Source organism: Acanthopagrus latus, chromosome 18, assembly GCF_904848185.1.
Source record: "Acanthopagrus latus isolate v.2019 chromosome 18, fAcaLat1.1, whole genome shotgun sequence".
Taxonomy (NCBI): Eukaryota; Metazoa; Chordata; class Actinopteri; order Spariformes; family Sparidae; genus Acanthopagrus; species Acanthopagrus latus.
Window position 1 is genome coordinate 5,134,555 of NC_051056.1, and position 288,358 is coordinate 5,422,912.

General features: G+C 40.5%; 11 protein-coding genes and 2 long non-coding RNA genes across 27 annotated transcripts; 7 read left to right on the forward strand and 6 right to left on the reverse strand.

Annotated features, from left to right (window-relative positions):
- The first annotated feature begins 52,690 nt into the window (after nucleotides 1-52,690).
- Nucleotides 52,691-61,705, forward strand: LOC119006905. 5 transcript variants are annotated; one of them, XR_005070931.1, is made up of 7 exons: nucleotides 52,694-55,455; nucleotides 55,753-56,250; nucleotides 58,690-58,927; nucleotides 60,008-60,184; nucleotides 60,296-60,615; nucleotides 61,217-61,325; nucleotides 61,463-61,705. It is a non-coding gene; the product is annotated as an uncharacterized LOC119006905 (long non-coding RNA). The 5 variants fall into 5 exon arrangements; XR_005070929.1 differs by having other exon boundaries at nucleotides 52,691-55,455; nucleotides 60,008-60,615; XR_005070930.1 differs by having other exon boundaries at nucleotides 52,692-55,455; nucleotides 60,023-60,615.
- Nucleotides 61,706-68,998: 7,293 nt separating this feature from the next.
- LOC119006906 lies at nucleotides 68,999-71,224 on the forward strand. The gene is made up of 3 exons (XR_005070933.1): nucleotides 68,999-69,533; nucleotides 69,996-70,112; nucleotides 70,975-71,224. It is a non-coding gene; the product is annotated as an uncharacterized LOC119006906 (long non-coding RNA).
- A 17,600-nt stretch (nucleotides 71,225-88,824) lies between these two features.
- Nucleotides 88,825-157,106, reverse strand: LOC119007383 (polycomb group RING finger protein 3). Of its 3 annotated transcripts, none has more exons than XM_037077033.1 (10): nucleotides 156,950-157,106; nucleotides 128,177-128,286; nucleotides 116,555-116,672; nucleotides 111,015-111,111; nucleotides 108,787-108,842; nucleotides 107,647-107,754; nucleotides 101,282-101,370; nucleotides 96,261-96,398; nucleotides 93,402-93,482; nucleotides 88,825-92,662 (listed from the first exon to the last, which is right to left on the reverse strand). In XM_037077033.1, the coding sequence occupies exons 2-10, from the start codon at nucleotides 128,189-128,191 to the stop codon at nucleotides 92,615-92,617; spliced, it is 750 nt and encodes a 249-aa protein (XP_036932928.1). In that variant the 5' UTR covers nucleotides 128,192-128,286; nucleotides 156,950-157,106; the 3' UTR covers nucleotides 88,825-92,614. The 3 variants fall into 3 exon arrangements, with proteins under 3 accessions (XP_036932928.1, XP_036932930.1, XP_036932929.1); XM_037077035.1 differs by lacking the exon at nucleotides 156,950-157,106 and adding an exon at nucleotides 138,673-138,694; XM_037077034.1 differs by lacking the exon at nucleotides 156,950-157,106 and adding an exon at nucleotides 129,378-129,491.
- Nucleotides 157,107-161,271: 4,165 nt separating this feature from the next.
- slc49a3 (solute carrier family 49 member 3) lies at nucleotides 161,272-179,528 on the forward strand. 4 transcript variants are annotated; one of them, XR_005070972.1, is made up of 10 exons: nucleotides 161,274-161,735; nucleotides 167,144-167,302; nucleotides 167,507-167,723; nucleotides 169,074-169,150; nucleotides 172,025-172,162; nucleotides 173,447-173,563; nucleotides 173,838-173,990; nucleotides 176,237-176,394; nucleotides 176,640-176,739; nucleotides 177,569-177,707. XR_005070972.1 is itself a non-coding variant. In XM_037076205.1 (10 exons), exons 1-10 carry the CDS (start codon nucleotides 161,553-161,555, stop codon nucleotides 177,733-177,735), a joined length of 1,473 nt encoding a protein of 490 aa, XP_036932100.1. In that variant the 5' UTR covers nucleotides 161,275-161,552; the 3' UTR covers nucleotides 177,736-179,528. The 4 variants fall into 4 exon arrangements, 3 of the variants coding, with proteins under 3 accessions (XP_036932099.1, XP_036932101.1, XP_036932100.1); XM_037076205.1 differs by having other exon boundaries at nucleotides 161,275-161,735; nucleotides 176,636-176,739; nucleotides 177,569-179,528; XM_037076204.1 differs by lacking the exon at nucleotides 177,569-177,707 and having other exon boundaries at nucleotides 161,272-161,735; nucleotides 176,636-177,461.
- A 309-nt stretch (nucleotides 179,529-179,837) lies between these two features.
- On the reverse strand, nucleotides 179,838-188,775 carry LOC119006988 (nuclear cap-binding protein subunit 1). Its single transcript, XM_037076203.1, has 23 exons — nucleotides 188,591-188,775; nucleotides 187,021-187,109; nucleotides 186,779-186,879; nucleotides 186,533-186,689; nucleotides 186,347-186,454; nucleotides 186,037-186,158; nucleotides 185,842-185,911; nucleotides 185,184-185,399; nucleotides 184,949-185,046; nucleotides 184,775-184,838; nucleotides 184,565-184,675; nucleotides 184,092-184,156; nucleotides 183,929-183,991; nucleotides 183,773-183,847; nucleotides 183,358-183,461; nucleotides 183,096-183,218; nucleotides 182,486-182,588; nucleotides 181,975-182,068; nucleotides 181,724-181,827; nucleotides 181,449-181,566; nucleotides 181,191-181,331; nucleotides 180,738-180,851; nucleotides 179,838-180,453 (listed from the first exon to the last, which is right to left on the reverse strand). The coding sequence occupies exons 1-23, from the start codon at nucleotides 188,622-188,624 to the stop codon at nucleotides 180,340-180,342; spliced, it is 2,388 nt and encodes a 795-aa protein (XP_036932098.1). The 5' UTR covers nucleotides 188,625-188,775; the 3' UTR covers nucleotides 179,838-180,339.
- LOC119006991 (thiosulfate sulfurtransferase/rhodanese-like domain-containing protein 2) lies at nucleotides 188,758-193,823 on the forward strand. 2 transcript variants are annotated; one of them, XM_037076208.1, is made up of 9 exons: nucleotides 188,758-188,867; nucleotides 190,808-191,097; nucleotides 191,226-191,334; nucleotides 191,499-191,618; nucleotides 191,712-191,817; nucleotides 192,013-192,128; nucleotides 192,252-192,410; nucleotides 192,498-192,636; nucleotides 192,725-193,823. In XM_037076208.1, the coding sequence occupies exons 2-9, from the start codon at nucleotides 190,937-190,939 to the stop codon at nucleotides 192,952-192,954; spliced, it is 1,140 nt and encodes a 379-aa protein (XP_036932103.1). In that variant the 5' UTR covers nucleotides 188,758-188,867; nucleotides 190,808-190,936; the 3' UTR covers nucleotides 192,955-193,823. The 2 variants fall into 2 exon arrangements, with proteins under 2 accessions (XP_036932103.1, XP_036932102.1); XM_037076207.1 differs by having other exon boundaries at nucleotides 188,836-189,201.
- A 547-nt stretch (nucleotides 193,824-194,370) lies between these two features.
- sec24b (SEC24 homolog B, COPII coat complex component) lies at nucleotides 194,371-219,914 on the forward strand. 2 transcript variants are annotated; one of them, XM_037076201.1, is made up of 24 exons: nucleotides 194,371-194,685; nucleotides 195,297-195,980; nucleotides 196,522-196,674; nucleotides 198,393-198,530; nucleotides 203,275-203,358; nucleotides 204,197-204,360; nucleotides 204,805-204,989; nucleotides 205,803-205,905; nucleotides 207,448-207,574; nucleotides 207,668-207,777; nucleotides 208,006-208,118; nucleotides 208,262-208,380; nucleotides 209,100-209,155; nucleotides 209,283-209,489; nucleotides 210,325-210,448; nucleotides 210,989-211,147; nucleotides 211,634-211,807; nucleotides 212,593-212,703; nucleotides 212,928-213,103; nucleotides 213,627-213,764; nucleotides 214,067-214,171; nucleotides 215,214-215,306; nucleotides 215,888-215,991; nucleotides 218,884-219,914. In XM_037076201.1, exons 1-24 carry the CDS (start codon nucleotides 194,592-194,594, stop codon nucleotides 218,996-218,998), a joined length of 3,636 nt encoding a protein of 1,211 aa, XP_036932096.1. In that variant the 5' UTR covers nucleotides 194,371-194,591; the 3' UTR covers nucleotides 218,999-219,914. The 2 variants fall into 2 exon arrangements, with proteins under 2 accessions (XP_036932096.1, XP_036932097.1); XM_037076202.1 differs by lacking the exon at nucleotides 198,393-198,530.
- A 13,183-nt stretch (nucleotides 219,915-233,097) lies between these two features.
- Nucleotides 233,098-240,753, forward strand: hopx (HOP homeobox). The gene is made up of 2 exons (XM_037078104.1): nucleotides 233,098-233,448; nucleotides 240,480-240,753. The coding sequence occupies exons 1-2, from the start codon at nucleotides 233,299-233,301 to the stop codon at nucleotides 240,555-240,557; spliced, it is 228 nt and encodes a 75-aa protein (XP_036933999.1). The 5' UTR covers nucleotides 233,098-233,298; the 3' UTR covers nucleotides 240,558-240,753.
- Nucleotides 240,754-246,732: 5,979 nt separating this feature from the next.
- On the reverse strand, nucleotides 246,733-254,837 carry LOC119006882 (testicular haploid expressed gene protein-like). Of its 2 annotated transcripts, none has more exons than XM_037076017.1 (8): nucleotides 254,721-254,837; nucleotides 254,599-254,629; nucleotides 253,252-253,308; nucleotides 252,650-252,784; nucleotides 250,879-251,004; nucleotides 248,301-248,442; nucleotides 247,760-247,894; nucleotides 246,733-247,453 (listed from the first exon to the last, which is right to left on the reverse strand). In XM_037076017.1, the coding sequence occupies exons 1-8, from the start codon at nucleotides 254,737-254,739 to the stop codon at nucleotides 247,343-247,345; spliced, it is 756 nt and encodes a 251-aa protein (XP_036931912.1). In that variant the 5' UTR covers nucleotides 254,740-254,837; the 3' UTR covers nucleotides 246,733-247,342. The 2 variants fall into 2 exon arrangements, with proteins under 2 accessions (XP_036931912.1, XP_036931913.1); XM_037076018.1 differs by having other exon boundaries at nucleotides 247,744-247,894.
- A 672-nt stretch (nucleotides 254,838-255,509) lies between these two features.
- Nucleotides 255,510-262,229, reverse strand: arl9 (ADP-ribosylation factor-like 9). Of its 2 annotated transcripts, none has more exons than XM_037076016.1 (4): nucleotides 261,766-262,229; nucleotides 259,451-259,628; nucleotides 259,185-259,360; nucleotides 255,510-258,313 (listed from the first exon to the last, which is right to left on the reverse strand). In XM_037076016.1, exons 1-4 carry the CDS (start codon nucleotides 262,015-262,017, stop codon nucleotides 258,137-258,139), a joined length of 783 nt encoding a protein of 260 aa, XP_036931911.1. In that variant the 5' UTR covers nucleotides 262,018-262,229; the 3' UTR covers nucleotides 255,510-258,136. The 2 variants fall into 2 exon arrangements, with proteins under 2 accessions (XP_036931911.1, XP_036931910.1); XM_037076015.1 differs by having other exon boundaries at nucleotides 259,451-259,631; nucleotides 261,766-262,226.
- Nucleotides 262,230-263,277: 1,048 nt separating this feature from the next.
- On the reverse strand, nucleotides 263,278-264,619 carry LOC119006880 (snRNA-activating protein complex subunit 1-like). The gene has a single exon (XM_037076014.1). The coding sequence runs from the start codon at nucleotides 264,562-264,564 to the stop codon at nucleotides 263,482-263,484; it is 1,083 nt and encodes a 360-aa protein (XP_036931909.1). The 5' UTR covers nucleotides 264,565-264,619; the 3' UTR covers nucleotides 263,278-263,481.
- Nucleotides 264,620-265,907: 1,288 nt separating this feature from the next.
- srp72 (signal recognition particle 72) lies at nucleotides 265,908-275,598 on the reverse strand. The gene is made up of 19 exons (XM_037076012.1): nucleotides 275,459-275,598; nucleotides 274,824-274,944; nucleotides 273,986-274,106; nucleotides 273,669-273,812; nucleotides 273,311-273,422; nucleotides 273,185-273,216; nucleotides 272,640-272,764; nucleotides 272,400-272,457; nucleotides 272,098-272,229; nucleotides 271,858-271,986; nucleotides 271,419-271,491; nucleotides 270,962-271,026; nucleotides 270,699-270,794; nucleotides 270,194-270,297; nucleotides 269,827-269,904; nucleotides 269,356-269,493; nucleotides 269,177-269,214; nucleotides 268,427-268,586; nucleotides 265,908-266,976 (listed from the first exon to the last, which is right to left on the reverse strand). The coding sequence occupies exons 1-19, from the start codon at nucleotides 275,556-275,558 to the stop codon at nucleotides 266,796-266,798; spliced, it is 2,007 nt and encodes a 668-aa protein (XP_036931907.1). The 5' UTR covers nucleotides 275,559-275,598; the 3' UTR covers nucleotides 265,908-266,795.
- Nucleotides 275,599-276,418: 820 nt separating this feature from the next.
- leprotl1 (leptin receptor overlapping transcript like 1) lies at nucleotides 276,419-286,684 on the forward strand. 2 transcript variants are annotated; one of them, XM_037076020.1, is made up of 5 exons: nucleotides 276,419-276,548; nucleotides 277,230-277,305; nucleotides 281,445-281,631; nucleotides 283,379-283,491; nucleotides 284,254-286,684. In XM_037076020.1, coding segments are annotated over exons 1-5 (393 nt in total). In that variant the 5' UTR covers nucleotides 276,419-276,532; the 3' UTR covers nucleotides 284,255-286,684. The 2 variants fall into 2 exon arrangements, with proteins under 2 accessions (XP_036931915.1, XP_036931914.1); XM_037076019.1 differs by having other exon boundaries at nucleotides 283,379-286,684.
- Nucleotides 286,685-288,358: the final 1,674 nt, after the last annotated feature.

A 288,358-nucleotide genomic window follows, 5' to 3' on the forward strand; every position in this document is an offset into this window, starting at 1 on the left:
CATTTATGATCCAACATGACTGGGCGTCATGATGATGACGTCGGTGTGTTTCCCAGGTGTCCCCCCTGTAAATCTAGACCCGTGGACCGTTCATAATGTGTAGTGATTCAGAGCCCGGCCCCCTAAACATCCTGGAAAGTGAAAGAGTTACATTTTTTGCACTTAATTACCTTATTACGTAATCGCCATCAGTAAACTGGTCCTGCTTGTCTCTGTCACAATATAATGTGAACATGATACGCCACATCTGGTAAAAATGTCAACATTGGACATTTCTGTGTTTTGCAGCAACGTTTACTGCTCACATTATGTCCTGGTGATTGGGCTGCAAAAAGCTCTTGGTCACTTTGTCACTTGGTTCAGATAGAAAGTATGAAAAAGTCCCAGCATGCACAAGCGTACATTTTATTCAGGAAAGAAAGAAAATAGACTATCAGCTCTAGAATATATTACAATTATGACTCCCATATAAATCTGAATAAAATCTTACAATCACCAGTGTACTCTTTAATGGCCTATGAAGTTTTTTCAGCTAACAGCAGCTTCTCTTGGAGATGGACCAGCATGTGTGCAGTTCTTAAATGGCTTCATCTGCAGGTGTGGACCTGTTATCTTGATATCACAGAAGGCACCATGAAAGTGAAAGTCTTAGATATTGACTAACACTCACTGCGAGGGATTTTGCTCTGTGCAAGCTTGTGTCATCTGCATTGTTCTCTGCCCCGGGCTACATGAACGGTATTGAATCTTCCTCGTGCTTTTGTCCTTATTCAGCCAATTTAGCATTGTGACTGCAGCGTGCCATGAAAGCATTGTCTTGAGGCGCACTCCCAAGTGGATTGATTTATTGGTTTCTGCCTCTTAAATTCACCTGCAGCTGACAAGACGAGTGAAACAGAAATCACAGTCAGCGATGGAAATTAGCTTTTCTTTATCTCTCTCTGTAGTTATTTTCATCCTGCCAAGGCTGAGCAGGTCAAATGAGGGCTCAATTCAGACATACAACAGGACAAGACGGGCAATGGTGGCCATTTTAAACAAGGCCATCTCACAGATTGTAGTCAGTAATAAGGACACATTAATTCCAAAGTGGTTTAGACAGTACACGTACAGCATGATGGGCTAAACTTTGAAACTTCTTGATTGAATTTTCCTGATGGCTGGTGCAGCCTACATTTGCCTGGTGAGTTAATCGCATGATTTTAATTTCTGTCATCAATAAACCAGCACGGGACTCGGCAAGTAAAACTTCAAACACTTAATTTGATGGAAAGCAAACAGCATCAGCATGAGGCTCAATTTTGCATCAGAATTATTTACCCATAAAGTTAAAGTGGATTGCTGTCATGGTCTCTGTCTCCCTCCCCATTTCTCTCTCAACCTGTCTGTATTGCAGTTTTGTGTAATATGTTCAATTCATTCATTCAATTTAATTCGTTCAGTGATGAAATTAAAACTCTAATTTATTGCAGTAATATCTTCATGCTAAATGCACCATATTTAATTTCATGTCTGATTGAAACCAATATTGCAAGCATTCTTCAATAGGACTCACTGATTAGGCTTAAAATAATACATTGTGGTTCTGCGCCCGTATATTCATCTTAATGTTTAATGTCCCTCAAATTCAAGTCAATAATACCCAGTAGTAGTCCTATGTAGTGAATGTACCATTGTGATGCTCTACACTTTGGAACTGCTTACATTGATGGGCTGAGCTCTAACATCTGTCACACCTAACATCTTCAAACTATTTTAGACTAGTGGATAGCTTGTGAAATATAAACACTAATACACTCTACAAGTTATCCTGTAACTGGAAATTTAGCTTGTCAGCACCATCCTATAAAACATGCGTATTTGGTCTTTTCATGACCAAAGAAAAAGTTGTTTTAAGCCTCACGGCCTGGTTAAAGATTCAGTTGTAGTTCTAGTCAACCACTGGTTCAAGTCATGAGTCGAATGGTTATCACATATTAATGATATTAAATTTAATTTTCAAAAATATCTTTATGGAGGCACACAAAACATTCAGTCGCATGTTAATGACAAAGCTAAGGGCAAAAGCAGTAATGAGTCTCAGAAAAAACAACAAGGGGAACATGTTACTTTATTTCAACATGGTTTAACATCAAGCAAGTTTCATTGTTCAAAACATGAAAATAAACAACTTCAAACTTCAATCATGCAGCAGGTTTAAACAATAACTACTCCTTCATGCCACAATTTAAAGTTAAGGTAGTTCATTTAAATCGGTAGAAGGTTTTGGAGAGGATGGTGTGGATTGGCTGGACCATCTAGGAACCACAGAGGTTGAGACCTACAATGGGGGTACGTCACGATGGGCACATGTCTTGGTCAGCGTGGACCCCCCCCCCAAGTTCTTGTGCTGGAATGCCCTGGAGAGAACTGGTTAGGCTTGCCTATATAGATTTCACAGGCAAATAGATGGTTTAGTTAATGAGGCACAGGGGGTTTGATGAGACTCAGATGGTTAGGTTGATTAAATGCAGGTGAGGAAGAGTGGCATGGTCAAGTTCCTGAACTTTTCTCTATTAATGGATTTCACACAACATTTGGGTGGAGGGTGGGTCTTGGCCCAGAATAGTCTGGATTCACTGTTGATGAGGATCCAGGATTATTTTTCTCACATTCACATTTTTGTTAATTTCTCAGTAAGTATAAGAGTACAGTCTGATGTGGATCCTAGATCTGGTGACCTGAAAAAACACTTATAGCTAAGTTTGATTGATGCAGGGCTACAGAGTTTGATATTAAATTACATTTGAGTGAATTAAATGGACTTTAAGCGTTTGGTCGAGGTATCTGCCCTGATAAACTAATAAACTTTTAAAACTTGATAAAGTAAGATGGTGATGAGAAGATGAAATAGTGGAGTGGATGTTCTTGCATATGCTTTTGCCAGACATTTTTTGTTTTGTTTTGTTTTTTAAATAAAAGGCAAAATTGGTATTTACATTTCAGCTCTGTTATATATACTTCTTTGTTGAGACAAACATACCAAACCCCATAAAACTGATGAATTGACATCAAAACAAAGACTAGATTTTAATTACATTTCCCATGACTGTCTTTCTTTCTCCTGTCTTTAATTCCTCTTCTTTGTTGGTGATTTGTTTTTATTTAATCTAAACTCTATCCGCAGGTGATCCACAAAGTACCTTTTTAAGACTGAGGATCAAAATGAATGAGGAGTGTGTGGTTGTCAGCAGCAGCTACTGTAATGAATTTCAGAGATGAAAACAAATTCTAAGGTTTCAGATTTGGGCGTCACAATGAGTTAAAGAGGCTCCGTATTCAAATTTATGCAGTGAACAAGTGACGGGAGGGACCGTCCTTCATCAGTTTTTCACATCTACTTCCCAAGGGCAATATACAGAGCACTGACGGCTTGTAGAAACATAATTACAGCCCTGATGCATGCATTTTAACTCTCCTCCTTCGACTTAATAAGTTGAGTCTTTCAAGACACCAAAAGCTTCTGAGGGGGCGATTTACATACTGCAACTTCAAAAAATGTGCACATGGTGAAATGTTTTTCTGTTGTAAATTTTTGACTCAAGGTTTGACTTTCATGACACTCAATGTATTTTTTTATTACACAGTTGGTGGCAGTAATGCAGTATATTTACCTCCACTCCACCAAAAAGATGCAAAAGAAGAGGCGGAAAGCCCATCAGCAGCTAAATTTAGCTAGCAGAAGAATGCTATTTTCCAGCTCAGGAAACTGTCCAACCGGGGCAGTAGCTGATCCAGTGGGTTGTTAGATAAGTCACACGAGGTATGACCTTTGTCGAATTAATAGTCAGAGTCTTCTTTCCAACATTTGGATCCTCATTTCCCACCGCTGGCTGTTTCAGTTACCAGCCCAGCTTATCATCTTAGCATCTCAGCAGGATGATTTTGTCCTTTTATCCTGCACCACACAAGAGTCTTCCACAGCCTTTGATTCAAAATGGCAGCAACAAACACAACCTTCAAAAAAGAAGCGTAGCGTACCACATGTTGTAGAATGCACAGCACACCTGCAGATTGTGCCAGTAATATTGTAAATATGCAAATGTATTTTATTTGCATTGAAAGTATTTTGAGATGTCTAAAGAGGAAAAAGAAAGTTTGTGGAACTCAAATTTTTGTGGTTATTTTCTTACTAGAAATTGCAATATTTTCAATGTTTGGTTTTGAAGTAATCCGAAAGTAATTTTAATTTTATCATGGCATCTAATGGATTGTGTTTCTATATACAACAATAATCTATAATTCAGTAACTACAGGTGTCAGTGGCTCTGGGGGTACACCAGGTTGTCCACTAATTGTAAGGTCAGGTCCTCCATCACCAGCTCTCCAATCTGTGGTGTCCTCAGGCAAAACACTGAACCCCAATTTTCAGCAATGTGTGAATGTACATGTGAATGGGTGAGGATATAAAGAAATGATAGGAAGCACTGTATCGCTCCTGGTTAGCAGGTCAGCCTCTGCCATCAATGTATAAAATTCTGTGTGAATGGGTGAGTGTGGCAAATGTTGTAAAGCCCCTTGAGTGGTTGATGGACCAGAAAATATCTAAATTTAAATGCAAATCCATTCAGCATTTAACTGACCACATTTTAAAGTCATCTGACCCAACCCTGCATATTAGTGGCACTTGAGTGTATGATGAAAATAGAGGTACATGGAATACAACTTTGAGCCAAGGCAACCAGACACAACTTCATGTTTTTCCTCTACTGGCTGCGGTGCTTCATCGACAAAAAATCTTCCGGTCTTGATGGCTGCCGTCTCTGAGGAAACCTCTTTAGGGAACTCTACAAGACTAGTCACTCTGCTCCTGAGTGACTCAAAGGTCAGCTGTACCCTGAAGGTAACGGAACATGATTTATAACTGGAAGGTCACCAGTTTGAATCACTGGACTGGTTGGTAAGATCTGGTCAGATGCAGTGGTTGATTAATTGTTTCTCATTAAAGCTTTTCACTCGTCATTCGTATGCTTGAGAGAATTCTAATCTTGCATTGTATGGTTTCCTTTGAATGTTGCCAATGTTGAATCATGCACTCACCACCAAGGATCACATTCTTCCTCAGCAGCATTCACATTGTAAGCATCCAATATGCAAATGACAGCAAATAGGTTTGTGCAAGTAAAGAACGTTCTGCGTATGCATGCTTTTGAAGTGCAGATTGAATAAATGCCCTCAAGACATAGCTCTCGCTAAAGAGAGCATACATATTCAGTACGTGAACTCTTTAAACTAAGTAAGGGAAAATTGCGAGCCAAAGGCTACAGATGGTGAACAGGAAGGAGGCTGTAAGTGTTGACCCTGATCACTCTGCCAGTGTCACAGGAGCTGCTGGTTTAGGAGTGTGTGTGCATTCAGGGATGCCTTTTATGTCAGCCCAAACACTGGGATATGTTAAAATTCAGGACTTATTATTTTCCTCACCACAGCTGAGGGAGAATATATGTTGAAAGGGGGAACCGGTGAGGGCATTCTGATGAGAAAGAGACTATGTGTTTACTATGTGTTTCAGGAGGCGCTGCACCTGGTGGGGAATTCTCTCTGATGACGACACATAGGCTTTGAAGTCGGTGAACGTTTTATGTTTCTGTAGGACCAAAGCTCAGCGAGCCAGGACAACGATGAGTCTGTGCTACCCTGAGAGCTGTATCACAGTGCACTCCCTCCCGTCTGTCTGATAAAAGACACAGGCAGCAACAGTGCAGTAATTGGAGCAAAAATAGGCCTCCCCTTATATGCCATACAGCTCCCAGCTCCTCATTTCCCCCCTGCCAAAAAAGCGCAGCCCAGAGATGACCAAAATAATCCAATCACGACGCTTCCATGGATTTCATTTGCTGTTAATTGCCTCGCATGCGCTTAGAGGTCACTCGCCATATTGCCGAGCAGGCCAAGGGCGCTGCTGACTATATCTCCATAATGGCCCCAATTCCCAACAGGATTAACTGCAGCGGCACCTCCACATTCTGTACGCCTGCAAAGCCATTACCCTCGGTCGAGCACCCGAGCCCTGCAGCATGTCAAACACTGTTATTGCACAACACTCTCGCCGTTTAGCACCACTTGCTGTATGCTGTTTTGTGTTTGAGAATGCGTATATGTTTGGTTTTTTTTTTTGATATAGCTGATATATAGTTTGTTTTTGTTTTTTTTTATAGATTTTATAGCATTTTTTGTGCCCCAGCTGACAGTCTCTCACCCACTGTTTAGAGGTCTCAGTGCACAACTGATGAAAGAAGGATTATTTCAAAGGTCTTTTTCTTTTTTTGTTGTGTGAGGCCTCTGTTTGAACCCTTTTTTTCTTTTTAAAGTGATAGCAGTCTCAGGTGTTTTTCAGAACTGCACAGCTTTGGTTGATACTTGGTCACGTATAGATGCAATTTATTTTCCCCCTGACCAAAAAGCACTGTCTTCTTGTTGCTCTTTTACTCCTTTAACCATCCTCCGCTTTTTCCCTTGACTGAATGCGATGTTTGAAGCCGTGGCTGCTTTTACACTCTCCCTTCTGTGGAGGAAAGAAAAGGAGGCAGAGTGGGAGGAGAGAGAGTAAATGTCGGAGCAACAAAAAGCAGAAAGTGCACAAGAAGAACCGTGAGTTGGGTATGCTGTCTGCGCTGAGTGTGTGTATATACAGATAAAAGTGATTGTTCGGGTGAAATACATTCATTAAACATTGAAGAAACCCTGAATGAAAACCAGCCTTCCCCTACAGAGAGATACGAGTGCAGAGAGGGAGCCTCAGAGGAGCAGACAGTTTGGTGCCACGCATTTACACACACAGACCACATTCATCACAAAGACTATTATGTTGTAAGTGAGCCTAAATCATACCTGGACGTCTGTCTGTTCTTTATTGAATTTGTACCACAAGATTTGATTATGTATTTGTATGACATTTTATCTCACTCAGCTAATGTCTTATCCAAAGTGACCGCAAATAAGGAAGGACTTATCACTCTTCATACTGGTTCACTGCTATTCATAGCCATTTATAGCTCCTTGACAAAAGGTGTAATGATCAGTTTTTAATGCAACTAAGATATTCATCTATTTAAGCCTGTTACCCCTTAATTTAGAGTCATTTCTACCCGTGAACTATCATCAAAGGTGGCTTCTTTGGAAGTTAACGAGCCTGAACAGTCAGAGAGTGAAGTGCGGTGCACTGCCTCTTTTGTTGAAGCCTACATTTGAAAAAAAAAAGAGAGAGCGAGAGAGAGAAATGGGGTGCTTTTTTTTTACATGTTGCTACGTTACTGCTATATTTGGGGTTTCGGTAAAAGTGGGCAAGTGTTGGCTTAACATAATCCATGAATTGTGTGCTACCAGTTAACTATTAGCACAGTTTGTTTTATATGTATATATATATAAAACAAATCTGATGTGCTGCAGTCCTTTTCTGTTTAAATCATTGTAACATACTGGTAAAATCATACAGGTATCCAACAACTGCTACCACCACCACTTTTTCCTCCCTTACCAATGTCTCCAAGCAAACTCAATACACCCGAATGTGTAATGGGAATGGGAAAAATGTGACAAATGTCATCAGGCACTTTCCTGCTGAGTTGAAGTCCAGAGGGCTCCTGCAATAATGCAAGGTGCCACGATCACACTGAGCCTCGCCGCTGCAGGTGCGGCTGCTTCAAAAAATGCCTTGGAGAAGCTATTCAGGCCAAACAGCATGGTTTATCTGTGGAGCGGGGCTGGGTGCACAACCACACAATCCTTTGCAATTAAAGGCATGCCTTTTTACATTTTTACATTTACATTTTTTAAACTTTCATGAACATCTGATACAACATGAAAAACATGAAGTGCTGCACAAGAGAGGAGTGCATGCCAGGCTGCCATAGTAAAGGTAAGCAGTGGTTCTGCTGGCAACTCATTTCTGGCTACACATCTCAGTGTGAATGGTCGCATAAAACAGAAAATAAAACTAAAATGAATATGAATATGAAAAAAAAAGGGCAAAATAATTTAGTTGGGGTTTTTTTTCCTTTTTCTATTTAAATATTCACGGTCTCAGGGTGGTGGCCATACTCCACAAGAAGAAAAAGCTTAAATAACCATCATTTTCTGTAGCATAATTTAGTTTTTATTTTTATTTGTATTTATTTCCTACCACAAGAATCATTTATCAAACATTTGTACTGGTTGGCTAAACACCAACAGTGTCTTTCTGTGTAAGAAAATCAGAGCTGCTGTAAGATAAGCTAAATACTCCAGTCCTTGGCATTCTCATGTAATATTCAACTCTGAGAGCATCTCTGCATTCGTCATTCAGTAGCTGCCACTGTGAAAATGACATCCCTTCACTAAATGCCATGACTTTTTTGTTTCCCGTTCAAAATTACAGTAATTTAACTAGAGAACTGACATCATTGTAAGCGTTGACAAAAACAATTTGTGATTTATTGCATTTGTGTGTATAATGTGTCCTTTTACATTGCCTAGAGTTTCATTCATATCTTGTCTTAATGGCCTTTTTAATGTTTCATGTAAAGCACTTTCCTTGTTTCCGACAGGTGCAATACAAATAAACCTTGCCTAAAGTGCTACGATGCAGGGATAAACAGATATAAAATCGTTTCATCAGTCCCACTTGCTGCTCTGCTGGTAGCAGAGGAACATGAAGCGTTCCCAGAGACGTGATGTTCTTGCCAAATAGTGCCCTGCCTTCCTGCCACCTCCGTGCTGAGAGTGTTCTGAGCAGGGGCGGTTGTAAGGTCCTGAGAGGGAGCAGCTGTGAGGTCCTGATAGATGGTGACTGTGGCTCAGCCAGCGTCTTGTTATCGGACGATTGCTGGTTTGATTCCCCTGGTCTGCATTTCGAAGTGTCCTTTGGCAAGATACTGAACCCATTACTGCTTCTGATGTACAGGTCGGCACCTTGCATGGCAGCCACTGCCATCAGTGTATAAATGTATGTATGAACTAATGTAAGTCACATTGGACAAAAGCATCTGCTAAATTCTCGAAATGTTAATGTGTCCTCCGCCGCAGAGCCGCCTGTTTCTACCCTCCACATGGAGAAATGTCTGAGTCCAAGAAGGTGCAGGTGAGATTTCTTTTGGTTGGCGCTTTTCAGTTTCCTCAGGGACATTCAAGAGTAGGACAAAAACATGGCTTTATTAAGAAAAACTGTGCAATTCATTCAATTTAAAAAATATAAATAAAACTGTAGAATAAGATCTGGAGCCTCAGGAATCTCAAGCTGCGTGTGATTGTAAACACACACAAATCAATACACATCACTGTCTGTCCTTTGATGGAAAAGACAACAAATGGGAATTATTAGGAAGGATTTCTTTACAATGATGAATGTCTGGGAGATGAACAGAGGCCCAGCTGATGGATGAGTAATGACAAAAACAGAGAGAATAAAACGGCTCATTATCACACAAAAGACTGCAGACAATGAGACTTTACACACAAACAGTCACAAACTGTTTATATGATGCACGTTCACTCAGTGATGGAGCGCGTTCATTTTGCACGTTGCTGCACTTCGTCGTCCATGTTGTACCACACACACACACACACACACACACACACACACACACACATAAAGACATAATGGATCAGCTGTTTTTATGAACTCATTGAGGAATAAAAAGCAATAGTGATGAATGGAACGGTGTGTGTGTGTGTGTGTGTGTGTGTGTGTGTGTGTGTGTGTGTGTGTGTGTGTGTGTGTGTGTGTGTGCTCTATCTATTCATCATATTGTGCAGACTAGAGATTGGAAATGGTGATGTTATTTGAACCTCTGATGGATGATGATGGTTCAGGGATTTGTGTTATGCTGTCACTTGATGTGCAGTTTTACCCCTGGTGTTTTTTATTAGATCTGTAATGGATTTTATTATGTTTTATGTAGAGTCTGCATGTGATCTATGTTTCAAACTTGAAGTCCCATGGGGAAATGTTTCTCCAAGGTTCACTTTTATTTTGTAGTTAAGATGGTTTAAGGTCAGGGTTAAGCGGTCGCTATGCCTCGTAAACATTGGAAGTTTGCCCCATTTCTCTGCTCAGAATGCGATGGAGGCGGGGCAAACTATCTATTCAGCAGTATATTGTGATAATTACTCTTGAGAGATAATTATCAATAATGGCAGGCTCTAAATATTATTTTCATTATTATAAAAATTCTATTAGATAAGACTTTATCCTTCACCAGGGATATTCAGGGATGTATAGCAGTTCACAGACTGAGTGAAGTATAAGAAAACTGAAACAAGATAAAAGAAAAGATAGAATAATGATAATAATGCTTCCTGCATTTTGCCTTTGAAGGGACATTTTTTTTATTCTTCATTTACAAATATGATGTATTATTAGATGATTATCTTCCAGTGTAGCAGTGTTCATAGAACTGCTGTATTGTAATGCTACTGTTATCGTGGGCAAATGTAATGTTAATCATATCGTATTGTGAATTGTGCCTGAAGCCAGTTGGTAGTTTATGTCATATATAATATTAGCTACTAGTGCTCTCTGTTAGTGAAGCAGAGAGAGGTCGTCAGACGAGGCATTCAAGAACGTGCATGAAGTCACATCCTGTCATTTAAAATCCAAGACCTTCACAAAGAAATCTACAGTCTGGCAGCACTGAATAACTTAAGTGAATAATCCACAGTGTTGTACAAACAACAGAGAGGGACTAGGAAGGTTTCATTTGTCATGTCATGTTAAATCCACATATATATGACCAATAAAGAAGTGGTTAATGCATGTAAATTGCTACATATCGTGAAATAGAGGCAATGTCAAAATCATTTTTAAGCTTTTATCCAGCAGTGGGTTGTGTTTTCTTCATCTATTTGTCTATTTCTCTGTCTTGAATCAACATTTTTGACCAGGGAAAAATCTGAAAACAAAACAAGTTACATGTATAATATTTAGATGGATCACTGAGTGAAAACACAGTGATCACACTTGAGGTTTAGGTGAAAAACATGAATATCCTAATCAGTCACCTCAAAAAATTTGGATCAGTAATTTTCCAGTTGAAGTATCTACTTGCACCGTAATACTAATTCAAACCTTAATTTAATTTCTTCAATGCAATCTTATCCTATTGACTGGACTCTTGACTTGTCCTTTCTAGTATCTCAGCCGTCAACTCTCCAGTCATTTTCTCTGTGCTCGATGCCTCTCAGATGTGAGAGAATAACATCAAAGTCTTAAGCCCAGCTGCCTTCTGGCCACTCCAAAAGAAAAAGCCCACATCTTCACTTCAAGGACGACACAAGAGGAGGGAGATGAAAGAGACGCAGGGTTTTACCGAAGCATTTTAACTTTTGACTCACTCACCATGTGGGATATTAGCTGAAGGGAGGAACTCCTGTCACATTTACGTTTTTTTGGTTTCAAGCACACATCTGTGCAGGTAGGTAACCACTAAAGAGAATCCCTCACTGACTGGACGTTTCTCCGCCTGTTTAACGCGAAGCTCAGTTGTAAGAGTGATGTCACTCTCAATGCTACACAATGCAAAGTTTGATAAAATCTGCAGGGTCTGTAAGTCTGTAAGGTGTCATCATCTATCAAGTAGTCTATTATCAAGTGTCCGTGAGAAAGTGAGCAATCACTCTTCAGTTGAAGTTCAGTCTTTAGCAGGAATCAAAGGAGCTGATTGTGAAATCACAATAATCTGAGTCTGCAGGTGGCACTGAAACATTAACATTGTTATTACTTGTGTTTCATTTATAGCTAATTCATATCTTGTTTTTTTCCACATTGCTGAACAACATATATCACCATTCACAGAGAGACATGGATGTTCCAGCAACAACAGGCAGTCTTGACCCTCATTGTCCAGCCCAAGTTGGTTAGGCTCAGTCAACAAAACCACCTGCTTAGGTTTACGATAACATTGTAGTTTGGGTTAAAATAAGTGTTTTAATAAATGTCATTTTACTTACCTACATATGTTAACTTTGTTGCTAAAAACTCACCTTTGACCTTTTGGCTTCACATGTTTGTGAAGCTTGTTTAATGCTGTACGTGAAACAAATTTTAAAAATACAGCGTGATCATCTTGGTTTCTTTTTGCTTTTGTAATGTATTAAATGTATTTAATATTTGTTTATTGGTCAAAATTAGCTTGTTTAAGGAAGCCAGCACTTTACACCACAGTTACAGCAGATTCTGGTGTCTTCGCTTGAAATATGTCTGACATTTTACTGAGCCATGCAGAATTTCAAAGACAAAAATAGCTGTGTGTGCTTGAGGGAAATATTGCACACATCCCACCCTGTCTTAGAGAAATCACGCTCCTCTAGCTATAATGAAATCTGTGCATGTCACCCTCTAATTAAAAATGATGACTAGAAATTGTGTATTTTATAGAATATGACAAGAAGGTGAGAAATATATCTGAAAAAAAGGGAGCCATAATTACATTTTCCAATTTGAATCTTATTTGGGACAAAGCTTTGAATATTTGATCCATCAGTCTGCACCCTCCTGCCTGGTTTCATAACAGTCAGGTTGACAAGTATGTGATTAAAATATAACTCAAGTGATTTTGTAAAACATTTTGGCCATGTTCTTATCCTGTACTGTTTTGAAGACAGTGAGGCAGTGTCATAATCAGTCAGTCCTCACCAGAAAAGTGGCCCGAGGGGTCAACTGTGCGAGCAGCTTATTACGACCCACATTTACATTTATTGTTCAGTTGTGACCTCTAGTGGCCGACGTAAATATGAAAGAAGCAAAGGAGGATGTCAAGTGAAGTAGTTTAAAGAGGAAAAAGTCTGTATAAAGAGTCATAATAAAGCCTTGGGGCAAATTACCTTTTCTGACCTTAACAAGTAATTCTGTTGCCTAAATCTAGCCAGACAGTGACAGTTTTACAGTGTTATTCATGTAACAACGAAGGTTCATTGGCAGATTTCCAAAGGTCCGGTATGGGAGTCATTGGTTATAGACTTATCCAGTAATTTAGCTATGAGGAACAGTAAGTATGATCCTTCTGGAGGGATGACTGTATGGTAAACCAATGAATTCCTTTGAAACAATTTCTCTTTGGAAGAAGACACAGGCAGGTGTAATTAGCTTCTTCTTCTCTTCACTATTACACAGCAGCAGTTGATTTCCTGTCAGTCAAACAACCTAAAGCCTTTTAAATTAAAGGAATCAGCTCCTTTGCTGACACCAACACATATGCACACGCTGAATAACACCATGTTGACTCCTCAGGCTATACATGTTAATATTTATCAGCCAGCATGTAACAGTGTGGTTCCTGTGTAGAGCATTTACATAACTGTCAGTTGTTTTATTTCTCAGTGAAGCTGAATTAACACGTTTACTTAAAAACAGGTGACTGAATTCACTGCAGACTGGGAGGACTCTTTCCAATCCAGTCGTTTTGTATTTATTTGTTTATTTATTTATTTGTGAAATTTGTGAAATCTGATCTAAATGAATTATTCAATTAATAAGGGTGGCAGTTATGAGAGTGTGTACTATGTAGAGCAGCAGGACAATGCAGCTTTGAACACTGAAGGGCATTTTTGACCAAATGCTGACATCTTTTCGACATTTTTCCAGTAATGAAGCACTCCCCATTTCAAGTCTGACATCTGAAAGGTAAAGCACGTTTATTTGAATAGCTCAGTTCAGACAAAAGGCAATCAAAAGTGCTTTACAGGGGCATACAATTGCATAAAAGGACATAAAAAAAAGAAAAATTGCATTTAAAATAAATCTTAATCAAGTAGGAAGACATCAAGAAACAAAACATTACAGCAAGTTCAGAAATAGGAACATCAGCTAAATTATAATAGGTTTAAAAGAGACAAGACTGAAGAGTAAGAGTCACTATGTCATCCTCACCACAGTGTGGGGACAGCAGCTGTACAACTAGCTAAACTCTTCCATGCAAATGACTTGAGTCCTAGTGAACTTTAGTTGCTGTTTACTGTGGCTCTTCTAATTCAACTTACACGAACAGAGTGAAAACTAACAAGACAAAATAGAAAAATCACCTTTTTACTCTGTAATATGCTTTCCTGTCTTCAATGTAAATAGATATAAATTAACTACTTTTAATACGAACTCATCAAACACCTTTTCATGTAAATAATATTTTTTAATACCTCGTGTCCCCGTGCTATGATTAATCTTTTCTTTGATGTGCAAGAAGCTTGTGCAGGGTTGGAGGAGTGAGGGTCGGCCATTGACAAACACAATTGTTTTAGTGTTGACTGTTGGCTTGTGTGCGCTCCCTAAGCAGACTTTATATATTGTTATACATTATATAATTATATCTCTGCCAAGCAACAGGAGGATCTCAGCAGTAGGGTCGACCTCTGGAATGTGCTCAGTTACCATGAGAAGATGAGGATGATGCCGAGCTGTATTTGGAGTTGGGATTTTGGCCGATTGTTGAGTATATCTTTGCATTCAATGATCAGGGATTGTGGCCCTTTCCATCAGGGACCTCGGTAGTGACGATTGCTTTGGTCATCCAGGATGATGTAGGCCTTGATAGTTTTGTCTGTTTGACCTTTGGGATATACACAAGGCAAATCTTGGATCATGACAAGTCAACTTGTCCTGTACCAGTGTAAACCTCAGTGCAGTTTGAGTTAACAACCACTTTGATGTTGTTACTCTCTTCTCCCTCCCTGCCTTTGTGTGGTGAAATTGAGGAAGCCTTTTCTTGAGGTGCAGGGCCAGGATGCTTGTCAGATTCATGATAGGTGCTATCACACTCCATACACTTAACTGCATCAGTCCTTAGCAAAGTGAGTAGTTGAGCCACAACACTTTGAGAAATGTCTTTTTCTCTTACAGATTCTTGCTGGGCAGTTTTGCAACCATGGGTTCAATGCCGTGTGCAATGTCCAGGTAGGAGAGAGCTGGGAGGTAGCCGTCCTCCTTGGCACACTGTACTTCAATTAGCAAGTCTGCTAGTTCCCAGGCCTTTTTTAGTGCTATGACTGGGTTTGTTATGTGCACTTACCGTATACATTCAGCGTGGTTGCTGGATTCTCTACTGAGCCATTCTGCCGGTAAGACCAACTCCTCAGTAGCTGTAAGGCTTAGCCCTTGTGTGACGCTGGTGTATGATTACTGCCAAGCACGATAGTGTTCAGGTTTATCATCTAACTGAGATAAACTTGAATTCACCAGGTCGCGCTGAGCCAAGTACTGTGCCAGGGGTTCAGTTGTAGGTGCACTGTGGGAAGCTGTTGGCATATACTGGGGGTAGAAGGGGTGTGTAGACTTGTTCAAGTTGGAGTGACACATTTTTGATTCTCTCTGCTGGTCAGATTCTCCATACAGAGTCTGATTTTCCACTTTGATAGACATAGTGAAAGTTATCATTGGCTAATGCAGGGTGGTGTTATTAGCAGATATGTTTCATTTGGAAAAACAGGGGTCTGACATCCTGGATTAAATTGCAAGGGCTGAATAATGTCTCATTTGCGGGCAGCTGATTTATTGACAGGTGAGCTTTAATGGCTGCTTCAGCTTGGAAGTCAGTTTAAGGATGGCCTTTATGTGAGTGTGGGTCACAGTGAGAGGTAATGTAATCACTCGTCAGCTCCAACAGGCCTGCTTCATCCAATAGCAAACCATTTTCCATAGCATCTGCTGCTTCCCACACATCCGCTTCAACTTCTGCCTCTGCTGCCTCTCAGTGTATAGCAAGCGCTTCTATTGTGGTATACTGCATTTTTAGCAGCCTTTACATTTTGGTATTCAGCTTCTCTGTCAGCTTTCTCTTTCTGTTGCTCAGCCACTCTTTCCATTCTAGCTTTAGCTTTTTGTTCAGTGAATGCAAGGCGTGCTTTAGTCACCTCAGCTTTAGCACATGCACATACTAATGAGCCAGTTAGTGATGCGGACGACCGTGACCTTTTTCTACTAGCCAATGAAATCTTGTCACTTTGTTCCATCTTCCATCATCTCCACCATGATGTACAACACCAGCTTTTCACTGTCTTTTCACTGTGTTGTCCTCACTACAGTGTAGGGACTGCAGCTATAACCCTACCCTAACTAGCTCAACTTTTCTAATGTCTTCAAATGTATGCCTTAAAGGCAACACACTGCCCAACTTGGCATCTGTGAGGTCATTAACCAACCACCCCATGAGTCCCTGAACATCAGACTTTAGTAAGAAGTAAGACTACTTGTGAGACTGGTCTGACAATTCCTTGAATGTCTTTGATTGCCTTAAAGGTCCCATATTATACTGCTTTTCATCAATTTCACACAGCTGTAAGAGGTCCAATAACATGTTCGATATTCGAAATGTATTGACCCAAACCCATTCGTGGTCCTGAATTTCAGCTTTCTAAAAGTCGCTCAAGTGAGCTCTACTGAGAGCAGGCTGTTTCTGTGCCTGCACCTTTAAATGCTAATGAGCTCCGTCTGTATATATATATTTATTTATTTATGTATAGCTTGTTGAGATGCTGTCATTCAACCATATTAGTTTGACCCAGAACTGGACCCAGAAGGAGAGGCTCCTGAAGAAATACAGACTCTGCGGCTGCAGCTTTGTACTGACCCTCATTAATGAAGCAGTCCGATGTGAAGTGGTTAGCACATACAAGCTAACATGAACCGCAGCCGGCATGTTGTCATTAAAAAATGAAACACAGCCACTGTCTCTTCTGTTGTTCTGTAGCTGGGACTGAATATAGGCACTTAGTTGATTTTTACAACCAACAACAGAGTAATTTGCATGTCCAACTCTGAGTGACGACTTTGCGAAACACTGTTATCTCACTGCTGGACACACCGAACTTCACCTCAGGGATGAACGGCCTCCTCTCGGATATCTCGTATCACCATGCAGAGGAGGCCTATCTATGAAAATGACTCTTTTGTTACGCAGCAAAAGGAGCTGAAGAAAAACAGCAGATTAGAAGAAACCAAATACAAACCACATAGGATTGTAAAACACCAAGAGACAAAATTAAGTTAAAAACAAAGTAAAATGGGAGGAGTGGAAGGAGAAAACCCAGCAACATATTAAAAATTCATGAATTGTTTCCCTATAAAAAGTTTTAGAAGGGACTTAAAAAACATTAATGGTGTAATAACCTCACTGATCTCACTGATCTCACTGATCTTGTCAGAGTTCTCCACAATAATAGCAAACCTTTAGATGAAAGCAAGGAGCTGCAGGGAAGGGAAGGGCCTGGCACACAGGGTGCCACTAAGACCATGTTATAAAAACTGAGGTAGGCCATTTAGTGCAGAACATGACAGTGATGGGAGACGCTGAAACTGAAACCTCTTTTCAGACGCCATTAGTCAGTACCAACAAGCACTTAGTTTGAAACATATTGAGGCTGTTAGGGGCCGTAAAGGAACGCATTACACTGTGTGTGTGTGTGTGTGTGTGTGTGTGTGTGTGTGTGTGTGTGTGTGTGTGTATGTGTGTAGGTGTGTACATGTGCATGTGTGCGTGTGAGGACTTGTGAGGTTAAATCTCCAATAAGGTTTTACATGTAGTGTCACACAGGAGTGCACATCTATTACACTTTAACAGCAGGGAGAACAAAACAGGCGCTGTCCCTTTGTTGTTCTGGTGGCCAATAATACAACCTATTCACAACATTGCTTTTATGGGGCGGACACACTCTGGACACAGCTGTGTGTTTAGCATTTAACAACCTCTGAATGTTCCTCCAGAAGAGACACCAGCCATTCTCCTTTGATTCATCTTCTCTCACTGTGGTAGCCGTTACCTGTTTCCATCATCAGTTTTTTACGGGTGCATTAGAAAAGGTTGATTGTTATGACTCGCTCCATGTTGTAGTTTTCACCCTGACTTATTTTGTGTATTTACCTCTCCTCTCGTTTCGAATTCCCCTCTCCCTGCTCGTATGGTTTCTGATTACTTTCACCTGTTTACCTTGTGTGTGAATTTTTAGTCCCTGTGTTTCCCCTCTCTGTTGCCAGTTCGTCTTTTGTCTTTCTGCATAGCGTCCCAGCCTTTCGATCATAGCGATTACTAAGTATTTCCTGGTTTTGACTACTGTCTATGATTTTCCTCGACCTCATCTCTGCCTGTCTGACTTGTTTGCCTCTGCTGCTTGACCATCCGTGTACCAAATCTGTTTCTAGTAAAGACTGTTACCCTGCCTAACTCTGCGTCAAGTCATGCTTTTGAGTCCACACCATTGTTGTAACCCCTGTCGCGATATTGATGGAAGGCAAATTCAAGAAAAGAAACTTTAATGCAATTTAATAGGAGATGTGCGTTCCGGTCAAGCAGCCATTCACAATCCTGAACTGCTGTTTCAGCTCCAAGAGAAGACCAAACTGTTTGCACTGTCCTAAAGTCCTTCTCCAATTTCTGATAAAACTACACTTTGCATCACCTATTCAGTGTACTCCAAACAAGTTGATGGACATGTGCCTACATGCTTTTTCTTGTCATCATTTCAAAAGTTTGCTTCAAATTCACTTGACAAATGGAAGTGCCTATTGAGAAGCATTTCCATACAAGAAATGTTATTCAGTTTGGTTTCAAGAACAATACAGCAACTGAAATACATAATTGTATATGCTGTGAAACCTTTGGGTTTGTTTTGTCCCTCGGGTCATGTACAGTTCACATCAATATGCAGTGTAAATGTTCTTCTATTTTCAGTACCGACTCTCTCAATATGTGTGGGGAAAGAGGAGAAATTACATCCACTTCTGGGTGTCTGTTGCCTGTACCAAAAATCAAACTGGAAACCTTCCAGAAACCAAAGCATGTCTATTATTTCTAGCCATCTGAGACAAATTATTTCCAAATTTTCCAAAGCTGCTCCAGCAGCTCTGAAACATTAAGACTACAGGGCTTTTCGCTGAAACCAGTGGCAATGGTTATTGAATCTGCTCAATGCACCCAGACAGCTCAATGTTAAGAAATAACAAAGCAACATTTCAATGCTTTCTCCACCTCACTCAACTGGAATTTTGACAGAAGTTTGCATTATTCCTCCATCTGAGGATTTGTTCGTTTCTTGAGAGAATCTGAACGATGTGGGACAACACTTCCAAGTGCAGTTTCTTCCAAGGTGTCTTGGAAGAAGCTGCCTGTTACATATCGGATAATCGAGTCTTTCAGCACAGTAAAAGGCTGTATCATCTCCTGAACAGTCTGTTCTGGGAAGCAATTTTCAAGTCTCTTCCACGGAACATGAACTTGTTCGTGGCTTCATCAGCCTCAGGAGAACAAGTAGTCTGTTAGGAAAAGACTTCAGTACAATTCAGCCACACAGAAGCATTCATAAAGGAACTAATCAAATCAAATCGGTTGTATTTATATAGTCCAAAATCACAGTCACATTGTCGCCACAGCAAGCAGCATTCTTTGTCCTTAGACCCATAGGCATCATTTACACAAAAAAGAACTTCCGACTTAAATTCTCAGAGAGTGCTGGTGCTTTAGTGGCCCTTAAGTCCAACTCAAATATATTTCCAAAGACAGCATGCCAAGCTGTGTGTTGACTACAGCTCTACATATGAGTATACACGCTGCAGCTGAGTGCATAAAAACAGCCTCGACCTAGGCTCTATACGTCGTCACGTGCTGGGTAACACATGACGACAGTAAGATTTCCCTTGTCTGTTAACAAGTGCTGCCAAGTCACATGCGTGATGGACATCGGCACAGTGTTTATGGAAATACCACCTTTTGTTCTGCTGCAGGACACGAGACAGCCAGAAAAACACAAAAGCCTGGCATTTCCACTTTGTCTATGACATTTACAAAGGGACAGACAAACAGGGAGGCTGTGTAACTCATCGGAGGCTCCGTCCAAAACCGCTTTCCGATTGAACTGTCAGAGCGGGGCCCGGTGCCACGTTAAACCCCATTTCGCTTTTTCCTGCTTAATTTCTGCCATCTCCCCTCCACTGCCATGTTTTCTGGCCAGCAGCTCGTGGAGGGTGGTAGAGCAGCAGCAGCAGCCATGATGCACCTGGGTCTCCCATCACAGGATGAATTTCAGGATGAAAACCCAGAGGTGTCATCAGCTTATGTGAGTCATTCATTTTCAATGAGAGTTCCACCCTGGAGAAGAAACAGATATATCTTCTCTTATTTAGAATGGTGGGTGGCATGAGATCAAAACCCTCAAACTGAGCACCCTGATACATAAGAAAAGGTTGTTTTGACAAAGAGAATGAAGCTACAATCTGATGGGGTGTTTTGTAATAGACCCCACCACTGAGCATTCTCATCTGGATGTGCGTCAGTGTCCTCTCCACACAGGCCCATTTATATACAGTAGGTCGTTTGCAGCTTTATTGCCTCCAGTTGCCACAGTAGACATATGTATGCAGCAAATTGTTTCAAAACAACATTTGTACTGCTGTTCATCAGCTTTTAATGAAATCGCAAAGGATATTTCTGCCTTTAGGCCGTAGTGAAGACCCATTTTATTGAACTCCTGGCAGCCATTGTGTGAATCCTCCATCACATTTCCTCCATTAGACCAGCCGTGGTTACTGCATGTTTCTGTTTATCAAATTTAAGATGAACCTCATTTTAATCGCTCATGTTCTGCAACGGAAAATCTGTACAACAGCGGTAATTCTCTGTTGTATGCAGAATTATAATAGCATAGCATCTGGGAAATTATGGAAATTTTAAAGGGGCATTAACTGTTGTCTTCATCAGGCTGTACTCCAACACACTTGCTGCAGTTCACGTGCAGTGGACCAGAGAAATTAAACAATATGACTAAATCCTCAGTTTTTCAATGCACTCTCCTTAACTATGGGGAAGTCAAGTCAAGATGCACACTGACGAATAAATAATTCCGATCCATAAAGTCCAAAAAATCAATGTGCTCCTTGTATGGTCCCTTTTCCAGAGTTGGGAAGTTGTTCTTCCGATGTGGGAGCAACATGGACGTCAAAAATAAGGTTGTTTTGCATTTTATCACTGAGGCAGTTTAAATAACATGTGACAGCTGTTTCCAGTATTTGAGAGACCAGGAATAGCAAAGGAAACATTACAACTCTGAGATAACACATGATGTCAACTTGGCAACATGTTTTTCTGATAATTTTGATGGCAAATTAACAAACAGAGTATAACCAGCAGCGTTAACATGAAGGGAGTTGATCCTCCAGACACAGTCCGTTTAGGATTCATAGGCTGGCTGGGTCGCACAGGAGACTGAAAAACTACGTTTTGATCCCTTGAAGTCAAGGGTTTTTTTGGACCTATATTTATGAAGATAAAAATAACACAAGGCTTTATAGTCTGATAACTAGAATTTATTGTGCTCACGTCAACTGCAGCATTCTTTTTCAACCTTTCACAATAAAAGCCTTAGACATACTGCTGAACACAACATAACTGTTTATAATGGGATTTTGTTGACCACACAGTGGCTTACAGTACCAGCATTTGTGTATAAATATTGTTTGAGTAGTTAGGCTCATAGTTTATATCTCATTATTTCTACTTCATAGCTGCTAAAAAACATTTATTTATTCAAGATATTTTGTTTTCCTCAGCCAAGACCTCATTATTTGATATATTGTTGTTGCTAAAATGCAGACTGCATAATCATTGAGTTAGTTGGCACCTTTTTTTTTATGTATGTCTTGTCTCCCGTCTTGGCTTAAGCTTTGAGATTGTTGTTGGCAACCGCTGTTTACCATGTCAAGATTTAACTTGTACCTGTGATGCAATTGCTTTAGGACTCTCAATGCTGAAATATATATGCTTAAAATATTTTGTCATTTAAACATTTTCCTTTCAAAGCTGTATTGTTCCTTGCAAGTGAGACTGATGCATACATCTCTTATTTGAATACCAACAGTGTGTGGCTGCAAAGCCTGTCTGATGCCTTTTTTCTTATTATTTTAGTAAATAAATTAAGTCACTCATTATTTCCTTTTTTAAAAATAAAAATACACATAATTGGGTCAATTAAAGCTGCAGAGTGTATGTAAACAGGATGCTTGGGGCTATAAAAAGCTGCCTTCTTATTTTGAGAATGTTTACAGTAAACAGGAACCACCAGCTTGTCTCAGAGGCTTTTTTATTTCCTGTTATTAGAACCCTTGAGAATATTTGTTCTGCTTCTCCGGATCAATAACATTGATTTAGAGTCCACCACTGTGGTTTCCTAAATTTGAACTCTAACAGATCATCCTTTGCATCAATACAAAAGGAAGATATGGAAATGCAATAGACATTAAAAGCAAAGGTCAATGGGCAATGTAGTTTTAGCATTGTCGATAACAGCTGGTAATTTCCAATTGTGAATGCATCCCATGTGACATTCATCACAATAGGCAAATGTGTGTGTGTGCATGTGTGTGTGTGAGTGCATGCATGAGTGCGTATGTGCCAAGAAGCCTATTGTCTCATGCTTACCTCGTCCAAGTGGCATTGAATGAATAGTCCTCCAAAATGGCATTCAACTGACTTGGCAGTCGCTTTAGTCCTTCTCTTCTCCATGAAAATGCTTTACAGTGGGAAAACAAAACAGTGCAATTGAGAGAATAATGGCTTTAAGGTCATTTTGCAACCAGAGTGAATAATTAATAAGAATTTTGAAAACACTTACTGACAAAAATCAGTCAACAGGCCAAAACACAGGACTTATAGAAGCTCAATTCTGCCTTAACTTGTATGCAACTAAATATGAAATGAAATTGCCTGACATCAAATTGATTTGGTGATTTGATCTTGTCTTAGTAGCTGATTTCAGCTTCTTGGGTATCTGTACTTGTTTTGTGACATGGACCGTTTACGATGACAGATTTGCTTTCTCATGCAGTTTCTCTTGGGAAATTACTTCATGTAAAAATCATCCTCTTTCATTGAAGGTGTGTAGCGCCACATTCTGTAATAATGCCCTGTTATATAACAATGTAATACATGTTCAATTCATTTTGTAATAATGCCACATTTTGTAATAATCTGCCATATTTTTGTAATAAAATTCTTCAATGCAATATGTAATAAACTTTGCCGCATTATGTAATAAGTTCTTATATTTCATCAGTAATTACAAAATGCAGGTGTTGCACTTTTTTTTAACAAGAAAATGTACCACCAAAATAGATGTCTTGATTAGAAAAAACATTATACCATCAGAACGACATTGACTTTAAGCATACCAGCATGAATCAGAAACATGAATTAATTTTAAAAACTAGTAGGATGTTTCATTGGTCAAAACTAAATCAAATATAACTGAATTCATAGAGAATGTGTTTGAAAGCTCATAGAGACAAAAACTGCATTAAATGAGTGTCACTGGCATGAACATTATCGGTGCACTACAACACATGCAATCTGGATTATGTTGTGCAAATATTATACGTGATAGAAAGCAGACAAAAACAAATATGGAACAGAAAATATAACAAATGTTGCCCTTTATCTGTAGTTATAGGATATGCAAAACAAACCCTCACAATATATATGAGTGAAAAATAGTCTACAGATAAGAGCAGACAACTTTTTCTCTAAATTCTAGAAAAGAAAAAAGTAACTCGCACAATACATTTGAAATTGTTTACTGTAGTAGACTTATATAAGGAAGTACCAAAGGGTATTGCTGCCATACCAGAAAACAACATGTTTATGCTCTTGCTATGTTGAGGCCTAAAGAGCACTTGGTTAGGGTTAGGAAAACATGCTTTAGCTTGAAACCCTGCTGCAGACAGCCCCATTTCCCATCAAGTATGTGTTTTTTGTCATTGATGGAAATTGTCCTAAGTTCTCCTTAAAATATCCGATGGGGTCACACTTTCAAATGCTGAAACACAGACTATGTTACGACTATGATGGGGAACTTCTCTCTGTGCAGTAGACTGTATGTTTTAAAATTAATCACTTCATTTGCATCTTCTCTGAGCCGGTGAGACCCTGATGCTGCTTATGTGACTGAGGCCCAAACTGTGGTGATGTCCCGATCTGTCGGCTACAAGCACATGAAAGTGGCGGGTCGTGCCAGGTTACAGCTGCATCTGGTTGAGAGGAGGTTCAGGGTCCCCACGGGGAACGTGCAGGGGGAGTCATCCGACTGTCGCACATGAACATCAAAGGGAAACCTCCCTTTAATGATTCATGGCTGGTGTGGGTGCTGCGAGTCGGCACCAGTGGGACCTCGTTCGTGCTCCAAATCTCTACTACTGACAAAACAGCTCTGTAACATGTGATTTAGTGTTGAAGCGGACAAATCTGCATGTGGACTGTACACTAATAATGGTTTAAAATTCAAAAGAGAATCAGAAATGAGAGAGTATTATTAAAGAGGTTTGGGAAGATTTGTACAAATGAGAAGTTTAAATAGTTCTGAAAAGTCTTGAGGGTGCAAAAGTACTTTTTGAGAGCCAGAGGACGGGAATGATCTATTAGCACATAGCATTGAATCTGGGCTTTCTCTGGGAAACTGAGGCCCCTATGAGGGCAGACATCTGCGTTTGTTTCTTACTCAAGTAGAGTGCCAGTGAACTCATTCTGCAGAGTGAGGAAAAGTCTCGACTAAGAATAGCAACACTCTGTTTATTCTTTCGTTCTCTGTGCACAGTGAGGCTGTGTACCATTTCAAAGCAGCTGTGTTAAAACCAAGCTCTTACATCTCCACGGCTTGGCAGCGCACAGCTTCAATCTGAACGGGATCATTTGATCTAACTTGAACTTTTACTCTGTGTACGTGGTTTTTAACTTTGGAGACGTAGAGGAGAGGATGTGTTATTTAAGCCTGTGGCACTGGGAGTACCTGCCAACAATGAGCAGCTTCTGAAGAGTCACTGCAAATATTTGGGAGAATTGCTTGGTTATTTGACGCCCACGCAGCAACTTAACAAAGGAAGAACTGTGACAGGAAAAATCTTAAATAGTGAAATCAAACCTCAGTCTTGCTTTTATTTTTTTCCATCTCTGTGTGAGATCAGAAATGATATCTTCATATCATCACACTGCGACTACTTCAAAGCAAAGCAAACTTTTGAATTATGTGATTACTTGACTTCACTTTCATCTTCAGTCCACTTAATGGTAATACTGTACGTGAGGATTGGACCACCCCAATTTGCAATAAATGTGTTTTTTCCTTTAGAAAACTTTTCTTTTCTTACTTTTGTTACAGAACTGATGCGCAGATTTGACAATTAAAAAATAAATGAAATAAATGATTCTTGACCTGATATGCACATGACATACATGTGTTATATTTTAGGTTTGCATGAACATTGAAAGCCACTGCAGCCCTATCAACACTCGATCCTCCTGCACGTGCCGGTAACCTCCATCCTGTGCAGTTGTGTCACAGTGAACATGTGGTTGTTTTCCAGTGGAGGTGGTTTAAGGGTTATCTGGCAGGCGGCCAGCTGAGCAGCCCGCTGCCTGGTGACAGCTCTGTGTCGATTTAATTGGTGATGAATAGGTGATAAGATCTTAATTGAATCAGGCAGCTCAACAGTGACATTGCTGTTCAAACACCTTCTCTGAAGTGAATGAGATAAATGAAGCTAACGTCACATATTTCTTCACTTTGTTTTCATGAAAGTCGCCTGCCTGAAAACAATTTGTTCTATACACTGATGAAGATCAGGATGATTAGACTTTGTATCATCATGTCATTGGGTCAGGCTAGTTTGACAACAAACACAGAAACCGTGCCCTTCTACAGTATCACTACCACCACAACAGTACTACTTCCCATATTCAGGACATTTTGACAATTTGTGGTGGGGTAGACTCCCCTTAGTAAAGAGCAAGGATACCTCTGCTTCCTGCTCTGTTTTCTGCTGTGGCTGGCAGTGTTGGTGTCCCAGTGCCTGTCCATGTGAGGAATCCCTGTTTGCCCATACCAGAGCATTTTCTGTAGTTTGGATTCTGCAATTGTTTTGCACTTTTGCCCTTAGTTTTGTACATATTTTTACCATTTGTTTAGATATTTCTCTAAGCAGAGTACCATGTTGTTAGGAGGATAGGCGCTCGTGGTGAGGTCCCTTAACTTTCTGTATGTAAATAAACAGACAGTTAAACACTATTGACTGCACCGTTTGCTGTGCTGCACTAAAGGCGAGTAGTCTGCCGCTCCACATATGGCCTCACCTTAATTTTTCTTTTTTTCATTTTTGTGGTTTGGTTGAATTTTAATACAAGCAAACTGTTTCTTAATATTGCATGTTGGATATTGCAATAAAGTAATTCCATTCACATTACTTACTTTAAGAGTTTTTCATTTGCTCATTAACCCTTTCTTTTTCCAACCCCTATCTGTTTATATTGATTATTGGTTAAAATAAAACCTTTCATTTCCTTAAATACTCACATCTCTGCCTATTAGTAACAAGCCTATGTCTTCTTTTATTTCCAAACCTATCTGTGAGGTTCAGACATCTCTTGAGGTTGAAAGTCCCCAGGTGGCATTGTTTGCCTTCCCCCTGAATTTTCCCCCCTTAGTGCCCCTCACCACAAATTCATGGAAGGAAAGGCACCAGTGGAAATAATCAAATGTATAATGGCTGGATTCCATTTAGCTGCCTACTGAGACATTTCTACTGAGCCATGATGTCATTAAAACAACAGTTTCACAGCCTGCTGCTGGCTGCAGTGACCCTTAGAAAACTAAAGATAATTATGATAATTGATTATTTTAATCCATATTTGACCCTTTAGTCCCTTTGACATTATTGTCATTTTGCATGTTACTGAACTCCATCACATTGGGCTTTTTATGTGTCAATTTCAAATTTCAAAAACTGTGCCATGGGTGCCCACTATTTCCCTTTGAAAGCCAAAACTGAAACTGTCCACCTGGTGGACCAAGGGCTAAAACAAACACCTAATGAATTTGTATGGTTAAGATGCAAAACGGCACAATGATCCCAAATTTCCTTAATTGACTGACTTTCTGCACAAAACTATTATGCTCAGATCAGGAAAAGTCATTAAAAAAAAAAAACAAACTACATATTAGAAGAGCTTTTTATCTCATGTTTTACTTTTTTCTTTTCTAGTTGGGCCAAATCAGACCTTACAGCAGAGAAACTTTGGTAGGCAGGCACCACCTAAGGCAGCCCTGCACTGTACTATGATGTAAAATAAAAAGTAAGGTTCTCAAGGAGTAGGCTGGGGAGGATGGATGTGTCAAACAAAACTTTAAGCCATGAGGCAGAGTTCCTGTGCTGCCTAAAACCAAAAGTCAACACTGTCTTATTTTACTTCTTACATCTTTAAGTCAACCATGTAACATGTGATTTATTTTCCTAATTTAAGTTACTCCATGTTCATAAAGTAAGTTAACTTATTTGATCTAAACCATGATCTTTTTAACCCTAACCACATAGTTGTCTAGCCTGAACCTAAACAGTGACCACTTCACAACCACCATGTGCTTTATTATTTGTTACCAGGATAAAAGACACCCGACTCCTACACATCATAAACTCATCAAATGGAGATGGTGTTAAATGACACGTGAAAAGCTTGAAATGCATGACGTAAGCCAAGAAATGTTCAGTAAGTGCTGTGCTATTCATAAACCATGACATCACACTGTACTGCAGCAGACAGACAAGCCTGAAAACTGCGCTGGTTGTCAAAGCATCCTTGATTCTCCAACTTACAGAGGAAAAAAAGAAGAAGAAGAATGAAGCTGTGAGATGCTGTCATCTCTTGTCTGTTTGTGTCTTCAGTTTACAAAATGACTCTGTTCAAACCAATAGTCCTTGTTGCAAAGATGGACGGCTGCCCAAAGGTAACGATTTAACAGTCACTCTAAGCTGGAGCTGATTGCAGTGGTCTTTTTGAGCACCTTTTGTTTGTGTCTCTCAGTCAGCCCTTCAAGTCTTTGTCATCTCTGGGAGGAAAATTCTGCAGTATTTCTATTTATTTGTCACAGAGGATTTGCTGACATGTGGACGTGTTGCTTCAACCTCAGCACATCATGGAGATGACACTTAAGTCCTTTCCAGCAAGGCACTGCGAGCTCCAATCATTGCGTGTGGGTGTAGTTGTGTGTGTGGGAGAAGGCATAAAGTTGTGCACTATGCTATAGACAGTTTTATCAAAACTACTGTTGCTAAGAGACGTGAAAACTGCCTTTTATTCATTTATGATAGTTTATGAATTATAGAAAATATCTGAGGATACAACTGTGCTTTTATCACATTACTTTTTTTTCTTTTTGGCTGAATCTTTGGTAAATTAGATTTCTGCAAGAACTGATGGAAATGTCCCCATGTCCCATGTTTTTCCTTGTCAGTGCCCCTGTGCACCAAAACAAGCACACAAAGAATTACTGAAGCTGTCCTGACACCAGCTATGACTCAGGCCTTATCATTTAATGCTAGTGCTACAACTCCCCAAGGGTCAAATAATGGTTGGAAATCAAAAGTGGTTAATCCAAATGGCTACACTAGAAGGTAGAATCAAGAGCCGGCTGTAATGGTGATTTGGTTGATGGCACACATTTTTTGACGGCCCCACTGGACAATATTCATAGTGCGGTGACCAGTGGTTGTCTCAAGAGTTCTAACCCTGGCTGCTCCCTCACCCAAACAGCTGACAACCGAGACGAGAAGTGGCTGTGATATGTCAGATTTGAAAAGTGACACAAGTGGGTGGACAGAGCTCCTGCAATCTGAATCTTCTAACTGAATAGAAGCAAATCCCTGCAGGTAGGTTCCTACATTTTGTGGAGAGCCTTTGTCATTGTTTTGTATGGAGCCCTAAAGGGACATGAAAAAAGTAAATGTTTAGAAGAAACATTCTGAAAGCACAAATACATAAGTATAAGTATGCGAGAGACACTGCTGGTAATTAATTTTTTCTCGTGAGCATTTTGATAGACCTTGTATTTGCGCTTTTAGTGAGGTTTAATAATTATTCCATAAACACATTACACAACAGCTTTCTCTAAGCTCCATTTCATACATTTTACAGTGGTTGATGGTTCCTCCATTCAATTAATACAGAGGCTGCACACAGGGATTAATGTCCCAGCATATTAATTAGTTACCTCCCCTTACCTGATGAGTAACGATGTGCTGGGATCTGTTCAGCCTGTAACTCACCGCCACTTCATAATAAACTGTCACAAGGGGGTTTTTGACTTCACCCATGGGTGCAGTTGAATGTGTGGAGCCGGTGAACAGGACCGTTCATCTCGTCCTGCCTCAGTGCCTGGAGGCCATCATGACCAGCTGTGGTCCAGATCATTGTTTCTGAATTATAGCTGGTAATTATTGAGTTCCTCAGCATGATGGGAATCCTAACAAATGGCCTCAATTTCTCCTGGATGGCGACCATGCACAGTGGTGATCGCCAAGAGTGTATATTTGAGTACACCTGGTGGCACTTGTGTCTTTTACCCAGACTCTCTGAAATGTGATAATTTTTAAGTAATTTGATATTGTCCCGTATATTTGGGAATGACATGGTGGGGATGTTTGAGATTTACTTGTAAATCTCTTTTTTGTTTTTTAAAGATGGAAGGATTTGGTCAATGCGGTTGCCATTTTTAGACATTGTTGCCTTCCCCAGATTTTTCCCAACCCCTTAGAATGGGCCCCAGCAATGCAATGTATAGTGCCTTTATGGAAGGTATATGAGGGATTATAGTAGTATAGTAAAGTTTATAAGTGACGGACATGGGATGACTGTTGTTTCGGATGCTGGACAAGAAGTTTAAGCACACAACTCTCTTTACTTTTGATCAAAACGAAACAATTTCAGACAAAAACAGCATTCTAAACATGCAGCGAGGCATTTCCAAATGAACACAGATTAATTTGTCCTGAACGGACATAACAGTAATGTTAGTCAAGTCAACTGCCAAACAAGATACTGTTTGTAAGCATGAACCCCCTGGATATTGTAACAAAATGTTTCCAGCTACATTTGTTGCAACAAAACCAGGTATTTTAAACCAAAACATGATGATTTCTCTAATGCTTAGTGTTCTTTGTGCCTAAACCCAACCAGAGCATAAGCACAGCATTGTCTCAAATATTCACAATTTAACCTAATGAAACCTAAGCTGCAACATAACTGTAAAGGTGCAACATATCAGTCGTTGATGAGGGGCACTAAGGGGGGAAAATTCAAGAAACACCACTTGGGTAATTTCAACCCCAAGAAATGTTTTAACCCCACAGATTAATTAAAAATGTCAAAAATCAAAACGTCAAATTAAAAATGTTTTATTTGAAACAATCAAAATAAATAGAAATAGAAAGGGGTTGGAAATGCTGAGGGGGAAAGAAAGGATTAATGAGCAAATTATATTAGTTCTTTACAAATCTCAAAAAGGATCTCAATAAGAAATATTAAGAATCAGTGTACTTGTATTAAAATTCTGCCCAGCTACAACTATAAAGAAAAGGAAAACTAAGCTGAGGCCATATGTGGAGCGGCAGACTACACAGATGCAATGTCCAGGGGTGCTACCATTACTCACCTTCAGCGCAGCACAGCAAGCGGTGCAGTCAATAGCATATACCCGTGTGTTAATTTACATACAACAAGTGAAGGGACCTCATCACAGGTGCCTAGCGTCCAAACAAAATGGCACAATGTGGGGCGCCGTTTAGCTCAGTTAGTAGAGCGAACATCCCATGTGCTGAGGCTCTGCAGCAGACACAGGTTAGACTCCCGGTCTGGGTCCCTTTGCTGCGTATCACTCCCCCTCTCTCTCACCCTGTTTCCTGTCACCGTCTTCAGCTGTACTATCAATAAACCAAAAAAAATACTTTAAAAAAATGGCACAACATGGGTTAGAGAAAAAACCAAACAAAATGAATGAATCAGAAATGGCCTGGTAAGGAGCAAACATTGATTCCTGACATGGACAGCCACAGCAGAGACAGAGCAGGAAGCAGAGGTACAACAGTGGCACATAGCTGTCTTATATTGGTGCTGATTAGGGACTATGTTGGGGAGGAGCTGAGTCAAAGCTTCACCAGCACCACACCTTGCTCTTTATTAAGGGGAGTATACCCCACCACAAATGGGTAGCAAAAAGCTTAATTGGATGTGGGAAAGATTTGCTGATGATATTGTTGTTCATACTGGGAGATGAACACGTTAAGACCTTTTCAAAACAAGGCTCTGGTTTACAGCAGCAGCAGGGGCAGTGGAGTGCGAGTGTGGTTTAGTACAGCACAGCTCCTTTAATCCAACAGGGAATAAACAGCAGAAGAGCACATTAAACACATTTGCTTCGTTCATGCTGGCTTCTCTGCATTAAACATCACTACAAACTGTTATTATTCTTTTCCCAGCCATTATTTTTTATGGGGGGAGATTTGCTGAGCGTGCTCTTTCAGCTAGCATAATTACACTCATTCACAGGGAGCTGCCCAGTGCACAATACCAGTCTGCTGCTGTTGGCCGCTGTGCAGCTGCACCTGAACAGCTGTTTGTTTTTGCTGAAACAAAACAGTTGCTAAATTATCTTAGTATTGTTACCTGTTTACTGCTGAGCTTTTTCCTTATCTTTTTTAACCTCTCAGGCGGGTAATATTTATTCCTGGCCTGATTCTGTGAGGAGCAACATACTGTGGTGATTTTATAGATGAATAGGTCCTTCAAATGAAAAAATAAATAAGGTCTACATACATATACATGATCTGATCTTACATCCCAACGGTATCTTTTAGGTGTTTTCTTTGTCAGAATTTGTAACACCATTAAAAAAAAAAAATGATGACCGTTTTCCAAACCTCCAGAATGAATGTCGGCACTGTACATTTCTGCAAAGGAATAAACCAGATCTGGCCCAAATCTGGGCATCTGTGAGATCACTGAGGCGATGTATTTTGATCCAAGCCGCAACCTTAATAGTATATCAGGAATAAACAGATCACAGTTCACATAAGTAGCAGATGTGCAACAAAAAGTTCAATACAACAGATTAAGGAAAATAAAATAAATGAAAATAAAAATAGCATTATGGATCAAAAAAGAAAAAAAGACATTTACAACAAATATTTTTTGTTAACATAATAAATCAATATAAGGGAATTCAAGAAGATTTTACAAAATACAATGAATGTATATTTTGAGTACACATATGTTTTCAATAATACATTACTTAAAATATGCAATTTTGCATATATTATGTTATTGAAAGTACATTATTGAATATATGTTTTAATACACAATGAAGATCACACTTATTTCAAACATAAGTCTATGTCATCTTATATTGAAGATAACCTTGTTTAATTGACATAAATAAGAGAAAACCCCTGTTATTGAAGCTGTAGGAGAAGTACAACACCTGTAAATGGCCCAGAATTACAAAAAAAATTCTAAATGGCCAGCGTCCCGTTGGGTCTAGGTGAAAGCACATAAAGATTTTTTTTTTTGAGGATTAAGGTGTGATACATGTGCACGGAATTTCACACATGTACATTAAACTAGCCACAAGGTCTGCTGCGCATCAATGCATTTCACCATGTGAGATGCACCATTTGGTGCTCAGGCCCTACATATATTAGACCTACATATGCACAAAACACATTTTAAGTCTCCAATACAAAATGTATGAAGTAGATGACACAAATAAAATCCTTGTATTAATGAGTGTGATGTGACCGTAGGCACTCCCACTGACTGTGCAAACCCAGGATGAACAAAAACAAACCCAAACAGGGCTGCACATTAATCACCCGCTCCCACTCTGATGTAAACTAATGGCGCTGGCTTCTTAATCATAATTGAATTGGCTTGAATTCACAAGATGCCTGACGTGTCACTGTATCATGTTTTGGGAGCTTAGTTCCACTTGACAGGTGTATTCTCACTCCCAACATTCAGCCGTGGAGAGCCCTTTTCAAGTCTGGCCCCGTTCGCGATCATGGATTCGGTGAAGAACCACATTGTCTGACGTGTGGGCTGCTCTCCAAGTCTTTCTGCGCCTGAACACACACAAAAATATGGTGTAAATACAGCAGTGGCTAACCCAGCGAGCAATAATTTGAACATTTAATCCTTTAACTATTTGGTGATAGCATCGGAGGAACTGGAAATGATCCTCTCCTTGATAAGGATCATATTTCAGAGAGAGTTAGTGATAAGACAGTGCTTTCATACAAGAGGGAAGATTGCTCCAAAACCAATCAGGAGCCAGTATTCTACCCGTCCATCAAAAAGGATCTGTTTACTGTTGGGTTACAGGCAGACATCCTGCATCATCCGCATCCTGAGAAGTATCTAAGACCTGGATTTTACATATTTTATATCTTCGCGTTGATGCCAATCAGAGAACCTCCATCTGTCGACACCATCAACCTCCTCTCAAACAATAGCCCTTATCAGCTGACGCTTCCCTCAGCACGAAGCTGAGCAGCAGCATCTCGCATGACGACAATCCCAGCCATGATGGTCCTATCTGACATGTTATCTAGCTCAGAGTGATTGGTTTTGTTTTCATGTGGACTGCCCGGCAGCTATCTCTGTGTCGCTTTTGAACACACGAGGAAATTCCCATTAGAGTTTTTTTTTTTTTTTTTCCCTCTGTATGTAAGCGCCAGTGCAGTATATGTCTCTCTAAACTGTGTGTGCATGTGATTGATCGGACGCCGTGCAGCTATTGGAGCAACGTGTATCATCAGCAGTCTGCGAGCAGATGCCGGGACAGCTGTGTTGGGAACTGATAACAGGAAGCTTCTTCTTTTGACCTTTTGTTGACAACACAGCTCATTCAGTCACAGTTGCACATGTTTGCAGGGAGGAGTCACACACAGCAAAGGATATGTTTAAAATTCCTGCTAGCATCATAGCCGTCTGTGAAACAACTGTTTTAATAAAATCACCTCCTGAAAGGATAAGGCTAGAAAAATACCTTCAAATACAGTTTTCTTCTGAGCTAGCATCACGATGCTGCAGTCCGGCTTTTTGCCTGTATCTCATCATGTTTTAATATCCTGCACAAAAACCAAGGGTGACGCTTGTTACGACTGACTGCAGTGCAGGGAATATACATGTGCAGTGCATGCCATCTAAGGGTGCCTCAGATAGCCAGTATAGAAGATAACCATGATATTTAAAAAATGCAGCTCCTCTTAAATCATTTCCATTTCTTTCCATTCTCACTTTGTTATAATAGGTGCCTACATGCCAGTTGCTGCCATAAAACTGGAAAAGAAATAGCTCCAGTAACTGTTAGTTAGCTATCACCAAGGGGGACAGGAGCGAGACCCTCCCCTGGAAAGAGCAAGTTTTTGGGTCACATATGAAAAGAAAGCATGCAGGTAGACACCCCAGGCTGCAGGAAATGTCAATCAACAGTGGCACCTTTTAGATAGAAAAGGTGGCACATTTGCAGCAAAGTAAAGGCTGCAATGTCCTTGTCTTTCTAAAAGGGAGGTGTAATATTCCTTCTTTTCCATAAAGCCGCCACTGGGATAGGTGTAAACGTGACATGACATGAAGCACAAAGTTCGGTGTGAACAGCGAAGCAGGTCGAATTTGTCTTCAAAATAAGAGCTTTACATTGCACCCCATTGGAGTTTAGAACTGGGCTCTTAGTGGGGGGGTTTAATTTGAAAGTAGCAACCATTAGTAGCTTGCCTATAAAAACAAGCGGACAGCAAAGACAGCTACAGAGACCGAGGAGAGGCTGCATCTCCTGGATCTCAGCAGCTGTCCAGTTGTTCATCTTGATGTCGGCAGATGAAGTGATGGACTGACTGCTGTGATCAGCTGTTTCCTGGTTTTAAAACTCCCCGGGTGTGGGTCGCACACCAGTGCAGGTCATCAACACCTCCGCCCATCTCACGCAATTGCCAGCACATTGACGTCTCTGATTTAGATAGCAGTTGAGGCGGAAATAAGTGAACCCTCTGAGGGAGCAAATTGGCGGACCAAAACAGACCCCCAATATACCGCCTGCTGTCTAAATCTGCGGAGCTAGCAGCAAAAAGGAGGGGCAAATTGGCGGCTTGCTGCCCTGTTTAAAAACGGCTATCATCCTCCTAACCAACTGTATCCCCCATCTTCCTACTGATTTCACAAAGCAACAGTCAGAGGGGAAGAACGTAGCCAATGGAGATTTAAGCAATACATGTTTCAGAAAAACAGAACATTCGCTTTGTGGTTGTTTTGTGAGGGCGAAAGTGCATCAAGTGTACTTGTTTGTAAGAAAAAGCCTTGAGAACACCACTGGGATTTAGGCTGAATTGTCCAATGAGGTAGTTCAGTGTTCTAATCTATGTAACCCCGGGGACCATAAACATGGACCAGATGTTTAAAAGCAAAGCTGCCCTCTTGTATAGATGAAACATGATGTAGTTCCCTCTCAGGTTTGGAGTGGAGGGAATGCAAAGTAGGGCCATACATTAAATAATTAATGAATAGGTGAATACGCTGATGTCCCATTGAGACATCATTTAATGACTAACAACAGACACATGCAGAGTTGTGGTTCATTTGACCTTTCACATAGTTTGTAGGCTGTTGTGTCGTGATGATGGTGACAGAGGCTGAGAGCAGACAAAAAGCCAAACAGAAACGTGGAGGTCCTCAGAGCCGAGGGTAAACATGTCACAAATGGGTTGTGAGCCCAGTGGGAGAGCCGGGGTGAGCTTCTGATTGCTTTCATTATTTCCTCTCAAATCAAAATGTCAGCCAGCATGAAGAAAGTGGTCCCACTGTGTTCACTGATAATTAGAGGATCCATTTTCCCGTTTCACATAAAGCCAGCTCTCCGAAATCCAAAAAGATTGGCCAAGCAAGAAAACTCCAGCTTGTTTATCACTTTGTGCCTTGCTTCCTCGTCCAGACCTCCATCTGATCTTACAGCTCCTTTTCCATTCAGCATCCCAGAAAGGCTCTGCTGCTGTAATGTTCGGCTCCATAAAGCCCTTTGATATATTCAACTCCTCTGTGTTTGTGGTTATGTCTGTGGTGTTCCTGCACCTTATAAGAGATCACTTGTCAGTCAGACAGTGTGGGCGACACTGTGACATTTTTTTCAGACATTTTCTGTAGATGAAGCTTCAGTTTCCGAGCTACATAAAGAAACACTGTGAACATGTGTCAGAAAGGGGGGAAAAAAAACAAAATGAGTCACACAAAAGAACACAAGAAAAGGCAAGGTAATACACAAACAATAGAGGCAGATTTTTAAATAACAGTACAAGACACAGCCTTCAGATGTCTGATTGGAGCTGCACAGTCATAATGCTATTTATCAAAGTGCTTTTCAAAAACAAGGATGATGAATAAAATCAGTACAAGTGGAAGGAATGGAAGAGAACACAAAAACAGAGAGAAAATAGAACAGAAAAATAATTATATGGAGTCATGCTGTTTTAATTTGAGGTATTTAAATTAACATGTCTAACATTTCATCAGAATTATATAGCAGTTTCATGCTTAAAAGATGTTTAAACACAGTGGTCTCTGGCTTGTGAACTATCTTGCAGAAACTTTAAATATCAGTATTTTATCCTGGCAACTGGGCTGATTTGAGACACTCAGGCTTTCATGGAAATATATGCATATGTTTTGAAACAAAGTTATTATTCAAAGCAAAACTCTCACCAAATGCAAACCTAGGCTTTTTTTTGTGAATGTAACTGAGTCAAACCTTCTTGTAAATGCATAGTTACGACGAAAGCAACTGCTAACGTGAGTTGTTCAAAAACTTTATTTTTAGTAAACACAACAAGTACACAACAATGTTCTCAATGCTCGTGTTCATGTGTAGAGACTCTGGTGATACCACGAGCGAAGCTTCATGTTGTGTCGAGCCTTCTTAGTGTTTTAAAAAGAGCGATTTTGATTCTGTTGCTAAGGTGCCCGTAGCACTCCCACTGAAAATGAGTTTGACCCGAAAACAAAAATACGGTAAATCTAAAAAGTGGCGCTTTCATCGTAATTATGCTTTTATACGCAGGTCTGACTCGGGTACATTCACAAAAAAACGTAGAACAAAAAGCAGCAAAAATTGTAGAACCTGATGTCCCGTGTGTTCCCTCAATCCCTAATCACTTGATCCTGCCTGCTCACCTGCCCCCCTTTATCTGCCTTGTTTTTCAGTCTCGTATCTCAGTCAAAACATCTGTGTTCAGTGTCCTCACACTTTACCGCTGACGTTACATTAAAATCTGGACGCAGCCGCGGAGACGGAGCCCCCTTCATACATATGAAAGCTACTCAGTGGCACACGGAGCCAAAAAGGTTGAGCATTTATTGTTACTTCTCAACTAAAATTGTTGCAATGGCTGTATCATAAAGATCAGCAGTGGTACATGTTGCATAGGAGATTGAGAGGACTGATATCCACTTCCTTAAAAATTACTGGTAAATTCTTTAACACTTTAAAGTTATTAATAACTTAATTTAAGACATATCATCAAGTTAATATGGCGAACAATTTAGTCATGTAACTCTAATATTCACTTCCCTTTAAATGGGCAATATGTAAAAATTGAGCACCTGTCTGGTTTATGCTCTGAGCAGATAGGGGCCAGCATTTCATTAGCACAACCACTTGACTTAACAAGTAGTTAAGTCAGCTAGCCTTGTAGCTAGCAGTCCAGACCGGAAGTTTGGTGCAGAAGGGGAGTGTTGGTGTTGACACCACTAGCAGAGGAGCTTTGGACCTGAATGGGACACGGCTGGCTGGTTAGCATGCTATCTTCAATACACAGACGTCATAACTTCAACATTGTTATTTCTTCGCATTCTGTTGATTATTCTAGTCAATGTTGTGAACTAAAATTCACCTCTGTTTATGGTCTACAGCAACTCAGCAGCCGAGTCTCTAAGTGTGTCTGCTGTTTGGTTCTGTGCAGATTGTGCACAGTGGGGTTTTAGGAGCAGTGCCAAAACAACACTAATGAGAGCGGTAAGATTGAACCAAAACCGTAAACTAAACTGACCTGACAGACAATTTGAAGCTCCATAGAGCTGAGGGGATCTGCAGAGTTGGTTCATAACGCTCTGAGCCGTTGTTTTAAAAATATTGATTATAGGTGACTTTAAATCAACCTTAGCTGCAGTAGAAAAATCCAACAGATGGAACTTACCGTCTTTCAATAAACAAGCGAGGGACGCAAGATCAAACATTTCAATATTACATTTGATATTACATTCAAATTATTGCCGCAGGCTCAATGTTGTCGGGTAAGTTGTTACCATCACTGTCTTAATTCAATACAGGACTGCTGCTGATCTGGCTCACAGCTCCCCGTGTAGGAATTTAATTTATGTGCATGAAGCGGAGCGGCGTTCCTGCCCAGCAAACCTTACGGTTGAACAAAGCGAGAAAAACATAATCACAGTTTGTAATCATTTTAAAATGCAGAGCAACCAGCATGAACGAAACAAATGTGTTTAATGTCCGCTGCATCCAGTTATTCCCCAGTGGTTTACTGGAGCTGCTCACATGAGAGAGGGCTGACCGCGTGTTTGCATCATTCTCCTCCAGGCTGCTGCTGTAAATACAGGATGGCGCTTCAGAGGGATTTTAAGTGCTCTGTGACCACTGTTGGACCAGCAAGAATTAAACCAGCATCATTAGATCGACAGATAGTCTCCTACAAGTGAGAGCTAAATGGAGCAGAGACAGAGCAGAAACATTCAGAGAAGAGGAAACATCTACTGTTTTTTGGTTTTATTGCCTGAATTGTTTTGTTTCCACTGTCCTGTTGTTAAGCAGTAAAAGCACTTCAAGGTCTGGCCGTACACTACAGTAGGTTTATTGTTGAGAAGTGGAGTATCTTCCTGAGCTTTTGCTGTCAGCGCTCTGAAAACCACCTGTTTCACAAATCAGGCTCAGATTCAGGGGCATCATTTGTCAGTTTTCAAAATGTTGCCTTAAGAAAATATTAACAAAACATATATATCATATATCATAACGTGCCTTCATGTTTTTTATGATTTGCTCCTGTTTGGATGTGTTTCTTGCTTTCTTTTAATTGTTTTGGATGATAGGTTTGGTCTGTTCAGCATCATTACACAGACCACAGATATTATATAACTTGACTGCTGAGCCTGTCACTTGCAAAACTGACCCTGGAGAGGTAGTCAGAACGCCACAGTTCGAAGTTTAAGGCCACTGACCAAGCTCCAGTATTTGATGAGTCATGATTTTTGTTTTTATTTAGTTATGAAACTTTTAAGGTGTTTAGTTGTGCTGATTGGGCTACGTGCACATGGTTATTACATAAATATCCAATACATGTGTATTAATGAAGCTCAGCGTAGGTTCGATCAGGAGGATTATCTCAGTATTAATTTATTCACAACTCTCTCTCTCTGCCCGATCATTAATCAGCTCACTGAGGGCATTTACCCTTTCAATTAGATTTTGCCCCTGTTAAATCAACCTAACAATCAGGCAAACTTTTATACTACTTATGTTTTCCCCTCCTCTGTTGTTGCCTTTCATCATATCCACATCTTCAGCCATCATCTCCATCCCACCATCATCAACAGTGTCTCGGCTCCATTGAAATATATAGAACCTAATGATGGGGCCTCATCACCAAGGACTCGTATTTCTCACCTGCGGTAAATATTTATTCATCCAAAATTGAAGACTCTTCTGATTTGAGATGTAGTTATAACTACCATGCATGGGGCAAGATAATTTTATTACTGTTTTTTTCATTAACTTGTTTGTTTCTGCTGGCTTCAATGATGTTCTTAGCAACCATGTTTTGAATGGTGCTCTATAAATACACATAAAATATGTATAAAATGCAGCCAGGCTCTTGGGGGAAAAAAAAATGGGAATTTCTTTTTCAAAACCAGAGCAGAAAGAAAAAGTGCATCTCTGCAAACAGGTGCAGGTCTATACGAATATTTAATACATTTATTATAGCCACAGAGTTCTGGTTGTTAATGGCTGAACGCTCTAAGCAGAACTTTCTTACGGGTAGGAAACAGCAACTGTTGTGTGTGTTATTTCAGAGACACTGTGATATGTGGCAATAAACATTTGGCTCATTTTCTCATGTGCAGAGAAAAAACTATTTGGCCTCCGTCCTCAAATCATAACCAGGGGATGAGTGGTGAGAGCTTGATTAGGACAACACATTAGCACTGTAGGTGTGTAGCCCAGAACTCATAATAATCAATCAGTGATGTGTTTTAAAACTGATCTCAACAAATGTGTGGACATGTGTTCAAGCTGTGGAGGGGTTAGACACAGATATTAAACCATGCTAGTGAGGCTCATACATTCCTCCAGAAACATCTTTTTGTGTGTATATGTATATATATATATATATATATATATATATATATATATATATATATATATATATATATATATATATATATATATATATATATATTGACATCCACAAATTATTCTCCCAAAATACCCCCAAACTTTTAGGTGAAAGTAAACAGACATAATTGGTCACGACTCAGTTACGAAGCTATAAATAATTCAGTTTCTGTTTACTCTTCCAACTGTTTTAGTCTCATCAGACATAAACATGTTGCACAAGAGGTGTCTTACTCCTTTTTTTACATTTTATAGCACCAGGGGCAAAAACATATTTTTTTTTATTTCAATTTCAACCTCAGAACCTTCTTACATAATTGTTGTTAATACTTCGTGGTTGCTTTTTATATTCTACCTGTCATACCTGGTCTGAAACCTTATGATCTCGCCCTTTTTAAAAGAGGACCATTACAGGAGAAAAGCTTTTACATTTACCGTGTTGGTAACTGAATTGATATTTTAAAGTGTCAATTCATTTTGTCTGTCAGTTACTATAACCCCTTTATCCATATCAAATGACATTTAATGAATGTTTGATAACCTGCCATGCACACAGGTCTGTTACTTAAGTTAAAGTGCTTGTGCAACAATATAAAAATCCATAAAAAGTCAAGATCATGAATTCAATTCCCTAAAAAGTTACTGTCAGTTGATATTTACTTACCAACTTAGCACTTACCCTGACCCTTTAGTAAAAACTATGTCTGTAGTCGTGTGTCCCCTAAGACATTTTGTTACAGAGGTAGCTTGTTCAGTTTAAGCAGCAAAGATGCTACAAACTAGGAATGTGCACCATTAGTCAAGTGGTCAATAACGTTAGTGGCAACGGAAATACTTATTGGTTAATATTGCTAATTAGTATTTTGTTAATGTATAAATTATTTGAAATGAAATTTCTTTCTAGACAAATGTTGCTTTAAAAAAACATGAATCCGTTACTGATGTTCTGTTAGATTAGATTGTGTTCAATTATGAGTGTTTTCTTGCTTTTGGACTCAAACCCGCCTTTTGTTAAATCATGTCATTTTTAAATCAATCTGAATTTGCTTGCTCATTTTTTTACCTCACCAGCTGCACCTGTGGTTTAAATGACATTTTCTCTGATGCCAATATCTATGAAATCCAGGAGATAAGAACATTATCTGTACAAAGATCAATGCTCCCGGCTTGGACAAAGTCAGCAGGGTGAGCCATATCTCAGCCTGAACTGTTGCTTCCCATTCAGAGAGCTTCACTGGGTCAGACACATCATTTTCCAGTGCAGAGTGAATGGAGATGAATCTCCGCTATAGCGTGACTCTTAAAGCAGCTTGAACTGCTTAAAAGTATTTGCATTTGGCAAAAATCTGGCTTTCATGTCATTTTCTGTAAGAGATTCACACTGTCATGACCTCCTGATGGCAAAGGCTTTCTGTCTTGGAACGTGGCAGGATTGTTGAGCTGCAGCGGCAAGGTCTCTCACAACACGCCATCGCTACCACAGGTTGGACGCAGTAAGACAGTCATTTCACATTTCTTAAAAGATCCTGAGGGTTAAGGGACAAAAAGGTCAAGTGGTAGGCCTCTGACAAGAAAAAATATAACCCGGACTGTCTGATGGCTTCCAACGTCAGTGGCATGACAGGGAGCTCCCACTGGAGATGTTTTCTACGTGGCACAGTGGAGGAGGCTCTGGGGTGCTTTTTCCTCCAGTGGAACAATGTAACTTCAGATTGTGCTGGGGAGGGGGTGATTTTTTTGACACCTTTAGTTATGCTTTTTGAGTTTTTTGGGGCTTATGGTCTTAAACGTTTGAGTTTATGTTTTTTTATGTTTTTTGTCTCTTGCTCCTGTTTCTTACTTTCACATTTTGAAGCTCTACTTACAACCTGAGTATGATCCACCACCAAAATGTGAATGCTTGTCATTTCCACCCGGTCTTAAGATTTTGTTCAGTTGCGTATCAGCAGTTTTTCCTTACTTCAGCCCATTGTCAAAGAAGTAGGAATCATCTTGAAATACCTTTTTTGTGTCTTTGCTTTGCTTGCTGAGCTTTTTCCGTCCTTGAATGAAAGCTCATCCCTGAGTACGATGTGTCCTCTCTTCCCGTTTGCTGCACCGCTCAAATGAAAAGCTTCTCCACACCGAGATAATTTTCTCTTCGGGTTGACTCGCTAAATTCCCCCTGCAGTTTATCCCATAAAAGCCATCCCTCATTCATCAAACCTCTGCTTGTTCTACAGCGACAGAGAATGGCCGTAATTCATAGTGAGTGTTCGTTTCAAATTTTAAACAAATGCAATATCCACGCCGTGACAGAGATGCAGGTGCACTGATAACAGTCTGGTTCACGTGTTTGTGAGGGAGCAATCAGGCTCCTTTGGCGGTGACTTCACACATGCTTGGCAGCCGGCGCTCGCGCTGCAACATAATGACTTGTTGTTTTCCAAGAGCATCCACTCTGATTTCTACCCCCACGTCCAGCTTTGGACTGTAGATCCAAATTTGTCTAAATGAAAGGCTATTAACATGTGTCACACCCAATTATGTTCAGCATCCTTGTCTCTAATTGCATTCTGCCCGGCAACACGATGCTGGGAGATGTTTCCCCCCATTTTGTCAGACCACCCAGATTGTGAATCACAGCTCAGTTGCGCAGTTGTATTGAAGACTAGGAACAACAGAAGCTTGATGTGTGCACTGCACAGGCAGCACAATAAATGACATTTTTCAATTAATGCTGTGCTTAGAGACAAATCTGTTTGCTTATAAATCATATTTATATCATACTTTTTACAACAATTTACAACAGCCAATATGCTTTGAGAGAAATGTAATATTGCGTTGTTTCATGGATGAAGTCTGTCAGTCAACCATTAAAGAACTACTGGGTGTATTGCGATCACATTCTGTACAGACATTTATTTCCCCTGATTACCCTGACAAGTACAGTTTCAATCCGTCCAATAGTTTGGTTTATAACACTGGAGAACAAGGGGTCGTTGCTCTAGGGGCTGTTGGGCTATCAACGTAATGAAGAGTTCAGTAACGTTACAGCTGTGGGGGAAGAAGCTGTTCCTGTCTGTCTGTGCCTTCCTGTCCTGGAGTGTGCCCTGTGACGATGCTATGCACACTTCACAGGCACAGTCTCAGTGTCAGAGAGTGGAGGTGTGGTGCAGTGATGCATAAGGCAGTTTTCACTAGCATGGCTATAGACTCTTATTCAAGTCCCACTAACATGCTGAAGAATTTTTGCGGAGCTGCAAAATGTTCTTAATGAATATATGTCAGCATTTTTTCTTCGCATCCACTCACAGACAACAAAGCATAATCTAACAAGTGTATTCTTGGTAAAATACTGAAAAATTTGAGGTGAGAAAGGAGTTTACTTTATGATCACTTAGGCGAAATCACACATCTTTTCCTGACGTTAACCGACATGCTTTTTGTAATCTAAACTGAACCACATGCATGTTGCTGGAGTCAGGGTCCTATGGGATGTAGGCAGACCAAAAGTCAATTTATAACTTACTTTATTATCACAAAAAGAAACATAATTTGGTCAGAGAGGATACATGAATGAATATAGATAAAGGGCGATGCAGCAGGGAGCCTTTAAGCCTTTTCCAGCCCTCATCTTGGCTAGAGAAAGGGTTCACTATGAGTCACACTCCAACTCCAGTTTGCACTTTGCTATGCATATGCATCCAACCAAAGTGAATGATGATGACTGATGATTATCTAAGACTGACAGAGGCAAAAAGTCATCCACTGATGAGCCTTCAGAGGAACCAACACCTTTTGACCCGGTCAACCAGTTGCTGTAAATCACAGTTCATTACCTCCATCTAACAGATCAGACTGAGACGGGCTGAATGACATGACAGAATGGACTGCAGACATCTTTGAGCTACCATCAAGTCATTACACAGACGGTCAAGACCCCGTCTGACCCGCAAGGACCAGTTCCTCATTAATGACAGCACAGTAAATGTAACAGTCCAATCAGTACAAAAACACTGTAATTGTAAACATTGTAAACCTTTAAATATTATACAGCAAGCTCCATTTTAGATGAAGACAGGAAGTTAACATGTTAAAGACACAGTGCAACATCATAAATCTTTCAAATCATGCAACTCCATGAGATAATATGCTATAATATTACTCTCTTGCATATCAGGATAGTATTTTGTGCCTTCTCCAAATATTCCCAAAAAGTTCAACAGATACTCTACTTACCATATGTTATTTAATCTTTGAGGAGTAACTTTGCAATTATTTAAAACATTATCAAACGTTGAGGAAAAATGTAAGCAAATTCATTATTACAGTCTCTGTGGCAGTTTTAGAAGTGGGAACCCACAAAACTGCAAATCTCTGCTCAAGGGACGGAACCACTGATGTACAAAAAGATTTTAGCTCTTTCTCAGCTCCAAACACTCCACAGATACGTGTGCTAACTGCTGACCATGAGTACAACTGCTCTCATTTGAAGTGGAATAATCTTCTTTCCAAAAAAACATGTGAACTTTTCACTCTTTGTGCTTTAAGATATGAAACAGAGAACACATACTTTTTTTTTTTTTTGGTTGTTTTTTTTCCTGAGGATTTCTTCAGTTGGAAAGACAAAAGGTGATGAACCACAGCAAAGGTTAAAGAAGAAACTGTTGACTGGACAAGCAGCTGAGAGGAAACGAGTATAAAGACTTGAGAAAGCTGCATATACTGTAGTTTCTCATACAACAAAAGATGTTTTATCTTGATGATGTGAACACTTCTTTGTATGAAAATGCTTCTTTTTGCTCCTGTTCAAGCATTTGGCATAATTGGGAATGTGTACTAATCCCACACCGCCTCGAAAACTGGCCCCTCAAATTATCACAGCAGTGTCTCTGTTCAACAGATAGATTCCCTGGTGAAGACTGAGGTTCAAAGCCATCTGGACCTTTGGACAGTGTTGGCTTCATTAGAAAAAGCTCCTCTACAACAGCTAAATCTGAGCTCTGCATCAGAGGAGCAGTTTCTATAAAAACTTTTCAACTTGCCCGTATATTTAGCACCTGTTTGTTGCTTCCTGTGAAAATGTACAGCTCTCACGAAGACCGGGGAACACAGTGGAAGCGTAACATCGCCGACGCAGCAGCTCCAAATAGCTGGCATTGGATCCCCGAAGGCTCCCCTACCATCTGCAACTCCAACACCCACAAGCAGCCAGTGCACTCGCTAACAAGGGTGGGGGTTAATTAATGGAGCCCTTGCTCGGAAACAGCAAGCATATGCATTAATCATCTCATCTATATTTAATATCTAAAATTCTTTCTGATTCAGCGCACCAACATTGGGGTTATATACTTCTAAGAACTCAACCAGACTGGAGAAGTTAAACCCTGAATACTGCTGATGATCCTCCTCTTGCATGTCAGCAAAGCAATAAAAATGACCACATGGATACACAGATGTGTTTCTCTCCAGTGCTGCAGTGTGTAGCCAAGTTGGCAGCCAGTGAAGGCCCCATGCCTCCTTTCCTGTCAGCTCATCCACCATCTTTCCCTTAGATTTTTTGGATGACCTGATCCAGAGACAGATGGATCAAACCAGGCGCCCTTGTTCCCCTCCCTGGAGTCAGGACAACCTGCCAAATTTGCTGCAAAGTTGCCTCTGAACTTGATTACGGCCTTTGTTTCGGGATACTTTGTCAGCACACAAGGTGCTGACTCACTCGTCGGGACATAATCTCTGGTGCTGCTGTTTGTAACAAAGAGCTCTTTCTCAGTTAAGATCTCCACTTGCAACTGCTTGATGAGACAAAAAAATAGTTGGTGATGATGCATTATAGTTTGGATTTTGAGACACTGAGATATGTGCTACTGTTCTTCACACTGTTGCCGTTTTTCACTTTCTCCTTCCAAGAGATCACTTTCCTTTAGGCAGTGTGGGTGGCACAGTAGCTACACAGAAGCACAGTAAACACAGTATCAACATTTTGGAATTATTTGCAATATATTTTTGCACAAAAGATATCTAAGAACTTCATATTCCAGGTGGCCTTTTGCTCAAAAATTGAATTTTTCCCTTGATTCAAAAAAAAAAAATGTAGACCTTTCTCAGCTGATTAAAATGTCCCCCTGAAAACTATATAGTGCACATTTAACTATGATCGAAAAAAAGAGAAAGACGTAAAAAAAACTTTAGGGTTATTTATATAGCCAGCCACAATAGGCCCGAACAAAACTGCCGTCTGGTCATAATTAGAAATGTTTCACTCTATTGAGCGATAAAAGAAAATACAAATGTCAGACACATCTCGTCTTTTAAGTTAAGATATCATATTATTTATAAGTTGAGGTGGATAACTTTGCTTTTTCCAGGAAGGGAGTGTCTGAACCTCTACTGTCCCAGCTGGCTGTTGGTCTTATATAGATAAATAATTCTGTCAGATAATTAAACTCTTGATTTTCAGACAGTTAACCCCCGCAGTTAACCCTAGCTGATATGACTCATATGGCTGCATACATGTGAACCAATCAACACACAATATTGGCACCTTTCAAGTGGCACATACAAACTCACAGTTTTGCTCTCTGACACATATGTGATGTGACTTTGCTTCTTTTTTTAGGCAAAGCTGCAGAAGCTGCAGTGAACGACAGGAAACGTGTGTGGAAAGCTGTCAAACGTGTATCCAGATTTCCCCGAAATCACCCGCTCAACGTGTCATTCTAATCACACGCGCTCACACTGGGTGATTTAGCTGTGTGCTGCAGCACAATCGAACTTTGCTTGGGAAAGTGTGAAAATCGTTTCCTCCTCTTTTGTATTTCAGATGGAGTTCTTATAACTTCGACAAAGAAAAGTCAAGCCATCATCATAGTCTCTTGTTGCCCATAATGTCCACACACATGCGAGGAGGCGACGTGTTAATTACAGATTCAGCTCCTCCAGGTGCATTACATGGCAGAGCTTAAAGGTCACAGCTGCTTCACACAAAATATCAAAGCCTGTACTTTTCTTGTCTCTTTCTCATCTCAGTGCCTGTCGCGGAAACATAACACCGGCATTGTTCTGCTTCAGCGCCTGTGAATGGGGGAAGCGGTGCGATGTGTGATTGCTAAGCTTGGTGACATCACAGATCGGTGCAGGTTGTGAGAGGTAGAAAAGCATAATTGCACATGCTCCGTGTCCATTTTTTCACAAATTATCATGCAATGCTGTAATTGCTGCCTTAGCATAAAGATAGGTTGCCGCGGTATTATAATTGCTCTCTGTAACTTTGCAGGAAAACAGATTCAGCATTCAGTATACAGACAGAACAGATTTTCAGATACAGAACAACTACCGGGAGTGCAAGTTCAGAACAAGCTCCTCTCGTACCAAGTTTCTAAGAAACGTATGATTAGAAGCATTCAGGCACTTTCCCTGGCTCTGTAATCCAACATGTTTAACTGAAATGCAATGCAGCTCATCATAATGTTGATGGAAAAGAATGACAGAATGATACAAACCAGTGGAAGCATTAGGAGTTAAAACCTACAGCCATGACAGCCGCTCAGCGAGGCAGTGATGCTCAAAGTGAAAAAAGTTAAAGTTAACCTGCTGATGTTACAAGAGTCCAGCTGACATCACACAATCATCGTTCACAAATCTCAAAAAGCTATCGTTCCAGGATTTAAGCTATGGCTGAGCACACGTGGTGAGTCCAATTAGCATCCTTTGAGGAATGACTGGCAGGTACAGCAGAACGGTGAAAAGAAGCAATTGTTTGTTTTTGACGAGTTTTATTCATGAACTGGCTCCACTCAACTCAACGGTATTTACATTACGTGTGCTTCTGTTATTGTGCAACATAACTTCTCTACTCCTGCAGATGACTTCCATGCCTTTACCCTTCTGGTTTTGTCATTATACATCTTTTATATGATACATCTGTCATATAAAACCTGGTCTTTCTCCATTTCCAAAATGAAGTGACTTTCCCCTGACTTCTGACCCGGTGTCACAAGCTGTGCGATGATGTTAATGTAGAGTAGTGAGGCACAGTCGCAAGTCCACACAGAGGGTTTTATTTAGAGAATCCACCAGATGCACCATGCTGCTTGTGTCTTACTTCCTGCCTAGCCCTCACTTCTGGCACTACATCAAAGCCTGAACGTGAGACAAATGCATCCAGTTGAATGTGGAGGTAAGTAACAGCTTTATATACAGTGGTCAGCTTCACTGTAACCATCCAGGAGGCTAAAGAATTCTCAATGGCAAAGGGGAACTGGAAAAGAAAGCTCACACACTGGTGAGGTGTGTAAATGGTAGACATACTGTACTTACTGTATGTTATATGGGAGAACACTGCGATGCGATGATCAATAATGGGATCCTTGATCAGACGTTCTGACCTTAAATCAGTTGTTATAATCGGCAAGACGCCATCTTTGCTTTCGCAACAGGATAATTATCTCATTAATCATTTAGAAAACTAAATAATTGACTTGTGATCGCTGCATTTAAAAAAATAATAATAATTTTTAAAAAAAAGAATTACAAGCATGGCTGTGTTTAGCTTCCATAGAAAATGGCTCAAGCTGTTGATGTTTACCCCTGTTTTTGGGAAAGCAAGGATCTAAAAAAAATTACCTGCTTGAAGGAACATGATGAAAGATACATTTATATTGTGTTAATCGTTGTTGTACAGAATAAGATTCTGTAGGGAGACACTATCAGACTGACTTAAAATGCAGACAGGAAGAAGATGAAATTCTGGTACGAGTAGATGATTTATAACAAGCCTGGATATCATGAGTATATGGCAATAAAAAGCCTGTGTATTAGTCACCAGCAGCACCTAATGGTTTCATATTAAAATTCCATTGCAGGAAAATCCTCCCAGTAGAGGCCTGCGTTTCTTGTTATTTTTCCTGTCAAAGAGAAAACATTAAGAGGATTTAAGGATTATATTCAGAACATGCGGTGACACCAGTCCTTTACATTATTATTCAACTTGGGGGAAATACATCACATTTTGTCATAATTGCCTGGAAAGTCAATGCACCACATGTGGGTCTCCTATCTTAGGAAAACACCATTAATTTACTGCGCTCGCTCCCCGAGGATTTCCTCTTGGGAAGCTGACTGCCAACAAAGAAGACATACCGAGCTGATTTTCTGAAGCAATCGCCATCTTAGATGTTTTTTTTTTGTTTGTTTGTATCAACCACTGGTTCATTTTCATCATTCCTCTTTATTGTATTTTATTTTACACTACATTTTTTACCTTCAGCCTCACATATTCACATTTGGATGCTGTCAAATAAATCTCTCCTGCTGCTGTAGGCTTCATTGAGCTTGGAAATCTCCACAAGCTTCCACAAACGTGTATGCATATAAGTTATCACCATATTATGCGCTGCACGTATAGAGATTCACAAGTAAATCTTTGTTCCTGCGTCTGGTGTTTATACTAATGTGATATATTAATTCTGTCCGCTCTCATGCAGCGAGGCATCCACAGATCAGTCATAAATGGAGCATAATCTTTTCTACACAAATCCACGCACACGATGAGGTGATGAGTCTGATGTATAGCACCATTCATCATCCTGCTGCTTGTGCTGGATCCAAAAATTACTCATTTAAGTAAAAGAAACCACATGTGATTCTTGTCTGTACAAACTCGCTGCAGAGGAGAATTAGCACTTTCCTCCTGCTCATCAGTGGGCAGAAACAAAAAGGTTTAAGAAAAACTTTGGTTCTTTCCTCCGTCGTTTTACAGCTGTCTCAAATACAGCTGACCCATACGACCAGGACATAGACTATAGCAACCATAACTGTGTCTCGTGAGGGTTTGAATACATTTCTTTCGTCCCAGTTTTCAGCTGTCATCTCATAACATTAGTACGTCTCTGTGGTGCTCCCTGCTATCAGAAATCCTCATGCAATTAATACGTTTTCCATCGTACGAAGGCTCAGAGGGACGAGGAGGTCTGTCTCCTCCAGTCGAGTGAACCTCCATAGGTTCTGACTGCAGCACACCTGTGAGAAAGAGAGCGGAGAGGATGTTGCTCTGGTCTGATGATAATGCCCTGGATACAGCTGTTCTTTACCCAACTCATTTGTCACTGCAGATGTTTGGAAAACAAGCAAACTTGCAAACTCATAAGAGTGGACAAAGTGCCTAATATTGTTTAGTCCATTTGACCTCAGAGGGAACAGCTATAATGACGTCTGGAATCCACGTCAGTTGTGACTGCATCCAGTCAATTTGTAGTCAGTGCAGAATCTACAGCTCAACCAAAGTGAGAAATATTTGCAATAAACACACTTACACGAGACAAACAATGAAACTGTTTTACTATGTAGCCTGCTCATCCATGGGAGAAGCACAAATTCAAGGAAAAATGACAAAATAAACAAACAAAAAAAAGGCTTAACAAGTGTGATGCTCCACTTCTGAAATGCTCCTACCGGAGTCACAGAGAAGTGCCTGGTTGACCTGAGGCGTAATACTGACCTTAATACAAACGGTACTCTAAAAGCTAGGCATTGTTCCCTTTTTTCCTGGGATTTAATCATTTAAATGCCAGGGCTCACTTCCCCATGTGAAGGACAAGTTTCACCCAACACCATTTTGCAGGGGGCCCGTCGCTGCCTCCTGGATTTAGAGCCCTCAAGACGATTGTGATTGGTTTAAAGAAACAAGAACAAGCCAGAGCTTTTTCTCCCTGTAGCAGAATGACAATGGGTGCAGAAAGAGCTTTCTCCGGTTCTGACTCACTCACCGCCGGTCTGGCTATGGGAGACTACACCTGTATTACCTTATTAGCATCAGCTGTTCTCATTCATGCTTCATACCGGTGGCTCATTGATAAGCCGGGCTACCAGCTGAAAACGAAAAATCCAATCATATCTACAGGTGGCACAGCAGCTTTAACAATTATAGTGCAATATTTTTTTATAATTCAAGTGTTTATGACTAAATTAAATTCTGCTTCTAGTGTAAAAATTAAAATATTCACAGTTGTTACCTCTATTATTGTGTTATTAACTGTTTTTTTCTTTTTCAAACCATAGTCAGCCACTGTTTTATGTTGCATTTGGTTCTTTTAGCTCTGCAGTCAGTCAGCATGAGTGTGTGTGTGTGTGCGTGCGTGCGTGCGTGCGTGCGTGCGTGTATGTGTGTTTATGTTAGTGCGTATATTTATATATGCTTATGTAAGAGTGTGTGTGGGTGTGTTAAGGCAGAACCAATGAAGTGTGTCCCTGCATTGTTTAACACCATAGAGGTGAGCTGACCTTCTGCAAGCTAATTAGGGTTTGCAAGAGCAGAGATAATGAGAGGGAAGCACGCCACATGTGAAAAATACATGACTCTCCCATTTACCGACAAATTAGCTGCCTAGATGGTGTATAACTCAAAACAACAACTGGCAAAGGTCACAGAGGAGACACAGCGAGGCGGATATCCTTCAGGTTTCCCAGCGCTGCCCGCTTTCTCCCTAAAACACAGGTAATTCCTTTACCTGTGGGGCCTAATTAATCATCAGTGTGGACGACAGGATGTGCACAGTTCTGGATGTTTTTACTCCTCTGCTCTGTCTCCCTTGGAGCTGGAGGATAACATCGTCACCAGTGGCCAGCACTCATTACGACCTGGACTGTGCTGCAGGACAAGGACTGAGACAGGAACCAGAGCCTCCAGAGGACAGGACGAAGAAAGAGCACTGTCACTGCCATTTATTCATATCACAGAAGTCATTATCCCAGCCTCCATATCTGTCCTCGGCTCCCGTCTGAAGTCCGAGAGGGTGCGAAGGACGTTTTCTCGGTGGAAGCTGGGTGCTGAAATGAAAGGTTATTCACAGAGGTTGTGAAGAGTTCATTCCTGAACAAGACATGTGCATTTTCACATTTTACTCCTCAGTGAAAAAGGATTTGATAACACTGGGAGCGATGGCTTTGAATTGATTTTAAAAACCTTTTTTTTTACCTGAAATGTCTTTTTTCTCATATTCAAAAGGGAGGTAATAACCATTAGCAAAGTTTAAAGCGGTACTCTTTGAAATCTTGCACTTTAGATGATTAATATCATACTGAACAGAAAAATGCCTTTTGAGACAGCAACAAATCAGCAATAAACGTACTTCTCCTGGCTGCTCGAGGGCTAATACAGGTTTTCATCTCTGTTTCCGCTGCTGCCAGATTTGGGATATTATATAGTTGCATTTGTGTTGCACTCCACTCAAACTCCTTTACAACACACTCAATATTCACACACTGCCATGCAACCTGCTCATCAGAAGTAATGCAGCGCTTGCTAACTAAAGCAGCCCACAGTATTTCTTTTCTCAGCCTTCACACATCCACTCACATACTGACGTCCTTTGGGAGCAATTTGGGCTTTTTCCTCTCGCCCAAGGACACTCTGACATGTAGTCATAGCCATCAACCTTCCAATAAGTGGACAAGTTGCTCTACCATGTCCAAAATGGATGCTTTTTATGTAATTGGGCAGGTAGATTTGTTTGGGGTCAATTCTGACCATTGTGGCTACTTGTTCTACTACTTTTGGGTTGTTTCCTCAGACAAAAACAGGTTTTGTATTAGTAAAACAGCCCGTTCTCTCATCTGAGAGGTATGAATTAAACACTTCTGAGTTCAGCTCAACACGCAATCACTGACAACTGATGACCGTCACTGATTTAATGTTATTACAGTTGATTTCATGACAAGATAACACATGACTAATTTTAGTTTTCAGCCTAGTGTTCGCCATAAGCTCAGAGTGTCATGGGCAACACATGACAAATTGATGCCACCACAGGAATACATCATTGTTCCATTTTAACCACATGTTTTAAGTTTGAGCTCATCAAAACACTTTATCAAAAGGTGTGGCTTAGAAAAAATTAAATTTTATAAAAATACAAAAAATTCTGGACTGGAACTTTTTGTCATGCTATACACATAATACAATGTATGTTACCTAAGATACATAGAAACATTTGTAGTTTACATTACAGAAGAAACATGGTGATTTAACCAAAACACGATGGTTTCTTACACCTAACCACATTGCGAGTGTGCAACAAAAGCCTGGTTACCTGCTGCTGCAACCTAATCGACAGAATAAACGTTAGCTGAGTACATTTCTGCAAAACCACAGATAATGTTGCAATATTATGTATGTATGTATATCTTTTGTCACGGTGCTGTCCTTTTGCGCTGGTTAGGTTTAGGCACAAAAAAACACTTGGTTAGGGTTAGGAAAACATCTGAAGCCAATGGTTTGCCCTAAAATAAGTGTCTTTATAAATATGGGCTACTTCACATTAAATCATGGCAACTTGGCTGGTTTTAAGAGTCACTGGTAATCAACTTACTCAGTCATTTTGCTATGACTAATAAAAATAATCTTCCAAATTGAAGCCAGTGGAGACTTACGGTTGGTACAACACCAGTGCTGCTGGCATTGCAACGTCTTTGACCAGCAATCTCACCTCATTTATCATTTCTGTCATATATTTGTTACATGACGTATGTTGCATTTGTCTAGAGTCTATTTATGGCACATGGCCTATCAATAATCTCACAGCTTCTAATGTAGCTGGTGTGAAAAATGTGACTGTTACAGTTTAAAGAAAAGCTTTTTATTATCAGTTATAGTAATTACATGTGACTAAATTCCAACAAGCTGCAGGAAGCACTTTTCCACATATATTTCACATTTAATCTAGTGTGGTATTTTTTCTGTCTTTATGTTTTTGGTTTTTTTTGAAAGGATGAAACCCAACAATAACAATCCAGTGCTTTTACAAGGTGCCTCTAATGAATTTGTGATCACCAGTCAGACTCTGGAGACTCTGGACTTCCATTAACTGCTTCACTGCTGCTGCTGTATTAAACATCTCTGTACCGGGCTCTCTCAGAAGGGAATTTCTTTCTTTTGTCATAAGATTAGACTCCGTTCCAGTGATTACTCTGAGCTCAACACTCAACCTGCAGGTGAGAATTATGCCAGTGCATATCTTAGCATATTTAAGCCTGAATATTTTAATGTAGAACATTTCTAATCACTGAATATTTTCATGTCCTTGATGTTGATACCATGATGCTCATGTTCCTGTGAGGCTGCCAGAAGCTACAGAGTAGGATATTATACTAGGGAAATAGGAAATGGCATACACCATCCGCACACACCATCACACACTTCATTTTTGATTCCTTGTATCATTTCTTCATCCAAATTTTCCTTGATGGTCAATCTCAATAGTTAGAAAGACTAATTTATTGAGCACCATTTAATTATCAAACATAAACACATACCACAGTTAATGCTGTAAGTAGATAAATGCTGATTTTAAATATATGGGCTTTAAATGCAGCAGTTTCATGAAGGGGATTGTGATGCTCGGGCCACTGGAGAGTGAAAGACAAGGAAATGAAGATAAAATAAAATCGAGGTTAAGTAGAAGTTGAAGTGTTAGGGATCAGTTTAAAGATTAGATTTTAAGTATTGATATTGACTCCATCTTGTCCAGCAAAGACTTTTAACTGAAAACAAAGTTAACTTTTGTTCACATCAGAGGTTACTGTCTTTTTATCTGCTTAAAAAAAAGGAGTGTTGGCAAAAATCAGCCAGGATACAGTTTCTTTAAAAGATCTGATTTCCATTGCATTCCTTCACCTTTTATAGAGCACTTTAAAATGCCTCTTTGTTTCAAAGTTGTCAGGCAAAAAAATCTGCAGTGCCTGAAATAACTTTTTCTTTTTATTAAAGGAAAAAGACAAAAAAGATATACACATCAGAATAATCAGTGTTTTTGTGTTTAACATACATTTTGGAGTTATGTGTAAAGATCTGATTGATTAGACTGTAATTTCAAACACATAATATTAATAATATAGTATATCAATATCAATGTTATGGCTTATCTTAAACTCATTTCACACTGATTAATGAGAAACTAAATGACATCAACAAAAGTAGGAATAGAACAATAATCACAAAGAATAGAAGAAAAGAACAAAGAAAAGAATGTCTTTGATTAAGATGACGGGTTGAGAAATCAGTGTCTGTAACCCAGATTCTAGTCATCATGCAATAAAAATTCTCTGTTATTAAATACACTCAGGTGTGCATGTTGTGTAGTACAGAGTAGCTCACACCTGTTTCTGGTTGGAAGTTTGGGTACTCTGTATGGTGAGGAGGCTGCCAAGCATTGACTGCTGTCTGAGATTGTAAGCCTGAAATTTCTGGATTTTTTGACAAGACATCAGAACATTTCCAGCTGTGTTTGTGGCAAAAAGGCAGGCCAACTTTAAGCCAAAACATAATGTTTTCCTAGCAGTAACTCTGTGGCTTTTTGTGGCTAAACCTAACCAGACCATTAACACAGCTTCAATAAGTTAAAGGAAATTAAAAAGTTTTTAAGTATATTAAATCAATGCAATGTCAGTTTTAAACTATAATGTAATGTAATGTATGTCTACATCCGACATATGTGATTAGTAACATTACAAATTGGGTCTTTGCAGCGATTTGTTGACAGTCCACCTCACATAATGAATATCAACATCCTGGAAAAGGCCGCAGGGGCCCATTTATCATGAAACGTCACCAAGGAGCTCAATAACCTATTTATAAAACGAGGGGGCTGGGAGAAAACTTTGCTGCTGTCGGCTCTCACCAGGGACCTTGATGCAATGCCACCGTTCACAAGCTGCCAATTACTGATTTCAGAAGAAAGTAAGAAACAATGCAAAGATCAAGGCTCCATGCACCAGTGGCTCTGTCACATCTTCTTCCAGTTTGAATGTCAACCGAGTAGTACAAAGTTAGCCTCCAGCTATCCCACTGCTCAATCGAGTAGGAGCAAGAGTGGGAGTAACCTCCTGATTCTTCTCAAAGCGGGACCAACACAGAATCGCCTTGCAAATATTCTCTTTGATCTGACCGGCACGGCACAGGTTGACTGGGATCCAGACGGGCATTAGACGACAAAGGGATATGAGAGAGGACAAGCCACATTCATGGTGAGCTCTGAGAAGGGCAGCTGATCGCACCATCTGGCCCTCCAAACCATAGCTTCAGCTCCTTGAAAAGCCACCAGACTGATCCGCAAGGATTCAGGGTAGTGAGAGTTTGCCTTGTGACGATAGCTGCTCAGGGATGACGGAAACCTGAGCCTATTTTGTGTGAACACACATGCTTCAAGGATTTATTCAGCTGGTCATAGCAGCATGTGGAAAATGAAAATGAGATGAGAAGACATGTTGATTAAAGTAAAAAAAAGAAATCTTCAGTCTTACAAAAAATATACCCCTACATTACTCTCGATGCACCATAAAGATCGTATCGAGCAGGATTCAAACATAATAAGATGCTGAATTAGTAAAAGGTAGATGCTAATTAATAATAATAATAATAACAATAATAATGATAATAAATAATTTATCTTGTGATGTCACTTCAAGTGTTAGTTCAGGTTGACTTCATCCAATGATACTCTCATGTTGAAAAGCTAGTGAAACAGCGAGGTAGTTTAAATCCTCATATGTCAAGTTGTACTTTCCACTTCCGCCCTTTGTCTGTTTTCCTACCATTTTCTGTGTACACCTGTGTTTCATTATTAAATCACCACCTTAGTATTTAAGGTACAAACTGAAATTATTGTATTTCTTTTTTACAAGGGTTTAAAAACAAAATAAGTCCTTATGTCTTGCAACATCTACTGTAGTAGACAGTAGAAGGTATAAGCCAGTGTTTTGTTCTCACTCTTTATTGATTTGTCATTCCACCCGTGTTTCTTTCATCTTACAGTTCCATCCTTCTAGTTGTGTGTTTCCACCTTCTGCCGCCTGAGTCCTTTAGTCATATTGCTTGGTGTTTTGGTTTTTGGTTTGTACTTAGTTTACTGGTGCTTGTGGATTACTCCTGTATCGCTCCTAGCCTTTTCTTTTTTTTTTTTTTTTTGCCTCCCTTTTGTTTTTGAATTTTGGACTTTGGATTTCAGCTTGGGTTGAATCATTGCTCACTTTCTGTTTTGTCCCCTGCAGGCAGGTTTTATGTTCAGTACATTTGACACCCAATCGCCAGATTAAATGATGGCAAAATATGTTTCTGCAAAACCACAGCCGGGTCAAAACTTGATATTTCTTTGGGTTCAGTATATCTTTCTCTTGTCACAATGCTGTGCTTATGTTCTGGTTGGGTTTAGGCAAAAGAAGAAAAAGAAACCACACAATATCTTGTGGTTTCACCCAAGCAAATGTTCAAATGCAGACTTGCACTCAGGTCACTGGAAGTGCAGCCTCCTCAGGAGACCAAGCTTGTTTGCTCTGTTGAGGGGTGGACGAGACTCATCTTCCCCAAGTCTCAAACAACTAACTGAATATTTAATATGTGATAAACTGATGGGGGCGCTGAACCACCACTGCCCGAGATACAGCAAAGCCTCTTCAAAATAAAAAGATTACTGAGTGATGAGTCGCCTGCATATGAGAAGTCCAACACTGCTGCTGCCTCTGTGTCACACTCCTCTAACAAGCGAAGGTTAAAGAGTTGAAAATCCATCAGTGCAGTTATGGACTGAGGTGAATCATAACGATTTAAACAAAAAGACCTGGGAGGGAAAAAAGGCAGCAGGTATCCTGGTGCTTTAATGTGTAAATCAATCCCGAGCAGGCTGCAGGAGCCTCGGCTACAACACGAACTCCTACAGAATGAGAACCTGTAGCTTGTGCGCCTCTCGAAAATGAGTTTGACCTGCCAAAGTCTGAAAGGAGGTTATTTCCTGAAAGAAATGTTTAAAAAAAAAAAAAAAAAAAAAAAAAAACGTATAACTTGTCTATCAATAACTGGAAGACCTTTAACAGGGTATCCTACCTCTACATCTCTACAAGCTGTGTTATAAAAAAAGCACCTTTTCATGAGGCATTACCAACTTGTATTGTTTAAATTAAAAATGTGCATAAGTACATGGACTGAGATGCACTTGTAGATAAATGGTACACTGTCAAATAAATAAAATGCCCCAAGACTTTCTGACAGGAAACCCATTTTAAATGTCTGCAGACTTTCAAAGCAGGCGGTGGGGAGATTTTAAGCCTGTCTTGCACATCTGTTGATCTCCAAAAATGGCCCAGGCTTGACAGCTTTATATTAGCTTTTCTTGTACACACAGACAGCCAAACTGCGTCACGACCAAATGTCCTGATATTAAACCGCAGCTGGATGTCCACAGTCATCCCAAGCAGGGCCTGAATCAGACGTGCAGACACTGAGCCTGCAACCTGCAGAGGATGAGATACAGATAAAATAATGATGTAAACTTTTACTGAAGATTTGAGTATTTAATAACTAAGTAATGACCCTCATTCCTTCCTTTTCTTTGAAGCGAGTACAAACCAAGGATGAGGAGTGTTTGATTTTTTTTTTTTTCTTTTTTTTCTTTTTCTTTTTCTTTTTCGCAGCGAATGAGAGAGCCTTCCAAGCGTGGGCGTCTGCTGGAAGTGAAGTAATCCTCCCTGGTCTCAGAATCCAAATAGACCTTACATGAAAGGAAAGTGCAATTACCCAGCCTTATTCCAGATCAATTGGACGCCATCACCAATAACTGTTGAGCTCTTTCTCCTCATTCTGACTCCATGGGACCATGTTAGCTCTTTTTTTTTGTTTCTGGGACACTGTGAGAGAAGTTGCAGCTGAAAAGTAGGTGTTTGTAATGGGTAAATGTCTATATCGTGGTATGAATAGTTGTGATCCGAAAAGGATATAATAAATATTAAAGTAAAGTACCTCAAATTTGAAGTCACAATTTAACACTGTCTCATACCTATAACATCTGTAACAGGATGTAAGCCACTATGGGAACCCATGTGACCTTCTCTTCTCATCGCTCGGTGTGAAATTACCATTTTAAATCTAAAACCTGTCAGACCGGCAAAGGTGCTCCGCTCTGACAGTGACAGTCCAATCCCACAACTCATTCAGTCTGGGCTGTCACCTTTTAGCTAAATATAGCCCTGGATTTCAGCCCCAAAGTGTTCGTCTGACGGGTGATGAAGGCATATTCTCTGCCACTCAGTCAAAGTGACATCCACTGAGAGGCCGCTCTTTATGCCGCACAATTGGCTCTTTCCATTGAATATGTATTTTATCCTTTACAGCTATATAAAGATAAATGCACACGGAAATTAAACCACTTCAGGGTCAACCAGATGTTTTCCATGTGCAAGAGAAGAGTCAAGATTTTGCAGAACTATTTAATTTCACAACAAGTGGAATCGCAATTTTTCCACTCCAAAACAAACCCACTCTCCGCTCGCATCTCCTGCATACGGAGCCTCAAAGACATAATCCGCCTACACCCTGCTCAGCTTATGACAAATCATCCTGATGCATGGCAAGTTCTGCCATCCAACGAGGCCCTGAGAGGGCTGTGGTCTGTGTTCTACCAGGATCGTCCTGTTTTAGCTCTCACTGATCCATGAATCCACACTTTTATCGTCAGATATACATTGTGTGCGTTTTGCTTGTTAAGTGCATGTTGTCCTGAAGGGAAATTGATTTGGGTTAAAAGCTGCTGCGTGAGGATTATTTAGCCTGTGTGTCAAATAAAAGTACAATGTGGAATATTTATAAATATATATATAAACACTACAGAGTAGCTCCGGCCGATAAAACCATCTTGAACATTTTCATGATAACATTTTCCAAGTTAACGATCATAAATTCATGACATTTATATTTGATACAGATCTTTTTTTTTTTTTTGGACCACACCAACAGCCAATCACACAACAGACACACACATGCATGTGGTTGATGCATGTTTCCAGCCCCTCCCACTCACAACAACTCACAGTGAACACCTGTGCGTCGAGGCAACACAAGAAAATGAGCGGCCTGGCTAGAGTAACCGAGTGCAAGGCACTGACAAAGACGAAGAAACTGAACCAAAGAAAGGTCACACCACTTTGGTTATGTAGAACTACCTGAAGTCTGACAAAGGACAGACCAGCATTAGGTGCAAAATGTGTTGGCAACCACCACCAACCTCTTCCATCATCTCAACAGGTAGCGTCCCAAACAGAACTCTGAAAGCATCAGTTTACGCTATCAGCCTCCCAGACCAGCCCTGCTGCTTCTACTAGTAAAACTTCACTTCGACAACCAACTCGCTGCTGCTTTTTTTACCAAAGTGATACAAACACACAACCAGCGCAATTGCGTACTGTTTCGCTAAAGATATGATGTCTATAAGCACAGTTTAAAAACAGGGCTGCAAGAAGCTAATGACTGTCATGGATGCCAAGTACACTCTGCCAAACATCAGCCCCTCAGCTGTACACAGAGTGGAGGGTACAGGTGGAGCAGCAGCTCAGACATGATGTGAGGTCTGGTCACATGTCTGAACCACATCAGGTCTTACAGAACAGAAGGCTGATGAAGCTGAACTGAACAAATACCTGCAGGCTCAGTATTCACAGGTCACAGCAGCATAATCAACCTCAACATTTAACTTTTTATTATTTCTGTAATCAATGCTCAGTTCAGTATAGTACCTCTAAAATGTTTGAGACATGTTAGAAACAAGCTATTTGTTATACTATTGTATAATTGTATTTATTCAGGTTTTAAAATAAAGCCAATTGGTTGGTTAGTTCTGTTGAATGTTTGTCATCTTTTCATTCTGACAATACATAATTGTATTTTATAAACCATAATTAACCTTTCTGGTTCGTTCTGTCTTAGGGAGAATACTCTTAAAACTGTAAATTAAACGTTATTATTATTGTTAAATATATATTGTGATAATTATCAACATCGATATGCTTTCCTTTTAGTCTGTGTCTTATATGAAATATAAAAAATGTTCACGGTGTCTGTGTAATGTTATCCGGTTGAGAGTTCATGCTGGGAATGGCACTGTAACGACTGGATGACTACCCTGTCAGTCAAGCTTCTCGCAATGCTACCTTATTTTCCATGCATCAGATCGGATCATCGTCATCCTGCTTATGCAAGGAACCCATCGCAAACTCTAAATTGCTGAATCCAAGACCTGCCCATCGAAGGTTTCTGACAGAGAACAAGATCAAACATTGTTAGTAACTGATATTTTCTGATGGAGAAGAAATTAAGAAATGTGTTTTTAATACATTTTATTAAGATATTTGTTTTGTTTGATTAGATTTATGAATCATAATATATACTAATATACCTTCATTGTTTTCATTTCAGAACACGTTGGATAAATTCTCCAATATTGTCTTTTTTCTTATAAAGACTAGACACTGCAGGTTTGACTGCATTGCCCAAGAGGGACGTGCTTGAGACTGGAGCCAAACGAACGGAGTTACATGTCTGATGTAAAAGACAGGTTAAGAGAGGATTATGAGCATAAACAACGAAAACAGCGTGAAAACCATGAGATATACTCGTTTTCAGACAAGATATATATAAACGTCAATATAGAACATTGAACGACATCTTCGTTCTCAAATGTGTCCTTTTTGAAGCCGCGTTGCAATCACATGGCATGTGAGCACACATAATTATCATGGAGAGAGGCAGAGATTTACTATGGGCGGGCACAGCCAGAACATCAAAGGCCTAACATGCGTGCACGGCTCCAATCCTACATCTTATGCAAATCATCATGCAGGGTTTTTACATTTCCAACACAAGACACACACACACACACAGAAAAAAAAAAAAAAAGAATGCACAGGATGATGTAACTGTTTGGATGATGCTGCCGTGTTTGTGGGAGGTAAGAAAGGGAAAAAAAAGAAAGAAATGAGTCCCAGAGTGAAGAAATAAAGCAAATCAACATGACGGAGAGAGTGAGTGGTGACCTGGTTTATTTAGGATCTAGGTGGCTGCTTTGATCAAACATTTACAAGTAAGGAGACAGTTTTCAGGCCACATCAGGCACTTGAGGCATGTGATGCAACGATATTGACTTATTAAAGCCACGCCACATGTGCCGCCGACTTAACCTCCCGTGAAATAATTGCTCCCTGAGGCTTCTGTCATTTGCTAATCTTTGTGAAATGTTGCACTATCCACTACGGGTAAACAGGAAGGATTTTGAAAGCGTTTTATAATGTATGCTCTTTGCTGGCTGCCAGCTCAGACGTGCCTTGAGAGTCATGGAGGGATGTTATTATCTTTCGAAGGCCATACAATCACACTTCTCTCGTATTTGTCTCAGTTATTTTTCTCTGCAGTAATGTTTTTCTACCGGCATGAAAAGATTGGCTGAACACCCATTATTTGCCTGTTTTGCAAAATACAAAAATCCCTGTTTAATAAAAGTACAAGCGAAGACAGAGGAGAATGGGGTGAAATCACGGCTAAACAGAGCTGAGTTACATCCATGTTGTCAGGGAGAATTATTTTTCAAATGTTTTTTTAAAAACTGACCTCCCTGACACCATATTCCTCTCCTACTCACCATGTATTGTGCTGGAAATCCCATGAACCAAACAATCCAAAGTAATTTAATGGCACTGCTGCTGGCTAATAACCAGGAAATGATGTCAGTTTGTGCTGTGTACATTGTCATCCCACTGATTATGGTTTAGTGTTGTTGAATAGAGCTTGAATCCCTTGCGGCTCAGATTCCTATTTCCAATTAACATTTCTGGATCTTCCTTTAAAAAGTTATTTTATCAGCCCTTAAGCTAGTGTTAATCTTCCTCCCGCTGGTACATCTTTCATTTTCCACTTTAAGAAAGTGTTTCATAATATTCTTTAGGAAAGTAAATATCCTCTTTTTGTCAGAAAACCTGAAACAAGACTTACTAAAAAAAAAAAGTTATGAAAGAGTTTTTAATGAGAGATAGGAATTAGGAACAAGGTGGCAATGAGACTCAACAATGAACAATGATTTTAGTAGGTACAGCAGCATGGTCAGTGCCCCTACACTTTTAAATTTGAGGTTGTATTTTCCCCTCTAGCATCTCGTCCTGAAGGGCCACTCTGGTGCAGTACTACGGAGAGCAAGAGAAAGTCCAAGACAGGGTACAGTTGTGTTGGCTGGATGGGTCAGTCCACAGTTCATGTCCCATTTGTGAAAAAGAATCTACATTTAATTGTTTTTAAGTAATGTTATGAAAGCGAGTTAAATGTGTAGAAACTGTGATGTAACTGGACATAAGCCACTTGATATAATGAACAGCCTTAAAGGGGCTCTGTCTTAATTTGTAGCAATTACACAAATTCATCTTTCTTATTGGCCATACGTGAGCTGATTGTCACATGACTTGAAAAAAGAAACCTTTCTCAGCTTTATAAGGCCTTTATAAGCCTGTGGACGACTGGCAACAGTCCAAAGGATGTCACTTTATACACATTCTCCGGTGCCTCGTCTCTCTCTACGCCTCTCTACACTTCCTTTCACACGCTTCCAGCTGATCAGTGACAAACAACATTACCTTCAGAGGGAGGAGGACCGATTCTTTCCTCTGTTGCATAGGTATTATAGATAACTTGAACATGGAGCCCTTCACATGCAAAACTGACACCGTCGTGGTAAGTACAGCGTCATCGTTTGAAGTTTAAGGCCACTGACCATGCTGCACATTTTGAGCAGTTGGGAGAGAGATCATTTTGGTGTGTACATGACCTATCCATCCCCCCCCTACACAGACTGTGTTGCTCTATATACCACATCGCCTGATGTCCTCTTTTGCTGCTGTAATGATTACTACGGCCACTGGAGGTCGCCACATAATAACAGTTTATGTAGTTGTTTTTCTGAGTAGGACGGTATAACTGTCATGTCTCACTCTGTGCTATAGTTTGTTTTCCACTGTCCATTTTATTTTGTAGGAATTACCCTCTCCTCTCATCTCAGATCCCTTCTCCCTCCACTGTGATTGTCTTTCCCGGCCCTGATTACATTCACCTGTTCCCTCTGGTGTATATACACTCCCTGTGTTTCCCCTGTCCATTGCCAGTTCATCTTTTGTCACCATACTGAGCATTCCAGTCTTGCTCCCAGTGATAGAGTGTTTTTGGTTTTTGACTCCTGTTTGTTTCTCCTCGACCCTGTCTCTGCCTAACCCATGCTGGATTTGCTTGCCTTCTGTGACTCACCACCTGTGTACCAAACCTTGTTCAGATCAATACTTTTTACTTTATCTAAACTCTGTGTCAAGTAGTGCTTTTGAGTCCACACATTTGCCATCACCTAGTCATGATTATACACAGCCCTTGGCCTTATCACATCGTTGTTTTTGTGCATTTAAGTTTCTTTTAATATATAAAAAAGACAAAACGATCGAACGGACGATACAGAATCAGATTTTTCTGACACAAGTTTGTGTTGTAGGAACGTTCTGTGCATTGTTGCCACAGGAAGGCACTAATGTCGGAAATGTTTAAATTCTGCTGTGTGCTTTGGGGAAAATCGCAGCCTGTTACATTTGTTTTGCTAGATCTCAACTCCAAATGGGAAGATATGCACACATACTGTACATCAAGTAGATTTGGATTTGACAGGAGATTAAAGATAACCCTGGAATTTACAGTCTCATGTAAGAAAAGTAGCAGACAGAAATCCCTCGCTGGTGTTGAGAACAGTTTAGTCGCGTTCCCATTTATACCTGAGTGTCAGCCGGCTCTTACTTGTAGCATTAGATGAAGCTGAGCAGTGACCCATTGTGAGAGGAGACATGAATGAGATAATTACAGTAATACATTACACCAAATCAGTCAAGTGGAGAAATCTGGGTGTGTTTTAACCTACCTCGCTGCCTCTCAGGTCAAAGTCATTGAATTGGAATTAAAGAGGCTTGATGATAATATGCAACTAACTGCAACCTTCTTTTGGGGAGGTACAGGTCCACGTGAACATGTCGAAGCTCTTGGCATCTTGTTATTATAAAGGGCAAAATTTAAGCAGGTCTTTCATTGCACCTTAATTGCTGTGATCGCTTCGCTGTATTCTATTTATTTGCTGTTTTTCTCCGTTGCTGTCAGGGGAGAAAGATGGGACTTTTTTACCCTAAGTGCAGTTTTTTTGTCCAAAATAACCTGAACCAGCTCCAGGCCTCTACAAGTCTGTGGACGACTGGCGTCAGTCCAAAGGATGTCACTTCATGCACATTCTCCGGTGCCTCGTCTCGCTCTACGCCTCTCTACACTCACTTTCACACGCTTCCAGCTGATCAGTGACAAACAACGCCAGCTTCAGAGGGAGGAGGACCGATTCTTTCCTCTGTATGGCCACATGGATTTTAGAATCCTCCTTACACGTACCAATCACATTTTCATTCATCATGCTCAATAACAGCAAAATCTCGCCACGTCTTAACCCAAGCATGAAGTAGTTAACTAAATCGTGTAAGTGAGACATTATAACAATATAATTAGCTGCATTTTAATGTGAAACTATTGTATAACAAAATATTATTGTAATGTGATACTGGCTGTTTTTGATGTGATGCAGCCCGAATGAACACTTGTTTGTTTCTGTTGGGCCACAACTGTTATCATGACCAGTGTTGGGCACGTTACTTTTAAAAAGTAATTAGTTATTGTTACTAGTTACCTCTCCCAAAAAGCAACTGAGTTAGTAACTGAATTACTACAGTTACTAGGCAAAGTAACTGTTCTGTTAATTTTTTTTTTTCGTCCCCCTTTTGAGCTCAGCATTCATTTTTGTGTACTCGGCATCTATGCATTTAGAAAATGTCTTCCTGCATGGCGAACCGGCACCTGCTCTCCACTTTATTTTGACAATGAGGGCTCTGAAGGAGTCTGAGTCAACTACTGATAGCGGGAGCATGTTCTCAACAACATACCTGCCTATCATTGCATAGTTGCTCCGTGTCCTGTGTGGTCACGTTAGCCACACCTGGCCTGGTATCATCATCAACAGTGTCAACAAAGGTGTTTCTGGCCACTAGAGTTATAGAAGCGCCTGTATCACTTCACTCTGGGACATAATGTACACTTCACATTACGTTCTTGCCTTTTACCTCAAGGAGATTAAATAGTGTCTGTACTGTGTGTGAGGCTGCTGAGTGTGTGTGTGGTTAGTGTGGAAACTGAACACTGCCTCTGATTGACTTAGGAACTCTTACTCTACTGTAGCCAATCATCATCACTTATGCGGCTGTCTCGCCCCTCCCTCCTCCCTCTGGTGGCTGAGAGCCAAGTCGGTTGACAACAGCTTCGATGAGTAGCTTCAGGTTATAATGCGCCACATTTAATTGTCGGTGACGGTAATGATGAAAACAGTAATTAGTTAGATTACCCATTAGTAACGTCGTTATTCCCATCACTGATTATGACTGAGTTATTTTTTTTATTTTTAAAGATATAGAGTAAAACATGATGGTCCCACCTCATTTCTTTTTTACTCTGACACTATTCTTGTTTATTTCTCAATTGCTGTCTTGTGTCCTTTTATCAGCGTGTGTTTTACTCCCATGCAGCTGCGCTCCAAGAGTGAAGAGCAGACCTGCTGAAAAAAAAGAATCTCTGTTAAAACTCAAACTGTTAATTGAGCAGATTCACGTTCAGATTCATTATTCTGGATATTTCAGCTACATCTGATGGTCCTCCTATGGATCTTGACAGAATTTCAGTCACATAATGACAGCTGAAACTATCAGTTGATAAGGACAGTGAGATGGGATGAAAACTTCAGAAAAAGCTCATAAGTGGACCCAATATCTGGAGTTTTTCAGGTTGTCTTTAGAAAAAATTCCCCAGTTTTTATTTAGGATCAATAAAGTTGAATCGTATTTCGCCTCACTACATTACATAACATGTAGCATCCCACTAGTGTTTCACTAACTCAGCGTAGATTACCAGTGGAATTGTGGGAGTTGGTGCTGGTTGGTGAGCTGGACGCTCACGATGCACGGGTCAAGTAATTTCACATTCCAAGCAGTTGCTATGCAACTACATGATCAGGTGCCTGAAGACCCGAAGTAAACAAGCTTTATTCTGTCTCTGCAGTGATGAATGTGAAATCACATGCAGAGCCAAAATCAGATGAAAGATTCATTCAATGCACCGGGACCTTCAAATGCTCTGTCACCTCCTGTCTATTTGCTGCGGGGACTACGGTAAACATCTCAGCAAGTCACGAGAAATAAAAGCTCAGAGCCTGCCGGAATTTGTTTGAAACTTTTTACAGTGAAACTCAAACCACCATTCGCATGACTCAAGGTAGAGTTTCAAGGAGCTCATCTTTAGAGCAATATTCACACAATAAAAGATGACACTCACATGAATCTGAAATAATATCTGTATAAAATTACGTTAAGAGTCTCGGTCTACCATACAAATAAATCAGAGGGGGGGAGTTTAATTAAAAAAAAATATTTTACACTCATTCATCTCCATCCATCAAGTTTTATTTTAATCCACTCCACACTGACATATAAGCCACCACCTGCCTGCCTTTAAGCAAACTGACAAAACTACACAGAAATCTTAATCTCCAAAACTCTCTTTGTGGTTTGTGGGCAGTGCAACAACTCAAGAAGTGCCCTTATCTTCATCTTTAAGACCAAATGAATCTAAATCGAAGCATTCAGGCTAAGGCTTTAGAGACTGTGTACAGAATGTCCAAACTTGTAGCACAGCACATGAAATAAATGAAAAGCAGCAGTGATTCTGCTCTGAAGGGGGTCTCAATACCCACAGGTACTAATGTATGCATTCCACTGATGCCATCATGACAGCTAATTCTTTGAAGCTATTCACAACCCGTTCTCTGTCTGTGTTGTTTTGATGCACAGGCAGAGAGGTCAAATGGGTCACAGCGAGCGCCTTGAGGCATCGTTAGATTTGAATTGTGAAGAAAAAAAAAAAAGAAATAACAGAAATGGAGTGCAGGCTACTCATCGTGAATTCTAATTTAGATGGCCAACGATCATTTTAAAAACATTTTCCAGGCCGTCAGTGCCACACAAAATCATGTGCGGGTGAACTGGACCATAAATTGAAACACATTAATTGTCTGAATTTACGCTTTAGATTGTAACCAGCTGGCAGGAAACAAACGCGACGGGTGCCGGTGTTTTTTTATCTGTTGTAAACAAACACAACACACACAGAACACTAATGGAGAATGCTAATGTAGTGCATTAGCTGTGTAGCACAACCCTGTTGTTTAACCCTGTCTGCCAGAGTGTAAACTGCTGCACAGAGGAGGCATGGTTTGTAGGCACTCACGACACAGCAGACACTATTTCTTTCCAACAAACTGCCTGATCTTATTATTCAGTTAGCAACTGAGCTAACTAGCTTGATGACTTAATTTAACTACGTTCCCAGTTGGCAAGTGTTAGCAGGGAGGGTTCTGCATGCTTTAGTGAGCTCTGTGAGCATCAGCATGAGCACTTTTTACGTTTGTTTTGCAATAAATTGTATAATAATAATTGTAACATTTTTTGGGGGAAACGTTGATCTTTAGGTGATATAGTGTAAAATGCTCAACAAATGAGAGTGTTTGTGTTGTTTAAAGAAAGAAAGTTGTGTTTATGGCTTTTTATTTTTAGATTTGTGAAATGTATTATTTTACGTATGATGTATTATTCCCACTTGTCAGGCACAGTTTGACATTTTAGTTTAGGAGATAAAACTACAAGGTTAGATTTAGACAATATAAAATAGATGCCCTCAACAAAAAGTCTGTGGAATTTTTTATTTTTTTTTTTATTGGATTTTGGATTATTGCCAAAAATAAGCCCTGTGTGGTAAACATAATTTCATGATCTTCACAGATGAACACCACAACTGCGATTTTTGAAGGGCAAGTGAAATCGCCAGAAGTAAGTTCAACATTTAGCATCTTACTACACTAAAGTTGGGATACTTACCGGCTCTGTGAAGATCTGTGGTTAGCCTATGTTAACCATTGAAAACCCATGAACTTCAAGACGAGAGAAGTTACATCACGTACTTAATGTAGCTTAATTTACGTACGTACGCATGATCCGCATCCTCTAATTCTATCCAGAGACATTCACTGTTCATTCCCCTGAATGTAATACATCTCCATTTTAGCAACCGTGAGTGCCAACGGGTGCAAATGAATGGCTCTCAATTGACGTCAACCAGGCTGCCATTCTCTCTGCTGCCAATCTGCCAATTACAGTCCACTTCCTTCCCTCGTGTTGGCACTCCATACTCCACTCCAGCTTCCTGCATTTATCTCGAGTCAGTTCATGAAAAGAGAAGCTGCATTCTGCATGCAAAGAGAATCACACACACAACAAAAAAACCTCACCCAGAGGCGGGGGCACCGCAGGGTGATGAGGCAAAGATAGCACTCACAATGGTAAGGGAGCTGAGCACTCCGGGGTGAACGCTATGAGCATTGTGATAACGTGCATATAAACAACAAAAAACAGAGCTAGCGGGGGCTCAGTCCGCTGGAACCCATCAGGGCCTGAGGAAACAATCTGTGTGATCTGCTGCTTTTCTGGAGGAGTTCACTGACATTTCAGCTAATTAGGTGCAAGTCAATTCTCTTTAAAGAACAGCTGTCGCTCGATCGCTACACTGAAAGAAGTCAAGTTATTGAGCAGCTTAAGCTCTTTGTGTACAGTGTAAGCAGTAGGTGTAGACATCAGGACACCAGCCACGGGCTGGTTAGGTGTCTGCTGAGGGTATTTTATTAATCACAGAGAAAGAAGAAATTAGGCAGATATTTTTGATATGCATGTGGTGTCACAGTCAAAACTAAAAATAACAGACATCAAAATATTTTTACTAAATAATGTAACCTCGACTCTGCCAGCAGCCTCTACGGACATCATGACAGGGTGGAGAGACAGGAGAGGACAGTGTTGGAGGAAGAGTCATTTGATAAATTGCGATGGATGCTGAGCTGGACTTGTTGCTGATGAATTGTAAGGTAACTGCACTTTCTTGATGTTTAGCTCTTAGCGCAGTTGTTAACTTTGCTGGTATTTCATCAGAAGCTAAGTCAGTCCATTTTGACAGAGGTTCAGCCGGTAGCAGGATGCAGTCGGGTGTTTTTTTCTCCACGTTACATTTTTGACGTGCTGTTTCTGTCAGCTGTGTGCAACGCCTGTGCAAGAATACATGAGCACACTTGTTTACTTCAAGATATTAGATTTTTATGACACACTAAGTTTTAAAGCAAAACTTTCGCCAAAATGCAACCTAGGCTTTTTTTTGTGAATGTAGTCAAATCTTCACGTAAAAGCATAATTACGACAAAAGAGGCACTTTTAAGATTTACCGTTTTCGAGTAAAACTCATTTTCAATGGGAGTGCTACAGGCACTTTTATGATAACATCAAAATCACTTTGCTTTGTGTACACAGAGTTTGCTAAAAAGAATGTTTTTGAACAACTCATGTTAGCAGCTGTTCCGCTTAGCAGAGCAAGCAACTGCTAACATAAGTTGTTCAAAAACTTTCTTTTTAGTAAACTCTGTGTACACAAACAATGTTCTCAATGCTCGTGTTCATGTGTAGAGACCCTGGTGATACTATGAGCAAAGTTTCCATGTTGTGTTGAGCCTTCTCAGTGTTTTAAAATAGAGATTTTGATGCTGTAGCACTCCATTGAAAAAGTACAGTACATCTTAAAAGTGCCTCTTTCGTCGTAATTATGCTTTTACAAGAAGGTTTGACTTGGGTACATTCATAAAAAAGCCTAGGTTGTATTTTGGTGAGAGTTTCGCTTTAAGTAAGCACGTTGCATTGTGTTGAGTAAGCTGCTTTAAGCGATGTGACAAACTGTTACAGAAACATGGGACGCCATGGTAGCTCAGAGCATGCATCCCACGTCCAGAGACTCTGTCCTCACTGCCCAGGGCTGGAGTCGGACCTGCGGCCCTTTGTTGCCTGTCAGCCATCAGTAAAGCCATGAAAGGAATAAAAAAAAAAAAAGGTATTTACGACAGTTGTGTCACACTCAGAATTGATGCACAATGTGAGATTCAACATAATGTTGCTTTAAGGAGAATAATTTAGAATTGCCAAAACCTAAAATAAATAAAAGTGTTTGCCATACAATCATCATGATGAGGTGCTTTGGTTTTAAATGTCTGGGATCAACTTTGAGCTCATAGATGTTGTGTTTTCAGGCTGCCTATCCCCTTGAGGACATGAGCCTGAGCCCAGTATATCATATTGTAATACATCATTCCCAAGAGCAGCACATGGATATTGTGCGATGCCAAATATTTGAGTGAATAGGAGCAGCAGTAGTTTCCCGTCCCTGCTTAAACAGCTCTGTCATAAAGTCCCATTGAAATGCCGCTTAGTTTCAACAAAGAGAACAGAGGAGCTGAAGAAGCCTCTTGGATGAGAGGTGAAACATCTTCAAGAAACGTCCAGTTGCCTATGATACAGCACCGAGTATGGACAAAGTGAACTGTAGAAGAGGCAAGAATGAGGACAGTGACTGCAGATGTACGCACCGTAAATTGAGGAAAAGACGTGTGAAATGTTTAATCTCAAGAGTTTACCGTGCACAGAGACAACGGAGCAAAAAAGAAGTCTGGGGGAAAACACAAGAAACCAGTGAAGCTCTGCGTAAGTTAAGAAATCTGTTTGAGTTGTCAAACATAGCTACACACACACACACACACACACACACACACACACACACACACACAGAGGGGAGGGCGTTGGTACAGTAAACATCTGCGCCGCCAGTCGGAGAACTTTTTCAACTAGCAAGTCCCAGCAAAGAAAAAGCCTGATTTGAGATGAAGTGGGATGAAACTTTGCTTCAAACTGCGTCTGAACACGGCTCACTGTGTCCTCTAAGAGAGATAAACGCTGCTGTTGTCTCAGGTCTGACTCAGTGTTGAGTCACTTCATTTGAGTTTACGTCTTTTGGTCATTTCTGGACTAACAAAGACAGCAGCCACTTGTTTGGCTCTTTCTTTTTATTCCCCTCTCTTTATTCAGTCTGTCACATTGCACTGAGGTTTTTAAGTCAGTCTCCAGAGTCCGGTTGTGTTAAAATGCCTCCACGCGAGAATAAAGCTGTGGAGCCTCCGTCTGCCTGAGAGTGCATCTCTGCATCTGTGTTCTCACTCTGACGACACTGTTGCACAAGAACAGTCAGACGCTCTTATTTTTACACAGGGTAGTTTTTTTTGTTTAGTTTTTACATATTTTTCTCACACTTTTTATTAGACATCCAAGAGTAAGATTGATTGTGTAATGTGACTGCTGTCCACAGTGAATTATCGCATGAATACTCTTAATTTCTCTGAAATGAATTACATTTTTTAATAACAGCTTGTTGAGCTGCACCCAGGTGGCCAAACAAGTTGTCAAAATGTTTACAAATGAATGTGAAACTGTTGCTAGAATGCAACCTAGGCTTTTTTTGTGAATGTATGTGATTCAAACCTTCATGTAAAAGCATAATTACGATGAAAGAGGCACTTTTAAGATTTACCTTAGTTTCGTTTTCGGGTCAAACTCAATGGGAGTGCTTGGAGCAAAATAGCGATAGCATCAAAATTGCTGTTTTTAAAACACTAAGAAGGCTCGACACATCATGAAACTTTGCTCGTAGTATCACCAGGGTCTCCACACATGAACACGAGCATTGAGAACATTGTTTGTGTACACAGAGTTTACCAAAAAGAGAGTTTTTGGACAACTCACGTTAGCAGATGTTTCCTCCGCTAGCCGCCGTCCTGCCAGTGAGAAGTATCGATCTCACAAAGCAACGTAACTTGGACGAGCTGCTTACTGAAGCTGCTTAAATCCAAGAAAACTCATGAAGCTGCATGGGACTCATTCACCCTCTCCACCTGATTCCCAGCTAAATGGCAGAATTGAACGTACAACCCTCGTGTCATGCATCTCTAATATAACTACCCGCATCCTCCCCATAAGAGCAAACACAGTGAATGTTTGTAGAATGGGCGGTGCCAACACTCCTGCAGAAAGAGCTTTGCTCTACATATTAAACTCCACAGGACCACACATTCAGCTCTCTGAGGTGCTTCGACTTGTTTTTGTTTTTTGAGAATCCCGACAGGCAGCTGCTTCATTTTCCTCAGCACCTGGGTGATTAAACAGCAGCTTAATGGAGTCTCAAGTGATTTCGGTGCAGAGTTGAGCAGAGGCGGCTGAGCTGGGATAGATGAACGCTTCTGTTACAGGCTCTTGTTCTACTTGGCGATACTTCCCTGCATTCCGTGTATGTGTGTGTGTGTGTGTGTGTGTGTGTGTGTGTGTGTGTGTGTGTGTGTGTGTGTGTGTGCGTGCGTGCACTCCAAATCACAGGGAGAGCGAGGTTTCCCTGCTTTCCTCTCCACTTCAACTAAGATTGTTTGTAATCTCACTCACTAAATTGCGGTGTGGAGAAAATTGCTTCAACTGCTTTCCAAGGATGATGAATAACAAAAGGCCAGAGAAGGGAGAATATAGACCTCAGAGAGCTGCCTGATGCATTCATGATTCTTCTGTATTCATTCATTTTTTTTTGTTTGAAATATTGACATCTAACATGCTGTGCACACACTGTTTTGCTTCAGCACCACCATTCTTCACAAACACCCAGAACAAGCAGCCTCCTCTGCTGGCAGTATCTCTGAAGGGAGGAGAGAGGATTAATCTCCCACTGTGGACATTTTTAAAGATTTTTTAAACCTGCGTAAGATCAGCCTGATGTCTCTGATTTAGGCAAAACCTCATGCTTAACATCATAACAGAGCTGCAAATAAAGTTCTGAGAGATGAGATCTGTTTGTATTGGCAATATTGTGGATGTTGTTTAAGTTCTTTTATTTATTAACTTGAAAATGTAACTTTACATGTATCTGATTGAAATCCATAAATACAGTTTTAACCTGATCAATTTTAATAGATGTTTGGAAGCAGAAATATTAACCCAAAAAAGACAAAAGCTGTATTATAAGTTATTTAAATCAGTAAGTAAATTAAATTGTGTCCCAGGGTAAAATAAGGGGTACAGACCAGCCAGTTGAGTTGAGGAGGCCATTTGGAGACCACAGTGTGGGCTTGTTTTGTGTAATGTGAGGTGTTTTTCTGAAATCATTTCACTGGGAATTTTGGAATAAGAACCTTGATTTAAGATTAAAATAACAGTTGCAATGAAATTAGCCAGTAAGAACTACCTGATGTTCTTACCTGAACCCAGAATCATGGCTGCTCGTGAAACAATGAAAACAAATGACTTTACAGGAATTGTGTACATGAATTATTCTTTTATGACAACGCAGGTTTAAAATGGAAAATTCTGCTCCATGTCTACAAAGCTATTTCCACAAAGTTATTCAATGTCATGACTGGCTCATGAACTGAACATGTATGTACCTTTTGTTGCTTAAACCAAACCAACACAGACTGGACACAAACCCTTGATCCTTCTCTGAATTCCCCAGACTTTTCCTCCTTCCTGTGACTGCACCAGGGCTCATATTTGGTGTTTTATTCAGTAAGAGACATGTGCAGACATGGAAAGACGTCATGCTGGGAGTTACAAAATTATTTGATTGTGTCCACGTATGTTATGTTGGAGATTACATTTTGTGACTATTCACAAATTTCTGTGCATACTATGTAGGCCGGCACAGGGCTGAGTATTTTAAGTTTACCCCTGCTACACACCCCTGCTACTTTCTAAACTCTTCCTGTGGTTGGAAAAAGTGATCCAAGCAGAGTGGCCAATCAGTCATGGTCTGTCAAATAACTGATGTGGATCCTGGGATGTTTCTGCTGTTGCCTGATCACTAGAGCAGAAGACTTTCAGAGGGTGGAGCCTAATTGGTGTAAACCAGAGGTGTGGAAGAGCACATCAGATGAGGAGGGTGAGAGCAGATCGATGAGGGGCTGTTAAGATCACACAGTCAATAGAGGAAGTAGAGAAGCTGATTCTTTGCATTGATGTCTTTCACTTCACCTGAAGAACCAGCCCGAAGGGGAATTATGGAGTTAACAGGGTGACTGTGTTCGTCTGTGGGAAACAGAAAGTCTCTCAACTCCCAAGAAACTGCTGGAGGAATGTGAAGATGTCTATATTTATGAGAGCAATACTGACGTTAAATATACAAGTCTGGCTTTATAAATCCTCTGGTCATTTTGTGCAGTATGTAATTAGCTGGTTGTGCACTATTCAAGGTTTGAAATGGAAATATCACCATGGGTGCTGAGGTGAAGAAAACAAACTACAGTTCCCACGATGCTCCACTAGCTCAGAGAACAGGCTGCTTGTTACCACTGAAGTGGGAGCACCTTAACCACTGCATGCATCTCAGCAGGGAGACAGAGGAGCAGGGTTCAGCTCAAAGACGCCACTGGTAACCAAGACTTTCATTTTGATGTTTATACTGGATCGTTCTGCTGATAGTCCTTTATAGTTCAGTATAACTGATCAGCTCAAGCAGCACATCAGCTTAGGTTCTGTTTTGTGTTTTTTTGCTGTTGTTAACTGGCAAATGAATTAATTTAACTGAGCACAAATGCTGCTGATGGGCTAATTTTTGAGAGCACACAGTAAAAATATGTGTTAAACATATGACATGTGAAATGTAATTCTTTTTTTATAATTTGTCCTTTGCTCTTTGAAGGTTTTCAACCTGATGACCGACCAACCAACAGCTGAAAAATAAATACAAATGAAAATTTGGATTGAGTTGTCCTATGCATTTTCTGGGGATCTCAGTACCAAGCTGTTTTCAAGTTGGGCTGGAGCTGAACAAACCTGACAACTTGACAAAGGTCTTTTGAGATTGATGGCCATATATTAAAAATGTTTGGTCTTTTTTACAGTAGCAGCTGAGATGGACAGTCCTTAATTATCTATATTAAACTTTTTAACAGTAGAAAATAGAACATATTATGTGGTATGTGTGGTGGTAGGTGCCATTGCCTCACAGCAAGTAGGGTGGAGTGTGCATGTTCTCTCTGGGTAGTCTGGGTCCCTCCTACAGTATAAAGACATGCAAGTGAGGTTAATTGGGTGAATAGGTGAATGGTTGTTAGTCTCTATGTGTTAGCCCCGTGATGAACTGGCTGCCTGGATGTTAGCTGGGATTGGCTCCAGCTCCCCGTGACCCTGCGAAGCACTTATTAATCATGGAAAATGTAACTTACTGTACGTGTGTTTCCTGCTCCAAGTGAACATGTTTGGACTGAAAGACACCACCTCACAGAGGCACAGAGGTGGTTTTCTCTCCTAGTTTGGAACCGGCAACCCACAAGTAAGCCTCTGGACTTAACACCGAGAAGCTGCTGGTTATCAGTACATTTGTTAACAGTTACCTCGGCAGCAGTTAAAGCTATCTGTCCAGAGCACAGCAGGGGAAAAAGGGGAAATATCTTCCCCATACTTGACCAGATTTCCCAAATCCCTGAAGAGAGTTATAAAGTTTTATTTTTTTGTACAGTAATCTGTGAAGTCCAGTCTCTAGCAACACACACCTCTGGTGCAGTCCCTTCTTCTATACATCCATGGCAGCATCAGAAAATTTAAAAAAAAATTGTATTTATTGGATGAAAACTGAACATACATCCTATAGTGCAGGATGAGTCGCCATAAAAGTGCCTATAAAACGTTTTTTTTTCTGCTACTAAAAACATGAGTATATTCATTCAATTAGTCTATGAGGGAGACGCGAAGGCAGATAGAGATAGTAATTATGAAGACATCAAAAATGATAAAGTTATGTTTTTTAAATGGTTATTTCCAGAAGGAGACATTTTATTCTGAGTATAACACAAGAACATAAATGTCACTTAGTTCAAAATGTTTCTTCAGTTTTCAGGATTATCTCTGTCACAGTTTTTCATACTTTTACAGGGATTAAGTGCAGAAAATGGTTGTCTCTGAGGGAGGAAAATGAGCCTGATATCTTCAACTGTGCAGGAGAAAAAGGAAAAGGGAAAGGACAACGAAGACCACCGGCAACACGCTGAAATAAATGTTAACCTTCACATTTGAAAGAAGGTTTCCGGTACACATCTCCCCACCAGCTGAGAAAACATGGCTGTATGTACCAGATAAAAATAAGACTCTGTAATGAGGACATGTTGTGACTTGCTGCAGCTCCTGAAGCATTTGGGGTTGAGAGAGCCATTCCAGAAGACATAGATGGTTTAAAGGAACTGTGAAATTTGTGTGAATAAAAGTATCAGCATGTCTCTTCTGTCAGGGGCTCAAACAGACTTCTGAGGAAAAAATGGCTGGAAAGGGAATGAAGTAACTTAGTTAAAGTGAAACTCTCGCCAAAAAGCAACCCAGGCTTTATTTGTGATTGAATATGAGTCAAACGACGAAAGAGGCACTTTTAAGATTTACTATAGTTTCATTTTCGGGTCAAGCTCATTTTCAATGGGAGTGGTAGGGGCACTGGCGCGCTAGCATCAAAATGGCTATTTTTAAAACAGTAAGAAGGCTCAACACAACATGGAACTTCGTTCGTAGTATCATCAGGGTCTCTACACATGACCATGAGCAATGAGAACATTGTTTGTGTCAATCCCGGAGTGCAAACTAACAGGTAGGAGGTCCACCATTACTCTCCTTCCTGTTAGGTCGCACTCGGGGATCGACACTTTCTGTCTGCCATGACGGCAGCGCGCTGGAGATCCAGCTCCTATGGTGAGTTGTTCAAAAACTTTCTTTTTAGAAAGTTTTCTTTTTCTTTCTTTTTGGCGAGAGTTTCACTCTAACGCATCACCACTCAGCGTGGGGTAAGACAGGAAAGCCAAAGATGCTCACGACCAGTCAAAAAGATTTTTTATAAAAACACGTTTCAGTTTGATTTTAAAACATCTATGACGAGTACACTGCAAGGCACAGCTGATAAAAGTGAAGTAGCCCTTTTTTAACCAGCTTCTTAAAGGTTTGTTCGAACAGGACGTGTTGACAGTTTACAAAACTAGGGCTGTAATATTGTGATATGTAAAATCTAACACCACGTTGTCACTGCGCTGCTGTAGCACACTGACAGCTGAGTGGTGAGCAGAGTTAACGAGCTCATTCAGACAAAAACTAAGCTTGTGTGAATCTCAGGAGGTCCGACAGCGCAGAAACCTGCAGCGAGCTGAATTAAGAGGAGTGCATGGGCTGGCTGGGTGTGTGTGTGTGTGTGTGTGTGTCTCCTGTCTGCTCCCGGGAGCAATGACAGACTAGAGGTTACTTGGAGACACAGAGACCAGTAACAGAGAGTTTAAAGAGATAAATCCCACAACTCCCACAATGAACAACGGCCCCTGGTAACAAACCACTGTTCACCACGGAGGTTTCATTGCATCCGCAGCCAGAAATACTTGCACCGATTGGATTCAATTTGAGTGGGCAGAGCTAAAGTGTTGCATGTTTATGACAGATTCAACATACTGTACAGTGCAATACAGTACTGACGATAGCTTTGGGTGTCGGGAATCCAAGAGTGTGAAAAAAGGGAACACAGGCTCTGTCAAACTTCCTTATTGATCAGTTGCCACCTTCAGGGAACCATTTCTCTGTGTAAAGGTTAGCTTTGAGGAGCAATAAGCCTCTGCAGTAACTCCACCAGGCATGTAGCGCCCATATACGCTGTGAATGCATCCTGTGCTAGTATCAGGGGAGGCTGTGATGTTTACACAGATTCACACCACAGTTTACCTCTTGTGAATGACTCTGCGATGCTGTTAATTGGTACAGCGATGAATCCGTCCTTCTTGCGTTGCTGATGCGCACAGGTTTTGCCTGCATGTATGCGTCTAGGTCTGGTGTGTCTGCGGGTCGGAGGTTGACGGCCGTTGCCATGGGGACAGTTAAAACCAGGGCTTTGGGAGATGCTCCTTGGAGTGTCATTACTCCAGGTTCATGACTGTTGACACCATCTGTAGTCTTAAATCCAGCCGACGAGGATCACAGCCTGCTCTGTAGTTGTTAAATCATCATCATCGCACACACAGCTGTTCCTTTTGTATTTCCTGAAGCACGGGGTCTATAAATCAAAGAAATGTGTCTTTTCTCATGCAGATCTTGTGCAAATTTTCTCGTCATTTAACATTTGTGCTTGTTGTTAAAGATGAAGTCGTCTGCAAATATTCCCTCAAGAACCAGAGGATTTACAGTAAACGCAGAGGGTGGAATATGTTCGAAAGTTTGAGTGGAATGAAATCATGTTTTTTTCGGATCAAACATGTTCAAAGCAGCACACATGGCATCCACCGTCTCACAGCAGCACACTCCTGGAAACAAAGTTATGGCGTATTTGAATTACTGCAGAAAAACAGTGTCATGGTTACTGCACATATGATGCATTGTGACAGCCCTGCAGGGATGTCCGGAAAGTTCAAATATGCTGAGTTTCCAGAACTGTACAATTAACAAGGTTGCCTTCATTTCTTGACCAGAGAGGAAAATATATGTGTTCTATTGCTAGCAACATTAGCATCATAGCTAAGATGGCACTGTTTAACTCGTGGCGCCATATAGAGTGGTAAATAATACGCATTTTCCACTGTTGCTTAAACACGTCATCAAAATGATTAACCGCATGGAGTCTGGGATTCTTCTTTAGACTTCACTACTCTTTCTGAGAACAGCAATTGTCCAGTCAAGGCCTGGCAACCATGGGAGATGTTTTTTGAACCATTCTAAAGCTTTAAAACACCACAGCAGTAAAGCGGGGAAGGGATTCAAATGTGTGTTTATCTTCCATAAATATTCATCTGATTTAATAAAAGCTGTAAATGTTAGCGTGCCATGGTACATAGCACAGAGCTACACAGCATTCAGCAGTAGCACTTGGTTACTACCAGCAGAATAGTAACATTCTCTAAGGCCAAGGACAGCTAAGTTATTTTACAGGGTTACTGTTTATCTTTGGGGGAAAGAATCTGTTCAGGACTGAAACGTACATTAAAAGTTGGTTCTGTAATCTAGCTACTTTACCAGAGTGGAGGGTTATTGCATTGCTAAAATTACTCTGGATTTCAAATGGTAAATCTGTCAACTTTGTCGGATGAGACTCCCTTATAGCAACCTTCATTCAAGCTTAGCAATTGATAAGTTATTTCTGAGCACCTCAGTGCTTAGATATATCAAAGTTAAGACTTCTTCTTCCTCTTCTTCTCATATTTGAGATTCATATCTTCTGATTTTGAGAACCTTAAGCTCTTAATTACTTAAAATTATCACAAATTAAATCTTGATTTTTAAACTTGTATCTAAAACTACTTCAAGCCAGTAAAAGCTGGAGCAATTTCATACTATTCAATACCTCAGAAGTTTTAGTTTGGCATCCCAAGGCGTCTTTTCCCTATGGAGCAGAAAGATATGTTTTTTTGTCTTGCCACCTTTGATGAATTATTGACCTTTCCTTCCTCCTCAGCCGGGCTCTCAGCCCTGCACCACACATTGCAGTAATAACCTGAAGCAGCAATACTGCCAAACCTATAAAGGACCAGAACTGAAAGTAAATGAAAAGAAATAAATAAGACAAATGAATTTATAAAAGACAGGACAGTAAAATTCCTGTAAGCCTGCGAGGGTTTTCATCTCTGAGATCTAATCTTTTCACACTCTAAGGGTTCAATTTTGTGACTTACAACACAATTTCAGCCAACCACTGTCATGTTACACTCACCGCAATATTCAGACTAATTGTGATTTAATGGTAGTGACTAAAGGCCGTCTGACTTTCATGGAGCTCACACACTGACAAGGTTAAATCCTGAAGTGATCCACAGTAGCCGGGCTTACTGTAGATAGCTGGCTTTGATTTTTCAGTCGAGGCGAGAGGGGGGACTGACAGGGAGGCTGCTGTCAAAACCTGCAGCTCTGAGGAGATCCCGCAGCACCGGGCTGTTCCCGCTGTCATTCCTCCCATGGCTGTCAAGACACATGAAGAGAGTTAGGCACTGAAGCACTGAAGAAAAGCCATGACACGACCCGATCCCCTCCACTTACCTCCTTCAAGCATCGAACCGCATCCAATGGGTCGCCCAGTACGAGGGACATCGTGTTCATCCAAAGTGCTGGCTCAGACTTTTCGCCGACGTGCTGTAACCCCACAGAGCTGTCTGCACGTTCGGATGATGTGGAGGGAGTTAGGGACAGTTGTTCCAATTAGGAGCTCCCTAAAAATATGGATTTGCACAGCACTTGCTGTACGTCTGCTCTGTATAGTTTTGTATCTGTGCAAGATCACTCCAACGCTGTTGGTCCCAGGAGAAAACTATAACTAGTGCAGGGGTGGAAGAAGTATTCAAATGCACACAGGAGTATGGTACAGATGTAATTGCAGTGAATGTATAGAAAGGACTTACCTTGGAGATTTTGTCTTGAGTGTTATTCTGTATTATTCAGTTCTGGTGTGATATTGGGAAGGCACTATTTTTAAGATTAGCAGGGCGCTGTGGTGCATAGACCAAACTACCATTTTATGTTGATGAGGTTAAACTCACTGTGTAATTTCTACTCTTATTCAAAACAAGACATGAGGCATCAGTAGGGTTGGATCATATGACCAACATTGCTGATGTAAATTAGGCAGAAATGCTTACAAATGAAGTAATTTAAGGTTTAATCCAAGTTTTGTTAAGTCATGTTCACCGTCTTTGTTACTCACTCTCCGGTTCTCTCCTGGAAGTTACAGTGACCAAATGAACACACACCATTAACTTGAGTCAGTTTACACGTTACTCTGGGTTTAAAGTTGTTTAAGTGTTGGAAGTGTGGGATAATGTAAGTACACAACTCAACACAATGTACAATGTTTGGACATTTGAATGCAGAATGTTGTATATTCTGTATTTAAGCAACCATGGATCACATACTCTTACATATTTTATGTGTAAAGTCATGTTTTTTTAAAAAATAATCAGAATCAGCTTGATTTGTTTTTTTGTTTTTTACACAGAAATGTGCCATTTGTTCTTAAACAGTAAAAATAAACAAGGTCACAAAAGAAACAAGTACAGTGCAGAGTCATAGATTTACACTTAAAATATGTAAATTATATATATTCTAATGTAAAGGACAGTACAGTGTTTAAAGAGAAGCGGATGGAATGTGCCCATTTTTACAAGGAAATATTACTATGTTGAAGTAGCAACAAACAGATCCATTTAGTCTGGTACAATACATTATTTTCCTGTGACATGACGTGGAGAAGAAGAATGTTGTACTTTAGTTGAGTACTTTCATTTTACCTGAATATTGTACTTAAACTAGCACTAGACGTGTTGTCTGCTTCCATTGTGAAGTAGCTGTTGATTGCACAATGTGATGGATGTAGAATAATGAAACCGCCCACTTATGTTTACACTGGTTTCCTATCAACCTCACTACACTATACAATTTTGGAAACCGCAGCATTACATCATCAAACACTTTTTTTTTTTTTTTTTAGTACCTCCTCCTGATTAACTGCCCTGAATTTGACACTTGCTGCCCCTGCTGGAGTAATAACAGTATACCATGATGCAGTGAAACACCAGCAATGGAAAATGAGAGAACCACAGCCTCCACACCACGGACTTGGTTAATGAGTCAATAATATGGTTTCCCTCTTCTCATTTCACACATCTGAGCACTCCGCCCACACATACTGACTGAAATAGCTGCCATGTAATGGTCCTGAGAAAACAAACAACATGTTGCTTCCTGTTGTCTTCTGAGAGTAATCTCTCACCAAACTGCGAGCAGCGAATACAAGCCGGACTGTTCCTGCACATAGGAGGGACTGTTGATACCAAGTGAAGTCATAATTATTATTTCAGAGAAATAATCAAGTGTACACTGGGGATGGTTTAAGAAGTCCATTTATGTTTAATGTGTAAGAATATAATCACAAAGTATATCATACTGTGCCTTCTTAGAGACAAATCTGAACATTTAAAGCTTTAAAAGGTATTAGTTTTAAGCTTATTCATAGGTGAAGAGGGAGTAAAGGAGGAGGCTCAGCATGCATCCTTGTGGAACACCAGTATTCAGGATGAGGACCTAACAGACTGTGGTCTGCTGGTTAGGAAGCCCAGAATCCAGTTGCAGAGGGGGGTATTGATGCCAAGGTCACTGAGTTTGGTGATCAGTTTGGAGGGGATGTTAATAAGCATTCTCACACAGGTGTTAACGCTGTCGAGGTGGGAGAGGGCGAAGTGAAGCGCCGGTAGAGATGGCATCTTCTGTACTCCTGTTCTGGTGGTAGACTGGTTTTGAGGTGAGCCAGGACCAGCCTCTCGAAGCACTTTGTGATGATGGGGGTGAGTGCAACTGGGCGGAAGTCATCAAGGCTCGCTGCAGTGGAGTGTTTTGGCACCAGCAAGAGGGAGGTGGTTTTGAAGCCCACGGGGACAGCTGCTCAGGCTACTGACAGGTTGAATACGTCAGTCCAGACCTCAGTCAGCGGCACAGCACAGGCCCTGAGGACACGTCCGGGGACGCCATCAGGACCAGCGGCCCTCTGTGCATTAACCCTGCTCAGTGCCGCACATGTGACAGAGCGCCAGGGGTTGATGGTCTGCAGGGAGCACAGCCTTGTTGTCCCTGTCAAAGCAGCCATGGCAGTGGTTGAGCTCATCAGGTAAGGAGGCGTCGCTGGATGGAGCGGAGGTGGTGGTTGGTTTACAGCCTGGATGCCTTGCCACATGCGTCGGGGGTCAGAGCTGTTCTTGAAGTGCTCCTTGATCCTTTGCTTGTGGCTGTGCTCAGCCTTATTGATGCCCTTCTTCAGGTTGGCCCAGGATGAGCTATAGGCCCGAGCATCACCTGATCTGAAGGGAGTGTCATGTGCTTTCAGCAGGAGTCGGACCTCTTTGTTCGTCCATGGCCTCTCATTAGCTCTCAGATGAGAACTTGAGGCTACCGACTACCTGCTAATTTGACACCTGCCATACTGCTGTAAGGCAGTTGTTGGTGAAAATGGTCCTTTGACTGATATTCACGGCATTTCTTTTGTGATCAGTAGGACAAAACTCCAAATAACAGACATGAAGAATTTGAATCATGAAAGAAAAAAAATCCACTCTTTGTGTTTGTGGTGAAGATGAAGCTCACTGGGGGATCAGAGTTGCTCAAAAAACTTGAAAGTCCTTTCATTCGCTGTGCTTTTGCTTGGCTGATGGATTGCTCTGCTCTCCTCTCACAGCGTCTCTGCGGGAGGTTCAAAACGCTGTCTTCTCCATTATATGTTGTCTTCCGCAACTTCAGTTTCAAACAGACAAGTTTATATTTGACTGCTGTGAAACAGAGGAAACAGAGGAAGCAGAAGAAGATTTCAGCTTTCCGACAGGCCCACCCACCTGGCATATCATCACTCGTACAGGTTGTTCTGGCTAAACCACTGGCTAGCCACACATCCACCAGATACTGAGCAACATAACGTGATGCATTTCTGGTCCCCTGATAAATTTAATTCCAACGTTTATTCTCATTCTAGCTTTGGTTTGGTTTTCAACTCCTGAGAGACTATGTGACTCTTCAGCTGCTACATGCTCCAGCTACCTGAACAGCACTGCCCTCTTCATTCAAATGGTGATTAAATTAATGCTCAATCAATTGCCTACCATAATAGAAAACAGCTGCCTGCTGCGGCTGTAAACAGGATTAATTAGAGCTGAACCAGTTTGCTAAAATCTTTGTTTCATCACTACCAGTGAGTCTTTCCCATTAAACACACATTAATATTATTAGATTTTTTATTAAAAGTGCATTAAACATATATCTGGCATTTTTCCAATAAAAATGTATGTATGTATGCATTTTATGTTTTGAAACAAGTCCCCATCAATTTCAGATAGTCAGGAAATTGCAGCATCGCTGTGAAGCTCCAGAAATGTTTGGTGGACTACGCAACTTACCCGACCTTTCCTCAGCACGGGGATGAGTGGATAATGACTGAATTTTCATTTTCGCGTGAGCTGTTCCTTTAAAAAGGCATCATCAGGGTGGTTGCAGCACCATGAAATGTCTACAAAATATGATTCAGAATTTTGTATTCTTGAGGTAGGTCATTCCTGCTAGTCTATGTAACTGTGAAGGTGAAGTGCAATGAACTACAAAACGTGCAGGTAACACTCACAGTGGAACTGAACAAAGAAGTCGCTGAGCATCAGGAACACTTTTAAAGGCATTTATTGATGAAATACACACTTAGGATTTGACAAAAGCTTCTGTAGTTGTGTAAGTAAGAAATTCCAGCCCCATTCTTGACCCAAAACTCCTTGAATTGAATGTGGCAATGGAAACCAGTTCATTACATGTGCAATAAATAACAATAATACAAAAAGGAAGCAAGGAAAAGGACACCTGAATAGGCGCCTGTGTTAACCTGAAAATGAGAAAAGAAAAAGAAAAAGAAAAAAAAAAACACCAATTGAGAAAAAAAAAATCTTCACAGAAAAAAATAGTAGGGAGAAAAGAAAAGAGAGAGAGACAAGACAAAAAATAAAATCCAGTCGTTTTGTATTTCGGGTGCATTAGTGTATGTTCTGAGATTTCCTGGTCACCCTCAGGACCAGAAGGCATTTAGTGACCTGAGGAACTGACTGGAAAAATGAAAAAAGTAAAAAAAAAAATTAAATTAAATGAAATATTGGAGTTCTACACTGAAACCTGGAACCATCTGAGAACCGTATATTGCACATTTTCCTTGCAAATACAATAACCACATTGCCAGATTCACACAATTTAGTTTTTTTTCCTTTTAATTTTTTTTAGCATAACCTTAAAAAAAGAAGACAACTATGTGTTTGTTCAACACAGACAGAGCCTTGCGTAGACATAAACACACTTTGAATAATACAAAAAAAAGAGGGAATTCAATCGCAAAATTCATAATTTAAGCCATTTTATGCATGAGTTCGGTATATTTCACACAAAAAAGAGAATTACAAAATTTGTGAGCAAGAACGAGCAAATCTCTTAATTCAATAATCAAGAAACTACTGCAGAAGTCACTTTCAGCATAAATAAATAACAATATAAAAAAAGAAACTGACAGATTTCTTGATGACGGTTGCTATGGCTCATGGGGGCACGCCACTGTGAGGTGTTTTTAAGCAGATTTCCCAGTTTATTTGGGATTTACTGAAACCAGCAATCTCAACTGAACACTCGCACACACACAGAAGTCAAGGGGAGGTGTATTCAACTTTCAATGTTGTTAATCCTACCACCAGTGGACAATCTCTAAAAGCAACAGACATGATCCTGAAGTGGTAAAACAGTGTTTTAGTGACCCTTGAGGTCTCCCTCTCCGTCTCTCTCTCTCTCTCTCTCTCTCACACACACACACACACACACACACACACACACACACACACAGCTCTGAAATGAGGAAGAAAGAGCGGGCTGAGCAACAAAGAAAGCTATCTCACTCCCACAGTGGACACTTATTACAACAGAGTGAACAAAGAAGAGCCATTTTGAGTTTCCAGCCTGCTGCAAACAGGCTCGAAATGAAGGTTGCCGAGCATGGCGGAACATAATCTGCTGGGTCTGACAGTCCACGAGGTCCACCTCGAATCGAAACTTCAGCCACATCACCCTCAGATACACGCCGGGGATAACAAGCAGGCTGACAGGTGTTCAAGGTCAAAGCAGAGATGATGAGGACGAGAGCTGAAGTTCGGACAGATCGCAGCCTCGCTCCATCTTGAAGCGAGGCAGATGTGGGCCTCCTGTGAGCCTCTTAGCTTGGCTGTCAAACACGGCATCACTGATGTCTCAATGTTGGTGCTGATAACAAGCATGAACATTGATCCATTCTGGTGTGCTAGAGGTGAAAGACGCAGCCACTAATGTTCACACACACATATACATACACTCTTGTGGTGAGAAGGTCAAATCTCCCAAAAGCTCAAGAGAACTTTTTGGAATATTAAAACAAAATCAACTGATTTATTTATTTTTTTCCTGACATCCGTTAGAGATTGAGGCTCAATCTGACGGTCAAAACAGAAGACTATAATAAGTGTGAGTTTCTCTGTGAGGCAGTAAAATTGCAGCTGGAACACCCAATTTCTCACCAGTTTTCTTTTATTTTCACAGATTCAGCCCCGTCACAGTCTGACTTATTTAAATTCCCTCTGTTTGCTTTCCGGAGCAAGCCCAGCCAACCAACCAATGAAAAAAGGACAGAAAAAAAAAAATAAAATAAATAAAGCCAGCACCTTCTTTACCTGCACTGCGCGACAGGTCTGACAAGAGAAGACACCCCGAGGACTCGAGCACATACAGGTACAGTGCAAAGACGTGTGAAAAAAGGTGGCAGGAGAACAATGCGACACAGTGCTTCTTTTTGTGTCTCTGACTGAATCTTTCACGAAGAAGTTAGAAACAAGGAGTTGTTAGCACCATAGAGAGCACAGCGGCAGAGACAGATGGTTTCTGGCCGTCACTGTGGCAAAGCCCCGCCCCAAAAGACCCCACGCTTTCAACCAGGTGGCCCGTCCATAACACAGATTACTGGGTTTCTTTGATCATTACTCCAAAAATACACAAAGTGAAAGGTTTTGTTCACAATGCAGCTTTTCGTGCCCAAACAAACACTCGATTTCTGTTCAGTTGTGTCTGAAAAGCGTTACAACATGGAGAAAAGAGGAATCCGCAGATGGTAAAGTACAGTAGCTGTGAAAACACAACTATTGGGCAGTACCATCAAAATGTTGGTCAGTCTGACTTTGTCATCAGTTTGATCTTTTACGGGAAGTTTTAGACCTTGAACCCATGCACAACATTAGGCTATCTGTTCTCATTTCCACTGCAGTGTTTCGTCAAAACGATATTAGCATGTAGGACAATAACACAACAGGTAAAGGTTCAAGATCAGAGGCCGAGTCACACACTGTTAACACTGTCAGCGTAGCGGAAGAGGATTACATGATTGTGTCTTGAAAGATCAGGTCTCGATGCAGACAAGTCAATATCTGTACATTCAAAAGCTGATCCTCTCCTGATCCTCCTGTAAGACTAGGCTGTAGGTTCCTTGCTGGTGAAACATGACCGATGTAATCATGCTAGTTGTGATTACGTTCTACTCCAGACTACTTCTCGAGGTTTGGTGGCGACGGTTGTGTTTGAGCGAAGATGACGTTAAGTAAGTTCATCTGTTTATTTACATTATGGACCATTGCAAATATGCTATGATGATTTAATGTAGAAAGTAGTCACGCGGTAGGAAAACAAATCATGTATAGAAATCAAAAGTGTTGACGCATCGATTACAGTTTGATGATCACATTGTAGCGCTCTGAATTGTGTTGTGAGGCACCCGTAGAAGGCAGCAGCAGCTCCAGTGCTCTGTCTGTGACTACAGAGGATGCATTCAGGCACAGTATTAAGTGTAGGTCACCCACATTTTGCAGCACCCAGGACCGTATACACATTCACTGTATTGTAACGCGCATAAAACTAAAAATAACAACAATAATAATAAAATTAGGTTTTTTGTTGCGAATTAAGCAAGTTACACACAAGCCTTAAGCCTGTGTGGGATCTGTTCCACCAAGCTTAAACCCCTGCTGTGGAAGCGGGCAAAAGATCAATGTGGGAAAAAAAAAAAAATCGGATGTGAGGCGAAAGCAGGAGGAGCAGAACCACAAAGCTGCAGTGTGAACGCAACCACGACAAACAATACAGGAAAAAAACTGAACACAAACACAGATGTAACATTTGTTTCATTGCCAGTCCTTCAACACAGTACAAAGCAGTGTGTGCAGAGATGCGTGTTGGTAACATGTCTCTGCTTGTAGTCATCATTATATTAGCACCTTGTTTGGGGGGGGAGGGGGTTACAGCTTTATCACCTGAGGAAAAAGCTTCTGCACATAATCAGACGGAATTTTAAACAGAGCTGTGAGGTGACAACACTTTAAACACGACGAGGACTCTGACTGGACTGAAGGTAGCTGAATAAATAACAAATAACATTGTTAAACAGCATTTTCCCAAACCTGAAATTGCACACAAGATCAGCGTGATGTCAACCTCAGAGTGTCTCTAACAAGTGGAGGAAAATTACTTGACATTATTTCTATGAAAGAACCCTTGAAAACACCAAGTCTGCACTAACAAAGACATAATAGCGCACATTATTACATTATTCCTGTGGGGAATTTCTAGCACAATAGCTGAAAAGCTGGTGGGGCTCATTGTTTTTGGTTTTTAATCAGGAGTAGATCAGGTTATATTTCTTTTTTAAAATCCTCATGAGGAAAAACACCAATTTCTGATAACATTTTGTCTTTTTCTACTTATCAAAAAGTTGTTACAAATGTGCCACTGTTCATAATGGTTTCTTTTTTTTTTTTTTTTAGAAAAAAGGGGAAGAGAATATGTGGAGAGAACACTTGAAGTAACCCAAAATAAATAGTGAAAATTGCAGAATGTTTCAGTTTTTCACCTGAAGCCACCCGTGTTTACTTACATTTCAAAAACTTACTTTCCATGATGTTAGGTACCAAAATTGGTACAAAAACTAAAAACCAAAAACAATGAACACTCTACACGTGTTACTGGATTGAGGGACTTGAAACAGGAGGAGTTTGGTTGAGCTGGTTAGGTACACACCTGTTAGCTAGAAAAATGTCCATTTAATACACACGTCATAAGTCCTTATCTGGCAGGGTTCCTATACATTTTTCTATCTCCAAATCCCAAATTCTCCTTCTTTAAAACTTTAGAGATAATGTTAGATATACAATAGTGGATGTGCTTGCTGACTCAAATATCATTTGCAGAAATGCACATGCAAAAAATACTGAAAATAACGAGTTTTTCCAACAGCTACCAAAGTTTTTTTTTCCCTCCTCATATCTTTCAGACTTGTAATCCAATCCACAACAGTTTTCAAATATGAATATAACAATGGATAGGAACCCTGCATGTGAACATACAGACATAACAGCTTGTTGTGGGAAGAAACAATGCACAGGGTAAATATCTGTCGTTTAATTACTGACGAGACAGGTCAGTGAGGTAATACTACTTGAGGTCTGACACGGCGCTCAGGGATCCAGTTGTGGTAACGTTAAAGACAGTTAAGCAGTTGGCTTTGAATGTTGCAAGTTAAGACATTTTGCTGTTAAACAGAACATTGATTTGCTGAGTCACACAGTTACAGTAAGAACAGCATCAGAGACACATATGTTTAAGCACCAAATGACCCTAACAGTAGTCATTTTATCCAGAATTTCATTATCAAAATGTTCTAAAAACCTCCGTCCGTGTGGGAAACCTGAATCTGCGAGTTATTTCTCAAAGACTCGTAAATTTGTGTCTTGTCAAGTCTACAATATTAAACACAGCTGTCCTCCAAAAAATTCCAAGTTTTATACATATTTTGCACCAAAAACAAAATCAACTTGACTTTCAGAAATGTTCTTCAATTGGTTTTCTTAAACACTTTGTGCAACTTTGCACATTTGCAACTGGCAGTGAGAAGAAACTGAAAAATACCCCATAAACACAACTATGTGACCTCAGTAATCTGCACTCCAGTTTTTCCAAACCAGCCCATCCCTGGTGCTTATTCGTGCTCTGTAGAGAAAGCTTGCAGTTTACCAGACTTTTTCTTAAATTACAAAGTTCAATTTACCTCCTAGTGGATGAGACAATGTTTATTCTTAAAAGGAGTCACCCAAAAATGAATTATCTGTCAATTTCTGCTCACCATAAGAGAAAAGCAACACTTCTGGAGCTTCAAAGCAGAACAGCATTTCAGCACAATCCTAAACCAGTGATTAGATCGGGATGTAGAAAATCGACCGAAAAGCCATTTAATGTTTTGAACCAAGTCTCTGTCTACTTCAGTCGTTTAGGAGAACGATGCAATGCTGTTTTGCTGTGAAGCTCCAGAATTGTTTTGTGGACTACAAAACTTCCCCTGACTTTCCATCAGCATGAGGGTGAGGATAAAGACTGAACTGTCCTTTTTGGGTGAACTTTGTCTTTAAGACAAGTGAGACTGGTGTGTATTTTACAGTTACAAAAATGATTCCTCTTGCAGCTTTGAGAGAAAATTTTGCAGTAAAAGTTTCAGCAAACGCAGCAGAAGCAAATTCGAGGTGCCAACATCTGCTGCTAGCAGCTCAAGACAAAAGCTGTCAACAACATGTGGGCGAATCAGTTTTCTCAAGGATGGATATTAAGGACTGCATGGTGTGAAAATATAAGAGATCAAAATCAATAAAACTGAGCAAGTTGTCTACCCAAATATTGCATTTTTATGTCTTGCAGGCATTTTGCAAATGATTGTTTTTGTGTGGTATTATTGTTAAGACAGTATTGGTGGATAATAATGTCCCCAAATTCAAAAAAAGATTACTATAGCTGTGTTTCATAGAAGACAGGTGAGATGAGGTGCGTGGGGATGGGTTTGGAGGTTTGAGGCTTTCTTTCTTTCTGCCCTAAATTCATGTAATGCTATGAGAGCAATGTAACATACCTAACACCCCACATACACAGAAATGGCAGAGGATTTGATATATTTGTTTTGTGTCTTTGTCAGACAACATAAATGCATTTATATATTTTGATACTGATAATGTGTCTGTTTTTAAAAATCCTAATTTATCACCTCCGGACACTTAACGCCCAAAATATAGATAGCACTTCTGGGATCCACTTCCTCTTTTTTTAACAGTCTAAAGTCTCTCTTAACCTCTTCAATCTCTCTCTCTGTAATGACATTTTATGTACAATATTGGTAATATAGAACATAAATTACTACACAAAACATTTTTAGCCTATTCACAATTGACAATCATCAAGAACCCAATAGCAAATTAGACAAAGCCAACAAAATTAAAATAAAAAAAAAAGATTCAGAGACAATTTACTTGTTAACAGTTTAAAGTTGATGCCTGTTATATAACTTTCTCCATATACTTTCTGTGCTCCCAAGACGTGTCGAGTGTGTTGTGATGAGAGAAAAAAACACACCTTTTTATATATATAAAAAAAAAACGCCCTCCTGTCCTCTCAGTCTTTGTCTCCGGAGGATGAAATCTGCATGAAGCTCAAAAAGGCGGTCACTTTGATTCCCGACATCTTGTTTGCGTGTAAACAGAGCACCAGTAGTGTCTTGGTTCCATGTGTCTCTTCTGTACAAAAGTATAAATATATGCTTTCTCTCCATTTTTTTTTTCTTTTTTCTTTCTCTTTTGTTCACATATCTAGGATGTCACGGACAAAAAAAAAATGGTTGTTTTAGTTCCTAAAAACACACCAGTGTTGCAGTATCTGTGCTGGAGGTTGCCAGTTTTTGTTGTATTTGTTCCCCACCCTTTAGATCCCGATTTGCTGGCTTGTGTTGACTTTTACCGTCGGGTGTTTGCTTGGTGTTGGTTGATCGTCTTTGCATAAATAAAAAGGTTTCGGCACAGTCCGCGGCCACTGGGCCAAAAAAAAAAGTAAAAAAAAAAGAAAAACAACCTTATGTCCATTGTAGCTACAGCAGATCCATCTTGGGTCTGTAATGGAGCAGGAGGGGGGATTTCTGTCAGGGGGAAAAACAACATCAGTATGAGCAGTATTTAGATTATCAACTATACTTCCGCATGCTACGCCTGCCAAGCTTTGTATTTCTGTACATTGATGCAGTGTGGACGTAAGTGAGATGATACTTAACAAGACTTAGTTGTTTCATATAGCCTACCAAAATCAAAAATGTTCCAAAAATGGTAAGGAATTTATTTAACCGCCTGTAACGCTAGCAAGTCTAGCTTGCAACTGAAGAAACTTGACGGAAAAACATCGTGAGGTCAAGAAAAGATATGAGGGAGTTTCCGCAGCACTCTGTGCAGTTGTTGTTTACTGAGAGAATTTGACTGTGCTCGCACAAGGGCTGCAATGAGCTGTGGGACATCTCTACCCTCTTTCCTTTGGTTTATGACCAGCGTATCCTGTGCTGAAGGATATTTGCTCAGTTAGGAGCCTTTCAAAGAAAAGAGGCAAGTTACAAGCTAATCTAAATCATTTTTGATTAGATAGTGATTTAATAGTGGGGCCTGCAATACAACACTAATTTATTTATATCTAATTTATTTCCATGTTCCTTAGACTTTTTACTAAATAATCAGTCAGAACTTAATCAGACTGATGAGAGTTGGATAAGACTGAATCCTGTTTGTTCAACAAATCACCACAGCTACAGAGGCCTGTAAAATGTAGCAATATATAAACAAAACTATCACCACATTGTGATGCAATATTTGTGTTTGTTAAGCATGACTCACCTTAAATCTCCATCTTGTCACAACAACAAATTTCAAAGTGTGGTCCTTCCCCAAGATTTCCTCGTTGCATAAAATGTCCAGCTGTGATAAGACGACAAAAGAGAAAATCAGTGAACAACATCTGACCTCAGTGTGTGAACATAAACCTCCATTTCCCTGCAGAGAGTTTAACAACATAACGAGACTATGACCAACACTGATTGGAGGAACCTGCTGTTAGACTATCAAGCAGAGTGGTATAAAAATTAAGCCTCCACCACTCATATTCTGTCCCTCTACTCCTATTTTTCAGTAATACATCACAATATGTGCAGAATCTGACATGGTGTGGCCAATGAGCAGTGGTGGGGCTTTTTGGGAAAAAACAGAAATTCAGCAGTGGCTAAACACGAGACTTGCCTGCAAATCTACCTCTCCTCCTCTGAAGTCAACATTGATATTCTACTGAGCAGCACCTCACATCTGCATCTGCCAGTCAATACTGAGAGACAGAGAGGAGGCTGGAGACAAACACTGCCACAGCGCCACCTGCTGCCTCTGACTGGATGGAGGCTCTGATGGATAAACAGTAGCTGGCGTTTAGCAGCACTGACAGAGCAGTGGAAACTGTCCAGGTCTGTGATTAGGAGGAGACCAACAATAATCCAGAGGGAGAGCTGGCGAGCTGTGATTTCATCAACGAGGGCTTTTGTATCAAAATAAAACTTAAAAAAAAAAAAAAACAGAAAAAAGCCTCCCTGATTTCCTTGAACAAACCAGAATGTGTGTGAATCACAGCTTTGGGACAATGCTTATAATCCTCATTCATTCAAAAATACCCCAAATATATTTCTTTTAGCATCTCAAAAATAAATATTTGCTGGTCTTCTTTATCTTTTTTGACAGTAAATCGAAGAGCTTTGTATTTTTCACCGAGCAGAACAACCAATCTGAATGTGTCAATTTTGCTGATATTATCTGACACTTTCCAGATCCAGATGATTATTTGGTTGGTTCAGAAAATTATTTGCAGATGAATTAATGTTTTAAATGACCAGTAGTTTCAGGCCTATATACAATAGACATTGATGGCACATTATTTTAGAGACAGAAGCGGAGCTGCAACTATTAGTCAATTAATTGATCAATGACTGAAAGAAAAGTAAGCCTGCAGAAGATGATTAATGATACTTTTGGCTACTTTTTTAGCCCAATCCAATATCTTTAAAACCTTTATTTATTTGAATCCACATCAATGTATACTCACTCAGAGATAATAGACACCTAAATACCCATGATTTTTTTCATCAAGACCCATGCATTACTGCCTGAGACATGAATGAAAGTGTAGGAAAATGTCCAATTCAAAATGTTATAGAAAGTCACAAACTAACCAACAAACACAAGCAAAAACATAACCTCCTTGGCTGAGTGCTACAAGCATACTCCAAAACTACCGCAAAGTACTTAGAAGTTGAGCCTGAAGGATAACAAGATGATCAACAAGAAAAGAAAGGAAGAAAGACAAAACCTTTTCCCAACTTTTGTCAAGTCTTTCTAGTGACATACCAGAGAGTTTTTCCTCCTTCTGACTTTACAAAAATGAATAATTTTAAGAAAGAAAACACTGGCCTTTGTTATGTCATAGTGAAAGAGAAAACCACACAAAAGAAATAAGCTGAAGGTTCCTTTATGAGGTAATATGACATAAGTCACTTTGTAAGACTAAGTAAACCTTGTTAAAGACATCAGTACTTTCCTTTATTCAGGCGTTCAGTTCCGGCACACACATTTAGATGGGTGACAGGACCACAGCGGTGGGTTTACAAACTGGAGGAATGAGTAAATACCGCTCTGTTCTCTTACAAAGCAAAGTGTTGTAATGCTTTGCGCTGAAAACAGAATCGGTTCGAACAACAGCTTTTGATCATCAATATAAAGAACAATAAAGGCTGGTGAGGAAAGTGCCGCTGCCTCGCCAAAGTTGTGCAAACGAGGCCGACGATATGATGGAGCCTGCCCACTCATCTCTGTGACAGCCAGTAAAAAAAGACAGAAAATTAAAAAATAGGACACAAAGGCGGCTGTGATGATTATTCACAGCACTCTAAAAATCCATCTGTCAAATTATCGCCCACCATTCTCCCCTGCTGCTCCGAACGGGGCGGTAAAGACAATAAATAGAAAAAATAGCACATCGAGATATCATGGGGGCTCGTTTCCTGCTAAATATAACAAACACAACGGTCTCGCATGAGTCAGTGCAGGAAAAGTATTGACTGACCTTTATATGATTTCTTGTGATTAATAAACTTTCTGATGCACATGGCCCAAACCGTCCAGCTGGTGCACCAAACGCGCTCAAACAAACGGCAAGAATTACAACGATTTGTTTCAAACTGACACAAATCCACCAAACATGCAGTTGGTCAGATTTCTAGAAGCGCAAATGATTATTTCTACATGACTTGTCAAGCTCTGGAATTATGACGACTGAGAAGAATAATCCAAAGTCAATGTGTCACAAAATTAATTTTCAGACTGAAAATCCTTGAAAAGAAAGCCGCCTTTTGGTCACTCATCTGCCTCACTGTTTCAGATTATCAGCAGGTGTTACCTGAGAAAATATTTGACTGGTGCCAAGTGTTGGTTGAAGGTTATTAATATGTACAAAACTAAACTTAAGCAGGAGGAAAATCCCTAAACGACAGGCCAGGAGAAAAAAATCTTTCTCCTGACTTTGTTTCATTATCCTGGGATCTTTGTAGTTCCACAGTTGTATGCCTTCACTGAAACTACATTCAGCATGCGACAGATGTACAATGGTCTCCTCCTAGTGTACCTCTCTCTGGGCTGGTTGGAGTGTGTTATTATCTGTACCTCATTAAATGATGTCAGGTTAAGCTTTTTGGCGATGAACTTCTTGAGGTGGAGGACCGTTGCTTGTGCTGAACAGCGGATCCACTTGCGCTTCAGACCTCGAAGCTTGCTGCTGTTGCACTCTAAGCAGATGCTGACCTGTGAGAGGAAACACACACCATGAAAACATTAACATATGAATCTATTCAGGAGTGTCAAAATCTATTTCAGGCAAAAGGGCAACACGGTATGTTAACAGTAAAGTGAAAAGTCACAATACTGTTTTCACGCCAAACTCTGCAAGTCGATTGTCCAGAAATGACCTGAGAGTTACTTATTTCCTCTAATCTTTTAAGAAACCGACTTTAGGATTATAAAAAAAAGATGATATGATAGCTGGTTAATTCAGCCACTGTTGCTGATTTCTAATTCTGCTGGTCCTGCACACCGCCACTAATCCAGTGATGTCTGTTTGAGTTTGGCTTATTGTCTTCTTTCATGCGACCGAGTGTTGCTGCTACTGGTCTGTGCACTTGTTTTCCCCTGAGGTGAAACGGTAGGTGGTTTTGGCAGTCGATGGTTGCAGGAGTCAGAATGCATTACTGCCATTACTGAGCTCCTGCTCCCACATATCAAGGATCAGAGCTTTAGGTTTCTTCATCTGTGGGTGTCCTTCTGTCCGTCTCTCTCTCTTCTGAGGCATGAAAAAGCACCACCCCCCTGGTTTGTGCGTAAACGTGGATATCATCTCTTTTCTCAAATAAAAACTGGTGGTGCTTCAGTGCTCCATAACATATCTGCTTTCCAGTGGCGCTGGCAATGAGAGGGGCTCATAATGTGAAATAAAAGCCTCGGTGGTGATCTGGACTCTACTGCAGTTACATTACCTTATAGTACATTAGTGACGACGTTGCAGAGCCAAAGAGTCCTGCAAAAGCTGTACACACACTACCAGGCGTGACTGATGCAACAGTGAGGCAAATCAAGAAAATATCACGCAGAGAAAGCTTATCACTATTTTAAGGCTCATTACGGAGTCCTGGATGCTCACAGTGGTCTGAAGAAATACTTCTACTGGTGTTGTTTTACTTAAATCTGTGTGTAGTTTTGTGTGAAAGACAAGCTGAAGCCTCTCGGTGTGAGTATTGAGTTTGGACCACTAATAAATCAGGCTTTGAGAATTTGAAGGCTTGATTAATAATTCAGAGCAAAGCTGCGTTCTCCAGTTTCTCCAAAGCTGACCCTTGAAGCCCAAAATAGCCGTAGTTCATTAAGTTTTCTCTTTTCCCAGCCCACAGAGATCTTTAACCTGTTCACAGACTACACCTCATCTGAATGTATGAAACTTTGCTTGGAATGAAGGTTTTCTTTAATCAATCATCGCTCTACTGTAATCCTTTTTTGTTGTTGTTTTGCTGCTTTCCTGAGCTTTCTCTGGCTCTGCCTCACGCTCCAAGGTTATACTCTGAAAGGTCGCCCAGAAGACAGCGGGGAAGTGTTCTGGAAGTTGGCCATGCGTGTCGGTTCCCCTGCCGGTTCTTACATCCGAGTGGCTTCTGCATCTTCAGTGACACCTTGATGGGGGGTCGGGCAGCTTTCTGGGACAATTTTTGTCCCTCATCTTCATCCTTCGCGATGGCAACTGCTGCTACCCTTCCTGTGGGATTCTTTCTTCTTCTTATATTTTCCAATCTCTCTTCACAACTCTGCTGCTTTTCTAATGCAATTCATCAATCATTACTACATCCTTAGCTCTGTTGAACCTGGGCTAGTTGCTACATTATGTAAAATAAAAGGGCTTCTAGGGATGCTTACAGCATTAACTGTCCTCAAATGTCTCTTTACTGTTTCATAGTTGAATGTAAGATGTATCCTTCAAGTAACTAGGAGTGGGTAATAAGCACATGTTGCTGGAGCATTTCTTGAATTCCAAAAGGACTTGTTTCTTCTATACCGCTCCTTTGTTCTGAGGATAGGCTGCAGCATTAGTTTGGAGTGTAAACAGTAATATGCTACACCACTGCTGTCGCAAATCAGTGTGTAAATATAAGGTAGTCTGCACAAAGAAAAAACATAGAAGATTCCTTGAAGAGGATCTGAATACAAGGTTCTGTAAATAGGCACCACCTCCATCAGCCTCCTATTTTCACACAGAAAGAGATAACTCTTTTATGTTATCATGGCAGCAATTTTTCCATCTAGATGACAGTGATTGTGATTAGAGAGGAACATTGTTTGTTTCTGCCGGAAATGTGTGATTGTTCATTGCACTGCATTGCCTGGTGAAGTTGTCCTGCAAACCCTCAGACATTGGTCTCAATGTAATTAATGAAAACATGAAGGCTCAATCCATACCAACTCACCTAGGACCTCCCAGTTCATGAGTCATGATTGGAGCTTAAAGGAGGCTGGCTATTGGGTGCCACAACTACATGTGCCACTGTCATTGTGGCATTTTTTTCAGTCATGGATCACCTTAAAATGTTCCTAAAATTCACAAAAACTATTAAGTAAATTGGACCTTGCAGAATCTTAAAGCTTGAAAGAAGCTGTAAAGGAATCCACAGCCAAAATATCTTAACGTGAGGGTTTTAAGCTCCATAAAGTATATTTAGATATATTTTTCTGGATGTGAGAGAACTATATAAATACAACACAGAATCAAAATGTGGTTGCGAGAAAGTTTTTTAAAATAATAGATTTTTTGTTTGGGTAAATAAGGATCTTTCTTATTTATTAATTCAATCATTATAAAACACTCAACATGCAACAACTATTCTGATGAATACATGTTGCACATCATCACGAGGGTTTATTGGATGTTCAGGACAAATTTTAACTGAGTTCAATAAGCAGTGAGCGAGGCTGAGATTACATATCCAAAGAATCATTTTGCTCCAAGCATTAGCAGTACAGTTGAAGGATTATTTCCAAACTTCTGTGGATATAATAGAATATGTCGATATTTGACATGATTTCTTTAAAGAAGATATGATTTGGGAAAAGGTCTGATTTCTGGGTGAGTTGGCATGGAATGACCCATATGTTTTATGCTATATTCAGGTGGGCATCATTTATCATTCTTTCTTAAGATCCCCTCTTTTCAGAGTGAGCATATCTCTAGCATCTGATTTCATCAGTCATTTCTATTTATGATCCTCATTTCAGCCATTTCCCCTCTGTCTGTTCTGATGAAATTCACCTTCTTAATGTTCACCGCCTCCTCCTAACTCTCATGATCTCTCCCTTCAGACATTAATTCCAAAGACTTACTTTCCAATAATTTTTCTCCCTGCTTGTCTTTTTCACTCTCAATCCTTCAAATCTCTCATTTTCATCACCTCGTATTCCTAGGCTCTTTCCCTTTCCCTCATCCTCCTCCTCCTCCTCCTTCTCACAGTGACATTTGACATGACTGCATTCAGCTCACACAGCTGACCATATTAGCTATTCTGAAAGCATTCTGCATGCCTGCTGAAAATCCAAAAGGGCAAGATCTTCACCCTCATCGCGGCAACCTGCCTTCCTCACATGGCTGCAGGAGAGAGCTGGTTGATTGGAGATGACCAGCTTGGTTTTTCAGACCTGCATGTTATGTTTTTTGTCCTCTCAAAAGGACAAAAATGGTATAAAACCAATTTCCCCAGCTTGTGTTATGCTGCAGGGGAAATGCTTTGTGTCTCTGACAGTGTCTGTCCAGCAGAACAATAACTTGGCTCTCTCTGTGTTATTAATATCAGTTTGCAACACTTGAGAACGTGCCAGAATACAAATGAAATCACGAAAAGCCCATTTCCATTCTAAATGTTTTAAGTGGTGTTCAGTGGATAGTAGCGGTGCGGCGTCTGACACTGAGTGGGTCTGCACACATAAAAACAGTAGAAACACGAAAGACAAAAGAATCCAGTAATTGTAAAACTGCTTGGTAAATCACATGGGGGCCACTTTTATAAAGACAGTAATTGATGTGCAGGCTTTTAAGACGATTGTACCCACAATTATCACCAACAGGACTGTTTTTCCCCCTCAGTGCTTTTGATCCTGGCAGCTTGCTCGGAAACCCATAATTATTTTATCCAATTTGCCTCTTCTAATCACTGCTAAAAGACTAACCAATGTGTACTGCATCCCAGATTTCCCTTTAAATGATAAAACTGGTTTATTGTTTAAGCTCTGGTGCAACCTAATTACATTAAAAACTGTTCCTACTCCCACCTGGTGGTGTCTATTCAAGCTGATAGTTTCGATAGTTTCTTTACTCATGGACTTCCAATTCAGATACTTCTCCCTCCACACCATTAAATTAAGGATATGTTCACTCTTATGGGGTATTTCATTGATCCCAATGCCATGAACGAGTCTGAATTATTACTGATTTTGATTCCTGATCTGATTATCAAAAAAGTTTGTAAAAAGTGCAGTGTTCTACTTAATTCTGTTGTGCTTCTCACACAGTGTTCAGTCCTTGTTATATTAATCTTGTGATAAAAATGCAAAATTGGATGGCTGCAAAGTTTTGTAGATTTTTTCCAAATGTATGGAACATGTTATGGAATATCAATATTTTTCAAGGTACTGAATTAAAGTTAGGAATTCCAGTAACATCACAACAGTAGTAGTAGTAATGATAGAAGTAGTAAGTCTTGTGACTGAGCGTATAGATGGAGCTTTAGTTTCTCATTGGAAAGTGTCATCGGACAGCAAAGTAAAACGGTGAAAATATTCTTAATATGGGCAAAACGAACGGCTTGCCGACTACTATCCACTGTAGGACATACTCTGACTTTGGATACCACATGAAACCCACATTAAAAAAAATTAATTATTCCTTTAAGTATAAGCAACAAAATTAATGTATCGATATTTCAAAACCATGGCAGAAAAAAATCTAATCAAATCTTCATGGTCAGCAGGGGGAGGCAATTTGTCTTTCTGTTTTAGTCGAACCAAGCCTTTAAGTAAGGGAGAGGCTGTCATTTCAAGAGGCCCTGAAGAGGAAATGAGAAACATAAATTGCCATCCATCAGTAAGTGTGGGCTAACCTGCTCGTCGCTACGGTGATAGTCGTTGTCCTCTTCTGGCTTCTCCTCTCCTGCTTCTTTATTGGCTGTCTCCTCCGACTTTGTGTCACCTGTACAGCAAAACGAACAGAGGAAGAGCAATGAGCTGCAATGCTGCACACATACACTTTCATAAGTGCATAGTTGGACACTTCGTTGTCTTGAAGTGCATCTGCATGTTTCTCCCATCACACTCATTAACTTAAGTCAAGAAGCTTGAGCTTAATTGATGTCCGTGGTGGCTCTGCCGAAGACAAGACTTGTCTGCAGACGTGTTTGTAACTGCAGTATTTACACAGCTTGTGGCTGTTGGAGTGTAGAAAAGAAGCCCCACAGAGCTCCATTTATAATGCAATTACACATCGAAGGGTGTCAAAGAATCTTTTCTGCAACAATCCTCTGTCTGGGCATGTCTCTAACGCAGGGCAACTTCTAACAAGAAAATAACCCATTCATTTTCCATAGCGATTAGCCGTCATGAGGGCTGGCTTCAGTTCTACATTAATTGAGTTCGTCCTGAGTTTGCCATTTGTTTCTTTTTTCAGGGGAATGAGGGCAGATATGGGAGGATATTAGGGAAGCAACAATCTCCGGTGAGCATACGGTAAAATAAGAAGAAAGAGATTTCTCCCACGCTGTGCAGCTGAGGGTAATGTGTTCACAGTGGTGAAAGAAAGACAAGATACTGTTTAATAAAACACCAGAGAGAGCTTCAGGTTTAGAGATGGAAGAAGGCTGAAGGACAGAGAACAACTTAAGCCAACTATATTAAAAGAGTTAATGTGAAATATGTGAGAGAAAGTTGTTTTAGGGGCGAGTTATTTATAAAAACACAAGGTCATATTCCCTCCAGAGAGTTATAAAGTAAGGGTGGATGAATGGAAATTTAAAAAAAAAGTAAGGATTCAGATCAACAGTTGTCAACTTCTGCAAATTAAAAAAACCTGCTTTACTTAATTGCAGAATGAGATGACAGAAAACTTTTTAACACAATAAGAATAAATTAAAGAATCTGGCCTCAGATGGGGGTTATTATTGTAGTAGATGGAAAGGATAACTAACTCGTAGCAGTAAATCTGGAGTTGAAATTAACACTTTCAATTTTAATTAATTTCAAAATGACTTTCCTGGTGAATCAATAGCTGTTTTTTGACAAGGCAGCAAGCCGCCTATTTGGCTGTCTTTTTTGCGGCTAGGACTGTGGATTTAGACAGAGGGCAGTACACTGGTGTCGATGACCTGCACTGTTGTGCTACCCACAGCTGGGGAGTTTTAAACCAGGAAACAGCTGATCACAGCAGTCAGTCCATCACTTCATTCGTGGATGTCAAGATGAGCAACTGGAGAGCCGCAGACATCCAGGAGATGCTAGCATCTCCTTTGTCTCTGCAGCTGTCTTCTTTGTCCACTTGTAGTTTTAGCGGTAAGCTACTAACAGATTCTACTTTCAAATTAAAAGCCCCCGACTAAGAACCCGTTCCTGAACTCCAATGGGGTGCAATGTAAAACTCTTATTTTGAAGACAAATTCGACCTGCTTCACCGTTCACGCCTAAAGTGTATATTTTCTCTGCTCACCGAAAATCTGATTTTAAGAGGTGGGCTTTCAACATGATTTGTGACATCACAAATAGTTTTGAAATCTTGCTCCAATATTCAGGGTAGAACCTTAAAGCCTCCAATGCACAGACAATGAGAATGGACTTGCAGTGAAGTAAAAAGACAGAAATGGTACCGGGCTGGTTTTGCAGCAGATATAGAGGATTGAATCTAAATGCAGTTAGTGTTGTTATTCTATAGTCATTAACATTTTACTGCATAAGGATACATTCAAACAAAAGACTATTACCAGTGTATTCTGTTTTCTTGTGTGGACATTACCACACAGTGGAGGACAGACACCAAAGAAACTTTTAAACTTCCGTGAAACAGCATCTACAAAGTTGTCCTTGACAGGTCTTGTTATGTTTTTTTTAGTTAGACTGTACCAGTATTGAATTTTTAGATATGAAACTTAGTTATCAAAGTCAACATTGCAGCACTGTGACAAAATTGCTGCATGGATAGCTATTGCTCTTCTGTAACCTTTAGAAACAAAAGAATTTCAGTCCACTCTTCCTTAATTCAGTGGCTGTAATAACGTGTGTGTGTGTGTGTGTGTGTGTGTGTGTGTGTGTGTGTGTGTGTGTGTGTGTGTGTGTGTGTGTGTGTGTGTGTGTGTGTGTGTGTGGACAGTTTACTTTGGCTCACACTGCAGTTGGAATTGCGTTCCTCCCTCTGTGACCGTTTTCCGTTCAGGCTAGCTGTCACCAATTCCACTGAGTATCACCGGTAAAGGTCTGAGCCTGCCCCGGTGTCTCTGCAGTGATTGTCTCCAGAGTCGGCCTCGCTGATTGCTTATCAAGAGAGGGACTTGCTCTTATTGTTGTGCCTCAACCTTCAAACAACCCGGGAGTACCTCAGTGACTCTAAACAGACAGGAACGCCCTGCTTGTGTTTGAGGTAATGGGATGATCGCTTGTATCAGGGGGATTTAAAAACCGAGCAGTCTGTCTCTGACAAAGTTTCACTCATTTGGGACAATGAAATCACAAAGGCATGTACAATGACAACATCATGTGAGGTACATTGGGAACAAGACAGATTAAACAAGCCTGGAGTGTGTGGGAGTTTATATTGTCACGGAAGAGAAAAGTGCACTCGGCAGACACATCATGGCACCATGTCCCTTTATTTTCTTGCGTCAAGTGCTCAGGAAACAAGGTAATTTAGGGAGATGAGCCTGTTGCCTGCTGGAGGTTTTTGTTCTGTCTATGTCAAGTGGCGCTCAGAAGAAAACTCACAGTATACGCACTTAAAAACAAAGTGAATACAGCTCAGATCATCTGTTCCTGTCATGGTGGCATCAAGCGTTCAGCATCATTGGTTCCCCATCAAATAAAAACAGAGAATGCATCTCCCCGTCATTTGTTTTCTCTTCACCAAAGTTTCCAAGAAAAAAACCTCTAAACTAAATGTATTGGACCTTATGTTGCCATCATTAACATTTCTGGCCCTGCATGCATCTCTGAGAAATTAGGAAAAGCTGCTCTGTCCTATGTCATTAGCGAAGTGCCAGAAGAATTCATTTAACTCGGCTGGTGAGAGAGGACCCCAGAGAAACGTTCTATTTCTGAGGGATTCTGGATAAATGAGCCTTTAATTAAGCATAATGTGGTTCAGCCCGGCTGGCAGGGCCAACATTAACAAGAGTGCCCACTGTCGCCTGTAGTTAGCGTAGTGTGATCTCTGCTTTACCATGTGTTAGCTTTAGTTTGCCATTCTTAAATAAGAGTTAATGAGCAGCGGCCATGTTAGTCAGAGTGGAAGTAAACAATCCAGAGTCTGGCTGTGTGTTCTACTGCTAACAGTTACTTTAAACCCCTGCAGTGTATCTGGATATAGAAATTCTCAAAAAAGTTTTTACGAAATGATTGAAAAGATGTTTTTGGCCTCATTAGTGAAGCCTCCTGCCTCCAAAAACAACAAGGTTTCTATTCATACCGGGGGTAAAGATAGACTTTCAGCCTAACAAGTCATTTAGCTTTCAATTTGTGAAAATATAGGGTGGAGAACAACTCTGAGACCAGATTTGAGACAGACCAGACAACTGACTCATTTGCTCAACTGTTTAACAGCAGCATTCACAATTCACAAAACACACTGAGCTCAATTATCAAAACACAGTAAAGCTGGTGGAAAAAAGCTTCAAAGCAAAAGACAAAACTTCTTTATAGACCCGAGGGAGATAACTTCCTGATCAATGAGCCTCCAAATGACATGCACGTTTCATTTTCTGTAGTTTCCCCTGCAAGTCAAAAGTAAAAAAAATCTTGAATCACAACCCAAGGCTTGAGACTTCATATTTGTTTGTGTTTTTCAGAAAACAGAACGGAAATGATAGTGAAAAACAGTCCCTTGGGTCTCCATTTCTGTTGGCGTCTGAGCAAATGATCCTTTAAATGTGTTTGTGTATGGATGTGAGTTTGTGTATGGATATGTGTGTGTTTACGCTCGTGTGTGCTGTAGCTAAACCTGTCTTCAAGCGACGAGGCACGGGAAGCTGGAGAGCACTTCCACTTCCATTTGAGCCTTAATTACCAAAATCGGAGAGGGGGATTAAGCGAGCGATTAGGCCTGCCAGCATGACAGCCCTCTGGGCACACATTTATACCAGCCCTGGAAGCAGGCTGGTGCAGAAAAGCCGTTGTGCACAACAAGCGGGCCAGGGACTCCTTCTCATTGGCTAAATTGCCTTCATCTTTACTGCTTAATGGCTTCTGCCATTAGTTCTGGTCATACTTCTAATGTTACTCATTACAAGTTGGGGGCTTCATGCTTTATGTCGTACAATGAGGATAACAAGACACTCTGAGGTGAAGAACTTTATTTTAGCAGGTGTGTGACAGCATACAAAAATAGGTTGTTCATCCACAGATAATGGTTTAGCCCACTTTAATCCATTTGCCTTTTTCTATACATATGATCTGGTTTGGCTTGAATCAGTTTGACTCAAGACAGAGGCAGCAAGCAGGTGTTTGCATCTCCATTTCAACATGGCAGCTACCTGCTTGAAGGTTTGTCTTTAACTGATTACAAACTCACCTTTTGCCCTCTGTAATGATTGTTGGTGACCAGCTATTTAACATTGTGGTTTTTCAGCCTGTTGTTAGAATTTTGCGCAGCATCTACCACTTATTGCTTGAAAAACAGAGCCAGGAGGATGAAATGGATCTAGAACCGGAAAATACCATTCATCCCAAAATGATAAAAAGCCCATCTGACCCAACTCCAGAGACGATCCATCTCAGGCATGACTTTGAGCTGATAATGGAAACACAAATCAACATGGCATGGATGGACTTCCAAATGCTCAGCATGTTTACTAGTTTAGGCAGGTTCTTCTTGTTCCCTGCCTTTGCTGGTTTTCCACAGCAGATCTTGGCCTGTAAAATCTCCACCACCTTTTGATTAGTGAACCATTGGTAAGATGTTGTGTTTTGGCCAGGGTGTGTTTTACATGCCAGCGGTGTCTTTGTGTTGTCATTTCCCTTACTCTCCTCAACCTTACCCACTTTCTGGGGCATCTGAATTCAATTGTATTGGAGAGGACAGACAGAGAGGGGTGGAGCGGAGGCAGCACAGTTTGGGGTTTCTTCCTCTTTTTTTTCTATGTTTTATTCCCAGTCGTTTTCCCCCAGCATGTATGGGATTGTTGGGTTTTGTTATTTTAGTTTGGGTTGGAGATTTTGAGTAGATCAGTTGTTGAGCTTTGTTTGGTTTAGTTGGATTTCTTTTGAGTTTGTAGTTAGTGGGGGAAACACGGAGTACAGTGGCAAATTGCAGGCTGGCTCAGCAGCTTCCCCTTCTTTTGTTCTTTTTGGCAGGGATTTCCTACCCATTGAAATTGTTTCTGTGAAACTTGAACTGAGGGAATGAAGACATGGGGGAAATGAATAAAATAGTAAATAAAGAAACTACATTTTTCACCTTGACTCTGGTGTCATGTTATATGTTTTGATCTCTGTGGTGAGTCTTCTGTGATTAAAGAGGTTGAAACATTGGATATTGTGTCATGTAACCTCTGTATGTGCACAAAGAAGTGCTTCTTCTTGCTAGCAATCAATATAACAATAGCAAGTTGAAGAAATGCTCAGTGTTCTGCTCCTTTTCAGTAACATATATCTAACAATCCGTCTCCACTGTGAACCTCAGCCACTGTGTTCTCTATCAGGGTGAATGAAAAATGTTGGAATAGGAGCCAACTGTCGTGTTGTTACATGACAGTTGGCTCCTATTCAGAATTGACACATTTTCAAATCATTGCTCGATATCACACAGTGAATGAAAGAATGAACGCCAACGCTATCGATAAGCTTTGATGCGCCCAAAGATCAAACCATACAAACTTATGGTGGTAAGTTTACATAGAGATTTGTGTTTCTCTCAGGCAATTTCATAGTCTCTCCATGGATGCATTTTCATTATTGTTGTTTTTTGATCACCTCAGCCAAGTTGAACACCACAGTCATTTGGACTAACTTAAACACTCATTAAAAGTAAAAAATAGGTAAACAACACCTTTTGGCATACTGTGGCTCTGTGGCTATGGCGTCTGTTGTGTACTACATTAAGGTAGTACGACCAACTGGTGTCACCACTTACCATTATCACTCAAGACTGAAACTGCTGGGCAAATTTCCTGATGTAAGAGACTCTCTGATCAAACATGAGACATCATCTTGGATAGATTTTTAAAGAATGTTTTTATGAGACTAGCGGAAGACGCATGTGTGATGTGGACCGTACCATTGCGCTGATCTAGATGAGTCTTCATGTTGCAAAGTTCTCCTTTAATGTCTCCCGGCACCTCCATCCCCAACTTCTGATAGAACTCCCTCTGCTTCTTTATCTCCGCTGTGTGAAAGAAAGAGAAAAAATTAGAGAAGGCAGTGTCCTCTTCTCAAGGTCACTGCTGTCACTGGACAGTGGTGTGTATGATTCTATATGTGTGTGCTTTAACCTGCTTCATTAAGCCCAGCAACAGCAGCAATATTTTATTTGAAGGCACTTGTTCCTCATGATATTAAGCAAGTTTGAAACAAAAGCTTTCTTTCTGTTTGGATTATTTGGCCTCATTCTGAATAAAGCATTTTGTTTCTTTCTGACGTGGGATATGCTGATATTATGCAGGCTTTAGGAGCACTCGTTGGAAACGTAAAAAGCACATTCACTATATGCATCTCAATTGAGGTTTTTACTAAAATTCGCAGCACACGGCGTCTTCTTTGTTTAGCTCTCAGCGTTGTCATGGATACATTATCCAAAAACTATTGAGCCAACAGTTTGCACACTGCAGTAGAGATGCATGGCCAAAGGCAACACATTTCTGGTCAGAAGGAGAAAGTAACCTACTTTCAACATTACAAAAAAGATCACAGTGCTGATCTCTTCAAGAAGGCAGTTTATTTTGTTATATTTATTTATTTGTACATTTGAAAGGAACAGGGCACAACTTTTTAGCTCTACCAGAGATAAGCTAATTTACATCTGTAGTCCATGGGCAGGAGACGCAGTTAAACTCTTTGATGAGTACATAATTGGATTGACTATAGCAATGATCTGAAGTGTGACATGTAGGGAATCATTCTTTGATGCAAAGAAGCAAGCCGTTCCACTTCTCTACATTTTGATGTGATACACATTGTGAGGTTATGTACATGCACAGCTGCATGTAAAACAGGAATATTAGTGGAACATTAATTTTCATTACCAGCTGAGTTGAACAGTTGAACTTCCTTTTTCAGAATAATGGCAAAAACAGCAACATTTTATACCCCAAAAACCCAAGGCAATCCAAGCTTCATTATTAAAAAGTCAATGTCAAAGACTATCAGTTGGATCTCTTGGGGGGTTGCATCATAAAGAAAGACAAAACATGCCACTTACCCTCTTGAAGTCCCGGTACCAACTTGTAGACAATGTCTTGCATTGTTCTGTCATGGCTAAAAAACAAAATACAAATATTTAGTTTCCTCATTTACATTCAAAAGTGTAAACCACACATCTAAAACATTAGAGATGTAAATAAATGGCATCTGCATCCCTCTGGATTTAAAACATTTCTTTATCATCTGCAGCAGTTGTTCTACAATCTGTGGCTTTAAAAAGATAGAAGATCAGGAAACATTCCATCAGCAGAAAAGTTTATTTTTTTCAGTTACAGTTTCAGTTACAGTTCTTTAATCTTTGCTATTCTCTTGCCAATTATATTCAGGTCAAATAAGTGCGCAAATAATGAAGAAAATAATAACAAGCCACAAAAGTCACAAAATGGCTGGGAGCCACTGATCTACAATATACAGAAAAATCCCCAGTTGATAGAAACATGACACTTAAGTTATATCAAATAAAACCATGTTATGATAGATTGAAATGCCACCAGCTCTCACAGGCCAGTGTGCAGCATATGCTTTGTCAGTCAGAGTGTTAAAGAGCATTTCACTGTTGGGCAGTGTAGGTGACACAGGTGCACAGTGTGGGCTCAGGTCTGCCGTCACCATGATGGTACGTTTTGGCACCCGGCCGTGGCAGCCAGCTAACGGATTCGAAGTGTTGGATTTCCTGCAACGTTCTGGAGGAAATAGTTGAGTTTAATGTGCCACGGTTATCTCCTGTGCTGTCTACTGGGAGAGTCATTGTATCTGGGGCCAGAATTAGCTGCCTGATGCTTAGGGGTGCTCCACAAGGCAGCAGAACACTGACCCCTGCTGGACAAAGCTGGTAGGATTACTCTGACAGGCAACTACAGAGGTTTTACTGCTGCCGCGTCCAAATGTGACACAGATCAAATGTGTAGGTTCAAAATCTCCACAGGAGAGATCTGGTGAGCAAACAATCCCCTCCCACAAGTTAGGGGTCTAATGCCTGTCTAATGAATGTACTTTGCAGGCATTTAGAGTAATGCTAAGTATTATGTTTTATTGTTTATTTATTGAACCAGAATCATTTCAACTATGTGAAAAAAAAGATTAAATTGATCAAGCAAAGCCACACTTGACAGTACAAGAGGCAGGATTAGTTCTGCTCAGCTCATTCTCTGTGAAGACACGCCTGAGTTTGATTCTGAGTTCAATCTCAGACATCAACTTTGATCAATCTTCTTGATGAGCAGATGGCTTTTATCTGTCATCTGCTGGGCGTTTTCCTTCAAATCACTTGTGATGTTTCCCATCAAGTCCAATTTCCTCCAAACAATGAGCCAAAAAAAGAAACAGCTGTGCAAAAAGCTAATGTGTTTGAAATGGAGCATTTCCTGCAAAACAATGAGTCTGCAGACAGCACAGTTTAGACGGTAATGACTAAATTGCTGGTACAAATTAAGTGTGTTTGTTGCATTAATCAGACATTAATGCACGAGCTCTCAGAGGGGCACGAACAACAAAATCCCTCAGTGAGGAGGGTTTAGTCTGGAACAGAGAACTTCACCAAACAATAAGGAGCTACATGGCTTTCGAAATGGACCATCTTTATTTTTACCTGACGGGAATATAAAGTAATTAAATTCAATGTTCAAAATGTTTGACGTGCACTGTACTGACTGAAAGTTCTTGTTATCATTTCTAGTGGTCAGTTATTAGATAAAGTGCCATTTTACTTTCAGATTTAAAGTAAAATTCGTCAAATATTCCCCAGTTGAGCTTGAAGGGGTCAGCTACAGTATGATAACACTGAGTCATGTTTCATGTCAGCTATCAGCAGTGATGACCAGCTCAGTCAGTAGTATTTCTTAATGTCTAATTTGCAGTGTCATAGGAATAGCAAGGTACAGAAACAGCCAACCTTCAGCAGACATTTTGAGGCTTTTGTTGCTGCAGAAGAAAATAAATAAAATGGACAAAGACCAGCAGCACTGTTTATTCTTAACTGGCAGTGCACTGCCGAGTCTCCCAGAGGCAGCCAGCAGCTCACTGCACACTGATGGAGCTCTCTCAAAACTCTGTGTGTGGCGTATGTGTTTGTGTGTGTGTGTACTATATGGTTGCGAGTGCAAAGAGACCTATGGAGAGGAGGAGCGTACTGTCAATGGTTAAGAGAGGGGGAAGGAGATTAAACAAACACACTGTACCTGTGCGTGTGTGTGTGTGTGTGTGTGATGCAGCAGCCCCCTCACTCACCCGATATACTGCAGTGGATGGCTCTGATGAATAACAATCCTACATGTGGGGCATGTGTTGTTGTCCTCCAGATACTTCACTAGGCAGCTTCTACAGACTGGGGACACAGACACACACAGTCAAGGTTACTCTCTAAGATACATCAGTCAACAATCACACAATGTATTTAGCATGTTTTCAGCTTATTTTCTTTCTACACTTGCAGTCAGGCTAAAACAATAATCCTGATTATCTGCTCAATACTCTGATCACAATCACTCCTAATGATCTGAGGACTAACCATCAGTCAGCATCAAAGTGAACAATTTACAATCAATTGCTTGTAATTACAACCCAGCTGATAAACTAAGCAGCTGTGAATAGCTCAGGAATATGATTCATCATAACCCCATATATGTCAAATAAGTAACAAGAAATAGTTGAGAGAAAACAAATATTTGAGGTAATTTAAGAACAGAATCTCATCATCGACTCGCCGTGTTAATGTAAAACAAATGTTAGCAGAATGTTCACAGAGTCAGCACAAGAAAACATGAACAGTGTATGCATGTTTCCATACAATGCTGTTGGGTGAATATTAGAGGTTATTACTCAAATTTTCAGCAATAAGTGGCACTAATGCCTCAGTTAGGTGCCATTAAACTATTGTGTGTGTGTGTGTAGAGTAGAAAAAAACGATGAAAATATGTCTCATGTTTTTAGTCTCCACATTGCTTTTCCACCTCCAAGCATAAGCATGCTTTTGCGTTTTTTCCCCAAAATGTTGGGTATTTCTGCTCAGCTTTCTTGGGGAAAACAATCTTCTGTCTATAATACCTAGATGGTCCACCAGAGGGAAACAAAAAGTTTATTTTTACCATAAAACATGGTGATCATGTCTTAAGTTACTGTTCTTTAATAAATTATTTTAATGGACCCTTCTTAGGGTTGGTGATGTCAGAGTTGTTGATCTACATTTGCATTAACTGCGAGACAACGCATCAGAATTATTAAACTCGAATTCTTCCATCAGGATCTGCATTTCCTCTTCGGTCTCAAAAACAAACCATTACTTTGACTTTTGGTTAATATGTGCACTCTTTTTTCTAGTTGGAGAAAGTGGTTGAAAAATGTCCAACACAATTTCCACTGATGAAGTCTGAAAGAAGGGATTTTCAAAGTACACAAAATAGAGAAAAGCAACAAATCATCTCGGAATGTTGAGGATTTTTCTCAATCAATACATTTTCTGTCAATCAGCCTACTGATTATTGACTACTGATACTCCACTGTGAAAGACAGAAAGCAGTTCGAGGGTGGACCAGGAAATTCTGCAGAATAAGATGTCCACACACTTGCATGATGAAAACACACTGCTGAGCATCTAAAGCACTGATTTCACAGCTGGAACAACAGTGACACTTGTGAGGGAAACCTTCATGTGCAATCCTTGACAGCCTCTAAGAGCCAGCGCTGTGAATCACTGCACACAGGCCTCCATCAAATCCATCTCCACCTGACAGTTTTTATGGCTGTGGAGCTCAGTCTGTCGGAACACCTACTGCAGTGACGTAATGTGAATCTCTCTGTCTCAACTCTCCAACAGTGGCCCGTTTTTTGTTTTTTTTTTGCGAGAGGGAGAATCAAAGCATCTCAGTGAGACTGATGTTTGCGGCTCCCATCTTTGGTGGTACAGCTCCCTCTGGTGAACAGACGGCGTACTACACCGTCTGGTTTTGTCCAATGTAAGTTTAAAACACTGCACACTCTTGTTGCAAGCTAAATAATTGGTTGAATATCTAGCGTAGAGCAAATAAGACTTGACAGTGCTTTAGATATAAGATGTTTGTGTATCTGAAAAGATGAGCAACTAAATGATGAAACTCAGAGTCGGGCTTTTTGACTGGTTTGGGAGGATTTTTTTCAATGTCAACAAAAAAGAAAAAAAAAGCTTCACTTTCATCTCTTTCAGGTGAACCACAGAGCAACTGATTGGCTCACTTTCCAATCTGATTAGATCGTTTTTCTCACTTCTCTGTACTGGAAATAAATATGTGGGTTTGGATTAAAGAGCACAAAGCACAGTGGGAGTGAGAATGCCCTCGAGCTGGAAATTCACAGACTCCTGTGATTATTTTAAAGTAGCAGGACATCATGATTTCACAACAACAAAAAAACTCAAAACATCCACTTGGAACACGTCAAACCACCAGAATTTTCTCTCAAATTCTCAAGGTCCTAATACGTCTGTTTCACACTATCAATCGGTAAAAAAACAGTGCAGCATAACCTGATTAAACATGTGATGGTTTCAGAAGTACAGAAAAATATGTGTGGCATTGTGGTCAAACAGGAAGAGTTTGGCAGCTGGGTGTATGAGGAATCTAAGAGGAAGTTCTGCCTCAAAACGTGTTTTGCAAGAGCAATGAAAAAGAGCCAAAAAGCCCTCAAAGCAGCTTTCATACAGTTTCTTAAGAGTGAGATTCAAGGTAAAACAAAAGTTTCCCGACTCCCAAAGCTTTCACCATCACATCTATATTGTTACTATAAATGAAATGGCAAAAATAGCTATTCATAAAAACTTTGATGTATGTGTTGATCATGATTATTAAATGCTCACTGATTTCAACTCCAGGAAACAAACAACGATGACGGGATTTCAAAAACAATAAAAGATTTAAATCGGCGCTACAACCAAGCATTGTTTTAAGTGTCAATGAATCTGTCAATCATTTTCTTTATTCAATCAATCAGTTTTGTCTATTAAATGTTTCCCGAAGCCCCAGATAATGTCCCAAAATGATTTGTTTTGTCCGAAACCCAAAGATATTCAGTTCACTGTCATAGAAAATATTCACATTTTAAAAGCACGAATCAGAGAATGTAGACACATGTACATTTTGTTTTTAAAAAGTTGCTCAAAACCAATGAACTGATTGTCAACCTAGTTAATAGCTATTAATAGATATTAATTTAATCTGTGACAGCTTGTGACAGTGTCAACTGATTGGAGTTTACATGAAGGATTGTGTTGATGATGAAACATTACAGTTAAAATTAAGCACTTTCCAAACTTGAAAGAATTTCTACTTACCCTGTCAGATAGTCAACTGCTATATTTTATAATTGCATTTTTACATTTTCTACAAGCTAATTAGCTAAAAAGGAGGTTTCTTTTGGCTAGGATACTGTCAGCTACTCAGACTAAATTATGTAAATCCATCAGTAAAGAGTCTCTTTGTTTGAGCTCTGTGTGAAATAACGTGATCAGTTCTGTGTCTTTAAACTCAGAAACAATGCAAAAAAGAAAACCCTTCAAGACTAAAGCCTGAATCCTCAGCTTGTTTAATGTGTTTTTCAATCTTGCTGCTCCTTCAAAAAGCCCCCCAACAAGTCGCAGACAGGAAGCAATCTCAGAGGATAATTTTCAGAAACATCATCTGAGGAAATCACTGGATTCTTTTTTGTTCCCAGTGAAGTAGCCATCTGGTTTTATTACCTCTTTTTTTGGCCAAAAGTTGAACAAGCTTCAGTTATTTGCTTACTAATCCAAAAACACCACCTGATCAGTGGCTGATTAAACCTACAAAACCCATTAAACATCTTAAGTTGTTCATTATGTCACATTTAAAACTTGTTAATTAAATGATTCATTTAGGAAACGGGCCCATGTGGTCTTATAAGGGCTGGCCATTATTATTTTTGAACAGATACAACTGAGACACAGAAGAGTTTCATCTGAATTCCTCTCTGAAGAGTCTGGATTTGTTTTCTCCTCAAGACAGTCAATAAACATTCTCAGCTGATATTAATTTATAACTGATGTGTTATAAAGTTCACAGCCTATAGGCGGGAGAACAGAAAGTAATCTAATGTCTGCTCCACACTGTTTTCATGCACAATAAAGGAAACTGCACACAGAGTCATCCAGTTACCACAAGAGTCAGTTAAAGACAGCGCCAGATGTCTGTTTGTTTACTGTGCTCTCCAACATAGTCTGTCACTGTCAACAGAAATGGAGATGCACAATCAGTCGTTATCAGGTTTACATGTACAGTCTAATGCAGACCAATACAGCAGCCCTGCAATTAAGTCTACCTTGACTAAATTTATAATGTTTGCGTAAAATCAGTTACATGTTTATCTCAGTAAAAGCTGTTTATACATTATACTTACAGGAGTTTCTACTTGTGTACACCCTGTTTATACACATGAGGGGACAGTGGTGGAATGTATGTACGGTACGTTTACTCTATCACTGGACTTGAATTTCGAGGTACTGTATTTTATGTTACTCTACGTTTATTGTGATGATCATTTATTTTGACAACTTTAGTTCATATCTGCTTCGCAGTTTTAGATTATTAGTAAGTACAAGTTAGCAGTAGTAGTAGTAGTACAAGTTAAACAATAGCTCTACCCTTAACAGCTGCAACAATAAAGTAATACAGTACATAAGAATGCATCAATGATTCCAATTTAACTATAAAATATACATGGGTGATTCTGGAAGATGGGTACCTTTTTCCTATTTGGACTTTAGTATTATTTGATGTCAAAACTTTTGTACTTTTTCTTTAAAATAAATTGTGATTTGGTGTTGCAGCCATATACCAGTTTCAAGGTATACTATGATGTGAAAATGAGGGCTAAAACCAAAGTCTAACAATCTAGTTTTTTTTTTTTTTCAAATTTTAATTTTGTTGGGACCAAGCTCGTTGACAAACATGCACATACTGACAAATAACACCGGATAGATCATAACTGAAAATGAACAAAAAAGGATTACGATCAACTGAGAAAGAAGATTTTGCATGAAACAATCTGTAACAGAAAGTATAGACATCAATTGAAACGTAATCTGAGGATGTAAAAAAAAAAAATTGAAAAAAAAAATAGAAAAACTTAACCAACTTTCAGGCTATAAAGGTTTAAGTAGGTGATTGTAGAGCAATTGACCCCTGTATAATGACTGTAGCTGAAGATATAAACAAACAGTGTTATCCTGCTTTATTGCAAACACCCTGATAATGATGTACTACTGTGTAAATAAGAGATGACTTCCTCTCACCTTCGGAGGGCTAATAAATGTGCAGATTACCTGCTGGTGACAAGAAACTAATTTTCTGTGATCATGTGAGTCTGAGTGTCTTCACTTTAGGTTTAAAGGCACCGACTCCTAATTTTATAACACAACTTCCATCTAAATCAAGAAAGTTGTTTGTTTTATGGCTGAGATTGAGCTCTGCATAAATAAAAATGAAGGGAAAGTTGTGTGTTGAGAAACTAAAGTCAGCAGATGATCACACAGGCTGCAGGCAGTGATCAAAGTCAAAATGTAGCTAGAATCAGAGCTGCACAGATCACAAAGGAATCACTCTGCCTGCAGGAGTCTTCCCATCAGGGAGAGATCCTGAAGGCAACACCTTTTGAGCCAAGAAAAACCCTCAGAGACACACACAGCCAGAGTGTCAAATAAAAAAAGAGAAACTGATGAGAGGAAAACAAGAAGAGAGCTACCAAGACACAAGAAAGACAGTTGGTGTGTGAGGAAGACTTACAGGTGTGTAAGCACTCTGTGACAGTTGTGGCGTCGATCAGGTAGCCCTCACACAGACGACATGTGATGTGGGCATTGATGTGACAGAGTTTAATCTTCCTCGTCAGCATGTCGGGGTTCTGCAGAGGAAACACAAGACAAAGTTAAAGTAGACGTACACAAACTGACTCGACGACATCCAGCAGTGACGATGCAGCCAAAAGCAAACACTGCAGCAACTCAAGAGCCGTCAATTTAAGATTTTAGGTCATGTTTAATCATTATGATTAGAGATGCACGATTCAGCTTTCTTTCTGCTGATGCCAAAAACTGATTATTATCTGGAAATACAGATGTCATTTCTAAAAGTTTATAACCTGTAAGTTATACACACCTGAGGGTAAGAAAGTTCTGAGATGTAGTGAACAAAGACTGATGACTAATTATGTGCATATTCTGGACCAGCACAAAATTAACATTTTAAGGACCAGTAAAAGTAATTTGACCAACTGCTTTCCTTCCTGCATGTATTCCAGTGAAAAACTACAATATCAAAGCACTTCTGATGCATTAAAACATGAGTACTGTAATGTCTTAAGAGTAATTTTTTGTTTGCCACAGAAAACATTAAACCAACTACATAGCACACTAATAAAAACGTATACATAACTTCCACGACTAAATGCACAATTTTAGTAGTTAAACAGTGGTTTAAATCATTAAGTAGGCACTTTCTTGAGTCAGTTATTGTTAGTGAGCAGCTTGCATTTGTCTTTTTTGATGATCTTTTAGAGGGAAACCACCCAACATTTCTCAGGTTCAGCCTGTTTTGCTGTAGACTGTTCTGCAGGTCGATGGCAGATCCTTCAGCAAGGAGGTTTTAGGTTAAATCTCTGTGGCTAATAACTTATCCAACTAAGCTCCTTTTACAAATGCACTACAACCCTGAGATCACAGATTATCTGTATGTCTGAACATAAATGTCGGAATCAGTTTGCTGTTTGCAGTCTGCTTGACAGTATTCAACTTTCCACTCTTTCATTGATATTTTGGATACTGCCAATCACATGTACCATTGATGAACACAAAAAACTCTGAAAAAAAACTTGTGCATTGCTCTACCCAGACACCACCTCTCATCTACACCAAACAATTTCTAGTGGCTGAGACAAACAATCTCTGTGAAAGAGCAACTTCAGACAACGTCTGTACCAGATTCTGCAGACATTTTTTCGTGACTTCATAAGTAAAAACAGCTCGTCTATGGACAAATCTCATTCACCACTTCCTGCTTACTCACTGTCGGCTGCTCTACAATTGTAACTACATCACAAGTATAAGTTGCATAACATCACAGATGCTCAAATAAAGGCAGTGTAAAGTGTTTCTGAAAAGAAAGATTAGCTATAAGAGCAGACTGCATCGTGTAGAATAAAGGAAGCATGAAGAAATTTTGAATCCCTAATCTTGCAACTGAACTCTTCATCCTCAATATCCAGAAAATATTATGTTCATGTTCTTCTTTTGTATAAGAGATGAGCACACATAATGTGTTTCACATAGATCATTATCATCTGCAGTAGAGCTGCACGATACAGTAAATCATTTGAGATGTACATGTGCGCAACAGTCACATCACAGAGCTTGCAATGTAGGAGGCAAATGAACTCGGCTAATTTCAAAAGGTACCTGACACACACTGTGCATGCAGACTCTGCATGCGCAGCGATCCACCAAACACATTGGTTCTTAATCAGTGTGCTGAAGCAGATCATGCCCCTGCACATGGAGTGAGTCGCTGGTAACAACATTGAAAAAAGAGCAGCAAACACGAGAAAAATCATTGAAAAGAAGACTTGGTGCCAAAAAGAAAAGCAATGTCAGTTATCTGGAATTATTTCAGCTACAAGAAGGATGATATTGACCAAACGTGTTCTGGACAGTGCCTTGCATCTGTTGCCACAACCAGAGGTAACACAACTAATTTGTTTGACCATTTACGTCAGTACCACACAGCTCAGTACAACAAAAAGAGATCAGATCAGCGCAAGTTAATTGTCAGCAGCAGTGCGGCATAACATAAAGTACTATTCAGGTCATCTGATGACCATTCCTGTATTTTTCCATATTACAACATATACTGCAGGGTTAAAAAAAAATCGCAATGTCAGTTTTTCTAATATCGTGCAACCCTAATCTGCAGTTTGTAGTTTTACTCCAACCAGCCCCTTGTGAAGGCAAAAAGAGAAACAAACACGTAGAGCTGCAACAATAGCTGAAAAGTGCATCGCCAATTTATTTATTTATTTTTTCGATTAATCAGTCTGAATATTGTTTTAATTCCAGCCTCCTAAATGTGAGGAGTTTATGTACAAAATAAGACATTTAAAGAGGTTGTCTTGAACTTAACACGATTTATGGACCAAACAATTAATTGATAAATAAAAATGGATTACTTGAAGAAGAAAAATAATCATTAGCTGCAGCCCTGACTGTGCACCATCTACATACGAGAAAAGTTACAGCTACTGCCACGTTGATATCTGTACCACATTCATGCAATGTTACAGTTCCAGGCCTCAACTTCTATAGCTTCTGCTAATGTGTGCATGTGGGCCCGAGATACCATTTCACAAATTGGTGGCTATAAACAAAACACTGAATCTATGCACGTACGGGCGGTTATTGTTCCAAGTGGATCCAAAGATAAATTATATGGGGCTGAATCGAACACGCAGCAGCACTTACGCTATTCTTCCAAATACCTAGAATAATGCCAGAGAAAAGCCAGTTTCACAAGGTGCTTCACCAGAAAACAACCGAATGAAAGCCAATGCAAATACACTGAGCCAGTAATATACCCATAATGACAACAGAACACTGCGCTGGCTATTACTGAGGTACTTCATGTCAGTTAGTTTCAGTGTTTTCTCTGCCTTTTCTTATTGTACCCAAGGAGTTAGTTAACGATCACTCCTGCCTTTCTCCCCATTACAGTGAATGTACCTGCAGCACCTTCTGTGCTTCATCTTTTTCATGTGTCTGTTTGAAGAAAACTTTCAAGCACCTGCAGCCTGTTCGATGCTACTTTTCTTACACTGCTCTGATGTAACTGCAGTCAGAGACGGCATCAGATACAGGCTCGCTATAAGACATTACTCAGCCACAATAAATCTCCATCTCACTTCATCTCTAAATTTAAACCACCAAGAGTTCAGTTCAGTTCAACGTGTACCTGCAAGATCACAATGAGAGGAGCTGGAGGAACAGGCAGCTACAGGGAGCTGATCACAGCTGGTGATTCATTCTTTACAAAAGATTGGCATGAGAAGGATGTTGAAAGCAGAGATTTGCTGTACAGAAGCTGAGTGTGTTGAGGAACTGAATGACTAACTGTGGTTTCACTCTGTGAGCAACATCATCAACAAGTCACTGGGAGTCCTGTCGCCTTTCACACAGCTGAACAAACAGGTGGAAGTCAGCTGATGAAGACACGGTTTCTATGTGTGCTTATTTTAATTACTTCCCAAAGCCCAAGACATCCTTAATTGTATTGTGTTGTCCACAACCCATAGATAGAGTTTACTATCATAGAGGATTAAAGAAACCAGAAAATATTCACATAAAGAGGCTGCAATCAGAGAATTTTAAAAAATTACTCAAACCAATTAATTTATTGTCAACACAGTTGTCAATTAATTCAAAAGCTGACAATTAAAGGATTATTTGTTGCAGCTCTACTGCAAGTGTGATGTTGTTTGACTAAACCTGATTTATTATAGCAAACAGAATTACACTTTGATTTACAACTAACAATGCATATTTTTTTCAAAAAGGCGCTCCAACTAGCTTACATTTTTGTCTTATGTTGTTGTGACATGGATACATTTTTACACTACTTAGCTGTCAGACAACTTAGAGACACATTACTCCAGTTAACTTGCAATAAAAGAGTAAGTGAAAGGTAAAAAAAAAAGAAAAGACTTTATCCCAACTGACCTCAAGTCACTGAAAGATATATATGAACATGAAGATATACGCTGTTAAGTACACTTGTGTCAGGTCAACAAATGTATGGTAATTGTCAATTCATCACAGCTTAAAATCCAAATTGCTGTGAGCAGACTAACTGACAAGCTTTCATATAAGGCTGATCCTAAAACGAATATCTGTTCATTACCAGCGGGGATAACTTTTCAAATAACGAAGTCAAAGAGAATGTCTGAGCTGTGTTTTTAAAAGAGATTTTCTTTTGATGACACTCGAAAGGCCTCAGCTCTCACAGTAAAGAAACACTGATGGGAGACGGCACGGAGCTCTATGCTGGGCTCTCCCTCAGTCATTTCTACATTAAAGATATCTCTGTATCAGAACATACATTTTATTTCATGTTTCTGTCAACTCCACCTGCTCTGATTGAACATGTCTGCTTCTGTCACCTTCATCTGTCAAATCAACTCCACATCCAACAGTTTGGTCTTAGGAGCAGCTTTGTTCCTGAATGTTCCCTTATCTACACTAAATATTTCTCTTATACCTCAGATTTTTTGTTAAAAATGTGAATATGCAACATTAAAAAAATGAATCTTGAAATACAATGAGGTGTCTTCGTGTGGAACAAAACCACAGTTACTCACTGAAAACACACTACAGCAGCAGACAGTCGCAGCCAAATCACCAGATGTGAAATAACAGCCGTCTATAACTCAGATAATGGCTGGTTGTGCCTGGTGAGTTAGACACAGACAGCTGACATCCATCACTTAGAGCCTCCAACCTGTTCTGAAATCTTTACTCAGAGTGTGTGGACGCTGAGACAGATACAAAGCAGATAAAGACACTCGTCAAACAGAGATGTCATTTTCTCTGCAGACAGACGAGAGGTTCCCATGATTCATTCTCAGCTTTTTGAGAAGTGAAAGAAAATTTGGTTTTTAGACTGATTGTGGTGCATTTTTTGTCATCTGATGACTTTTAAAAACGGTATCATGAACCCACAATGTCTAAGTAAGAGCTGAAAGTGTAGTCCATTAATCTATTAGTTGGTTAACAAAGACATAATGAACATCTACATGGATAATCAAGTATTTATTCAGAAGAAATGCAAAATATTCCCTTGTAGTCTTTGTCAGACACATGTTTTTTCTTACTTTCAAATTTTTCTTTCGCCATTTGGACTTTTTATCCAGTAGATCAAATAATCAGTTGACACTGGAGTTGTGTAGTTTCGGTTCTAAAGACCACTTTTTAATGAAACTATATTCAAAGCTTCTGATTTATAATTGCTAAGTAACATGTTGGAATGCTGGAGCATAAAAATGTGTGAAGGATATAAATCGAAAGTTACGTATGTAACTACGGTTCTATGAATCCTGGATGACCGCCAGAGGCGGTGCTTCAGCACTGAATGTCTCCATCTCGCGCATGCGCAGGTCGAGTGTTAATACCAACAAAGTCACCCGTGACCCCTGACGATACCGACTAGCCTATATCTTCCGGTGACGTCAGAGGATCTGTTCCTGCAGAATCTTCTCGCGAAACCACAAGGATTCTGAGTGACAGAACGCTCTGGCGGTCATCCAGGATTCATAGAACCGTAGTTACATACGTAACTTTCGTTCTATTTCATCCTTACTGACCGCCAGAGGCGGTGCTTCAGCACTGGATGACCCATAACAACAAAGTCACGAGGAATGCCAATACATACCTCAGTGAGAGGAAGCAGTAGAGGTGGGCAACAGGGCCACACCCAGTGGGTGGGGAGTGGCCACATTCACCCGATAGAACCTGGAAAAGGCAGTTGGTGATGCCCACGATGCCGCATCACAGATATCCCCCAGGGGCACACCACGCAGAGCCGCCCATGATGTAGAGACAGCCCTAGTAGAGTGGCACCTCACCACGGATGACAGGGGGCGACCACTGTGTTTATATGCCTGGGTGATGGCATCCACAACCCAATGCGACAGTCGCTGTTTGGAGAGGGCAAGGCCTTTCTTAGGACCACCATAACAGAGGAACAGCTGTTCTGACCGTCTCATGCTTGAGGTCAGAGTTATATAGGCTCTTAAAGCCCGCACAGGGCACAGCAGTCCTAACCTTTCCTCCCCTGCAGGGGGGGATAAACTGTGCCAGGTGGATAGGTCGATTAAGGTTCGACAGTGACAGAACCTTAGGAAGGAAAGCTGTATTCGGCCACAGAGTGACCCCTGAGCCATCTGAGTTCCACCTCAGGCATGAGTCACTCACCGAGAGAGCATGTAGTTCCCCAACACGCTTTGCTGAAGTGATGGCAAGGAGAAAGGCGGTCTTAGCAGACACCCACTTCAACTCTGCCTGCGCCAGGGGCTCAAAGGGAGGCAGACACAAAGCATCCAGCACTAGGGGTAGATCCCATGCTGGAATTCTCTGTGGCTTCGGGGGTTGTAACCTCAGGGCTCCCCTTAGGAAGAGGGACACAAGTCTGTGGCACCCCACGGTGCTGTCATCAACTTGGGCGTGTCGAGAGGAAATGGCCGCCACATACACCCTCAAGGTAGCAGGGGACCGTCCGCTGTTCAGGAGTGACTGTAGGAACTCCAAAATTTTTGGGATTGTACAGTGCACTGGGTCCTCACCCCTGTCCGAGCACCAGGCGGAAAACAGTTGCCACCTGTTCTCATACTGCATCCGAGTAGAAGGTGCCCTAGCATTCAGTATAGTATGCTGGACGGTGTCTGAACACTCTGTCAGCAGCGGGTCGGGCCCTGCAATGGCCAGACCCAGAGCTGCAGGCGATGAGGGTCGGGATGCCAGACCTGGCCCCCTAGCTGAGACAGGAGATCCTTCCTGTCGGGGAGATGCCACGGTGAGCCGCGGCAGAGCCTGTGCAGCAGGGGAAACCATGTCCTCCCTGGCCAGAAGGGAGCTACCAATAGCAGCCTGTGGCCCTGCTGGAGGACCCTCTGCAGTATTTGAGGAATCAGAGGCATTGGAGGAAAGGCATAGAGAAGACCCTCTGGCCAATCGTGGGCGAGAGCATCCTGGCCCAGAGGGCTGGCCTCCTCTGTCAAGGAAAACCAGAGGGGGCAATGGGTCGACTCTTCTGTGGCAAAGAGATCCACCTCTGCCCTGCCGAAGACGTCCCAGATATTGAGCACCACCTCTGGGTGGAGCCGCCACTCCCCCGGGGGTGGCTTGCGACGTGATAGGAAGTCTGCAGCCCGGTTCCGTTCCCCTGGCAAGTACATCGCCCTTATGCTGGCTAGGCGGGGGGCCGCCCACAACAGGAGGTCCCGGGACACCTGCAACAGTTGTGCAGACCTGGTTCCCCCTTGGTGGTTTATGTGAGAGATGGTTGAGACTTTGTCCGACCGTACTAGCACATGCCTCCCTCTCAGGAAGGGAAGAAAAAGCTGCAGTGCCATGTGCACTGCCCGTAGCTCCAACACATTGATATGGTCCGAGCGGTCCTGTGCAGGCCACAGGCCTTGAGCTGTCCGGTTCTGCCACACAGCACCCCACCCTGAGCGGGATGCGTCTGTTGTGACAGTCTCCCGACGGGATGCAATGGAGCCCATGGGCATGCCCTGAAGGAGAAATGATCTCTCCCTCCATGGGGCCAGAGCAAGGAGGCAACGCCTTGACACTTTGAGCTTCCTGTCCCGGTGCCGCTTGGCATCCAGGTGGAAGCTGTTTAGCCACCTCTGAAGGGGACGCAGTGCCAGCAACCCTAAGGGGACCACGGTGGCAGCCGCCGTCAGCTTGCCTAAGAGGCGCATATACTGGACGTAGCGCAAGCGGCGGCCCTCCTGGAAGAGGAGAAGGAGGTGGAGGATGTCGTCCACGCGCCGAGGTGATGGACAGGCCTTCATGGCAACGGAATCCAGTGTCATCCCCAGAAAGAGTGTGTTCTGTGAGGGGACCAGGCAGCTCTTTGTGAAATTCACTCTGAGACCGAGCTGGGCCACATGTGAGAGGAGAGTCGCTGTATCGCTGGTCACCTGAGACCGGGACGGCGCACAGACCAGCCAGTCGTCCAGATACGGCAGGATCTTCATGCCCTGCGCCTGCAGGGGTGAGAGGGCTGCCGCCACACACCTGGTGAACACCCGTGGGGAAAGGGAGAGGCCGAACGGGAGCACCCTGAACTGAAAATGACGGCCCTGAAAGGCAAACCGCAGAAATTGTCTGTGGTGTGGTGCTATGGGGACATGAAAGTATGCGTCCTTCAAGTCTATTGAAGTAAACCATTCCCCTCTGGCAACAGTACGCAGAACCTCTGCAGTACTGAGCATGTGGAACTTCAACACCTTCAGGAACCTGTTGAGTCCCCTCAGGTCGAGGATAGGGCGGAGTCCGCCGTCTTTCTTTTCGACAAGAAAGTAAGTCGAATAGAACCCCCCGGGTGACAGGGGGTCTACTGGCTCGATGGCACCCTTGTCCAGGAGGGCGGACAACTCCTGGTTGAGGGCATGGGCTTTTGCCGGGTCGCGTATGATGGTAATCCTGACCCGGCCGAAGGCTGGGGGCCGGCGTCGGAACTGAAGTTTGTACCCGTGGGTTAAGGTGGAAATCACCCAAGGGTCCGTGGTGGAAGCAGCCCAGTAGCTGAGCTGCTGCTGGGAAAAACAGCCGACGACCGGCCCCAGATTCTCAGCGCCTGGTCCCCCGGCCTCTAGAGGCCCTGGGGGGACGACGGGCAGCGTCAAAAGTCTGAGGTTGTCTGGAGGGTGGACGTTTGGGGGCTCGAAAGCCCTGAGGACCTCTTTGAACCGGCTGTTGAGCCAGTCGCTGAGACCTAGGGTAGCCGCTGGGGAGAGTCTGTGGCTGAGAGCGGCGCCTGGGGGGAGCTGAGGAGCCCCCCGGCCTGCTGGGAGGAGGCATACTCCTATGAAGCCCCCGAGAGCTGCTGTCGCGTCTGCCTGGCCTGGACTGTGCGCTCAAGCGCCTCTACAGCAGCCGACCCAAAAATCTCGCCGGGTTCCACTGGAACACTGCGGAGGGTTCTCCGACACGCCTCGGTGAGAGGTGACTGTGCCAGCCACACCTGGCGGCGAGCCTGGACAAGTGTGGACATCGCATGGCGCCCCAGTTCTCTGGACATCAGAGCAAACGCCTGCAGAGATGCGTCACCGAAGCTGTGGATGGAAGTGTCCAGCGTAGCCTCCTGCAGGGATGCTGAGAGAGCGAGCATCAGATGTGAAAGGGAATTTCCAATGCGTCCCATGCGTGCTGCTGCGTCATAGGCCTTAGAGAGCAGGTCATCTGTAGCCCGACACTGGGGGCGCGGACACCTGGCATCCGGCCTCAGAGCCTCATCAGGTGAAACGATGAGAGCCACTATAGCTGGCTCAACTGCTGACATGTGGGCCAAGCCGAACTTGGCTGCATCCTGCATAGCTGCCAGGGTCCGGCCATCTGATGTTGCATGAGAGAGGGCTCTAGTATCTCTCCAGCATGCGTGCAACTCCTTCAGGTATTCCTCTGACGGAGGCACAGTAAAGGTGGCAGGTGCTGGACCACGCCTGAAGAAAGCACTGGCGGGAGCCGGCTGAGCCTGCGGAACATCCAGCTGCAGGCGGGCCAGGGCCATACGAATGATGGCACCCATGGAGTTGTCCTCGGACCTCGCACTGCAACTGCGGGCTGAGGAGCGGGAGCTCGCCCCTGAGGTGTGGGAGGCAGCATCCTGGGGTGCCACATCAGCCCCATAGTCAGTGAACTCAGTGGCTGAAGCCGCCAAGGAGAGCACATCCTCCTCTGGTTCGGGCATTGTAGCAGGGGAAGCAGGAGCACCCACATCCACTGCACCAGTCCCAGACTGGATGGCTAGGAAGAGGGATTTCATTTGGTTTAGCTCCTCAGTCAATTGGTCCACCCTGGAGGCCAGTTTAGACTCCTTGACCCTCTTCCCAGAGGAGGCGCCTGCAGCCTCTGCTGCCCGACGTTTAGGTCGGCAGGGCTGTGCTGGAGGCAATCGCTGGGCTGGGGTCAACTGGTCCGGCTCTGGAACATGGCCCAGCAGGTGTTCAGCCTCAGCCAGTCTGGCAACACGCACTGCCCGGGGCATGAAGCTACAGTTCATGCAGGGGTCCTCTGAAAGTCCCTCCCTCAGGTGTTCGAGGCCAAGGCACGGAGGACACATATCATGACCATCTTCAGACTGCAGAGGGGCCAGACAGGCCGAGCAAGAGTGGTCACCAAGCATGGTGACAACTATTCAAATACAAACCAACTGAGAAAGACAACAGATGCTGGGAGAGGGAGCGAACGCACTGCCTTCACCAGCAGGTGTCGCACAACAAACACAGTAAGTCTTAGTGGCTAGCACATCTGCTAAGTACAAGGGCAACAGCACCCGCCTATGCTGGGAGCGGGAGCGAGAGCACTGCCTTCACCAGCAAGGGTCAGGCTGCTGCGCAAAAAAAACAAACCAAACGGCCCAACTGCAGGTGCCACAATAAAATACTTAAGTAGGCCGACGAAAAGCGCTGGCAAAACTGCCAGAGAAAACAAACACAGCTCAGGATGCAGCTTTTACAGAAAAAAAAAAATATAATAATATACACCTGTGATGGGAGCGGGAGCGCACACACTGCCTTCACCAACATGGGAAAAAACTACAACGAAAAGCGGGTACAAATTGTACAGATTACTCGCAGATGTAACGGTAGTACAGATGTCGGGAGAGGGAGCGAGTACACTGCCTTTACCAACATATAAGAGTACAGAAAACGGATACAACCAACGGTGTACCGATTACACAGACAGTAGGTCAAGCGGGCAACGCTAGCTGCTAATGCCCACCAATAACAGCACAAATGTCGGGAGAGGGAGCGAGTACGCTGGCTTCACTGACATAAAAGACTTGAACGGAAAGCGGGTACAATCAGCGGTGTACCGATTACACAGACGCTAGGTCCGGCAGGCAATGCTAACGCTAGCGCCTGTAACTAGTAGCACAAATGTGAGGAGGGGGAGCGAGTAGAGCGCCTTCACCAACCTTATTTAGCAAAGAAAGAGATACCCAAAGGAGACGTAACACAACGTCTGGTATACTCAGCCAGTTGTAGAGACGAACGATGGTAATCCGAAGGGGTGTCCGCGGCAAACCGCAACAAACCTTCCGTCTCAGCTCGTCGCAGCCCTTGGAGGGCGAGCAGCTCGCAGCTCCGACAGGTTGTCGCAGGGCTACCAGCGACGAAGTAGCAGTGAAGTACACGTTTTAGTTCAGCTAGAGCTCGCTGATGTACGTCTACCTGCAAAGCGAGAAGATGAGAAGGAACAGATCCTCTGACGTCACCGGAAGATATAGGCTAGCCGGTATCGTCAGGGGTCACGGGTGACTTTGTTGGTATTAACACTCGACCTGCGCATGCGCGAGATGGAGACATTCAGTGCTGAAGCACCGCCTCTGGCGGTCAGTAAGGATGAAATAGAACAGATCCAATAACAATAAAATAATAATATAACTTAAATCCAAAGTAGACATGTATTTCTACCAACAGCCAGAGGGAATCAACAACAACAATCACCCATTTCCATAAAATGTCTAAATGCCATTTCCATTTCGTTTTTCAGGCTAAAAAAAACATAACAAAAGATCTCAGGGTCTTTAGGACTGATGAAGTGATGAGAGTGAGGTACATAGTGGGGTTCTTACCCCTAATACCGCCATGCGTCGACTGTGGATGGTGCAGCAGCCACGTCACTTCCTGCGGTTGTTCGACCGACAGTGTTAGCTGCTCATCATGGAGAGCCTCTCATTGGAGCCTGAAACAGAGAAAGAGACGAGAGACAAAGCCGTTAGGAGGAATCATTCAGAAATCTCACTGACGTTAGATTCAGAAAGCTAGGTAAGTGCTAAATCTGATGCTTCCAGCAGCCGATTGGCTTAGCTTAACTAGAAGACTTGAAACAAGGACAATGAGCTAGCCAAGCTCTGCACACAATCTGCCAACCAACCAACCTCCAAATATCACAAATGAATAATGGTGTAATGATCCATCCATCTGCATCGATATTGATTCAATGATCCACGATTAAATGCTATCGATGTAAACAGTGCCTGAAAATCCCCTGGCACGTCTGTGTCAGGTTGTCTCTCTGCGCGCCAATTGAACAGAATCAAAATCTATCATGGCAGACTTTGTGATATCGGCAAATAAAGCTATCATTTTCTGAACGCTTGATATCTTATTGCATCATAAAATAAAACTGGTGATGACACCCCCACACTACCATATTAAATCTTGTTTGTTTGATCAGTACAAAAACCAAAGCGTACTTAGAACTATTCATCTTCAAGAAGTTACTGGCCCTGGCCAAGACACAGTACGTCACATAATATCCTGTAAAGTGGTGAATTGCCATTTTTACACAGATTACATACAAAAGACGTATGGTGAATTTAAGAGGTGCTGGTAGACAAGTTTTGTTATCTTTGGGCAGAGCCAAACTGTCTCTTCTTGTCCTCTGTACAGTATCCACATTTTCAGTCTTCTCTAACTCTCAGCAAGAAAGCGAACAATAATTTCCAAACATGTCGGATTGTTCTCTAAATAGAAACTCTAAATTTGGTTTGGTTTGACTGAGCAACCAGATACATCTACCTACAGAGAGTCAAACTAGAATGGAAACTCCAGGGAAAAAATGTTCAGTGTGCCACCCACACTGTTTGATTGACAGGCAAAACTCCATAGCTTGGCAAGAGGGACCTAACAAAGTGAGTGTACTGTATCACCACTTAACCACAAAAGTTCAATACTGTACAGTGTTCCTGAAAGTTGTAGCTGTCCTCCACAGAGGGCAACAGATTTCTGTCCTGCAGCCAGGCAGCAGTGACTCGTCCTGCCATCACTTACTGTGATTCATTGCTTAATTGTAGGAGTCCGACCACTCCAGTCACGACGGGAGAGGGAATGCCAGGCGAACACCCACCACACAGCACCAGCACCACCGATTCATCCTCCTCCAGATACACACACACACTGTTTAAATTCTAAAAAAAAAAAAAACAGCCTTTAAAGTCTCCGGTGACAGCGGTGAGTCTTTCAGCCTGCCTCAGTCTGCTCATCAGACCGTGAAATTAGCCCAGTTAGTCGACAGAGATGAAACGTAGTGGGGGCTGCTGAGGACACACACACACACACACACACACACACACACACACACACACACACACACACACACACACACACAGTACCACTGCCTATTAGAGAGCCGTCACGCGCTGAGGAGCTCCACACAGATGTTATCGTCACATGACGCCCGGCGACTCCACGGTGATGTAATGTTTTATTTGTGCATTGGTGGGGTTGAGCTGAGGTCATTTTCACACCGAGCATGTTTGAAGCAAACCCAGGAGTTATTCAGTTTGCTTTAAGACGTGTAAGAAGTTAAACTGTCAGGATTAACAACACAAAACACAAAATGTGAAGGGTTGTGGGTATTTACAAGACATCTGCTATCATGCATTTATTTTGGCTAGAAAAACATGTCAATGGATATCAAGGGCAGACGTCAAATCAAAGCAAAGAATCACATTTTGGCATTAAAAAAAAAAAACAAAAAAAAACACTGAAGCTCTCTAACCAAGCAACAATACACAGACAAGAGTATGTTGACAATCAAACATGACACACGGGAGGTTGTTTTAAATGTCATGTTGTTCTAACATCCTCCACTCTTGTAGCTTCAGTCTTTCCAACAGATGTTGAACCTGACTGCAGGGATTTGCTTCGATTCAGGCCAAAAGGAGCATCAGTAAGCTCGAACACTCACGGTGGGTGATGACTGCCTCAGTTGGCTTTCCAGTTGATCGCAAAAGTGCTGGGCAAGGTTGAGGTCAGGGCTCTGTGCAGGCAAGTTTTCCCACACCAAACTGGGAACAACATTTCTTAATGGAGCTGACTTTGTGCCAAACACAAACTGCTGATGCAAAGCTGGAAGAATGCTGTTGTCTAATATATCACTGTTTGTTGTAGAAGCTGCAACTACTGATTATTTTATTCATTTTCTCTTCATCTGCGAATGATTATCTCCATCACTCCATTGTTTTGTCTGCCGATTATAAACTGAAACAGCCACGGGTGACAGATACACAAATTACTTTCCACCAACAGACTAAAACCCATCCAGTTAAATATCAAATAGGGCTAACTAGCAATTATTGTCACTATGAACCGCTCTGTCAAAAGGGGGAAAAAGGCATAAGACCGATATAGAGCAAGAAATGGAGCTAACCCGATCACACAGGGACTCGTCACCAGGCAGGCGCTCCTCTGCTGTGCGCCACAATTTTCTAGCAGTTTATAGAAGTTGATATCTGTTCAACTTTACAGCGCAAGGTGCAGGGCTTGCATCTCATTCCCCTTAATAACATATGACAGCTGGTTGTGCATGCAGCCCGGCTAAACGGGCACACCAATATTTTATTCAACACTGTTTTATCATCTAAAACCTGTGCGCAGAAGGCTTACAGCAGCATACAGAGAGCAAACAGCATGAGTGATGTTGTAGTCTAAAAATTGTGAACATTGCTCTTCAGAATTTTCAAGAGGCCAAAGTAACGTCTTTAAATTTTAAGCCAACTGTCTAAAACCCAAAGACTCTTCAGTTACTGTGAGAAATGACCATGAAAAGCAGCAAATCCTCACATTTGAGAAGCTGGAACACACAAACATTCGACAACAACAATTGGCACTTGATTTTATTTTGATGGAATAATTGATTAATTTACTAATTATTGCACTTCTATCACATACTACGAGAGAAAAAAATGTAATTCTCGTACTGAGAAGATGAAATAGTGAATATTTCACATTTTTGCTTCAAAATTGTTGAAATGATAAATCCCTAAAGCAGCTGGCATCTCCTTTTCTGCTGATCAATGAATTCACTGTTGGTCCCTTAGAAAAGCACATACGTGTTGGTGTAAGGCAGCCATGTCCAAACTATTCCACAAAGGGCCGATGTGGCTACAGGTTTTCTTTTCAACCAAGCAGCAGCACACCAGACCTGACTCATTTAATCAACTGGTCTCAGTCTTCAGAAAGCTCATTGGTCAAACCGTGTGCTCTTGACTGGTTGGAACAAAAACCTGCAGCCACACGGCCCTTTGTGGAATAGTTTGGACATGCCTGGTGTAAGGACTCCCAGGTAAATGTAAAGTAGATAATGAAACTACACCAAACAGGACAACAACCAAATCAAAAGACAAGAAAATAAGATGAGGTACATCTTGCCAACACCTCAATACAACTCTAAATAAACAAAGTAAAAGACATGACAGTCGATTTCAGTTAAGATTTCACCCTCAGCTCAGGTGTGACATCTGCTTCCATTATCAATCCACAAAAGCCTGTTTGTTATCTGAACAAAGATCTTTGCTTTTGAAAAGGATATTTGTTTGGTTGCTGTCCTCTGAAACAGCAGCACGGGTGAAAGTGTTGCTGAACCACAGCTGACTGGAGGCAATATCAGACACAAAAAAAGAGGATGACAAGCCACCTCAGAGTTCACTTGTGGTCTGCTCTAAACTGAGGCTGCTGCATTCAGGGTCGTCTGAGGATACCAGCTGAGCACATACATTAAAATCCACTGCAATAGATGGCCTGCTTTTACCCTCATAGTATAAATCCTGTTCTCTCTGCTAACAGATATTACAAACGTCCTAGTAGTGAAGTGATTAGGATGCAAAACATTAAACTGCAATGTCAGGCCAAGGCCTATTTACTGAATGTCATACTCCTCATTCCCTGCATGCCATAATATACAAGGACAACAGAATACAGTAGAAGGTCTGTCTTGTAGCTTGCAGAGCAAACAACCACAAATATTAGTTAATTCATTTTGTCAGGGAGGCAGAAGCAATGTCTTCTGTTGTCTCTCATATCTGCTGGGGAATCAGTTCCTTAAATTATGCGATCGCACAGCAGCTAGAAGCTTATTTACACTATGTTTACACATACTTATTGTCAAGGGTCATACAAAACACAAGCTCCTTGTCTCCAAATCATGTTCATGTCCGTAAACATTGTCGGCTGATGGTAAAGTTTAAAGACACTGGAGACGGATGTAAAATTAACCCTCATTACTGTGTTTACTGCCCTTTCCCACTGCTGCTTTCTGTCTCTGTTAAATGATCGCACATAAACAGAAGCAGATATTCATCCTGAAGGCAGCAGCAAAGATATTTCACTGCACAGCTAACAAGGTACTGCACAATACTGTCACAAGGATAGGGTAGTCAACTACATCAGACTGAATCAATACGAGACGAGTAGAACAATTGAAAAGAAATTTAACAGAGACTAAGAGAATGAAATCAAACAATCAATAAACGTTTCAATAAATCAATCGCTTTATCATTTGCAAAGTGAGGCCCAACTTGACCTCTTAAAAATGTCTTGTTTTATTGAAGGAACCACAAATATCAAATTTACAATCAGGCAACAACCAATAATCTCATTATCAATGAAAAATGAATCTGCTGATTATTTTCACAATTACTGTGATTAATCATTTGATAGGGAAGAGGAAGAAGAAGAAGACTGAAACAGTGTTCTGTTATCAATTGTCAGTTAGCAAGTCATTTTCACCCAACTCCCATTTGAGAAGCTGCAACCTGACAACCAGACAACATTTGCATTTTTTTTGTTGATTGGTATCATCTTCTGTCAATCAACCAATCAATTTACTATTTGTAGGAACTACAAAATCACATCCAAACATCCGACATAACTTAAAACATGATACAACAAGAAGGAGACCAGTTTGTAAAAATATATCTCTATGAAGAAATGATACATGTTACTATGAAGAGCTCTGACATTTAGCAGTATCCTGGGATGAAAAATAAAAAAGGTAAGTGAGGCCTCTTTGTCATACTGTAGTGATTCACACTGAGACTGTGGGTTCATCATCACGCATCCTCCTACTGAAACCTGTCTAACAGCAACTGTCTGTTCCCATTAAACCCACTGACACACACACACACACACCATTCACTCCAACACGTTCAGAAACCTGTCGCTCTGGTTTTATCAATCACGTTCTGCGACCAGCAACAACAGCAACAAATATCCATCACAGTCGCCTTATAGTTCAGTGTTAATGACATTTGACATTACTTGGTGTGAATTCTGTGCAGCATAAATAAAACGGGGGAGGGCCATGTTTGCTTGATAGTCCGGTGTTCGACACCCCACAGCTGGAGAGGTCACAAACTAATCGCAGTCATGATCCACAGTCTAATTTTTTTTCTTCCCAATAGTGAAAGGCCCTGTAGATTACAGGTTAAATACCGTGTGAATTTCTGTATCAATCACAATATTGCATTAAAGATCCTTCCTTTTTTGCACTAGCGCCTCAGCCACCATTCTGTTAACTATCATGGAGGGGCTGTTCCATCACAATGGTGGAAGGAGACAAGGCCTTAGTGATTTAGTTTTTTTTGCCAGGGACAGAACGCTGTTTTTCATGCAGAAATGTGATGAAGAGTCGTTAGGACAGAAAGCAAGACAGACACTTCTCCAGGTATATCTGCTGTATTTTTTTTCAAGTTGCCAAACACACTACCAGTTACTATGTTACTGTTGTGTGGTCATGTGGCATTGCTTTGTGGAACATTTCTCTTTATTTTGTTGAGTGAAGGATCTGTTGGCTGCCAGCTTGTCCATTCCCACAGGTACGGTTCACCAATGCTGTGCCTCTGATACTACCTCCAGAGGCGCAGCGAAATTTCACCCCTCGCCGCATCTGAAACTTTCGCACAGAGGAGGATGAGGAGGATTGCCACAGGATCCCCGCACTCAAAGGGTAGTGTGAATGGGGCTACTGACAAAGTTCCACTCCTTTATGATGGCTTCCTGTAATGCTGCTCAGTGGAAAATTGTTGCAGTAGTCACTTGAAGCATCAGCTAAACGCCTTCAATATAAAACATTAAGAGGGTTGATTTCATGTTCGGGGCTGTTACATAACGATCTGAAAGTCTAGCTGCCTCTTCGAAAGGCAGAAATAGCAGCTCAGGTAAGGAATAGGACTTCTGTGGTCTAATGTTTCAGGGTGAGAGGTCGTCGCCCCATTTTTAACCCGAGTGCATAGCAAGTGACATTTCACCATGGTGATTTCCTAGTTACAGTCTGCCAGACACACTTTTACAGGGTGCAGAGAAAGCTGTCTGTCTTTCAGCTATGATTTCAGAATCATAGGCTGTCGAAGCAAATTTGACCTCTCATTTTAAAAAGCCATTTGATTTACAAGAACACGAGCCCCTTAAGCAATGTGTTAACATCAGAATTTAGATAATCCATAGACAGCACACAGTATCTAGACCCCTTAGTTGGCAGCATTTCAGCACTGGACAGACTGAATCCTGTGCACTTACTGACGTAAACAGTGGCTCAAACACAAGTCGCCCTGAAGCAACAAACTACATCATCCAATATAAATACAGAATCCTTGAGATCAGGAACAGAAAACACATTTCTATCAATAGGGTGCAAGTCTATATCAAAACTGAGAGCATGTATTCATATTTTAGAACTCTTACAAGTTCAAGCTCCAGAAGATTGTGGTTATCCTAACTTCATGGTGATTGCGAAATCTCTTTTTCACTGAACAAAAAATTGACACTTATGTCTGGTCTTCAGTGGGAAAAGGTATAATCTGCATTAATTCTCAGCTCAATTGACTCTGCAGAAGAAGTGTTTTAAGTTCCAGACAATGGTGCACAAATCCTTTCTGTCCGTCTCTGTCCAACAGCACTCAAATATCGAATATGAAAATCCGAACACAGCATATGGCTATGGTTTAGTCTGTAAAATTTGCATTTTTGTAACCAGTGCCTGGAAATAACATGATACCTTGGCAAAAAATCATTCTGGTGAAACGTGTGTAGTTTGACCTTTTCCAAATGAATGTCCACACTACCTTACTGGCTACAAATCACAAGTAAAAGCTATCAACAGACTGGAGCTGCCCCTGTGAGCAAGCAGGGCTGATAATCCAAGGTAGGGCAGCAGTAAATATCACAATCTTATGATCTATTTCTGTGATGACAAGCATGAAAAATTTCCCTGATAAACCAATGAAAACAACTCAATTTTTACACTGGTGGCACCAAAAACACAACTTAAGTACACCCAAAAAATACTAAAAATATCTCAATGACTGTAAACAGGAATACATTATATGATTTCCTTATCTAATACCCCTTTTCCATTAGTCAAAAATCCCACTAAGATCAGGCTGTTGTGTGCAACAAGAATGTGTAAACTCTGCTTTCACCCGAGACATTTGTCTCAGCAGTAGACAGACAAGGGTTTTTATCAGCTTGACTTGGCTTTGATTTAAAGGTAAGACTTGGATGAACACACTAAATTCCATCACCAGAACTGATGATCCAATATCAACATCTGGTGGTGGCGCATAAATTAGGAAGGAATTTGGGAAGTGTTAGAGGCGGAGCACTGTTCATTCCTATGAGAGATACTCAGAGGACTTTTGAAACCAGAAAAGCTTGACCTCCTGGCTATGAAAATAACTGGATTGTAGGCTGAGCTGGCTAACTTCCAGTTTAGCAGCCTGCTAACTTTTTCTTTCAGGAAAAAAAAAGTCTTATAAACTTTCCAAAATATATTGGACCAAACTGTTCAAATTCTGACAGTGAAACTAGTCATTTTGCCCGGCTTGTTACGCTCAAAACAATATATCCACCGTTACAGACTTTTCTTTCACAATAGGTCAATTGTTATTTTTTCTCTTCTGTTACAAATATTTGCAACACATTCGTGAGTGAAAGGTGATTTCGGTGACGTATAACATGGTGCTTCAGATCACAGACGGGCTGCCTTGGGAGAAGTGGGAATCGGGTCAATAGGTGATATTTAGGGAGTGTACTTGAGTTTAAAAAAAAAGAAGCTGTGTAGACCCGCTACAATTTGGTGGAAAAGTGGCATTAATCACAGCACATGCAACAAGAAATTGCAATAACAAAAATTTTTTGTAAATTTTCTCATCAAACTGATATTTCTGAATTTCAGGTACATGGGTGTGACCTATGAAAATGTATAGTCACACTTGACAGATTTGGGTGCACTGTGGAGGCCTGCCAGCAGGATTTCAGAATACAAAAATGACAGCTTTTATAAGTCAAAGACACATAAATCACATATTTCTTGTCTGTTTTCACTTTAACTATGTGCTATGACATTGCTCGAAGCTCAAAATATTCATGGACAATGATCACTGAAGCTCAAAATAATGGTATATGCCAAACCTTACTAAATACACATTTCAAATGTACAGCCAAACTCAGAAATGAAACAAAAAGTCTAGCACTGCAGTTTTGACCACCTGGACTTTTCTCTCTTTCCTTGACAGTACCCTCAACACAGAAGTTGCATCTTCTGCTCAACTTCTGCTGCACTGTTGTTTACACACTGACATTGTGATATCAGAGTCTACAGCTGCCACACAGGAGCTACACAGCTTCCAGTGCATTCATTAACTTTGAGCCATTACTCGGATGTAATTCATGCCTTGACCGATGCAAAAACACAGATAGAAGTCCTCCGGGTGCAGCTAAGTCTGAAGATTAATAACATTTGCAGTCAATCATGAGCTGAACAACTGTCTCTGTAGCTGATAAGTACACACAGAGACGGACACAAGGACACTCACACACACTCTGGCACCACAAAGAGCCCCTGTCGGCCCGCCTGTGGGCATTGGAGTGTTTGGCCTCGGTATAAATTGGCTGCCAGCTGGAGCGACGGACACTGAAGGCCTGCATCAGTGGACGGAGCCAGGAGAAGAGGCCTGTTCTTGTTGTGGCAGCTTTGGCTTCACTTCAGCACACGCACGCACGCGCACACACACACACACACACACACACACACACACACACACACACACACACACAGCCCAAGGCCACACACACCGACAAAAAAAGCACAAAAACCGCACAGAAATTTAGATATTCTCCTCTACGTATTCACACAGTCCACCGTCACACACACCATTATTGTCTCCTCTTAATTCTGTTTGATGGCCCTCAATCCTCCAGCCAGGATTCGGTGGCTGGGGAAATCAGGCAGACAATAGACGGGATCCAAAGAGAAGCAGACTGCAGCCGGTCAGGAGGCTGTATGAGCTGCCAATAGGCAGCAACACTTAAATAATTGAGCTTTGAGTTTAAGGTTGTGAAGGCCAGGAGTGAAGTTAGTGAAGCTAATGTGTACAATGCCTCGCAGGTCACACACAAACACAGAAAGAAGTACAACTTGTGGTCTTTGCATCATCTCAAGTGGCAGTCGTGAAATGACACATCTCAGTATTTGAGGAGGAGGCTTAAACAGCAGCAACACAAACATCTCTCAGAATTCTTCATGCACTGTGTGATACCGAGCTGGTGGCAAGCGGAATTTATTTTCTCTCCTTTACTTCAAGCTATGACTGTATCAGAGTGAGCAGTGAGGAGGAAGAGATGGCACATTGAGTTCTTCTTCATGTCAGCAAGTTTCTCCCAGAGGCAAGAGAAGCAAACGTTCAGACATTGGATCACACTGACAAGAAAAAAAATAAACCCAGCAGACAAAAATTGTACTCTGTGTAAAGTTTACTTCACTTGCTCACGCACTCATCAAGGTAACCCACCAGCAACGGCAAGAACATTTGTGTGACAAAAATGTGGATGATAAAACAGAAAAAGTTGCAGGAACACATCATCCATACAAAACGTTTTCTATCACTAGCCAAAGCACAGAAGGAAAAACGATCATTTTCTGTCTTTGCTCATCAGGGACAGAAAGCAGAACTAGGGAGGTCAGTTTTGGATAGCCCAACACCCATAAATCAATTACTAACCACGACATGCTAGATGGAGCACGAGGAGCAAACTGGACTGCATCCCCAGACTGTTTTTCAATGTTTTCAGTTGTTCCGAACTTGCACTTTGAATCCTGAATCTGGATTTAACCACACTGATTGACAGTAGAGGTGGGTAAAATATTGATTCATCAATGCATTGCAATATATTTTTTTCCCAATTCAGTATCGATTCAGAAAATCCTCTCAATCGATTCAGGCAAGAAGCGGCTGCCCCTCGCTGGACGCCTCTCAGCCCCCGTCTCCAGCAGCTGGAAGCGCCTCACCTGCGACCTCGCTCAAGGGTCGGAGGGTGATGCGCCGTAGAAACGCTGTCGGAGCTGCAAAAGGCGGGCAGCCGATTTCTGACGCACCACTCTTTCGGAGACTGTAAACTCCCAGCGCAGCCGGTCTCACCCTGGAAACTGCACTGCGCGCCTGCGGGTAGCACTGTCCTCCGGGGAGAGAGGGGGGATTCAGTGTCAACGTGTTACCCCCTTGCATCTAGCCGGAAGGCGGAGGGACCACAGTTATGTCAGTGTTTATGTCAGACAAAAATGCACCATGCAGTCCCAGAAACAATGGCATTATCTCAGCTTAATTATGGCTGCACTACTTTATATCTAAACACATCATACGCCTTTGTTTACATTTCAATTTGAACTAGAACTTCCTATAGGAAAGATTTATAATTTAAGATTACTTTTTTGAATTTAAAAATCAACAGGTACTCTATTGAATTATTTGTTATTACTACTTATTACTGAATCGATATTGAAGCATTTAAATCAATATACTGATTTGAATAAATATTGAATCGAATTGTGACCTAAAGAATCTAAATCGAATCAAATCGTGAGGTTCTTAACAATTCCCAGCCCTAATTGACAGCATATCAGTCTCAATCATTTGGTGTGGTTGTGTATGCAAATTCATCTGAGGACCAACAAGCGTGAGTGGACTGAAATAATCTCTGCTTAGTGTTGACATAACACCATAGCATAGCACCAGGCTTTGAAGGCCATTTTCTTAGTGGCGAAAACCTGTTGTTACAACATCACGAGACGCGCAAGGGCCCAAAAAGAGTTTTTACCCTGAAGAGAGAGGAAATACATTTTTTGAGCATAACATGACTCACTGTGGCAATTATATATTGAGTGAAATTTTGAAAGTCTAAAGCCATAAGAGAAAATCCATTTTATCCCCATTCAAGGTAGCTGGGTGTCATGATGGAAGGTAGCTGGCTTGGTTAGCAGAAGTCTCTAACCCGACACAGAAGTTCAGCGTTGTAGCATTGAGCAGCCTTCATAAGAGTTAATGCCTCCAACAGTGCATCCAGATTTTATTTGCTACATCCACAGTTAAAGCTCTGCTTTTCTCCATCCTGTGATTAAAAAAAATAAATAAATAAATAAATATCTACAAAATTTTCATCAAGAAAACAGGGATTTTTAGATGCAGGTATCGGTGAACATGTTGTCTGATATACACCAAAATGAATATATCGATATCTATACCATTTTTGAACATTCAGACATCAGTTAATGGTTAAATCGCTGGTCAAAGTGGTTCACATATGCCCTCAATCTGAAAATGTAGTTTTTATACACCACATCTGACAGATATACACATAGACTACAGCTATGTGTTGAAGGTGGGTGTCACTCTTCTTTATGTGGTGGCCTTTGAGAAGATTTTGCAACCGCTAGAACTCTACGATCAATTTCAAGGACCTTTGTTTAACAAAATATGTCTGGAAAAGCTAGAAGGCACATGAAATCAAAAAACCTGGTTTACTTTGGTAATTCCATAGTTACTGAACAAGAATTCTGGTAACTTGTATTTTAACCAATTGGCCCATTTCTAGGGAAGTAACTGTTACTGATGTCACGGTGAACCACGGTAAAATTCCCGACGGTGGAGGTTACCGTTTAACTTTGAAATACCATGGTATCCGCCGCAGTCGATAACCACAGTGTGGAAAACTCACAAGATACTTCCAATGTATCCCTACGCATGTGCAGCGTACAACGTGCCCTTGTTATGTAGTGAAGAAGACATGGCGGAGTGGGGACGTGATAGTAGCGACCCTCAAGGCATTTTTCCACCTTCAAAGAGAACCAAATCTGAAGTCTGGGTGTATTTTGGTTATTCTAAAAATGCTCAGGGACCGCTGGTCGAGGATAGCAGCCCTATCTGCAGGAGCTGCAAGAAGAAAGTTGTTGCAAGGGCCGGCAACACATCCAATTTACTTACTTTCACTTTCTGACCATCACCCACAACTGTTCAGCGAATGCAAGGTGAGCTAACCCTAAACTCAGGTGCATGATGCACGTGTATGTCGAGTTGTCTCTGTCTAATTTGCTGTTGACCAGACAGTGTTATAACTGAATGAAGCTGATCTGTGATTTGGAACGTTATCTGAACCGCTTATTAATTGTAGATTTAACTTTAAAATCGACCTAATAATTCTCCAAATACTGATGCAGAGCTGCAGTGAGGAGGATCTGAGACAAGCACGTACTGGGTGGACTGAGTCAGTGAACGCAAACTGACTGAGATGACTGACCTTCATCTCAGCTTCGTTCACCAGAGCAGCGTCTACCTGTGGCTCAGCAGCCATTTCACCAGACTGACTGAGTACACTGACAACAGACGAGCAGGCAGACACAGACAGCCAATATATATTAGTAATATCAGACAGATAAAATACTTCTGGATTATTTATAGAATAGACTATATGTAAAGAATAATATAAAATGGTGAATATAACAAGTGTCTAGATAGAGATCAGAGCCAAAATAGAGTATTCATAATTAATTTAACAATAATTCTTTTTGTTTTGATCTAAAAAAATTATCCAACCACTGAAGTGATGTGATCTCAATTGTGAGTTTTGTGATCTGTTGGTTGCACCCTTAGTATTAAGTAACAATGACAGTAATAATTAATAAGGACATTTTCTGTTCATTTTGTTCACAGAGAGGATCTGCTGGCCAATCGAGTGCTGCTGCCACTACATCTCATTCTACTGTATTAAAAGGTTTATTTTGCACAGTTCTGATACATGCTTTTATACTTATCTAATGTTGATTTTGCAGTGTTTTGTTAAGGTTTTGGATTTGGACAATTAATATATAATAAATCTCTTTAAATATAAATCTTGGTGAAATTATTTCAATTTATCAGTGTATCAGTGTTTTTTCAACATTGTGAAGACATTTTAAAAATACCGCGGTATACTGATAACCGTGATAATTTTGGTCACCATTACCCTACCCATTTCACATCACTTTTACAAGGTCTTTTCAGTTTCAAATGCTCAATATACAAACACCATATGTTACTTCCGAATTTATGAAAAGCTCACAAACATTTCCTGACTCAGACTCTTAATCATCAACACAACAAGGCAACCGAGGTCAAAACGATGAAGTGTGCCAAATCTGTTTGCTCCAGTAACAATCTATGAGGGCCAGAATCCTCCTGTTATTGATCACAGGGGAGGGAATGGGCAAAACAGTCACTGAAGAATGTGAAGCTGAGGTTTACTTAGTTGCAGGACATTAAAAGTTTCAACAAATTCAATACAGCTGGAGATTCGATTGTCAAACAACCTGTTTTTAAAAACGTCGGCATCTCTGTGACTCACTCCCATGTGTCGACATAAACAATACAACTCACCATTGGTGTTTTTATTTACACACATCAGATTAAGTCACGTGCAGCTCTAGATAGGAAATGGGGAGATTTCAGCAGTAATGCTATCTGAATTAGCGGTTTCTTTCTGTTACTAAAAGACAGCACTCATGAAAAAGGGTTAGGGATTCCCGTCGGAGTCGCCAGCACACACACACACCATTGTAAGGAGCTCTGGATAAATGTGGCCATTAATTGACACATGCCATTAGCCTCATCAAATGGGCTTGTTATTGAGCTCCTCAGAGTTATTAAACAGAGGCACTATTATGGAGCACAGGGTGGTCCTACTGTACAGACAGACAGAAATACAAACGCAGCCTTAACAAGGAGAAGATATAAAAGAGTGAACAGTCTCAACAACCCAGAGGCTCAGGGCATGCTGGACACCCCAACGGCAGGAAGACAGAAGAGATAAGCTTCAAATGAGGAACAGGGGCTCTGAAGGATTCTGCTCCAACATGCTGCGTCCTCTCTGCCTCTCACTATGCCCTTCTGCTAAAAAACATTCAAGTCCTGATCTTAAATCAGCTTATTCAAATAACTAAACTTCACTTAACTAATTAATTCTGAAGTATTCATTTTGATTTACCCTGCAGAAGTTTTATTTTGGCCCCATGGACACAAAAATAAAGAAAAAATACATATCATTTTATCAGCCCATTACATGTGTTGTGAATTCCTCACCTTTAGAGACTTTATAGTGTTTTATTTTCAAATCTTATTTTGAAATCACAGGTCTATTTCCACTTCCTCCCCTGTACACACATCCCCACTCCATGCCACTGCTATGTGTCATCATTATCGGCGCAGAAGTCACTGGCGATGTGAACTGTAAGACTTGTCTCATTATCTAGCATTATGGATTCCTTCTGAGATGTGTTTGGTCATACTTCTATCGCCAAGAATGGTGCACAACAAGGTCACAGTCTTTAAAGTTACATTCCTTTAGCAGGATAAATTAGCTGAACATCCAGCAGTTACAGATCAACATTATCATTTAGTTGGAGTTCTGTTTGTATTAATTTTCTTTAAGCTCTGTGTTGGATCTCTATGAACTCCTGCTCTTCTTTGTTCACCAGCTAGTCACCGACTGTGTCTGTTGGCTATTTAGTAATGTAGAGTGGATATTTAGAGCTTTTTATCTGCCAACTGTTACCTACTGGAACGATTCCCCAGCTCTCCTCGTTGCATGTCGTAATATGACAGTATGAATTGATACAAAAATATCTAATTTGTTTTCGTGATTTTTGAACTAGACCTATAAACCTCCGATGTGTGCAGGGCTTTAACGTAATTTTGTTAAACCTCCACTAATCAATGTTTTCAAATGAACAAAGGGTCAAGTGTGAACCACCCAATCTTGCAGTTACAGCTCTCAGTGCTACAGAGATTTTTTTTAGCTTCCTTCAGCCTATGGTTGTCATTTGATGGCTTGCAAAAAAAAAAAAAAAAAATTCACAGTACCCCCCCCAACCCAACATCAAACCGCAAACAGAGTTAGCAACTTGCTGGTGAACATTGTAGAGCATATAGCAGTATTTCAAAGGTTTCTTCTCCTTGTAATCGTCACAAAATGCTTGTTGAAGTAACGTTTTGTTCTGAGCTGCCTGGCTTCTGCAGTTACCTTGAAGGATATAACTGTCAATCTAGCTGCAGTTAAAACAATTCTCTCTCTCTTGGATTATATACAATTTGCAAAACTGCACAAGTCTCCTCTTTGGTTTAATCCAAACAAGTGTTTTCATTGGAAATATCAAATGCATCATATCCCCAGGGAATGGGTTGTAGCGCATGCTGTGTGTTTACAGCTCCTGCAATAGACGACACTGTGTTACATTAGGATAGAAAGATCCAAGATGACAATTTTTCATATGAATACAGAAGATTGAGGAACTTTTTCTACACATGCTGGCCTGATACTAAGTTGAAAGGTTCGAAAGGTGTTGATCATTAAGGTTCATGGCTCTGTTGTGTAACAGCAGGGAACCTCAACAACCACACCTAGCTGTTAACACTGATAAACTCCCCTGAACCGAAACACCCTTTGTCCTGAGACGGAGAAAAAAATGACACAACAATCAGCTCCAAGAAGTCTGATAAACATTGCTGTGCTTCATTATTACTCTGAGGTCAACCTAGCACCAATGCAATTCACCAAACAGCACCAGTACCAATAAAAAGTCAATTTTAATTAAGTCATTACAGCCAATTAATGAGCACTGCTGACTGCAGCTCCCAAAGTGAAGGAGAACAAACAGCTGCAAAAGTTGGAAATTATTCTATTCAAATAAAAGTATGTGTGAGCAGAGAAAGGGAACATATGAAAACTAAAGTGTATGACATATATATATAAATACTAGATAGATAGATAGATAGATAGATAGATAGATAGATAGATAGATAGATAGATAGATAGATAGATAGATAGATAGATAGATAGATAGAACTAAGATAAAAGTGTATTTAAGACAATAAACAAGTATAGAAGTACTGAAATTGCCATAAATTATGAAAAATATTGAAAGCTGACATTTTTTCATCAAATCTGGCTTATTCTGATGTTATTTCTTGGGCTATCTTCAAGTGATCAATATGTTCACAATTGCAATATAAAATTTCATCGAAAATATAAAAGTACACTATGCTTAAAACAATTTCTCTCAATCTCTCTCTGATTGCAATCAACCTGCTTGTGTGTTCCTCGCCCCCCATTCACCAGCGCCACCGCACATCGTCACAGAGTTCTGCAACATACGCCAGGTAGCCTAATGACGTCATTGTACACATACAGCACGATTACACAGAAGACTAAAGTCTGCTGCAAGAAGAACAGTTATAGTTTCTTCATTTTAGATTGTTTTAAACAGGTTCAAGTAAACAATCTCCCACAGACTCTAGGGGAAGCCCATGGGAGGTCAGTTTTCATAGGGTTAAATGTAAGTGCTGCTTTTGAGGTTATTCACAATAGTAAATGAAGCAAACTGGGTTACTTTGGGCTCTGGAGAATTCAGTTCAGTATTTGTCTTGGTATAGCAGATGTCTGACAGCAGAACCTGAAAAGCACCTTGAAAAAAAGTGAACCTGAGTCAGCCACATCATCGACCTCTTGACAGACAATTGTTTTATATTTGATCTGCTCCTTACAATGTCAGAAGACTGAATGTGTCTGTACCTCCTGTCTTATTTTAAGTCACAGCAGTGAGCCTGGCTTTAGTGTAACAGTGTAATCTTGGCTGCATGTTGTCAAGATGCAAAGCAGCTCTTCTCTATCCCAGATAATCATCCTGGGGACCACCAGTGGCTGGCCAAATGGTGCTGTATTTTGGCTGGAGCATTAACTATGTGGAGTTCACCAGTCATGTTGGAAGGAAACCAACTGGCCTCTTTTCTGTTCTGAAAAACTTCTTGTTTGTTGAAATGTTTTGGCAGATGAATACATGAATGCACTGGCCACTTTACAAAGTGAACAATGCAGCATTTAGCAAATTTTCTAATTGAGATTACTGAAAGAAAATTAGTTTAAGTCTATTTTAATAACCCCTTCAGTAATTTTTCAAGTAAAAATGTCAAACATTTGCTGGTTCCAGCTTCTTAAAGGTGAAGATTTGCTGCTTCTCTTGGTCATTTATGACAATAAATGTCTTTGGTTCATGTGATCTTGCAAATTCAGCTGCCCCTTAAAGTAAATCATCTTCAGACCATTTCACAACTAAAAAAAAGAGATCAACTATTTAGATCATTGCTCGTGATTGCAATCAGAGTTGGGAGAGTTTCCACGAAGCTGCACAAAATCATCATGAGTTTACTCATGCTAATCTGATATATCTACTAGGGGTCGACTGATGAGGCTCTGTAAGAGCACAGTTATTAGAGGGGGCTGAAAGCTAATATTTAGGACAGATATTGATTTGGAGTATAATCTTTGTGTCAAAATTTTGAACAACCAGTGATAAAATAAACCAGTGTACTGCTGCTTCAGTACAATTCTGAGATCCTTTACTTGAGTATTTCCTTTATCTGCTACTTTATACTTCTCTACACTACATGTGTTTACTGGCTGTGACATGTTACCTATCAGATAGCAGCCAAGTTTCATAGTGCAGATGTGGAAGTAAACTGAGGCTAGAGGCAAACAAGCCAGGAGACAAAATAGAGAGGGGTCTTCAAGAATTACTTTCCATGGGGAAATTTGGCATTTGCTGTTGCATCTAAAATGGCTGTGAGTTTAGATTTTTCTAAATTTGTTGTTTTCATAAAATTTCTTCGGCTAATGTTGCAGGAGGGAAATTGTGTGAGAGGATGCTGGTAATTGGGACATTTTAAAAAGAGTTTATTTCATCAGCATAATCAGAAAAACTTGAATATCATCCCTGGTAATCAGCTGGGCAAATAATCTGTCTACCTCTAATATCAACCATATAATAGTTTTCAGACAATCTTGATTTGATCGGACAAGAGCAAGATGCACTTATATTTGGAGCACCAAAGAGACGAGATGAGATCAAATTCAGCAGCTAACTGAGGGATAATTCAACATTGTACATTAACGAAGCAGTAATTTATCATAACAAAGCATCTATATTAGGGATGCACCGATACCGGCATCAGGTCAGTGCTGCACTCAGTACTCCTAAAAATTCACCAATGCCACGTTATTGCATTTGGCTGTACACATATGAAACTGAAGACCATGATCATAGGGTGGCTTGTCATTTCAAAAGAGAGACAGAGTGAAGTGAAGACAACAGAGATAAATAACCCCACACGTCATCTCTAAGAGTTAATGAATGTTCCCCCAGAGTCATTTTTGGTCAATACAAAAAGCTATTTACTGACAGAGGGGTTGTCCAGGAGTGCATGAGTGCGGTAGCTGAGGCATTACTTGAGGAAAAACAGAAATGTTTTTTTTTTCTAAATTGAAGTGCTTTATTACAAAATGCACAATTTTTCAAAAGCTTCTATATACCAATTTTATTTATTTTCACTACTTTTTTTTTTACAAAAAATGCAATGCAATTTCATTGATATTTTGTCAAGTTTCTTTTTGCCAAAATGTGAAGTCAGTGCCAATGTGGAGGCTATTTGTTGACACAGAAAATGATGATTATTTATACTTATTTTCATTTATGTATTATCATTTGTTGTAACAGGCAGAGAAGAGAATTGTCTTCCAATTCAGTGCATCTATAACCTGATAGTTATTTCTGTGGTAGAAATGTTGGTATGGGCAAGTACACAAATGAAAATACTCGTCCTGTACTCGGTGTGAAAAAAAAACGGTAGTGGTGCAACCCTGGTCTATATGTCATAAAAAGTTTTTGTGGACAGACAAGAATAGATAAACAGCCTGGTCCTGATGTGAGAGGACAAATGCAGGTCAGACACCAGGCTGAAGTTAGTCTGATTATCAGTAGGCTGGACATGTTATACCCAGTAGAGATCAGAGCACTGGGACCAGAGGGTACTGGGAAACCCCCCCTCAATCAACTGTTTTCAAGCACAAGATTAAACATGCTCCAACTTCAGGTTCACTGTTCCACATAAACGACCGTGATCTGAGTCAGGATGAGGATCCGGTCGACGACACAAGAAGCAGAGACTGTTTGTGATGAAGGCTGCTAAGATTCTGATGCAACATTAAGCTATCACAGCGGTGGCTTTAACCCAGACAGTATCAGCTGGGTGCCTCCAAACTGTCACTTGCTGGGCACATTTTAGCAGCCTCACAAACACACTCACTTAAATTAACTGTCTGCCACATGTTTGATTTTTACAGGCTGTTCTCTCTCTATGACAGTGTCCTGAGGCTCAGTGCTCTCTCTTCCTCCCCGCTACGCTCAAAATAATCTGTATAAAAGCCTGATTAGTACGGAAACAAGCATTTGTCTGGTGGAGGAAAATCAAAGGATTTGCTTTTATCAGATAAAAGAGAGGCTGGATAGAGTTTTAACAAAGAGTAGAGGCCATAACTTTGTGACTTAATGATGATATTATGAAATCATCAAGAGCCAAATGTGATTTTTATGACTGCTGAGAGTGAATTATACAACTATACAACAGTTCAAGCGATGACTGCAGAATATTACAGATAAAGGTCACTTTAAAGATATTTTGCAGGACTTGAACTGTATGCGTTTACAGTAAATTAAAGATTGTATTCCCTTATTAAATCTGCTTTTATCTTGATGATTCCAGCTGTGAATTTCAAAACTGTGATACACATTTTCTCCCCAATTAACCAACACCTGCTGCTCTGGTTATAGTTTCATAATTACAGACCGCATGTCACTTTATATCAGGACTCTGGTGTCAAAATGTGCTTTACTTACCCCGTCTGTCAAAGGTCCCTGTCAAAAATGTCACTTTTTTAATGAAGTCAGTGCTGACAGAGAGCGGGAGTCAGCTGCCTGCCACCAACTCTAACAATACCTCTGTGATAAACTGCGTTTTAAACCCTTATTTGCACAGGGAGGGTTTGCTGAACCACGTGTGAATTTTCTTTCAACATTCTTAGTTACACCCAGTAAAACCAAAGTCGTCTATGACTTGAAACTCAGCAGCTCCACTTGTGTTTGACTATCAGTTGAACAGTAGCAAGTCAGGAAGGCAGAGGTTAGCTTTACTGCCTCTCAGCCAGAGCAGACGTTCAAACGTAAAAGTATTATTTTCAAAGACTGAAATACAATAACCTTTGGCTTTTTAAGCTACAGCCTCTCCATGCAGTGTTCAGTTTTTGAAATTACGGCCCCATTGCTCTCAAGAGCTTAACTTCCTGTTGTAAAGAGGACGTTGCCCATCGTTTTCTTCACTGGTGCTGCACAACTGATTTTAAAGCAGCAAGGAAAGGATCTGATGACAACAATTAGTGTTACTATTAATTGTCATCCTAGATTTTTACTTGATTAATCTTTTTTTCTATAAAATCTATTAAAAAAACAGAGGAGGAGGAGAAGAAAAAGAGCAAATAAGAAGAAGCGCAGAAGTAGAAGGCCTTTAAAATAACAAAATATGAAAATGATCAGTTATTGATTATCTCATAGGCACTACCGGTATCAGCCACGAGAAGCAGGTAATTAATTTCTGAGCACAAACAGCTGAAAACAATCCATATTGTGCATCCCTACATTTGATCACAACCGGAATTGGTTCACATTTTGGGTGGTGAAGCAAAGCAACAGATTTAGAGTGAAACTACTCTAAGCATATTAAAAGCTTCTGACTGAACTGTAACCTCTTTCGAGATATGACTCGTCAGTTTCTGTAGGCGACATTTCTCTTTCTCTCAGTTCAGCCAGAGTGGCTTTCACTCTTCGTGCTAGCCTACCTTTTCTATTTATGTAAAACAGTCGCAAAAATCTGAAAACAACCCACTTCCTTTGCACCAGAGAATATATAAGGTGTTCAAATCTAAAAGCTTTCATTAATTGGAGCAGATGACTACTTATCCTAAAACTGAATTACTGACGTTTATTCATGTGTTGACCTGCATCATCCATGTAATCATTCCCAGTTTACACCTGTCACTGAAAACACACACTGTTGAGAGAAAAACCCTCAGGTCAACGTGGACCTCCTCTGAGGCTCTTGGCCTGCTGACCTCCAGGATAATGACACCAAAGACTGGTGGGGGGGGGGTGGTCCTGGACACCACCACCCTCTGCACTGTGAGCAGCTCTGCCAGGAGAGGTCTTTGGAGGTCACGTCACTTTAGATGGCGGCAGCAGAGAGGACCACAAAGAAATATAAGGAAATGGAAGGTAAACCTTACTTGAAAATGCCTATTTTACCTAATTAGATTTAAAGATGCATGCTTATTTTCACAACTGATTAATCAGCTGGCAGTTTTAATGATGGTGATAATAATTTTACAAAAACCCAGACTGAGGTCTTGAAATTTGCTTCTTTTGTCCCAACCAAAACACCGTTTACACCAATACAAACTTTTCACAAGCTCAAACAAGCAAATGTTTTTTGTCAGTTTTTGACAAGATGTCAGGAAACTTTGCAGCTTTATTAGTGGTAACGATTTTTTTTGACAAGACGTCAGGACATTGTTCAGCTTTATATATTCAAATGCACGGTCAAATCTGCGGTGAAAAACAGACTTGCCACTACGAGGAGGATGCAATGAGCCATTACGTGGGTTTGCTAGTGAACAGGCTCGCTGTCGTGTAGTGCAGTCTTGCTTTTCCAGTTTTAACCACAAACTGTGGGCTCCAGGCCGCAGGCAGAGACAGGGTGAGTCTAACACAGACCCTGAGATGACAGTTATTACCTATTTACTGTACAAGCTGGGCCAGAGTACAAGGCAAGCACGTAATTAATTCCTCATTTGGCCCGCCGACGTTCATTTACGGAAGGCTTTCTGGGCTCGTTAAACTGACAGAGATGCTAAATAGTGCTGTCACTTGTGCATCGCTCTGTTGCAGAGTTTCAGGAGAAGTTGGTGCACACGCAGACCTTCGCTGACCCTTGACCACGTTTCATCAAACAGCTGACAGACCGCTAAATAAAAGCTGACCTGTTATATTGTCTGTTTGGTGCTTTAAAGAGGTCCAGAAAACTGCAGTTTAGTGTGAGAGGAGCAGGTGAATGTGTGGGAATGTTGACACACAATGCTGAAAAAAAATCATCGCTCTCAATCTCGAATCTTATGCTACTGAAATTAAGTTGAACACTCTGAATTATTCGACTGAAAGCTGAGTGGCTCTGAGAAGGCATGAGTTTTCTATAAAAGGTTTGTTTTTCATGTGTTGAGCAACTTCATCTAAAAGTCCAGTGACTCAACGACAGTAAAACATTTTTATAATTGTCTGTTTCCTGGAGGCATACAGATATGGTGATTTAATAAATGGCCACAATAATCAATATCAATTTCATTAATTTCCTGCAGTACAGGCTTGGCAGTTGGATCACACTGATATGTGGGTCATTTCTCAAGAGAAAAAAGTCAAAATTCTCTGTTTTCAGTTTTCTGAAAGTCATCATGTGTTGTTTGTGCTGTTGAGATAGACATATGTCATAATTTTAGAAAAACACTCAGCAGCAACTGAAGATCCACTATGGCTGCCAGGGGGGCAGTTACACCTGAAAGCCCAAAGCGGAAACTCCTCCAGAGCAGCTTTCAGCATCCATACATCCAGTGTGCACTGACTTATTTAACCAACTAGACTAAAAACAGACTTCTGTAGATGATAATCACCCGCATTTAAGAAAGGTTAATGTTGTTTTCCTTTAATTAAAAGCAGACAGGGCATCAAATTTAAAAACAGAACAAGAGAGAGTATCCTTCTGAAATCTCACAGACTGTTTTCTGCCCTGTCTGTCAGCTGGTGTTTTACATGTCAACACAAAAGCAACTCAAAACAATCAAATTCACACAACCTGCTGACTACCAGTTACTCAAGACGTTGGAATAAAAAAAGATACCATCTGTGGAGGCTCGAGCAAGGCCATGAATCTTTTCTGATCAGCCGGTGTAGCCCCATATGAATGAATGATATCTATCTGATTCTATGTGGACTGAATGCTGTTTCTTATAATTCATCCCTATGCCAACCCAAAGTCTAATTTAAACATTCTTGTTAGCATTTGCTTCCTCTAGTCAAATTAATCATCATGTTTTGAAAAAATGTGTAATAAATTATGTTTCTGAGATTTTCATTACATCTGGTTCCACCGCAGAGTTTTTATTCACCTGTGGTCTTCATGCTGCTAAACATAATTTCAAAAGAGAAAAAAATCCTGCTTCACTGTATTTCATCACAGCAGAATTTATCCACACGTTTTTGCTATGTCTGCTCATACTGACTAGATGTTAAACTTAAAATATCTGGTAAGCTAACCGCTAATGTACCAAGAACCCTGGAAACTGCTAGTGAACGTGTCACAATAGCTCTCCCTCGCTCTCTTTTTTTATTTTCTTTTAACTGTGCCATTTATTCCCTCTGGCAGCTTGTTCCTAATATGGAACATCCTTTCAATAAGGAGTTATTAAGAGGGGCAAATAAAAGTGCTCAGACTCTCAGGCTCACTCAAAGGTCAGCAATATTAAGGCTGCATGCTGTTGTTGGTCAACGGCACAAATTTGTCAAACTAAAAAAAAAAAAAAAAAGCAGAACTCAATAGGAGATAAATGCCTTTATTTTGAACTAATCTCAGCAGCCCCTCTATTTAAATGAATTGATTTTGCTAAAAAAAAAAATTCATGAGTTTAAGTGGTGTGACCAAACCTATAGCCCGACAACAAGGCTGGATTCACACCAAATTCTGCCACTGCTGCGGCTGTGTGGGCAGAAGGGGGTTGTGGGGGAAAAAAAGCAGACACTTGCAATTAAAAAGTTGAAACAGGCTTGACACTTGGCATGAATGACTTAAACCATGGGATTGTAAAGTAATGTGTCATGTGGTTTCGCGCAGTCTAGTACTGTGCACCAGTTTAAAACATCTATGGATGTCAACAATCGCTGTAGGACCGGCATGCTCGACCTACTGTCGCAGAGGCAGGACTGGAGATCAGAGGTAGGGAGAACGGTAGTAGCTGGGCTAAATGCTACAGACATTTCTTTGTGTAGCGCCATGTTTCACTTGATTGTTCACACCTGTTTCCTGTTATTTTTATTCTGTTGGTGTCAACAAACTATCACTAGTGGGACCTGCATGCTAGTAGAATAAGAAGTACTTTTTCAGTGGGTTTCACAACACACCACTCAGGGCCAGGGAGTGAGCGGCACAACCTGAGGTGAAAAGGAGACCATAAATGGGTAAAATAATGGATACTTTTGGGTCATGCTCAAGTGGCTTTCCATTCGTTTTCCCGTATCCATTTCCCTGCAACTATTTGCTTAGCTCAACAGCCAATCAGACTAATTTTCACCGGCGGTTCGAGGTTCTCAGTTGGCCTAAAAGCCACCAACAAGCGCTGACTAGTGCAGCGCCACAAAAAAAATTAAAATAGGGCCATAAACAATTACCTAAAGCCTGAGAGCCAACTGTCAACCTGGTGTGTAAGAAGCCCAACATGAACAACACAAGTCTGGTGTTCATTATAGAAATTAACAGAGACAGAGGATTAAATTATCATTGCTGTGATAAGTTTAAAGTTGTAAAATTCTTTCTCATGTTATCATAAACTGCTGAGCAGGGTTGTGATATCTGATAAGCCTTCAAACTCATGGAGGATTCCTTAAAAGTTCAGACTTTCAAGGCCCCTAACAATGCAGCCTTTTTTCACCCTGTTGGTCTTGGACAACCAAAAGTTTTTACCTATCATTGAGTCCATCAGCATTTAAATCTGTACAATACTTGTATTATCATTTACTGTTTCTATAGAGTTCCGTTTCCAGCTCCTTATCAAATCTTCAGAGAAACCGTGTTGAAGAGGAGGGAGAGACCAGCTTCTATAAACTGCAGCCTGATTTGCAGACAAGTGATTCTCTACAGTTGCTCAGTAGCTCATTTAGGAAGCTGCCTGAGATAATTTCCTGTCCAAGAAAAGACAAATGCATCTTCTGGCGCCTGAGCCGCTATTGAGTTGTTTTCATTATCAAGCACTACTGGTCCAAAAGAGGCCATATCCTGCTCGTCGGTCCTGTAGGGCCTACAGGGCCATTTTTTCTGACTGCCCAGAGGGACCATTAACATTGTTTAAATAGCATGCAGACACATGTTTTGGGGTAACAGATCAAAACAAATGTCTTTTTGATCATTTGTAGTCAATGTGCATTAGAAATCTTGCAGTTCTATTAAAAAAACGTATTATATGTTATTTAATTTCAGGTCAGGGTAATTTGGGACTTCTCTGCAAAGTAAGCAGAAGTCTGACATGAAATGTAATGCTTGCCAGGTATGTGCGGTCATAAGCAACAGCCATATCATATGGTATCTTTGAGTGAAGGCCAAGAAGCATTCAGCTGGCCAAGAACCATCATTCAGGTCAGCAAGGTCCTTCTGCAGGTTCTGAAACAAGCCCAGCAAGATCAGGTTTAGCTAGTAAAGTAACATTTCTGACTGATGCCAGTATATTTTTCCAAAAACAAACAAACAAAAAATCTTTATAATAAGTTAAAAGAGCAATTCAAAGCCCCGTCAAAGGATAAGCTGGACTCTGCAACATCAGAGCTCTGTCCTCTCTGATGGTATAAAGCATCTGAGTGTCTCGGCTGTTAAAACACAGGCACAATGGGTGCAGTTTAGCAACAGCGTGTTATCCAATTTGAAGCTATTGAAGCTCAAAAACGGCAGAAAATCATAAAATAATTAATTAGCAGGCAACATGTGAGTCAAGTGCTTTCAACAAACAACCCTGTAAGCCAGGTTATGGGGGTTGTTTTATGCAAAATTTCACTGCTGATTGGAGCCGCCAGCCTGCACACGATGACAGCGCCTGGTGCAGCTTTAATGTCAATATACAGTCAGTGGCCTGATTTGAACTCAACAACTTGATTAATATTCTTTGGTTTCCCTGCATCAAAAGTCTGGTCAGTACAGAGGTCTGTGGTTTATAGTGTATTGATGGCATGATGTGGAGATCAAAAGATGTCTAGACGCCTACACTACCATTGTGCTAAATTTGGCTGAGAAGTTAAAGATTTAAGACAACTAAGAGGGCGTCTACAGTAGGGCTGCAGCAAAAGATTTTCAGGGTCGATTACCTTTAAATCATTTCTTGAAAAATTGATTAGCTGTTCAGTCTACAGATTTTCAGAAAAGGTGAAAAATGTTGATCAGTGTCTCACATGAAATGTCTTGTTTTGATTGTGGCCCTGTGCAGTGGTAGGTTTATGTAAGAATATGGTTATTAAAGAGGGAAAGGTTATTTTAGGCTGACATTTTGTCTACAGGTAAGTGTAAATAAAAAGTAAAAGGATTCGGTGGTAGGTTTAAAGATTAGTAACGTCAAAAAATGTGGCTGTTCGTCCAGTAGAGCTTGACTAATTTTGACAGAAAGCAATCAAAAGATGGATACATACAATTAAATAAGATGTTTGAGACAATTAAGAGTGCACACATTTAAATTAAGCATTCTTTAATGGTTTTTAAGGCCTAATATTTTGAAAAGTGTAAGACTTTTAAATAACCTGCAGACACCCTGTCTAGATAACATGTTATTCAATGATTAGATTAAAAAAAAAATCAGATTTTGGCAACGACAAATATGTGCAATGCATGCAGGGTCCTTCTCTCGACATGTAATAAGTATAAGCTACCCCGAGCATCTTCTCACTGCATTACACTCTCTCAATTTTAGTGTTCATCACATCACACACTAACTTGAACCACAATTGCCTTTCAAACTAGTTGAGATGTGAGGAAATTCTGCATCAGATGAAAGTGAAATAGATTTCTTCTTCTTTGAAGACTTAATTACAGACAAAAGTGACTTGATGAGACAGTGAGGCTCTTGATACGTGGTGGAGACGATGCTTATTCATAGACAGCTGAAAAATCCTTCACTCATCTACCTATTTTTTTGGCAGATACCAATACTGATAGGTTCTGATTAAAAAACATTCTGATACAGATATCAGGATATACACATTTTTGGTAGTGATCTGGGAACTAAACAGGGCATTTGAAGATTATGAGATACTCCATACATCTTTTTCCTGCATTACAACCTCAAAGTTTAAGTTTTCGTATTGCACCAAGATCATCCGACGCGTACATCATTCAGGCTTTAAAATTTCACCGAAGAATCTATGAATATGCTAGTATTGTTCATTTTAAAAGGTTAACATCAAGACAAATGTCTCTCACTTCACTTTGAAGTTCCTTCTCAGTGTCTATCACATCACACTTGTGTAACTTGAACCACAAATGACTCTCAAACTAGTTGACCTCAAAATGAGACAAAATCCTGCAACAGCTGAATGTGAAACAGCTTTCATCTTCATTTAAAGACTTAATTACAAAAAGTGGCTTGATGACAAAAGAGGCTTGATGAGTCAGCGAGGCTCTTAATATGTGGATGAGATGATGCATAAATAGACAGTCAACAAAACTTCCACTCCACGACCGCATTTAACCCAGTTCTCACCCTCAACACCTACAGTTTTTAACCTGCCAATCAACCTCGCCATGCTTCCTGTGTTGCAGGGTCCCTTGTGAGGAAAAAAGAAAAGTTGAGGCAACCCCTGAATCTAACGCCTGATGTGAGCTCGGTTCAGACACATGCTCCTCTCTGTGTGATGGTTTAGATTTTAAGAAAACTGCACAGACTTGTTGGCTGCTCTCTGCATGCCTTTCCCCCCCACAATGTCACACAGGGCTTGCTGCAGCAGCAGCAGCAGTCTGGCGAGGGGCGACATCCACCCCGAAGGAAAAAAATGCACCAACTTTCTGTCTTGATTTAATCCAAACCTCATGCAGATCCTCCACACACGCACACACACAAACACACACTGAACTTTGGACGGCAGGAGGCAGAGGTTAGCCTAATGGTGGACCAGGAGGCTTTTCTCAAGAACATTCCTGCTCAATGGGAAAGAAGAATTGGTGTTTGGCTGAGACGAACAACAGCATTTAAACATGACGAGACAGGCAGAGAGGCGGCTGCCACAGCCTCGTCTCCGGCTCGGCTAACCGTGTGCATCCCGGCTAGCTTTAAAGCCGCCTTAACAAAGCACGTTTCCCCCTTAAAAAAAGAGAAGCCCCATCCCCGGTGTGCAACTGCAGGGCCCGGCGCCGCCATACACCACCACATAGACACATAAAACAACACGTATAGCATGCCCCGTAGCACCAAGCGGAAAGAGACATGCGAAAAATGAGGAGGAGGGGGCTCGAACCGGGACCGTACACCGGTCGAACACCCGCCGAGGACGGAACATGAGGAGGGGAAGAGTAGTTAGGCGAACTAACCTGTTCGGGAGCAGCACGGTCCGCTGGATATTGGGTTGAATCCGAGTTAAATCCACTATCAGTAAAACAAAGAGGCGAAAATGACCGAGCGGCCGCGGAACAGGCCGAAACAGCACTCCTGGAGCAGGGTTGCGCATGCGCAGAAGCGCCGCCGGAGGTGGCGGGGGAAGAGGGGGGTGGGGTGAGCGGGTGCAACTAATTTTTAAACATCGATCCGCTGAGTGTGTCATTCATTATTCATCTTTAAAGGAAGTCAGTCAGTGTTTTCACCGTGTGTGGGACACGGCAGTCGACGAGATACAAATAATACAAGTGTTAAATTAATAATCAGCACTGATTCAGTCAAATCTATATGATAACCAGAGTAGTTTCACAAGAATGTCCAAGCTCTCAGTCACTCTGCCTGTCGAATTAATTTATGATCAGCTCTGATTCAGTCAAATCTAAGTGATAAGCAGAGTAGATTCACAGAAAAGTCGAAGCTGTCCATCAGATGAACTAATAAGGAGCACTGATTCGGTCAAATCTATAATAATGAAATCAAAAATCAAATCATTTTATTTATGTAGCCCAAAACTGACAATCACATCGCCTCAGTGGGCTTTACAAACTGTACAGCGAACCGTCGACATTAGACCCTCGACAACCTGCCATACTGAGAAAAGCATTTTAACATGGGGGGGGGGGGAAGATGGAAGAAACCTGAGGAGGAGCCACAGAGGAGGGATCCTTCTCCCTGGATGGACAGACATGCAATAGATATCGCATGTGCAGAACCGAACCACAAAATCACAGTTTGCAGATTGCATTGACAGAATATCTGATAGGAATTATAATACAGTATATGTAAAGTGTGTGGACGCAGGAGACAACTGAGCAGGCCTTAGCATCATCAAGTGGTGCCTGAGCCACACAACCTCCTCTCCACCATGTGACCTGAAAGAGGGCAGGCCACACAAGATGAGTAAATCAGAGAAGATCAAAGCAGTGGCGGTCCTAGACCCGTTAATAGGGGGGCCAGGTTGGGGCCAGCTTTTTTTGTGGGGCGGCAAATTCAACCTGGGAAAAAAGGCAAATCCCTCCTTGAGACACAGGATAAATGGGACTTAAAACAGTGTTTACAATGTCAACAATTTTCATTGGGTAGTAAACTGCTGAGACAATTCATTTCTGCCTTGCCTTTCAGTACAAAGTCATTGCAAGAAATCTGTCACTGTATTATTAATGCAGACTCCCTGTTGGGGGGGCCACAGGGGGGTCAGGACTCAAAGTTACGGGGGCACTGGCCCCTGTTGCCCCCCCAGGATCACCCCTGGATTAAAGTGAAGAGGTAATCACATTTCACAGAAATACAGATATAAGGAGATATTAAAACAGAGAGGAGCAATGATCCAGTGGAGCCCAGGGATCGACGATCCAGATCCATCAATATGTGAGGCAGCAGGAGCCAGTGGTCCCTGGTGATACTACGAGCAGAGTTTCATGTTGTGTCAAGCCTTCTTAGTGTTTTAAAAAATAGCCATTTTGATGCTATAGCTAAAGTACCCCAAGCACTCCAATTGAAAATGAGTTTGAGCCAAAAATGAAAATATGGTCAATGTTAAAAGTGCCTCTTTCATCTTAATTATGCTTTTACACAAAGGTTTTACTCATATACATTCACCAAAAAAAGCCTAGGTTGCATTTTGGCGACAGTTTCACTTTAAGGAAAGGGCTGGTTGGGGTTAGGTCAAGATTTGGTGTGGTTATGGTGAGGGTAAGAGTGTGGCTGGGATCTCAGTCTCTGCCCTGATCTCTGGCGGGATCCTTAAAACATGTGGTCAAGTTGTTGTCATGAAACATGGCCTGCTGCACTCTCCTAACTGGAAACAATGATGGTGAAATAAAAAATTAAAATCTTTTTATAGCACAACCACATGCCAACATCTGCTGCTCCGCTGAGGTTTAAAATCTTTGACATTCCCATCCGTGTTTCCACACAATGCTGCAGCCATGTTTTTTTGTTTTGTTTTTTCCACAGGATGTACAGTAACTCAATTAAAAACTTCAAGAGATGTGGACAGAATAATTTGATGTACTCGAATTCATATCAGAGAAAGAAGTTACAAATAACGTTTCGTTAATGTGCATGACTGTCTGTGGCCATGGAGTCAACATTCAGAGTTCCAAAGTAAATCTTTTTTATCTGCATGGAGCCCAAAGGATGCTGAAAGAAATCACCCACCCAGCCACAGTCTGCTCACCCTGCTGCTGTCTGACAATAGATACACAGAGATTCTGAATGAAAAGACATTAATTACTCTCTTTTGTTTAAAGCTGAAATCTTAACGGTAGTTGCTAAGATATCAATGTTAACGCACACCCCGTCTGAAATGGATGCAGGGATTTGACCCAGGTCAAGGATGTATACCACATCTTTTTCAAATCTCTTTTGGATTTCAGCACTGCTAGACCTTTTGGGAGCTTAAAACATTTAAAGAAAATGCTGCCACGCTGTTTTAGTGTGAAGCTTCAGAAATGTTTTGTGGACTACAAAACTTCACTCACCTTTCGATCAGCATTGGGGTGAGCATGATGGCTGAATTATCATTTTTGGGTGAACTGTTCCTTTAATGCTTCCATATAATTGGCATAACAGTGTACATGTTTTAGCATGGAGTACTTTTACTCTTAAACTTTAAACATATTTTCCTTAATATACATACATACCTTGAATCAGGAAGCATGTTAAACTTTTACCTGTAAGGATGTATTTTGACTGTGTGGTATTAGTATTGTGTGGTAAAGATCTGATTACTGCCTCCACTGCTGTGAACAGCATGTATTGACTTCAGTTTTTTTTGTTTGTTTGTTTGTTTTTCTGTCTGAAAAACAGAATTAGAGGAGGGGTCAAACTAAAAATGAAGTATCTCTAACATTTGAGTATTTTCTTGTATTCATGCTGAATCTGTCGTGTTGTGAATTTGATGGATTAATTTGTTTTACAGTAGACAAAATAAATAAAGGAATACTAAGTTTGGTAAATAAACATGAATCGGTCTCACAAGTCAGTTGTGGCTATTTTACTTAGTTTCGTCAAAACTAATGAAAGTGACTCAGAGACTGTCACAAAGGGTTAAAGACAGGGAGCTGTGTGTTGTATTGTTCTGCTGTGAGGGCAGAGAAGTTGAAGAGGTGAAGACATCTCACTCTGTTCAAATTACCAGTTTCAAGAAAATTACCAGTAGAAAGATTATGTGACAAAATTACTTAATAATGAAAGGATCTCTGCAAACTAGCACAAGTGCTTGGAGTAGTATTAATGAAGTGCAAAACCACAGCCATTGTTATTGATCTAAAAACAATATGAAACACAAACACTGTTGGCTGAGAAGGAGAGCATAATCAGATCAAAACAAACATTCATATCTGTCCTCCGGTATATAATTCAAATATTCTATGTCTAATATACTCTAATGTTTTGCAGAATATGTCTTTGACTGACTCCCAAATGGGATTACAGGTATGTTTTGCCAAACTAAGGCACATTAGGTTTAAGAGTTACAAGTCTGCAGAGGTGTCATTCACACTGGGGATGCGGGGACCAGTTTTGTCCCCATCACCTTTTGAAATAATACTTGGTTTAAACATAGCATGCACCAAGAAATGTTAACTAAAAAACAAAATTAGTATTATGTTCTTGCTTTGAAAAATTCCATATGCTTCACTTATGAAGGAACATTCATGAAAGTTTGTTTTCTTTCTCATCTGAACCGTTACGTCATCATCACTATCCAACACAGTGATGCCCTTGAGTCCTGAGAGTGGTATATGGAACATCTATATGAATTGATGGCACAAGGTTGTGTATAGAAGAGCAGAATCTTCAGTTAATTCATTTTATTATTTAAAACAGGGAACAAAATATTTATCATCCTTGTACAATATTCTGTATATACAAGTCTATGCTATTATTTTGTCTATTATTTACAATATTATTATTTGTTCTAATATTACTGTCCTTTGGCTGCTGTGACACAGAAATGTTCCCATTCGTGGGACAAATAAAGGAATTCTGATTCTGATTACATCCTTGAAAACAAATAGAAAAATGAGCAATGAAATATGTTTGGATGAATTCTAAAATATCTGACAAACATGTCTGCTCATATAAGATTGCTCCATTCAAATCATGGACCTTTTTTACTGCGTCATCCATGACATCTTGTGGTTTGTGAATCCAACATTTATGTGCTTGACTGTGAGCAACCTATCCGTGGCTTTTTATTTTTGTGACCGAGTGCTTCATCTGCTTCTATAGAGGATCTCTGGTACAGTACACACGAGGGCGTGTCCAGATTTGTTCCAGCCGACAAACTTCTCCACCGGCATTCGGCAACCATTAATGACAATCAATGACTCACAAAAAAACAAAAGACAACACTATGGATGTACAACCTGTATTTTAAAGGATTTACACCCGCTATTTAAAGCGTTTTCGTCGACCATGTGACCGCGAACAGAAACTTTGCCATGCCTCTAATATCTGGAGAGGTCCTTGAATATTTGTACACTGTTAGCTGGCTGACGTTAGCTTAATTAGCTTAACTTGTCAACATCGTAAATGCTAATGGAAGACGGTGGAGAAGCCTCCTCCTCCTCCTCCGAGGTTCGGTCTGTGTCTTCTCACGTTGATGTTCCGAGGATACCGAACCCGCAGCTGAAGAAGCTGCTGTTCTTTAAAGTGTACAAGAGGAGGTGGTTCGTGCTGCTGGTGCTGTGTCTGCTGAACTGCTCCAACGCGACGGTGAGTTGACAACAAGTATCTGACCGTTGATGAGTTCACGTCAAGTTCGAAATGCAGCTTGTGTTCCACAGATGTTTCCTGTCAAAGTTTGAGTCAGTCTGGTTCAAGTCATCAATACCTGGGTCATTCACAGGAAAACAAACCATATTTTTTATGGTTAAAACAAAAAACAACAACAACATCGTATATTTGAGGGGCAAAAAAAAAATAAAGGGAACCGGCTGTCTGCCATCAGGGACCAAAGTGGGGTGCGTTCCATACTGTTGGCTGCAGCTTCATACAATTTGGACGAGGGCTGTAAATCGATTAAAATATTTAATCACAATTAATTATAAATTAATCGTAACATTTTTTTTTCATCTGTCCTAAATGTACCAAGATTTTAAGTCTCTTATCAACATGGGCATGGACAAACATGCTTTCTTAATGTAAATGTATGTTTTTTTTAATTGATATTGCAGCAATCCAAAACAAAGACAAATACCGCCCAGAATATTCTTTAGAATAACCTCAAATGTACTGCATGCTCAAAACAATATGATGAAAGCATAACATGGTAAACTCAAGCCCAGCAAGCAATGACATACGGCCATACAGACCTGAATGTAACATTCCTTAGTAATACTAACACAATATAGTGTCTTTAGTGTCTATAGTGTCTTTGCACTTTGTCTCATGTAGAGTTGTCCAGGTGTGCAAACTATCCACCGTTGGCGAGGGCGAGGAGGACTCTCTGCCTCTGCTGTGTGCTTGGCCAGCAAGTTGTATTGGACACTAGACATACTTCGGTGGTAATTTAGTTCACATCGACAGTAAATGCAAATAAAGGGGGGTGCACACATAAGGATTTTATACATTTTAAGAGATTTTTTATCTGTAGAGCCCCCACACATGAAAATTAAAAAATCAGCTGTGATCGTACTGTGCGTGGTGTGCTCCACCACACACATAAAGATTATCTGTCTTGCAGCCGATCTAGAATCTAGTCCTCCAAGGCAGAAATATCGCGTGATCAAATGTGATCACTAACCAATGGCAACAACCCCAGCGTCACCAGGCTCTTCATAAACGGAAAAGACTATAGACTGTATATAAAAAAAGAGTAAATAAACGTTTTAAAACATGAAAGATATGGAAGACACAGAAGATGGAATGTAAGCTTTTCTAACAACACACAATACTTGCATTAACCACCAGTATGACAGTTATCGGTTGCGCATAACAGTTAACGTTAGCGCCAGTGCTAAACCCAGTAAAAACATTAAAATGGCTAATTTAAACATCCCCATAGGAAAAGTTAGATCTCACCTCTGTTTTTATTCACGTCCACTTCCGTATTTCTCACTCAGTCACACGCGAAGATTTTTTGCTGTAAATATTGAACAAGTTTAACATTTACCATTGTTGGCCATGATCTGTTTCCGCGCAAATTATCAGGACAAATTGACTCTTAACACTCCACAGACCACAGGATAATCGCATAGGATAACCGGATAAGACAGAAGATAATCTTCCGTGGTCAGGAAGGGGTAAAATTGGAGTAAAATCAGCCCGATTATCGTTATGTGTGTGCCCCCCTTTACTTTGTTCTTCTCGAGTGAACTGTCTGGCAGGGCTTTAAAGCTGAACTAGCCATTCAATAGACCCTTTTCTGCTCCCCATCCACAGCGCTACAGCTGCATCGCTTCCTGATCTTCCAAAATACAGAGTGGGCCAAGGGTCACAACGTGAGTGCGTTACTCGTGCATTAAAAAATAAGGCCACTAAGAGGAATTGGCAATAAACCATGATCTCCAAGGTCACTTTGACATCCCTTACTTGGACATACCACTTTGTCGTGACAGCAACTTATCTAAATTAAAATAAAAAATGAAAACAGCCAGCTACAGTAGCTGGTGGAGCTAGCCTCTCAACTTTATTCAAGCCGCTATTTTGCAGTTGTATTTTCGTGTAACATTTGTCTCGGTTAAAAAAAAGAATTTAACAGTACAATTAAATGAAATCGTTAATTTAACATTCTTACTTATGGTGATCCAAACCTACATTTCAACACCAATTACATCTTTTTGTGCCTACAATAAAGCTATTATGATGCGTTCAGACCAAACACAAATAGGGGGTGCTAATTTCCCATCCTGGTCTAAGATTACACTCTTGTGTAGATGGGACCCTGGTAAAGTAATAGAGTAAATGAAATAAGTACAGCTGTAACACCAGACAGGGCTAACCAGAAGAGTAAAGACACCAGAAAATATCCACATTGAAGAAGCTGAATTTTTATTTTTTGCCTACATAACATAATAACATAACATAACATAACATAATATAACATTACATTTATTTGTGGTAATTCTTCTGAGGTGGACTCCTGCATCCTGTAGATAAACTATTAGATTGTGTTAGTTGCAATCTGTAAACACTATATCTGTCTCAAACCGAAAACACTGTTTTAGTGGTGCACAGCATCTTATTAATATTTAAATAGCAGAGTCACACCTTTATCTCTTTATACAATAACCTGTGTTGACACTTTCACACCTTTAATTAGTTCCTCTAAATGACAGCTTGTTGTCCTTTTTCACATATCTGGAATTCTTTGACCTTTCTCTGTCATTAAACAGCAGATGTGGTTGTGAACAGTGCCAGTGGATGGCATGTGGTGCCTCTTTGTGTTTGGTGGAACTTGATATAATTCCTCGGGGATGTAGTCATTGTAAAGGAGTGTGTGCCTGGAGGCAAGTGTGCCGGCTCCAGTCCCGCAAACGAAACCCCTCCCTCACCTATCCCCCTCTCCCATGGGACTCGTCGTCTCTATGGGAGCTATTGTTTCCGTGCAGGATGGTGCTCCCACTCACAAAGGATGCTCAGCTGGCAGAGAGTCATTCATGATGTGGGGAATAACAGCTGATGAGCCAGTTAGACATCAATCTGGCTTGAAATAGCAGCCCCGTGAGGGATCTGGGTGTGGTTTACAAAAATCTGCGGTGGGCTGTTGAATGCTGTCTTGTAAATTGATTTGAGAGAACCCTGCTTACATTGTATGTTAGTGTTCAACCACACGAAGAGTCTTAGTCACATGGAAGGACTTCCCAACCTGCATGCAGAACATGAAAAAACAGATTTTGTTTTGAAAGAAATGAAACTGAAAATGTTGCTGGAAAAATGCCAAATGAGCTACTTCTCATCAGGGTTTGGTATTATTAGATTTAGGGTCAGTTTCTATTTTCCTCTTTTTACAAACAAAGTTTGTTTTCACAGTGTGAGACACAGAAAAGACCTACAGAATGAGGTGTAAACACAAAAACAAACAGACACATTACAAATGACGTGTCTGTGTCTGCATATCTGCATACACATGTCATAGGCTAGGTACCGTCTTGACATTTCCAGAAAACATGTCACATTACGTCCTCATTACATGTTCAGGAGGTGAAGGAGACAATGGTGGAGTGGTGCCAAACCACTGCAGTTTCACGTCTGTGTTTTGGCATTTGTGAATGTGAAACCATTTGATATTCTTGAGGGGGGACCATGGCGTTTCATTACTTGTAAGTGTGATGCCACCTGAGAATTGGGAGAATTTCTGAACCCTAACAAAGTATTTTTTGTGCAGAATCCCTACCAAAATATAAGCACAATGTCACAATAATTGCTATTTATTATTGCTATTTATTTGTTTAGTTGTTACAATTATTAATTTATCTGTGGTTTTGCAGACTTTTTTGCGGTACTTTTGTTCTGGTTAGGTTGAGTAGATTAGGTTGAGTTTACTGAAGTGTACCCAGGCAATATACAGCTCTTATAAGCCGAAGCAAAAAACTCCTTCCCCAGAGGAGGGAGAATTTGGACCTGCTGAGATTTACATCCACCTGTTTTTCAACGCTTAAAACTATCACACATATGCCATTCTCCACGAAGGCTTCTTTTTTTCTTCCAGCATATAGATGAGTCTTATATGCCAGATTCTCGCTGTTGACTGCTTTTGTTTCATCTGCCATGAAAACTCACAATCACATGATAAATATTCTTAACCGCTCAGAATGTTAGCTGGTAACACTGCTTCACCCTAAAGACTCTGAAAAGAAACATTTCCACTAAAGGGAGCTCACTATCATTTGATACTTACATAAAGATGTCACTAAGGAAGACAGTGATACGGTCTGCATTTTACAGGCAAGCAAAAAATGCCAGAAAATGTTCTGGCAAAATAAACATGGGGGGATTTGCCGATTTGATTAAAGTAACTTGGGTGTTTTTGCTACGGTGATTTCAGTAAAATATCAAACTAGAGATGTGGTCATATTGAAATGAAAACATTGTGTGAAGTTGCAAGTTAAGACCACCGGTCACTGCCCAGTGGACAACTTGATCCACTTTGACAGTCAAGCCTGTTCTCTGGAGACAGATCAGCTTTCTCAAATAAGAAAAGGAGGAATGTGTGAAAATGTCAAATTACTGCCTCACAACCGTTTCCTCCTATAGGGGACAGGACTCCCACTGTCCATGTCCAGATCAGCTGACCAGCATTCTGTAAATCAGCTCGGTGTAGTTTTCTTCTTTGTCCACAAACTGGAATAGAAATTGCACTTATGCCGCCTTTATGGTCTCATTGTTAAGTTTACATGGCATGCTACATTTTTCTCAAAATACATATTTTTTGTTTTACATGCAGCTCTCCAGACAAATGTATGAAAATGCTTTGCTGGATTCATCTATAAGCACAGGCCACATTTCAGTGTTCTTGAGCCTGTTCTAAGATTTATGGTTGTTGTATTGTTACCTGGATGTTTTTTCACTGCCTTTTATGTTATTGAAACAAATCAGATTACTGCGAATAATCTGATTATTGTCGTAATTCAGAGAATATGTGAACCCTTTTTATTGGCTCGTTTGTGAGAGAGGGCACATGGCTTTTTATCTTAGGGTGACTGTGCCTGAGTTTAAGAAAAAGTCCATTCTTAAGCAGAAAAAAAAATCTACTTATTCAAGCTACTAGAAGCTTGTTCTTCATTTTAACCAATGTCTCAGTTTTAGTTCAGTTAGACTCTGGATTTGATTTTTATTGACACAACTTTCCTCTGCTGTCAGCCTTTCGCTTCTTGAGATAAGCTCTCCTTTATCTAAATAGCTTTTGAAATTCTTGAAGCAATTTGTGACGTGTCTGCAGATAAATGCAAACTCACTACTGTGTTTTGACAAACATTACACTCTTGCAAAACAGGTTTTTCAAAATGTGCTGATGTGACCTTTTTACATAGACATGCAAATATAGACCTCAACCCTCTATTCTTGCATTTGAAACAAAACAAGAGCCCAGTGATGGAAGAAATGTTACGATCCAGGTATCAAATATTTTCAATAGATATAGGAATTTGTTTTTTAATAAATTTTTTATGTGTCTTTCCCAGTTATGGCTGACTTTTGCTCCAGTAGCGGACCAGTCTGCCCAGTATCTGAGAGTCTCTCTGGAGGAAATCAACTGGTTGTCACTGGTCTACATGGTAGTGGCCATACCGCTCAGCTTTGGGACCACATGGATGCTGGACACCCTCGGGCTACGGATCACAGTACGAAACTTGGGTTATTTGTGTGACGGTTTCAAACGTACTTCCTAAAATGTTTACTGCAAAAAACTTGGAATCTATCAACTATTTGCTGGGGAAAACCCTCTGCTACACAGGAAATGATGATAAGCTAATGTCGAGATATATTGCAGCACAGTTCTTGAATCTGGTCTGATCTTTCTCCTTCCTCCTATCTTGATTTTGTAGCTGATACTAGGATCCTGGCTTAACATGTTCGGAGCCCTGCTGCGCTTCTGTGGGACACCACTGGACGAAAGTTATGTACCCCTGTACCCTGTGGTGATGCTGGGCCAGACCCTCGGTGCCATAGCTCAGCCCCTCATCATTTTCACCCCGACCAAGCTGGCAGCTCTGTGGTTCCCTGACCACCAGCGAGCCACAGCTAACATGATCGCCTCCATGTGTGAGTAATTTACTGTTGTATTTTACTCTAAATTTAAATATTTGTAGCATGAAGGGGCTACAACTTACATTTCATCACACAACCCTGTGTTGTAAAGTGACAAATAATGGTCATGACCTTTTCTTCTGGGTAGTAATTATACATAATTAAAAAAAAGCAAAGCAAAAAATCATTCAGAACAACTTTATTGCTAATATATGTCATGAGTTCACCATTGAACAAGATGTGTAAATACGTTGAATGTAGAGGATTCCCAAATGTAGTGCCTGTGCCTTTTCAGCTTTATTTAAACCATCTGTTACATCTTTGATGACTCCATCAGTACCATCTTTTATGAACAGACTAATTAGGCGTAAGTAACAACCTTGTAATTATGGACCAGCTGCCGGCCAAATGCCAGCACATTTTGACAATAACAGGGAAGTTTGTCTTATCTTTCATCCATATTAGCAGGTGAAACATCGTCTTTTAAAGGCCCTCAAACGATGGGGAATAAAAAATCCTTTACCCTTTTTTTTGGTAAACAACTAATTTTTCTAATGGAATTATGGCAGTAGCTTGTGAATTTCTTAGAGCTGTCCCGAATACCAATTTTGGTAGTCATCAACAGTGAATAATCAAAGCTTTGGTGGAGGGGTGAGGGGTCTCTGAGCGCCACTTGTGAAACATTTTCCAAAAGAAATAATTGTTTATGAGACATAATAACAGCTGAAACATAAACAACAACAACAAAAATTTGAAATTGAATACTTACCCAAAGACCGATTATGTGATTTATTGAATATTCGGGTCCAACTCGGGAATTTTGCATGTGATTGAACTTTAATAGAAATACACCCAAAGCATGTAGATTTCAGGCTTTTGTCAAAAGCTAAAGGAATGTGTTTGAAATATTGTATTGCTATTGTATTATTCATCCCTTGTGGAGGAAAGAAGAAAAAGTCAATACTTTTAACTTGAATTTGAATGTTCACGTTGTCCGAAACAGTGCTGGTGACTTTTGTCAGGAAAAATTGGAAACGGGTTCAGTTTCAACACGTGCTGTTAGGTGCGGGGAGGCACTTTTTGCATGTCAACAAACTTACACAGCAAAATGAAGAATGTGTCCAGTCACAGTCAAGAAAAACACTTAAATCAGTTTGTTTGAATTGTAATTTTTATATTTAAAGATTAGAATATATTTCTTGAAGATACAGTTTTCATAAAATCCATGTCACATTGCTTTTAAAACAAAATAAATGCTGGAACGACTTAAACAGGGAACAGAAAGTGTCATCTGGCTTTACTGGTTCTTAACATAGCGCAGAAACCAGAATGATCCTGAATAACACTTCTCTTTTCTCTCATCAGCCAATCCCCTGGGCGTCCTCCTCGCCAACGTCATCTCTCCCATGATGGTTGAAAGCCCTTCACATGTCCCAACACTGGTGAGTTCAACTATGAATAAGTCTTCAAATACACTGCTGGAATCTGGTCAGGTTTTAGATTTAGTGGCTGAACATTTTAAACATAAACAGGGCCAGGTGAAGCATATGAATTTGGAATTGGAATTAATATGCACCTGTATAAAAACAGATAAAATGATAATAATATTCCCTGTATAGCTTCACCAGTATTTATTTCCTGTATTAACTATGCATGAAAATACAATGTGAAGTGTCAAAGACAATAAACACATATCAAGTGCTTTTGGCCCCTTTTTAGTCCTTGTTTTGGTTTCAAAGGACACTGTATGGCTCTGTTCAAGTCATGACAGGCTGCTGTCCATCCAACAATCACTGTAAAGTACTCATCCTGCCCCAAATGATAGATAGATAAGATTAGCAACTAGCTAGTAAAGTAAATGGAACATCTAGCAGCTATAAAGAGAGCTATAAAATGTGTTCCTCAAGAGTTGGCAAAACCCAAACCAAGGTTAAAGTGTTGCTCTATATGTGATGGATATGTGAACAGGCAACAGTCTGCTAACAAGTGAACAAAAACAACTTCACACGTTGACAATGCTAAGTTAGGTCTGTGTTTGTCTCCCAACATGTTGGCACAATACAACCTTTTTGCTGCTTTAACAAGTAATCTGTGACACAACTTTAACTACTGCTGAGGTATCTCCGAGCAACGTGTGTAAATATACAAAAATGTTTGAATGCATAACAAAATGTAGCACATTTTTGGACACGTAATTTAAGAAAGTCAGTGGTTTATGGCGTATCTGGATTTGAATCTTACTGAGGGCCTATGTGGCATATAAATATTTTCTCTTCCGCATGGGTGTCCCGAACTGATGGGGGTCGATGTGGGCATTTTTCCACTGATCGGGATCAGGACCCAAGGCCGTTTTTTTTAAAATGTCAGAGCACAATTTGTGGCAGAAGAATGCAGACGCGTGCATAATGTTTCTCTGGCAAACCTGTGGATAAAATGTCTGCAGTGTGGAAATAACTTAAATTAGAAAGGGAATACGCAATATGACCATTTAGCGAGGGGGTGACAAAAGAGCTGCATTTAATACTACTCATTTTGTATGATTAGATATTACAGAGAAGGTACTTAAATGAATTGCTCTGGATAACCAGCTCATCTCCGTGGTAGAGGATCAGGGTTTTCTTTGTCATCTGGAGTTTTTGAATCCCCGGTATGCCCTACCATCTCAGCATTGCATTACACTAGCTGTTTTTATACTGGGCAGCAAGCCGCCAATTTGGCCTTCCTTTTTGCGTTTAGGTCCATGGATTTAGACAGAAGACGGTAAATTGGGGTCTGTTTTGGGCCGCTAATTTGCCGCCTCGGAGGGTACACTTATTTCTACCTCCATTGCTATCTAAATCTGGGCCGTCAATGTGCCGGCAGTTGCGTGAGATGGGCAGAGGTGTTGATGACGTGCACTGTTGTGCGACCCAGAGCCAGGGAGTTTTAAAACCAGGAAACAGCTGATCACAGCAGTCAGTCCCTCACTTTATCTGCGGACGTCAAGATGAGCAACTGGACAGCCGCTGAGATCCAGGAGATGCAGCCTCTCCTCGGTCTCTGTAGCTGTCTTCATTGTCCGATTGTTGTTGTAGCTGCAAGCTACGAATGGTTGCTACTTTCAAATTAAAAGCCCCCCGCTAAGAACCCAGTTCTAAACTCCAATGGGGTGCAATGTAAAGCTCTTATTTTGAGGACAAATTCGTTGTCACAGTTGACTGCCCAACTTCGTGCTTCACGTCATGTTTACGCCACCCCAGTGGCGGCCAAGTGGTGGCTTTTGGGAAAGGAGGAATATTACACCTCCCTGTTAGAAAGACAAGGCGGTACCTTGCAGCAAATGTGCCTCCTTTTCTGTCTAAAAGGGGCTATTGACTCCACTTTCGAGTTACAACGTGCCGGTATGCGCACAACGTTGGAGGTCTGATGCAGCAGAGCATGTAAAACAGACAAACGAGGAGATGCTGAACATGTGTGAAATAGACAAGCAACACGTCCATGTCATTTTACGTGACAATGTAAGGAATATGAAAAAAGCAATGGATGATATGGCGGTACTAAGCGTGGGCTGCATCACGTACATACTTCAGCTGGCTGTAGACAAGGGTCTGCTGTCACAGTGCATCGTCACAGACTCACCTGCTAACACAAGGAAGGTGGCATAGCATTATGCAGAATAAGAAAGAGCAATATGAAAGTACATACTTTGTTTCAACAAAATAAAAACCTGTTAAGAAACAGCTTGGATGCAGGTGTTATGTTCTGTGTTTCTCACTGTGCATGTGCAAATTACTTGTTTGTTCTGAGGGAGGAAGTTGGGAGTCAGCCTTGGTTGTGTTGATGGTGAAGTTGCAGTAAAGTCATGAAAATGTATAATTGTCGTCATAGTTATTGAACCAACAGCAGGTACTTTTTTTCTTAATGCAGCTGTATTATCTGGGAAAATATTAGTGAAAGCTGAGTACTGGATCGGGATTCGTTATCAACATTTACTAAATATTAAATCGGGATTGGGGTAAAAAAAACTGAGCGGGACGTCCCTAGAGTTTAGAGTAACTGTCTAAATAGATAAAAATGTCCAAAAGTAAAATAAAACATCAGTTGGCCTTGAGTCAAAGGATTTCAACGAGGCTGATGCAGTTAACACAGACACCTGCAGCAGCTAAACTCTGTGTGTGTGTGTGTGTGTGTGTGTGTGTGTGTGTGTGTGTGTGTGTGTGTGTGTGTGTGTGTGCGTGCAGCTCCAGTCACCTGCTAATGATGATAAATCATCTGTAATTTAAGGTGCTAACATCCATTTATCACCACATTATCTGTGTGTCTCCTCCCTCTTCCAGCTGATTGCCTATATGGTCCCGGCATGCATCATCTGTTTCCTAGCAACAGTGGGGATACGGAGCAGTGCCCCTCCAACACCACCTTCAGCCAGCGCTGAGACATCTGGCTCCGAACCATTCCTACAGGGACTTAAACTGGTAAGAACACAAGAGAAGAGAATAGATGAACATTCACGTAGAAGGCAACATGATAAAGAGATATTTTTTTAGAATATAGACTCTGTAAATCTTTAGTAGATGTAGACATACTAACTCAGAATCCAACATGAAGCTGCATCGGGACGATTTCTTACATAAAAACCCTGACATTTAACAAGTTCAAATGACATACTGAGTGCACAGCTGAGAGGAGCTTCACACCCCCCTCTGTTACCTAATACACCTCAACTTCAACTTTATTGTGTTTGTCATGAAGGAGAAATTTGTTTTGAAACACACACACATGAACTTGAGATATATAAAAATATGGAAATCGATCTTAAATCACTCAAATAGAATACAACCTATAGTAAGCGCTAATTTATCATAAAACCTGGAAACATCTAGACATCAGCATAATCCAGCCCACCCATAAAACCTCATCATCACCGGGCACCTATGGGTCTTCTCCGTTGGCCGAGCCAGTCAAACCACGAGGATTTGCGTTTCCTGTAAGTTAAAAACCACCTAGTTGAACCAAAGCCAAAGAAAACCACCTCAAAGCAGGTTGTGGTGATGTCTCAACACTCCCGTTTTACCCTCCCCAAACAAGTGTGTCTTGTCAGACTGAAACCAGAGAAAGACATTTTTTAAGCAACAAGCAAGTCTGAAGAGGCTATATGCAAAATAAATAGTTTTAGTTTAATAGTTTTAAAATGAATGGAGACTTTTGTTATGAAGAATTAATAGAGGATTAAACTTGTTTATTGCTTAATAAGCAGAGCTTTGTAAGCAGCTATTCTGTTAACCACTAGTCAGAGCCATAGATGTGCCTGCTTCTTTTCAACTTCATTGACTCAAGACGAACCTATCAGTTAAAGACATGAGTCAAATGGAGTCAGGCCGAGCCAGCACGTGCATGTGTTTTCTCAATATTTTCTTGGAAAGCAAGAAATGAATTCCAGAAGGGTTGCACTGGCTTCAGTTAATAATGCAGAAGCGCTTCTGATGTATTTGTCTGGCTTTGATAACATTACATTTGTATGTAACAGCTGTTCAGTGAAGCTAATCTCGGCCCTTAGTCGACTTTATTTAGTTTGAATGTGCAGGATAATAATTACACCATTTTGTTTTATCATGTGACTTATTTATTTTCACTTTCATTTTTCCTTTTTTTCTACCCTTCACATGCTGATGCTTGTGCTGTCGAAAAACTGTTGCTGCAGTGACCTTCAATTCCCCTGAGGTCTCGCTCATAAATCCTTCTGTCTGTTTCGTCTGCAGTTACTGAAGAACAAAGCCTACGTCGTCCTGCTGCTGTGCTTCGGTTCGGGCATTGCTGTCTTCACCTGCTTCTCCACGCTGCTGGAGCAGATCCTGTGTGTGCAAGGATACACAGATGTAAGAGCACCACAGGATGAGAGACCATGTTGTTCTCCATGGGGAGCAGTTAGGCACTAATTGGACCACTTGGCATCAAATGAGCAGTAAAAGCAACACAGACAGCATGTTTGATAATAGTCAGTTATGATGTGGAAGTACACAAATCTTGGTTTTGATGGTACAAAATGATCTTAAATAACTGATGGAACAGAATGAAAACACGAACCCCTGTCATAAACACAATCTGATCATTCTCAGGTGAGAATAAACCTGTAAAATCTTATTTCTGCAGGACTTTGCTGGTGTCTGTGGCGCTCTCTTCATTGTATTTGGCATCATTGGCGCCGGTGCTCTGGGTCCATTTGTCGACAAGACCAAGAAGTTCATCGAAGCCACAAAGATCAACATGAGCTTCACTGCTCTTGCATGCATCGCCTTCTCAGTGGTGAGGACATGAAACCCGAGTGGTTTAAAGCTCAACACCTGTGTTTCTTTCTTTCTTTAAACACACACTCTCTGCTGCTTTGGGGCCTTCAGTGTAATACAATGGTAATGTTTTAAAGTTTTATTCACATTATGTTGAGTCAAGGCCGCCGACTTCATTCCTCACAGTCTGACAAAAGTTTGTGACCAAAGGTGACCAAACCGTTACTGTTACCTTACAAAATCAAATAAAGGGGTTCCATTTAGCTCAGTGGGTAGAGCAGGTGTCCCATGTACAGAGGCTTCGTCCTCGCTGCAGCGGCCCTGGGTTCGAGTCCCTGCCTGGGGTCCATTTTATTTTATTTTTTATTTGCTGCATGTCACTCCCCCTCTTTCTCAACCTGTTCCCTGACATTTCTCCCAGCTGTTCTGTCAATAAAGCAGGCCACAAAGGCCAAAAAGATATTTAAAAAAAATCTAAAAAACAAAATCAAATAAGGGAAGCAGGGTTTCGCTGGAGTTCAGGAGTCCGAAGTCTTCATCAAGGAGTCTCTCCTTTCCCCACTCTGATTATCAAAGTTATAAAGACTGACAGAGCAGCATATTTATCTTGAAATAACTTACTGCCACATTTGGGAAGATTACTTTGACATCTCACCTTTGTTAACTCTTAATGTAGAGAAATAAACACATATAATAGAACCTACTGCTGCCTAAAGAAAACAAAAACATATGAAGGGGATTCACCCTGTCAGCTTGTAGACGTGGACTTAATAACCCTGTCAGAAATCTACAGTGTTTTTATTGAAGTGCGCATCTGCAGTGTTTGACATAACTTGATGAGGTGAACAAAGGGAGTCTGTACAGTTACTGTGTTTGATGTGCAAATACTTGAAAGATGTTTTGACAGTTACTTTATTTTACTGTAATGCAGCCGTTCAAGTAAAGTGCAGTGTAAATAAAAATCATTCAAGAGGTTATTCAGAGGACAGCAGCAATATAAAGAAAACTTTATTTGTTTTTCTCTTCCAGTATGGTCATAGTCCTGGATTTACACATTTGTAGGAGGTAGTATGTATTGTCATTTTTTACATATATAGCACTCAGTATTCAAGAGAACAAAATTGTATTCCTTCAGGGACAAAAAACAGTATGAAGAGAAGGAGAAGCAGGTACACAAGACAGGAAAATACAGTAAAATTAAGTAGCGTGATGAGTGACAAAAACGTGTACTCTCATACGTCAGGAATACTCAAAGGTATAATGTTAGATAAAAATGAGATGACTGTTTGTACTGTGGTGGGGATGAATGTTAGATTTAACCTTTTTTTTTAGTTCCTTACAAATGATGACTTCCCTTTGCCCTCGAGTTCATATTTAAAGATGATGTTAGGAGGTCACGTTTCCATAGATTTACTTTTCCATTATGTCTATTTGCTGAACAACAAACCAAAACCAGGAATACCAGAAAACACTACTGTAACAAATCTTACATTAAAGCTACTGACTACTACTGACTAGACTTTATGTCTTCTGTAGTTATTGTTTGTGCACAGTTGCTTGCTGCCAAAGATCATTCAGTCAAACAGGGAAAATGTACGAGCCACCACACACTTTAGGACTCTTTAGTATAGTGATCATTTGCAGGATTATTCTATATCGTCTAAAATGTAAGTAAATTGTGTGAAATGCTCACCCAAATTTCACAGAACCCAAAATAACATTTTTGCTCTAAATAATGACTGAAATCACTCATCACTTACAAAAATAGTGTTCAAACTACCTGTCTGTTGATCAGTTAATCAATCAAATTGTTTGAGCCCGCAATATAAACAGGATAACATGTCATGTAAGTAAACTGAGCAGCAACATGCTTCTTTTTATTTCCTCTCCAAACATATCACAAACAATAACAGCTCTTGCGCTTCGGCCGCCCCTTCGCAATTTACATATGACAACAAGGCACTAATATTAATTGATAATTAATCTCCTAATCAACAATACTTTGTAAACAATAGGACATCATCATTTCAACATAACGCCATGTGTGTTTCGTTTTGCAGTCCTACCTCTTGTTGGACTGTTTGTTTATCCCGTGCTGTTGAGATGGTCTGTCTGAAATTCATCTTTTATGTGTAATTATACATTTGTGTATACTTTTAGGTAGGAAAAGCACACAGAGGAAAAATTAGAGCAACATTGATGCTCATTTTGTTTTAAAAATATTCCTCCTGCCTCGTTGATATTCAGATATCTTCCTCCTCTCAGGTGTCACAGCTGCGGCAGCAGAAAGCTGCCGTTGCCGCTGTCTGCTCTGTTTTTGGCTTTTTTGGTTTCTCCATTTACCCGGTGGCCATGGAGCTGTCTGTGGAGTGTTCGTATCCGGTAGGAGAAGCTTCATCAGCCGGACTCATCTTCATATCGGGGTACTACTGTCTGAGCATAACATACAGTACACACAATATGGTAGATCATTATTAAAGAGGCAGAAAATACTTTATGTTTATTATTTATTTTTTTATTCCTGAAAGAAATCTGTATTTGTTCTTCAGAGAGGCAAAATCTTAAAAAAAAAAAGTGAGTAAAGAGTAAATGCAGTGTGTGCTGCATTGATACTTGATGTAAAATTCATGCTCATCATGGCTGTTTCCTTGTGATCTTTCCCAGACAGGTTCAGTCGGTTCTCTACATCATCATCCTTCAGGGTTTAACCAAACGGCTCGCAGACTCTCCTCTGTCGACTTGTGGGAATGTAGTCCTGAGCTGGAGGGGTAGGTCACATGAGGTTACACCAACACCAGCATCAGACAAAGGAATCAAAGCTGACTATGAGTGCAGTTTTTATTTTATCGTTGCAAAACACACCACACTTGTGGCTCTTTGTGTGTTTTTTTTCTGCTGTTCTCTCATATCTGACTTCCCTTTTTGTCCTCTCTTGAAACCGTCACATCTTAATTTGTGAATTAACGGTTTATACTGATCAAATAAAAGTTTGTGAACAGTTGAAAGGACAAACCAAGACTGTTTTGGTGTGTTTTGTTTCTGTTGAGTTTAAATGAAGTGTGTTTGACAACAATAAAATTGTGGTTTCTGTCAAAAGAGACTGGTGGATTTGGCGAGAGCAACGTAGTGACTCTTTCTGCATAAACAATAGTTATAGTTAAAGCAAAAAAAAGTCTTCCTCCTTGGGAATTGTTTTTGTATTGCTGACAGATGCAAAACAAGCACTATTAGTGGAAGCCATGTTGTGTCTGCCAGTTGAGGCAACTAACATGATCAATTCCAAAACTTTTTCCTAAAAAAAAAAATAAATAAATAAGCTTTTAGGTGCACATGGAATTTGTTTTTTAGTGTCTTGAGATGCAAAGAAAGTTTGAGACCCTTAATTTTAGTTTCAGCTTGTGTACTTTTTCCCTCATTGTGTTTTTATCATTGAACAGGTAAGCATGAAACATGAATGTCGAAACTGTTGCACCCAGTTTTTATATATGCTTCACACAGCATCCCAATGTTATTTGGAATGAGAATTTCAGCTTGTGAACTGAGGCAGTTGCTGGAGCTGCAGTTGTTCATAAATCTGTACTTTATTCTCGCCCTCAGTGCCCCTGATGGTGATGGCGGGACTGTGCAGTTTTTTTACCTGCTGCTTCGTGATCATCTTCCACACACGATACAGACGACTTGAGGCAGAGGAACAGGCGTCTTACGGGACCAAACAGAGCAACGGCTCACCGACCTCTGAGCACGCTCCGACCGTGGAGAGCTGAGAGGCTCATGATGATAGATAGACAGAGAGGATTATGGGTGTAATCACATCTGCAGTTTGTTACGGTGACCTCAGATTTAGTTTGTTGATTCTTTTGTATGACTTTGGGGCCTTTCTTTATACAGTACATTGTTACAATAACAGAATGTACATTCATTCTATAGTGTCCTTCTATATTGAGACAAAAGATTTAATGCTTTTACATTTACGTCTGCAGAGAGGAAACCAGCCTGCTCTAGAGATCCCTGTTAGCAGGGAAGTAGTTTTCTTGATTGAAGAAAACATTTAACATTCCTACAGTGATCATGTGTAGTTAAATGACTTCTGAATTCCCACTTGGTCTTAAAACTTTGAAACAAACCAAAAACAGGAAGCAACTGATAACAGAAGCTTTTTAAGCACGTGGCAGAGGAGTTTGTGTATCCACATTCCTTCTAAACACCAAATCTACTTCAGTGTTTTGTTGCAGGATGTCTTTCAGCAGTCACCAAAGCAAAATCATGGACATTAGTACAACTTAAAACCCCTACAGGTCTATGGCTGTTTCCTGCCACTCTGATAAATTGGGATTCTTTCAGTCTCAGACTGATATCAGGCCCGATTGTTGTAGTTCACTGGTTCCCAACTGTTTGGACTTGTGAACCCTTAGAAACCATGTTGTCCTGACCTCTGTGTGCACGTTTACAGGTTATAACCAGTTTCTGATTTTTCATGCCAAAAGTGTTTCATGTAAAACTTTCTTGAGGCCTAACTACTGATCTCTGTTTTAGAAGACAAAAACATTATTGACAGAGACAACAAGTAAGACCGCAAAACTGACAAAGAAGGAAGTTAATTCTGCTCGGCTAGGCTCGAAACCTTTAAACAGGTTGAGATAATCCCTGACTGGATTTAGCACCAACCTTTATTATTTGTGTTCTTAGTTAAATGACCAAAATGTTCAACAAACTGATAGAGGTTACAACAAATACAGGAAACTGTATTTAACAGAAAGATGTAGCATAATTGGCTAGCTGTGGGTGTCTGACTGGTTAGCTGTTACTGGATTTACCTGATTTTTTCTTTGAAATGATTCATTTCTGTGGCATTGAACAATTTATATGTTTAAACAAATGTCAACAAGTCAGATCAGATTTTAACATAATTACAGTCTCATCCTGTCGTACTAAAACCACTATCAATGATACTGTTTGCTGACATACTTTGAACAATATGTGTTCACAGGTTTTCTGTCTCTAGAAACAAGCTGTTTCTTTTTTGTTAACAACTGTGTAAAGAATACTGTTGTTCCTTTAATGTTGTTCTGTGTACTTACATTTGTAAAAATCCTTCATCTTCGGGTAAAACTGATTTAAAGGCCATTTAAGGCTCAGACAATTGTGGGTTTTATGCAATAAACAGAAAATTCAGTACTTGTACTGATTCTGTACACTGTCAAAATAAACTGTGGTGGGCCTAATCCAAACTATTCTGTAGATTGTACATGGAGTGACATTGGTACAATGTAATAAACACCAAATGTGTTATTTTAATATTCATTAGAATATTATTAATATATGAGAATTGTTTTTGTTTTGTTATCCACCGGTCAAGACCACTAAAACTGTTTTGTATTACTGGATGATGTAAACTGATGACAGTACATGTCTGAATTTACCTTTATCTGTAAAACGCACACATCTGGAGCAGGAGGCGGAAACAGGTTTTCTAGAGGCAAAGACTGCCTAAGGAAATTCTCTCAAGGTTTCTGTGTTAATGCCTTAAAATGTCAATAAAATGTTACCTTACTCTGTTCGTTTTCCCAGAGTCTGTCTGTTGTCACCAAGGGTGCGCTCAATCCCATCACAATCATTTCCATCAAAACAATCGCCAGGTTGTTTTTTGTGCCAGTTTGTGCAGCAATATAAGTGTAGCCTGCTGTCTTTTATCTATGAATCAGTGCCACAAGAACAAATTCCCTGACATCTGTTTCCTATGATGACCAAAGAGGTTCTAAAACACATTTTCTGAATTATCTGGATTTCTTTATGTTGGGTATCTTCAGATAATCAGCACCAGGAGGAGGCTGAGGAGGGACAAAATGAGGAGACACAGACACGCAGGCAGATAAAGACTCTGGAGAGTTTTAATTCTTTCCCAATTCCACATAAAACAAATATAAAAAAGTAGAGCGCTCTCTCTCGATTCAGAATCAGCCCAAGCCGACATGAAATCCTCTCTCCTCTCATCATTTCTCCGGCTCCGTCTGGACTCAGACAGTTCTTACAGTTTTAAAAAGACCCATTCATAAGAATACGAGCAGGATGTAAAAATTAACAAAATTTTCAAAACCAAGCAAAAGAACAAAACAAAAAAGGAACACTACAGCGAATTACTGACAGGATTTGTCAAACAGACTCTTGTTTGAATTCCCACTTTGAAAGACGTCCTCGCTTCGAATGGCACCAAACACAAAAACTAAAAAAAAAAAACCTAATGGGGCGATTCTTGATGCAAGAGCTGGTAGTTTCTCATGTGTAGGTTGAGCACAGGTACTGTGTGAGCACAGATACACATTTCATTTCATCAGATTCTGTGTGTGTGTGTGTGTGTGTGTCTCTCTCTCTCAGAGTTGCAGGGCACAGAACTGCTGGTAGACGGCCAGGATGTGAGGGTCAAGCTCTGCAGTGAACAGCAGGTTCTCCAGGGTCCCCATGTACTGCTGGATGGTCACATGGTGCTGCAGATCGAGGCGAGACAACACGTCATCGAGACGATAAAAACAGACTTTGTAAAAGTAAAGTACATTTAGTCAGTACCATACGTGACATCACTGGAATCCATTTATCAGATTCCATGCAGCCTCCTCTGGAGCAACAAAAGGCTTTAAACTACCTATTCCACATGTGTACTCCCCGAGACATCAACACTTTAGGTGTATTTTATTTACTACATTCAGTATAAAATGAGTTTTTCCCCACCTGTGTGTGTGTGTCTGTGTGTGTATGTGTGAGAATGTTTTACCATGAGAAAGATCTGCTGAAGCCGCTCGATGCAGTTTTTGTACCACGGCGTGCTGATGTCGACGCTGCCCGTCTCACAGCGAACCAGATGCTCCGTCAACAACATAATGAAACGCTGAACAGAAAAACGACATGGTACGCGTGTTAAAGCTGCAACAAACAGGGTTAAGTAAGTTTACACCTAGAATAGTTTCAGGAGATTTTTCCCAAAATGCTGAATTCTTTTTGAAGCTTCACAAACAAAAGGCAGCTACAACTTCTCTACAGCACTCACTGTCAGATTGATTCAGACAGGCTAGCAGAATGTCGCTCTGAGAAACTGAACCAAGACCTTTTAAAATGTACTTATTGTAAGTTGCTTCTGATCGTCTACCATGTTCCCTGAATGTAAATGTAAAATCCTGGTGTACTCGTCATTAAATTCACGATTCCTCACTCCAACAGTCTTTAGTACCTGGAAGATGACGAGGAAGAGGTTCTTCTGTTCGCTCTGAGCCGACTCCACCTTCTCCTGTAGCCTCTCGATCTGCTCCTCCAACTGACCCTCCTCATCTTCGCTGGCCTTGTCCATGTCTTCATCGTCGCCGCTGTCCCTCTGATGGCAAACAAACAAACATTAATGTTTAGCCTCATTCTTAAATCAGCTAAATTTGTGTCTCAAGGGAATTCCTTTTATCAGTTGAAGTGAGCATGATGTGCTGGATGAAGTTACCCTCTTGTGCTGCTGTTTTTCCAGTTTATCCTTGGCCTCCTCCAACTCCTGCTGGATCTTCTGCACATGTTTATCCATCTTCCGGATGGTCGAGTGCAGAATCTCCCAGATGAAAAGTCTAGATGAGGATAAGAGAGTATTTTGAGGAGGTAGCCAAAGAGAAAACACACTATTCACAGGATATATACAAATATGCTGCACCATGTTTTATATCTTCGAATTAACAAAAAAAAAAAAAAGACCCACAGACGTCCAGTTGATGTCTCACATCTCACCTGGTGAACTCATGAGCCATATCTTGAGAGAAGAGCCAGTTAGCAACAGCGGCACAGTCAACAATCTGCGTCCGAATCATTTTGTCCACCAACACTGCGATCATCTGTAACACATCAAAGACACGTTACACCAAACTCCACATTCAAAATGCACATTTTTACAAAAGAACAACAAAAAAAACATCAACTGAATGACTGAAGTGTTTCAGGTTTGAACCTCTTCAATTTGAAGTTGTTCTGTGTGTTTGTACCTGCGGGTGATTCCTCCACACGTCATAAACCACCTTGAGGATGTGCAGTTTGCCCTCGTCACTTTCTGTCAGGTTCTTCAGGATCTCATGGAATCTAGAGGAATCAGAGGAAGGTGAGGCCAAAATGTCTGGAGTCATTCAATACAAATCCTGATCGTATTCATCCTCATGCTCATGCATGAATAGAAAAGAGGCCATTATTTTCAGTCTTTTGCTCCACTTTAAGATAAATCCATTAATTTTGGTCCTTAATCTGCTGAAATACAATGAGACAACTGGAAACTAAGACAAATGATCTGCGAATCATAAAAAGTTAGGAGTATAGACTAATGATTTAATCAATTTCAAGACGCTGAGTAGAAGCAGTTTGGGTTATTTTCTTCACCACAGAGTTTGTTTAACATGTTTAATGCTGTGGTGTGTGTTTGTCAGCTTGTTAGTGGTTGTCAGGGCAGAAAACCAAGAAGAAAAAAAGGAAATTCAGTTAGTTGCAAATTTGTGGTGAACTTACTTTCCGAGGGCACTGAAGGAGTGACTGAAGGATTTGGCAGCCAGATGGAGCAGCGTCTGCAGGAACACATCGACCTTCAGGGGGTTGAAAGTCTCCCCCTCATCTGAAAATGGAGAAAGAAAGCAATAAAATGAGGATGAAAAAGGTTTTTTTTAACCCACAGGCTGAAATGATATTTGGTGAGATCTCAAAAAACCCGTCTGATAACAGCTAAATGTCATTCTTATTTGGAGACATAAAAATGTTTATTTTTTGGTGAACTAACAGAGGTTATGTAATCCACCCACCTGGAACACTGAGAGGTTATGTCCTCAGTAGAGTAGTTTGATATCAAAGTGTTTTAAAGATGATTACTGAAGGACTCTCAGCCAAACAAATGATTAATGCCATTTATCATTCCTCCCTGATGCTTTACCTACTTTCATACATTATGTAAAATTAGATTTTTGTGTATTTACAGAGACAAAAATGAAATAGCTCCTTTTTTTCCACACAGAAAGAGTCAAAGAAGTCACAGCACTGTTCTTCAGCAGGAACAAGTGATGATATTATCCTCCAAGAAGAACCAGAAAAACATAAAGACATCAAAATGAAGCAATAAGAAACTAACCATCATCATCTTCTTGGTTGGGGTTGGGCACATCTTTGAGGACGGTCAGGATCTCTTCGTTGGACGCTCGGTTCTTGATGGCGTTCCCGACAGCGACGGACACCGGGTAACCTGGTAACGAAGCTGTACGGCAGAGGAGACATTTTGTTCAGAGGTAATTTAGAAACTTCTACACCGGTTACAGAGAGATCTGTGGAATTATCACGGCTGACAGAGGAGCATGATTCTGTGGCTCGGGAGGTAGATTAGTAAGTGTGCTTACAAGCGCTCTCATCTTCGTATTTGTAGATAAAGACAGGTTCAGCTGGGATGAGTGCTGAGAAGGTTGGAGGGACGATGTCCACTATCCGCTGATGGTACGAGAGTCTGCAGAGAAAAGAATAAACACTACTTTAGTTCATGGGGAAACTATTGAGATTAAAGCGTCAAAGGCAACATTTTATCAGGGAAAAACGATCAGAAAAACATGGGTAATATTTGACTTCTTCAAGGAGAAATGTTTCAAAGTTCCACTAATTGCAGAGAATACAGAGTTAATACTATATCAGACACAAAAGCCTGACTCTTCCCTGATCTCCAACACTGTATTACCGCAGTTAAATTAAATACTCGCTTCAACTTAATATGAGCGATAGGAAGAGAACACATTTAAATTTGTGAGAATAAGGCTTTAATACCTCATACACTTCTCCAGAACCTCTTTGACAAACTTGGGCTTGGGCTTGTCGAGATCAACGGTCAAGCAGTCGGACCTAATAAAGGACAAACAATACTGTCAACTGTTATTTACAACAATAAATAGCTGCTATAAAAAGCTTTTTCTGTCAGCTCACCAGTCATCCCAGCTCCATCGAAATTGGAAGTTGCTCAAGTGGTGGGCAAACCAGTTGATTAGTCTGGTTATAAAAAGGAAAATGGAGAGAGACGTGATGTGTAAAATCAGACAGGAACTACTTCACCATATGTTTTTCAATCATCCAGTAAAAGTTAAATTACCTGTCTATGCAGGTGGTGTTCATGGTGTCCAGTCTCATGTAAAGCATCTCTGTGGCTTGGGCCAACTAACAAGCAGGTGTTAAGAAAAAGACCTTTCTTCAGGTGGAAACAATGTTGGTTTTGTTGGCTGTTCTGTGCCTTTTTCAGATGGTGATGAAGAGAATTCAGGTAGATTTATGATTTAAAATCTGATTTTAGATTAAATTCTGCCATAGTGGGATATCTTAAAGATGTATTGTGAAACATCTCTGCATATGCATATGAAGTTAACCCTGTGATAAATGCCAGAATACATCAAACAGCGTCTATGTTGCCTGGCTACTCTGTCACCAATACTATTTGAAGATCTGTTAGGTGTGCAGCATCTTTAGGTTTTTTTAGGTAAGCATACCATGGACCAGGTTCAGACATATCTGTGTATTTTGTAAAACTGTACTGACATAAACTGCAGTGACACAAACAGTCAAGGATACAACTTGTGGCAAAGACCCGGGCTGCAGTTTGCAGAGCTCAATAAGCAGTGTGGTGTACATGACGTCGATGTGAGGCGGAATGGGCAGCTGGAAAAGTTCTCCAAAGATCACCTGAAAAATAAAATAACTGCTGATAAATATTTCAAACCAGACTCTGCTTTGAAATCAATTGATTTTTTTTAAAACATGAATTGTCAAAAACTTGTTTACCTCCACAATGTGATAGTTGAGCGGGATCTTATTTTTCCCTGGATAGCTCAGTAACTGAGCTGCACTGAGAGGTTAAAAAAAATAAATAAAAAAATCAGTTTAACGTTTAAACATTTGAGCAGGTGATTAAACAGTCAGACAAAATCAAAGAACATGACTGTGTTTGATACCCACCATGTTTTCCTCTCTTTCCAGTGAGTCTTGATGATACAGTGCAGGTTTTCTTCTATGACAAATCTCTCCACAGAATGGCTGCCGGGCATAACGGGGCCCTAATGATGATTAAAGAGGACATAAGTTTGTGGATGCGGCACAGCAGAAAACATAGCCTGTCAGCACAAGGTTAAAAAGGTCACATTAAAGCACATTCAATGTACCAAATCAGTGACATGTTGCTCTGTGTTTGTACCTCAGGGGCGTCGGTGTAGTCGAACATGCGGAAAACAACCCGGGGCATGGGGTACTGGGCGTCGGGCATGTGGCCCGGTGGGGTGAAGGGGGGAAGGTTGTGCTGCAGGGCCTCACAGAGCACACTGTCAAAGGCGATGTACGGACGAAGGATGTGGCGCTCCTGCCAGCGGTCTTTCTTTAGCTTCTGAATCTGAGCCCAGAGGCAGTCCAGGTACTGAAAGAAGGACGGAGAGAGAGAACGAGTCACATTTTAACAGAAGCTGGCACAATAAGAAAAACATCAGCCATTCCTGTAATGCCACTAAGGTCAAATCAGATACTGCAGCAAATGGTCAAAAGTGATAGAACATGAAGGCTAGTTTGTGGGTTCTCACAAAGTCTTTTAATTATCTAATAATAATATCATGCAAGACACCAACTAACAATACAGGCAGGTTTAAAGAGAGATACAGGCAGGATCTTACTGAAGAAGACTGAATGTTTCTATAAGACGGTGCCAGTGGTTAGCAGAAAGTATTCAGATTATTTTTATCCTCACATTTAAGTTCCTTGTAGTGCCCCTTAAGGAGATAATGACTGATGTGACCTTAGCACACAATTGTTATTTTGTTAACAATTAAAAAGGGAGAGCTGAAGTTCTTGCATCTGTCTCTCACCTCCTCTTGTGGGTGGGGCTTCTCCGCTGTCCACACCTGCAGCATGGGGACATGCGTCTTTACTCGCCCCCTGGAAATTATAAAAGAATTTGACATAAAAGGGGAGCTGACTATTTAAAGCCTTGAATACATTACAAGAATGTTTCAAAAAATAAAATGTAGCTCATGAGCAGGAAAAAGGGGCAGAAATTTTACTTGAGGTAGCCTTCGATCTGGCTGAGAAGTCGGTCTATCTCAACATCCTTCTTCTCGTAAAGCTCCTTACCGACCCAGGGCAGACAGGACAGCACCACATACACAAACCAGTCCGACCGAACCTGAGAACACAAACAAACAATTTCTATACATGTTTTTAAGCATATTTCAAGAAACTGGTGTTTGAAATCAAGGCTTGGTTTGGTGCTAAACTCTTAAATTAAATCTTTTTAACTATGTAGTGTAAATATTGTAAAATCTAGGAGGTGAACAAAATGGTAGAATAACTCCATCCCAGCCTGTTACCTACCTGTGGTACATCCTCCTCTTGAGTAACACTGACAAAGTTTTCAAACATGGCCACCATTGAAGGAGCAGCGATCACATGGCAGTTGACCAAGTCAGACAGAAAACGCACCTACAAAAAGAACACGTAGTGTTACAAGAAAAAAAATGTACAAGAACCATCTGCTTTGCTAGTAAAAATTCAGCTTACCAAGTAAACAGCCTCATTGTACAAGTTGTTCTTCAGTGTCTCCTTGAGTTGCCTGATCATGGCCTCCACAAACTCGCCCCCGAAGTTGTAGTTCCTCGCATTCAGAAGGCCGACTAAGGTTGTATACACAGTCAGCTTCTCAGGTAGGAGGCGGGCGCTGCAAAAATGAAAGCGGCTCAATGAAAAACTACCATGCAAAAACTCATCATTTCAATAGAAAAAGGGGGAGAACTGGTGTGAACTTACACAGAACATAAAATACGCAGGATTTTGTTTTTGTAGTTCGGAAGGTCAGCCTCCAACACGCCTGCAAGGCCCTCCAAGTTGCTCTCCAGGGATGATGTACTCTGAAAATGAAGCAATTTAACTTTTGAAATATGCATGATTTTTTGCTTTTGGAAGTAAAACAGTGCGACAAATGGATCACAGTGAGATGAGACAGAATACATATAGTTGACGGAACTATATTGCCTGTGTGGGCTCTTTACCTTCTCCCCCACACGACATATCAGTGACTCCAGCCGGTCTTCAATTTCAATGGGCTCCGATGTTCTTCTCCTCTTGTGGGCCTGACCTCCTGGAAGGGTAAACAGGAAACAAAATAATCACAGAGTGAGTGGAGTGGGAAATATTAGCTGTGAGAATAACTCAAGGGCAGCCAGGATGGGAGAAAAGAAACTCCAAAACAGAATTAACACCTGAAATGTGATTAATACTATTTCAAGACCTGGACTGCAGCTGACCGCTACTGTTCTAAGGTGTTTAATAACGTTTGAACCATTAATAATATCATATATGTTTTAAAAAGTGTTATCTCACTACTTGTTGAACATGATTACAACGTCATATTCTGCAGCATTGATTTGTCAAGGAAACCCACATAGTTTCTTCCTCTGGACTAAAGGGCAGTGGTTGTTTTTGTTCATACTGAATGGATAATATATGTCTCTAAAAAAAAAAAAAAGTCTGCTTCACTTACATTCCCTATGTAATGATATACTTACTTTTTGATTTACTTTCTGACCTATTTTGGACACATCTACATGATAAGTGAATAAAATATATAGGATTGCAAATGTTTTTTTTGGGGGGGGGCAATAATATACAAGAAATAGCTTTGTCTTGCTTAGGACAGGTCAGATGTAGACCAAAAAACTTACAAGGAAGTCTAAAAATTACATGTACAAGTACATCTTCTAAAATTAAAAAATGCTAAACTGACAACTCTCAGTCCAAGCAAATATAAAGTATCATCTGCAAGAACATGCTATAAATTAACATTTGAGAAAATGTTTGATTCAGTGTTTTTGGAGCTTGTCCTGTAAGTCAAGAAGAAAATAAAGTCAGGGTATCGCTGCCACTGTTGCATTTATTTAGCCCGTTGTCATTATTATTATTTTTTTTATGTGTGTGTTGTGTGAGTCTTCCACAATATACGACCTTTAAATCTATGAACAACCAGGGACGCAGTTTGTGGTTAGATTCTTACCCCTGAGAAGCTTAATTGTCGGTAAATAGTGATAACACTTCACTAAGTCAGAGCTGGGATGATTTTGCAAATACTGACTCAGGGTGGCTTTTCTCTTTAACTATGCATAAATAGGTAAACTTAGGTAAAATTAACCCATCGTCAGTGAATCACAACCGACATTATGAGGATAAAAAAAATTGCATAAGTACCTTAAATAAAAGCTATTCTGACTAGGTTATTTGTATTAATCACATCATTTGGTGGTCACCGCCCCCATGTCGATAAGCTAACCCTGCAGCTAACAGTAACCGCGTAACGTTACCGGTTAATTCTTGCCATTTACACACTTTGCTCAATCTTCACGCGTGAGAGTCACACATGCGAACACAATTATCGACATATAACAAGTGTTTTGCACTTTTTTGGACAACAATGACAAGACTGAGACATGGCCTCGCTGAGTAATCTTTAACTCAGCATGCGTGAAAGCACCGAGCAGGAGATTAACTATACAGAAAACACGCTAATGTTAGCTATCTGCCGCCCGTTAGCCAAACGCCTGTTTTACGCATATAACGTCCGCTTACCGTCATTCTCGTCGCTGTGGCGCCTCCTGGACATTTTCCACTCGCTATGAATGTACGATAATTCGACTAGAAAGTGAATGTGAAACAAAATAATAATTCGGCTAAACAAGCTTCCAGATCCTTCAGCCTGGCCGCGAACACTAGTGCAGAAAAATAATAGCGGTCTGATTCAAGTGAGGCACATCCGGTGCAGCACGGGGTCAACCGGAAGGTGCAACATCCTTTCCCCCCCGACGTCTACTGCTGGATTTCCTGCTACACGTTTGGTCAGAGTTAGGTATGAAAGATGTTTGTATTGTCATTTTGAAACTTTATTTTTTATTAAGTCAGCACTGAATACCTGGTCGTGTTACTCAGACTTGCTCAGCCCACAAAGCGAAAGTAGCTACTAAATTTTAACATGTAACTTAGCTAAAGAGTATTTCCGAGCTAACTGAACTGAGAGTCATTTTTAAAAGCTGTTTAAAAAAGACATGGCAGCGGATGATAAACCATGTTTAGAGTTCATGCATTTGGAAGTCGACACTTCGACATCTAAGGTTAATGGACTGAAACGGGAAAAACTACTTTCTGCCTCACAAAGGAGGTACTACAGCTTCTGCAGAAGGAAGGTGAGTGACAACAACAAACATTGAACACCTGACTGATGGTAAATGGCCTTATTTTCATTGATTTATTATTATTATTGTTATTTATTACCGTAATTACCAGATCTCTAGATTAGTAAGCACATGGTTGTATTTCAGAGTATGAACAGGTTCACTAATAAATGTCATATACGTGTGTCAATAATTGCTAAAGCCAACACATTTTATATGGCACCACCAGTGTTTCTTTTCCTGGTCTGAAAGGCTGAATTAAAGTAAAGTGAGGTAATTTCCTGTTATCAGGCTATCCCATGTTCATTCTAATACACGCCTTCACCCACTTACTTATCATACATTCCTGATAGTTCTTAAAAAATATAGTCATTCTGTTAATCTTCAATGAAAGTTTTTTAATAGTCATCCCTACATCCCTATTGTTGCAATATTGATTTTTAGGTATTTTGTTTATATTTAATTTATATAATATTAATTTATTATTACTTTATGAAGAGTTCAATTATAATGATGATATTTTTTGTTTATACAGTGCTTGTGAAGAGACCTAAGGATGTTATAACCTAAAAATATCACAATATTATTTTAAGCCAATATAACCTGGCCCTAATTCAACTATTATTAAAATGTCTAAATAATATGTACTCTCTCTCGATTATGCTAAATAATAAAAAAAAAATGATGGAGAATAAAGAAATGTACTGATTTATAAATTGTACATATTGCATTCACAATATAGAGTTGGATGAAAATGGGCTTACGGTAGCTATATGAGTATTGATACATGTGACTGCTAGCAAGTCAGAAGAAATGGCATTATTATTTTGACAAAGATATGTTTAAGGACCTTCAAAAACAGTGTTGCATTACACAACTTGTCCACCAGAGAGTACTGAAAAGTTTATTTTCTCAGTGGTAAAACAAATCAATATGTGTGTTGGGTGCAAATCATTAAATCTATAATGTAAGGGATTGTTAACAAAAATGTTTGTTACTAATATGTAATATTCTGCTGTCAAAAAATCACTGTCACTTGGGCTAAATTCCTAAACATAATGGCTTACATTGTAGCATATAGTTTATATCAAAGATCAGTGGTTGCTAAACAGTGATTCCAGATGCACCAAGGTCACAAGCTCATTCTAAGGGGGTGTAAAGTGTTAACTTGAGGACTAGAAAAAGAGAAGGGAAGGTCAGTCTTTGATTAATCCAGAGCTGCATGATATTGGACAAAAACATTGCAATTATAATATGATTTTCTTTTACATATTTTGTGATATGAAAACTACAGGAGTTTTCAGCAGATAACTGCTGAGTGGCAGAAAATCTACTATTTGGTGACAGTGTTAATATTTATCAAGTGCTGTAAAGTTGGTGTTCAGCCTGACTGTTGTGAAAACGAAAAAATCCACATCTAAAATGTGAAAGAGTGGAGTTAATTTGCTTTATTCGACACTGTCTGTCCTGAAATCTGAAGACACAAAATGATGCTGTGATTTCAATGCTGAATCAATATATCATGTAGCCTTAATACAACCCATGCTCTTGATACTGAAACACATTTAACTGTAGATTTTAAGAGAGGATTGACTTCGCCACATTTACTTCTCCACAGTCATTCGCTGCCTATGTGGCGTCCAAGAGGGATGACACTCAGGAGGACAGCAGGTCATCTTGGTGCTGCTGTGGCCAGACCTTTAAGGAACACTCTGCCATTCACAAACACGTGGCCAGGACTCATGATATGGAAATACAGGAGCTCACGCAGGCAACATACAAATGTTTGTTAAACCAGCTGGAGGAAGAACCTGAAGCCCAGCAGCTGAATGAGCATAAGTCTGAACCAGTGGACATTTCTGTGTGGATACCTGAGACTGGGCACATATCTGAGGAGCAACTACAAAAGTACTGGTCACATTTGGATTGTCACACTGTTTGTGTCTTTGTATTGTTTTAAAGTAAAAGAAACAAAACATTGTATGACGTTTAATTGCTGAATTGTGATATCTCTCAGTGTATTTTCTTTTTTACAGTGGTCCAGGGACGGTTCTCCTCTATTATCACTACTGTCAGCTGGAGGATCCACATGTCATCTGTGCTTGGCAGAAAGCTTTGTGTGAGAAGCTCCACTTGACAGGCAAGGTGAATAAATTCTTTAATCCTGCTTCCAGCTGGGAGATTGTAGAATGCTTACAGAACTGATCAAATAAATACGTGTAGACATGCTTCTAAATTGGTTAAAACAACGGATATTTTATTAAATTTATCTGTTTACTTTTAAAATATATAATGATCCGGTTTTTCAGGTGAGGGTGGCAACTGAAGGCATCAATGGAACAGTTGGTGGCACCAACATGGCCACTGACCTTTACATCGAAGCAATGTGTTCACATCCTCTCTTCAAGATGGATAAGGAGGATTTTAAGGTCAGATCTGGATTAAAAAAAGGCAAAATATGTGGCTTTACCCTCTGCGGATGAAATGTAGATGACATCATGTTTGTGTATGTATGTGTTTAGACAAGTGATGGTGGCGCAGAGTGTTTTACAGACCTGAGGATTGGGGTATATAAGGAAATCGTCCCAATGGGAGTGGATCCTGATGTTATTTCCTACCAACTAGCAGGTATAGTTTGTCTAATACTGTTGTAATACTACAATGAAATTCCGCCATTACTACAGTGATGCCATGGCCTATAGCTTTGTTTTATTTTGTATGTATGTGCATCGGTAGAATAATAAAGGTGTTTTTATGCTGTTACTGCTAGGAATGTGCCTTGCTTTTAATTTCACAATGTGATTGTTTTTCCCTCCTTCTCAGGAGTTCATCTGGAGCCGGAGGAGTTTCATAAAGAAGTTGAGGCCCTTTTGGCTGAAGGAGATTCCTGCACTGACACCATCCTCTTGGACTGTCGCAATTTTTATGAGAGTAAAATTGTAAGTGATACAGTTTGTCTCCCAAACAATTGATTTGCACAGCTTCTCCAAGGTGAAAATTAAAATGTCAAAGTATCATGATATTGAATTATATGATTATCTTTGATAATATTTTTGTTCCAGGGGCAGTTTACTCGTTGCCTGGCTCCTGACATCCGTAAGTTCAGCTACTTCCCGGACTATGTCGACCAGAACCTCGAACTGTTCAGGGACAAGAAGGTCTTGATGTACTGCACAGGAGGGATTCGCTGTGAGCGTGGATCTGCCTACCTCCGGTCGAAAGTAAGTTGACCGGCGGAAAGAATGGACTCTTTTTGTGAGGCAACTTATGGAACTAGTTGGTCAACTAACAACTCACAATGCTTGTAGGATGTGTGTAAAGAGGTTTACCAGCTGAAGGGTGGAATCCACAAGTATCTGGAGCGATATCCAGAGGGCTTCTATCGAGGGAAACTTTTTGTGTTTGATGAGCGCTACACCATCTCCTCCAACAGTGATGTCATCTCAGGTTAGTGTGTGCATTTAAGCCCCTATCAGCACATTACAACATTAATAAACCCTAACATTTAGTTGTAAATACCTGTGTCTCTGTCCAGACTGCAGGTACTGCAGCAGTCCCTGGGACAAGTACGAGCTCTGTTCCACCCAGTTCTGCTGTCAGCTGGTTCTATCGTGTCCCAGCTGCAGACAGAATGGACACACTGCCTGCTGCCCCACCTGCCAAACCAAAGGACAGACAAAGAGCGAGGCATCCCCCGCTGTTCTGCATCACAAAGAAGAGTGCGAGTGCACTGGTGGACGCCCCAGAATCCCTCAGGATGTGTAGTGATGGGGCATCAGTGATTGCAGCCACATACAAAATGCTTGTCATGAAGTCATGACTTTTTTAATCTAAATTAAGTAATTAAATTAAGTCAGATTTAGTGTATCTGAGAGGTTTCATTCTGGTCCATCAATCTGATTGACATTAGATGAAAAAAACATGTTTATCAGGCTTCAGTTGAGAAAAGTAAGAATACATCTGCACAGTCTGAGTTTTAATACGTGATTTTCAAAAAAACGTGAATGTCTCATCAGCAATGATGATCAGTTCTGTGTGTAGATAACAAAAACGCAGGTTTCTGGGACCGCAAGTGTTGCTAAAACACTTTGAAACCCCAAGCCTCAACACATCTGTGTGCCTTACTTGGAATGACACTGATTATCAGGGCTGACAGTCAGCTTTTATCTGATTATCAGAATCTGTGTTTTTGTGTCCAATTGCCAATAAAATATATCACCTTAAAATGAAATACTTTGGCTGTAACTACAGTTAGCGAATAAATGCAGAGCAGTGGAAAATGTAAGTACTCAAAATTGTACGTAAGTACAGTTCTTGAGTAAATTGTGTTTACTGATAATCCATCACTAGTTCTAAATTTGACACGATTTAAAACAAAAATTGTATTATAAATATATGTCAGTCCCAAATATTGGTCTCACTAATTACTAATAATCAGTATCGACCGCCGAAAGAAACATCTTAGTCGATTCCTTGATGACACATTGATAGAGCTGACCACAGCATATCTCACTTTAAGCCCATGTCAATATGAAACCATGCAAAAGTATGTCAAGTGTAGAGTCAAGTCTTATTTTCAGCAGGTCTTGAAGTAAAGAAACAGTTTCATCATAAGTTATTAGAAGTTATGTTTTCATGTCATGGATTTTCACAAAACGTGGATTGAGGATGGGTCTTGGTCTAGAATAGACCCCATTAACTTTTGGTGTGGATCTGGATTAAGGGACAAATCCAGGAATTATTTTCTGAGTTTTTTTTTAATGTGGCGAGGTTAGGTACATTCTGTAAAGGTTTTCAGTTTTATTTATATAGCCCCAAATCACAACAATTCTGGGCTACATAAATGCAGTACCGCAGAGAATAATGCATGAAAAATCTGGGTTATTTTGGTGGCTGGATTCTGTGAGTTAGTGCAATTTGATATGGATAATCTATCTTTACTTCTGTTTTACATAAGAAAATTATGTGACAATAAGGGAATATCGCAAAGCTATTTACACTGTTACTACCTGAGGCATATCATAGTTTACAAATTCACATGTGCCGAAATAACAAGTCATACTGAAAAAGAGATATGATACAGTGTAATATAAATTGGACTTAATGTACCTGTCTGTTTCATTCAATTTTACAAATAGAATAAATTATATATACTTACACATAAAATCCACAAGAGGGAGTGTTGGTACCACCACCAGGAGTCAGTTAAGAAGCTCCTCAACATCCCGACTGGAAGCTTCAGCTCTCAGCCGAGCGGACCTGTCCAGGCTGCCCGGGTCTTCACTGACCAGCAGCAGCCTCTCTGCCGCATTTCTGGGCTGAAACCAGGCTTCGGAACAGAGCAGCTCATGTGTATTTGCCCCACCGTGTATCTGTGGGCATAAGGACGGGAGGACCGAGCGATGTCTTCGCCGGGTTTCACAAACCTGAACAGCTCCGTCAGCTACAGCCAGAACTCGACGCCGAACGGTGGAGCTGCGCCCCCCTATCAGAACGGTACAGCAGGCCGGATGATGCGATTAGCCGGCTCGCTTAGCGCTAGCATGCTAACCCTCTGTGATTTCAGTTTGTCAGCCGTTGATTTTATAGTTTTCTGGACCGCTGTCCACTGGTGTTAATTATGACAGTAACATTAAATATGAATGAGGACAAAGTGTAAATGTGATTTAAAATTGTGTGTCTCAGCTGAAGCTAGGCAGGTGCTAACTTAAGAGCTAGCCCCAGGTATTGAAACCCTAATGAGATAGCGGCTAACATGTAGCTGATAAGCTAGCGTAAAACGAGTCAAGTACTAGCTAGATAAAAGCTGTGTAACAGACAGTGTAAGATTAATTTCATAATGTCTACTTTATATTGAAGCTCTGATAAACAACCAGTCGATTATATTCATCCTGAAATAATAGTTTTCTATTGATTATTGATGGCTGCTGCTAGAGAGGGCTAACTGGGTATTAACCCTCACTGCTGGGGTGACAGCTGCTGATGAAGCTTGTTGTTTGCAGATAACCTCGGTTCAGAGCTTCGTCCTACTACCTCTCGATGGTACAAGTGGAACAGCAGTAGTTGTGCCACTTGTATTTACTTAACCACCTCCTCCCACTTTTCAGGTCCAGCACAGACATACCAGTCCATGTATCCACCTACAGGCTGCTATGGAGCCCCACCTCAACCACAGAGCTACCCCACCACCCCTGCCCACCCTGCTCCTGCTCCCAACAAATTTCCCAGTACGAACAGTGCCCACAGTGCTTACTACTACCAGGGAAACCATCAGCAGCAGCAGCACCATCACCTCCCTCAGCACCATGTAGCACCCTCTCCATACAGTGCTCCCTCCAGCTCTGTCCCTCTTTCTCAGGCATACGCCACCCTCCCCACCTCAGGACAACTACCACCACCCCCACCGTCAAATGCAGAGTACAACCAACAGCAGCAGCAGCATCCGCCATACGTCACTCCAGGATCCTATTATGGACAGCAGTCATACCCAACACAACACTCCCAACAGCAGCAACAACAACAGCCCAGTTTGGTGCCTGCTCCAGCTGGTGCCACTGGAGCTCCCCTCTACCCAATTGTTTCGTACCCATCTGCGCCAGGAAGTAGCCAGTATGGCACCCTGACTTCCTCACAGAGCACCGCCACCCCTGGAGTCATGGCCACCCAGATGGGTGCACCCCTGCATCAGTATAACACCTCCAGGTCAGCCTCCACGACAGCAGCACAGCCTGGGTACAGCGTGGCTCCTCGTAGTCAGCTGGTGCCAACAGTTAATGGTCAAGGAAGCACAGGTATGTTTAAATAGTTGAATTATGCTGTTGTTGATCAGTTTTTGGCTGAAAAATAAGACATTTTTCTTCACATTTCTTAGGCTATAGGCTTATGTCAGAGGACTTTAAGCAATTGTTGTTGCAGAGGCATATATACCAGCTTTTTTGGTCAATTTTGGCCAGAAAAAGGCAGTATTGGTATCGTTCAAATGTTTTTCTGTCAACACTGTGGTGATTTGGGGATTTGTGTCTTCCAAGTGTGTCAGATAGTATAGCTTGAAATTAACTACAGAATAAATGTGTCTTTGTTAAAAAAAGATACAAGTCACTTATCACTTGAGTAGGCCTTAAAATGTACAAACACTTGCAAAAGACAGTGTTTGTATCAGCCAATAGTGTGAAGTGTGAAAAATTACCAAAATATACTGATACACACATTAATTCAAAAATAACCATTCAGAATTCCTTGATGGTTTGTTGTAGAGTTGAAAGGACTGCCAGTGACTTTTGTACCTTTTTTTTTGTGTCTGTGTGTGTGTTTGTATTTCTTCCCTGACCACAGTCCACCAGCATTATGACCAAAGCCACCAGGCTTCCCTGAGCTACGACTCGTATGGCGGGGTCACACACAGCAGTGGTGGTGGTGCAGAGGCGGACCGACCACCCTCAGGAACCCCCTCTACTTCAGTTCATTCTTCGCCGGGCCACCACCAAGGTAACGAGATTTTAATTTCAGTTTATTAAAGACTCTGACAGTACACGCAGAAAAATATAGATCAGGTTTGTTACTTTTCTTCAGTGCTGCTGGATGTAAATTTTTTGATTGGGCCTTGTGTTTGTATGTAAGTAAGTATGTATGTATGTATGTATGTATGTCTGTATGTATGTACAAAGTTGGGAGTTCACAAACTACCATTGTGCAGCTAATCTTCTAAGTGAAACCAGCATTGCAGCTGTTTTGAGGTAAACATTTGATGCAATATGAAATCAAGTTATCTGTTATGAAGTTTGTTAAAATGTTCCAACCCCAAAAAATGTTTTATAGTTAAAAGGTCAACATGAATTTTGGAGGACACTCTAATGCAGCAATTTTAGAAGTTGCTTGACTTTTCAGTTTAAATGTGTTTTTATAGGGCAAAAGTGCTGGTGCCTGGTTTCTGTCATTTCTGGTGCAGATTCTCCAAGGAGCCTTTTGTTTAGATATACAGTTTGAATGTGTGGAATCATGCTCTAAAATTGCAGTACAATTGCATGTGAATCGTTTACATATTCGCAGCTGCACTTTGGAAAGGCTCCACACGTCATCTGTTGCACACATACACCCACTTTCAAAAGTGCAGGTGTGAGTGTCTATACAAATGAGGCTGTCAGGTTCTAACCAGCCAGCTGCTGGTTTACTTCTGCTGTGACCTCTTAAATTATTTCCCGCTTTCTCCCTGGCACCAGCGGCACCTGCATTGAAATATTAATTTGAGTCACAAAAACCACTACTACTTTTTGAAACTACTTTTGAAAATTTGCATAGTTTTGCAATGAATAAGGAAGGAAGTATATATTAAGAAGTGTTAAAGGACCAATGTCCATAACATTTCCCCAGATTTTCCACTGTCTGTGGACTTTAAAATGTGTTAACCTAAATCAGTTTCAATTGAACCAGTAATATTGATCTGAGGCAAGAGAAACAGATTTCTCGAGAGATTAACAGGACAAAAAAGGACACACTTCTCTTATAGACATGTATTAAAAGGGACAGTGTGTTGTTATGAGTATTTGTAGTGGTGGTTAATTAGTATTAAAACAAGTGGTGTAATGATAGACAGTAGAGATTGTGTGCGCACTTCAGACAGAGTGCATCCTAACGCCTTTAGCTTAGTAGCTACTTTAAAGATTTCATCTTCAAAATTTGACTAGCATTATCCTAGACAAGCTGTATGTGTGAATATAAATCTCAAGTTATCAGCAAGAAGATTAGTAAGGTTTTACTGGTTTCATATTCAGACTTGGATATAGAGTTATTGCTAAGCAACACACCTTGTTGCAAACAGGCAGTGACTGACCCTTTTTTCAGAACCTTTTTCAGTTTTGCTGGAGGGTCTTTAACTCTTGTGCATGAAAACAAAGATCACAAGTGATTTAAAGATCATTAAAATTGGTTTTGAGTGGCAAAACCGGTCTACCACCTGCTATGTGGTGCTACAGCCTGCTCAACTACAGAAACTGCTTGTGTGTGACCATGTACAAACAGCACGAGACCTTGCAAAATATTAGTTGTGCAGAAAGATAAACGTTTCAAAAAAATCATGGCTTCAACACATGTGTGCACACGTATTGCATGGAATTAAATGTACTGCCCCTCCTCCGCCGCCCTCTCCGCTGTCAATTACTCCATCTTGACAGTTTTCTTCTGTACTTTCCCACTCCACCTTCCAACAGGCATGCAGTATGGATATGTTGCTAATAGTGGAGCTAGCTCTGCCTCTGCCACCACCTCAGGCCCAGCCGCAGCCCCCTCGTCATCCAGCTCTGATGATGATGATGATGAGGAGGAGGAGGAGGAGGATGAGGAAGCAGGTCTGCTTGAGCTTTTTCCTCCCCACAACCAATCCCCATAAACTCCTTCATCTCTGTCCTTAACGTTCCTCATTCAACTAAACTTTTTGTATCCCCTCTAAACAAACCTCCATCCATCATGTTGACCTTTGGTGTGTTTCCATCCCCGACCCATGCAGCATCTTCTTCTGTGTCTGATGGCCATCTGTCACTACCAACACACTTAACCAGTTTGCTGCTCATCATTTGTGCCTTCTCCTTTCTAATAGGCTAATCAGATTTTTTCCCTCCCCTTCCAGCTGCCTCTCTAACAGCCTTCAAAGTTCACCCAGTGCTCACTGTCTTTCACCCTCACACTCATCAGTACTGACACTGAATCATCTTTTTAATCTGTGCTGCTCTTCTGCTCCATCACTGAAAACTGAAATTCTGTCCCTCAGAGTTAAAATGGTTAGCCTTTCAGTTTGTCTTCTGCCAGATTCTGCTCGTCTTCATTGTCATGCAGTGGATGTAGTCATCCTTGCATGCTGTCTAGCTCTGTCTCACTCAGTGGCCTCTGGGATATGATGATCCCTCTGTAGTGCACCTCCAATTATCCCGTCAGACGATGGAAAAATAATCAATAAGTTGTGTTTTTACTTATGATTGTCTTACAGCTCCAGAGCTCTGGTAACAGTGAGGCTGTGGATATGAGTAGGAATTAGATGTTGTTGGCTAATTTTAAGCTCACGCTTAAGGGTTTTGAAACATTTGTTTTTAAGTGGGACAAATTATTCATCAACAGGAACAACAATTTTTTGACATGATTAATGACTAGTTCTGCAAAGATTAGTTCGATTAGTTGTCAGTTGCATCAATCAATCAATAAATCCCCAACTGTTTTGATAATTGATCGGTTTGAGTGAATTGTTGAAGAAAAATGTCCTTCGATCGATTTTTCTTACAATTTGTAGTACAAGCAAAATATCTTTTACTTGAGAAAATAATCAAATGTTCATCGGCAATACAGATATTTGTTCACTGCTGCTTTATGAGTAATCGTTTAAGATTAATAGTGGAGTCATGGGGCTTCTGGAATGTGAGGATTTGCCTATTTTTTAGGGTTTTCATATTGTTGTTAATTGAATATGGATTGTTGGTCAAACAAAACAAAAGAATGTGCCTCAGTAACACTAAATATTTCATTTTTTTTTCTCAGAAATAATTAAGAGAATAATCTGACAATGGTTGAATGTGTCAATGTGCAGAGCTATGTGTTGGAAGATGCTGACAAAGAGAACTCTTCTCTCAGGGAAACTCACCTGCGCAAATAAAGGTCGACATAACTAATAATCATTAGTCACAGCCATAAGAGTCAACCTTAAACATGACTTTTACATCCTAATGGCACATTGCTTTAGAATGATATAACATCAAAGTTGCACTTAAATTGAATTAGTATGCTTATGATTAATAACAGTAAAGTTAATCATTTGATATGAAAAAAGATTTAAATGTTCTGTGAGGGAGAAAAAAAGTAACACTTTGACTTTTTAGATATCTGGATCACATAATACAGTACTGAGCTTAAACTGCAAATGTGTGTTGTGTACCTCTCAGGTGTTCTTGCTGATGAATGTCCCTCAGGAGCTGTGTCATCAGCTCAGGTTAACAAGTTTTTAAATATAGCCACTCCCCTGCCAGCAGGTCCCAGCTCTGTGTGTGTTTTCTGACTTGCCTGCTCCCTGAGAGAGAGATGGCTAAAGATTTAGTCTCCACAGTTAGCACTCATTTACACCTCCGTAAATAAAGACAGACGTTTGTTTTGGCTTTCATTTCTTTCCCCTTGTGATCCTTTTAATTCCCCTTCAGTGTATCTCACGAATCACCTGCTGCAATAGATCACCAGTTGTTGATTTCTGAATTCCATGCTATTATCTGAATCAGAACTGTGATATAAAGTTATTCAAAATGACATAAATTAACAACCTGTGTTTAAGTGTTATGCTGTACTTCTATCTACTAACGGTGCTCAATAGAGCAGAATTGCTGTTTCAGTGCACTGAAAATTAAGTTTTCTTATCCTGTTTTGTAACAGCCTTTAAGGGATCATTGCCAAAAAAGATTTTTGTTTATATGTGTACTCCACATATGTACCAATGTACAATATATTTTACAAATGTATTTATATGAATATATCTAGTGAAAACAATACCTCCTCTATATATATTTATCTATATATATTCCATCCAAAAATCCAAGTTTTTGTGTTTTAATTTACTAATGGCATTAATAATTATTTTCATCAAAAGAGAGTCAAGGTTGTTCAGTCCTCTCTCCTTTATTAAAATGTTACACGTTTCTTTCCAGGTTTAATTCACTAACAAAGGATAAAAAGGCAACAATGCCTTTTCAAAATGTCCTGAAGCCCAAGGCAACATTTTTTTTCTCATCAGACTTAATGTCTAGAAGGCAAAGAGATTCAATTTACAAAGCTGTAAAACACAGAAAAGCAGAAAATCCTCGCATTAGTAAAGCAGGAAGCATCACATTTATGTAACTACTGCTAGTAAAAAAAAAAGAAGTTTTAAGTGGAGCAGTGTCAGTCATGTCACGTACTGTATGTTCTTTTCTTTGATTTGTCTCCTTGTGTCCTCTTTGCTGAGTCACCCTGCCACTTGTACCAAAATGTCTCAGGAAGATGTACTCGTTGTCATGGCAGTGCTGAGGCTCGTCTCAGCTGATTGTTGCAGCACATGTTGCATCTTGATGCACGCACTTTGGACATGTGGTCTTCACACTGATCATAGATAATCAGATCAGTATCACTTGTGAGTAACAGATTAAAAGGGGGACCCTGTTGATCTCAGTATGATTGGGTCTTCTCTAATTTTCAGTTATAAGGCTCAGCAACAGCCCGGAAGCAAAGTGGAGTTGACTTGTGATTAAAAATCTTAGAAGGGAAATAATGCTGAATAATGTTTTACTCTCAAAACCTCTGTGTAGAATCCTCTTTATTAATCTATAAGTGGACAGAACAAAGCAGGAGAGACAAAGAGGAAGAGGAGGAGGAGGAAGTGTCAAAAGAATATTGGAAGAGTAGTAGAAGGAATGCTAAGATGTCCTGGTGTCCTCCTCCTCCAGAGCAGATAATCCAGTAGTCTGCTGGTCCGATTTAGTTGGAGATAATTGGATCCCGTCCCGTCCAATGAGCTCTCTGCGAGAGGCCTGTCGTGTCTTGGTTTGCTGGTGTTGATCCCTCCTTTTGGCCCGCATGGATTAATGGCTTCATTCAAATATTCTGCCCTTGTAATCCTTTTGGAAACCAATTTGTTATTGGACACGAGAGGGAAAGCGGTAGCAGCAGTAGACCAGAATGTCATGCAACATGTTTTTAAACAGTTTTTCCAGTATTTGATGGAGTATAGTAGAAAAGAAGACGGAAAGTGTGAACACAGAAGGGTGTTTATCCATTAAAACATACAAGTTATCAATTTGTTGCCCTATTTCTGACTATCAGTTGTTAGACATTCTGGGAAATGAATTAAAATCACCAACATAATGGAAAAATGACGAAGCAGCTTAAAAGAAAGTGTGTAAAAGAATGACAACAGTCACAAATGAATAGTGTGCTGTGGAGTTCTCTTGTTAATAAACAGTTGTGTTAGCTTTTGAAGATACTCACCAACGTATGGTTTCTATATGCATGAGGAAACGACGTGTTGAATGCATTTTCTTCCTTGTAAAAAGAAGAAAAGCAATTTTCAGACCTGAAATGCCCTGCAGTGACTTTGTTTACATGCAGAGATTCAAATTATTCAGTTTCTTGCCCTTATTCCTAAAATGAAAACGTACCTGCTAAGCAGTTCACATGGCAAATGGAAATGCATTTTTTTCGTTAATATTCCTGTTTACGTGCAAAACTGCATACTGCAATTAATGAGTCTGAAAACCTGTTGATATTCACCATTACATAATGCTGAAAAGTAGGGTTGTTTTTGCTCTCGAGCAGAAATATGTCATCTTCTGTGTGCTCAACCAGATTAAGACACATATTTAGAAAATTGGTCCTTAAAACCTGAAAAACATTGTCATATCCCACATGTCTTAATCAGAAAAGACTACATTCGAATTTGGGCAGCTCCGTTATATTAGGGAGACTGACAGTGAGAGAAAATATCTGTGTAAAGGAAAACAATGGACCAAAATAAGAACTAGCAAATGACAGACTTGAGAATTTCTGAGAGGGAGGATATTAATGACTGCCATTCTTTACCCATCACACAATCTCTGTAATCTTTTGTTATTCTCATGTTTCTGTACTCCATATTCGTCCTCCGTTCCCTCGGCGTTTCTGTCCTCGGAGGCCTGTGCTCTCCACCAAACATTTGTCTGCCTAAGTGCATCCTTTCATCATTTTCTCTTTCCTGTACTCACTCTGCCTCGCCTCTTTTTTTTTTCTCTGAGCCCCGAAGGAGACCAAACGTGGCGCTCTTCATGGCCAAATAAGGAAAAACAATGTTTTAATTTCCTTTTTGAATGTTTCGTCTTTTGTTCTTTGCAGCTTTAACTCCTTGTTTTTTCGATTATTTTTTTTAATTTTACTCTTTCTTACTCTTCTTTTACCTCTCCATTTTATCTTTCAACCTTGCCTCTTCAGTTGTACTTCATTTTGCTATTTCCATGGATATTTTCATTTCATTCATTACTCTTCCAGTCCTCCAACCAGTCTTTGCCATTTTTGTTTCTGTTTTTAACTCTTTCTATATTCCTCTTCCTCTCTCAGGTGGCGACACTTCCTCCTCCTCTACCGGCAGTGCCTCTCCGGTGCCCAACAGCTATGATTCCCTGGAAGGGGGCAGCTATCCAGGTATGTTTCAGTCACAAACACATTGTTCATCTAAGTAACAGTCATACAGACAGATTTATCAAAAGTTTGCAAAGTTTCTATTCTGGGGCCTGCTCTCTTCCTTGTGTTTTATTAAAGTTACTACATTTATTGAGACAGAAGATTTAGCTGTTTGTTAACTTTACTAAAGAAATTTTATTAAATGGTATATATCAGTTTGAGTTCATTGTAAGTCGATATGTCTTGATTCCACCTTCTGCAAAGTGAATATTTTCTCATGTCTTTCCTCCTCTATGACAGTAAACAGAATATATTTGTGTTGTGGACAAAACAAGACATCTTAGGACATGATGTTGGACTGATTGATGGGAAAATAATCATTATTTGCAGCCCAAATGAAAAGCAGCAATCATATAATTTGTAACTCTATTCTAAGTATTTGAGAATCACATATAAACTGCAACACATAGTCATGATCATACTCTAGTCATCAAATGTTAAGAGGTTGATGGAAAGTAGGGGCAGCTAAACATGAATAATAAACAGTGTGGAACATAAACTTATTATATCAAATCCAAATAACCAAATATTTTTTCTGCTTAGAAAAAAGCTAGCCCTCTAGAGATCTAGGAGAGGAGATATCACTGTGCAGTGAAAGGATGATGAGATGCACTTCTCAAATTATGTAAAAGCCTCTGATGGAAATTGGACAGACACACACACACACACACACATCATACTTCCAAAATGCACTAGGAAGCTACACTGACCTTTGCACTGCCATAATCATGTAAAACATCAAAAAACACCTGTCTTACGAACATCAGACTTCTTTAATACTGAACTCTCTTGCGTTCAGATTCCATGCCACCTTCCAATGACATGACCAACCAGGCTGCGCCCTATGGTAACTATGGTTACCCCAACATGCAACCAGCCTATCGACAAGGGCCACCCTCCCATGCTGACTCTTCCCCCTCTCATGACCTGTACGGCCAGTCTAGCTACCAGCAGTACTCCCAGGTAAGACCACAGTTGGAATAAAATAGATCCTGAGAATTATGTTGTTGCTATTGTTTCTCATTTGCAAGTGAAAACATTTGTTATGCTTCCAGATGTCTGAGTGATTCAGAGGTTTGTTTTTCTTCTTGTGATTGGCTGTTTCTTCAGTTGGAGAAACAACCAAACCAGTCAGACCCTTTTGGGCAGTTTAAGTTTGAGTAAAAAAAAAAAAAAAAACAGCGTAGGAGAGCAACATAGGTTTCATATTTTGTCTTTCAGCATGCCAAACGTATTAAAACAACTTGATGCAGAAATCTTGTCTCAACACTGATCTTTTTAATGCAGTTTGAGTTTGGCATGAAGACCAATTTCTTACCCTCTTGTAGTGTCAGGAACTTTCTTGCTGTCTGAGTCCTAATTTATCTCAAGAGAAAGACTAAAGATGTTACTGTGCCTCGTCTGCAGCCATTCCCGAATCTGTCCCAGCTGTCTGCAGCACTCGGGGGGCTGAGCGGGGTGCCGGAGCTGGAAGTGGAGGCCCTGAGACCAGTCAACCTGCTTCAGGAGAGGAACCTGCTGCCCCCCAGGCCCATCGAAGCCCCGGAACCCAACCTCAGCCCCGACCTCAAAAAGGTCAACTGTAGTCCACAGTAAGTTAAGAGTATATGTGTGTGTGTGTGTGTGTGTGTGTGTCTATATGTATATATATATATATATACACATATACACATATATATATATATATATATATATATATATGTGTATATATATATATATATATATATATATATATATATATATATATATATATATATATATATATATATATATATATATATATATATATATATATATATATATAATCTCCCTCATACTTTTTTAAATTGATTAAGAAAACAATCATTAGTTGCAACTGAAGATCCTCCTGAGTTTCTCAGATGTTCCTTCTACACATCTCATCTCCTCTTTGTTTCCTCTGGATCTTTTAGCGGTTTTGGCAAAGGTCCAGTTAGGGTAGCCACACGTTGTAAATGCTTCTCTGATGTGCTTCTGTTCCCTGTGACTGACTGAGTAAGACATGGTTACTCATGGCAATTATGTAATTATGTAATTTAGAGCCAAAAACTGTCACTCTTCAGGATGCATGGTGGGTCAGGATCTCAATCACAGCACATTATAACGGCATCTATAATTATAAACAGTCGGCGGGTACATGTTTAGGTTAACAGGAGGACATGGGGGAAACGCGTTGAAACACACAGACATCATCATCATGACGAGTACTGTCAGCGCCGGCTTGCTCTGTGAATTACACACTGGTGCAGATTTATGCCGGAGCTGCTTGGTTCTGTTTGAACAAACAATGGCGGAGAAGTGGTGAATCTCTGATGCGGAGATATTGCAACTCTGTGAAAAAGGCTAGTGTCTAATCTGTGGATGTGTTTTGTTTCCCTGCTGATCAGAACATTCAGGTGTACCCTGACCAGCATCCCCCAGACCCAGGCACTACTCAACAAGGCCAGGCTCCCTCTGGGCCTCCTGCTCCACCCCTTCAGAGACTTGCAGGTAAAATTTGGTGCTAATAATCCAACAAAAATCAACATGCACTGGAATATCCAGACACAGACCATCTTTGGCTCATCTCCCATGCATTTCTGTGTTTCTGTACATAAGTTGGTTTTGTTTGTTTTTTCACCTAATTTTAAGCTGTTGCTCAGGACCAGCAGTAAATATTTAGAGCTGACACTGACAATACTGTGCATGTTTAACTGGATTTTTTAAAAATTATTATTACTGCATATGAAAACTCATGGTGGTGTTACTACTGTTGCTGAAATGGGATTTTTTCTTCATTTATATTCACACAGTAAAACAGATTGACAGCCTAAAAACAGCCAAGTGCATTCACAGTCTCTGATAGACTTGGCTGCAAAGACACTTTCAGATCTGCAACCTTGTCAGTGCTCAGTTGCTTTCATAGTAGATGACTGAAACTCCATGGATGCAGGTGTCACACTCGCCGTGTGCTTCACACTGCTCCTCTTGCCAGGTTCACACTACACAACTCTGCACGTGTGATAATCTCTGTTTGAATTCTAAAGCAGACATTCGTTCTCCTCCACAGTTCCATCAGTTATATCTCAATCCTGACAACACCGATAGTTTTATTAAAAGCAAAAAACAGTTATGGTATGGCAATACCACTTCATAATCTGTGTCCTCACACACATGCTAGACAGCCTGGTATCAGATACCAAATTTAATTTAAATTTTAAAAACCAGTGACCAGTTGTTTGACCTAAAAAAGACAATCTGGGATAATCAATATGTTAGGAATGAAAAGTTTTGTACCTTGGAAACATGTATGATTTTATCATTGATAATTACCGAAAAATCAAAATTGAACAGCAGTTAAAAATTGTGGATTAGAGATTTATATAATAACCTGCCAGAGTGTGAGAAAATGTTTTATTGGTAAATGGAAGAAGGTACTGGCTTTATAAGCATTCCTTAGATAATGGACGCTTGTGAAAATTACTGTTTTGGTTTGGTTTATTGTGTTTTATCTGTTTAATTTTGTTTAAAAAAAAAAGTCTGAATAACTTCTAAAAAATCTAATATCGGTAAATATTGGACAAGAAATACTTGTAAGTACTCATAATGCAGAACAGCTAACATACTTTTATTAAACTCAGTAACAGTAGTTGAGTAAATGTATTTACTTATTTCCACCACTGCTGGTGGCTAGATATGTGGCACAAAATTTAGTCTGGTATTGGTAAATTGGTATAAATAAAACGATAAGATCATTTGTGGAAAACTGTTCAGTGTAGCTGCCAGGTGAGGAATAAACATCCTAGATTCTAATGTAAAAGTGTATAAAATTCAAACAAAGCTTTGTTTAACCACATTTCCCGAGTAACAAGCTTCTTCTCTCCAGTTGTCAGCTGAGGTATCGGCAGAAGAATGTTTGGAATAGGCCATGAATGAGGCAAAACCTGAAAAGATGCACAAAATGTCAAGTACTCAGCTCACAAGACACATTTATACTTTCCTCAGTATTAACTACATTTTTCTCTCCTTCTTTTCTTCTTCCTCTCTCTGCAGCAGCTACCAGTGATCACGTCAAACACGATCGTGCGCTGTCGCTCCTGTCGCACCTACATCAACCCGTTTGTCACCTTCCTGGACCAGCGCAGGTGGAAATGCAACCTGTGTTACCGGGTCAATGATGGTATGAGTCCAATCCAGAAAGTGTTCAGTCCTATAGTTGTGTCATTGTCTAATCATTTTGTCAAACACACTCTTTTTGACCTTCCTCGTTCAGTTCCAGATGAGTTCATGTACAACCCAGTCACCAGATCGTATGGTGAGCCCCATAAGAGACCAGAGGTCCAAAACTCCACTGTGGAGTTCATCGCCTCCTCAGACTACATGGTGAGCAGTTTCTTCTGTTCATGTGGAGTTTACATGTAATACAAATGTTTGTCCACTGTGGGGCAGTGTTGTATTGGTGCTGCAAAATGTGGTGGCAACTCAGATGTAACAGACTGACTTAAAAGACATGACAGACAAACTGTACCATCACTTCCACATTCTGTCCGTCTGTCCTTTTTAAGATCATCTCAGTTTCTCCCAAATAACGTGTGCTATGTGTGTTATCAGTTGCGACCTCCACAACCGGCTGCGTACCTGTTTGTTCTTGATGTGTCTCACAATGCTGTGGAAGCAGGCTACCTTAAGTACTTCTGTGAATCACTACTGGATAACCTTGATAAGTGAGTGCAAGTCAACAATCACATGTCATAACAGTTAGAGTATTGTCCTCTCATAAAACAGATCAAAGAAAAGATGTGATGATAAGCTGATGGTTTTGGTTTTACCTAAACTGGTTCTGATAAAGGGCTATTATGTGCCTCAGGTTGCCCGGGGACACGCGCACCAGGGTGGGCTTCCTTACCTTCGACAACACCATCCACTTCTACAACCTGCAGGATGGACTGTCACAGCCGCAGATGCTAGTGGTGTCGGACATTGACGGTACTTCTGCTCAATAAAATCAGGAGTTAGAATGCTTTGTTTTTAACAATTAACAGTAGTGGCAGCAGTGCCGAAAAGAAGTTTTTCGGTCACCTGCCTAGAGCTAATTAAAGTTCGAGTTATGAGTTATAATTGTTTAAAAACTATTCTAATTGTATTCAATTGTGCTCAGTGTAATGCTGAGTGTTGTTTGGTTGCCTGTTGCTATAACTCGGAAGAAAGATGTCAAAAAGTGAGGAAGGAATTTAGTGAACGAGACTAAATGTAACGTGTATAAAACTTAACCTCGTCCAATATCATTTCTGCCTGAGTCATGTCAGAAAGATGTTAATCAGCAGCCGTCATTGTTAAACAATGAAGACATCAACTCCCCTAATCGCACGCTTCTTTGTTTCTTTTTTAATGAAACAAACATTAGTGGCAGAAATTGGAAAAAAAAAAATTAAAAATTCAATTGCTGCAAATTTTTATTGCTGACGAACTTGGAGTATAAATTGCAGAAGTAAAAAGATAGGATTCCCCTCTCATGTCATTATTTCTTTAATTATTCAAATGTTTTTTTTAAATACAAAACACTGTCCACATCTTTTTGAAAATGTTTGCAGTCATGAGTCCGTTATTGATGCGCCTTTCTTAATATTAAAATACTGAAATCTTATGGAAATTGTCATAAAGCTTTCCACTGTGATCCAGATGTTTGTTTTCCTGTCTTTTTCCAGATGTCTTCATACCGTCTCATGACAGTTTAATGGTGAACCTAAAGGAAAGCAAAGAGGTGCAACCTGTTGTTTTTTGTGAACATTAATAGCTTCTGCTACTTTTTGTGTAATTACTCTTTCCTCCCCTTCCTTCATTATGGTCATTATGTATGCAACCTTACATTTTATTCCTCCCTCATTCAGCTGGTGAAGGACCTGCTGACGTCGCTGCCAGCCATGTTCAGCCAGAGCAGAGAGACCCATAGTGCCCTCGGCCCGGCGCTCCAAGCAGCCTTCAAGCTCATGTCGCCCACTGGGGGCCGTGTCACCGTTTTTCAGACCCAGCTGCCGACGCTGGGGGCCGGAGCACTGCAGTCGAGGGAAGACCCTAACCAGCGCTCAAGCACGAAGGTAAGGATGACATGTTATGGTACTGTGAGCATAATCTCCTCTTCTTTTTGAGTTTGTGTGGTTCTTGCAATTTGTCTTTGTTGGGCAGTGTTTTAGAATTTTTACCGCCATCTTGTGCCATTTTTACCAGCCGACATAATTTTTCAATTGATTTCAATGGACCTCTTGATATGGTGCTGTGGCATAAAGCAATATTGAAAAAAATGACTTGAACAGTCCCTGTCAAGCTTTTATTTTTATACATATTATCCTGACATATCAGAACTGTTATATTTATATCCCCGCCACAACTCACTTTTATCACCCGTCACAGCAGCATAATTGGATCTCACATTTCAGTTCATTGCATCCATTGAAGATTCTGAGCTGATGCGTGTGGTTTTGTCATCTCAGGACTGTGATTTATTCAGCTTTATCATCTGTGTTCCATTTTTAATCTGAATGAATTGCCAAGAAATTACAGCAATGATGTCCAAATATCCTGAATTAAACAAACTCAGAGCAGATGTGCTTTCTTTCTTGGAGAAGTGATTTCTCGGTTTTTGGCTTCTGTGATTTCAGGAGGAGTTTGGGTTAAAAAAAACAAGGAAATTAAGGAAAATATACTCTTGACACTTCCAGCAAGATATCATACATTGCATGCTCTCGTTTCATACAACATTTAATAAACACTTTAATCATCAAAACCAAAATGACACAAGTCTAAACTTATAGCTCAAGATCCTTTAAGGAAAGTAAAACTCCCTGAATCTGATGAATGTTACTTCTTTCTCTCAAGAGCAGAACACATACAGTTTGTTTTTCTTATAATAATGATACATGTGTATCTTTCCAGGGAGTTCAGCATCTCAGCCCGGCTACAGACTTCTATAAGAAACTTGCACTGGACTGCTCAGGTCAACAGATTGGGGTGGATCTTTTCATGCTCAGCTCCCAGTATGCTGACCTCGCATCACTATGTAAGAACATTTAAACCACTGTGTCCAGATCTGTGGCAGCAAAAGATTTGCGGGTCTTGAAAATGTCTGTCAGTTTTAGTTCATATAAACAGTGACTTTGGGCTTGAAAGGTGAACCTGAACAGTTGGTAGTAGCAGTTTTGATTCACAGCAGTAATAATCAGTTCTAATAGAAGCAGATTTATGGCACAGTAGCACTAAAACATGAGCTGAAACTTTTCAAATGGCTCTTACAGCATTTTCCTCATATCCATTGTTGATCCCTCTGGTCAGAAGTTATGTTATTGTTGCAATGGATTGAAACTGTTGTTAAACCAAGATTACCACGGCTGCCGTCCTCAGAGACAGCAATATAGAAACTTTGAATATACAGACACCTCATAAGATATTCCTTTGAGCTTATCGCTAGCATGAAGCATGAAAAGTTAAAATGTTAGCATGCTAGAATCTTTTGCATGACAGAAGCCTTTTGAAACCACTCTAGTTCAAAGTAAATGAATTGTAAATCAATAATTTTCCTCCTCTTTCTCCTCTTCTTCAGCATGTATATCCAAGTATTCAGCAGGCAGCATCTTTTACTACCCCTCCTTCCATTACATCCACAACCCGGCTCAACTGGAGAAGTTCCAGAGAGATCTGGAGCGCTACCTCTCCAGGAAGATCGGCTTTGAAGCGGTCATGAGAATACGATGCACTAAAGGTAACTGGAGTCAGACGCACACAGAAGCTCTGTTTTCAGGTGTGAACACCAAGATTGTCATGGACAGAAGACCAAAACCTCTAAGATTTAGCCTTCACAAATAAATGCATAGAAAAGAGTCACACTGACAATTAATGGCCAGCTATTTTGATAATTGATTCAGTTTTTAAGAAAGCTCCTTATTGTTTTTAAGAAGCGCCTTATATGTGAATGTTTTCTGGTGTCTTTACTCCTCTGGGAGAGTAAACTGAATATCTTTGGGCAGGGGACAAAACAAGACGTTTGAGGATGTCAGTTTGGACTTTGGGAAACACTGATCTTCATGTCTTACCGTCATTTTATAGATCAGACAACTAATTGATTAATCAAGACTGATCGACAATGAAAATAATGGTTAATTGCAGTCTTAGTGAAGAGGTTGTCATCTTTAACTTGTTTTCTATTGATTTTTTTTTCAAACATTGATTTTTCTGTCCTCATCCTCAGGTTTATCCATCCACACGTTCCACGGTAACTTCTTTGTGCGCTCCACTGACCTGCTGTCCCTTGCGAATGTGAACCCAGACTCTGCCTTCGCTGTCCAGATGTCAATTGAAGACTCTCTGGCAGACTCCTCTCTGGCCTGTTTCCAGGCTGCTCTGCTCTACACCTCCAGTAAAGGTACACAAACTCACAAACACACAACTTAGATTGTGGTGAGAGAATCTGTGTGGTTCCATGAGCAAAGTAAATGCTCAAATGACACTATTGAATAAGGCACCTTGGCTGTTTCTCATGTTTGAACATGTGGGGAGGTGTTACTGTGAAGCAGCACTGCTACTCTCCAAATCCCCTATTCAGTTTGATATGTTTTAAACATTTTTCTGTGTCTAATTTGTCATTGTTCGACTATTGCATCTGGTTTTGTAACAGTCAACATCAAATTGTTTTATGCCATTTACTTGAGTCATTTACATTTTCAAATTCTTCAATTAAAAGTTTTTTTTTTCTTTTTTACTGCAACAGCTTGAATTTGTCCTGGTGGCTATTTGCAGGTTAGGGTTACAATATCCACTATCTCAAATCAACTACATCATCTTTCTAAATAATTAACTAAAGGATCTTTTGAAAATCTTGAAAAAACAAATAATCCCAACATGTCCGATGCTGTTGGAGTTTCCTCTGGTCAGTTGATCATCTCTGTGCACACCAGATAAGTGTTCGGAAGTGAAGCTGGAAGCTACCTGTGTCAACTTTTAGATTTTCCTTTTGTTTTACCTTGATCACACGCAAGTAGGCGAAATGTGGAGAGAAAAAATAATACTGTGAGAAGCACAAGAATTGATTTTGAATAAGGAAATTGAAAGCTTATTTCTGTCTACTTTGTATTTGGAATTGAATCAGTGACCCCTTTACTGTTTGCAAAATATAACTTTCCCTGATTATTCATCCTTCTGTCCCTGTAGGAAAAAGAAGAATCCGGGTCCACACTCTGTGTCTGCCGGTGGTCAACCAGCTGAGTGATGTGTATGCTGGAGCGGATGTGCAGGCCATCACTTGTCTATTAGCCAACATGGGTGAGCTGTATTTTTTTAAGTCTTGCTTTATACTATGGGGAACCAGTGGAAATACTTAGAGAGAATTGGTAAAGGTGGGAAAAAAAAACATTGCAGTGGCTCGGTGTCATTATTTTGATTTGTAGAAACTGTTTGTCTTCCTCAGGAGATGCAGGCATTTCATTTTACTAACATCTGTATAAGGGGGACCTTCTTCATCTAACGTTTCCACATTGGTGTTTCAGCCATTGACCGGTCAATATCGTCCAGCCTGTCGGATGCTCGTGACGCGCTGGTGAACGCGGTTGTGGATTTGGTGACCGCCTACAAAAGCAACGTGTCAAACCTGCAGCAGTCTGGCCTCATCCTCCCTGCTGCTATGCGCCTCTTCCCCGTGTACATCCTGGCTCTGCTAAAACAGGTATAGCTGCTCGACAGGCATCAACACACACACACACACACATCCCATACTAACAACTAATAATCCAGCCCTACGGCAGTTTTACACATCCTAAAATGTGAACTGCTTTTAAATCCTCACCACCACTCCCTCTACACACTAAAACCTTTACAGTCATACAGACTCTGTATGTTCAGTGGCTGTATTCATCCGCCCAGGACTTGTTGATTCATACAGTCAGGGTGTGTCCACTTTTAAACACACCCAAACACACTCTTTGCGTCATCTGAGATGAATACCGCATAGGTGTGTTTGAAAAAACCTTATTTGAATCCACCCTCATTACAATGCAATTATTTCAATTAGTGTTTTTGTAGTCAGCTGCTCAGTAACTCATAGAAAACTGTGGTGCAGCAGCTCCCAAGTGTGAAGTCACTGTGAAGCAACATCAGGCTGAAAACTAGGAAACAGCAAAATACAAACAAATGAAAAATGAATAAAGATTACAGCACACATTAAAGAAAATATTTGTATTTTTTTCCAGAAAGCATTGCGGACAGGCACCAGCACACGACTGGACGAGCGCGTCTTCGCCATGTGTGAGTTCAAGACGCAGCCGCTGCAGCAGCTAATGCGAATGGTTCATCCTGACTTGTATCGGCTGGACAACATGTCTGACCAGGTAGGAGATGGACGAGACTGAACAAGAGCAGGCATGATTATATTTCATGAGTCAGTTGAGTCAGAGAGAAGTGAATTCAAAGAGTAGATGGAGAACTGAGTGGAAATTGCATTGTTTGGGTGTTTTTATAAATACTGTAACTGGTATGGACTTTTTTTTTTCTTTAAAAATTTTCAAATGTCAGGTTTTCACGTTGATTTATTATATGCATGACGTTGGTTCTTACAGGAATAAATTGATAAATGTATATAAATATAAATACACAAACAAACTAAGCTGTTGTCTTCGTGTGACACCTGCAGGGGGCGCTCCATTTGAATGACACAGTGGTTCCTCAACCTCCTCTGCTCCACCTGTCTGCTGAGAGGCTGAGCAGGGATGGAGCTTTTCTCATGGACTGTGGCAACGTGAGTTTTCAGTATTCATTCACACACACACACACACACACACACACACACACACACACACACACACACTTCATTAAAATTTCTGAAACCTTGTGAGTAAGTCTGATATTTTCCAGGTTCAGGTGTTCATGACTTCTGAATCTTGTAGTTCAAGAATATGTAATATAAAGTCACTGAAAATATCAGTTATGATCAGTTAAATCCCTCAACAGTAATTGCCAGAGTTGGCAAAGGCCCACACATTCTTAACTCAAGTAGAAGTACAGAAGTACATACTTCACTGATTCAACTTCTGTACTCAAGGTAAAGTAAGTAGAGTACAGGCTCTGAAATGTACTCCGAGTATAAAAGTCAAAAGTATACCTCTGAACATTTATACTAAATATTTCTGGTCAAAGCCAACCTTTAAACTTAAAGGTAGAAGTCCCAGCTTTTCCTAAAAGCACCACAAAGATAGCTGATTGTTAAGTCTCATTTCCAGGAAATCTAATAGCTACATTTTGGGTTGGTAGAGTGTCGTAAGTAATCGAAAACCCCCTCAAATGCATTCAAACTTAAGTATGGAGCCTGTTACGAAGATGGAAGGAAAGATTTGTTTGTAATAATGTAATGATGTGATGAGGAAAAGTCAAAATACACTTAAGTAAATACAGATACTTGGGGGAAAAAACAGTATCTGATATATGAAGTTGTTATAAAAACTCCTAAAACAGTGAAATAGGGCAAAATCAGTTACCAGATGTAAGTGGACAAGAAATAGCAGCAGTGTTCACATTTGTGCTGTCAGCAAGTATTTCCTTGACATTTTCTGAGCCTTTCATTTTTGCTTATTTAGTTGTGAATGTGTGGTAATGAGAAGTGCTGTGAAGCCAAGCTGGCAGGAAGATTAAAAATGACCAAAACTTCTTTCTTTCTCTCTCTTTTCTTTTGATTGTGTGTGTTTTTTTTTGTTTTTTTTTCACAAAGGCAACCATTAAAAGTAATTCCACCAGAGTTAGGAAAGCGTTCATTTGAATGTGCTGTGTTGTTTTCCATTATGCAGGTGTTCTATCTATGGATCGGCAAATGCTGCAACGACATGTTCATCCGGGATGTTCTGGGCTGCCCCAACTATGCTTCAATACCCCCAAACATGGTCAGTAAGACGCACATTGTACGTAAGCTACAGGTCAGTTTAAAGGTGGGATTTTTAATCATATGAAAAATTGATGAGAGCCAAGTCAGAAGGAGCTTTTCACCCATGTCCAACAGTGACAGTGATGAGGGAAATGGTGGTGTTGCTTTGCATGTGACACACACCAACGCCCAGTTGTTAGATGAGTGATGCAATGCAGCGTTGCACGCATTTCTGTTGAAAGTTAGTCACACATTTGTCTCACAATAAAAAGGCCCTGCATTTCTCCACTAACATGTACATATACAGCAAAACAGGTCTGCTGGTGTAGCTTTTTTAACAAACCGTGCAGCTCCCTAGAAAGCTCTCTCATGACCACAGCATAGGCATGACGGTAACAGCCAGAACAAACCGTGGCTGTCAGCTGTTGTTTATGCTGCCTTTTGTGTGTTTCTAGAAAGGGTTCAATGTATCAGAGAGCCACCTACAAACCTCACACTCCGGACCACAGGCATATTTCTGTGTGGCCGACATGACTGTGTGATTCCACATGATGTTGTTGATGTTATTGGTTCTCGTGTTTTTCCCTTTATGAATCCCAGAGTCACATTCCTGAGCTGGAGACTCCACTGTCTGAGAGAGTGCGAGCGCTCTTCGACTGGCTGCAGGATAACAGAGCGTTCAGCTCCACGATACAAGTCGTCAAGTAAGCACCGCCGCATATCTGGAGAAACATCTGACTTTTACACTCAGGGTGCAGAATGACTGTACAACACATCTTCTGACACCCCGATGCTGGATTTTAGTCTTAAAAATGTGTTCACATTCATCAGCAGGGACCTTCAATGCCCTTAACAGCTAAAGAGTTTCACTTCCTCAACTACTAAAGATACCAGATGGCCAAAATTTAGGAGGGTCTTGTGTTAGAAGACATAGAATATTCAGATTGAAGTTCATTAGAGAACATTTAAGAACCAAGTTAGTTTGCTTTTACTTCCTCTGCTGCTGTAATCTCTTTTTTGGAAGCACTAAAATGAATCTCCCCAGTAATGAGCTGTAGTAATGTAGAAGAGGGAATATGAAAAACCCTCAGGTTATTTATTTTTGTTCTTTTTTAGAACACTGAAGCCACACAATGCTCACTGTGTTCTCCACCCAAGAGGAATGTAAAACCAGTTGTCAGGAAACAATGCCAAGATATACTGCAAACAGTCAACAAGCCTATGGAAGTCAGAGGTCATGGTTAGCCTGTGGTGATGTCTCTGAGGCAAGAAGGCTGGAGGCTAGTGATGAAATGATTCATCGGTACATAAAAGACAAACAGCAAATATCAACAAAAATATTAAACATTCTCTATTTCTAGCTTCTCAAACGTGAGAATTTGCTGCTTTTCTCTGTTTTATGAGATTTGAAATTGAATATCAGTTAAACAAAACCAGACAGCAGCTAAGGCTCTGGGGAATATTGACATGTTTCCCTATTAACTTTTGATTAAAAAAACAAAACAAACAAAAAAAAAACAAGTCAGCAGAGGTAAAGAGATGGGAATGATGGCAAATCCAAAGCAAACAGCACCATGGATGGCTTTTGATATTGGCTTTCTGGAAAATGTCGTCATGTACTATAGAAACAGGGTGTGGCTGGTTTAATGTTAAAGTGGAATCAGTCCCTCAGCAGCCCTCATTCTGAGGTTGACAGAAAAGTATTTCCAGTGTAAACACGTAGTAAGCAGTGAGGTCACTGATTGACAGCGTTGGTAAAAGCTTCCACAGGGACTGCATTGTTTCTGTTTCCTGTCACTCCTCCTCTGTTGCACGCCATTGTTACTCAACTACATGTTTATACCGCAATGTTGTGTAGGACGGCTGATGTCAGGACAAATGGTCTGAGAGGTATCTGGACGGATGTTTGCTCCACTTTGACAGAGTGAATGTCATGGGTTAGATGAGATTTCTTGAGCCAGACAAACAAAAAGTAGATCCACTTAGATTTGAGGTTTATTGCTGTAAAGCTTTCAATTTAAACTCATTTTAGGGCAGTGCACTATTTTATGAATGACATAAGAGCCACAATTAACAGTTATTTTCATTATCTATTAATCCAATCGCTTACTTACTTGATTATTTTGATAATTAAATGTCAGAAAACAGAGAAAATAGTTCCATAATTTCCCGGAGCCCGAGTGTTATATATCTTGTTTTTCCAAAGATATTCAGTTAAATATCCTACATCACAAAGAAAAGTATCAAATCCTCACATAAGGGACGTTTCTGTCATTTTATTATATGTGATTATATTATTATATTAATAATTATTTAAAGGAACGTGTGTGCAAAAGCATACAATTACAACGCAAATGGAAATTATCATCCCCCACATTTTCCCCCCCAGCCCCCACCCCACTTAGTCTGACACCTCTTTTACACTGATGTGTATATGCAGGTTCTTTTTAGTGATTTAGTGGTTGATTATCATGAAGGCATCAGAAAAACAGGAAACATTACATAGCACAATATCATAAACCCGATCAGACTACATCCAGAACTTGTGTTTAATTCAGAATATTTTTGATCTTTGTTTTTTACAGCGCTTATAATAGAAGTTATGAGACATCTTGCCTCTGTCCTCATCTCTGTTGAGAGTTGCATTGGCAGTGCAGACAGGCACAGAGACCATAAACAGCGGTTATTTTTCTTTTAAATTTCAAAAACTTTCAAACTCTGCTCAAACTAAATGATGTTGAAGCTCCGATTGACAGAAACAGATGGAAAGCTATTAACAAGCCTGTACCCTTAACTTCAACGCACGTCAAAGCATCGCGCTATGAAGAGTGGTGAATTTTGACAGTCAATCCAAGATGGAAAGGATAAATAACTGTGACTACTGCAGAGTCAGCTGACCAGGGAGTGAATGTTGTTTGTACACATTCACACTGCAAACAGATGGCAGATGTTTGCAGGTGTTTGTGGGTGTGTGGACAAGGGTGAAAGGAGGATGACTTACAGGATGTAGGCAGTTGCTGTGAGCCTGCCATTAGACGCCCTTTTAAGACAGCATTCTCCCCCCTTCCCTTATCTGTTTCACTGCGTTCAAAATCTTAGTGCCATGGGAAATGGTAACAGCAATCCCTAAACTAGCAGCATACAGGCCTAGAAAAAGTTAGCCTAACCCTAACCTCATGCCAATTGTACAAGCTAAAACAAGCAAGCAGCTGTTACCTTTTCTTTTGCAAAATATTTTGCCAATTTAATGCCATGATGCCTCCTCGCATGGAACAAGAAAAGGTGCTCCTGACGTTATTCTGCAGGGGCACAGACTCTGCATCCTGCCCAATATAATTTTGATTGGATTTAGAGACAAACAAACCAGAGAGTTTTTTTCCTCCCTAGCATAATGAAAATTGGTGCAGCCAGACCTTTCTCGAGCACTGAGGATGCACATGCAGAGATTATGCAAGACTGCATCGCAACCAACGTGAAAACAATGATTACATTTGAGATGTTTATTTGGTAACAGCACCCAGCCTTATATAGAATCCAACAAACTGACCACTGCTCTCTCTTCATTTCTTCTTGTCTTCTGTTCTCCCCTCCTGCAGGGATGAAGCTTCAGCTAAATCTGCGTTCTTCCAGCACCTGGTGGAGGATCGGTCTGAGTCGGCTTCATCCTATTATGAATTCCTGCAGCACATTCAGCAGCAATTGTCCAAGTAGGCTCCCATCACATTGAGAGAAACTTCAGTCTTCAAGCCCAGGCGTGAAAAAGGATTTTCAGCCTCGTAGAGTGAAAACTAGCGTTAGCCACTGACGGACACCCATCGCTCCTTCAGACAGGTTTTAGCGAGGTTGGTTAAATCCGACACCGTTAAAGAAATCCACCCTCGAAGCTCAGTGGTCAGCTGGGACCTGACCATCAGAAAGGGAAGGAGGAGGATAGTTGTAGAAAAGATTAAAAGTACTGAAAATTAAAATGAAGGACGAGGATTTGCTCCACTTCAAAATGAGATATTGAACCTCTCCTCGCTGCCTCTTTACCACTGTCAGACCCCCATTTCTCCTCTCGTCAAATCCATCGATGCTGAGAAAAGAAGGGGGAAGTCGAGCCAAGACGATGCCACTTCAACACATTTTAGTTCGAGTTGGTTTTTTTTGTTGTTTTTTTTTGTGAGCCTCACATGTAGCTAGTGCGGTTTATTTTATTATTTTTTTAAAATAATTTATTCCTCTCCTCACTCCCCCAAGACTATTTTGAATACACTGGAGAACAGAACCATGCATTCCTTCTGTTGTTTTGTTTTTTTTGGCATGTGCTTTGAAATCCGGAACGCATGTCACCGTTTAACCGTTTGCTGCTAGTCTGAGGAAGGACGACTGTAAAGGGAAGATCATCGGGCAGTGGCTGGATGTTGAAAAACCCCCATGTCGGCTCTTCTCTCCTCCGCTCTGTGAACTCCTGATTTGTCGAGATCAAACTCCAAACCCGCCACCACTGTCAACAATCTTCTTGTCATTTGTTTTATTTTTCCAGGCGCTAACTGAAGTTGCTATCCACTTTGTAACTATTGAAAAGAATCTTTTATGTGCGATAATTTATGAACCAGCTTATTAAATAAAAAACAAAAACAGAATCTGCTTGTTTCATGTCATGTGACATTAACGAGGGATTTATTATGCCTCTGTTCTACATCCCAGTCCACTTGTTCCCACAGTTTCTGCACACAAACAAACACACGGCGAGTCAGGGGCTGATGTAATGTCACTCTCTCACTCAGACAACACGTGACTTTTCAGTTCTTTGACTAATTGCTTTCATGTTTCGACATGTTTACATCCTCTGTCACTCCCTCCGCTTCACGCCTCACCGGATTTTATGACTCCTTCACATGTCTCATAGCTGCACTCAGCCTCGACCAGGAGAATTTTTTCTGGTCATAAATCAGTTATGCTTTTGAAGAGTTTGATGTCCGAATTTATTATCAAAATAACTAAAACATTCCTGCTTTAAGGAACCAGTAAGGTATTTTACTAATAACTTTTTGTCAGCTCTGGTTGAATCTTTTGCTACATGATAATCACAAAATGTCTCTTCAACAATATTGGTCAGTGACGTCAAACTGTCGCCAAAATAAAAGCACAGAGAACACACAGTTTGGTTTTAGTTTGAAAAATTGGATCTTTTTAATCTTTCTTAAGTTCTTTTAATTTTAGAAATGTTTCAGCTAATTTGAGTGACATAGCATCCAACCGCTGAGCTGCAGAACATTAGCTACCAGGCCAAAATGAAATTGTATGATCCAGTAAAAAAAATACATTTAGGTTCCCCTGTGTTACAGTGTCTGTAAACCTTAAGAGAACTGAATTCTATAAAATGAGTATCTTGGCAGTAGACAGTCGCAGATGCCTTCCACTGTGTGCTGGACAGCTGAACTCTGATTGTGTTCAGTTAAAAGTTAATTAAAAATGTGTATCGCTAGAAGCAAGTTTACAATCTGCATGATTAAAGAAAAAGTAATACAATTGCACATTTAAAAGGTATTGATTGCTATATTTTATAGGTCTTCAGTTTTCTGGTAAAGTTCCAGGAAGTTATTATGTGCCAGTTGTTTGTATTATGCTGTTTTGTAGATGATTTGTTAATATGTCCTTTCATATTCCATTCATCCACACTTAAACACATAAAAATGGTACCACATAAATGTAAAAAATAAAAGATGTTGAAAGGTGCAACAAATGTTGTCAAAGTCAAAATGGGGTCCTACATTTAGCATTTTTTAAAAACGGAGCTACTGCAGTATCCTCTCGCACAATGCCCCGCCCACAAGGAAATCTGATTGGTAACACGTCACAGTTAATAGCCTATAAACACTGAATAACCTGAATCTGCAAAGTAACTAGGTAACTACATTGATGATGTGAAGAAATGTCAGTTGTCAGTTCTTTGCCCGCGTGCTGTGATGCATGCAGCCTCACGTGTCACCGTCTGCAGCGCTGCCTCTTGAAAGGATGCGTGGGAGTGTACGAGCAGTTGCATTTACATCGTTTTAGACCTGTTTTCCCAGTAAATGGAGCGTAGATGAGTTTTAAATGCATACGTTGAATCTAACATTATACAAACTCTTATCAGTGAACGCCGCTCTTTGGTTCATGGAAACGATTTAAGAAATCTTTCCCATACCCCTCCAGACTTTTCTGTGTTTTTCTTAAACTTCCCAACAACAGGAAATAACAATAAAAAAAACAACATCCTTTCAGACTTCACAGACCTGCAGAGGACCCTCGTCCACGAATTGACTTTGTTTTCTTAAACTGAGTTGAGCTGCTTGAGAAGTAGCTGCAAAATGCTCTGAGGCTAATTGCCTGAACCATAGTAAACACACACACACACACACACACACACACACACACACACACTGCACCAGTGAAATGCTCTCTGCTCCATTTCCAAACAGATCTGGCTCCCATATGGTCTCACTGTTGCTGTTTGCATGGAAAACTGCACCCCGGACCTCAAATATTTTAGCCAATCACGCTTTCGCTGCAGCCAGGCAGAAGGCAAAAAAAAGATGCACATTTACCAAGCCTCAGATTCTCTGTTTTCATTTGTGAAAAAACTTAAAAAGATGTTGCAGTCTAGCATATGAGTGACATCCAGCTGGAGATGGGCTTTGGAAAAGTCTTTGCACATACTTTTTAAAGCAGCAGTCTTTTTTTTTTTTCTTCTTTTTTTTTTTTAAACATGTAAAAGTTGACATGTGGAGCCAGATGTTTGTCTCTGCGCCTCTCACTCTCTCACACATGTACTCAGACCTGAACACATCGAGCTCCCAGGCTTTCGTTGGGTTTTAAAACCCGTCACTGTTTCAGTTAACAGGATGTCGAACCAGCTCTCCTCCCTCTTCTGTCACCCAGCGAACAACAAGCGGGTGCTGTTCTGCAGCTATATTTAAACTCCAGTTGCGACTGGTCCAACCCTTCACACTCCCACTTCCAATGGGGCAAACCCCCCCCCCCCCTCCACCACCACCACCCCCTCACCCACCTAAGCCACAGCTCTGGTCCAACTTTCCTTCCAAATACAGACCCTCTTTGATAAATTCATGATCATGAAGTCACAGTTTCCCCAACTGGCTGCTGAACATGTTACCTCAGGTATTTTACTCAGCTGTGAATGGCCAGAAAAGACAAAGAGCGAATGAGGGAGAACCACATCGAGAGCAGAAGAACTAAAAATCCATAATGCTGTTGCTGCTGTTGTCGGTCACATGTTGGAATGTTTGTGAGCAGTTCATCAAGTCAGCTGTATGTTGGTTGTAAACAAGGACATTTACTCAAGTACTCCTAAAAGTTAGGAGATAAATATTGTACTTTTACACCACCACATTCATTTACTTTAGTTACTAGTTACTTTGTGGACTGAGTGCTGCCTCAGAGCCCAGGTAGCGTATTTTATAATTAATTAACTGAAGTATTTTATCAGCAATCTCCCATAATCGTGTGTCCCACAGTATAATTTACTCAATTTCTACTTCTGATAAGTACACTTTAAGACAATTTCCCAAGTACCATTTGTATGAGTGACTTTCCCGTTTAAGGGGCACTCTGTCGTTTCGGGGAATGATTTTTAATCGGAAGACAAAGATCTTCATCTTCATCATTTTCATGGCTGAATGAAATGTATAAAAACACTGACAACACAATTTCATACTGTTTTCCTTTGTTTACATGTGGCGGACCCTGCCACCTGTCTAGCTTCAAACAGTGTTCTGGTATCCTATTTTCCAAGAACAGCTTGTTTATTCACTGATGATAGTAGTATTTTATCACCATGTTTTTACTCGAGGTCAAACATAACTGGTGCTTTTCACAACGCTGGCTGTGTGAATGATATCACAGTACTATCCATTAAATCTGGGTTGCAATTTTTGCAATTTGCGAGACTGCTTTTTTTTGTTGGCACAGCTCTTTTATGAGGAGCTGTGTCAGTTGTATTTGAGTCTGAGTTTTGCAGACTTTGACTTTGCTGTTGATTTGAAAGGTCGTTATAATTACTTCCATACCTCATGAACACAGACACAGAGGCAACTGCTGCTCACACTGCCTATTTTTTTCTGTAACTGCTGACGGCAACAGACAACGTTTTATTCTCCTGAGGAGATGCCTTTATTTGTGTCCTGTTGAAATATTTGTATTATTTGAGTTCATGTTGTTTCTTATTGGTGCTCTTCTTCTTCTTGCTCTTCATGCTCATCTTCATATTCCTGCTCTTGTTTTTCTTTTCTTTATCTTCTATTTGATCTTCTTCTTCTTCCTCTTCTTCCCTTCAGTGTCAGTCTGTAAACACTGTATTTATTAGCTAGAAAAAAAGCCCCAAAAATGTTATACCTTATACCAGAGACAGCATTTCATAAAGATTATAAATGAATGACTTTTTTGAGGGAGTCTCTCTTGGATTTGTAAAATCTGACATGTTTACAGTCAATAAAATGTCCATAAATCTGGTATAAATGTTGAAATCAGTCTTAAGTCAGTGCTGAGGTTCACCATCACTGACTCCCGCGCACAGTTTGCTCAGTTATGATTTCATTAGATTATCCCTCCACGTCCTCCTTTTCACAGTCCCTGAAATCCAGACGAGGTTGTCAGACACGTCCTCGGCTCCGGTGCTCTGCTCCCTCAGCTTATCTGCCACTGATACGCTGCTCTGCATTTTGTGGGAGCTTCCATGGAAGTCGACTGTCGGCCTCAATCAAAAGCTGTCGCTGTGTTCATCCTGTAAGCAGACAATGTGGTATTGTTTCACCGGATATACTTCAGATAGTGGCGGGTTGCAGTCAGATAGAGAGAGGACTTCTTTTGTAGTCTTTGAGGGAAAATATTGAAGTCAGGGGCCAGATAAGGACCTCATGTGCCCTGTGGTTTTGTCTTCATGAAGGAGACCTGTATCCTCGTTTATTCTGAGCTCATTACTCGTGACTCAAACACGACCTGAACTCCAGAGTTCGACAAACAAACGCCCGCTCTCGTGACACCTGTACGTCGAAGCACCATGAACGTCCTCGGCTCTCATCGCGTGTCTTTATCACAAACAAACGCCGCTGTTTGTTCAGCTTTCCTGCAGCTTGACGCAGTGACACACCAGAATAACCTCTCCGCCTCCCGATGGAGCTTTCCAACTGTCAGGAGGGAGGAATGGAGGAGCCCAGCCGAGTTTATTATGATGAGCATTCCTCCTCAAGGCCTCAACTTGAACCACATGTAGAACGACTTCAGAGAGAAGGGAACTCTGCCGAGGCCTCGAAACACACCGCAGACACCAGCAGCGCGTTGAAACTGGAGGGATTCAAAAAACCTGTTTTCCACTCGGCCGGTCAGACTCAGGCAAACTTTACTCCCACTTCCTCCATGTTTAGTTAATGAGCTCGCAGGAATGAATACTCATGTTCCACTTAAATTAGATTTTAAGGTCAACGGTCGATGCTAACAGGCTGAGGATCAAGAAATGTATTTTAATGTTTTATTTTCGTGATATAGTTTAATCACTCCAAATTACCAAGAAGAGAAATGCAGATGACTTGCTGGGAGTGACCTACAAAATGCCACTTAAACAATAAATAGAAATCAATAAATACAACGGGATTCTTACTTATACCAAAAAAAAAGAGCACCTTTAAAAAACAAAGTAACACAGTGATTTACAGGGTGAAAAGGCAAGGAAAAAAAAAATCCATTAAATAACAAACACTCTTTCTGACATTAACTATATAATTAAATTGAGGCAGTCAGTAGAGCGCATACGTCTACCGTACCCCCACAGTCCCATTTTATTATCATTTACAGACAACAGCCGCCTAAATACAACTGATGAGGACACACAAAACGTCAAAAAAATGATGCTGCACACCAACACCTGCACAACTAGAAAAATGGCTGAGACTATTCTTCACCTTCATCTTCTCTGTCAACAAACTTACGGCAGATGTCAAGGATGTCTCATTATATCTCTTTTCCCTTCACACATAAAATGCCCAGGTGACTTTTTTGGACTCTTTCCACTCATGTTGTCACTAATGTTGTGATTCATTTTCTTGATGGGAAAATGCTCAGTGAGCGTGGGGCTGATAGAGAGAGAATAAGGGGTTGGAGAAAAACTCTTACTGGCTTAATCTTGATGTTCTCTGAGATATTAAGCAAACTCACCGACATCAAACACTGTCTAGTTCTCTTGAAGCCTTTTGAACATTCACGAAAACAACCAGAAAAAGTGTTTTATTCTAAGATTGCTTCCATTCCTCTTGTACAACCCCCAAAGCTGCGGTGTTAAATACTAAAGAGGAGGATTTACTGCTCCTCAGTGTTGCCTAAATGGACAAACTGCAGATGTAACGGCTTTGTTTTTTTGGACTTTTAGTTTAATTCTCCTCCATAAAAAGGTGGCAGTTCTTCATCTGACGCTCTGGACTGTTTTGCTTGGCCGAGCAGCACCAGCAGGGTTTCAGTCTCAACCCATTCCTCCAGAGAAGAGCGTTACCTACTGAGGGCCCCCTGTGCTTGACGTGGATCGTATGAACCCACCCCGTTACGTAAGAGATCCTGCCTTTATGCCGCCCGGGGAACAGCTCCTCTGAAGCTTTGTGCGTCGTCCAAACCGACCTGGGGAGTTGTTTCCTGCTGTCTTGGCTTCCTCCTGTTTGGCTGTTTGAAACGTCTTTAGCACTTCCTCTATGAGCGAAACGGAAAATATCCGGATAGAAATCTCTCTGTCGCCGTGCCCGTTCTTATATGACTTCAGCACTGCTCTTATAGTATGACAGCTCCCATCGTGGTGGAGGAAACTTGCTAAAAACATCCACACATCTGAAAACAGATAGGATTTGTTGGAGCTGCAAAGAAGACTTTTGGCCCAGTGAGCTGCAGTTTTATCGCCTGTACTTTGAGGAATCAAAATCCCAGTCTGTTATGTCTCCAGCTCTCATATTGATGGAGTGACACTGTTCATATACAGACCAACACTGGCAAACATGATCCTCCTTCATGCTGACAGGAGCCATCTGAGGTGGTTTTGGCTGTTCAGACTGCCCATATCTGTTTGTTATATCCAGAAGGGTTTCAGAAAGTCTAGACTGCATTTTATGCAAAGTGGATCCAAACCACATCTGGAGTTTGTTCCCATCGGTTTCTACAGATGTGTCGTGGCTGTTCAAATAGTGATCCAGGCTTTGTTCAGACTGCAGACATACCAGATTTGTTTCTCAAGTCACATCTTTAAAGGGTGACTCCCAACAATTGTCAAAAAAGTAGCATTTTATTTTTTGTGGCCTCCTGTCAGTCATTTGCTGAATTGTATTGTGGGTAATGTAGGCACCAGCTTTTGAAAAGCTGTCCACTGTTCTACTTCAACACTGTCGGACTCATCGTGGACAGTTTAAAAACAAATGAGCGTAATTGAACCAGCAGCACCAGAGATTTCACCTTTTTTTTTACTCTGCACATTCTTATTCCTTTTCAGAACCTGGAGCCTACATTACCCATGAGGCAATTTGATGTACAGTTTTTCTGTACAGAGGATACAGAATTGAGAATAGAATTGAGTATCTGTCCACAGACTGTCCTTTGTGTTACTGCCCTCCATACTGAGCCGCTCTTATGCACCTCTGTCATCTTGGATTTGATGTTGTGGAACATCTGGACTCACATTTCAAACCACTTCCAATGTGGTTTGGATCCAATTTGCTAATTCTTTTATGTTGCTCAGTCTTTCTAAAATCAATCTGGATACAATCTCGATATGCCAAAAATGGATTTGGTCTGGCAGTCTGAACTTAGACCAAAAAGTCTTTTGCATCACTCGCAGCACAAGACATGGTCAAATTGGTTCTTTTTATATGAAGGCGTTTATGACTTCTTGAATATATCACACAGCCGTTCCTTACGCCAGTCTTCACAGCAAATGAAGTAAACTGGTTTCTGATGTCTGCACGCTCAAATCTGTTCACCTGCAAAGCTCAGTGCAGACAGTGCCGGCTTTCAAAGATCATAAAAGTCCTGGTTGTGTATGCAAATTCTGCAAAACAGATTTTCATCTTATCTTCTGAAAAGACAACATGCCGCCCACAGACGACACGCGCCTGTCTCAGTCGGCAGTCTGTTGTGAGCCGCCTCTCTCGGGTCACTGTGACTCTGAATCTTCCGTCCCAGATGTTCCTGTCTGATGAGGGAGTGGTTGAGTGGGTGGGCAGCTGTCGGGCTGAGACTTACATAAGGGCCATGTGCCAGCCATGGATTTCTGCCATTAATTTGCTCTGTCTTTCGGGCATCGGTGGTGACTAGCGGCCTCTATCTAATGAAAGCGAGCCTCTGTGACTTATGAGGGTTAAACGGTGAGGACACGGCTGGTTAGATGACCAGAGATCTGTCGGCCCCGTTTCCCACACGACTCAGAGATTTATTAATAGTATCCTACTGCACATATCAGATTCTCCATGGATTTACTGTCTTGTGTGGAGGACCAGGCTCCTGTTCTCAACGCCATACCCAGTGTTTGTCTTGGCCGAGTGGTTAAACATCCTTGTCGCTGTCGCAGCCTTATTTTTGACTTAGAGACCAGTCTGTGAATCTGTGCTGTTATCAGGATGTCTCCAAAGATAACAGACATGTTTTTTGATGCGATGCCTTCAGAAGATGTTCCCGCATGCAGCTTTGAGAAGGATGTTTCCTTGCATGCAGGAGCATCCACAGGTAGACTGTGCTGACGTCTGCCTGTGTGCTTGAATCAGCTGACTGTTATCGTGACACCAGCGTGCTCTGACTCAGAAGTCAACAGCTGTATTCAGGCGGCCTGACTGTGAGGAATCACAGGAGCTGCAGCGATGGAGGTTCGTGACGGGACTTTGACACTCGTACCTGTAATTATGTGTAAAAACAACACTTTACCAGCTGCATGCCTGCGTGCAGCGATAATCCGTCTCACCTTGTGAGGCGGTGATCCCATCCCGAGTCCCGCTGCGGGGACGCCACATGGGATCATTATGATTCAGAGTTTGTCACGGGGTTTGATTTCCTCAGGGTCGTTTTATTCTCCCAACAGAACAAATCACATCCTGAAGGAACAGAAGGCTGCTTCTCATACAGACACTGGTGTTTTTATGAAAGCTCGGTTATGCTGAGCCAACGCTGGTCCCAAGAGCCAGAATTGAACGCAGAATTACATAAATGAATTACATAAATGGTTGTTTTATTCTTACGTGCGGGGCTGAAAAGGTCACTTTGTTGGACAAAGTGAGATGCTTGCCAGTCTCCATGTCCGAGTGGAGCTGAACAACAATAATAACAGAATTTGAGTTCTGTCCTAATGTCACAGCAGCTGAAATGCGAGACGATATATGCAGCCTCTTGTCACTAAATGACCTTTTACACCCGGTGACCTGATGAAACAAATGAGAATGAGATGTATGATGATTAAAATCCGTAATTATAAAGGCTACACAGCCAAGTTAGTCACAGTTAGTGACGTCCATCCTGTTGAACGCTCACCAACACCCAATAACTTTAAACATTGTAGAGCTGCTCCTGTATATTAACTATCCTGTCACATACCTGCAGATGTCAATATCAGCAGATATATTTCCTGAGCCCTGTTGACTGAAACGAACTGCAATTTTCTTGACGTGAAAAACAATCCTTTAAATTGACAAACATCATATTTGCAGTTCACGGAAGCGGGATCTAAAAGTTATTTGCTGACAGAGGCAGATGGCAAATTGTACCATAGATAAAGCAGCAGGGAAAAACTGGCAAGGCGGGAAGTTGCACCAACTGTCTAACTTCTTGACGTCCAGGTCTGTACTGCATGTTGTTTGTGGGAGTGTAACTGTAATATTGCACGTTCAGGAAGGGGACGTGAAAGTCATTCGCTGATGAATTCGGTAATGCACAGAGTATCAGGAGGTTGATGACCATCAGGACAGACGACCTTTGGCTCAGAAACGATCGTACTGACTGGAAACAAAAGGTCGTGACCTGTGATATTTTTACCCTCATATCCACTGTGGACTCACGGCCACTCACTGTTATCGCAGCGTTTCTCTATTTCAGGCTCTTTATAAATCCTGTTATCCCACACCTGCAGTAGAAGGGAAAAAAACCCTGACCTGTTGACTGTGTCAGCAGTCTGTCAGGTGTCTGTGTTTATTTATCTGAACTTCCAGAGTTTTCGGAAACAACAGTTCCCTCGGTGGCTGCAGGACGCCGACTGTTGCCAAAATACACTCCTCCTGTGTGATACAGGTGCTAAAAAAACCTCATTTTTATTTGATTTTTCATCAGGAAAACATGATGTAACGTGTAGAGGGAGAAATGAAGATTATCTGACTTTCTAATTCTGAACAAAAATCCTCTTTTGTTATGTTTAAAGTAAGTTATTTTCTTTACGTGAACAATCCTCTCAAGTTGAAGTCTCTTGTGTAAAACCGCTGTTGAAAGCTTTCAGATCATCATGCGACAGATGGAGCTGATTGCTTCTCGAGTCGGACAGGAGCTGAAATCCATATCAAGGAACAGAGTTTACATTTGATGGCTTGTTCAACCGGTGAAAGTGAGCCGACTAGCTGCTTGCATCATAGGCCATCAGTCAGGGTGAACTTTGGAACGACGGCACCAGGATTTACCTCTCTTATCTCTGAATACGACCTGCGTGGGCCAGTCATCAGCAGCCAATCAGTAGGTACAGGACGTTTCCACAGATCTGTATATGATGTTTGTCTGTCATAAACTGACGTCTTGTTATCAGCAGGATGAACATATGCTGTGTTAGCCCAGGATAACACTCAGTGGTCCTCTGCTTGTTCCGTACTTGCTTGTAAACGGTAAAACATCTTGAACCTTGTTGCTGCTGAACAGTTTTGAATTTCTGTGTTGTGTTTTTCAAAATTCTACACACACAAAATTCAGACACAAAACAGTTGAAATGAATATACATGAACTGTTGTGGGAGCAGCCGCCTTTTTATCGATTCTTCTCACTGACGCCTGCTGTGTGATTCTTTTCTTTATTGTTAAAAACATGGACAATGTCATGCTGCTCTGTGAAATTTAAACACTTTTGATACGTTTGGACACTGTTTGGCGACACCATAACTGTTACATCAGTCACTGACAAGTATTGTATCTGGGTTACTTTTGTTTTGACCAAAAGGACAAAGATTTCAATCAGATCTTGTCAAATCTTCCAACAATAAACTTTCTCATACTTCTCTTTTGTGTCCTCAGTGCAGATCAGTGGGTTTTACAGGGCAGGAAGTCAGTGGCAGTCTCAATCCAGCTGCCAGAATCAAAGCTGGAAATGTGCATTTCTGCAAACCACAGCTATGTCGTAACTTCACATTTCTATATGTTGCAACTTCTTGTTTCTTTAGGTTCTTTTTTTTCTTATCTCATGTTTTGACAACGCTGAGCTTATTCTCCGGTTAAGACCACAAAATCATTTGGTCAAGGTTAGGAAAAGATCACGTTTTGTTTTAGAATACTTTTAGTGTTGTTTCACTCTTACAAATGTTTAAAGGCAAACTCATTTAAAGGAGAAATTCAGTCATTATATACTCACCCTCAGGTCAACGCAAAGTTTGGCGAAGCTCAAGTCCACAAAACAATTTTTTTGGGAGCTTCACAGAAAAATAGTGTTCTCCTTAGATACTGAATTAGCTGCAGACTACACCCAAAAAAACCCACACATTACGTAAATTGTTCCATACAGCTTGTCTGGCATAAGCTAGAGATCCAAAACTGATTTGAAAAGACTTTACTTGCACCTGTTTTAAGACAAAATCATCACTGTAGCTGTGAAGCTAAAAATATCCACACACACTCCATTTAAAGACCACAACAAGGTTGTAAATCATATCTTTTCAAATCAATCTTGGATCTCAGCGCTTCAGGAGACATGGATCATGCCGGCCAAGCTGCTGTAACGGAGCAGTTTATGGGGTTTGTTTTCTGTCGTTTTTTAACGTTTTGCAACAAGCTAGCGCCGATCCAACTACTTCAGCTGTTTAGGACAATGCTGCAGCACTGTTGTGATGTGAAGATCCAGAAATGTTCTTGTGCACTACCTAAATTCACATTACTTTCCACTGGCTTTGGGGCGGGCAGATACTGAGTGAACTTTATTTATGTCGTGGCACGACAAAGGAAAAGTTCACCCAACAATTGAAAAGTTCACCTTTCTCAATCAATCTTAAGGATATAAACACACCAGAATGTGAATAAACGCTTCCAAACACACCTGAAAAGACTGAGCGCGCACGATAAAGCTTACATTTGACAATAGTGCAAATATGACCGCATTAAAGGATATTAATCAATCTGCAAATGCATGAATTTGTTCGGGCTTGCAGTCTGCGTCACCGGCAGGATTTCAGCGAGGATTTGTGTGCGCAAGATCTTATTTGCCACCAAAATCCAGGCGGTAGGAAATCACCCAGCGAGCTTTGCAGTCGATTAAGTCAAGCTTTCGGCGAGCGTACCGCATAATTATGGGTCTAATCAAATCCAAAGATAGCATCAAAAGGAACTCTGAGTGTGTGTGTTGAGGCTGTGGGAGCATTATCAGACCAGTATTTACTGTTTCTACCCTGTGAAATTCAACATGCTTGTTTCAGGATCCGTCCTTTGCAGCGGACTCCCCGCGGCAGTCGGCATCTCTCCCATCAAAGTGAGTCCAGTGAGGGTTGTAAACAATCCACTTTTTTGTGAAGATAGCATAATACCATTCACCAGAGAGAAGAGCATTTCAAGGGAGTGTGTGTGTATATAACAGAGTGGTTTGAAAAAAAAGGAGTATCTAATCTTTGTAATCGTGCTTGAACAGGAGCCCCCCATATTACTGACCTGTGGCAGCAGCCTTCTGCAGAGGCTAACATTAGCACGAAGCACACAGCCCCTGAGCTGAGGACAGACCTGTGGCAGCAGCCTTCTGCAGAGGCTAACATTAGCACGAAGCACACAGCCCCTGAGCTGAGGACAGACCTGTGGCAGCAGCCTTCTGCAGAGGCTAACATTAGCACGAAGCACACAGCCCCTGAGCCGAGGACAGACCTGTGGCAGCAGCCTTCTGCAGAGGCTAACATTAGCACGAAGCACACAGCCCCTGAGCTAAGCTGAATCAGACCCGACAACCAGCTGCCTCGGCCCAGAATATTATAGTGCTGATTTAAATTTAGTTCAATCCAAGTGCCAACCTCAAAAATATGGACGCTCAGAATAATTGTTTTTTAAAATCTCATAATTTATTTTCTTTGTCTCTGAATTTTGACTTCTTCTTTTACTATTTTGATTTTTTTTATGTCATTATGAGTTCTTTTTTTATCTCAGCAATTATGTCTTCTTTGTCATGTCTTTTTTTTTTTAATTACATGTCGCTTTTTTTTTTATTTTTTATTTTTTATTTTTTTTATCTCAGGTGTTTTCTTCAACTGGTGGAAGAAGTAGACTCTACAGCTTGAACAGTTCCAGTTCTGGCCCTGAGACTGATCATAATAACTACAAGTTGAAAGCCTTCATAAAAACTCCCACAGTTTGTCTGTTTTCCTTTACTTCCTGGTGTGGAATATAATGAATCTGTTTAAGTAGTAGCCCTACATCACTTTATCAACTGATTTGATTTATTCCTGATCATTTTCCAGTGACTGTCAGCAGCTTGATGTTGGTGATCATCCTCCAGAATGTTCCTTTAACTCTCGGTGTTTGGAGCTGTGTTTGGGGGAGGGCCCAGCTGGTGGGAACGGCCTAGTGACGTACGTCTGTTGACAGTAGTAAAACTTCCACACACACACTCACACACACCCACACCCGCACACACACACATACAGACTCTCCGAGCTGCCAGTGAGCCGCAGCCGCTCCACGCGTCTCCATCCCCGCGTCCTCTGCGCACCGCTGTGCCTCTCCGCTCCGTGCGTCCAGCTGTGCGCACATCACCGGACCTGAAACCGAACTGTTTAAAACCCTTGAGGAAACGGGAATATGGCTTCTAAAGCGCTGGAGTGTCTGAATCTGTCGGAGGAGCAGACTAAAATTCTGGAGGAGAGTTTCTGTAAATGCAGCAGGCATCCGGACGGGACGACGCTCATGCTGATCGCTGCGGAGTGCGGACTGTCAGAGCAGGAAACACTAGTGAGTACTAACCTGATGGCATTATTAATACAAGTGGGACAACGTTTGGATTTACTGTGATTCCCGTTTGGAATCATTTTAAATTTTAAGATGATTTAACGCATTGTCTTGTATTTACTGTGGACATTCAGGTCATGCCAGTGATGGAAGTGCTGTAAAATGAAAAGGTGCTTTATACTTCCACTCACTAACTTGTATTTGATCCCTTTAGTTTGTAGATTTCTTTGATATGCATTCAGATTTTTGAACAGAATCTGAAAAATGCTGAATATTGTATCGGATAATCAGTCAGACCAGAGGTGGAGGAAGTACTCACATCTGTACTGAGGCTGGAATATGCCTCTCGATGTTACGAGTCACTTTATTTTGATGCTTTTGTACTTCTACTGAAGTCTAAATGCATAACTTTGACTTGTGACAGAGTATTTAATGTGTTGATCTCTTTTGATATTGAAGCTGGTAAAGGTGGTTCAACATCTGCTCTGGGATCAGTAAAGTTTTATCGTTGTTATTATGTAACTGTGTAGTAGTTAATACAACTGTGGGATACTAAGCTAAATCTGCAAATTGGACAATAAAAGTAGTGGAGTAAGAAGCACAATATTAGAAATAATAAATTATCTCCAAATTGTAATTAGGAACAGCACTGGAGTAAATGCACTTAGTTACTTTTCCTCACTGTTCTCTACATATAAATATGTTTTCTGTCTATAATTGACTTTTACTTGAACCTGGTATTTCAGTGTATTCATTGCCAGAGAAACACTTTTGATACTTAAGTTCATTTAACTTAAGACACTTAAAGACTTTTTCACTCAAGTACTATTTCTGTTGGATGACTTTCACTCCGAGGGAAAGTCGTGTTTTAGAAAGAAAACCTAACTTGCAATGCAAAATGTTTTATTTGTGAAGCTACGAGCAGAGGAGTTACAAGTAGTGTGTTACTCTGAAATATAGTGATGCACAAGTTTAATGTCCAGCAGTGCTCGAGTCAACTACATACAAGCTGTTGTGAACTCCAGTAAATGTACTCTGTCTCTTCTGTCCATCTCAGTTTTTGATTGAGTTCACCAGTACTGAGAAAACAAACAAACAGTTGATCTAGTCTCAGTAAACTTGACTTTTTAACTTTTTTTTTTTTTTTTTTACTACTAATAGCTCCCAGTAATAACCATAAACTTGAGAGAGGAACAAACAAAAGTACATCTGTTAATCTAAAGGTAAAAAAGAAAAAAAGAGTGATGTGAAACTCAGAGCTGCTGCGCTGGCAGAGAATGCAGCAGGTTTGTGGATGATCTTAGTGTTTGTGTTCAAAGATCTGATGAAATAATCCTCGTCTGTGTGTAAACGCTGAGCACAGAGGCGGCAGGGCCCCGCTGATCGCCAGCCGAGCAGCTCCAGGTCGTCTTTCCTGATGAAGTCACGTCACAGTCGAGTTTCCTGACCCGACGTCCGTTCAGCACTGCGCAGGGCGACTTGAAGTGTAAAGAGGGGACCTTAGGGGAAGATCATCAGTCGGCCAAGCAGTGAGGGCGTGACTGTGACGTCACTCGTGCTGGTGAAGTTTGTGTGGCTGGTGATGAGGTCGCTGTCCCTGCTCGTTGTTCCTGCCGCTGTCATATTTGGTCGGATGTGGGAAATGCGTTTTTACTGAGCAGTGAGGAGAAAAGACACAGCTGAAAACAACCCAACTCATCGTCAGTTTAAATTGTCGGTTAAAGGTTAATGAAAACATGTGCAGTTAAAGTCAGTTTTAGTCACTGAACTCATTTTAAAATGTGCAAAATGTTTGAGCTTGGGAACAGCACTTTCACAGAATAATCTTAACTCTGAGTCCGCCAGGGAGCTTTTTTCCAGAGCTTTCAACCACATACTCATCAGCAGGAGTTTGCTCTGACTCCAAAACTTTAAAATTGTCTTTTGCCAAAGTTAGAAAGTGAGAAAAAACAGGAGCCTTTTGCATTCAAAGACTTCCATGCTCAGTGAATACTGACGCTTTGGGAAGGCGATCAGCCCAAAATACAATCCCAAACTGTCGGTATTTGAAACACATATTTGTCTGTCTGTTTGTTGGTTGGTTGGTTTGTCAGGAGGACAACACAAAAACTACTGAACAGATTTACACAAAGCTTGGATGGATCATGGGTCTCTAAATGGGTCTCAGCATAGACCCCACTGGCTTTTAGTGTAGATCCAGAAAATGGGACAGATCCAGGAATCTCTTCTTCCCTTATTTAACATTGCGAGGGCAATTTACAACATTTCAATTAATTTTCAGGCTATAATGCATGAATCTTGATGGAAATAATCAGGTTCAAGGACTGCTCTAGTTCTCTCGATCAACCAGTTCATCATTTTGTTTATAAAATGTTATGAAATAGTGTAAAATGTCCATCCCAGTATCTCAAAATCCAAGGTAGTGTCTTTAACAGTATTGTTTATCAGTCCAAAACCCAAACATATTCAGTTTAATGTGATATAAAACTGAGAAAACAAGGAATTATCCATATTACAGAGGCCAGAAAACCTTTTATCTGCCATTTTTGCATGAAAAATTACTCTTAATGATTCATTTGTTATTTTTCTTTTGCTGAGTCGACGATGTTGTTGCAGCTGTACCAGGAAAAGCAGCAACTTTCCCCAAATGAGAAACAGGTTGATCATGGCAGCTCCAGAGCTTATCAATAAACACGTTACTATTAAAATCAAACCAGGAAAACATCTGCTCCGGCAGCAGAAAGAGCCACAAGATAGCGATTGTTAAGTTTGTTGTTACAGTCATGAAGTGAGTTGAAAAAAAAATGCCAATTACACAAAACATCCCATTATCACTTCTATGTAAGGTATGTAATCCCTCCCACGTGTAAACACTCCCACCTCCTCCTCTATCTGAGGAATGTTTGGACCTACTGTAAAGTCTGTCCAACTGTCACATCAGCAGCCAGATGTGAAGCTTCAGAGGGCAGATAACCACCAGCATGTTGAGAGGGAGCTGAAGTTACGCAGATGCCTCCAGCGGCATTCCTCCGAGAGTCGCATCATTGTGAAAACACTCTGAGAATTTCATGTTGTCGTGCGTTAAAGTAAAAACTGGTGTTTGTCACTCAGGTGGTTTTCCTCTTCAGGACTCTTTGTTTAGCTGTAGTCCACAGGAGGTAAAACCCTGCATGCAAATTCTGTCCTTTGGGTTGATGCGGCCCTGGGCTCGTTTCGTTGGCAAATTTCTGCCCGTGCTCGTGAGGCTGACAGAGCGATCACATGGTCAGGAGCGTGTCCTTTACATGAGCTCATTCAGCACAATTCATCAATATATAACTCATTTTCACACTCAGGCTTGTCACTGGTTTTTCCACTTTGACCGCACCAACCAGTTCATCCAGATTTCTCAGGGCACCGAAACAATCTGCAGTTTCTCTGATCACATGTCAACGGTTACATCAGCTGAAGTGTTTTGTAGCAGTGCAGGTGTCTGTGTATGGCAGAACTCACAAACTGAAGCCTAAAAATGTGCTTTTATGTGCATGAAGAGTAGGTGAATCTGATGTAGCAGTACCAATTTGAAGCCTATCACTTCTTCAGATGTGAGGCTGCTGACGATCATTTAAATTAATTTGCGGGTTATTTTCTATTGTCTATAAAATCTATTAAAAAAATCAAAAAACGTCTAAAAAAAGGCAAATCAAAAGACAAAGTCTTTTGTCCAACACACCAACAAAATCATAACACTCTTCATTCACCTGCGTAAATATCAAAGTAAAGCAGTAAACTGTCACATTTAAGAAGCCAGAACCAGTAAAAGTTTTTTTATAATGACCAAGTTTGGGTGTGGGTATCTTCATTCCTTTACAGCAACACACCTATATTAAACACAGGTGGAAACACAAAGAGATTGTCCTATAAGAAAGGACTGTGACTTTGATGGACACAGGCTTTACTGAATAACTACTATAATGGCCAAGCTCCGTCGTTAGCCTGTCAATGCTACAACAGCAGACGTGCTTAATGATCTGACCGGCTCCACTGAGGTTTATAAATCAGCCTTTTCTGCCTCCAGAGAGGCCATGATCGCTGCACGCTGCTGCTTCCTAATTCCTCCCCCAGTGTTAGTGACTGTTTCCATTCAGAGCGTACAAAGGTGGGAGAAGCCAGGCCGACCTGACAGGGGAAGCCTGGTCCAGGGTGAGGTGAAGGTCTGGCCCCTCATCAAAAGACCTGACTTCATTTCCAGCTGATGTGTGGCTTTTCTTTTTTTCCGCCCCCAGCGATTGTTAACAAAGCTCTCATTGGAGAAGGTTTAGCTGAAGAAACACGCCCCGGCTGCCACTCCCTGTTTCACATTAACACCATTTACAATGTGTTTCAGTCTCTGCGCGGCATGTTTGAGCTCCTTTCACGGACCGTTTTATTTGTTTTTCTGTCAATGACTCTAAAGGTAGAATCTAGTTTGAAAGATCTCATTATGTAACCCACAACTAGTCAAGAGGAAAAAAAATCAAAACAAAAAAACTGACACAAGCAGTATTGTATGGGTCAGCAGGATTATAAATCTCACCATTAATGTCCTGAAGTGGCATGTGAGCTTTTGTAAGACGTTCAAGATCTTTTGCACTTTGAAAACAGAGCAGAAACAAAACAGAGTTCAAAAACAACTGCCTCCATTCAAAACCTGGTAGAGAAAATTAGCATTTTTAAAGACTAAACCTTTACAGACTGGCTCTTCTGAGAAATATCCGATGATGAGCTAAAGTAACTTTTATGTTATCTCCCAAAATGTATGTCCTGCACCATAAGAAATGAGACTATGAAATCCCAAAACACAGAATGCAGCATGAACAGCCAATTCTTGAATTGATTTAGTCTCAAACCCAGATGGCTGCAAATGAGAATCTCATGTGTTCTCAGTACAAAATGTGGAAACCTTCCCTCCTGCCAGGCATGTCTCACACGGCCAGCCAGGGTCTCGTGTCTTAAGGCCGCTGATCTGGATCCCTCCCTTTCCCCTCGGCGTTATCGAGGTGATGTAAGCATTGTTGTGAATCCCCTGACAACACGAACCGCAAAACAGCAATGCGCCTGGTCATGGGTGTGTGTCGAGGCACTCGGCACAGTCATCATCTGGTCAGAGGTTCAGTGATGCAGTGTTTGGTGCGGCCATCAGAGACCAGTCCTCTTTTGCAGGGAACTGGATCAGACCCAGTCAGTCCAACATTCTCTTCTTTAATAAAATGGAAACATTCGTCTTCTGCGGTTTCTCTGATAGGACTTAGCCTCAGGGTCACTGCTGTGTCGGAATGAGTCAGCGACCACATTTACATGCACCAAGAAATGTGACTGTGTGTCTTCATGGAGGTAATGAGAGGAACATAGCTACATTTATGACTCTTTTAATCATAGATTTTATATTTGGGGTTTTTGTGTGTTGATGATTGACTGCGCTGTAAACACAGAAATAACAAACAAAAACAGAAAAACTAAAAACAGCTGGTGTGAAGATCCATGATGCTAATAGACCATCAACTCAGACTGGACAAAACCTCAAACCTTTTCATTATCTAACCTGAACAAAACCTAAATTGTGGGTCAAGTTGGTAGTTGAGATGCCTAAACATAACTTTCAGCTATCCAGTAAATGTTTTTCTAACATCTCTCAAGCCTCCTTTGTATGATATCCAACAAATAGCTTAATGTTTCATGCTAAGCATTAGCATGCTAATGTGTCCATTATAGTCACACTAATTTTAATAGTACATATTAGGCTAGTAATAGTATTGTGAACATGTTAACTAGCTAATGGCAGCATGCTAATTTGCTAAAGGTTACATGCTAAAATGTTAAATTAAATAGCTGCTCGCATGTTGTAGTTAACATGCTTACATTGGAGCACAAATGTACTCAATGTTACATGCTAAATGTCAGTGAATCTTTAATTTAAATGTTACATTTCTGTGTAGCCTACTGATGCACAGACGTTAACATGCTAACATGCAAAATTTACACGTTAGATGTAAGCATATTTGAAATGAAATCACTTGTTGCAATTCTAAAATGTTGCATGCTAAATGTTAGCATGTGTTAAATGAAGTAGCTTATTTCAATGCTAAAATGTTACATGCTAAACCTTACCACATTTAAAATAAAATAGCTTGTTTCAATGCTAAAATATTAGATGCTAAATGTTAGCATATTTTAATGATATAGCTTGTTTCAAAGCTAAAATGTTACATGCTGAATCCTAGCATATGCTAACTTCAATAGCTGTGTGTGGATGCTAACATGCTAATGTTGGAATGTAAAAGATATGTTAAATGCTAAATGTTAGTACATTTTAAATTCAGTAGTCCCTAGTTACAAGGATGTCAAGTTTGCTAACACGCTAAGGCCAAGTAGCCTACACTATGCGGCTGGAAGTGTGCAGGTTCTCTGTTAATGTTATGAAAATTTGGGGCTATTTATGGGCTTTGAGGATTTTGGTTATCATGTGACTACAGCATCATATTGCAGAGATATTAGACTGATATAGATCCTCTACTTCCTAAACTATTCCTTTCTCCAAGCATATCATGGCAGCCCCATATAGGCTTTTAAGTAATATCCAAGCTGATGGTCACAATGGTCAAGTGACCTCAAAACAAACTATCACAGACAGTTGAAACATTTCGCAGGTCTTCCATTTCCACACTGCAGTTGTAGTGTGGTGTATCATGTGTCTTGCTTAAATACTCTCAATAACAGCATGTAAACAAAAATATTAGGTTGCCTTCGCTGAGCTCAAGTCTCACTGATGGTCAAATAATTGTTGTGTATGTAAATATAACTTGTCGCCTGAGGATGAGGAAAGTATAACAATGAATCCGGAGAACCCGGTATTTTGTTCAAATCATTCAACTCCACCTGTGTAACTTCTCAGGGGTATTCATGTCCGCCGGACCAGTTACCTCATTGCTCTCGTGTTTCAGGCGACCAAAAAAAACCCACTGCTGTTCACTGTTTTTTTACACCTCCCTCTGCTCTGTCCTTCTTGTTTTCTCCAGGAATGGTTCAAGCATCGCAATGAACAGTGGAGGAAGGCAGAGGGTCTCCCAGCTAAACACGGATCGGTGTTGGACTGAAGACTCTGCTGGATGCCTGAAGCTCTGAGCGGACCCCCTTTTCTCCTGGACAAACTGAACCCACCACCCGTTGATCTCTCTTTTTGTATCTATGAAGCTATTTGAACTTCCTGTATGTTATGTGAAGGTGTTTGTGTTGCTGCCAATATAACCGCCATGTTTACAGAAATAAACATATTGTTATTATGAGTTGAAACGACTCGAGTGTGCTTTGAGGCCGCCTTACTGGACGCCTGTGGTTCGAAATTCACTGAGGAAGCGGGGTTACACAATGGTGGGATGGAGTTCAGAGAGGGTGGGTGGGGGGTTTGGGGACAGTGTGCTTTTGTTTTCAGGCTTTGTTTACATCTGTGTCTGTCAGCAGGGAGCGGGGCTGGACGCCGGGAATATAAAAGATGTAAGGAAGGGCTGCGATCATAATAGACGCTGCTGGAATCAGCGGCGGCTGTCCAGGAACTTTCAGGGACAAATCTGGAAGAAGTCCAGTAGCACGGGCGGGAGGGAGGGGGTGGACATGTGAGCCGGCTGAGCTGAGTGGCATCACAGGCTAAACAAGTGACAGGTGATGTCACTTCATTGTCTCTTTTTCTCCGTGACCGCTGTCTTTAAAAAAAGGATGTGATCTCAGCAGCCGGTGAGAGCTCAGCGCCTGAAAACAGATATTCTGTGTTTCTTTTATTTTTTTAGAGCAGGAAAATTTGAAGTCAAACTAAAAATAAGGTTTTAAACTAAAAGAAAGTTGTTTGCCGTGTTCGTACTGACACAGAAGAATCCAAGTATGTTTGGCTTTTGCTTCATCTTTGGGCAGAGATCCACTTATGAAAGGTATGATTTAATATATTACAAAAGTGAAATACACGTATAGAACTAGTAAACTAACAGTGTACCAGCAGTAGTATAAAAAGTGGTAGTGTACTCAAAGTTTGCAACTCAAATGAGTCAAATAAAGGAATCAAAGGTCAGTTTTGAGACTACCCGGAGCACGACAGGGATGAGAGACGTGTTTGATGAATTCTGTAACATGAAGGAAGTTGATATTTACACCAGAAACAACTAAGGTAAGTTTGCAGGCAACTGGGACGAAAAGTCTGAAGCAGTTTGACCAATTACCGTGAGAATAAACCAGTAATAGATGTTTATTGGACGATTAAGTTAGGTGAGATTTGTCCTGGAATAAGAACACCCAGGTCGAAGCGAGTGGAGCGAGAGTGATAGGGTTTATAGCTGCTCATCTTACAGGACAGAAAATAAATCCTGACCTGTGTGTGTGTGAGAGAGGAGACTGAAGACGGTGGGAGAAAGAGAGCGAGGATGATGTGTCCTGCCAAAGAGCCTGGAGTGAAAACACTGTGCGGGGCTGTGGGAACCCATCTGCACAGCGAGTTTGACAGAAACCAACACCGAGCCAACAGGTAGTTCAACTGCTCATAAAACACACACACTCCGCCTTTTAACAAGAGTGTTAACACTGGCAGCTCCTGCTCGCTCGCACGCACACACACACGCACAGTGGTGTCTGTTTCCTGAGCCAGTGGCCTGAAAAACAAGCATATTTGTTTGCAGTGTGTGCACACACAGTTGCTCAAGCTTGAAACACATTTGATGCCACACCCCGCCCCTCTACTCGCTCATAGATCATTATTTTGATTGCTTAACACTGTACATGGGTTAACTGGGACATCATGATATGGTAGAGTGGTAGTGCCTCCTATAGTGTTAACATGATTGGGAGCAGATCAGTAAATTATGGTTCAATACACATGACTGAACAGTTTCACCACCAGCTGGTGTTTGGCTCTCTGCACTGTTTTGAAACAAAAATGAACAAAGTAGAGATGAAAGATTTGATATCTGATGTGCTGATATTCCCTGCCTCATTTCACGCACAGATGTCTTTCCACCTAGATGCAGAGAACGTTCAGACGCTCTTGTTGTGGATTTAACAGTCTTATCATGATGACCCAACAGAACATGCAGACACAAGGTCATTTTTTAAATGTACACATTCGATTGTTTTCTTGTTTTCTTATCAGCAGAAATGTTAATTTCGGGCTGATGCCAATATTTTATTTTAAACTTCAGTGGAGCTTTAGTAAAAGACTGTTGATTTTTGTACTTCAGATCTGTATAGATCTCCGCTTTAAACCCAAATCAGTCTTACAAACACATTCTCAACTTGTCACACATGCCAGCTTTAGTCAAGTCAGCAATAATAATAATAAATGTGCAACATACAGTTAAACCTTCAGATTAAATCTTGAAGTTACGAAGACAAAAGTTCCTGCTTTCCTGATCTGATCACATATGACAGAAAATGTTCTTCAGCTCTCTCTCCGTCTTCGATTCACTCTAGTTAAAGGATGAATTGAGTGTCTGATGTTTTGCCATAAGAGCTGATGAGAGTGTGCGCGGACTTCGAATGGAGTCCGGTTTTGTCTGTTGCTAAGAGCACTCTGCAAGAGCTGCGAGGAATCTGCCATTTAGAAACTGCCAGGCTCAGTCTGCGTCACTTTGTGCAACCTGACTTTTTGTTCCACTTAATGTGACACTAAACTGATCGTTTCATCACTATTTCCTGATTTCTCACTGTGGTTGGCTTATTGCACTGTCAACAGTTTTTATTTGTCTTTACAGTAAAAAAAATAATTTTATTTTTTCTTTTTTTTCCCTGTGTGAAATAGAGAGAAAATAAATGTTTTTAGGGGAAAAAGTTGCAGAAAATAGGAAGCATTTCTTTCAGGATAAGATTTTTATCACGTCTGAAACAGAATGAAAGAAAAAAACAAACATTTAAAGAATTTAATTTAAAGAAAAAAAACTTTAAAGAAAAAACAAACATGTATCATGTCATAATTATTTTATCATATTAGATACACATACAGAGAAATTCAAACTTTGTGTGAAACTCAGAAAAACGAAACAAAAAACAAAACAAAAAAAACAATCAGGGTCAATTCTAACACATTCCTCACCAAAAGAGATAGGTTATGTTACACAACCTAACACACAAGGATGGATCTTGTTAAAGGCACTTGTGAATATTAAAACTCCCCTAGAAGAAAACATGAATGACTTCAGTCCTATTTAGAACCTCTTGTGGTCAAAATGTGTATTACAAAAACACGATTTTACACATGAAAAAGAAAAGAAATTCTCCTGAACTTTGACCTCCCCATTCGATTTCACATACGACCTCCCCCCTCACACACATTTTTCACAGATGGGAAAAAATAATTAAGTAAGTTTGAAAGATTATTTTTCAAAACTTCTTCTCCTCCCACCAGCTCTCTAATTATAAACAAAGGAAAGAAAATTGTTTAGATAAGACTAAATAGGGGGCTCAGGCTTCCACAAACATGTGCTATTAATGACATAAAATACCCAAGAAAGTACCCTCCTTGATTTTGTTTTAGCATCCAGCACTACTCCCATAAAGATTTCACTGGTGATGTTTTGAATGTCAACACAGTTCAAAGTTGACTTTGGAAACATCAGCACTGCGAGGAAATGTGAGGACCTGGGAAGTGCTGTATTGACTCTGTAAATTAAAATACAACCCAAACAGATCCATCCACATCCACATGGACACAGTAAGTTTTGAATTTTTGAAGAGTCCTCTTCATGAACATGCTGAACCCTGATCTGCTCACAACTTCTTCAGAATCTGTTCCCAAAGACTTGAATGTCTTGTTTTGTCCACAAACCAAAGATATTCAGCTTGCTGCCATAGAGGAGGAGAGAAACCAGAAAATATTCACTTTTAAGAAGCCGGAATCAGAAACTATTGACTTCCTCGTATTCAAATCAATCAATGGAGTATCAAAATAGTCTGCAACTCATTTATTAGTCAACAACTCAGTGCTTTCAAACTGAAATTCGACCTTCCCTGGAAGCCTTTCAGACACCCCTTTGGATAAACTCCAACACGCTTGCCATCCCTTTAATTACATTTCTTTCCTCCTGAAAAGTCGACACGTTGTAGATTCTCATTTTTCACTCGTCTGTTTCTCCAGTTTTGGGTCATTTCCTCTAACGAATAAACCAAAGTAAAACCATATGTCTGTTCTGGTTAGACCTCACCTCACACTGCAAAAATGGCGGTTAATTAAGTAAATACTGAGTTTGGAGAGTGAAGTCCAGCAGATGCACCGGTCCAAGCGGCTCGGGTTCCAAACCACAGCAGCATCGAGCGCAGCGCTGCTTCAGCTTCCAGGTCCTCTCAGCTCAGGAAATGTTTAGCAAAAAGGGTTTTGTGTTTGGAGAGAGTTCCTGCTGCTCCACCCTGACCCGGCTGTTTGCAGAGTTCCACCATGCAAACAAACATTTGACCAGAGATAATTCTGTTGAATATTTTTTTATATCACTCAGGTGTAAAGAGGGAAGTTTAAAAACAGGAACAGCTTTTGACATCATGCTGAATATCATGAAGGCTAAGTGACTGTATTTATCTGACACAGCAGGAGGATGATGAGAACTGTTTTTTTTTGTTTTTTTTAACCACTTCCTGTGTTTAACAGAAGGTGTGGGCTGACTGCACAACATCCTGTGCGAAGCCGCTGGCACGCAGAACATGTTTGTCACATGTTCTGTGTGCCAGCACGAGTGTGAAGAAAAACAACACAGACAATAAGACAGTGAACTAACAGTGCTGAGTGCAAAGAGGGAGGTAAAACTGAGCTGCTGACTATCTGTACTGCAACTGATTAAGTAACAGTCACTTGCATATACAGTATGTGGGTGTGGACGGAGTAAAAGAAAGTACATCCTGATACCAAAATGCAAAACAGCAGTCTTAACAATACCAGTTTGAACTAAGGTGATATTCATATTGGCAGATGTTCAATGTACAGCATTGACGCCTCGGATTTAGATAGCAGGCGAGGCGGAAATAAGTGTACCCTCTGTCTAAAAGTGCAGACCTAGCTGCCAAAAGGACGGGCAAAGTGGCGGCTTGCTGACATGTCTAAAAACAACTACTGAAACACATCAGCAGTTTCAGATGATGGATCAATAGTTATTTGAACTATTATCAAAATGTTGTGGACCCTACTTAAGTCTGTAAACCAACATCCCTGCAATAAATCTTGATTTCAGAAAGTTGAAGCATTTTGTCAAAGGTTTAAGCATGAATACTGATGATCGTTTAGGGTGAGAGTAAGAACACCACATGAAACCCATCATAGGTAGGGCAGGACATGCCATCCTAGGAAACAAGAAGAATTTCCTGCACATTAATATGTGGACAAAAACAGCATGCAAGAACAGCTTGTGTGACTCTTTCTCGCCACGGAAATGATGCATCTATGTTTTGGAAAAGACAAACTGCAGCTTCAAGCAACATGATGCAGAAACTGCAACACCACTGCTGTGAAAGAAAATCCCAGGTGTGTCACAATTTGTCAGATGAATGTTACATGTAGAGAACTTGTATCTTGTAGTAAACATGTGTGTAACCCTGTGATCCGACCATCTCACTGAAGTCACAGTGTGGAAACAAGTGATGGGGGGCAGAGTGGCTACTACGGTTAAAAAGCTGCATAATATTGATTAAATATAGCCAACCACTAGTGGTGCTATAGAGCAATGTTTCGATAACTGGGTCCTGATTTAGTTCGTATCTCGTAACTGCCCCGGGTCACTATCACAGCCGGATAATCCCAGATTACCCTCCCAGCAGGACGTGGGTTCAATCTCCTTTCATGTCTGGCCGAACCGGGTCGGGCCACAAACCTGCTCTGGTCTAAAGCGAACACTGGCTGCCACTGACTTATCAAATCACAGTACAGAGCCTCCGTCTCAACACAGCTACTGTGAATGTTCTGACCTATTCTGATCGTGACCTCTAACAGGAGAAGGTGGAGCTACTGAGAGGCTTTGGTACGTTAACTCACTCTCTCCCTGCACATGTATGCACCCTGTATGGTGGCAAATCTGTACGGTGGGAAAACGCTCAGGGCACAAACGCACATCTGTCCTCAAACCAGAAACTGGTTGGATTGCTGCAGAGAGACACAGTGAAACTGACAGAGACGAAAACACGTTGCCTCAGTGGAAAAATTACTCATTTAACTCTTTCAACCCACTGAACATAAATCTGTGAATTGACACCGTCTGTGTGTAAGAATCTGCAAAGTAAAAACCCTGTTGATCATCACATCATAACTCAGACAGCGGCTCCAGATCTGAAACACGTTTTTATTCCTGACATTATTCAGTGGGATTTATATCAGCCAACAACCAGAATGACAGAACTGCTAAGAAACAGATGGAACCATTGGAGTTGTTTCTTACTCACATTTCTCCTCCAGATGTCTCAGATGGACTTTTATAATCTTTTAGCTTTGTTTTCTAAAATTGTAGGAATTCTTATCATTCTTACAGTTTACAGTTGTGTGTTTTTAGTTTATTTCCATGCTGTCATTTAGATCCTGTCACCAAATTCTGTTGTCTTTTGCTAATCTGGATTTGTCTTTCGTGGGTTTGGCGTTTGCAACAACATGAAGGTCTTTCCCTGTTTCCTGTGATTTATTTCATTGCTGAAACAAACTGTCTACCATTTTTTTCCCCCCAGCAAACAAAAGCTTTACCATAACTGTCACCTCAAAAGAACTTTGAACATTTTGCGTTTACATGTGTTGTAGTTTCCTGGATACGAGTCAGAATGTAAGTTTGGAGAAACCTGGACATAGTGTGGCGAGCACTCCGACAGAAACCATGATACTGGCATGTAAACAAACAGTGGTTGAGACGTTGACGGATGCAGTTCAGATGGACTGGACGTTTCTTCAGCTCCACTCTGGCTCTTTCGGAGGGATGTAGTCCTTGGAGAGCTGTTTGGGTGTCGCCAGCGCTTCAATACGAGCGCTTGTCGTGGCTCTCGCCGCTGCCCTCGGAACCTGATTTCACAGATTCAGACATTTGGGAAACATCTATAGTACTGACAGAGCCAAACTCTTGAAAGATCTTAATCATTTTGCTGCCATTCAAGCATTTCATCAACAAACATGTTTCCGACTGTTTGTGTTTTGCAGAGATCGGAAAATTCCTCTGATAAGAACTATTTAACATGTGAAAAGTCTGTAATGTTTCATCAAAGCAAGTTCTCCACAAGTAGAATTCAGGAATTTTGAGTCCTTATTTCATTCATTCAAACTAAATTGGAGCAATAAATAATAAAGTGAGCTACTTGTAGGTGCTCTTACGGTCCAGATGGTTTCCTCTGGGCGGCCGAGGTCGCTGCAGATGTTGCTCTGCTTCAGTCTGGGCAGTGACAGCTGGACCAGTCGCTGAGAGATCTGAGCTGACTTATGAGCAAAGGAGGCGATGGATTCAACACTCTGCGGAGCACGAACAGACGGAGGACATTCAGACTTTGAATGCGTTCCTTGAAACATGAACACATGAAGTTAATGTTATTTATGGAGATCAGTGTCAGAAGTCTGTACAGCAGTTACTCGTCACTTTGCAGATTGCAAGCTGCATCAGAGCCAAAGCAGCACATCTTGCTAAATGGCTAATTTTTTTTTCTTGCGACTGGGTTGAAGCTGTGGAGGAGTTTGACATCACAATCACACGAAAGAGGCTGACAGCTTCTTTTAACAATGACACAAACTGACGAGAAGAATCCACTCTATTTAGGTCCATTCCAAATCCCCTTTAATCAGTGCAACAACACTGATGCACGCCATCGGCTGACATTACCGATTAGCATGGCCTGCTGGTTTTCTCTCTTTAGGATGGTACCTGTCTGTTGCTCTGGAAGTCTGGGTGGTTTAGTTTGGGGCTGGAGAGCTGCAGCAGTCGCAGTGTGACCACAGCAGTTTTCAGTCTGGGGTCGACGTGCCAGATGGGACAGTTACTCTCACACTGAGTTGTGTGAGGAGGCCTGTGGGAGCCAAAGAAAGACCTTTAAATGTACTGCTGGAAACAAATGTGTAAAGATTCAAGTGGTTTGTGTCTGATTGAGCTATCTTTGTCTTCGAAAATGACTTTTCTTGTAAAGTTGTGTGTTTACTCTCAAGGGATCCTCAAAACCTCCACTGACATCACTCTGTGGTAGAGCTCCATCAAAATTTTGCATCTAGACACCCTCATGGAAGTACATTTGAATCACATCTGCAGAGAATACACTTGACAAAGTAGTGGGCTTGAAGTTTAGAATATGTACCAGAGATGGGAAGTCCTTGTGTCCCTGAGGTTAAGATGGACACCATGAAAGTGCAACACTTCTCTCTCCAGCTACCTAATAAAGGAAAAAAGGCCAAGAGAGTAACAAGACTTCAACAGCCTAGAACAAGATGACTCCAAACTAAAAGCCTCTCTTCGAAGATTTCTCAACATGGCAAGTTTTTCCTCACTTGAACTGAGGGCCTGAGGACAGAGGATGGCGTTCACTGAACAGTCTCTAAAGCCCACTAAGGAAATGTGATTGTGATTTATAGTTATGTAAATAAAGCTAATTTGATTTGATGTATTAAAAACATAACAAACATAAAAACACAGTGTTGTGACAAGAGCGAAATAGAAATCAACCTAAACAAATGTAAAGCTGCAACCTAAAGGTTTCAGCTGATCTGTGGTTTTGTGGAAATGCTGGGTTGGTAACAGAGTCATTGACTGGTTCATAGTTGAACTATAACAAAATTGACAGTTACTTCAGTATTTGAGTATATTATTTTACTTCCCTTTACAGCAAATGTCTCATTTTGCAAGGACATGTTTTATAGATAAAGAGATTTGCAACACAAAAGAGTAAAAGGGTGAAAACACTCATTTTGTTATGGTAGACACTTTTATTCCCATGTGAGGGCCCATGTGTCTAATGCGAAGAAAAAGAATTTGACTTTTGCCACATGGCTCATGCTGTCTTGTCTTTTGCCTGCTTCATTTATTTATTTTGCTGTTCTGTGTTGTTTTTCGGAGCGACTAGATGAGAAGATTAAGTTTTGACTGCTGATGATTATCAGTTTTTGTGCACGGTATTAAAACAGCAATCGTGTAGTAACTTCTATTCAAATCCCCAAAACAAATATTCATTTTGTGTATTGACTTCAGTAAAGCCTGTGTAAGTCTGTCTCCGTGCCCAACATGTACTGCTGCTGCGTTCAGGATTTATAAAAAGACTTCCGCGGCTGTCTGTGAGCGTCCCAGGGGTCCTGAACTTTGGACAATAAGCTCTATTGTCTCGACTCCTCGCTCTCCCACAGTCTGACACTGAAATAACAGATGTCCAAACGTTGGCTTCCTCATGCAGCGGGGAGACATTAGCGTTGGACCGCAGCCTTCTCGTATTTAACTCTACGATATGCTACATTGTGCTGCGATTAAATTCTAGACTTTGGTTTGCAGGGACTCACTGAGGGGGAATAAAAAGCTTTGGAGTTTGAGTCACAAATCTGTCAAGATCTATCGACATGGAGGTCTACTGGAGGGTAATCTCTAAAACAGAAACTTCAGAGTGTGTGTCATGATGCTGGTGGAGATACTGTGCACGTCTTACGTTTAAAGCAACACTTTGACTTGTAATTATGTTTCTGAAAAGAAAAACAAAAAAAACCTCTCAGTTTGAACAGCTACTACTGACTTACACGGTCCACTACAGTAGGTTCAAACACTACATGGAACTTTCATTTTTTGTTAATTCTTGCGTACTCTGTGGAGAAAAGACGACAATGAAGAAACAGGGTTAACTTTTAGTCCCGACCACCAGACTATAAATCAGCTTCTCTCTTCAGGTTGTCAGACTCCTCAATTCATCCTCAGCACTCTGCCTCACAAGATTTAAACTTATCAGAGCCAAGTCGGAATCTGACCCAACGACAGACATAAAATACTGGTAATGGGTATAAAAATCCAATAGAAATGGTCTCGCAGATGGTCTTGTTTGTTTAAATAGTTCATGTAGAGGCATCGGTATTAAATTGAGACTATTTCATAACAAGTGAGAGGTTCCTTGTTGTGTATTTAAGTTACACTTAGGGCTGCAACCACCGTTAATCTTGTTTCTTCATTGTCATCTGTTGTCCACAGAGGCCGCCAGAATTAACAAAAAAATGAAAGATCCATGTAGTGTTTTACTGTAGTGGACCATGAAGTCAGTAGTAGTTTTACAAGTTGACGTCTACATCCTTTTTTCCTTCAGATTGTTTTCTTGGAATGATTTCGAGGCCTGCGGTATTTGTACCAGTACCAGAAAAAGCTCTTATATCAGTTCTAGCTTACTGACGCTCCAAACTTCTGCTCACATAATGGACCTCCACACAAACCTGTGTTTGTGTGGTTCTCACATTATTTTCTGTTTGATGTCTAATGAGGCTTTTACCCTGCTTCCTGGGAGCTGCGGCTCCTGGTTCTGGGTGTTGAAAGGCGGACAATGTGCTCGTACTGGGACGCCCTGGAGGAAGGACGCTGGGCCTTCCTGAAGAAGCTCGCCTCCTCCTCCTCCATCCTGCAGGAAAATGGAAGCTATTACCACGTCCATTATATGTTGTGTGACGAGGACAAAATAATGTCTTCAGCCAGAAGGCGGGAGGGAGGAGGAAGGGTGTCGCAGAACAATGGATACGTTTCGTGTGTGGCTGATGACGGAGGTTATGAGGGGAAAATCCTCTGGAATCACAAAACGTTTCAATTTGTTAAACGTTCAGTTGAGACATGCAGCAAAAAGGTCAAACGCTCCCTGCTGACAAATTCATTGCGACCCATTGTTTTGATCTTTTGTTGTCAAATTGAGGAAAATGTTTAAGGAATGTTGTATCGCTGCAAAATCCTTCCTGAGTGATTCAAGTTCGGAGACTCGGTGACAATCTATATTTGGCTTACTGTCAACAAACCCGAGACCAAATCAACTATGAAAGTAACAGCTAACAATCATTGTTGTCTCGTTCTTTTTTGGCTCATTTCCGCTGAAAATACCTCCACCTCCGTCTGTCTGGAGATACACATAAAACTACAGTGTGCAACAATTGATAAAGGTTCAGTTTTTTTTTTTTTTATAGTGAGAGTTTATATTTGAGATGTATTTAAGATGTACACAGTTTATAAGGTTTTGAGAAGTTGAGATGTAATAAGTGAAGATGGATGATTATTAAAACACGCAGACCTTTTCCCCTATGTACTATGAAGTAATTTGCTCTAGTTCGTATAGTTTATCATCTGTACAAACAGCATGTGCATTCTTGTTTTCCTCTCTATTTTTTGCTCTTATTTGCAACAGTTTTTTTGTGTAGAGCTTTAGTCTGTGCATGTGTGAATGTAAAGGTGTTCTCAAGGCGTTTATCCTTCAAATAAATGTCTCACAATACAAGCCCTCACCTAGCATACCCTCTTTTACATCCACACATGTTTGTAACCGAGGCATGACACCAGCGATATTGTGATATTTGATTTCATGTTACACTAGCGGAGCAGAACCAGACAGTCGGTAACATAATCCGATTAGAAATTAACCCGATGGACTAGACCTCTTGACTGCAGAGTGATGTGATTAAGATGTGGAGCGTAAGTGTAATCATCAGGCCTCAGACTAGATTTATCACAAATTTAACTCAGTATTTAACCTTTCTAATACAAAACAAGCCAACATACTCATGCTGTATGTATTCAATAGCCTATACTGTGAATCTCTTATGAACAAAGCTGCAGGTGACACGTGTCATCTTCAGTTACAGTAAATGACTGTTATTTGTTCTGGGAGGTGCACTTCCTGCGTGGGCTCCTGATTGAATTTCACTGCATGATACTGTGCTTTTAATCTGACAGCTGACGTGGGTAAACAACAAACAATATCACAATGAAAGCCCCTGCAGCTGTAACTACCATCACAGCCTCTAATGCACCAGCCTGACAGCTCTCAGGGCTGATCGCCTCTAATCGGTATACAACTGGCATCTGTCCTGAACATCACTTTGCAGTTTCCTGAATCAACTCTGTGCCAAAGAGCATCAAATCATTACCCATCAGCTTTGCAAACATGTCCTCGAATATGCCGATGAAGCACAACGTAAAAAGCTTGTGTACACAAACAGGCCCCCCCCATCTCTTTTGCAATGGAGTCATCAATAATGTTGGGGATGCAGACAGGTTACAGTTACCTCCGGTGGTCCTCCCTTGCTGAGAAGTCTCTTTTGTGCCTGGATAGGTATTGGATTCTCGCACTTGGAACGGCTCCGAGCGCTGAAGCTGAGATGGGCCATATTGGCTGCTGGCTGCCCCAGCTCAGCTTCACACTGATCAATGAAAAGATTCAAAGTTTCCAATTAGGAGACGTGATGAAAATGTTCGTGCAGAAGCAGAATAAATATTTCCAACTTTTCAATATTTACCAAATGAAAAAAAACACTTTTAATCAAAAGAGACCTCTGTTCATTCCTCCATTGTTTTGCCCTTTTGACCAAACATCCAAAAGTGTGCCAGACGTCTGTATTTAATCACGTAGTTTAGAAAATTACACTCAGGGAAGGAAACACCGACCACAGAGGCTCCTGAATTCTTGAGGCAATTTCACACTAGATCAATGAACAAACATGCAATTTCATATGATGTAACATCTGGACTGTGAAAACTGAACATATAATGAGCCGAGGTCACTGTGATGCTTTGTGTGGTATCAGGAATGCTGTGTTTGTTTTACATATGCAAGAAAAAGAATCAGATTTTAATCAAGAAGAAAACTTAGTATGACTCAGCTACTCACCAAGGAGTTGTGGCCCAAACAGTTTTTGAAGTTTTGTGCTGCGCCAGCTCCAGGATTCTGCCAAAATAACATTACCGACCCAAAAAAAACAACAAAAAACTGAAATCAGCATGACATATGAGTGTAATTCAGAGACTGTAGGCCCAGGGGGACCATACAATCACTCAGCAGGTTTCCTGTCTCTGTTGAGGAGTTTCTTCTCTCTTGGCAGCACTGTGACATTCAAAAACTGGTCTTACTCTTCAGCTGAAACGTTGGCTTCAGATTCTAAACCTCACTGTGACCACCAATCAAATGTAAACACAAAACTGTCAAAGTTTATCTGTGCGCTGGAGATTTTCATGAAAGAGGGTTTTCATTTGGCAGGACTGTCTGAAAGAGAACATTTGAGATTTTTGTCTTGAGCTTTTAGACTTTTTTAGAAAATGTTTTTTTTATTCTGGCCCATCAAGGATATGCTAATAAAATACACTTCACATATCCTCCATTTATCAATAAGAGGCAGCAGCCTGTATGTATCGCTCATTACGCAATGTAATGTGCTAGCTGAGCGGCTAACTTTTCAGCTGTTTGCTGGGTGTTTCAACTGTTACTTTGAGCTATTTTAAATGCTAATCAAATACTTTCAGCTAACTATTTCAACTGATAATTTTTCACTCAGCTAACTAGCCTATTCTAACAGTTAATGCACCACTTTTAGCCATTTCTAATGTTAGCTAACTCTTTCAACTGCAACTTTTAGTAGTTTCTACTAATGACTTAAAACTTTCAGTTAACTAGTTCCAATATGATACTTTTAGCTAGCCATGTCAGCTGCTAATTTGATACCTTTATCTAACTATTTAATTAGCTTACCATTTCAACTGTCACTTTAAACTTCAACTATTAGCTCCTCTGTTACTTTAAGATATCTATTTCAATTTTTAGGTAATTGTGTCTACTGTCTTTTTTTTAGCTATTCACCATTAATCTGATACGTTTAACTATTTTATCTGATTATTCATTACTTTTAGCTATTCTGTTTCAGTTAACTATTGTAACCGTACAGCTAATTTGTCATTTGTATTTATTTATTTGCTATTTTCATTTTAGAATAGGTACCTTTTCCAAAACATGTGTTACTTTGAGATCACCATTTCAAATATGACTTTTAAATATCCGTTTCAACCATCATCCATAACATCTGTTTCAAACTGTTTCTTTAAACTGTTTAATTCTTTATCCAGGGACTAACAAGTCCACTGGAAAGTATTCAATAGTGACTCAAAAGTAGCCATTGTGATTTTATATCAGACTTATCTGGATTGGAGTGCAAGAAATTCATATAAATGATGCTGGATACTTCACCTGTTTGTTGGACCAAATCGGGGCTGAATCCCTGTAAGAATCAACAACTAAACAAATTAGATTGAATATAACAAATACAACTCTTTTGAAGACTGTGTTGCACATTAAGGTTGCAGGTTTACCTTGTTTTCCGGACACCATCTCGGCAGTTGCAGCAGCAGCAGACTGGATGTATCGCCTCGCTGCCTGTTGATGGCGTCACACTAATCTCCTGCTGTTGCTATGGAGCCAGGAGTCCTTGGCAACCAACTCCACACCTGAGGACTCCTTGAAACTGGAGTATGCACACTCAACCCATCCATCTTGCTGTCTCGAGATTTCCGTTGCAGGATGTTAAAAGGAAAGTGATACGTCGAGGTCAGTGTCGAGGGCGGCTGCTGCATTATTGCTGGAGAGCTGCTGTGTGTTTGGATCAGATTCCAGGAATAAACATGCTTTGATGAGTAAATGTCAGGCGCTAAGTTTGGACACATCTTTTATGTCAGTCAGTCCACCCATAAATTTGGCACCGAGACTAAATGTGGACGTGCTCAATTCTCACTACAACAATCAATTTAGAGAAAACAATTTATTTTAGTGCAAAACATCTGTATACAAGAGTGCATCCAACCAGGATGAATCTGTCCACACAATACTGTATGTTTCACGCTGAAAATGTGCTGGAAACAGAAAAAAATGTGCTCTCAAAAATGGTAAATGTAAAGGCTTTCCACACAACAACATAGTTCACAGAGGTCACAGACAGTGAATTCAACAGATTTCATCAAATAATACAATATAAAGACAAAATAACAAGCAGGTATGTGTGCAGACATCTCTCTGAATAGCAAGAACACATTTTTAAGATGAAGTAAATTCCCTTTTTAAGATACTATAATGCACTCATCAAAGAACACAGCAATTAACTTGTGTCATAAAAACAACGATATGTTTAAAGCTTTAATCCGAAAATGACACTCCCCTGCAGTAAGACATGATTTGGTAGTGTTACTGTTTGGTGACAAGGTCTGATCATTTAACAGTATAATGACAATATGACGGATAATTATATCTACTCTGCCTGCCTCGCTCAACAACTGTTTTACTAGGACGTTAAATAGTTGTGGTCTCCTGTTGTTATTTAACGGCACATGAGAAAGCTTGTCAACAGGTCTCACAAGTTTGATGTCTTCGTCTTAAAGCTGTGACAGTTGGCGGCCCCAGATGGCAGAAAGAGGCACTGTTTAAAATGTTTCACGTTTTTCATATCCAGAAATCATGTCAAGCACCTTCACTGACCTGAATGCAGCAGATACTACTAAAAGTTTGTGTTTTAATTTGACATTGTGAGGCTAGTGAGCTCTTTGTACTCCTAAACTGATATGCTGAATTTATTTTTTCATGAAGATCTTGCCATGTTTAGCTCTTTCTGTTGAGGTATTAAATATCCTATTGATCCTGACACACAAAGAACATTGGGACACAGTTTAAGTAACAAGAAAAAACAACAACTGGTTACATTTATGTTTGTGAAGACAATAAAACTATGTAAATGATGATAACAAACTGTTGGACAGATGGGCCTAGAGAATCTAGAGCCTGAAATAAATCCACTGTGATTCTGTACCGTCAGACAATCTGCATTAAAACCTAAAAAAGAGAAACATTTCCAGCTCTACTGATTGATGAATTGACCCACTAAGATGTAAAGAATATAAATCTTTGGTTCTTCAGAGTGTCTTGTAGGCAGCCAGCTTAAGTAGAGATCATGATCATTTGGTAACGGTGACACAAGGAAATGTTTCTCAAAGTCAGTGAGTTTTTTTCACTTTCACATAGAGTGCTCAGCGTAAATGAGTACACCACCTTTGAAAAGTAATATTTTAAACAATATTTCTCAATGCACACAAAAACAATTTCCAAAATGTTGACAAGACTAAGTTTCATATAACTTCTGTTTAACTTATAACATGAAAGTAAGGTTCATAATATAACTCAGAGAACAAAATTTTCAGTTGTACTCAAATTAGGGTAATGCAGAAGTGAGTACACCCCACTGAAAGTCTCTGGAGTGAGGCTAAATTTTAGACTACAAATGTCTAATTTAACAATAATCAACCACAGGTGTCCAGCAGACAGTTGACTATAAAGGGGTGTAGAAAACCCCTTCCCATTTCATGTTGTTAGCAATGGCACCCCATGGAAGAGAAATGTCTCATGACCTGAGAAAGAAAATCATTTCTTTACACCGCAAAGGTGAAGGCTACAAGACGATCAGCAAAGCTTTACTTATCAGTCAGAATACTGTAGCAAAAGTGGTACAAAAACTTAAAAAAGATGGAACTGCAACCATCTCACAGAGACGTCCAGGTCGTCCACGGAAGTTAACACCCCAACAGGAGCATCTTCTGATGAGAAGGGTCAAAGAAAATCTGCATGCAAGTTCACTGCAGTTATCCAAGGAAGCAGATAGCCAAACTGGGGTGACTATTTCCTGTGACACAATACGGCGTACGCTGCAGAGGAATGGCATGCATGGGTGCTATCCCCAGCAGAAGCCTCTCCTAAAGCCCACCTAGAGTTTGCCAGGGCCCATGCTGACAAAGATGAAGACTACTGGGAGTCTATACTTTTAAGTGATGAGACCAAGATAAATGTTTTTGGAACTGATGGCTTCAAAACTGTATGGCATCACAACGGTGAGGAATACAAAGAAAAATGCATGGTGCCTTCAGGGAAACATGGTGGTGGCAGTGTCCTTACGTGGGGTTGCATGAGTGCTGCTGGTGTCGGGGAGCTGCGTTTCATTGATGGCATCATGAAAGATGTATTGCTCTATACTGAAAGAAAATATGCTACCATCACTCCGTGCCCTTGGTCGTCTTGCATTTTTCCAACATGACAATGGTCCCAAACACACATCTAAGGCCACTGTTGGATTTCTGAAGAAGAACAGGGTGAAAGTGATTCAGTGGCCAAGTATGTCGCCTGATCTGAACCCAACTGAACACCTATGGGGAATTCTGAAGAGACAAGTTGAGCATCACTCTCCATCCAGCATCCAGTCTCTAAAAGAGATAATTCTTGAAGAATGGAAAAAAGATTGAAAGAACTTGTTCATTCCATGCCTAGAAGACTACAAAAGTACTAGATTTAGTAGTTTTGTTGTGGGGTGTACTCATTTTTGCATCGCCCTTATTTGAGTACATCTGGAAAATGTGTAATCTAAGTTATGTTATTGATCTTACTTTCATGTTATAAGTTTAACAGATGTTATATTAAACTTGTATATGTTCAACATTTTGGAAATTGTTTTTGTGTTCATTGAGATATTGTTTAAAATGGTACTTTTCAAAGGGGGTGTACTCATTTATGCTGAGCACTGTAACTATAAACACACCACAACAGGAAAAGAGTTTTAATTTTCTCCAAAAATAAATAGAAGACTTCCAGCAAAACTGGTGTAGTGGGAACAGTAACGTGAAGAGGTAAAGGGTAAAGAAACAACCTATTAGATGTTCTCAAAAACACAGGATTATGTGATCCCTAACAGATCATTTTATCTGCCCACAGAAACCATCTGGGTTATCAGGTCTCGAGCATCTTGAACACCTGAGCTGAGCTCAGCCTCGCCTTTCTTCACATATGTGCCAATGAGGAACAACTTGCGGTCTCCAACCTCGGACAGAGACAGGCTGTCATGGAGGTCAGTGATGCTGCAGGCTCCTGGAAGGTCCTGGAAACATGAGAGAAACACAAGGAAACATCAGGGATTACGGTTCTCAAAGATGATCCCCTTACATTATGACCACAGTATATTAGATACTGGTGTGGTATTAAACTTTTAAGATTCTTCTTCTTAGATCATGTTTTTTAAGTTTCCTCCTGTGTTTTCCTTCAGACTTTAGCGCCAAGAAATTGTAAGTATTCCCACAAACCAACTCCCAAAGATAAAAAAGACAGAATCACTTCAATGTTAAATGTAATTCATGTTAAAAATCTGTAGCTATAAAAATGTTTTTGATCAAATCATTTCCCACTGTCACAGTTAAAGCTCTGATAGCACACAGGGTGTGCATGTTCTCTTACTAAATACTTGGTATATTTTGATAGGTAACAGCCTTTCCAATTTCCTGATGATATCAGAGAAATAAAACACATCAAGAATCTCATTATTATAAACATTTTGTACTAGAACAAGAACTTCAAAAATAAAGGTCTTAGCTTAATACCCTTTCACTCTCCTGTGAATTCTTGTGCTCAGTGCGACTCTTTATCCATTTCCAGTCTGAACAACTATTTTGATAACCAATTTAAGAAAAAAAATAGATGAAAATGTTCTTGCAACATCTTCTGTTGTGGCACCAAATATGACTACACTGCTCGCTTTTTTCATCTTTTTAAATGACAGTCCAAATATATTTGGGTTACATTTTACTGGAACAAAACAATACATTTTAAGAAACGACTTAATCAAGAAATATTCTATACATGAATCAATAAGTAAATCGTTAGTTACAGCCAATCTCAACATAGACTGACAGTGCAAGAGGCCTGCAGGCTGTTTGTTGGAAACAATCTGGAGTGTTTTTTTCTGTCACACTCACCTGTTTGTTGGCCAGAACCATTAAAGGCAGGCAGGGGTCAGACACCAGCAGCTCGTGTAAATGTCTCTTAGCGACGGGGAAAAGCTGCGGGTTGGTGGAGTCGACCACAAACACCAGCAGGAGAGCCTTGGACATGTACTTCTGCCAGTACGGCCGCAGCTCCTCTTTCCCTCCAACTGACACACACACAGACGGACAGATGACTGTGACACCTACTCACTGAGGTCTTTTGTTTCCTTCAGATGTGAATAAGAGGTCACACTCACTTTCTAGGAACTCGATGTGCAGGTCCTCTCTGTTGATGGAGACGGCGTTGAAGCCCTGCGTCGGCTGCATGTCATCCTCCAGGCTGCCGGTGGACAAACAGTGAAGCAGGCTGGTCTTGCCGGCTCCATCCAGACCCAGAACCAGAACCTGGGTCCCAGCTGACTGTACAGGCCGGGGCTGCTGCACAGACCAGTGCACATCAGATTAGGCTTTAGATACTATCTTATAGTTTTTGATACAAGATTTTTCAACACAGATTCCGTAGAGAATTATTTGATACCCTTTGTTGATTAATGTAGGAATGTTTTACCATGAAAGCTCAATTTTTTTCATTTAGCTAAAGGAGCCTGATTTTAAAGATGGAAAAAAAAGTATATTTTGACAAAATGCAGTTGAACACACACACGCACGCATGCACGCACACACACACACACACACGTATCCTAAAACATAGTCTATAATAGGGATGCACTGATACCGATACTGGCATCAGGCCAATACTGCACTCATATACTCGTGCTCACGAAAATTCGCCAATACCAGACAGATATAAATAAATCCACATGTCATCTCTAAGAGTTAATGAATGTTCACACAGAGTCGCTTGGATTTTTGGTCAATACAAAAAGCCATTTACTGATGGAGGGGTTGTCAAGGAATATATGAGTGCAGTAACTGAAACAGAAACAGAAATGTTCTTATTCAAAATTAAATATTTCATTTTAAGATGCACAATTTTTAAAGAGCTATTTTATTTATTTTCACTAATGTACTTTTTAATGCCTTATTTGCCTTAGATAGAGAAGAAAATAATCTATATCTACAGTATTATATACTCGTATAAATGTTAAGTGACAATAAATATTGTCAAAATGTTCTTTCTTTGTTTGATTTGACAGTCAGTTCTTGATTACACGCAGATAACTACGAGGCTACTTTAATATGTATGACACTGATTCAAACGTGGAGACAGGAGCGACTGTGCCAGAATTGAGATATTAAGCTGACTGTGTTAACTGTGTAATAAGTTTCATTGTTTAATTTGTCAAATTTCATTAATATTTTGTAAAGGAGGTAAAGACGGTGCCAAGAAAATAAATCCTGTCTTCTGGTTCAGTGCGTCTGTAACCTAATAGTTATTTTTGTGGTAGAAATATCAGTACTCGGTAAGTACACAAATGAAACTACTCGTAATTGTACTCGGTTTGAAAAAAATGGTATGGTAAAATGGCAACCCCAGTCAAAATTATCAAAATTATTAGTACATTCTTATAGCGGCAGCAGTTTTAACAGTTGACTGCTTTAAAGGTCCAGTGTGCAAGATCTAGTGGCAATCTAGTGGTGAGGTTGCAGATGGCAATCTTCCCCAACCTCCCATGCAGTGGCTGCTAAAAACGCAAGACATATAAGAGGCTGTCAGTTGAGCCATGGCGCGTCCATGCTGGGCTAATGTAGATACATGACTCTGTGGAAGATCAGGCATTTTATATCTACCTCTGTCGTCATAAAAGGCAAACAACAAAAACACAGTGATTCTTAATTTCAGGTGATTCTACACTAATGGAAACATAATTATGAATGTCATTCATTTCTGCATCTAAATCCTCTGAAAAAAGTCAAGGATAAAGCAAAAAGGGTCCCTTCTTTTCAAATATGATATAATAAATTTAGCCTATTTCACAGTGTTGTGTTGAATGTAACGTCTCTACTATTTATGTTGTCATGATGCCTGTCCGTTGTTTTTGTATTGCTGCCATATCATTGATGAATGATAAATAAAGCTTTGAAAACACCCCTCTCAAACATAATTAATACAATAATTCACATTCGACATTCAAAGACACTACCTTGGACTCAACTGTACTGAATTTTAATGGGCACTTCTTGCCATATTGATTCATCTGATACATCAATACAGTTAACGATTCATCACGTAAAATTATGTACAGAATAATCAGATATTAAAATGTATTGTACTGTATTGTAGTGAGTGATATCAGTACTTTTAGCATTTTTAGCTTGAACTCTAATCTATCTCAGTCACTGAGCTCCTACAACTCCCAGCATGCCCCACGGGAACCTCCACCAGGGAACTTGCTTCGACTTGTTGCCATTTTTAAACATACAAATAAAAGCATTTAGCTGCCTGTAGGAATACTCTATAAACTCTGATAATTTATCACAAACTGAAAACATTAAATATGTTGAAGCGCTTTAACCTGGTCAAACATTAGAAATGTGTTTCTTCTTAAACGGTTATTTAGATGCACACACCCCATCACGGTTTTGATGAAGGTGTGTCCGATAAACTTACCTCTGATGCTTTCTGAGCTTCAGCAGCTACAACCGGCGCAGCAGCGACCACGACTGTTTCTTCAGCTGCCTCTCTCCTCTCCTCTCCCTTTCCCTCTCCGTCCTCCTCTCTCGCACTTGTACCGTCTTGAGACGGCGGTGCTTCACGCTTCTTCTCCCCGGAGGAGGACGCGTAGTTCCAGATAAGGTATGCGACCCCCGCCGCCAGAGCGACGGAGGCACCGAGGACACCGGCTTCTCTCACACCGAACATGGCGCTCAGCCGTCGGGTTCTGTTTTTCTAATTGCTGCTTGTTTTATCCGGCCGTTTCCGCCATTGCTCGACTTTTTTTTGGCAAAGGTTCAAGTTTCCAACGTCTTCGTCGTCCCCCTCTTCTCATCAACAAGTGGATTAACTGACAGGAAGCTCAGGAGGAACTTCTTCAGACGATATTTCCGGGCTGCTCTCTGTTGATGCAGTGTTACAGTCTCACCGCATGATGGCGCCCTTATACACAATATGAATTTAAATTTCTTCAGAAGTCTTATGTTGCTATTATTGAAATGCATAATGATTTTAACAATAGTCACTTACTACATAATACAATATTGGAAAGAATACTAACTGTATTCTTAGTTAAATTCCAAAAGACCCATATATCTGGTTTTGGTGTAAAGGATTTTCCCACTGTAAATAATAAAAACATTTTAAGACATTTAGGGAAAATAAACTCTTGGCTTCTATGTGGTTCTTACTATGTACTTCATTGTATTTTATATGTAATCAAACAATATATTCTTACAGTAAGTGAATTACAGTGGGGCTAAATTAGGTTTAAAATTACTTAATTTTCCCTTTTGCTTATGGTTATAATTAGGGCTGCGAAGTATGTTGATTCATGTGGTTTGTAATAAGGGCATGACTGGAAAAGAGAGCTCGCTCTTAATCGACCCTCCCTGAATAAATAAAGGATTCAATCAATGTCCTTAAAAGAATATCAATCATTATATATCACATTACACAACATATATTTTGATATTTTCAAATGCCCTCAAAAGCAAAAGAATAATCATCAGTAATGTTGATATAATGACTAGGTGGGTAAAGGTGAGTATTATAAGAAGCAGAAGAGTCTGGTGAGTTCAGAAAATTACATCATACTGATGCCATATCATGATAAAACGATACCCAAAATCTCAAACGATACAGTCTCATATCACAATAACGATTTATATCGTATATATATGACCCGCCCCACTTATAATATTCTCCCTGTTGGGCTTTTTGAGATAAATTCTGGACTTAAAACTCACTCATGGTGCCCCTGGTAATATTAAATAATGAGTCAATAGCTGCCAGTCTTTATTCTATACGTTTCCTCCAATCAATACTTCATGCACTATTCTTTATATTCCAACAGGGTCTTATACACCACGCAAAGGAACAGGAACTAGATGTTAATTATTTCTAACATTTTCTCCTCTTATGTTCTCTTTTCTTCATTTTGTGAGAGTGAAACAATGTTTAGAGGAATTTGTTCAAACAAAAAGGCATTTATTAATTATGTCTTTCAAAGAATAGTGTAACAATGTCATGACTCCCAAAATATCTGCAAAACAATTTTAATAACCAGCTCAAATTTAACCGTTTCTCCAAAATGAACTGGCTTTAACCTGGAAGAGCAAAAACAAATGACAGAACTTGTCTGTGGAGCTGATGGTCGTCCCTCCTCGCCTGCTATGCTGGTTTGAAAGGTGCAGCCTGGTTCATCCTTTTTATTAGAGACCTGTATCCCTGCTCAGGAGCACTCAGGAGCCAGGACTGGAGCGTGCTCTCCTCCTTTATCCTCCCCAGACTCTCCCAGGTCCGAGCCCGCAGTGACGGAGGCTTCTTCTTCTGTGGTGCTGCCTCCTGGGCCTGCTCCGGCCCCGAGCTGGATGACTCCACCAGCTGGGCCTGTCGGTGCCTTCTGGACTTGGACGCCTCCTGGCAGCTTCCGTAGCTCTTCTTCTTGATGGAGGCCAGGAGCTGGGCCCTGCTGCTGGACTCTCTCTCAGCTCGATCCTCCTCATCATCTTCATCGCTGGAGCTCCTGTCTTTGTTCTCCTGTGAGAAAGTCTTCTGCTGCCAGGTGATGAACTCTGACACGCACTTCTCCAGGCTGGTGGTTAAGTCTCGATGGGTCATGGTGACCTTGGAGCCGACCTCCACCGTAGCCTCCTTCATCTTCTCGTAGCAGCTCTGGATGTTACTCACCTCCTCCAGGGTGTCCGCAGTCATGAGCTCTTGGACAGCTGTGGTCCTCCCAAGAAACTCTGCGCACACAGGCTCTCTCTTTGGTTTCCTCTGCTTCTGGAAGGTGAGGAAATGTGGCATGGCGGTGTAGTGTATGGCTTTGTTTGCCACAAGCTTCTGATATATGTAGACAACATCCTGATGTCCAGCAGCAACAGAGTCCTTGAGAAACTTCTGAACCTGATCCCAGTCTCTCAGAGCGAGTCTGATATTCACAGGTGGAACAGTAGGTTGGACGTGGTAAAAACCAAACATCAGATACAAGCCTCCCACTCTGATCTGGTAGCTGTATGGAGGCAGGAAGTACTTTACAGCTGTGGCCAGTGCTATTCTGAGGAATCTCTTCATTTCAGCCGCACGGATGATTCCTAAAAACACATCCGAGAAGCCCATCTCCCTCCAAATGGCTGAAAACTGCTCATACCTGACTGAGTCAGTCTGCTGGAAACGAGCCAGTAGTTCTTCCACATCTTCCGTCAGAGGACTGTAGAAGAATTCAGAGTAAATAGGTGCCAAACGAGGCATCTCCTCCACAAATCATAACAGTGAAAGCGGCAGTTGTCTGAAGGAGCTATGAAAGCTTTCAAGGCAGGTGAGGCTCGTCATTGGCTGATTGGATAATAACCACGCCCACAAAAGGTGGAAGGAGCGATTAACCGATCAAACTCTGCAGTCAAGTCAAAAGAAAATACTGAAATAGGCAATTAAGAGGAGTTCATTTAATTGCAGTCAGAGCAGTAGTTGTATTTCTCTGTGCATCACTGGAACAAATGCACACAATGTTTTTTTTTTACACAAAAATAGAAATATTTTCATGCATAACATTTGCTGATTAGCATAAAGGACCAAATAGTTAAGAATTTGTTGTAAACATTCGCTGTTTACTGTATTTGTGAAATGTTGTCTTGTTTCTTAAATGTAGTCAGCTGTAACAGTGTATTCAAACAGCTGCTATTTGTGTCCAGGCAAGACACACTAATGACACAGAAGCAGACGAACCAACCATTTTTACTAGGAAAACACTAATTAATGTTGTATTTAATGCTGAATTTACAAGAGGGCATAAACGATTAAGAATGTGTGACAGACAGCGTTTTATAATGTTCATAAAGTACGTCCTAACTCAACAACTCTAAAAATTGACTGATTTGTAAGGGAGTCTGGTGACTTTGTCCACGTCAGCAACGAAAAGCCATACTTGCATTTAACAATTGCTGAAATAACAAGGAGGCCCAAATAGTTAAGATTTTATTGAAAACAGTGTTTCACAAAGTTGCTAAGTTTCTCTTAACTGAACAAATTACAAAACTGAGCAATTTCTTAAGCAAGTCTGGGGATTTCACAGGAGAGAATGCAGTTGTCCACAGGCCTATTTACTAGATTTGATGTTAATAAAATGTCTTCTGTCATGAAGACACACTTGAGACACAGAAGCAGACTGGACAGTGGTGCCGAAACAAACAAGACAATTTTACAAGGAGAGAAATATCTTAAGGTATTTCAGTTAATGCCGAATGATTTAGACTTAATCGTAAGTAGCGTTTTACAACGTTTATCAAGTTTCTATCAATGTGACTCTAAAAATTTCCCATTTTTCCAGGGGGAGTCTGGTGAATTTCTCCACTTCGACATAAAAGACGCCAATACATTCGTATAACATTTCACTGAACTGACAAGGAGCCCCAAACCGTTAAAATGTGTTGTAGACAGCATTTGGCAAAAATATAGCTTTTCTTCTACAACCCCTAATAAAAAAAAACTGAGTGATTTCTTAAGAGAGTCTGGGAATTTTCTCCACATCATGTTCAAAAAACAGAAGCTATTTTATCAATTCAGATTAAAATGTGATAGGAAACACAGAGGTCACATGTTGCTGTAAAGACGTTTTATTAAGACTTAACAAAATGGGACACCTGTTTGGTCTATCACTTCCTGAAACATGCAGCTGACAAAATTTAAATCAAGAATGAAATCCTTTAGCTTGAATTGAAACCAAAACAGGGACTGAAAAATAAATATCTAGCATTGCATCTTTGCAGCTGACTGAAAGTAAAGGGACATTTAGGATGTATGAATGACGTGTGACATCCTACTATGCAGACATAAGAAACATTAAGGACAGTTACTTTGCAAAAGCAGCACTATCGTTAGACCTTATCTGTGGTCGTATCTAAATGAAAACGAAAGGTCCCACAAAATGGCTTTCATGTCAAGAGGGTCATGATTTCAAGGATTTAATTAAAACTTTATTGAACAGAAGTTTCCTGAATCAAAAATCTATGATTGCATTTTATTACAGAATTGTACAGATGTAAACTTGGCATATAATGATAAAACCATACAGCCAATAACACCATGTAACAGTACAGAAAAGACATGTTTCCATTCTCTGGGCCTTCCATTAAAAAACATTAAGTGGCAATATCTTCATTTTCTTCTTTTGACTGTGGTCTTAAAAGGTCACATGTCAAAACAAAGTAAAAACTATTTAAGATACCTTCTTTTGCAGAGCAACAAAGTTAATTTGAGCATATCTGTCCTTTAAATATGCTCTCCTCTGTACTTCAAAAAACAAATTAATGACAGAGGATCAAAGGGGAACTTTTGGTTTCATGTTAAAGTGAAAGGCCAGACCGAAAAATAGGTGAAACTCAACACAAAAAAATGTGAAAAGCTTATGATTTCTTGGCGATGTCTCAGCCACAGACATCAGTGTATACTCTGTTCCCTCCACTTGCGTGCCGCTTCCCCCCCAACTACCAGACGCCTTTTCCTCCTTTCTTCTTCTTCTGTGGTGCCTTCTTGCGCGTGGCCCCCGAGGCTGCAGGTTTCTGCTGTCGAGGCGGGACCACGTTGCTGGCAGGAGCTGTAGATGCGCCAGAGGCAGAGCCTGGTCTAGGGGAGGTAGGGGGGCTGCTGGCCGTCTTACTGGCATCACTGGAACAGAGGGAGAGCCGAAAATCAGACATGAGAGATCAACCTAAAGGAAATGTCTCTTCATTCTACAAATATTAAGCACTGTTAAACTTTTAAAACAAGTTGATATGCAATGTTTGGAAAACTTGTACAATGTGTATATCAGTACCCAGCAAGTGATTAAAAGGAATTAAGGATGTAACTAACAATTATATTCATTGTCAACTAATCTGTTGATTATTTTCTCGATGAATTGATTAGTTGTTCGGTCCATAAATTGTCAGAAATATGAGGATCAGTGTTTCCCAAAGCACAAGAGGACATCCTCTAATGTCTTGTTTTGTCCACAACCCAAAGATATTCAGTTTAGCATCATAGAGGAGAAGCGAAACCAGAAAATATTCACATTTAAGAAGCTGGAATCATAATGTTGACTGTTTCAGGAATGACTCAAACTGATTAATTGATTAGCAAAATACTTGACCAATAATTTAAATAGTTTGCAACTAAGTGATTAATCACTGTAGCTCTAAAAGGAATAGTTTGACATTTAAAAAAAAAAAAAGATTACTTGTAGAGAGTTAGATGAGAGGAGCTAATTTTCCTTGATCCCATTTTCCAACTCTGAGCAAAATAGCTAATTTCTCAAATTAACAACTGACTGTTTTACAATTGTTCCCTTAATATTGATAATGCAAATCAATAAACAGCAATTTATGGGGGGAACTACTGGATGTTTTGCATATACATATGCTTCCTATTCATTTTGCAGGTAAGATATGTCATATCAAAATGATCAGTACAAGCTAGGGGTGACATGATATTTCCAGCACATATGGCTATGCAATTGTGACATGATCACATCTGGATTTGTAAACATCAGATCAGATCAGGTTTTATGCCCGACAACTGTCATTTACAAATACTTCATTAAAAAGAAAAGGGTATTTCACAACAGCTTGAATTTGGTGGCCTTTTGCGAGTTAGAGTTAGACAAGTAAAAAATAAATATTCACCAAAAATAAAGATTCCGGAGGTCAACAACACTTCAGTGATGCTACAATAAAAGATAGAAGGCCAGTTTCTTAAATCTGTCCCAAGAATGCCCTCTTCCTTAAATCAATAAAGAGAAAAGTAAAAAGAAGATAAACTAAAGGTCTCTGCAAACCCTCATAGAGGCAGGCTCTCTTTCCCAAATGTAGAGGCATTTCTGATAGTCCTAACATGCGGGTTTAAACTTTGGCTGAGACTGAGTATTTTTTATTTTGGCCTAAATAACACAGAAGCTGCTTCTCCTGCACAGCAGCTGGACAGTTCCACTGAGGATTCACTGGCAGGGAAACAAAAGGACAATCTTAGGGTGCTTTTCCTCCATTAGTGGAGAAAATTACTATGGTTCAATTACAGGAAATTGCACCCAGACAGCTCTACTCGCAGGTGACGCACATATGTGACTCCAGAGTTTACTCACAGCTCGGCTGAAGCTCCTGCTGTCGCTCCCTGTGTGCCCTTTCCGATCTGCTCCTTCTTCTTGCCCTTCTTCTTGCCTCTGTAGTAGGAACGCTCCCTCATGGGCAGCCACCTCTCAGGGTCAGGGGTCGCTTTGGGGTCACAGTTTTTGGGCAGCTTGCCTGAAAAGAAGATCAGAAGGCAACATGAAGAGAATACTCAACTCAGCAAAGTAAGCATAGAGCTTAAGTAAAGACATGAGGTGAATCCCTGGTCAGAACTCCAGTATCTACAGAGCCTATAAAGATTAACCCCCTTGGATGTTTTCCCCCCCACAATCACTACACACACACAGGCTCTTTTTCGCAAAACTGCTTAAGTCAGGTTGCACAGAGCATGACAGCCCTTTTCAAGTCCAGCAACAAATTCTGTCTAGGATCATGGTCTGGGCTTTGACTCTGCCACTCCAGAACATTCACCTTGTTATCCTTAAAACATTTATGTGGAGCTCTTGCTCTTTGTTCCGGGTCACTGTCTTGCTGCAAAAGAAATCTTCTCCCAAGTCGTAGTTCTCTTGCAGACTGAATCAGATTGTCCTCCAGGAGCTCACTACATTTTGCTGCATTATTTACCCTCTATATTTAAAAGTCCGCCAGGGCCTACTGCAGAGAAGCATCCCCACATCATGATGCTGCAACCACCATGCTTCATGGTGGGAATGTGCAGTGTTTGTTGTCTGCCAACAAACAAGATTTTATCAGGAATGGCTTACCTTTTTTCTTCTTCCTCTTCTTTTTGATCTCGCCTTGGCTGTGAAGACAAATTTTTGCATAAATAAGTTGATGATGTACCCTACCATGTTATATTCTCGACAAAAAATCCAAGATGTTACATTAAGAAAAAGTTGTGATCATCATAAAGCTGATATGGAAGACAGTGAGGAGGGTTTACCCTTGTTCTTTGGGAAGGTTTTCTCCTGTGACCTTTGCAGCTTTTTTCCTAACATAGGTCGCTCCGTGAGAGTTCTCCAGCTCGTCCACGTCCACATTGAAGGCCATTGTGTCTGCAGACGGTAGGTGTTTGCTGAGGCTGGAGAGAAATGCTAAGGAAGTAGCGCATTTAAAATGTGCACTTTCATAAAATCATCAGTCCTAGCCTTGCCTTCTACCTGTAAGCTTTTCATTCATTGCAGCCAAATATTTTTTGTCGGAGGAAAGTTAAATTCGTCTTAACGTTAGTATGGATAATCCAAGCATACACATATATATGTATGTATGTATGACAGAGGATATATTGTCACTAAATTTCCATACTCAGAATTATCCATCAATTGGGGAAAAAAATGTTTTGCCTAAAACGATAAATTAAGTATCAAAATACTAATAATTTCTGCTCTATTCAATTCAATAGATCAAAGGATACGATTTGGCTTTATCCGTGTCCACCAGAGAATAAGCTGATATAAGTTGTGCCAGTGTGTGGATGTCGTTGGTGTTTTGCCTGTTTAAAGAAAAAAAACAGTAATTGTTGTGAAAGGAGGAAGGTTAAAGGTTGAGCATGCACTTATAGATTATGTAGAACTTTTTCTTCTACTCTCTAAGTCCCTCATTATGATGTCTATCAAACTTTTTAAGAACTTGAAAGACATTTGAGCAACTTGACTTCATGCAGACGAGAAAACAGAAACAGCAGCTGTTAGAAAAACCTCTAAGGAGCACATTGTGTGTTTTTATCCTCAGACTCTCCACACATGTTAAACCTGAGAGTGGTTTTCAGGGTTGTAACTCACTTCCACAGCTGCTCCAGGTCACTAATGGCTTCTTTTTTCCGTCCGTACTTCAGTTTGAAATTGGCTGCTTCTCGTACGAGTGCCAAGTGTGCAGCAGATCCAGGCTGAGAAGAAGGACAGACTGATTACACATTTAGGTATCACTAACTACTCCATATGTTGGCTTGTCTTGTCAGATGAAAGTATAACCGGCGATTAACTTGACTCCATCTTTTTTTTTCTTCTTTTTTTAAAGCAGTCAAAGCTGTAATGCTTCTGGATTGCACTTCCTACAGATTACCAATCAATTGTGGAGTGTTGTAGTTACAGAGTGAATGCTCTGTTGGTACATTTTTAATGTCTGTAGGTGACTATAGCTGGCTGTTAGCTACCAAGCTCTTTTTCAGTTTTTTTGCACTACCAGCGAATTTCACATAAAAAGGGACATAAAATGTTAGAAAGCTTTCATTGATTAAACATGGGAAGAAGTAGATTTTTGTGAGACCAAATCTAAACAGACACGAACCTGTTCAGACTGATAGTGCTCTATAGCTTGTTTGAAAATGTCGATAGCGCTGTCAATGTCTTCTTCATGGGAGTACATCGTGACCAGAGCTGAAATCTGAGGAGGCAATGACACAATTCAGATGAATCGTTTGACAAAACTAAAAGCGTTCACACAGTTTTTGTAACCAACAATTATTTAAATAATCAACTTCAGAAAACAGTTCAGTTCAGTATCAGTTGTGGAAAACTCTACGTACAACACTGTTTTCTTTCTAGACTCACCATCCCTGATTTGTGCTTGAACTCTTCAATGGACCTCAGGACATCACAAGCCTTTGTCACATGACCTGGGAAAAAAAAAGAAAAGAAAAGAAAAAGCTCTTTATCACTCAAGCCCCTCAAAAGAAAGTACTGTGACACAGATACAACACATGTGTAACCCTGCAAAAATGCATTCTGTTATTTTTATCAGTTAAAATTTCCGGGAAAATTAATATTTGACATTTCAAAATGTCATTTTTTCACTGCAAGTTGCACTTTCTTTTTTAAAAATGTTCAAGCTCTTCAAAGATTATATTTAAAACATGACAAAAACTGAAGAAACTACTGAGACAGTAAAAATGATTTGTCAGATAATCATGTGCTTACTACAAGAAACATTTTAACCGATAATACACAAATGTACCCATTCCTTGTAAATGAACCCTGTACCTTGCATTATGTAAAAACAGACCAGTACCTTGCACTAAATAAAGTTGTGCCATTGTTAATTTGATGCCAGATGCACTCTCTGGATGTTGGTCTGAGAATTGCTGGAAAACAAAAGAATCATCAATTAGTGCGGTCTAAGAAAAACACATCACACACACTACTATAATACAATAGTAATATAATCACTTTTCACTATAGAGGAACAATATCATTTTATAGAGTTATACTTAACAGACCAAATAAGCTTAAATACAACTTAGATGTCATCTTTTTTTAAGAGATACAGACAGTCAGCAAGACAGTAAAATTAGCTCAAATTCATGAATAAAGTGAACAACTGAAATGTGTGAGTGTTACTGAGCAAAGTTGTGAATTTTACACAATCAGAAAGAAACAGAGAGACATTTCGTCTGTTTTTTTGGATACGAGTCAGACTGAAAACAAGCAGCAGTGTTGGTGATATCTACCTGCAGCAGCTCTATGGCCCTGCTGTGCTGCTTCTCCCGGCACAACTGAGCAACCTGGATGAGGACCGGCCGCGGGTGACCCGGATTCTGGGACTGAAGACTGGATGACAGTTTCCTGCACTGGTCAGCCTGTTGGCAACGAACAGCAATGTATCAGCAAATCATGGTTAGTAATGAAGTCAGCAGCCATGATGGGATCTTTTTCATCTGATTCATAACAGTTTTTAGCCAACACTTTACCTGGTTAGTGTACATGGCCAGCAAGGCTTTGTTGAGGTCAATGGCCTGCAGCTGCTTCTTTGCCAGCTTGTATTCAACTCCTTCAGCATTTGTCAATTTCACCTTTTTCTTTGAGTCAAACACATTTTGGTCCTGTGCACACAGAAACATGATGAAATGATAAAACATTTATGTAAACATCTGATGCAGTTGGACTTTTGCATTTGATATCTTTTAAGCAGTATTTTGGACATGATGGTGCTCAGTTGGAAACACAATGATACTTGAAGATGAGATTTTTCCTGATATTGTCAAACACCTACCTTGTTTATTGTAATGATATTGTTGGCAGTCACAGCAAGCAGTCCCACATCTGATGGCCTGAATTAGGAGCACATCATGGAATATATATTTGACAACAATGCTGTTGGCACAATAAAACTGCACAATTTCTATAAAGCTGTTGGATTGCCTGCTACACTGTTACAAAGTAAATTCACAACAGAATACAAAAACATCATCTCAAGCTGCTTTCGGGAGTGACTCTAATGTGATGAACTTACTTGAGCTTGATGACCTGGTTGTAGAGTTGCAGTGCCTCGTCGGTCCGACCTTGTAATTGCATGATGTACGCCATCTGAGAATGGATGACTGCCAGCTCTGACTCAATGTCCTCTTCAGTCACATCCTGGAAAGGGACAAACCAGCAATAATAGTGATTATGCTAGGAAAAGTGGAAATACAACAGCTAGGGGACACAGGGGAGTTAAAGCAAATATGGCCACTTCTGCATATTTACTAAAATTAAAAACACCTTAATAATGGCTACTAGGTGAATCTGTAGTTTCTTCTAATGTTAATATTTTTCACCTACTGTCAAAAAATCTGATCAAATTCAAAACCCCGACCTTTGTGACTATTTCTGGGAACAGTAATATAATAATAAATAATAATAAATAGTAATATAATGTTCAACAACGTACATCGAATCATCATAGAAGCACTGTGCACTGTCTTGAGGATAAAAATTCAAAATTTATCTTGTTTAAAATATAATACTTGATCAAAGATGTTTAAAATCTTATAGCAAAAACAAAGTAACACTTACAGAATCATCAGCCAAAGAGACTCTGCAGAGCTCTGTGAAAGAAAACAACCCGTCAGTATCATATAAAGAATGAATATAGTGTGAATAAACAATTTGATGGAGAGGGCAGAACAGAGTAGAACTGACCCTCTGCTTGTTGTAGTTTATTGAGGGCCTCTGTAAACTGCCCTTGGCCAATCAGAGCGCAGGCAGCATTGTAACACAGCTCATACGTGGACTCAGGAAGACCAAGATCTTCCTGCAAAAGAAAATCCAATACAACACAACACCTTAAGAAACATAGTACAAAAGTACAGCAATTGACCTGGTGACAATCCCTGGGTATAAATCAGAAAAACATATCTAGCATGTACTTGGCTTCTTTTCAATTCATACTAGTTAAAAACATATAAGAAAGTAGGTAAACATAAAAAGCATAGAAGAAAAATTACAGTCAACAGTGGAAGCATCAAAAAACATGTCAATGCTGTAGAAGAGTGCTTACCAACGGAGCGTTCTCCCACTGACTCATAGAAGCCACCACAGCAGCAAGGTTGGTTTTCCTCTCCTCTTCGTACTCATCCTGGGAGTTCCTGATCAGATCTGTGTAGACGGACTTGCAGTCATCATAGCGCTCCAGTCTGTACAACTAGATGATGCAAAGACAAGACAGCTCAAATCAGCAGTAGAATAATGTCAAACATTGCAATATCACAGATATTATGGACAAAGTGTGTTTTTGTGAAATGCTCTTGAAAACATCTTCACAAATTAAAATCATGCAGTAATAATACAATTTCCCTCATGGTCAGACGGCCTTACCACTTGACCGTAGAGCTCCTTCAGCTTGTCTGTTTGTTCAGGGGCACCTTCAATGGTCTTCAGGGCACTTTCCACTCTGTTCAGCCGGTACTCGCAGTACGCCTTCTCAAACACAACCTCACTGAGATGAGATGAGTAAAAAGTTATTTGTTACTTGCATATGTAGAGCATGAAACTAACTAAATATAACTATTTTAACAGTTCTATCAGCATCATACATATGCCATTATTTCATATAAAACAAGCATGGAACTACTGTTTATTCTCATTGATAATGATGATTGATAACTGTTCCAATTTGATAATATCAGATAAAACTGTACTGCTTATCCTCCTAAGGTAACAGACCCTCAGCTGATTTGAAGTTTAAGCATAAACTTTGTTGTTTCAAAATACAATTCAAGCGATTTTTGTTTTAGTTTATTTTGGGTTTGTATCCATACTATCTGCCTGTATCCCAGAGTGGCTTATGTTATCTATTGCTTCACACTATAAAGCACTTTGAAATACTTTTGTAAAGGACTGTCCTCTTAAAATGAAATTGCACTTCAGTATTCAACAAAACATTTAGTCTGCACCATAATTTGTCAAGATTGACTGATGTCTTGTTTTGTCTGTCCAGCAGTCCAAACACACAGATAGTAAACTAATCTTTGAGAAGCATTTGCTATTAATTGATTATTCAAAACCTTGTTAGATGCCAGTTAGATTTCAGTATACCTACTGCTTATTCAGAGGATTGTTCCAGTGCTAATATTATGAACGCACATTTGCAAACATTAATCAACAAATTTAAGAGTTATAGACAATAAAATAACCGAGACAAGTAGCTGATTACCTGCCAAGCACTTTTGAGTGGGTGTTCATGACATTCAGCGCCTCTTTGAAGGTGCCATTCTGAATAAGGCAAACAATTTTACAGTGAAGGGCCGTCACATCATCCCTGTTTTCGTGCAAAACTGCAACAAAAGAGGAGACGCACATACTTATTAGTAATGCAGATCACAGACGAACACAGTATTGACTGGAAAGAGAGGATTATTATCAGGAGAATGAAGCGTCTTCAAACGAGTGAAACAAGTGACAGCTGACTGAAAGCTGATTAGCTGCCCACCATGATAAGTTAGCTGTAATGCTAGGGACACGTCACTCATCAGGGCGCATTTTTGAGGGAATAATAATATTTTAACTCTCTCCGTAAAACTTACAGGAACCAGTTAGCTTTGAAGCTGCATCACTTCAGTATACTCTTTTGAGCGAGTGTTTGGTAAACGAAGCTAAGTCGATGTTTGTGAGACCTGAGAGGTGGGCTTTAACTGCGGTTAGCATAGCCACATGCTAACAGCTGGTCATGCAGCTGGCCCTAGCTTAGCTAGTGAACTCCGCTAACTGGAGACACGAGCAACGGGCCGGTCTGTCTACTGTCTGACCGGTTCCGTCTGGGGATAACGGACAGAAAATATGAATGCCTACTTTTAGTCAATGCTTTCAGCGCTCTTGTGAAGTCTCCATTCTGTCCGCAGCGGTTCACTTCGGTCCATAGCGAAGCCACCGAGACCCCCGCATTCGCCATCTTCGCTGAACGGACTCTGACGGGACAGCGGAAGCAGAATGTGAGCACATCCGGGTTAACAAAGTATTTATTGATTTATTTATTTTAAAACTAAATTTAAAAAATGACGATTAGCGATACGATATGATGTGTTTTCAGTGTTAACTTAAAAAAGGTATCGAAGATTAACGCTAACTTTAGGATTTCTTACTTTGCAGTGACGCAGCAAATGATGCCTTCTCGTCCGAAAAACAGCTGTAAAAGGCATAACTATTGGGCTGCAGAAGTCAGTGTTGTTACTAGGGAAGTTTTCTACACATAAATGCAAATCCGTCAAAACTAAATCCAATTTCAGACATTTGAAAAACATTTGAGAACCCTTGAATACGTCACAGAAACTTGTTAATGATATGTTCATGACTGAATATTTTAATAATAAATAAGTAATAAGTGAATGTGAGATAGCCCCGTTTTTTTTTTTATTTGAGGTCAGTCAAATAGTATATATTTCATTATTTCTGTTATTCCTGTATATTGTTGTGTTCTTACTTGACATTAAGGAAGAATAGTTTTAATAGTATGATATGAAGACGTGTAATGCGTGTTTGTATTTCACAAATGACAGTGAATTTGCAAACACTTTCCTCCACTACATTTTGTTAATCACGATTAAACAAATTATAGACAAAGGTTTGACATGTGTTTTTTGAAAATCGACTAATTAAACTACCAAACAGAATGGAAAGTTGTCGAAATAACCTCAACCCAGATTATCTACAGAATGATAACGCAATAATAATATACTATTGTGCATAATACCTGATCATATTAAGCTAAGATTTCTTTGTGTTATCTGGTTGTAATTGTAGTATTTCCGATAGCCCTTGAAGGCAGCTGTACAAGCGGGGTAGGAGGTTCGGTCGGACTCGACGGCCGAGGAGGGGGGCACTGTTGTCATTCGTCAGGGCTGTGTGTCGAGCTTTTGTCCAGGAGAAATGGCTGGGATTAAAGGTAAGACATTTACACTTTTCATTTCATTTGTAAGGCCTCTGAAATCCGGCTCATTTCATATAACTGTGTATGAAAATCCCGAAGAGAGATAGATGCGTTTGTGATGTCCAGCTAGCTAACGGTAAAGTGAGAGTAGTTAGCCGCAGGGCCAGTATACTCGTTAGCATGTAGCAGAATAGCCTGCATTCACCGGGCTAGAAAGAGACGCTACTCAGTCAACACAATTAAGCGCACATATGCTTCAGCTAAATTGAGACTAGAGCCCTGCTATATTGCATTATAATACATTATTTAATGCAATTCCGATTAAGTTGTATAACAACGCAGTAGTTACCGTTATAATGCTAATGCTAGCCGCACCTGACTTCAGTAATTACTCAGCCGCTGACTGTGATGCTGTGCTTCTTCCAGTGAGCTGCCGGGATTATTTGCTGTTAACAAGCACCCACATTGGATGAATTACAACCAGAGTGAAACATGAGCTCCTGATGGCATGGTTTAGCTCGCTAATGTAGCTGTTACACGTGAAATCAGCTGATTCATCACATGATAGCTTCAGTAGCCAGGGGCCCTCCTGCTGCTAAAATGTGATAGAGGGTCTCTGGATACACACGCACGGATTGCGCAAGAAGCGATGTGACTTTATCCATGCTGAAATCCTCCCTTCTGTCTGTGTTGTAGCTCTCATCAGCCTGTCCTTTGGAGGGGCCATTGGCCTCATGTTCCTCATGCTAGGATGTGCCCTCCCTGTGTACGAGTAAGTACCACCAGAACACCATGTGAGCCTGCTAATGTGTATGGGTGAAGGACACTGATCATACTTGGCACTCAGACACTCCTTGGGTGATCCCAGATCAGGTTAACAGCTTTAAATGCGTGGCTGGATTATCCTGCAGGGGGGCTCCAGGTCAAACATTAACTGCTGGGTCCTTAATACAAACTGCCACATGAGAGGAAGATTGTATTCCATCTTTGTGAACAATAGGCCCAGTTCCTCCCTATTTCTGTTGTTTAGTAGTTATATTGTGGAGGATGACATGATCCCCGGCTTGATTGTGTGATTGTGTGCTTGATACAGTGGCTTGCAAAAGGATTCACCCCCCTGAACTGGGATTTTTTGTGATAGACCAACACAAGGTGGTGCATAATTGTGAAGTGGAAAGAAAATGATACATGATTTTAAAACACTTTTGAAAATAAAAAAAACAGAAAAGTGTGGTGCGCAAAAGTATTCACCCCCAAGTCAATACTTTGTAGAACCACCATTTGCTGCAATGACAGCTGCAAGTCTTTTGGGATAAATTATCTTCCAGCAATGCACATATAGAGACTCGTTGTCCTGCTGGAAGGTGAAACTCCGCCCCAGTTTCAAGTCTTTTACAGACTTGAACAGGTTTTCTTCCAAAATTGTCCTGTATTTGGCTCCATCGATCTTCCCATCAACTCAGACCAGCTTCCCTGTCCCTGCTGAAGAAAAGCATCCCCTCAGCATGATGCTGCCCCCACCATGTTTCAAGGTGGTGATGGTGTGTTCAGGGTGATGTGCAGTGTTAGTTTTCTGCCACACATAATGTTTTGCATTTGGGCCAGAAACTTCTGTTTTGGTCTCATCTGACCAGAGCAACTTCCTCCACATGTTTGTTGTGCCCCCCACATGGATTGTGGCAAACTGCATGGCTTTGTTTCAGCAATGGCTCTCTTCGTGCCACTCTTCCATAAAGGCCCAATTTGTGAAGTGCATGACCAATAGTTGTCCTATGGACAGATTCTCCCACCTGAGCTGTGGATCTCTGCAGCTCCTCCAGAGTTACCATGGGCCTCTTGGCTGCTTCTCAGATCAATGCTCTTCTTCCCAGCCTGTCAGTTTAGGTGGATGGCCATGTCTTAGTAGGTTTGCAGTTGTGCCATACTCCATCCATTTTTGGATGATGGATTGAACAGTGCTCCATGAGATGTTCAAAGCTTAGGATACTTTTCTATATCTTTACAATAAACTTTTCAACAACTTTATCCCGACCTGTCAGGTGTGTTCCTTGGTCATCATGATGCTATTTGTTCACTAATGTACTCTAGCAAACCTCTGAGGCTTTCAGAGAACAGCTGTATTTACACTGAGATTAGATTACACACAGGTGGACTCCATTTACTAATTAGGTGACTTCTGAAGGCAACTGGTTGCACTGGATTTTATTTAAGCGTATGAGAGTAAAGGGGGTGAATACTTTTGCACACCACACTTTTCTGTTTTTTATTTTCAAAAATGTTTGAAAATCATGTAACATTTTCCTTCCACTTCACAATTATGCACCACTTTCTGTTGGTCTATCACATAAATTCCCATTAGAATACATTGATGTTTGTGGTTTTAACGTGACAAAATGTGGAAAAGTTCAAGGGGGGTGAATACTTTTGCAAGCCACTGTAGTTTGTGATGGATTTTCAGTGTCAGAAGCTGCAAAGGTGGTTGAAGCACTTCACTGAAGGAACGATGGCTTGCTCATGACACTAGTTCTTTTAAGCAGTCGAAAGGTCCGACTGTTTTTGAAATAGGTGCTACATCACCAGATAAAACAGAGAAAAAGGGTGGTTGATTTCCCTCTGGCTCGAAAGGCAGAAAGTGCAACTAGAAAGCACTGGAATGAAGAACACTCCTCAATTGGGTGAAGTACTATTTGGTTTTTGCTGGGAGTTCTCTCTAAGGCCATGTCCAAATGTATCAAAGCAATCTTTTTTCACCCCATCTTCCTTGGCATCGGTTGAAGAATATTTGTGTCCAAATGGATCCATTGTAAACGACTCAACAACTTGAAATTCACCAAAAATGGAGAAGAAGATACAGTGCTTGCGCAAAAAGCTTGCGTGCTGTATACAGACAGTAGAAGGAGAAACCGAACACAACAAGAAGAAGACGAAAATGGCTAGTGCAATGGCTTTTTTGCTCAGCGTAGTGGCAGAGGGGCATAATATTTTGCCCTACTAACCCTAATAGGCTCCATAGCTTCTGCAGCACGAACACAAGCATGTAGTCCACCATTGTTGTTGTTGTTATGAGACGTCGTGGGGTTAAGAGGTCAAAGGCTGCAGATCGACTGGTGGGGCGATAGCGTCATCGATACGCAAAGTATGCGGATTCGCTGTCCAATTGAGAAGGGCGGCATTTTCAAAATTTCGGCCAAACGATGCAAAACATGTGCGTTTACACAAAAAACTTTTCCATGTGGATGGCCCAAGTAAGGCAGTAACAAACAACATATGTAAAATATGTTTTTAAAGGTGAGCTATGGGCAATGAAAAAGACCATGGCTAATTTTTGGTCACCAGAGTCATCAGAGTTCTTTTCAGTCTCCATTCACAGTACAGGAACTGTTTGGTGGCCATTTTCAGCTCAAGATCTTTTGCTAAAATGTGTTTCTTGAAACATTTTGGGTGAGAAACGGACAGTTTAGTAAAATAATTTTGCTGTTATAATGTGTTGTGATTGAGATCCTGACCCTGGAAATTGACAAAGTTATGTTTCTTGCTATAAATTACATAAACTTAAGTGGCATCAGTAAACAGGATGCTGTCTAACTTGTCATTCGTGGGGAGGGAGGCTGTTTTCTGGGGGAAAGTTCACTGAAGTCTCTGTTGGGAGGGCTGACCATCGCAAGGAAACAAACACCCGGTGAGTTAAAGGTCTTTCCTGGTGACAGATGCTGTTTTGCAGGCAGAAATGTGACAAATAGTCAGTGGGACAGACAGGATGACAGACACTTGTCCACAAATAATTACAGTGTTCTTTTCCCCACATAAGTTGCCAAAGACACGACCAGTTACTGTTGCTGTTACTGTTGTTTGGTCATTTAACGTTGCTTTGTGGGACATTTCTCTTTATTTTGTTGAGTGAAGGATCTATGTAGTTATCAGATTGTAAACACCATCAGATCAACACGCCCCCTCTCCGCGCTGCCAGCTTTTCCATTCACATGGGGATGGTTTGCCAATGCTGCACCTCAGCTTTCCCTGAAAGGGAAGTGTGAATGGAGCTCAAGAGAGAGAAAGAGAGAAAGTACTATATGCAATAAAAGGCCTAAGTCATTATAAAAATGTATGAAATTACCACTAAGCTACAGTCAAACAGAAAAACTTGGGCATTTAGGTCACTGGATGGTTGCCTGCTTTTTATGTGCATGAATGTCCAAAAGCATCAAGGATCAGTTCAGGGTGGAATATAGTATATCTCTGAGATGATGTCAGATGAGAGCCACACCTCTCCACTGCGGTTGCACACAGTTGGTTTTGCCTATTCAAAACAAGTCTGACCAGGTTTTTACAGTCACTGCATGAGATACATGGAGATGCTGCCTCAGAGCTGGCTGTTGTAATCCAGTCTCATTTCCATTTCAGCCATTGTGATTATCTGAAATGACAGCCTCACCTCTGCAGAATGTATGAGAAGAAGGCGGCTAGAAAATCTATTAGTGATAACTATTAGCAGAACCTTACTGATATTATTAGCTAATTTTATCTTACCACAGATAAATCATGATTTGTGTAACTGCCAGCCAATTAACAAAAGAAATGAAGACTGAAACTAATTTAATTATATGTGTAATGTTGTTCTATATCCTGTTGCTTTTAGTTGTAAAATGTCTTGTATCCAGGCCACTAAACCATGATAACCAATTGTAAGATATAAAATAATAATATTGGTGGATATCTGATGAGATTTTTATTGGTTGTGTCAGTATTGTGAAGGCCGCATCAAAAGATAGTTCATATGTTGTAGAAATGTGCTTCTTTCCTCTTTAAACACACCTGTGAAGTTAGATTAAGTGCTGAGTGCTGTGAACAGTATTCAATCCTTTTTTCTTCATTTCACTTGACTACATTTTTCTCTCTTTTCTCTCTCTGTAGCAAATACTGGCCTTTGTTCCTCCTCTTCTTCTACATCCTTTCTCCCATTCCTTACTGCATCTCGCGGAGGGTGGTCGACGACACAGACTCGGCCAGTAATGCCTGCAAAGAGCTGGCCATCTTCCTCACGACGGGCATCGTCATTTCAGCCTTCGGCCTGCCCATTGTCTTTGCAAGAGCAGAAGTGGTGAGTAACAGCAGCATCTTGGTGCCTCACATTACTTTCACTTCCTGGAAAACTGGTAATAGACAGCATATATAGAGTGAACCACAACACATTTTGAAATAGTCTAATCTATCTATAATCTCCCATCCTTAACCTCAAATATTACCTATTAATTTGTCAGTTTTTGTAAGACACTGTGACCCTGTTCAGATATAGTATTATCATCTGTCCTAAGTGATCTGATCACAAGTAGACAGCACTTAGTATAGGTGTGAGTGACCCCAAGAAGCATTGAGGATGCTCTTGAGATGTGACGAGTCAGAACACATTCGAAGGTAATCTGGGTTTCATGTGACCATATTCTTTTAGCAGTGTGTACACATGTCCCACACTGAAGGGTGTCCTATGCACACGGTCAGATTTGGTTGGGAACACATTATTACAGCTGATCCTACCATTTAACTAGAAACTGCAATATCTCCAGATTCCCTTGAAAAATAACAGAATTTAAACAGTTGACTGGGAAGAAACAAACAAAAAACTTTTACAAAATGACTATGGCAAATTATGAATCCATTGTGCCATCTTGGAAATTCAACATCACATGCAATACAATAAGTAGTTTGTTTTCATGTAAAAAGTGTCAGTTTGTCATCTCTGGACCATCTTGTCTACTTTTATTGCATTTTACCTGCCAACATTTGGCAGCTGTTAACTGATTTAACCATTTACACTATATTTATGAAAGAAGACAACATTTTATGGATGGTAAACACCTCAGATTTTACAAATACAGTAAAAAGTAATCTATATAATTGATGTCTTTTTTGACCATAATGAAACACCCAAGACTCTCTTTAAAAATGCTGAATTTTGTGAGTTTTTGCGGTAAGATAAACCTTACAGACTTTTCTAAAAACCAAATTCTGAACTATTTTAGCCTTCTTATAAATTTGGCAAAGGTGAAAAACACCTGTGTTAAGAACATTGTGTCTGTTTGTCCCAGTGATGTAGATGTTTATTTGCATATAGAGTGGGCAATAAAAAAAAAAAAAATAAAAAAAAAAAAATAATAATAATAATAATACTCATCATCATCATAAAGTTTATTTACAAAACACTTTTTAAAACACCGTTACAAAGTACTTTACATGGTTGAACGGGTATAAAACATTTCAGGATTTAGGCATACAAAATCAGGCATATTAAATAAAACAAAACTTACATGGAAGAAATAATACAGATAATACAATGGATCAAATCACTCAGGATGGCTGTTAATACCAGGTCTGAACAGGCTCTCTCTGTTTATACTGGTTTCAGTAGCGTTGGCCAAAAACTACAGTGACCAGATGTTATTTGGTCTTTTTAAAAATGATATATTTCTAGCCTTTTTACTATAAATGTCTTCATTAGGAAGCAATGGGTGTCAGCCTTCAAGACATAGACAGGGAAGAGATGACTGTAACCAAAAGATTATCTCTGCCCCCCCACCAGGTTTGGTTTTGGCAGCCGATATAGAAGCAGACATACTAATTTGACAAGGAAGAATATTAAAATAGTTATCTAATAGTGTAGTATCTCCTGGCAGCTGTAAACTTCCCCTCTTGCTGTGTGTCTGAATACACAACTGAGGAGCAACGTGCAGAAATGATTCTGTAAAGTGTTGCTGTTGACACCCTCTTGATTTTGGCCTAAATATGCTGTGCAGTCTGGCAGCATGCAGGCAGCATTTGTTAACCTGAATTATTGATGTGTTGGTTTACAGATCGCCTGGGGGGCGTGTGCACTTGTGCTAACGGGTAACGTAGTCATCTTTGGGACCATCCTGGGCTTCTTCCTGGTCTTTGGCTCCAATGACGACTTCAGTTGGCAGCAGTGGTAAAACAGCAGAGAGGGGGACCTTAGTCTGAACTGTTTTTATTAGCGTTACAACTTATTATTATTATGGTATTACTGTTTGGTTCTTGTTGTTGTTATTTATATGATGACCACCCATCCATAGACTCACACCAAACCAGTGCAATACTTTCTTTTTTTTTACCGCCTACATCATATTGAACTGACACAAGTGGGATGGAAAATGCTGACTTTGAGTAGGATTTTTTTTTCTCATTTTAGTTTCACACTCTGACTCTCTTTGAGAGAAACTTGTGTCGAGCATTGTAAGCCGTCGAGCGCTGGTTAACAAATATGGGAAAAAGAATCCGATTGAATGTCGAATAAGACCTAATCTGACCAAACAGGCAGGGTCACACTTTGTCTGGGCCCCATTCACTATTTAGTAGACACACTGGAAGAAGCTTTTGCTAGACTGTAAATCAGCAGAAAACCGATGGAAAATCTATACAGTGCAAGCTCAGATTTCACCACTTGTGATGACAAAAAGCTCCATTTCCAGTCAGCACTGGTGTTATTGATTGAAACTGTGGCTATTTTTTATTTATTTTTTGTCACAATGAAAGGTGAAAATGAAAATTCAGCTGAAAGAATGCAGATTTATTATTAGTTTTCTGCTAATGTTGCTAAGCTGTGAAAGCAAACAAGTCTAGAAGATCAGTGTCATCCTTCACACCCTGTTACATCTGTAAATGTGCTGTATGTTCTTTTTTTTCTGTCTGAAGGTTTTTTTTTTCTGTTTAGACTCCATAAAAATAATTTGTCATGACACTAAATATGGAGACGAGGTTTAGGAGCAGCGAGATGAGAGGATTCATTCAAACGCCCTCACCATCACCATCACTGCAGAGATCAAATTAAACTGACTCAGTGATTTCCCAGGTGCCAACTGGATGCAGGCTGCTTATTTACCCTGTTTTTTTGCACATGATAGCTCGTACCCCCTCTCAGTATGGGTAAGCCTCGCCTCGTCAGGTCAAGACAGCTGTACAATAGCCGCCAGCTAGCGTAGGATTAGCTCGAGGACAGCAGACTTGTTGGACACTCAAGCCAAGCTAAGAATATAAAGGTCTGGTTGGTCACTAACAGCTCTTAAGCTTTTCAATGCGACTCCTTCAAAATAAAAGAATCCAGCATCTATGCTCAGTGTTAATATCGTCTTTCTCTCTAGAAGCACACACCGTCGCAATTTCCTTACACCAGCATTTTCATGATACAAACACTGTTATGTTTTATGATTTGTTTTAAAGAGTTTCTATGATCTCTGGCCTGTGTGAAGGAAAGTTTGAACACTAGTTTGCTTAATCTGTTTGCAGCTTTGGGATCAGCACAGCCTGCAGTCAGTCATGTGCTGCCCTCCTGTCGGCTGTTTAACTGCATTAGTGGAGGCTAAACTAAAGAAACTTAGCAGCTGCTGCCTCGTTGAGTCATTGGTGTCTTGACTGTTAAACATTTCCTGTTCAGATGTTGATTTTGTTTTTTGTTTGATGGCTCAGGTTGAATATGTGCTCTCTGGAAGATAAATGAAGTGATACTGAAGTTCTATCATTTGTTTTGAATATGATATGTTATGTATAATAATTTCAAGAAAGCCCAGATTATTCTCTCCAGTTGGCACAGATTTTATAACTAGGTAGCTTTATGGTCTTTCAACGAAGCTCATAAAGTAACATCCATTTGAGTAAATATAGCTAACAAAAGACAGGAAAAGCAATTCGATACAGTCCGTGTAGCTGAATTGAACAAACTGCAACACTAAAAGTTGATCTGAAGCACAAATTAATATTGAATGAAGAAATAAGGACTTAATTAGACAATGGTGGTGAGAGGTTAATTGTTGTGTTATTTGGTTGAACTGACCTTTAATAATAAAGAATCATCTACTGAGGGCGAACATACATGTATGTGGGTTTCAATGCAGATCTCCAATGAAAGTTTTTAACACTCACAGGATCCACTTTTTGTCCCACAGAGTAATTTCTTCTTTCAGAACATCATTTTCTGACTTAAAACCACAAATACAGTAAATAAAACTTTTCAGAGTAATACAACATTTGAGTACATTTTCCCTCAAGACTTGGACGTGAAGATTGCTGATCTGTAGTTTATTTTATGTTGTGCAATTTAACTTTTTACATGTGCTTCAGGCAGCGCTATCTAAACAGTGGAATACAAACATTAATTTACTCCGTTATATGGTGGTTTGTCTGCCTCTTGGTATAAGCCTGATTAGCGTGCCTATTTCACGGGACATTCCCTCCTTCCTTCTGCTATCTGCGTGTTACTGTTTTCAAAGTCCCTGCCGATACAGGAGACAACACCAACAACCATCTCTGAGGTAAAAAATGAAAATGGCAACGTACCTGCAAAACAAGCTAGCAGCTTTTACCTTCTCATTTGTGGGGATTTAGCCATTTAATGCCAAGTCTTGCCTCCACACGTGTAAAGCAAGTTCTCCCCTCGACATTGTCTTCTCATCTAACTCTCATCTAACAGTTGGCTCTTTTCAGCCTGAATCACAGCTACACAGAAGAACAAAAAGTTGCCACATTAATTAAAACCGGGAATAGGAAAAAAAACAAAACATTGGAAATCTGCCCCAGGATCCAGTCTGTAAAAGCACTAAATGACATCTAGGTTTTAACACTACAAATCTGCATTAACACTTCATCCTCAGCTGTAATGTTTTTGTACTTCCTCATCTGTCACCTGACTCTTCCAGAGATCGCAAACTCAGTGAAAGCAGCGATTGTATTAAAATGTATTTACCTAAGTAACTGAATTTTGAAAACTACTGACAAGATTTGTGCATATTATAATGTGAAACCACTCTGAATCTAATTGAACAAGCAGTAGATTTAGCCACTGGTGGTGGTCTGTAAACCAGTCTGTGTTTGGACAAGCAGGGTAACTCCATATTGTTTTCCTGTATGACACTATGTTTTCTGTTTTCTCCCTTATGTGAAGAATCTGGTCTGTAGACAGGTTTTTTTTTTTTTCTCTGTTTCTGTTTTAAGAGAGATGTTACGCTGTTTTTCTCATACGTTTTGGGGGGATATTGTATTTATTTATTTCATGTACAACGCCATTTTCTATCTACAACTTTTGTGTTCAAGAAGCAGAAGTCAGCATGGTGGTTTTCTTTTTTTTGAATAAACGGCATTTTTGAACATCCTCTCCTTTGAATGACTACAAATGCATTTGCTCTGCTGCTAAAAATGGATTTGATCAGATCACAGAGTCAAAACATCTTAACATGTCAGGTGGAATGCAGGGGAAGATTTTTGAATTTTGAAGGGAAGTCAACTTGATTTTCACCAAATTTTCTCATCATGGAATTTTAACTACATTACTTTGATAATAACAATACTTACATTTCATGAAACATGAAACATTTGTGCTTTCCTTTAATCCGGTACCCCTCTTTAGATAGCATAGCATATTAACATCTTATATAATGGGATGACTTGAAATACTCATTTTGAGTACAGTATAAATATACAAGTTGTCACATCTGTAAGGTGCCTTAAAAGCTTAAAAACTCCCATTGAAAAGTGCTTAAATTTGATGGAAGAAGGTGTACGAACCTAGCAGGAAATTTGATTTCCAACATGTCTTAATTAATAGGTGTAATTTGGGTGGAGAACTACCTTTATGTAAACAACAACTAAATGTACTTCATACAGAAATAAAACAGCAAAACATATGCAAATATACAGTATAAAAAGTAATATACCAAGGAGACTGAGAGGAGCACCTGTGTTTTGTCGCCCTCTGCTGGCTTAAATATAACAGTCCATGAAACAGCAGCATGCAAAGTTGAACACTGTCAACACCTCTATGAAAAGAGAGAGGAAAAAGATTCAAGTGAGAAAATGTCTCATTTATAGACATACTTGGCACAAACAAGTCCCAACTCCACTCTAATGAGAGCATTTAAAACTGAAAGCTGTATGCTCTTATCACCCAAACTTTTAACTGGTTTAACATCACTTTTGTAATGTGTTTCTGTTATCAAGCTAGAAAACAAAAAGTCCCTGGGATGCTACTGTGCGCCATCCCAATACTGAATACATAGTTAAACTCAAATGATGATAAAGAAAAGTCTGGGATACATTATGATCTTTAAAGGAATACATTATTAATGAAATTCCCAAAATGCACAGAGTTATCTCCACTTAAGGCTGCACAATCTTCTGCAAAATCTGCATCCAGATCTGGATCTGCATTACAACACACAGACAGACAGCAATGGAGGAAGTATTCAGCTAATTAGTATTAAAAGAGAAAGTAACCCTAACTAACTATCTAACCCTACTCTAGGCAGTAAAATATTTCCTGCGACTGTTTACTTCTTCTGTGTATTACATCAGTAGATCATTATGACCCATACATAAGCATGATGTTACCATTGTAGCTGGTTGTCATGGATCTCATTTTGAATATGACTGTGACTGATTATTATTATTATTTTTTCCCCCTTCTGGATGAATTTGCTGATTGTTTCCACCACTGAATAATTGTTTATGGCTCCTTTATGCTGCAAATGGTGAGAAAAGCCATCACAATTACCCACAATTGTCCATCCAACAGTTCAAAACTCAAAATAATGGAAATATTCTGCACATTCAAATTACTGGAACCCAATACTGACACAAACAATACAAGCTGTTAAATGTCAGAGGTACTTTTCCTCTATAAAACATGTCGTGCTGATCTATCCTATGACAGAACTGACCTGAGGCTACTGCTTTTTGAGGTGCTTCACCTGCCTGACACAACATGCCTGACTCTCTGCAGCCCTCTCCTGCAGGATCCACAGCCTCTGGGCATAGAAACTACATTTGCA

Bases quoted from the DNA above. Each gene is read 5' to 3' on its own strand.
- LOC119007383 (XM_037077033.1), bottom strand. The intron at 108,843-111,014 runs GTGAGTGAGGGG...TTTGTTTTTTAG, and splicing joins CATCCACTGCAGTATATCGG to CCATGACAGAACAATGCAAG. The intron at 107,755-108,786 runs GTAAGTGGCATG...TCTTTCACACAG, and splicing joins GGTACCGGGACTTCAAGAGG to CGGAGATAAAGAAGCAGAGG.
- slc49a3 (XM_037076204.1), top strand. From the start codon at position 161,553: ATGCTAATGGAAGACGGTGGAGAAGCCTCCTCCTCCTCCTCCGAGGTT. The intron at 167,724-169,073 runs GTGAGTAATTTA...TTCTCTCATCAG, and splicing joins TAACATGATCGCCTCCATGT to CCAATCCCCTGGGCGTCCTC. The intron at 169,151-172,024 runs GTGAGTTCAACT...TCCCTCTTCCAG, and splicing joins CTTCACATGTCCCAACACTG to CTGATTGCCTATATGGTCCC.
- LOC119006988 (XM_037076203.1), bottom strand. From the start codon at position 188,624: ATGTCCAGGAGGCGCCACAGCGACGAGAATGACG. The intron at 185,400-185,841 runs GTGAGAGACAGA...TCCTTCTTTCAG, and splicing joins AGCCCCACCCACAAGAGGAG to TACCTGGACTGCCTCTGGGC. The intron at 181,828-181,974 runs GTACAAACACAC...GATGTGTTACAG, and splicing joins TGTGGAGGAATCACCCGCAG to ATGATCGCAGTGTTGGTGGA.
- LOC119006991 (XM_037076207.1), top strand. From the start codon at position 189,064: ATGGCAGCGGATGATAAACCATGTTTAGAGTTCATGCATTTGGAAGTC. The intron at 191,098-191,225 runs GTACTGGTCACA...TCTTTTTTACAG, and splicing joins TCTGAGGAGCAACTACAAAA to TGGTCCAGGGACGGTTCTCC. The intron at 192,411-192,497 runs GTAAGTTGACCG...CAATGCTTGTAG, and splicing joins CTGCCTACCTCCGGTCGAAA to GATGTGTGTAAAGAGGTTTA.
- sec24b (XM_037076201.1), top strand. From the start codon at position 194,592: ATGTCTTCGCCGGGTTTCACAAACCTGAACAGCTCCGTCAGCTACAGC. The intron at 194,686-195,296 runs GTACAGCAGGCC...CCCACTTTTCAG, and splicing joins TGCGCCCCCCTATCAGAACG to GTCCAGCACAGACATACCAG. The intron at 211,148-211,633 runs GTAACTGGAGTC...CCTCATCCTCAG, and splicing joins GAGAATACGATGCACTAAAG to GTTTATCCATCCACACGTTC.
- hopx (XM_037078104.1), top strand. From the start codon at position 233,299: ATGGCTTCTAAAGCGCTGGAGTGTCTGAATCTGTCGGAGGAGCAGACT. The intron at 233,449-240,479 runs GTGAGTACTAAC...TGTTTTCTCCAG, and splicing joins TGTCAGAGCAGGAAACACTA to GAATGGTTCAAGCATCGCAA.
- LOC119006882 (XM_037076017.1), bottom strand. The intron at 252,785-253,251 runs GTGAGTAGCTGA...TTCATTGATCAG, and splicing joins GTTTGGGCCACAACTCCTTG to TGTGAAGCTGAGCTGGGGCA. The intron at 251,005-252,649 runs GTAACTGTAACC...ATTTTCCTGCAG, and splicing joins GCAAGGGAGGACCACCGGAG to GATGGAGGAGGAGGAGGCGA.
- arl9 (XM_037076015.1), bottom strand. From the start codon at position 262,017: ATGTTCGGTGTGAGAGAAGCCGGTGTCCTCGGTGCCTCCGTCGCTCTG. The intron at 259,361-259,450 runs GTGAGTGTGACC...TGTGTGTGTCAG, and splicing joins GCACATCGAGTTCCTAGAAA to TTGGAGGGAAAGAGGAGCTG. The intron at 258,314-259,184 runs GTGAGTGTGACA...TCATGTTTCCAG, and splicing joins TGGTTCTGGCCAACAAACAG to GACCTTCCAGGAGCCTGCAG.
- LOC119006880 (XM_037076014.1), bottom strand. From the start codon at position 264,564: ATGCCTCGTTTGGCACCTATTTACTCTGAATTCTTCTACAGTCCTCTG.
- srp72 (XM_037076012.1), bottom strand. From the start codon at position 275,558: ATGGCGAATGCGGGGGTCTCGGTGGCTTCGCTATGGACCGAAGTGAAC. The intron at 272,230-272,399 runs GTAGGTGTTTGA...CTGTGTGCACAG, and splicing joins ATATCATTACAATAAACAAG to GACCAAAATGTGTTTGACTC. The intron at 270,795-270,961 runs GTGAGTCTAGAA...TTGCCTCCTCAG, and splicing joins TCAAGCACAAATCAGGGATG to ATTTCAGCTCTGGTCACGAT.
- leprotl1 (XM_037076019.1), top strand. The intron at 277,306-281,444 runs GTAAGTACCACC...CTCTCTCTGTAG, and splicing joins TGTGCCCTCCCTGTGTACGA to CAAATACTGGCCTTTGTTCC. The intron at 281,632-283,378 runs GTGAGTAACAGC...GTTGGTTTACAG, and splicing joins TCTTTGCAAGAGCAGAAGTG to ATCGCCTGGGGGGCGTGTGC.